The 288,358-nt window shown below is 42.2% G+C and overlaps 6 protein-coding genes and 1 long non-coding RNA gene across 10 annotated transcripts in view; 3 read left to right on the forward strand and 4 right to left on the reverse strand.

Moving 5' to 3' along the window:
* The first annotated feature begins 19,504 nt into the window (after nucleotides 1-19,504).
* ppl (periplakin) lies at nucleotides 19,505-86,571 on the forward strand. 2 transcript variants are annotated; one of them, XM_055651771.1, is made up of 23 exons: nucleotides 19,505-19,701; nucleotides 46,646-46,745; nucleotides 47,792-47,946; nucleotides 48,578-48,698; nucleotides 51,460-51,585; nucleotides 52,427-52,468; nucleotides 52,704-52,865; nucleotides 54,259-54,366; nucleotides 59,462-59,557; nucleotides 60,345-60,467; nucleotides 62,638-62,784; nucleotides 64,676-64,830; nucleotides 65,641-65,738; nucleotides 67,142-67,171; nucleotides 69,626-69,783; nucleotides 71,499-71,677; nucleotides 73,853-73,991; nucleotides 74,747-74,940; nucleotides 76,670-76,820; nucleotides 78,450-78,533; nucleotides 79,216-79,326; nucleotides 81,087-81,179; nucleotides 81,841-86,571. In XM_055651771.1, exons 1-23 carry the CDS (start codon nucleotides 19,664-19,666, stop codon nucleotides 85,177-85,179), a joined length of 5,949 nt encoding a protein of 1,982 aa, XP_055507746.1. In that variant the 5' UTR covers nucleotides 19,505-19,663; the 3' UTR covers nucleotides 85,180-86,571. The 2 variants fall into 2 exon arrangements, with proteins under 2 accessions (XP_055507746.1, XP_055507747.1); XM_055651772.1 differs by having other exon boundaries at nucleotides 67,145-67,171.
* A 12,913-nt stretch (nucleotides 86,572-99,484) lies between these two features.
* On the reverse strand, nucleotides 99,485-173,005 carry LOC129707033 (ubinuclein-1-like). The gene is given in 19 exon segments (XM_055651773.1): nucleotides 99,485-101,386; nucleotides 103,131-103,220; nucleotides 114,389-114,659; nucleotides 116,630-116,695; nucleotides 116,697-117,854; nucleotides 120,094-120,136; nucleotides 122,016-122,066; nucleotides 123,747-123,890; nucleotides 125,018-125,140; nucleotides 127,037-127,155; nucleotides 127,688-127,732; nucleotides 133,719-133,848; nucleotides 136,411-136,481; nucleotides 139,625-140,090; nucleotides 141,181-141,287; nucleotides 147,255-147,398; nucleotides 148,300-148,395; nucleotides 154,367-154,468; nucleotides 172,445-173,005. Coding segments are annotated over 19 exon segments (3,507 nt in total). The 5' UTR covers nucleotides 172,673-173,005; the 3' UTR covers nucleotides 99,485-101,333.
* A 32-nt stretch (nucleotides 173,006-173,037) lies between these two features.
* On the forward strand, nucleotides 173,038-212,319 carry glyr1 (glyoxylate reductase 1 homolog (Arabidopsis)). Of its 2 annotated transcripts, XM_055651774.1 has the most exons (16): nucleotides 173,038-173,178; nucleotides 173,292-173,328; nucleotides 177,955-178,034; nucleotides 183,559-183,682; nucleotides 189,784-189,906; nucleotides 190,209-190,277; nucleotides 195,713-195,766; nucleotides 199,074-199,124; nucleotides 201,536-201,609; nucleotides 202,664-202,763; nucleotides 203,343-203,453; nucleotides 203,987-204,088; nucleotides 206,989-207,151; nucleotides 207,708-207,887; nucleotides 208,958-209,082; nucleotides 209,859-212,319. In XM_055651774.1, the coding sequence occupies exons 1-16, from the start codon at nucleotides 173,129-173,131 to the stop codon at nucleotides 209,937-209,939; spliced, it is 1,524 nt and encodes a 507-aa protein (XP_055507749.1). In that variant the 5' UTR covers nucleotides 173,038-173,128; the 3' UTR covers nucleotides 209,940-212,319. The 2 variants fall into 2 exon arrangements, with proteins under 2 accessions (XP_055507749.1, XP_055507750.1); XM_055651775.1 differs by lacking the exon at nucleotides 195,713-195,766 and having other exon boundaries at nucleotides 173,040-173,178.
* Nucleotides 212,320-212,976: 657 nt separating this feature from the next.
* LOC129707036 (uncharacterized) lies at nucleotides 212,977-215,663 on the reverse strand. The gene is made up of 2 exons (XR_008725134.1): nucleotides 215,526-215,663; nucleotides 212,977-214,188 (listed from the first exon to the last, which is right to left on the reverse strand). It is a non-coding gene; the product is annotated as an uncharacterized LOC129707036 (long non-coding RNA).
* On the forward strand, nucleotides 215,566-240,234 carry rogdi (rogdi atypical leucine zipper). Of its 2 annotated transcripts, none has more exons than XM_055651776.1 (11): nucleotides 215,566-215,774; nucleotides 219,426-219,497; nucleotides 221,649-221,731; nucleotides 223,626-223,680; nucleotides 225,431-225,511; nucleotides 226,576-226,671; nucleotides 227,968-228,066; nucleotides 228,666-228,779; nucleotides 232,723-232,772; nucleotides 235,310-235,436; nucleotides 239,453-240,234. In XM_055651776.1, exons 1-11 carry the CDS (start codon nucleotides 215,739-215,741, stop codon nucleotides 239,510-239,512), a joined length of 873 nt encoding a protein of 290 aa, XP_055507751.1. In that variant the 5' UTR covers nucleotides 215,566-215,738; the 3' UTR covers nucleotides 239,513-240,234. The 2 variants fall into 2 exon arrangements, with proteins under 2 accessions (XP_055507751.1, XP_055507753.1); XM_055651778.1 differs by having other exon boundaries at nucleotides 215,567-215,774; nucleotides 236,332-240,234.
* A 4,818-nt stretch (nucleotides 240,235-245,052) lies between these two features.
* On the reverse strand, nucleotides 245,053-257,830 carry smim22 (small integral membrane protein 22). Its single transcript, XM_055651779.1, has 4 exons — nucleotides 257,668-257,830; nucleotides 250,420-250,607; nucleotides 247,481-247,563; nucleotides 245,053-245,742 (listed from the first exon to the last, which is right to left on the reverse strand). The coding sequence occupies exons 2-4, from the start codon at nucleotides 250,547-250,549 to the stop codon at nucleotides 245,695-245,697; spliced, it is 261 nt and encodes an 86-aa protein (XP_055507754.1). The 5' UTR covers nucleotides 250,550-250,607; nucleotides 257,668-257,830; the 3' UTR covers nucleotides 245,053-245,694.
* Nucleotides 257,831-282,838: 25,008 nt separating this feature from the next.
* LOC129707127 (uncharacterized) overlaps nucleotides 282,839-288,358 on the reverse strand; it is an 18,682-nt gene continuing 13,162 nt past the window's right edge. Inside the window, exons 4-5 of the mRNA XM_055651916.1 lie at nucleotides 283,974-284,073; nucleotides 282,839-283,039 (exon numbers count right to left, since the gene is read on the reverse strand). Coding sequence (XP_055507891.1) covers nucleotides 282,839-283,039; nucleotides 283,974-284,073 — 301 coding nt within the window. The remainder of the gene's footprint in view (nucleotides 283,040-283,973; nucleotides 284,074-288,358) is intronic.

The raw sequence follows: 288,358 nt of genomic DNA on the forward strand, positions 1-288,358 counted from the left end.
CAGATTAAAATGAAACCACACCAAAAAGCAAGGTAAGATGTTAAATAAACAATATAACTTTGTTTTGGCCTGATGTGGAAGTCCTTGATGTTGATTTTCATCCGTGATGTTGAAGGCGTGAAGTCGTGTTTAACTTCAATCCAGCGATGCAATCGTCCAGCAACTTTAAAAAAAAAAAGGAACGGAAGCGCAGATGGTCACAGTTTTCAGACTCCTATACCTTCTTCCCAATGGTAGGAGTGAAATGTGAGGCAGTACCTCCTATAGATCTCTTTGATGATGGGGGAAGTCAGTATGGGTGATGGACCAGGCAGTGTCCACCACTTTCCGTTTTCTCCTTCGTTCCTGGGCATTCGAGTTGCCAAAACAGGCCAGAACTGAGAACAAAAGTGCAGGTTAAGGGCCTGTCCCACTTGGGCTACCTAATTGGCGAGTTTAGAAGAGTTTTTTTTTTAAATGACGTGTTGAAGACCTCCTTCGACTATGTAGAAGATCTTCTTCGACATCCTTCGACGATGTGGAAGACTAGCTTCGACTAACAATGACTAACTTCGGGAAAATTGGACACCAAATAGTGGAGAGTGAAGACGACCTCCTTCGACCTCCCTTCGACTATAATGAAGACTATCTACGACAACATGCCGACCTACTATGGCCTACTATGACCTACTACGACTAAACCTACAAGTAAAAAAAGTATCGATTTTTTTCAATGGCGATCTTTTTTTACTTGCTGCCATTTTTTAACACGTTAAAAAAAAACGCCGCGTCCTAGCTGAGGCCTCGAGTACACGGAGACCACTATCGAGCATGAAGGAGAGTTACGAAGACCTCCTATGACCTTGTGTTGACCGTGCAGCGAGTACGAGTCAAGGGCAAACTCGCCAGAACTCGCAGATTGGGTCACCCAAGTGGGACAGGCCCTTTAGCTTTCAGTAGCGAGAAGGTGGGGCAGGTATGGCAAAGCACAGGGAATATCACTGATAAAGTGAGACTAAATGATAGAATCAGGTTTTGCCTCTTTGTCGTTGTTGTGTGTTGCTAAGAGCAGCGTTGAGGGGCATACGTCGCAGACTAGGTCATACTAATGGGGAAAGAAAAACGGAGTCAAAGTCACCATTGGCTGACTGGCAGAAGTGAACAGTTCTGATACAGTCAGAACAAAAGAGTGGATAACTAGTCGGTTACATTTGGTTGGGCAGCATCCCTGGAGAACATAGATAGTTGACGTTTAGGGTCGGGACCCTCTGCAGATTGAAGAAGGGTCCGGACCTGTAACATCACCTATCCATGTTCTCCAAGGATGCTGTCTGACCTGCTGAGTTATCCCAGAACCTTGTGTCTTTTTTTGTAAACCGGCATCTATAGTTTCTTGTTCCTACAGTTCAGTAGCTTGCTACAGTACCTTTCAGTTTGCTGAGGTTAGACAAATTAACGCACAAGATGAAACGTGTTATCTTTGGAGGCACTATTGAAGAATGTTTCTTGCTTCTGTAACAATTAAAGGTTAACCATTAATGGAGCTGTGGTTTTCAAACTAACAAAAGAGTTGCAACTCTTCTAGACAGCAGAACTTGATTTAAGAGCAACAAGCCCAACTTTTATTGCTGAAATCCAAACTAATACCTGTTTCCATCGACCCTGCAGATTCTTCCTGCAAACATTAGTCAGGAGTTGAAAGCTGGGTCGACTGGATTGTTGGTTCAGCTGAAAATGAGCAAAATATGTCCACATTCCCACACAAGGAAGCAGTAGTAATAATCATTGGTTCATTGTTCTGTGTAATTAACAGAGTGCATTCTTTCACAGGCTGGGAGTCTGGAATGTGTAGGAATGAACTGCAGATGCTGGTTTACACCAAAGATCCTATAACGAGCAAGATAGTCCACTCGACGAAAAACATGTAGTACGGTCATGGGCAGATTCATGGGTAATTTAAGGCCCCATTTCCGTAACCGGCTTCCGTCTCCGCACCAAAGATCCCATAGGATAATAGTGCGGAGACGGAAGCCGGTTCCTCGTAAAAATAAAAGTTATTTGGTAAAAATCTTCTCCTCATTTTCAGAATTTTAATTTATTAACACAAACTGTTCCCCCGCAACGTTGATTACACTGCGAGTCGGGTCGGGTCCGGTTACGGAAATGGATGAAAAAAAGCCTACGTTCCGTTCCGTTGCGTACTACACGTCAGCCCATTGCATTTAGCGGGAGTGGTCTATCTTGCTCCGCTATAGGATCTTTGGTTTACACTAAAGATAGACACAAATAGCTGGAGTAACTCAACGGGTAAGGCAGCATCTCTGGAGAAAAGGTTTTGGGTCGAGACCCTTTTTCAGACTGAGAGCCAGAAGGGAGGGAAACTGGTGTAATCATGGCGAGGGAGCAGCGAGAGAGGGTGTTGCAGAACTCCCGTCAGAGAGAGGAGGAGAACTTCTTCAAAGTAGGCAAACCTTGAAGAGATTTTGCAATGGAGCAGCCAAAATGGGTAGGAAGGAACTGGAATATCTGTTTCATCCTTCACCAATTTTTCCCAAGAAACTTGTGAATGAGAGATTATTTTGACCTGGATGCGTGATAATTTCTGCCACGATAATTCACAGCAATGGGAGCACTTGAGCCATTTCCCAAGATGGAAAAGAGCTGGATAAATGAAAGTCATTCTGGCAGTAAATTCAAGAATAAACTGAAATGCTGTGGATGCTGGAAATATGAAATTAAACAGGAAATTACTGGAATTGATTAACAGGCCAGGCAACATCTGGAGAGAGGGAAATACACAGCTAGTATCGGAGGTTAATGGTGTTTTAGACTGCAGAATATGTGTGATCATTTTCTAACGGCACCAAATTCTATTTGACATGTTACAAGAGGAAAAAAGAAAGTCATTGTTTTTCTCCAATGCTATAATGGTCATAGAGTCATAAAGACATAGAATTATGATTGACATCTTATGGCCTCGGCCCATATTGCTCATGCAACCCACCATTACGTTAGCCCTATTTTTCCTTTCACATTTCTATTAACCCCAATCCCACTTCCTAATTCCCCTGCCACAAAGCTACATTAGGGTCACTTACTGTAGCCAATCAGTCTACCACCTCGCTTTCCTCCTGTCCCCTTCCACCTGTATTCCTTCCTCTGGCTTCACATTTCATGGTCTTCTCTCTATCTTCTTATCTCACACTTTTTGTCTTTTTGTCTCTAGCCTTTGTCAAACCATCTGCTAATCATAAAATCCCCTCCACCTGTATCCACCTTTTACTTGCCAGGCGTTGTCCTGCCCCATCTCCCTTCCAGCTTTCTCCTTCCCACTACAATCAGTCTGAAGAAGGGTCCCGACCTAAAACAACACCTATCCATGTTCTCCAGAGATGCAGCCTGAATTACTCCAGCACCTTGTATCTATTTGCAAAACAGCATCGGCAGTTCCTTGTGCCACCAACCTACCAACCAGGAAGTCTTTGGGATGTGGAAGGAAACTGACAAACCCAGGAGAAACTACACGGTCAGAGGGAGAAGGTGCAAATTCCACATGATCGGCACCAGGAGTCAAGATCAAACCCAGGTCTGTGGAGCTGTGAGACAGCAGCACTAACTGCTGTGCCACTGTGTAAGGAAATTGTGTCTTGATTGAACCAAATGTTCAACAGTAGGGAGGTGAGTACAGTGGTAACCAGACTGTTGCATGCATGCTGAGCATCATTAAAGTGCTCAAAACTAAGAAGGTCCATTATGTCTGCCTTCTTGCGTAAACACTGGTTAGAGTTTAGAGATACTGCATGTTTAGAGATACAGCATGGAAACAAGCCCACCGAGTCAACACTGACCACTGGTCACCTGTTCACACTAGTTCTGTTATCTCACTTTTACATCCACACATTAGGGGCAATTTGCAAAGACCAATTAATCCGCTACCCTGCACGTCTTTGGGATGTGGGAGCCACCTGGAGCAGTCACAGGGAGAAAGTGCAACCTCCAAACAGATAGCACTTGAGATAGATATAAAAAGCTAGAGTAACTCAGCAGGACAGGCAGCATCTCTGGAGAGAAGATTCTCTCCAGAGATGCTGCCTGTCCAGCTGAGTTACTCCAGCTTTTTGTATCTATCTTAGGTGCTGTCTGTTTGGAGAGAAGGTTCTCTCCAGAGATGCTGCCTGTCTCGCTGAGTTAGTCCAGCTTTTTGTGTCTATCTTTGGTTTAAACCAGCATCTGCAATTCCTTCCTACACAGACAACACCTCAAGTCAAGTCAAGCTTATTCGTCACATACACATACAAGGTGTGCAGTGAAATGAAAAGTGGCAATGCTGTGAGTAGCTACCAGCTGCATTACTGTGCCGCTCTAACATAACTGTATGTTCTTTCCCTTAAAAGGTTTGACTTTTATGTCTTCTGCTGTCTTTGTGAAGTTTGCACATTGACCCTGTAACCAAATGACTTCTTCCCTGTGTTCTCTCTTTTCTTATTGCACATGTCATAGATTTGCTGGTTGGCAAATCAATTGGTTGCTGTAAACTCCCCGAGTGTATGCAGGTGCATAAATCTTTCTTCATGCTAAGGTGAACGCAATTGCTGTCAAAAGTCCTGACTTCTGTTTATATACAAATGATGCCAGACATCCACTGAGGTAACATAATGACTATCCATGGGGTAAGGTCTGATACATTCCTATGTGAACACATCTCCCAATCAATAAATGTACAGGATGCTTTGAGAACATATAACGATTCACTGAGTAGAGTTACATTTTTGGTCTCAAACTTGAATTGAATGAAATTACAACATGGCAACAGGCCCTTCAGCCCACTAAGTCCATGCTGACCATCAATCACCTATTCACTCTAGTTCTATGTTATCCCACTTTTGAATCCCATTCCCTTCAAATTAGGGTCAGTTTACAGGGGCCAAATAACCTATAAACCCACATGTCCTTCAGGTGTGGGAGGACACCAGAACAGTCGGAGGAGAACGTGCAGACTCCAAGCAGTCAGCAGCCGAGGTCAGGATTGCACCTGAGTCTCTTGCACTGTGAGGCAGCAGCTCCAACAGCGGTGGCATTGTACTGAGAGAAAATAGTTTGGCAGTACACTTGAATTAGAAGAAATTAAACTCTGCATTGAGACCCATGACGTGACCAGATAGAGATTTGAGTATCAAATAAAGCTTGTTAATTATAATACAATAAACATATCTGCGATGTTATGCATGGTACTTTTGGAATGGCTTCAATATCTCTGCAACACCCATTTAAGCAAATAGTATTCAAGGTTCTTCTGTTGCTCATCAAAAATGTAACCTGTCCAGTTTTAAGGGTATGAAACTATTAATTCCATTAACGTTCATGACTGCAGCGGTTTAATTTTGTTTAAAGATACAGCATGGAAACAGGACGTTTGGAACACCTTGATAGTGTCCTCTGTGATGTTCAAAGGAAAGACTCTGAACTCTGGGCCTCAACACCACCCTGTGTCACTGGATCTTGGACTTTCTCACAGAGAGACCGCAGTCAGTCCGTGTTGGCAAGAACACTTCAGGCTCGATCACGCTGAGCACCGGCTCCCCTCAAGGCTGTGTGCTCAGCCCGCTGTTGTTCACACTGCTCACACATGACTGTGCTGCCAGATTCAGGGACAATAAAATCATAAAGTTCGCGGACGACACTACAGTGGTGGGACTCATCAGTGGAGATGACGAAACAAGGTACAGGGAGGAAGTAGAACAACTGGTGGACTGGTGCGGCAAAAATAACCTGGAATTGAATGTCGAAAAAACTAAGGAGATGGTTGTCGACTTCAGGAGGGCGCAGCCAGAGCATACACCGCTCAACATTAGTGGCACTGCAGTGGAGAGAGTGGAGAGCATAAAGTTCCTCGGTGTGCAGATAACGGACAACCTCACCTGGTCCAGGAACACCACTGGGACCGTCAAACGGGCCCATCAGCGACTGCACTTCCTGAGGAAACTAAAACAGGCCTCACTCCCCACCAACATCCTCAGGACTTTCTACAGGGGCACGGTGGAGTCTGTACTCACGTACTGCATCAATACGTGGTACTGCACCTGCAACTGCTCGGACAGGAAGGCTCTGCAGAGGGTAGTGAGGGGAGCAGAGAGGATTATTGGCGTCTCCCTACCCTCGGTACAAGAACTGTTCCAGAGCCGCTGTCTGAAGAAAGCACAGAGAATTGCCAAGGACAAACTGCACCCCCTCCACACACACCTGGATCTCTTGCCATCAGGCAAGAGATATCGAAGCATCAAAGCCCGGACTACGAGGCTGCTAAACAGCTTCCTACCACAGGCTGTGAGGCTGCTAAACAGTCACTCTGCACTCACAGTCACTTGACTTGACTCTGCGGCTGGCACGGACACTTTAATAACTGGCACTGGCCACTAAAATCAGCGGCCCCGGACATTTTTTTATGATTGGTTTACTGTTTTTAACATTGTGTTTTTTACCTGATTTTAACTATTTATTCTGTTCCATCAGGGACTGGATTGTTTTTTTTAGTGTTATTATGTGAGAAGTGTTTTAAATTTCATGTGCGAGGCTCCGCTATTCACTGGGAAACGTCTTTTCATTTTGCACTGTACTTGTTGCTTGCAAGATGACAATAAAGGTTGATTGATTGGTTGATTGATTGATTGATTGATCATCAATCACCCATTCCCACTAATTCCATTTCCGACACTTCCCTACCATTCCTTGACCTCACTATCGCCATTGCAGGTGATAGACTTCTGACCGACATCCACTATAAACCTACTGACTCCCATGACTATCTGAACTACACTTCAAGAGTCAAGAGTCAAGAGTCAATTTAATTGTCATTTGGACCCCTGGAGGTCCAAACGAAATGCCGTTTCTGCAGCCATACATTACACACAAATAGACCCCAGACACAACATAATTACATTTAACATAAACATCCATCACATAACTGTGATGGAAGGCCAAAAAAAACTTATCTCTCCACTGCACTCTCCCCCCCCCCCCCCCCCCGATGTCAGAGTCAAAGTCAAAGCCCCCGGCTGGCGATGGCGATTGTCCCGCGGCCATTGAAGCCACGCCGGGTGGTGCGAGGTCGCACACCGGGTCTTGGTGTTGGAGCCCCCGGTGTGTGCTCGCAAAGTTCCGCGGCCGTTCCAGCCGCGCGGGGCAATGGTGTTAGGCCCCGCTCCAGGAGCTCTTCAACCCCGCAACACGGGCGGGAGAATTCGCCGTTGCAGGAGCCCCAAAAAGCAGTCTCCCTCCAGGGAGCCGCGCGGGGTCGTCCGAGCCGTCCGCAGACCCGCAGTAGCAGCCTCCGACTCAGCAGCAGCAGCGGCATCGGCAGCAGCAGCAGCAGCAGCAGCATCAGTGGCAGCGGCAGCGCTCCTCCACCGCTCCACCCGCTCCGGTCTCGGCCAGCTCCGCGACGGCAACGGTAAGTCGGCACCAGAGTCCCCGGCTTCTTCCCGTTGGAGGCCGCTCCTCGTTGCGGCCTCAACGACACCTGAGACCCGACGAGAAAAGGTCGGGTCTCCAGTGCAGGGAGAGATTCAAAGGTTTCCCCCCCCCCTCCCACCCCACCCCCATCCCCACACACACACACCCCAACATAAAATAACAAAAACTACACAGAAACACAGACAAAAAAATAACAAAAACGCGGACAGGCTGCAGAGGCCGCTGCTGGCCAGAGCCGCGCCGCCTACCGGAACTCCATTCTTCCCACCCTGCTTCCTGTAAGGACTCCATCCCCTACTCCCAATTCCTCTGTCTACGCCGCATCTGCTCCCAGGATGGAGCATTCCACACCAGGGCATCTGAAATGTCCACATTCTTCAGGGAACGGGGGTTCCCCTCCTCCACCATAGATGATGCTCGCACCAGGGTCTCTCCATACCCCGCAACACTGCTCTATCTCCCCATCCCCCCACTCGCATCAAGGGCAGAGTCCCCCTAGTCCTCACCTTTCACCCCACCAGCCGTCACATACAACAAGTAATCCTCCGTCAGTTTCGCCACCTCCAACGTGACCCCACCACTCGCCACATCTTCCCATCTCCCCCCATATCTGCCTTCCGCAATGACCGCTCCCTCCGCAACTCCCTTGTCAATTCTTCCCTTCCTTCCCATACCACCCCCTCCCCGGGCACTTTCCCTTGCAACCGCAAGAAATGCAACACTTGTCTTTTTACCTCCCCCCTCAACTCCATTCAAGGACCCAAGCAGTCGTTCCAGGTGTGACAGAGGTTTACCTGCATCTCCTCCAACCTCATCTAATGCATCCGCTGCTCTAGATGTCAGCAGATCTATATCGGTGAGACCAAGCGGAGGTTGGGCGATCGTTCCGCCGAACACCTCCGCTCGGTCCGCAATAACCAACTGACCTCCCGGTGTGGCTCAGCACTTCAACCCCCCCTCCCACTCCGTATCCGACCTCTCTGTCCTGGGTCTCCTCCATGGCCAGAGCGAGCAACACCGGAAATTGGAGGAATAGCGCCTCATATTCCGTTTGGGGAGTCTGCATCCTGGGGGCATGAACATTGAATTCTCCCAATTTTGTTAGTCCTTGCTGTCTCCTCCCCTTCCTCAGCCCTCCTGCTGTCTCCTCCCATCCTCCAACCTTCGGGCTCCTCCTCCTTTTTCCTTTCTTCTCCCCGCCCCCCCACCCCCGATCAGTCTGAAGAAGGATTTCGGCCCGAAACGTTGCCTTTTTCCTTCGCTCCATAGATGCTGCTGCACCCGCTGAGTTTCTCCAGCTTTTTTGTGTACCCACTAATTCCATGTTATCCTGCTTTCCCATCCACTCTCTACATGATAGGGGCAATTTACAGAGGCCAACTAATCTACAAACCCACATGTCTTTGGGATGTGGAAGGAAACCAGACCACCCGGAGGAAACCCACACGATCACATGGAAAACATGCAAACTGCACACAAACAGCACCCAAGGTCAGGGTCGATCCTGTGTCTCTGGCACTGTGAGGCAGGAGCTCTACCAGCTGTGCCACTGTGCCGCCCACCTGGAAGAAGACAGCAGTAGGTGGCTGCAGCTCCATCTGGTCAAAATCTCAAAATGTGGGGACAGCTATTCAGTACAAAGACGAGAAGAAATTTCTTTATCCGGAGAGTAGTGCCATTTGAGATCCTGTATCCATGAGATCTATCAAGGTTCAGTCGCAGAGTATGTTCAAGGCAGAAATGGGTAGATATTTGTGTATTAGGGAACCAAAGAATCTGGGGTCAGTGGTGGGATGTGGCACAAGGGGATATGATCAATGATGGGATGGCTTTATAGAAAGGCAGAGCAGATGCCAGGAGTGAAATAGCCAATGCCACTATCCTTTCATATATATTTAGGTACTGTGGTAATTTCATCTTTCTTTTTTCCAGAGGCTGTCATTGAAGTGGACATATTTCTCACTCTCGGTCTTGAAGATGAGAACAAAATGCTTTGTGGAAATTTAGGATGAGTAAACATGGAAAGAGATGTGATGGCCTGTGAACATAGAATATTATGTACTCACCTCTGCAAATGGATCCTCGACTTCCTGACCTACAGACCACAATCAGTGAGAATAGGTGACAAACCAACCTCTATGATAATCCTCAACATGGGTGTTCCACAAGGATGCGTTCTCAACCTCCTACTTTTCTCCTTATACACTCACGACAGTGCGGCCAAATACAATCCAACTCAATTTACAGATTTTTCAGACGACACCACCGTAGTGGGCCGACTATCAAATAATGACGAAACCGAGTATCGGAAGGGGATTGAGAACCTCCTAACCTGGTGCCAAGATAACAACCTTTCTCTCAATGCCAGCAAGACAAAAAGATTGTGATTGACTTCAGAAACAGACGCAGTTCACATACCCCAGTGTACATTGACGGTGCCGAATTAGAGATGGCTCAAAGATTCAAGTTCTTAGTAGTAAATATCAGCCGCAAATTGTCATGGACCAGCTATATCAAAGCAATGTTCAAAAAACCACCCCAACATCTCTACTTCCTTAGGAGGCTTAGGAAGTTCGGCATGTTCTCACAACTCTCACCATCGTCTAGAAATGCGGTGCGGAAAGCATTTTTTTATCAGGATGCATCACAGCATGGTTCAGAAACTGGGGGTGGTTTGGGTGGGAAGGGACGAATTTACCAGGGAGTTATGGAAAGCCGAAAGGGGAGGAGATGGGAAGATGTGGCTAGTGGTGGGATCCCTTTGGAGGTGGCGAAAATATCGGAGCATTATCTGTTGTATGTGACGGCTGATAGGGTAGAAGGTGAGTACAAGGGGGACTCTGCCCTTGTTATGAGTGGCGGGATGGGGTGTGAGCGCAGAGTTGCGGGGTATAGAAGAGACCCTGGTGAGAGCCTCATCTATAGTCGAAGAGGGGAACCCCCATTCCCTAAGGAATGAGGACATCTCCGATGCCCTGGTACAAGGAGGTGAGGTACGGTAGAATGCAAATCTTACTTACAACAGCATCACTGGGACATACACAGACACAAGCATAGATTCAGAAAACAGACAAAAAGATAAATTATATATAAATTCTTCAAGACAATGAAAAGAAGACTGCAAAAGAAAAATACATTATTGCAAAAATACACAATCAGAAAAAAATTCTATGGTGGTCAGTAGTGTATATTGCCGAAATAGGATGAGGGTTTTTGCAGGTTTTGTAAGAACCTGATAGCTGTAGGAAAGTAGCTGTTCTTGAATCTGGTGATGTGAAACTTCAAGCCTCTTTACCCGACACAGTGGGTCAGAGTTGCAGTCACAGTGGTAGAGTTGCTGCCTCACAGCACCAAAGACCTTGGTTTGATCCTAACTATGGGTGCTGTCTGTGTGGATTTTATATGTTCTCCCTGTGACCGCCTGGGTTTTCCCCGAGTGCTCCTACATTCTAAAGATGTACAGGTTTTTAAGTTAATTGGCTTCTGTAAATCGCCCCAAGGGATAACACAGAATTAGTGAACGGCTGATGGATGGTCGGTGTTGACTCGGTGGGCAGAAGGACCTGTTTCTACGCTGTATCTCTAAACTAAACCTCCTGCCCGACAGTAGCAGCAAGAAGAGGGCATGGGCCGGACGGCGGAGATCCTTGATGTTGGAAGCCACCTTCTTGGTGGGGAGGTGCTTGTGATTCTCCACTGCTCTCTGCAAGCTCTGATCGGTGAGATGAAGGCGCAAAATTCAACGATTTCTGTTAAACACGCAGTTGTGAAGCAGGAATTTCCATAAAATCCTCATAAAATGGGTGGCTGATTGGAAGTGGGAATTGCATTGCTGGCTATCCCCTGTCATTTAGTACCTCATGATGAGCTTAGCATTTGACTGGCTGCTGTGGGGAGAGGTTATCTCCCAAATACCCATTATGTTAGAATTAGAATCTGGTTTTGCATATGGCTCTGTAAAAGCAGTCAAAGATGACTTTAGATCTAGCACCATTTATCTCCAGGCAACGGCAACCATTGATATCTCCAATGATCACACCCCCAACTATTCCCTAAGCTAATTGGTGTTCTGAAGACATTGGAGACCTGTCCTTGTGTGACATTTTTAGTCATGGAATGGTGAATCTGTGGAATTAATTGCCACAGAAGGCTGTGGAAGCAAGTTAATGGATATTTTTAAAGTGATCAACAGATTCTAGACTAGTGTGTGTGTCTTGGGGGGGTGGGGGGTTATGGGGAGAAGACAAGAGAATGGGGTTGACAGAGATAGATAGATCAGCCATGATTGAATGGCGGAGTAGACTTGTTGGGCTAAATGGACTAATTCTGCTCCTATAACATTTGAACTTATGATATCACCAGCAAAGGAGATGGAGGCAACTAATCAATGAAATGAAAAACACGTGGGCCTGTAAAAGGGCCTGTGATTTGATCACGTGAGGATAAAACCCTACTGCCACATTGAAGATTGGTGTAAACTTCACCGGTTGGTTTCCCAAGGAGGAACCTTTTAATAATTTTTAACTGGCCAAACCTTTAATGATTAATAATAGGCAATTAAGCATGGCTTGTAGAATGAATGCAGCAGAACCAGTCCTATAAATGGGAACGGAAACTGCAGGAAGTTGACACCATATATCTGGATACTTATTTGTTTGATGGTAAAAAAAAGGCTTGGTTTTGCACATACTGTACTGATCTTCACTTCAGCAGTGACATCTTAGTATGGATATAACCCTGACATGAAATACAGAAGCAGATTTTACATGAAGCTAGATTAATTGATACGTATTTTGTGCTTCTTAGCAGATCTGCCATGCCCATACTCTCAACACTACCTTGCAATCATTGTTCCACAAAAATAAACAGCTTAATCTGTTGTTTATAGTTTGCAGACAGAATATGTTTTGCTATTAGAGCTGCACTTGCAGTTATAAATTAACAACACTACAATACTAATAAATTATCTTTAGTCTATAGAAATTCCCCAAAGGAGAAGGTCGAAGTTGAGGCAAATGAAAATTAGATAGTGCATTGGTAAAGTTAGTTTGGGAAGAGGTTATGAAAGAAGTAGCAATGTTACAAAATTTTGAGATTAAAAAAATCAAGTCTGTAATTTATCCCATCAGATAAAGCATAAAAAGAAGTTTAATTTGACACCTAATTCACTTTCATGTCTCAAGTATTTAAACAGTTATGGCCATTTTCATACTAGGAAATTAGCATCTTGTTCCCTATTGATTTTCTATGGACATAACAAAAAAGCTGTGATCGTGTGCAGTCAAAAGCCCATAACCTTCTTAAAAATTAAGAGAACTGAATGAAATTTTCAGTTATCGTAGATTGAACCATTCTGAAACAAATATAAAATAATCTTACTTGGATGACCTGAAATTAAAGCATATAATTAGTTACACAAAAAAGCTGGAGAAACTCAGCGGGTGCAGCAGCATCTTACCCAAGTGTAGCTAATTTTAAACTTCAATTACTAGATCTAAACATCTATCCATTTCTTAATAAATGATTAACATTTTTAAATAGCCTAAGTGTCCAAATAATATTCATAAATAATTCACAATAAAACATGATTTTTAAATCTCATTTACATTAATTTATAGGCCAAATGAAAGGAATTTAGTGTTCAATTGCTGTAAATTAAAGTCAATTTAAATCTAGTGGGTTCCTGTGAACGCGCTGGTTTAGAACGTTCACATTGCGGTAGATTTGTGCCCTCAAATGCCCAGAAAAATACTGCGGGATATAATGGACCCAAAATGAGCTACTCGCAATATTAAACTTTGTATAAAGGGATCTTAAGAAGCCCTTTTTAACGTAAAAATAAGCGGCCTACCTTCTGTTATTTGCTCTATGCGACCCTGACAGCTGCCGGTGGTCGCGTGTTTAGAGATTGATTTTTAAACTACTATAACTATTATACGAGGCCTTTAAAACTAATAATAGCTTTTGCGACGGGGTCTTCCAGCGATTTTTCGTTAACAATTAACTAGGCTAAACATCTTCGATTTGAACAGCCTAGAGAAAATCGCGTTTTAAACCCGCCCCCCTCTAAACGGCGCCAAAATCGCGCACACCCGCAGCGACAGATTTTCAGCGACGCTTCAGGTAGGCTTTGCAACATAACTAAAAGAAGGAGGAGTAGAAACCATGAGGGGCATAATCAATGAACAGACAGAAAATAAAAATGTATTAAACAGTTAACTCATTTGCTGCTTCTAGGACCTTGCAGGGAAGAAAATGGCTGCCCCATTGGCTGAAGAACAATGCATTTCAAAATGTCTACGAATTACTTTAAAGGTTGTAAGACTATGAAGGGCACTGTTAATATTGAAATATAAGCTCTTTCTTTACCAATACCTTTCATAATCTTAAATAATGCTATTTAATTGTGCTTTGGCTATTTTCATTGTATTGAATGGCAGTTATTTGTGTCACACCTATGATGCAATTCTCTGAATGTCTGTGTCCCAGCGAAGCTCATTTTCGAAGCAGAGCATTCATGACAGGATGATATTCTAAACTGCAAATAACAAAGAACATGTTGTATTTTTAAGGTGAGAAAATATCTCACGGCATTAACTGGACTAAGAAGTAAGATATTGCGAGGAGTGACGCAAAGCTAAGGCAAAGGATTTTAAGGATGTTAAAGGAATAGAGAGGTGAAGAGAAATGGATACAATTCTGGGCTTTAGGTCTAAATGGTTAAATGGTTAAAGGCCTAGCTGCATTAATGGAATTCATGGAGCAAGGAATTATGATGCAGGATATTGGGCGCAAGAATATCAAGAGAGAGGACATTGTGACACAAGGAATTGCAGTTATTGTAATCTTGCGTGGAATACAATGCAGGTCAGGCAGCAGCTCTGGAGGGCATGGATAGGTGATGTTTTGGGTCGGGAACTTTCATCAGACTGATTATAGTAGGGAGGGGAAAGATGGAAGAGAGGTGAGGTGGGGTGGGACAAAACCTGGTAAGAGATGGATGGATGTGGGTGAGGGATTTTTTTACATTGGCAGATGGGTGGGCAGAGGCTAAAGATGAAACGGTCAGAAAAGGGGGACATGCTGGGCCAAAAAGGAGACAAAAGGACGTTAAATGAGGAGAGAAAAGGAATGGGAGATCAGTGTAAAGCCAGAGGGAATGATATAGGTAGAATGGGATTGGGGGTGGGTGGGAGAAGTTGGAGAACTGGATGTGCACCAAATTGGATGGTGGGGGGGGGGGGGGGGGGGGGGGTGGAGCAGCAGCAGTGTTGCTGCCTCACAGCTACTTTCCTCCCCCGTGGCTTCACAATCTGCAACTCTTCAAATCTGTTTCTCACCTACTGTACTTATCTCTGGCCTTTGTTGCCTATCAATGTTCTCCGGAGATGTTGTCTGACCTGCTGAGTTACTCCAACACTTTGTGTCCTTATTGCAATGTGTCCGACTGGCCTATGATTCATTTTACAGAAACAAGGAATTGCAGATGCAGGTTTTCAAAAAAGCACAAAGTGCTGGAGGAACTAAGCAGGTCAGGCTGCATCTCTGGATAACATGGATAGGCAATGTTTCGGGTCAGGACCCTTCTTCAGAATGATTGTTGGGGGTTGGAGGAAAGCTGGAAGAGAGGAGGGGCAGGACAAAGCGTGGCAAATAATAGGTCAGGCGAGGGGGGGTTTGATGGGCAAATGGTTGGACAAAAGTTAGAAATAAAAAAACAAAACGTGTGATTCAAAAGGAATCTTTTTAATGGGGTACAATGGGAAGGTAAAGGACACCTTAGGAAATAAAACTTCTACTCATTAATCTCTTGACCATTGATCTCTTCTCCACATGCAGTGACCTAAGTGAAAAGGGTGAAGCCATTTCACAGTAAATTGAGTTATCAGAAAGAGAAGACTGAAATATAATAGTAAAATTAAATGAGAACTTACCAGTTTGAAGTTTGATCTTTATTATATGAGGAGTTACGTCGAGGGATTACGTGAAGATCCCACCAGCACGCATGCGCAACATTCTTCAAAGCAGCTGTGTGGAATCACAGTAATAGTAATTGAAATAAACATAGTAAGATAAGAAGAACTAGGATACCAGTTGACCTTTATAATAGAGGGTGGGCGTGGAAGACACGTAATCCCTCGACGTAACTCCTCATAAAATAAAGATCAAACTTCAAACTGTATTATTATGGCATATCTTGATGATATTTTGATTGTGGGGAAAACCCTGGAATTAGCTAAATCAGCGATTTTAGCTACTAAACATACAATAAGTATAGAAGCTGGGATGTAATGTTAAAATTGTACAAGGCATTGGTGAGACCAAATCTGGAGTATGGTGTACAATTTTGGTCGCCCAATTATAGGAAGGATGTCAACAAAATAGAGAGAGTACAGAGGAGATTTGCTAGAATGTTGCCTGGGTTTCAACAACTAAGTTACAGAGATAGGTTGAATAAGTTAGGTCTTTATTCTCTGGAGCGCAGAAGGTTAAAGGGGGACTTGATAGAGGTCTTTAAAATGATGAGAGGGATAGACAGAGTTGATGTGGCCAAGCTTTTCCCTTTGAGAATAGGGAAGATTCAAACAAGAGGACATGACTTCAGAATTAAGGGACAGAAGTTTAGGGGTAACATGAGGGGGAACTTCTTTACTCAGAGAGTGGTAGCAGTGTGGAATGAGCTTCCAGTGGAAGTGGTGGCGGCAGGTTCGTTGGTATCATTTAAAAATACATTGGATAGGCATATGGATGAGAAGGGAATGGAGGGTTATGGTATGAGTGCAGGACTAAGGGAAAAAAAGTTGTTCGGCACGGACTTGTAGGGCCGAGATGGCCTGTTTCCGTGCTGTAATAGTTATATGGTTATATGGTTATAAACATCTGTTTGAAACACTGGGGTTTATCATTCATCCAGATAACTCTAAGTTGACACCATCCACAACTATGGACTATCTGAAATTCACAATTAACTCTGTCCACATGTCTGTAACATTGCCAAAGGACAAGGCAGCAGATTTGGTGAAAGTCTGCAACAAATTGATTCTAACTAATCAACCATCTATTCGACAGGTGGCAAAAGTAATTAGGAAATTAGTAGCAGCATTTCCAGCTACTCAGCTTGGACCTTTGCATTACCAAAATTTATAAAGGGCAAAGGTGTAAGCGCTAAAACAACATACAGGTCATTTTGATCGACCTATGCAATTACCAGCCAAAGCAATTTCGGAGTTACAATGGTGGAATGAAAATATTTGGCATAGTTCCAGCCCCATCGTTATCAGTAACCCATCATTCACATTAAAAAAAGGATGCCAGTGCTCAGGGCTGGGGAGCAACTAACACTATATCTAGTACTGGTGATAGATGGAACATACAAGAATCATCACTACTACAGACACTGGGTATAAATTACTTAGAAATGTTGGGTGCGCTTTTATGGGCTAAAAGCTTACTGTTCAGTTATGCACCATTTGCATGTCCGCTTACAAATTGATAATACCACGGTGGTGGCTTATATTAATCAGTATCAGTATCAGTATATCTTTATTGTTATTTCCTGAGTGCTCACATACCCAGAGGAAACAAAAAAACGTTGCTCAACCAGTGTCCGTTCAGTGTGCAGTACAAATTGCTCCATCAACCGCTCCATGCGGGATAAACGGTCACCTTTGCTGCTCTCGGACAGCGCGTCCTCCTGGCCGGACTCGTCCGAGTCTATCGGCCGGACCGACTTCTGCTTCGCCTTGCGTCCAACCCGCTGCGTTGGTTCGAGCTGAGCAGCTTGCGGAGCTGGGCTCAGCTCAGCAGTGTTTGAGTCGGTGACTGTGGACCGCAGGGAATGCGGTCCCGGTGCCGTCGGTCGCCCCCCCCACTGCCGGAACCTTCCTGGTCCACCACAGTCGTACGGGACGTGACCTTCAATACTTTCCTTCCGTTGTCCATGTTCGCTGAAACACAGAACACAGCAAGGATTAGAAATAAAAGACCTCAGAATAAGATTAACTTACCTGCAGGTCCCGTGTTAAACTCACGTGACTCCGAAGTAAAATAGAACACAAAATGCTGGAGTAACTCAGTGGGTCAGGCAAGATCTGTGGAGGGAATGGATAGAAGATGTTTCGGGTTGGGACCTTTCTTCAGACTGATTGTAATGTAGGTATGTTGCAAAGCCTACCTGAAGCGTCGCTGAAAATCTGTCCCAGCCCGTGTGCGCGATTTTGGCGCCATTTAGAGGGGGCGGGTTTAAAACGCGATTTTCCCTAGGCTGTTCAAATCGAGGTTTTTCAGCCTAGTTAATTATTAACGAAAAATCGCTGGAAGATTCCGTAGCTGGAGCTATTTTTAGTTTTAAAGGCTTTCTTTACTTGTTATAGTAGGTTAAAAATTAACCTCTAAACCCCCGACCGCCGACAACGGATCGGATCTCATACAGGGGAAAAGGGAAGGTAGACTCTTTATTTTTACGTTAAAAAGGGCTTCTTAAAATCCCTTTATACAAAGTTTAATGTTGCGAGTAGCTAATTTGGGCCCCATTATATCCCGCAGTATTTTTCTGGGCCTTTGAGGGCACAAATCTAGCGCAATGTGAACGTTCTAAACCAGCACGTTCCACAGGATCCCACTAGAAAGCGGATTTAAATGGACTTTAATTTACAGCTATTGAACACTAAATTACTTCCATTTGGCCTATAAATTAATGTAAATGAGATTTAAAAATCATGTTTTATTGTGAATTATTTGTGAATATTATTTGGACACAGGCTATTTAAAAATGTTAATCATTTATTAAGAAATGGATAGATGTTTAAATCTAGTAATTGAAGTTTGAAATTAGCTACACTTGGGTAACTAACTAATTATATGTTTTAATTTCAGGTCATCCAAGTAAGATTATTTTATATTTGTTTCGGAATGCTTCAATCTATGATAACTGAAAATTTCATTCAGTTCTCTTAATTTTTAAGAAATGTATAGGCTTTTGACTGTCCACGATCACAGCTTTTTTGTTATGTCCATAGAAAATCAATAGGGAACAAGATGCTTATTTCCGAGTATGAAAATGGCCATAACTTTTTTAATACTTGAGAAATGAAAGTGAATTAGGTGTCAAATTAAACTTCTTTTTGTGCTTTATCTGATGGGATAAATTGCAGACTTGATTTTTAAAATCTCAACATTTTGTAACATTGCTATGTAATGGGGATGAGAAAGAAGGAAAACCATTAAATCAAGTGCATACTAGGCGGCTGTTTCACCAAACACTTGCCTTCGGTCTGCCAATGCCTGCTGTATTTCCCGGTTGCTAACCATTGAATCAACATTTCAGGCCAAACAGAAGTGTCTTCAACCTGACAATTTACTGGATAATAATTCTATCTCTATAAGCAAACTAAGTGTAAGCTTAAAACAAGTTAAAGTCATTTCTTGGAGACACAAAGAACCGCAGATGCAGGTTTACAAAAATGCTGGAGTAACTCAGTGGGTCAGGCAGCATCTCTGGAGGACATGGATGTGACTTTTGAGGACATACGCAATCTGGAGGAACAGCTTGGCAACGGGGAAGCAGGAGCGGCGGCGATGGGACGAGCGGCCGCTGTGGTGGACGGGGCCGAGTCTGTCTGTCTGTCTCCGGGGGCGGGGCGGGTTGCGGGGGGCGGGTTGCTGGGCAACAGGGGAAGCAGCGAGATGAAGTGGTCGATGAGGTGGGCGGGGCCGAGTCTGTCTGTCTCCCGGGGGCGGGGCTGGGGCGGGTTGCTGGGCAACAGTGGAAGCAGCGGGATGAAGTGGTCGACGAAGTGGGCGGGGCCGAGGGCCTCTTCGATCACAAGGGGCGGGGCCAGGGGAGGGTTGCTGGGCAACAGGGGAAGCAGCGGGGTGAAGTGGTCGATGAGGTGGGCGGGGCCGAGGGCCTCTTCGATCACAAGGGGCGGGGCTGGGAGCAGGTTGCTGGGCAACGGGAGAAGCAGGAGCGGCGGCGATGGGACGAGCGGCCGGTGAGGTGGGTGCGGCCCGGGCCTGGACCTGTCACCACCCGGGGGCGGATTTGGGGAGGAGGCGCGGTTAGGCGAGGGCGCGGATCGCTCACCTGGCGCACTGTCTGTTGTGCTCCAAACACAGCAGCACCGCTCTCCCACAGCTCTCCCAAACAACCTGCGACCTTACTGCCGAGGATCAGGATTTACCGCCGTGAAATCGGCTTCCAGGAATTGTCAAGATGTTTAAAAAGAAATCCAAACCCACAACTCCCACCAAGTAAGTGATTCACTATTTATTTGCACCAATGCATTTTTTTAATTGCTTTATACAGTACATGATCACGTCTTTGTACTATTGCGGGTTGTAAACTTTTACCAAGTTGCCAACAGAAGATGTTATTAATTCAACACCTGGACTCCTTTGAGGCCGATCATACGTGCCAGATCCTGAACTTAAAAGTATCGAGTTGCCGTAGGAAGGAACTGCAGATCCTGGTTTACACCGAAGATAGACACAAAATGCTGGAGTAACTCAGCGGAATAACCCACCGGAGTAACCCACCTATTCCTTCTCTCCAGAGATGCTGCCTGTTTCGTTGAGTTACTTCAGCATTTTGTGTCTACCAGTTGGTGGATCAAGCTTCTTTCCATATTCTACCCTTGAGTCGCTACAATGATGAACTGAGGTTATCGAACAAGCCACGGTTCGGCTGATCAGTTCCCACCTGGGGATTCAAATCGGGCTTGATTAAAACCAAAGATAGCTCCTCTAGTATCTTTGACTAAAACTCAAATAAGGTTCACCTTTATTTCAAATGTTACACATTAACTTGGTTCTGCATGCAACTTGCCTGGTCGAAATATTGTTTTCAGAACATCCTTTTAAACTCGAAAGGGTGTGGCCACGTTGATAATTTTAATGTGTAAGTAGGAACTGCAGATGCTGGTTTAAACCGAAGATAGACCCAAACAGCTGGAGTAGCTCAACGGGACAGGCAGCATCGCTGGAGAGAAGGAATGGGCGACGATTCAGGTCGCGACCCGTCTTCAGACTGCTGTTACTGACCAAAGATCTTATAGCTCTTATAGCTCCGCTATAAGATCTTTGTTACTGACTACTGACCCGAAACAGCCTGGCTACTGATCTGAAACGTCACCCATTCTTTCTCTCCAGAGATGCTGCCTGCCCCGTGCAATTACTCCAGCTTTTTGTGTCTATTTTTGATCATTTTAATAGTCCGATTGAATTAAGATTAAATAACAGACAAAGCTGTGTGCTTTAGATTACATTATACCAACTTTACTGTAATAACCCCCCCCCCCCCCCCCCCCCTATTAATGGTTATCGGGCAACCCCTGGATTTGGAAGGAGGGGACATGTCGATCCGAGGTTTTAATTGGGATATTTTAACTTCAAATCCCAGCGCACACACACAGATTGACCCAAGATTGCTGACTGACCTGTAGTCGTATTATTGCAGGTTGACTCCACCGCTAAGTTACTCTAGCATTTTGTTTCTACCTTTGCTTTAAACCAGCATCTGCAGTTCCCTCCTACACAAAATAGTATTGAGATTTGTTTCTCGAATCAATCTGCACTGACAGACCAATATCCTTGTGGGCAGATCACAGGGAATCAACTCGCATTCCACACTGCAGAAGCTGAAACTAAAGGGGCTGCTCGGTTTACAAGTAATAGATTTAATAGATAAATCCTGATCGTGGTAATTTTGACCCCACCTATTCCAGGCAAAGATACTAGAGCTCTAGTATCTTTGATTCCAGGTATGACCTGTCTTTGAGCATCCCCATCACAATTAGTGTGAGGTCATGTGGTTGGACAAAGCAATTTATATTCAGAGTAGATGACCTGAACTGGCTAACCTTAAAAAAATGTATCCCTTGGATGAACAGTTAAAGTTAAAGTGTACCTGCTGGGTGAACTAATCTTTCAGTAAACAATTAGGAAAAGGGCAAGAAATATGTACATTGATAATTAAAAAAAAAAACTAAATGCATTGCTTGTCTGTTGGTATCAGAAATGTTTGTGTACCCTGTTTTACTCGGAGTTCTTTGTTGCTTTTCCAGTTCCAATCTTTTATCTGTGTTTATCTGTGAATGCAAATGTTCAACCATTGGTGGTCGTGCCTTCAGCTACTGAAGCCTCAAGCTCTGGAATTTGCTTCCTAAATGTTTCTGCCTCCCTTCCTTTCGTCAAGCTGCTCCCAAGAGTTAACTTTTTGAGTCACCACCCCTCCCCTTTTGGTCCCTGGCCCAAACATCTTCCTCTGTGAAAACACCTGCGATGTGCCTTTGGATTTCTTGCTGCGTCAAGGCTGTTATCAGAACTATCTAAATGCCATGAACACCGATTACTGCTGTGGGGTGATTGAGCTGCTGCCTCACAGTGTCAGAGACCCAGGTTTGATTCTTATCACAATGGCTGTCTGTGCAAAGTTTGCATGTTTGCCTTGTGACCACGTGGGTTTCCTCCCATATCCCAAAGACATGCAGGTTGAAAGTTATTTGGCCTCTGCAAAATTGCTCTAATGTATAGGGATGGATGCAGAAGTGGGATAACAACGCCAGTGTGAATGGGTGATTGATGGTCGGCATGGATTCAGTGGGCCAAAGCGTGTTCCCATGCTGTATCTTTCAATCAAGTTTAATCAGACCACTTTCACAATTTTCTAATTTTATTTTCATCATTAATGAAAATGTTTTAGCTTTGAGAGGACCCATCTCTTCATTCTTGAGAGTAGAAATATTGGTTGGTCTGTGATAATAATAATAATAATAAATAATAATAATTTTATTTATAGAGCACTTTAAAAACAAACATAGCTGCAACAAAGTGCTGTACATCACTAATCATTGACAAAAAAGTTAATACACACCAAAAATAACAATCAAAAGAAATAGTAGGAAAAGACATGTAAAATAAAGAAACATCAAAAAAAACACCACAAACAGAAGTAAAGTCTCAGGCATGGTCAAAAGCCAGGGAATACAAATGCGTTTTAACACTGGATTTGAAGATGGACAGTGAGGGGGCCTGTCTGATGTGCAGCGGCAGGGTGTTCCAGAGTGCCGGAGCAGCAACAGAGAAGGCTCTATCCCCTCTGAGCCTCCGACTAGACCTCGGTACCTCCAGGAGCAGCTGACCAGCTAAAGTATATGTGAAGCACAGAAACTTGTGAAATAGTAATGGGGATATTTTACTTAACATCACAATAATTATTATAAATGTGGATAATCTTGTCTCCTGGTTTTATAAACTTGCAAAGTTAATTTCATTGGAAAATATGTAAATGCTGAGGGCTATTTGAATTAAACACCTGAGAACAGGTATATTAAGAGTGTTAAATAAATGCAAGGTGTTACTCAATGGAAGAAGATTGAAAGACAATCAACATGGGAATGTGGAAGATAACTTGTATCTTGGCATTTTACTCGATTTTCTTTTTGAGGATCTTGCACAACAAATTGAAGTATAGAATTATATCCATCTGGATTTCAGGATAAGCATGACAGTACAGTTTAGTTTTTTGTCAGGTGTACAGAGGTACAACAGTGAAACACTTTCTGTTTCGTACTATCCAGTCAGCGGAACGACAATACATGATTACAATTGAGCTGTCTACAGCGTATTGTTGAAGATTCATTGACTACCAAATAAATTACTTAATGTAATGCTGAACTGATGACTGACATACTGAAAGTGGCATTCTGGACACCTCCCAATAGCACGGTATCTGTTATCATTTTTTAAATGACTTGGGAGGCTGGAATATTGCTTGCAAGATCTAAATTTGTGGAAGGTTCTAAACTCGCCAAACATATTACCAAGTATGCTGTGATTCAAAAGGCTTTAATAGAGTGCATTCAGTACAGTTTGATACCACATTAGAATATGGTGCATATGCACAGTAACATGCTTGGACTAAAAGAGAAAGAAAAAGATCAGCTTTTGCTTGATCAATTGACAAAATCATAATTTAGTGATTGCAAGGAACTATTGTAAAATGTGGAATATTTGTTAATCTCAGTAAATTTATATGCTGATACACTTTTCCAGTATTCTAAAATGTAATTATGTAAAGGCTAATGTGAACTGAAAAATTCTATTACATTGATGTTTTGAGGGTTGCATTCTGTGGCAAAACCTGTTCCAGTCCCCAAAAATGGAAAAAAAAGGAACTGCAGGTGCTAGAATCTTACACAAAACACAAAGTGCTGGAGTAACTCAGCGGGTGTGTGGATGGAATGGGCGGATGATGTTACCCTTCTTGGTTGAGACCCTTCTACATCTGTCCATTTCTTACATAGATGTTGCCTGACCTGTTGAATTCCTCCAGCACTTTGTTTTTTCCCTGAAAATGGAAGATGTAAATGGAATACAAAGCCTGTAAACATGAAATGTATAGGAATGTTACCAGGCGTCACCATTTTTGTAAAGCTTTGCAGGTTAGACAACATTCTAGTTGCATGCCTCAGGCACTGAAACTGGTGCCAAACCTTTCCCCAAAACCAAAACCCATGCAAACTTGGTCTTTCCACTCCTATTGTGCTATGAAATGCAGCAGCAAACCACACCCTTAATTTGATAGGCAATCTGTACCTTGTGTACAAATCTTTTTCTCTAAAAATTGTGACAGTGTTAAGATTTCATATTTTAACATGAGCAAAGGGCTTCAAAAGAACCAAATTGTAAGGAAAGTCAACATTGCAGCAATTATTTAACAACATAGTAATGAGTGGTAGACTATACTCTTATTAGCATTTAAAGAATTTAGCTTTATCATTAACTGGAATCGACAATGGTCAAATTCCATTGTTCTGACTATTCTGCTTCTGACTAATAGCAAGGTAAATTGAATCTTTGGCTGCTTTGCACAGAACCTGGAGTGCCGCAAGGCTTGGTGCTGGGGCCGCAACTATTTACAATATATATTAATGATTAGATGATGTGATCAAAAGCAACACTAGCAAATTTGCAGATGACACAAAGCTGGATGGCAGTGTGAATTGGGAAGAGGATGCTAGTAGGAGGTTGCAGGGTGACTTGGGCAGGTTGAGTGAGTGGGCAGATGTATGGCAGATGCAGTATAGTGTAGATAAATGTGAGGTTATTCACTTTGGCGGCAAGAACAAGGAGGCAGGTTATTATTTCAATGGGGTCAGATTAGGAAAAAGGTAAGTGCAATAAGACCTGGATGTCCTTGTACACCAGTCACTGAAAGTAAACATGCTGGTCCAGCAGGCAGTGAAGAAAGCTGATGGCATGTTGGCCTTCATAACGAGAGGTTTTGAGTATAGGACTAAAGAGGTCCTTCTGCAGTTGTACAGGGCCATGGTGAGACCACATCTGGAGTATTGTACGCAGTTTTGGTCTCCTAATTTGAGGAAGGACATCCTTGCTATTGAGGCAGTGCAGTGTAGGTTCACAAGGTTAATCCCTGGGATGGCGGGACTGTCATATGAGGAAAGATTGGAAAGAGTGGGCTTGTATTCACTGGAATTTGGAAGGATGAGAGGGAATCTTATAGAAACGAATAAAATTTAAAAAGGTCTTTAATACTGAGATGAGAAAAAACATTTTCACCCAGACAGTTGTGAATTTGTGGAATTTCTGCCACAGGCAGTAGAGGCCAATTCACTGGATGAATTTAAAAGAGAGATAGATGGAGCTCTAGGGGCTAGCGGAATCAAGGGATATGGGGAGAAGGCAGGCATGGGTTCCCGATTGTGGATGATCAGCAAAGATCACAGTGCAGGCAAAAAGGGCTGCTGACATCTAGAGCAGCGGACGCAATAGATGAGGTTGGAAGAGATGCAGGTAAACCTCTGTCGCACCTGGAACGATTGCTTGGGTCCTTGAACGGAGTCGAGGGGGGAGGTAAAGGGACAAGTGTTGCATCTCTTGCGGTTGCAACCCTAATGTCAGCAGATCTATATAATAGACCACATTTATTTAGTGGCAAAACCAAGCTGACCTCCCAAAATATCCGTGAATCTCTGTAATGGGTCTTCCATGGCCAGATCATTAAAGGAATTGGAGGAACAGCACCTCATATTCCGTTTGGGGAGTCTGCACCCCGGGGGCAAACAAATTCTAAAATTTTTGTTACCTTCTGTCTCCTCCCCTTCCTCAGGCCCCCTTTCTCTATCCCCCAGCCTTCGGGCTAGTCCCTAAGTCCCCACCCACCCCGCCCCCCGATCAGTTAAAAGGTTTCGGCCCGAAACGTTGCCTATACTAATGCTGCTGCACCCGTAGTTTCCATTTTTTGTGTATTCATTCTCCAGCTTGCAGTTCCCTCTTAAACAACAGATACATTTAAATGTTTTGACATACCAAAGGTATCCATAAATTCATGCTTGGGTGATCTTATTATTGAATTCATGGAAAGCCAATGCAGTCACTGATGAGATTACTTTAGATGGGAATAGAATATAAGGCATTTCCTTTATCATTAAAAATGTCCCATCTTTGACAAGAGTTTCTCTCAATACAGTGCAATGTTGTTGATAGCACAACATGTTTATTGGAGGGGAACAGATTGACCCATCACAGCTTGTAACTTCATGCCCATTCTGAAGATTTGCGTGATCTAGCCTGAGAGCCCAGAGCAAGACCGGGAATGCAGCTCTTGTCAGAGATGCCTCTCCCTCACTCTCCTTTCCCCTACCCTCAGTTACTCCCTCCGTCCATAACCCCTCTCCCCTCCCTACTACCCTCCTCTCCCTCACCTCCCCTATCCCATCCCCACTCTCCCTCCCTCACCTTCCCCACTGCCCTCCTCTCCCTATATCGCCCACTCCCGAACTTCCCCCCTTCTCTCCCTCTATCCCCCCCCTCCTTGTTTGTTTGTATGCGTGCGTGCGTGGATGTGATATCCCAAAACCCCGCCGAAATGGTACATGATAGCACTACAATTTTTGGCTCGCCTTACTCACTATTGTCTTGGGATGCAAATGAAACGAGTTTTATTCACATTGTTGTTATATTTTACGTTATTGACATTTAAAACTTAATAATAACTAAAAACAGCATCCCCACTTGTCGGCATGTGTGGGGCTGAGGGGCCTCCCCCAACTGCGCAGGCACGGCTGACAAGTGGGGGCACTGTTTTAAGTTATTTTAAGTTTTAAATGTCAATAACTTGTAAAATATAACAACAATACGAACAAAACTTGTTTCATTTGCATCCCAAGACAATAGTGAGTAAGGTGAGCCAAAAATTGTAGTGCTATCACATCCTCACGCTATCACGCACTCATACAAACAAACAAGATGAGAATTTTAGTAATATAACTGACCTTAAGTTGAAAGAAGGTAGACAAAAATGCTGGAGAAATTCAGCGGGTGAGGCAGCATCTATGGAGAGAAGGAAATAGGCATTGTTTCGGGTCGAGACCCTTCTTCAGAAGCTGAAAGAAAATCTTTCAACCTGAAAAATAAAAAAATAAACTACAGATGCTAAGAATCTGACATATACAGAAAATGTTGGAAAATAAAACTTACCAGGTCAGACATCATCAATGGAGAAACTGAGTTACTGTTTCTTGTCAATGATCTTTCATTAGAACTGGAAGGTCTTCATCAGTTTTGATGAAGAGGCTTTGACCTGAAACAATATCTTTGCTTCTCTTTCAGATTATGCCTAATTGGCTGAGGGCTCTGGCATTTTTTGTTTATAGAAATTCTCAGTCTATATGATTCCTTAATCCTTTGTAATGTCAATAATGCACATTGCATGACTGAAACACTATAATACCTCTTCCAAGTCATTCCAGGTGGAGGCCGGTTCTCTGGATACTTTAAAGAGAGCGCTAGACAGGGCTCTTAAAGATAGTGGAGTCTGGGGATATGGGGAGAAGGCAGGAACGGGGTACTGATTGGGGATGATCAGCCATGATCACATTGAATGGCGGTGCTGGCTCGAAGGGCCAAATGGCCTACTCTTGCACCTATTATCTATTGTCCATGGCACTCTAGAAATTGCACTGAACTTTTCCTGGTATGAGTTCTTTTTGTGCTGATGAACATCAAATGATGTTGCTGACAGTGAATTGTTCTTTATGGTATTAGAGTCGTACAACATGAAAACCAACATTGGCCCAACTCATCCAAGCTGTCACATCTGAACTACTCCCATTTTTCTGCATCTCATATTCCTAAATCTTTCCTATCCGTGCATCTGTCCGAGTGTCTTTTAACTATTGACATTGCACCTGCCACCACTACATCCTCTGGCAGCTCATTCTATATATTCACCATCTTCGGGTTCCTATTAAATCTTTTCTCTCTCACCTTAAACCTATGGCCTCTGGTTCTTGATTCCCCTATCCTGGATAAAAGACTGTGAGTTCATGCTATCAATTCCTCTCATGATTTTATACACTATAAGATCACCCATGGCCTCCTGCGCTCCAAAGGAATCAAGTCCTAGTTTACTCTCTCTCTCACCCGGTAGCCGCTCACCCTATACTTTGACTGTCCCTTGCTCTCCAAATAATTCAGGCTCATCCCACCTCTAACCACTGGATGCTGGACACCTTCCGTTCTCTAAACCTCAAGGATCCCGAGCCTTATCACTGCCTTGCTGGATTACCATGAGCTATTCCTGCATAACATTCAATATTAACATAAATGTCCTCCTCCCTGAATACAGTTAAATAAAGACAGATTTTCTTTAACCAAAAGTGTCATCCTCTTTCATACGCTGGAGGCGGGCTGGTTCAGAAGCTGAGCAAATTTACCCTGACTAGCATAACTAGAATTTGTAGACAACTTGCTTTGTACTCTGTGGCCATCAGGACTTTACCTTCAAGCCTTTATTCAAAGAGTCGCCTCCAGAAAGAAACAGTGTGGAAAATCTAAAAAAAAAATATCTGTAATAATTAATCTTGAACCTGCATAAGCATTTCAGATGAAGGGTCCCGACTCGGAACATCTACGGTCGATTTCCCTCCACAAATGCTGCCTGGCCCATTAAGTTTCTCCAACAATTTGTTTTTGCTCCAGATTCCAGCATCTACAGTCTCTTGAGTCTCCAAGGAAACTTGCTATGCTTGAAAGTCATCTCAACCTAGTTATTGTTGACATATTTTGTTGCCCTGATCAGCCATGTAAATTAACAGTTCAAAGGAAGCCAACTTGCTGATGTTGTGTGCATAAAGAGGTAAAATTAGGCCTTTCCCATATTCCAACTCTTGATCTGCAGCTTATTAGGGCAGTCTTTCATGTTCATACAGTTACTTTTTAAATGACTTGAATATTTCTGTCTTTGCCATCCGTTCCCGCAGTGCTTGCCAGATGCCATTACCGTTTTTTTTCTCATTTCCCCTCTAATCCTTCTACCAATTACCTTAAGTCCAATACCTTTACTTTTCGATGTTTCTGCTAGGTCTTTGCAGGCCTCCTGTAATTTTACGTTCCTCGCTCAGATTCTGCCGTGGTCTTGGTTGCGTCAAAGACATCAATCCCGGCTTATTCAATTACTCACCATTAAACCTCCCCGACCTTGTGTAACATCTCTTGAAACCTAGCTTCTACTGCCATCTTCTCACAGCATTGTGACTGCACATTGGACTCTCGATGTGGTCTAGCTAGTTTATTATACTGTTTTAGCATGATGTATCCCTGACTGCTGGGTCAAAATCAATTGAGGTTGCAGCAGTGAACTTGCTTAAACATGTTCCTTACAATTGCTGGGAGCCTCTGAGCAGGAGTTACACTGGCAAAGCCTGGCAGGGCGGCTGGGTACTACTCGCAACTCCTGGTGTGATATGGTATGACATGGTATGGTACTTTACTTGTCACATGTTCTCAGGTACAGAGAAAATTATTTTATAGACAGTTTTGTACATGTATCACTATACATAAGCCCTTAGATACATATTGGATAAGCATCTCAGATACAGTACAAGCATATGTTCCTGCTCTTCGTGAGTCTGGCACAGGTTGGTCACAGTGGTTATGAGGAAGGGCAGCTCTGGAGGATCAGCTGGTGGCTGTGACAAATCTGCAGCTCAGCCAGCCCCAATTGATGCAGGGATGCCTGTGTGGGTGGTGCCCACAGTCACTGTGAAAGGCAGTAGGGTGTAGTAAAATAAATAGTGCCTAGTAATGGCCATTGTATGGTCATACATGCACAGAAACTCTGGAACTGTTGGAATTTACCAGTACAATCTAGGCGGATTCGTATTTGTAGGTTAGGCGAATATTTAGTTTAGGTGAATAATATTTGTAGGCCCCGCCCAAGACTAGCAGGTTCTGCAGAGGCTACATGACATACTTCAGTACTCATAGATTGATGATCTGTGGAGTAGCTTTATCACAGGCATATGCACACAGCTTATGCAACCCTGGAGCTAAGTCAGTTATGGCTGCTGCTTTTGCACTAGTAACCAGGAAGGTAGAGATGCAAGAGACTGCAAACGCTGGAATCTGGAGCAAAAAAACTAACTGCTGGAAGAACTCAGCAGACCAGACAGCATCCATGGTAGGCATTGGACAGACGTTTCATGCCAGGACCCTCCTTCAGACTGATCAAGAAGATGAAGCAGGAAGATAGTTACTCTGCTGCCCCTGCTCTTTAAAGCTGAGCTGACAGCACTTATTTATCGAACAGGCATTGTATCTATTGCCTTGATTCACTGGACATTTCAAGCCTAGATGTAATGATGAAATCAGTCCTAAAGGGGCTGCCCGCTGTGGCCACCTAATCTGCGAGTTTAGAAGAGTTTGCCCTCGACTCAAACTCGCAGCATGGTCGACACGTGGTCCTAGGTGGTCACTGAAACTCTCCTTCATGCTGGAGGGAAGTTCCCGAATACACGCGGCCTCAGCTAGGTTGCAGAAAATTTGGTCGGCATGGTTCTTTTTAACTCTTAGTGCAGTGGAGTGGGGTTGCTATATAGAAACAGGCAGTTGAGGACAGCTGTAGGCAATCTCCTTCACTGACCGGGCATTTTGATTGGCTCATTGGAGTTTTCAGGACCAAGGAAAACCGACCGGTATATAAAATGCCCGCTAAACTCTATTAAATGTTGTCTGACTTCTTAAAAGTGTCCTCTCCTTCTCATCCCCTATCTCCCCTTTTCTCCCCACCTCTCCACGCTCTCTAAAAGACTTACCGTGATGTACCAGCCGTCTTTTACCTTCCTCTTCATCGTGGGTGTGAATTTCAGACAGCGCTCCCCAGCTTTCCCTGGCCCCCGCCTTTGCGATGTGTTTGTGTGTGTGTGTGTGTGTGGTCGGTAAATCCAGCTCGTGGTTTCAACGCTGATGATCGATCCAGCTTGAAGTTTTCCAGGCGAGTGTCCTCGAGCTTGAAGGCCGAAGACACTCTTCTTAACTCGCAGATTAGGTTGCCGCAGTGGGACAGCCCCTTAATTCTTACTGTGCAGGTGAAAAAGAGAGTTTCAAGTCATGTCACTTGTCAGTTTGGATTTTTTCATAATAATTGTGTAATTGCCTCAAAGTACAGAATGGAGTTTACTAAAGTTTTTTTTTTAAAACTCCTTCACCTGTTGCTGGAGAATTTGACACCTTTGCTCCTCAAATAAACATGATTCCACCTACCAGTATCTGTTTTCTCTGATTAATTTTATAATTCTGGCCTTTTCGAAGGGAGGAGTTGGGTTGATAACTACGCCAGAAATTCTCTGGGTGTGCCTTGCACACCACATTAAAATTGGGTGTTGAGACCAGTCTAACTAAATTGTTTAACTCATTGAGAACTAGAATTTCAAGTATGCACTAAATTGATCCTTTAATAACAGGGATTGAAACACTGCTGGCTATTTTTTTTAATATCAAAAATAAACTTTATTCAGAATTTTTTTTATAACAAAAGCAATAACTGTAAAAATTATTCATACAGAGATAAATTCAATAGCATCATAGTCAGTAATGTTTGCCCTATCTTTGAACCAAACACCTTTGCCATTCTAAGGTAGACACAAAATGCTGGAGTAACTCTGGGACAGGCAGCATCTCTGGAGAGAAAGAATGGATGATGTTTCGGGTCAAGGCCCTTCTTCAGACCCGAAACGTCACCCATTCCTTCTCTCCAGAGATGCTGCCTGCCCTGCTGAGTTACTCCAGGATTTTGTGTCTACCTTCGATTTAAACCAGCATCTGCAGTTCTTCCCTATATTCTTGTGGCACACGTTGGCCAGTTTGACCAATAGAAGCACAGATTAGAGTGAAATGATGCCACGCAGCTAGTGAGAGCTTACTGCTAAACCTCTATTGTTCTGATAAATAGTGAAGGGCACAACAAATGGCATTAAGCAATAATAATCACCCAAACGTACCTCTGTCAGACAGCAATTTATGCAAATTGTCCATCACACGTCCGTGAACACATGAAGAAGAAAATCATTGCTTGTGATGTGCTTTGAGCTGATCTGTGAACAATGTGAAAAGTTGACTCTCAGTTATCTCGGGGTAAAAGAGGAGAATGCCTGCATGGGTCGTTCAAGGGAGCCTGGTATACCTAGCATAGCAACAGCTATTCAAGGTGACTGTGTGCACTACCCACATTGATCAGTTTGGGTGGTGCACAATCAGATGATCAATCAAAGGTAATCAATCAGATCAGTTTATAGTCTGTGCACCTGGACAAAAGAGCAGCAGGCACCAGCTTCTTCTCTAGACCTGTTCTCCCTCTGCAACCATGGTGACCACCAGTGCCAGGCCCATGTGGAGGATGTGGGCAGCACCTGGCTCCTCGCCAGGCTTTGAGGCTTTGCCTGGGGAACACCTGCTCAGAAATGCCTAAAATCCTAGGGACAGGTCCAACACTGGAGCAGCTTTGGGGGAGGTGGTCGGGCAGCTGCTGAGGACGGTGAGGCTTTCTCCTGTCCACACCGCCCCAGTGGGCTGGGTGGTTTCCTGCAGTAGCTCGTTACTGGAGTTAACGTCCCATCTGAATTAGCCACAGGCGCAGTTGGTTCATCCGGTGCGGCCCCCAACACCAACAACCACCTGAACCCCAACATTACCTGCGCACGAGGTGTTCCCATGCCCAAAATCAGCTTCTTCAACATGAAGGGATGTTCCAAACCATGACTATTGCAGGCAACCAGTGCACACACGGAGCTCAACAGATTAGGACCTGGAAACCCAGGTGTCCTCTCCCTTGAACCCTGTTATTCACAAACTGTGAATCAGCTGATAGGGGGCCGAGAGTTACTGCATATAAATGCAAAACTTTTATTAGTGATAGTGCATAAATGATTGTTGTGAGAGATGCAAACTGCTGATGTCCAGTGAGGTCCATGGTGTCGGGTGTGGTAGAACTAGCCATACGTGTTTTCAGCACTCAAAAGCCTTTCATCCAATAATGGATGAAACGTGGAGATCACAGGCAAGGATCTGGTGGTGTTGATGGAGGGTAGGTTATCTCCTCAGTTGTGCAGGGATTAGGAGCGTGAGGGTTGGATGAAGCAGTTATTGGTGCTTTGCCCGCTATTCTTCAAGTTTTCTAATATAGAATCCTGGCAAAGTCGTGCGTGAATGTCGAACCTCAAACTCTATGAACTTCCCACATTTATTACGATTACTGTTGTCACTGTCTCTACAGATTATACAGTAGGCAGCTCTCAAATATGACTGTGCTTATGGGACAGACAGGAAAACTTTGCACTATAGTCATGACTGCCAATTGCCGTGCGCCCAATTCCTACATTTGAGCTGATGTATGAATACCACCTGCCTATGTTGAAAATTCCCTTTGATTCTGGATCTCAGGAGCTAGTGAACTTTAAAGGGCAGCAACCGATGACCACGTTTAACTTCTCTTGATGGATTGCACTAGAGAAGAAAAGGATAGTTTTATTTCCATTCATATTGCACAAGATTTGGGTCTGGTTATCTCTACGAGCTCCTTCACCAGCTGATCAGACCACTCCGGAAAAGTGGGCAGGGTACTAATCATCAACTGATACCGTATCTTAGCAATAAGAGCAAGAGTGGCAGGGAAGGGGGTGCAGGACAAAGTGAGTGTGGGAGTTTATATATTGCACTAAGGTAGAATATTAACTATGTACTTAGTAACTATTGATTCAGTCTGGTGGTCTGTGGGAGGCAGATCTTATGGGGGAAGGTTTATGTTCATCAGAGAGTAGCAGGAAAGGTTCAAGAACAGTTCAAGCATGTTTGTATTCAACAGTATTTGACCTTATGTACTGGAAGAAAGACATGGCAGTTTGTTAAATAGTTTGAAGCAATGTTTGAACCTTGTTTTGGGGAAAGATTCCAAAAGTCATTTGATTTAAACAGGAATTCTTCCTTAATCTAGGTTAGTGAGGCTTGAATAAAGTTAATCCGTCAGATATACCCAATGATTTACATGGCATTTGAGGGAGTCAAGGCAACACTGGCATGACTTGATGTTAAAATACAGCTGAGGTTGGATTGATTGGACAGCTATAAATACAATTGTGTTTTCTTTAACCCAAAAGAAAACTGATAGGGCAGATATAAAACTAGTTTTCCAAGCCAATGGACCTTTCCTCTCCATTGATGTGAATGATATTTACTGGAGTGTGAGACTGGAATGACATCCATTCCCAAGGGTTTCCCTGTCAGCAAGGTGGATTTATCTTGCTCCTCTCAAGTATGTTGTGAGAGCTAACATTTTCGTCCCTTCTGTGACATCAAGCAGCTCAGGATCGTGGGCTGGCATCAGGTGAGAATTCTGAACATCCGGTGGCGCTGTTACTGGCTGCCTCCACCCACGGTCTGGTTGTCTTTTTTATTTTTTTGTTATGTTTAGAACGTGTTTTTTTGTTTTTTTCAGTATTTTATGTGGGGGGAAGCGGGTAGGGTAAGGGGGAAAGCATCCTTCAGTTGCTTCCTGGCGAGGATGCGGTTATTATCCGAGTCTTTTAAAGCTTTGTTGAGGTGGATTTGTTTTCCCTTAAACTTGAGCCAAATTTTAGATTGGTTTAGTTACTTCTTCAAAGCAGGTAGGATGAAGTACAAACTTGGCTGACGTTGCTTTTTAGCCCGGGTGAAATAACTGGAATGGCATCAGCAAAAACAAATAGAGCAACTCATCTTGGCCATAACACGGCACCACCTACTATTGGAATCCATTGGATTCACACAAAGGCAACTTGTTTGTCTAAATAACCGTAAAAAGATTGACTTGGATATTTAAAGAAAAAGACATTGCAGATCTAAGTAAGGCAGATTTGATTCAGAACAAATGTTCCCATGGGATCACAGGTCGACTAAAATCCACCATTGCTAAAACTGAAGCTATTTGATTAAAGATGGTGAAGAAACATTATGTCTTGCTCAACTCCCATATGGTAAAAGACCTGCATCTACTCAGCACCTTTCAATACCTAAGGATGAGCCAAAGCATTTTGCAGCTAATTACATACCTCTGAAGCACAGCTGCTGTTATAACATGGGAAATTCATAGCAGGCTCCAGTAAACGGCATCGTAAGGCTGTTCAGATTATCAGATAACGCAGCAGGTCAGGCATTTCTGTGGAGTGAAACAAAGTTAATATTTCATATGAGTGACCTTTCATCAAAACTGTCCAAATCTCCACACTACAGACGTTGCCTTTTGTTCTCCTCATCTCCACCCTCCCCCTGCTCCTGACCACTTTTTCAGCCTGTCTTTTGCAAACCGGTCCCTGGTCTAAGGTAAAACCTTAAATATGCTTCTGTAGCAATAGTGCATTGGGGTGTTGGCCTAGCCCTAGATCATTGTATTCAGATCTTTGAAGTAGTTTTGAACTCTCAGTCTTATTAGAGGCGTGACTACCATCAATCAAGCCATGGGTGACAGTCATTTCAAGGGCGTCAACTCTGGCTGGGCATCTGGGATGTTTAGTTTCCCATCCAAGTACCAACCAGGCCTGCACCTGCTTAGCTGCCAAGATCAGTCGCGATCAGGCATTTTCAGGCAGGTTGTGACATCGTAGTGCCATAAATCACCTTGGATGGACACAAAATGTTGGAGTAAGTCAGCGGGGCAGGCAGCATCTCTAGTTAGAGATAGGCAGACAGCATCTCTTCTATCCAGAGATGCTGCCTGTCCCACTGAGTTGCTCCAGCATTTTGTGTCTATCTTCAGTGTAAACCAACATCTGCAGTTCCTCCCTACACATAAATCACCTTATGTGGACACCTTGTTCTCCACTGAGAAAGCAACGGAGACTTTGGTACCTGAGTGGATAATTCCCACCATTTGCTTTCCCCCCCTCCCACAAAAATAAGAAAAATCATACACTCCTCATGGATGTTAGCCGTGGCAGTGTTTGGAGATTAATATTTATTTCCTGGTGACTCCAGGGTAGCACTGGAAGATTGGCAATCTCTAGAGGAAGGTAAGAAGGGTTTGTGGAGACCTCTGAGAGTGTGGAGTAGGTAAAATCAGCAATCTTGCCGTTACTGGACTTCCTTCCTACGTTCCTACACCGTACAGGACTGGTGCTGGGTTAGATGGTATGTGCCCTAAACCCCCACAAGCCTTAATTCTACACCATGACATTGTATGCCATCCAAGTTATCTGTAATATACTTGTGGAGAATTTACTTGTTGTTTATGCCAGTTCCTGTGCTCATCATGCAAGTGGAAACTTAATCCATCACTGATGGTGGAGCTCAGTCATTCTTCTTAGAATCTAAGACCTGCTGTAAAAATGTTACCAATGGTCTGTGGCTTGTGTGATAATAGCAGATGATCTTCTGATTCCTGCCATCACCGTGTGCCATGCCACAGTTTGATATAAATTCAAGAAGTGCTCATAAGCTAGTTTTCTGATTAGGGCAAATTCTATGTTAATAACCAGAGAATGTTTTAACAGATACATCTCAAAAGCAGAATAAGCAATGGACAAAATTATTGTGTAGCAAAGGTTCAACTCAAAACAAATGTCCTTTGTAAAAAATGTCACAATGCTTCTCTTGCAGTTATCCAGGAGAATGTGAATTTGATTGAACCAGCTTTATCTAAAGGTGTGTCAGTAACTCTTTGTCAGGTGCAGATATTGGAACTTCTCTACTGCTCTATGAATGAACTCTGTTGTCTTCCAGCAGTCCATAACAGCCAACCAAGGCAAGGAAGTTCAATTTGAAGGTGGGTCTCAGTCTGAAACCTTACCTATCCATGGGGTCCTGAAATGCTGCCTGACCTGTTACTTCAGCACTTTGTGTCCTTTGAAGTTCAATCAATTGTTCATTGTCTGTTTATCTTTACCTATTCATGGATGCCTAGTTAGAAGTTGTGTTACAATGCTGTGAATATATATTTTTAATTTCAAAATAGGTTTTATTCAAGTAATAAATATATACAACACAGGAACCGTGCAAAAAATTAATCCGACATTTTCGGAGGCTATACAAACATTCAAAACTGTTTACACAAATTTCACATATTTATCCCCCACACTTGCCGCTCATGTGGCCCACTGGCGTTGAATCCCTTCCCTTATTTTGAGGGGTGTCTCTACCACACCCTGCCCCCCCCCCCCCAATGTCCAGCAGCAGAAGGACCCTAGACTGTGGTCCTCCCCCACCGAGTCTTGGTTTGGCTGCACCGAGCTTCATTGCGTTCCTCAGCACGTATTGCTGCAGTCTGCAGCGGGCCAGTCAGCAACATTCCCTAACAGATATTCCGCTCCGCTGGGAGGTCAACTAAGCTCTGACAGACCAAAGAGTTGATGACCGAGTTGATGACCTTCCAGCAGCACTTGATGTCAGTCTCCCAATGCGTCCCTGGGAACAGTCCGTAAATTACAAAATCCTCTGTGACGGAGCTGTTCGGTGATAGGGACCCTTACGAACTTCTCCAGACTTTCTTTGCAAATCCATACTCTGCAAAGAGGTGGGCAACAGTCTCCTCTCCTTAGCAGCCATCCCGAAGACAGCGTGCGCTGGTAGTGAGGTTCCAACGTATATCTGACTGGGAGGGCTCCCCTCACCGCCAGCCAAGCCATTAACTGCGAGTGTTGTTTATTTAGCACCTCTGATAGGGTTGGCATCTCTTGCTTATCCCCAATGATATGGGTGCATGGGTTGGTGGTGGGGAGATCCATTGTTTGACTAGAGATTTGGTGATGCACTTTCAGGTTGGATTAGATGGGTATTGGTGTTTCCTAATAATTTCAGCACTGCGTGGAAGTTGTGGGTTTCTTGGCAATTTCTTCCATTCCTTAGTTGATTTCTGTGTGTAGACTAATCATGTGATGATTATCTGAATTGGATTTGTCCTGCCTAGCAGATTTTTCATGTTGCCAGATAGATAACAGTGCTGAAGATGCTTTAACAGCCTGGCTGGAGGTGCGTGAGTATAAGTAACCTACCAAAACTGTGCAGGTAGATAGTTACTCTTCTGCCCCTGCTCTTTAAAGCTGAGCATACAGCACTCGTTTAAAAAACAACAAGGCTTTATATCTATTGCCTTGATTCACTGGACATTTCAAGCCTAGATGTAATGATGAAATTGGTCCTAATGCTCACAGTGCAGGTGAAAACATTAAAAAGTTTAAAATTGTGTCATTTCAGTTGGATTTTGTCATAATAATTGTGCAATTGCCTCAATGTTCAGAATGCAATTTACCAAAGTCTTTTTAAAACTAACTTCTTCACCTGTTGCTGGAGAACTTGACTTCACCCTTGCTCCCCAAGTAAACATGATTCCACCTTCCTGTGTCTGTTTTCTCTGATTAATTTTATAATTCTGGCCTTTTCGAAGGGAGGAGTTGGGTTGATAACTGCGCCAGGAATTCTCTGGGTGTGCCTTGCACACCACATTAAAATTGGGTGTTGAGACCAGTCTAACTACTTAGTTGAACGCTTTGATACTAGAATTTCAAGTATGCACTAAATGCATCCTTTAATAAGAGGGAATGAAACACTGCTGGCTATTATCTTTTTAATATCAAAAATCAACTGTATTCAGAATTTAAAAAAACAAAACTGTGTAAAAACTCTTCATACATTCACTAGCATCATACTCGCAGTAGCGTTTGCCCTATCTTTGAAGCAAACACCTTTGCCTTTCTTGTGGCTCCCATTGGCCATTTTGACTAACAGTCAATACTCAATCGAAACACAGATTAGAGTGAAATGATGCCACGCAGCTAGTGAGAGTTTACTGCCAAACCTCTATTGTTCTGATAGAGTGAAGGGCACAACAAATGGCATTAAGCAATAATAAATCACCCGTACGTATCTCTGCCAGACTGCAATTTATGCAAATTGTCCATCACACTTCCAATGTTGCAGCAGTAGCAAATAGAAAAACTACGCAAACCGGAAGAGCACAAGATCAGAGTTTTAGAGATAGATGGATGGATGGATGTATGTATGTATGTCAAGGACAGCACAGCTGCTAGAGTTAGATAGATGTCAAGGGCAGCACAACTGCTAGAGTTGCCGCCTCAAAGTGTCAGAGACCCGAGTTTGATCCTGACCGAGGGTGCTGTATGAATGCAGTTTGCGCATTCTCCCTATGACCCTGACCTCCAGGTGCTCCAGTTTCCTTCCACATCCCATAGATTTACATGTCGGAGATCAATTGGCCTTTGGTAAAAATTGTCCCTCTTCTGTTGTTTAATTCCCTGCCACCATTCGTGAATGCAGGTTGTTGGATGGTTGAGGTTTGATCTGATCCATTAAGTGCAGGATCATTTTACTGGCCGATAATCCAGGTATTGTTCCAGCCATGCTCTCCTCCCTTCTTCATTGATCCGGGGTTGATCCCCAGCCTTGATGCTGATGCTGGAATGAGAGAGATGTCAAGTCATGAGGTTACAGAACGTGGTGGAACACAACTAGAACATAGAATGTGGAACAATACAATCTTCCTCGCCATCCACAACTCCATCAATCTGCCTGTCATCTGCAAACTGAGGTGGAAGTCTGTGGCTGTGCACTTCCAAGCCCCTGCCTCATCCTACTCTTTGCCACGCTGTCTTCCTGGTTGTAGAGGACTAGTGATGGAAGCATCTGGAATGTCGGCTGAAAAATAAGATTTGGGCAGGATAACCATGTCAGGATTTACCATAATTAACCAATAAATGGAAAAACGAATGTGGCAGAAATCCTTGGATATTTAAGACACTCTAACTAATAACAGCTTGAAATAATTGGTTAGACAGCAACCCTGGTAAGAGTCCTGTCTGATGAAACCCTTTGACCTGCCATGTTATCTCTTTTTCTCTTCATTGATTTTGCCTGATGCTTTGAATAGTATCAGCACTTTACTTTGAGTATCAGATTTCAAGCATCTGCAGTATTTTGTACGTTCAAAGCCAGTTTAGGGTCGGTTGCATTTTTGAGTCTGTTGACTGGACAATGGCAGCAATTTTCCTTCCCTGCAGTACATTGGTGAACCACATGGGTTTATACGACCATTACAGTAATTGTCAATGACACTAAACATTTCAAAGCTCTTGACTTAGAATTTGCTCAGGTTATCAGTTCATCTGGACAGGCCTCTGTAATATTTGTCCAGTAAGATAATCACAGCACTGCTAAAATGAACATTCTGTATGCACTGTGTAATTAAAATATTGGCTACTCAAATAATTGATGTTGACGAAGGGGAAGCCAAATAACTAATTGGTTTTAGTAGTAACTTGCAAAGAACAGTTCAACAGCAAAGAAGGGAAACTTAAAAAAAAATGTTGAAGTATAATGTTGGGGTTTAGAATTAATGGCAATACCCAACTCAATGGCATGTTGATATGGATTACCTTCTTAGATAGAAATTATACAAGGAAGTGAGTATTTCTCTTTACTCAATATTACATTTTCATCCATCAGTCAATTGTAGTATTGACTGCAGTAAAAGGATCATTGCCCTTTCCTTTAAAAAAAAAACTTTTAGTAGTTATAGTGACAGTCTCTATGATGTCTCAAAGGTTTAGCCCTCAATAGGCACATTGATGACCGTGGATCAGCATGCAATCTATACGCACCCACAAGCCCTCCAGGAGACATTCACTGCCGTTGATAGATGAATATTCCAGAAACAGTCTCTAGATTAATAGATTCTTTATTGAAGAACAAACAGTAAGATAATTCATCAAAGCTTCATCTTGTATATTTCAATCATACTCGTGGTCATGCTTGTGCATGGTCAAAACTATGTCTCTCCCACGATCTTCATCAAACTAAACTAACTACTAGGGCGTCTGCACGAGAATCCTAGCCACAAACCGCGCCCCAGTCTACGTATAAATCCCACCCACATAATTACAGGCGGATAAAATTAAAGGTAACTGGTTATAATTATAATATACTGAGTTAAGCTAAATGGCTACTACAGTAGGATTAAACTGATAGAATACTGCCACACAATGTTCAGATGGATGCAATTGTGTGAATGGAACTTTATTCTTAGTTGATATTGGTGCAGGTCTTCCCCACATTGCAAACACTCAAATAATGTACGTCCCATGCATAGACACAAGAGTTTAAGGACTGGTGGGATGGTTTGCTGACTACTACATGGCTCCAGATTTCTTCTGCCATCTGGGATCTCAGTTCACGGCAATATCATTGCATTTAGCAGAGAATCCTGAATAGTTGAGTTAAACATCCAGGTTTAACTACGTGCTGCCCATGGTTAGCGTATGTTTTATTTAATAATATTGCCAGGAGGTTGCATTTCCAACTTGCAAACTGTTTGTGTTACAAGCATTTCTCAGGACAGGAACTCTGGCGTAACCTAGGAATAACATAGACATAGAACAGTGCAACACAAGACAGGCCCACAATTAGGGTTGCCAACTATCTCAGTCACAAATAAGGGGCAAAAGGTCAAAATACGGGACAAATTCCCAACGGCAATTCGTTGACTGACTCGGCCGTGGCTGGGTGAATAATGAGTTGGCCCGGGTGCTGGACTGCACACAGAGTCTAGCTGGCGGGCCAGCTGAGGAGTTTTGGCCCTGGCCCGCACGATGTTGCGCGCATGGTCCAGCACCCCATCCAACTCATGAACCGATGATCAGCCATGAGAAGGAGGGGTGGTGGTGTCGGCAGTAAGCGAAGGTCCAAAGGTCGGACAGCTGGCCGGGCGCTGCTGCTGCACTACTTCGGCACTCCAACCCGACAGTCCCCTTGACACGAGTAGTAGCAGTCAAATACGGGACAAGGCACACACCAATTTAGCCCAAAATACGGGATGTCCCGGCTAATACGGGGCAGTTGGTAACCCTACCCACAATGTCTGTGCTGAACGTGATGCCAAGACTAACAATTATCAGCCTGAACATAATCCCTATCCCTCCATTCCCTGAATATCCATACACCTATCCAAAAGTCTCTCAAAAACCACTGTCATATCTGCCTCAATCACCACCCTGGCGGCGCATTCCAGGACCTGCATTCATTTTGGATTTGATGAAATTATGGAATTATCCGCATAAAATTATTTTAGTAGCCTTATTCAAAGTAAACAGATATCAACAAACCTAAAGAAAAATAAAATGTATGGTAGGCAAGCTCGGTCATTGTGTTTGGGCGAGGCTAAGGCAGGTTTAAATGCCTGAAGATTATGTGGCAGACAGAGGAAAATTAGGAGCTGCGCGGCTCAAAGAGAATGTAAAGACAGATTGAGGATTGCTTCCCTGATTCATTTGTCCTTCTATGCCTGGAGTGCGGTTTCCCTGGTGTACCTAGCAGCTTCAACATGACAAACCCAGACATCTTGATAATACAATAATCCCACATACAGTTTGCTTCTGTTGCTGCTCTGCAAGGGTTGGGTGAGGACAGTGATGAATGCATTATCAATGTTTGATCATTTCCAGGGAATATATAGAGGAATCCTTTATGTTAGCCATCAGCAGCTGTATATCCACTGGGATTTGATCACAGAACATGCAGCCAGTCATGTTTAGTTTACCAGCCTATTAGGAAGTCAAATAGCTGTTCTTCAATAAAGTTATCTTCTTACTATGTATATCTTTACTATTACTACTTATTACTGTTATTTATTATTATATTATTAATAATATATTATTATTATTACATTTATTATTAGTATTCTGTTATTTATAAAATGTTATTATTTTTATTATTAATTATTCCTACATATTTGGTACTAGCATCTTAAAAATGTTGTAAATCTGAACTATTAGGGATGTTTTTAACCATTTTTTTTCCAAATCCCAGTTGTCCAAAGTATAATATTGTTGTCCAATACCTCACAAATTATTCTGCTTGTTGCACAGCATTGGTGCCTTAGCTTAATGGTCCTCATGGCCCTTCTGTGAACAAAGTATCCAAAATGTTTAATTTGCTGCAGTTCGACAAAACTATGACTTGTACTCTACCGATACAGTGGCTTGCAAAAGTATTCATACCCCTTGAACTTTTCCACATTTTGTCACGTTACAACCACAAACGTAAATGTATTTTATTGGGATTTTATGTGATAAACCAACACAAAGTGGCGCATAATTGTGAAGTGGAAGGAAAATGATACATGGTTTTCAAATTTATTTTACAAATAAAAAACTGAAAAGTGTGGCGTGCAAAAGTATTCAGCCCCCTTTACTCTGATACCCCTAAATAAAATCCAGTGCAACCAATTTCCTTCAGAAGTCACCTAATTAGTAAATAGAGTCCACTTGTATGTAATCTAATCTCAGTATAAATACAGCTGTTCTGTGAAGGCCTCAGAGGTTTGTTAGAGAACATTAGTGAACAAACAGCATCATGAAGCCCAAGGAACACACCAGGCAGGTCAGGGATAAAGTTGTGGAGAAGTTTAAAGCAGGGTTAGGTTATATAAAAAATATCCCAAGCTTTGAACATCTCACGGAGCACTGTTCAATCCATCATCCCAAAATGGAAAGAGTATGGCACAACTGCAAACCTACCAAGACATGGCCGTCCACCTAAACTGACAGGCTGGGCAAGGAGAGCATTGATCAGAGAAGCAGTAACTCTGGGGGAGCTCCAGAGATCCACAGCTCAGGTTGGAGAATCTGTCCACAGGACAACTATTAGTCGTGCACTCCACAAATCGGGCCTTTATGGAAGAGTGGCAAGAAGAAAGCCATTGTTGAAAAAAGGCCATAAGAAGTCCCGTTTGCAGTTTGCCACAAGCCTTGTGGGGGACACAACAAACATGTGGAGGAAGGTGCTCTGGTCAGATGAGACCAAAATTGAAGTTTTTGGCCTAAATGCAAAACGCTATGTGTGGCGGAAAACTAACACTGCACATCACCCTGAACACACCATCCCCACTGTGAAACATGGTGGTGGCAGCATCATGCTGTGGGGATGCTTTTCTTCAGCAGGGACAGGGAAGCTGGTCAGAGTTGATGGGAAGATGGATGGAGCCAAATACAGGGCAATCTTGGAAGAAAACCTGTTAGAGTCTGCAAAAGACTTGAGACTGGGGCGGAGGTTCACCTTCCAGCAGGACAACGACCCTAAACATACAGCCAGAGCTACAATGGAATGGTTTAGATCAAAGCATATTCATGTGTTAGAATGGCCCAGTCAACGTCCAGACCTAAATCCAATTGAGAATCTCTGGCAAGACTTGAAAATTGCTGTTCACAGACTCTCTCCATCCAATCTGAGTGAGTTTAAGCTATTTTGCAAAGAAGAATGGGCAAATATTTCAGTCTCTAGATGTGCAAAGCTGGTAGAGACATACCCCAAAAGACTTGCAGCTGTAATTGCAGCGAGAGGTGGTTCTACAAAGTATTGACTCAGGGGGGCTGAATTCTTTTGCACGCCACACTTTTCGTTTTTTTATTTGTAAAAAAATTAGAAAACCATGTATCATTTTCCTTCCACTTCACAATTATGCACCACTTTGTGTTGGTCTATCACATAAAATCCCAATAAAATACATTTACGTTTGTGGTTGTAACGTGACAAAATGTGGAAAAGTTCAAGGGGCATGAAAACTTTTGCAAGCCACTGTATGACAATAAATCCCCACGCCATTTGCTTTTATTGCTGCTCTTCAAAGATCGGGTGTGGCCAGTGTTTAATCTATCTGATTCATCCCTTGAAAAACACGATCAGCAAAGTACAATGTTTAAACTGTAGAACTAAAGATTGTATGCCCTTGTAATTGCCATCCAGAAATCTCTGCGTTCTTTGCCGCTCTTTTGCTTTCCATCACCTACCATTCACCGTTTAGTACAATGGAGGAAGCCACTCCTTTTGTAGACAATTATAAACATGGAGGAATTTAGAGTGTTCTAGCTGTCGTTAGAAGACATACTGAGGCTAAGTACTCGGATAGATAGTAAAGGGTAAAGTTACAATGAGTGGCAGCTGTTGACCAGTCTACGAAAAACATGATGAAACTTTGAAGTATTGAAATATCCAAAAGCAGGTTCAAATAAAATTGGCACAAATATCCAACCGAGGAAGTCATGGATCAGTGAGGAACATTCACGCCCTATTTCTCATGCTGCTCAATAGTCCTCCAGTCTAATTCAGATTTAATCGCTCAGATTGTTGCTTCAACTTTACCAAGGATGCAGCTGTATTTTCCACCTGCACCACTTGTTTAGACTTTGCAACCTTTCCAAAACCTTTCTCTGCAGTTAAAATCCAACGACCAGCCGAGATTGAATTACTGATCAAATGTTTTAGTTGGCTGCGCTCAAATTTTACCCAGAAATTTCTGATTTCATTTAAACATTTTGGATACCTGCGATGTGGGTTCAGTACCAGCACCTTAAAAACTTTGTAAATCTGAATTGTAGAGTTGATTTTAGCCATTTATTCAAATCTCAGTTGATCAAAAGATGATATTTTTGTCCAACACAACATAAGGTTCTCTGCCTTGGTTCCAAGTGATACAGGTAATTTGTGAATTCATATTTTGAAGACTTGTTTTAACAATTTTGATTAGTTTGGCAATAAGGGCTGAATATCAATGTAATTAGTCAGGGAGCAATGGATGTGGAATCAGTCAGATTGTGTTTTCAAGACTTTGGACTATGATTCCATAGATTCAGTGCAATAAGTACACATGGTTCTGGACCAACTTAGAAGCTCTGGGGCAATACATCAAAAAAGCTATTGAGCATGTGGAGTCATTAGTATGGCACATGGAATTGGGAAAGGGCTAGAGTACAGAGTTAAGGAATTGTGCCTGCTTTTGGAAAATATGTGTATTGATCCATAGAATCGGAGAGATCAAGGCCATGGGCACAGGCTGAGAGATCCATCTGTGTAGAATTCAGATGAGGAAGCCTTCACTAACTAATTGTCAGCAGTCTTTCAGCTTGTTCTTAATACTATCCATAAAAATGGACAATAGCGGCCAAGGACGACATATTCCCCAAAGTTACTAAAAGTGAGGTGAAGGTGCATAGATTGATTATAACCTGTTTCTTCTTGGGAATAATCTTTCACTATAGGGACACGAGGAACGTAAATGCTTAGAATTCCCCGCTACAGAGGATAATGTCTGCTCAGTCATTGGTTTTTTTTCATGGCCGATTGAATGATTTTTGGCTGGTAAGGGAATAGCGACTTTAGGGCATGGGTGACAAAGCGGACTTGAGTGTAGGAGCAGATGTCATTGAATGGTGCAGGCTCAATGGGAACTATTATCCCTTGTTTCTGATCCTTAATTCCTAACTATTGTCTGATTATACAAGGGCACATAGAGTTTACCACACAATGGTTAGGAAGCCTGTTATGTTGAAGTTAAGTGCAATTATCCATATAAGACATATTATTATATTTTTTAATAACTTTCATAAAATAAAGAAAATTTGAGAATGAACTGAGTTTTTGGCTCTGAGTTCTCCAAAATGTATTATTATTAATTGTGCAATAGATTTTTCTATTTGCTTCCAAATACCTTACTCGTGAGAAGTAATGTGCCAGAATCCTCACTGCAAACTCCGTACAGATAGCACCGAAAGTCAAGATTGAACCTGGTTCATTGAATCCATGAAGCAGCAGCTCTAGCAGTTGTGTCACTGTACCACCCTATGTGTGCATCACCATGTCTTAAGGAAAGATGTAAAGATGGAGAGAGATGTCATGAGGTTAAGGGAAGGAAAGCCAAACAATGTTTTATGGTTGAGTGGTGCAAGGCGTGCTGTAAAAGAGCAAAAGGTGATCTTCTAAAACATGGCGATAATATGGAAATGCAGTGTGTGCTAAGCCTTACAATGTACCCTGAAATCTACTTTTCCCTGTTTAATGGTCTGTCTGTTCATTTTATTTATTACAGAAAGACACCTTCGTTGCTCTCACAGCTGATCGTGCGCCTACAACAAAATGCAGATGTTGTGGAGAAGAATATCTACAAAGTTGAAGAATGCTTTCTTCAAGTAAGCTTTGAATTAAGTGTTGATGATAGTTGCTTGAATAACTAATATGGTTCCTCCTAAACCATCCAATTGTGTAGGTGTGTGCATATGTTTGCAATTAATTTTGTCATCAACTGTTATCACATTGTGGACAAACCCAGGTGAAGCTCCATCCTATCTTGGGAGGTGCTCAAAAAGGCGTGGCAACATTGATAAAAATCTTTAAATACTTTACCACTGACTTACTTATTACAATCAAATCATAGCTCTGGAATGACTCACATATAAATCTGTAGTTGACAATTGGATTGGATTGATTAAAACAATATATAACTTGAATAATTCTTTCAGGAACAGCCGAGGTGCAAATTTCAACCGCTGCAAATTATCACACATGACCTCTTTGTGGCTAAAATATAGCATTTACGACCTTCACTCTTTCTTCACCATCAATTGCTGCTGTTTCCGTAATTGCGTTCTGCATTACTTCATGCACAGAACCTGAGATAAACATGTTTTCAGCAGCTCTGTCACTCACTCCCATCGATGTGATTCTCTGACATTTGCAATTGCCCTTTCTTCATCCGGATGAAGCTCTTAATATTAAAGTGCCTTTTTTTTGGACAATGCTCCATGTTTTGTGCTTCAGGCCTTTGCCCATGGTCCCCTCCCCTTCCCTCCCCCCAATTCTCCTAGATCTGCTCTATCAGTAAAATCACTTTTGAAAAAGTCATGGTTCATGACTCATAATTGCAGCACTGTGCTGGAAGAGGAGAATTGCTGTACTGGATTCTAAAGAAGACTCAGCTTTATTCAATCGCTCTTCTTTCCGTTGACCAAGAATGAAATAAAAATCCACAAGGATCTCTCAAACAGAATTTTAACATAAAGGCTGAAGTTTCAATCTTTCATTTCCTCATCGTGGGAAATTGTGACTCAAGCATCCCAGTGAAAAGATATTTGAAAACGTGATTTCCTTCCTTCGTGTTAAAAAGTTAATGAATGGGATTCTCAAAGATGTGGAAGCTCGAATACATTTTTTTTTTTTGTTTTTCTAATCTTTCTAGGATGTCAAGCGTATAGAGGAGGGGAAACATGTGCTATTCCATGACGACACTGAGAAATTGATAGATGAATCGCAAGTAATACTAGCGAACCTGCAGACGGATGCACAGGTAGCCAGCACTGAGAGGCACCCACAGTCTGATATGATTACAGAGGAGTAAGTGGAACCATTTTTTTTACTTTATATCTCAGTGAGTATAAAGGTGAGGGTTAATTGCACAATTCCAGATGTCAAGCCTTGTGCTCTGTGCTCATTTCTCATCCAACTTAAATTATACAAAATTAAATAGTACCTATGAAACACAAAATAGGCCATTTAATCCAACTCCATCAGTATATCCTGTCCCAGACTATCTTTAAAATGTCTATGCTTCTCTCTCGACCTGTGATGAAGAAGGTGTCCCTGTAGTTCCTTGCAGGGTATATTTTTTCCAGCTAGTCTATGGTTTTATAAGTGTCAGAAGCTAACTGACACCTCACCCAATCTAATTTTAATGGAAAATTAGCAAATGGTGGACTTTGTTAAATGAATGGAGATCTGTTGTGTTTCTCTACTTCCTCAGCCCAGTTACTTTAACATATCCAACAGAGATAAAATTCAGGATTATGTAATGTGATGCTACATCAGGGTATTAGGCATTTGGAGGAGTTACGATACCGAGCTGAGTAAAATAGCTCTAATCATTTGAGGAATATTGAATTCCATTTGAACATTAAGGAAAGAACAAAATATCAAAATATCAAATATTTGGTTACCAAACAAATAAACAATTGAATCTTCTTTTCAGTGTCAAACAGTTGAAAGATAGGATCAAGAAGCTCAAAATGGAACATAAGAAGGTCTACAATCTTTCTCGGGTCGATGGAATTCCTTCTTTCGACTGGTCCAAAATGATCGACGAGAAGCAGGTATTAGAAAAACTACGTTGAGAATCATGATTGGCCATGATAGCTCTAATGCTTGCTTGCTCTAGCATTCAATTGGAATGTTATTGATCCTTCATACAGTTTAGTTTAGTTTATTATTGTCATGTGTCTTGTGATACAGTGAAAAGCTTTTGTTTGCATGCTATCCAGTCAAAGAAAGACCATACGTGATTACAATCAAGCCGTCCACAGTGCATGTTTAGGGATAAAGGGTCCAACAATTAATGTCTCCAATGAAGTAGATGGAAGGTCAGCACTCTAGATGACTATCCAGTTTTAGTCAGAGTTGTAGAGAGGTACAGCATGGAAACAGGCCCTTCAGCCCTCAGAATCCTTACTGACCATCTGCATTATTATACTGACACTTCCCTAATCCATTTTCTTCTTCCCATATTCCCTTCAGCATTTAGGCAAATTCAAATTCTACCAATCTACCAATTAATTCACCGACTCACACTTCTATGGGTTGTGGGAAGAAATAGACATAGATAGGGGAGACAGTCAGAGCCTTTTTCCCAGGATACAAATGTCAAAGACTAGAGGGTATAGCTTTAAGGTGAAAGGGGCAAAGTTTAAAAGAGATGTATGGGGAAGTTTTTTACACAGAGGGTGTAGCTGGAATTCTTTGCAGGGGGTGGTGTTGCAGGTGAACTCATCCCTTATACTGAGACTTTGCCATCTAATTTTCTATACAGACTATAGTGTGTGAGCAGACAGACTCAGCATCCACCCCAACAATCTTACAGTTTTCCCAATTTCACCGAGTATACCATTTAATCTCCCCAGATAAGACAATTCTAACCACATAACCATATAACAATTACAGCACGAAAACAGGCCATCTCGGCCCTACAAGTCTGTGCCGAACAACTTTTTTTCCCTTAGTCCCACCTGCCTGCACTCATACCATAACCCTCCATTCCCTTCTCATCCATATGCCTATCCAATTTATTTTTAAATGATACCAATGAACCTGCCTCCACCACTTCCACTGGAAGCTCATTCCACACCGCTACCACTCTCTGAGTAAAGAAGTTCCCCCTCATATTACCCCTAAACTTCTGTCCCTTAATTCTGAAGTCATGTCCTCTTGTTTGAATCTTCCTTATTCTCAAAGGGAAAAGCTTGTCCACATCAACTCTGTCTATCCCTCTCATCATTTTAAAGACCTCTATCAAGTCCCCCCTTAACCTTCTGCGCTCCAGAGAATAAAGACCTAACTTATTCAATCTCTGTAACTTAGTTGTTGAAACCCAGGCAACATTGTAGTAAATCGCCTCTGTACTCTCTCTATTTTGTTGACATCCTTCCTATAATTGGGCAACCAAAATTGTACACCATACTCCAGATTTGGTCTCACCAATGCCTTGTACAATTTTAACATTACATCCCAGCTTCTATACTCAATGCTCTGATTTATAAAGGCTAGCATACCAAAAGCTTTCTTTACCACCCTATCTATACATGAGATTCCACCTTCAAGGAACTATGCACGGTTATACCCAGATCCCTCTGTTCAACTGCATTCTTCAATTCCCTACCATTTACCATGTACGTCCTATTTTGATTTGTCCTGCCAAGGTGTAGCACCTCACATTTATCAGCATTAAACTCCATCTGCCATCTTTCAGCCCATTTTTCCAAATGGCCTAAATCACTCTGTAGACTTTGGAAATCCTCTTCATTATCCACAACACCCCCTATCTTGGTATAATCTGCATACTTACTAATCCAATTTACCACACCTTCATCCAGATCATTGATGTATATGACAAACAACAAAGGACCCAACACAGATCCCTGAGGCACCCCACTAGTCACCTGCCTCCAACCCGATAAACAGCCATCCACCATTACCCTCTGGCTTCTCCCATTCAGCCACTGTTGAATCCATCTTGCTATTCCTGCATTTATACCCAACAGTTGAACCTTCTTAACCAACCTTCCATGAAGAACCTTGTCAAAGGCCTTACTAAAGTCCATATAGACAACATCCACTGCTTTACCCTCGTCAATTTCCCTAGTAACCTCTTCAAAAATTCAAGAAGATTAGTCAAACATGACCTTCCAGGCACAAATCCATGTTGACTGTTCCTAATCTATTTATTGAACATCTACTAATCTGTTTTTAAGGAATTTACATTGTGGGTAATCTTGAATGTCAGTGAATAATTTGAACCCTATCTTGAGAAAGGTTTATCAATGGGATCAGGAGCAGGGCTGGCTTTTCTCTCGCCTCTTCTTCCCACTGTCCAATAAATCACACAGTCAAGAGCTAGGCATAAAAGCAGCAGAGTGCCTGAGTACTTCAGTTTCCTGATCTCCAGTTCAATAGGTAGAATCTTTGAAGAAAATTGTTGAATCAGGAGAGATTAATGACATTAACTCACTGAGACAAAATGCTGGAGTAACGCTGAAGAGAAATAATGGGCGATGTTTCGGGTCGAGACCTTAAATGTCACCCATTCTTTCTTCTCCTGAGATGTTGCCTGTCCCGCTGAGTTACTCCACCATTATATGTCTATCTTCGGTGTAAACCAGCATTTGCAGTTCCTTCCTACACATCAACTCACTGATATTTGGAAAATGGAAATGTAAGATTCTGGTAAGGTAGTTTAACAGGGTGGATGCTAAGCGGCTATATCCTCACACTGGAGAATCAACAATTACAGGGCAGAGTCTCCTTGTTGCTTGTTGTGAAATTCTTCATGTACATTTTTCCTGTGTCTGTTTGTTCCTTCAGGCAGAGCTGAACAATGGAGGCTTTGGAAATGAATTACCTTTTGTCGATCAGCAATTGGAACACCACCAGCTCTTCAGCAAAGAGGTTGAAACAATTGGGGATCACATCAACAAGAATGAGAACACGGTAAAGCAGGTTTCTTTACAGATACAGGAGGGAATGTGCAGGCCAAGAAATGTATAACCTGAGTAATGGATCAAACAGCAGTATTTGTTTGTGGTATCCTAAATCTTTGCATCCAATTGGTAATCCTTCAAGGATGTTGAAATTTAATTTGATAAGATACTAAATAAAATAGAAAAGCAAAATAACTCATGCTGGAAAATCTTGATGTCAGGTAGCATGGGTGGAGAAGAAAACAGAATTGGTTTCAAGATGATTGTCATGGCCCTATTCAAGAAAAGTCATTGCCCCACAAAATTCAGCTGATGAATAACCTGTTGTCGTATCCCTTGCTTTTATCTCCTCTCTCTCCGTCCTTCCCCCACCCTAGTCGTCATACCTTTTTCACTGTCTTCTTTTTGTGTTTCACTGTCTGTAAAACTCATTATCACCTACCCCACACCCAACAAGGGACCATTGTGGGCTCCATCTTTTCTTAATCATCTTTGCTTTGTGCATATCTTTCATTCATTTGTTTTATGTACTTTCTATATCTCTCATTTCCCTTTCCCCTGACTCTCGGTCTGCAGAAGGGTCTCGATCCAAAACATCACATATTCCTTTTCTCCAGAGATGCTGCCTGACCCGCTGAGTCACTCCAGCTTTTTGTGTCTATCTTTGTCATATTCAACACCCAGGTAACATTTCCTGTACGTTCAGTAATCACTCACAGTAGAATGATTTTCTATTTAGGCTTGTAATGTGGGAGGTGAGGAATGGAAAAGATAGTTTCCTTAAAAGTGAAGTCCTCTTCAACATGTTACAGTTCACTATCTGTTAAAACACTCTTTTATTCTTTTAACAGGATTATATCAGTGGCATCCAGGTGAAGTACAACAAACTATCGGTGAGTATGAGACAATTTTGTTCCAAAACTGTATCAATTGTGTTCACAAACCAATGTCTTAGATTGGCTTGGCAGTATTAATTAATAATTGAGCTGCAATATTAACAATATCAGGGGGGATAGTGGCTATTATTCGAGCTTGGTGTTGTAACTTGAATCTGACAGGCTGTAAAGCCACCGTGGTGCCTAATAGTATCAGCTGTTGGTCAATGTCCATTTGCTTTCTACTGTGCAGAAAGGGACGGAGCAGCGGCAGAAAGACTTGTTAAGCCTCCGTGAATACATGCAGAACTGCACCAATGAGCTGTACTGGATGGACACCCAGGAGGAAGACCGCCTGCGTTATGACTGGAGTGACCAGAACCTGGATTACAAAAACCGCCATCGACAGTACGAGGTACCTCAGCTGTACAGATGATCTTTTGAAACCCATTCTCAGGATCAGGGAGACCGTGTCAAGCTCAGCATTTGTTACCTGTCCCTAGCTACCTTTGAGAAGGTGGCGGCAAATCTCTTTTTGATCAACTACTGCCCATCTAGTGAAAGTACTCCCACGGTGTTGTTTTCTAGGGAGTGCCAGGATTTGATCAAAGAATGACAAAGGAACAGTAACATATGTCCAGACCAAGATATCATGTGACCTGCAACACCAGTTGCACGTTGCTCTTTTGATCTCCATGCCCAAGAAAATATATATCAGCCGCAGAGGAAGTGGAACAAAGGTTCACCAGATTCCTGAGATGGTGAGACCATTGCATGAGGAGAGATTGATCAACTAGGACTGTATTCAATACATTTCTTTTATTTAAATGAGAGAGGATCTCATTGAAATATAGCAAATTCTGCCAAGGTTTAGGAGATAGATGTGGGGAGGATGTTTTCCTGACTTTGGGATCCAGAACAAGGGTCAGAGTCTGAGGAATAGGGAATGTGATGTTTATGACTAAGATAAGAAATTTCACTCAGAAGGCAGTGAATGTGTGCAATTCTCTCTCACCATGCCGATTTACAACTCACGTTTTTGCACATGCTCATGTCAATGACAGAGTTTCTCCTCCAAAATGTAGTGGTAGTGGAAGGTCTCGTTCTTGGAAGTTACTTTTTAATTTATTGATGTTTCAAAATCTAGTCATCGCAGGCCATGCCAGCATTATTGGCTGAATTGCCCCTTGATAACTAAGTGGATTGCAAGACTATTTTGAAGCATCAAGCAAAGATAGTGGGCATTTCGAAGCATCAAGCAATCATACCTATGTATATGATTGAGCAGGTAGAAATAATTGGTAAAACGGTTTCCTGAAGGAAATCAGAAAACATATCTGCAGAGAATGAATGGGTGATTGTTTGAGTTGAGATCCTTCTTCAGAGATCTGATCATAGAAACATAGAAAAATAGGTGCAGGAGTAAGCCATTCGGCCCTTCGAGCCAGCACTGCCATTCAATATATTTCTGGCTGATCATCTAAAATCACTACCCCGTTCCTGCTTTTTCCCCATATTCCATGATTCCTTTAGCCATAAGAGCTAAATCTAACTTTCTCCAGGGATGTTGCCTGTCCCGCTGAGTTTCTCCAGCATTTTGTGTCTATCTTCGGTTTAAACCAGCATCTGCAGTTTCTTCATGGACATCAGTAAACCACTTATTTAAAAACATTATGTTAAATAGTTAAACTAAAACTAAACTAAATGATAAATGTTACCTCTGCAAGTGTGGCAGAGATCCTGTGCCTGTAGTGGGAGGGTAGGGGGAGGATTGGCAGCGTCTCTGACACTTTGCTTGCATTTTGCAGAACTTTGTGAACCGACATCTGGAAGCTAAGGAAGCAGCTGTTACCAAACTTCATGATGAAGGCAACAAACTGTTACAGACGAAGCACCCAGGAAAGAATGCTGTGGAGGTAAATGGGACTTGAACCATGGCTTATAACTGCAACAGTATAATGAATAACGCTGCCTTAATATCTGGCAGAGACAGATGTAGAAATGGCATCCCCGTACTCCTAACCATCAGCTAGTTTAGTTTAGAGATACAGTGCAGAAACAAGCTCGTTGGCCCACTGAGTCTGCGCCGACCAGTGATCCCCGCACATTAACATTATCCTACACACACTAGGGACAATTTACACTTCTACCAAGCCAATTAACCTACAAACCTGTACGTCTTTGGAGTGTGGGAGGAAACCGAAGATCTCGGAGAAAACCCACGTGATCACGGGGAGAACTTACAAACTGCATACAGACAGCACCCATAGTCGGGATCGAACCGGTCTCCGGCGTGGCAAGCGCTGTAAGGCAGCCACTCTACCGCTGTGCCATCGTGCCGCGCATAATTCAGTTTGACATATTGCTTTCTAAAAGCAATTACTGCAGATGCTGAATATCTAAAATAAAACAGAATATGCTGGAACCATTCAGCAAGTCAGGCAGTCACGGTGGCGCAGCGGTAGAGTTGCTGCCTTACAGCGAATGCGGCGCCGGAGACCCGAGTTGGATCCCGATTACGGGTGCTGTCTGTACGGAATTTGTACGTTCTCCCCGTGACCTGCGTGGGTTTTCTCCGAGATCTTCGATTTCCTTCCACATTCCAAAGATTTCCAGGTTTGTAGGTTAATTGGCTTGATATAAATGCAAATCGTCCCTAGTGGGTGTAGGGTAGTGTTAATGTGCGGGGATCGCTGGTCGTCGTGGACTCGGTGGGCCGAAGGGCCTGTTTCCGTGCTGTATCTCTAAATAAACTAAACAAGGTTATTGTTTCAGAACCGTATCCGTTCATAATAATCTAAGGTTATTTTTTAAAGTGGCTGACTTGGTTTGTGACTCTTCCATCACAAATTACAAAAGTAGAATAAGAATTCTCATGAAAAAAAAAATTATATCCAACTCATCGAGTGGAAGTTGAACGTTGCACATTCCCAGGGATTTTTTTAAGTTGATGGTCCTTGTACTATGTTGTTTTGTGAAGTTCCCATCACGTACTCTGTAAAGTGCAAACCTACATCGCGAGCAAGAAGTAACTGCTACCGTATGGTCGCTATTACATTATAGGCAACTGTGCCTACTGAGGCTATCCTTTAATTAGTGTAGTGTCTTTAACAGGTATTTGCTCCCTTACTTGCACTTGAAAAAGCATGTATTAGAATGACCAAGACATGAACCTAATTAATTTGCCGGTATGAACAATGCTTGAAGACCTTTCTACTTTGCTCCGCACACGTTCTCAAACCCTTCCCAGACTAAACGCCAGGGGTGATGTGATGGCTTCCAACCAACTGGAACCACACAACGTGTACAATGTCGTGTCTGCCTTTTGAAGTCCACTATAATTAGTACCCATGAAGACTCCAAAGTAAGCATGAAGCTACAGCAGGCAGTGAAGAAACCAAATGGCATGTTGGCCTTTATAACAAGAGGAGTTGAGTACAGGAGCAAAGAGGTCCTTCTGCAGTTGTACTGGGCCCTAGTGAGACCTCACCTGGAGTAATGTGTGTATTTTCAGTCTCCAAATTTGAGGAAGGACATTCTTGCTATTGAGGGAGTTCACAAGGTTAATTCCCGGGATGGCGGGACTGCCATATGCTGAGAGAATGGAGCGGCTGGGCTTGTATACTCTGGAATTTAGAAGGATGAGAGGTTATTTTATTGAAACATATAAGATTATTAAGCGTTTGGACACGCTAGGGGCAGAAAACATGTTCCCGATGTTGGGGGAGTCCAGAACCAGGGGCCACAGTTTAAGAATAAGTGGTAAGCCATTTAGAACGGAGAGGAGGAAACACTTTTTCACACAGAGAGTTATTAGTGTGGAATTCTTTGCCTCAGAAGGTGGTGTAGGCCGGTTCTCTGGATACTTTCAAGAGAGAGCTAGATAGGGCTCTTGGGGATATGGGGAGAAGGCAGGAATGGGGTACTGATTGTGGATCATCACATTGAATGGTGGTGCTGGCTTGAAGGGCCATATGGCCTACTCCACCTATTGTCTATTGTCTATAAATGGTTTACCAAAAAGATGAGAGCAGTTGAGAGCTTCACGCTAATTAACCTTAAAAGACAGGATGTACTTGATTTGTTTACTTCGCATCTCAGAGGCACCAAAACGCTAGGGAGCAACAAAATATTTGTGGCATGAATACAGAGTGTCGGAGGTTCAGCAGCTCAATTCATGGCCATGAGATGCAGCAGCAGTGTTGTCCTAACACACAAAGGCCCATCCCATCTGAGAACTGAGAATTAACGAGAGATTGTGAAGGGCTCATTGCCTACTGGCAAGTGCACTTTGAAGAAGCCTCAGCCAGGTCGCTGCTCTTGAAGAAAATGGATAGATACAAAATGCTCGAGTAACTCCGGAATTTTGTGTCTATCTTTGGTATACATCAGCATCTGCAATTCCTTTTTAATATATAAGATAGACACAAAAAGCTGGAGTAACTGAGTGGGCCAGGCAGCATCTTTGGAGAGAAGGAATGGGTGGCGTTTCAGGCCGAGACCCTTCTTCAGATGCCTGAAAAGCCACCCATTCCTTCTCTCCAGAGATGCTGCCTGTCCCTCCAGTTACTCCAGCGTTTTGTCTCCCTCTTCGGTTTAAACCAGCATCTGCAGTTCCTTCCTACACCTTTTTATTACTTGATGTAAATGGTCTTGGCTTCATCCTGCGACACCCTGTCTGGTCTAACCTCTCTACCATCCCAACCAATGCATTGGAAAGGCCGTTTGCCAGGTGAAAAATAGCAAGGCCTGTGGAGCAAATGTTTTCCCTGTTCAAAACTTGTCGGAGATAAATTTAAATCAAATGTTTGGGAAGAGGAGGATATGGCATGGAAATGTTAGGCATGGCAGGAGACGAATCCAAAGACAGTAACGTTGTGGTTCAGATTCCCTTAAATAGACAAAAACGCAAATAAAATCAGTAATCAATTAGTAAAATCTTTATTTCGCCAGGTGGGTGTGGTAGTGACTTACAGTATGTAGATACAGACTATACAGAGCAACTCTCATCCCCACACAAAGGGGCAGTGTTTAAGTAGATATATTTACACCTCACTATTCAACGATTCAGCAATACTTTATCTACAGAGCGTAGTACAGCCTCTTGCTTCTTACGATTGACAGCTTCTTAAGATTGACAGGTTCTTCGGAGAGAGGAAGCATTGGCCCATATATGGTTATGATGGGAAGGCTATTTTTCTGCAGATCAAGCATTTTGGATTTTTTACTTTAATGATGCACATTATAATCTTATAGAGCAAGGGTAGGAGCAGAGTGTATGAACATCCTCTTAATGTTTATATTATAGAGGAAACATTCATGATGTTGTGCTTCTTATCTCGCTTGTGTTATGGGGTAAAGAGCATAAACATCTTTGTTAGCCTTAATAGTGTAATAGGATCTGGCTTTGCAATTTATAATAGGAGAAAGGAAACAGCCTGTCTTTACTTCTAGTTTCAGCTCAATCCATTTTTGTAACTTTTAAACCGTTTAAACTTCCTCAGTAATAACAGAGTAGTCATCCTTTCTGTCTGCAACAGGGAGTGTAAAGGTGAGGCTCCTCTCAACCCCGTCCCCCTACTGGCCAAAACCTTGCAGTGTGAACTCCATCCAAACTTCACAAGGGAAGTGCTTACAGCAGTATCAATCACTATATGTGGACCTTTTTGCCTTTACAAAATACTTTCATTCAATGATCAAGAATGGCGTATCCTTTTCAATTGTGGAAATCCATCTCCATCTGGCATCCAGTGCGTGATGGCATGTAGGCTGTGATTCCATCAACAAACCCAATCTGAGAATGGACTGCGCCAAGCAAGGTTGCAATAAAAGCCTGAAGGTTTTTCTCAGTCTACTCTGCCACAAAGCTGCATCTTACCTCCAACACTTTTCCTCTTGGGATGGACCTTATCTGCTGGAGAAATGGGAGACTGTTCACCCAACGATAACCCCACTCCATGGCCATTACAATTGCAATTTTGAGCTGCATCACACAGGCTGCACTTCCGGATGTGTATGTTCAGAGTCCTGAACTGCAAGCCATGGATGGCTCATTCACCAAAGCATACAAGACCATGAACCTTTCACCTAATATCCACCAAGCATAGGTACTCTACAAGTCTGTCCCTGTTATATAACACTTCCCTCCAACAATAACAATCCATGCTGAGACCATATGATGACAGCAACAATGTAATTCACTATAATGTTCGGCCACTACAAATCCCATAGAACTGAAGTGGAAAGGAATCATTTTCGATCCCAAGGGACGGCCTAATGAGAATGAGATGAAGGAGAAGGACTACCTAAAATACCAGGACGAGGCATATGAATTCCTTGTGCTTAAAAGAAGAGCCCCGACCACGTCTCTCTCTCTTATTTTTCTCACTAGTGTGCACAATTTGATATTAGTAGTGTGATAACTTCAGAATAATCATACCCATAGGATGCAATTACTGCAGAATAACTGTAATGCCGCTAAGATGTAACACCACCTCCTTTATTCAGTGAATTACTACAATTCCCCCTTCTTACTTTCCCTTATCTTCTACTTTCCTCAATTAGGCTCGGGGGAGGGGGGAGGAATTAAGTGTTGAAAGCCTTTTTTACCCGATCCATTTAGCTCGGATGACATGCGCAAAACTTTGGAAAGTTTCTCTCGGAGTCTTTCAACAAAGACTCAACGAGCTCTTGTCCTGCTTTCTTCAGTCATAGTCATCTGAGTCACAGCACCAATTCTGTTAAAGAAAACTTTAAAACGCACCACAAAGATCAGGTAAGGCAGTCAAGACTTTATTTAAAGACATCAAATTCATCGATCACTGGGAGAAATCGTGTGTGTCAGATAGTTTTTTTACATTTGCAAGACCTATGGTTATTGTTGTTGAGAAGCTTAATCTATCATAAAAACAATGCTATCTTGCTTCTGCTGTAAATGATCGCATAGATATTTCGGGAAAGTCTTTGAGATCACTTTGACCAATGCTGAACCCTTGACCGTGTGTTTGCCAGGCCCACATGGAAGCCGTACATGCTGACTGGAAGGAATATCTCAACCTGCTGATCTGTGAGGAGAATCATCTCAAAAACATGGATGACTACCACAAGGTAAGTGGGGTCTGTGGGGGAATCGGTCTGTTCATCCCAGTTGGGTTATGGCGACTCACATCTTGAGTGTTTCATTTTCTTTGATTTGATGATTTGAGGTAATTAAAATGATTCCAGTCATATAATCAACGGAGTGCTGGTCTTTCTGCACTGTATGCTCCCGCCATGTCATATGTTGACGTGCAACCACTTAGAAATTCTGAACAATCCTCAATTTCGATGCAAGATGCAGCGGAATTTGTGGCAAGTAACTTTTGTAACTTTGTTGGCTCCAGAAACGTGGAGACTCTTGTGTACTGCCTCGGTGAGGTCTGCTGTGTTAGGTCTAGGTCTAGGTGAGGTCTGCTTTAGTGGGTTGTATGCAAAACAAAGCATTTCACTGACAATAAAGTAACGTTGAATCATTGAAGTGAAACAGAACAATTAAATTGATAATTACAGCAGTAGCAGCGATTTAGTTTAGTTTAGAGATACAGCACAGAAACAGGCTTTTCGGCCCATCGAGTCTGTGCCAACCAGTGATCCTCGCACACTAACGCTACCATACTCAAAATATTTAATTATATCAAGCCAATTAACCTACATATCTGGTAAAGACAGTTGTAGGAATACCTGTAAATAACAAACTCTATGCTTTGCTTACAGTTTACAATCCTGTCCCCTCTATTTTACCTGGAATTGATTCAGAACTGAGTATAGTCTTTCTAAACAATTTAGCCAACAAAAATGACACAGTGTCTGTACAATATTACAAATAGTCACCTTTTTATTATTTTTAATCCTTTAGTATTACAAAGACTCGAAGGACATGCAGGAGCTTCTCAAAAAAATTGACAACGATTTGGATTTGAAATACAATCCAGAATTCAAAGATGAATTCCAGCTTCAAACTCTGCTCCGGGACCTGGACGTAAGTAGAAGCAGTGTTGGTAATGCAGAAGTTGACCTTGAACAAGTCATGCTTTGATACTACACACCCTGCCAAGGTCAAGGGGTAAACGTTGAACACTAATTTCACTTTGGAAATCCTTGGAACAGAACTGGGCTTCACTTGTGGTGCACTGAGTGCTGCAGGGGCAATATTTGCTTGGCCCTGTTCACTTAAAGAATGCAGGGTGACTATTCTGGTAACTTTTTTAGTTTAGTTTAAAGATACAGTCCGGAAACAGACCCTTCAACCCACTGCAAGTCTCTGCAAGTCTCGTTAGCATCTGCCAATGTTTCTGAGGGAAAATGACAGGCATTCCAATGGCAGAAAGCATCCACTTACCATGGGCACATTGTGACGTATGCAGTGATCGGGATCTTGTATGTGCTGGGATTACCTCCTGTGCTGTTGGGAGATCGCCTTTCCAATATTATGTCGCCTTTCCAATATTATGCCAACAGTCCTAAAACAAGATTCACAACCCCTTTGTGATGGAAGGAACGGCAGATGCAGGCTTAAATTGAAGGTAGTCACAAAATGCTGGAGTAGCTCAGCGGGACAGGCAGCATCTCTAGAGAGAAGGAATGGGTGACTTTTTGGTCGAGGCCCTTCAGACTAATGTTAGGGGAGTGGCTGATACAGAGATAAAATGCAGTCAGAGGCAGTAAGGCTGGTGGAAGAACTGGGAAGGGAGATGGGATGGAGAGAGAGGGAAAGCAAGGGCTACTTGAAGTTAGAGAAGTCAATGTTCATACCGCTGGGGTGTAAGCTACCCAAGCAAAATATGATGTGCTGTTCCTCCAATTTGCGCTGGGCTTCACTCTGACAATGGAGGAGACCCAGGACAGAAAGGGCAGATTGGGAATGGGAGGGGGAGTGCTGAGCAACCGGGAGATCAGGTAGGTTTAGGCGGACTAAGCGGAGGTATTCAGCGAAAATGTCGCAGAGCCTGAGCTTGGTCTCGCCGATATACAGGAGTTGATAGCTGGAACAGCAGATACTGTAGATGAGGTTGGAGGAGGTGCAAGTGAACATTGCATCACCTGAAAAGATTGTCGGGGTCCTTGGACAGAGTCGAGGAGGGAGGTAAAGGGACAGGTGTTGCATCTCCTGTGGTTGCAGGGGAAAGTACCTGGGGAGGGGGTGGTTTGGGTGGGAAGGGATGAGTTGACCAGGGAGTCGCAGAACGGGAGAAAGGGGTGGAGATGGGAAGATGTGGCCAGTAGTGGAATTCACAACCCCTTTCAATGGGGATTCCAAACTTGTGGATTAGATGGCAAAGCCTTTCAGTAGACCATGTCCACGTTGACCATTGCACCCATCCATATTAATCCCATTTACCTGCATTGGAGCCATGGTCATTAATGCCTTGTTCAATCAAGTGCAAAGTGTAACATCATTTTAATGTTTCTAAGTGGTTTAATGATTTTTGTTTTACTTTTATTTAAGTTATGCCATCCTTTGTAATAATGTACATCAATTGAAAAATATTTAAAAACTCTTAATCAATTAAGGAGTGTGATATGAGTCAAAACTCCAACCCCAACTTTACCCTCTGCTAAGATTGCTAGGGACATTCTACAATCCTTCACTTGGGGTCTACTTACCATTGAGATCCCAAAGCCCACCTTGAGGGTGTTAATAGCTGGTTGGATCAGCCTTGTGCATCTGGTCCAGGTGAGTTTGGGAGTGTGGGGCCCAGCCAAACCCAGCCTTTAATTTAAGAACCCATGACCATCAAAGTTTCAGTTATATTCTCCAGCTCAGTGGCATTGTTACTGAATAACTCACAGTGGCAGAGACCCAGGTTCATCTCCCAAATGCATCACTTCACACATGTCTGAAATTAAATTCTACCGTGCGGTTCCCGGAGGTTCCCAGAGGTTTTTGTCAGTCTCCCTACGTGCTTCCACTACCTGCAACCTCCGGCAACCTCCGGGAACCGCACGGAAACCTTGGGTGCGACGCAAAGTCTCCAGAGGTTTCCGTTCCGGTTTCCTAAGTGGGACAGGGGCATTACAGTCTGAGGAAGGGTCTCGACCCAAAACAACGCCTGTTCCTTTTTTCCAGAGATGCTGCCTGACCTGAGTTACTCCAGTATTTTGTGCCTGCCTACCTTACTTAGTGCTGGCTTCTGCTTTGTCTGCTACAGGATCAGGACCGAGCATTGGACAAGTACGATAATGCAGTGAAAACACTGAAGAAACGCAGTTGCCAGGTGATGCCTCTGAAGTATCGCCGAGCCAACCCTTCCAAGGCTGTCCCAGTTGAGGCTCTCTGTGATTTTGATGCAGAAGAGGTAGGGACATTTTGGTTTGATTTGTACCTTCTCTGACTTGCAAAATCTAGCAACGCCAATGGATTGTTAAACTTGCACCTCAGAGGGCGTCCTTATATATTCTAGTCGTTCAATCTAGCATTTCTTTCCCATTGAATACATTAGGTTTTCTGCTGCATTTGCTTCTGTTTTTGGATGAGCAATAAGTAAGTTGATTTATTTAAGATACAAATCCAAATGCAAGTAGGCTAATGCTATAATTTTAGCAGCAGGTATTGTAATATTCCTTGAACTACGTACCTACTAATTATTTATTTAAGAAGGAACTGCAAATGCTGGAAAATTGAAGGTGGACAAAAGAGCTGGAGAAACTCAGCGGGTGCAGCAGCATCTATGGAGCGAAGGAAATAGGCAACGTTTCGGGCCGAAACGTTGCCTATTTCCTTCACTCTATAGATGCTGCTGCACCCGCTGAGTTTCTCCAGCACTTTTGTCTACCTACTAATTATGATTTATACAACATCCTTTACCTGATTGGGAAGTCAATGGATTTGAATTTTTAAGCATGTTCTCCCCAATGGTGTTTTCATCCCAATATGCAGATAGCATCTGGAGACATAAAATTGCTAATAGTTAATTGTAAATAGAAACTTAGCAATGTAAGGTGTTGTTAATTTATCCCATTTTACTAACACCAGCCGAAAGAACTACCTACCCACGTTCACTCCACAGCCTAACCCCACTTTTCAGCTCTTGGTTCTCACTTGCTCATTACACCAGGTCAGGTATACAGTGGGTGCTCTTTAAATATCCAATAGGTTTCTATCTCATCCAGCCATTCGGACAATGCGTACTGGACCCCCAGCACCTTCTGAATGAATAGTCAATCCTCCAAATTTACCAAGGCACCAAAAGCAATGAACTTGAAGCAGATGGCTAGATTAGTTTAAAATGTGTTTAAAATTATGTGAATTTGAGTGGACAGGAATGATTTTCTTTTACAAGAGTTGTTAATTCGGGACATTTCGTCAAATAAATTAGAGTAATGGAGTTGCATGGCAAAGATACAGACCATTCGGCCCACCATGTCCATCCTGCCTGTTGTTCCTTTCTACACTAAACCCATTCATCCTCTTTAGGTCCATTGATTGCTATGCCTTGGGTAGTTTTGGAGGATTGCAACTTTGGTGTTGAAGGAAAGCTTCAGGAACCTGGGAATAAGTGGGTTACACAGTCCTTCCAGCTTGTTCTAGATTCGTTGAGATTTTGACGAGTCTATTAAATCTATCTGTCATGGCTCCATACCCTTTTATTTCTTGTCCATCATTATCAGCTTTTAAAGTTAGGTTTTGGTAAAAGCTTTTTCTTCAGAAACTAAATATTGTTTCATCAATATAATGAAAGGTGGAGTCCACCCAACTTAGAGGGAGAGTGATAGAAATGTTCCTATTGCTGTTTTAAACAAACAGCTGGAGGTGCTCAGCGGGTCATGGGTCAATCAGCATCTGGGGTGTCAACATTTCAAGTCGTGTCTTGCATCGGGCCAAGAAAGCTCAATCATTCACCAGTCTCCAGGCACTGCTTGAGCTGCTGAGTTCCTTGTGTAAGTTGGTAGTTTAAAAATACACCGAAGATAGACACAAAATGCCAGAGGAGGAATGGGTGACTTTTCAGGTCGAAACCCTTCTTCATTCTCAAGAAGAGTTTTGAGTCGAAACGTCACCCATTCCTTCTCTCGGAGATGCTGCCTGTCCCGCTGAGTTACTCCAGCGTTTTATGTCTATCCTCCATTTATTTGTTAGCATCAGATTCCAGCACCTGCAATTCCTTGTGTCTCCATTGTTGCTGTAAACTGATTTGAATTGGCGGTGATTATTTGTCAGCAAACCATTCTTTCACCTTCTTTTGGCAGACACACATTCAGCGTGGGGAGAGCTATACACTGCTCAAGAACATCAATGGGACCCACTGGGAGGTGGCTGATTCAGCAGGTCAGAAGCAGAAGGCCCCTGCTGTTTGCTTCATAATCCCACCAACTGACCTTGAGGCAGTAGCAATTGGAAATGAGTAAGTCTGCAAAACATGATGCTTGAGCATAGCAATTAAGCTGCCGAATCGTTGCTCCAGCGATTCAAGTTCAAACCTGACCATGGCCACTGGCCATTTAAAATTCAAGTAATTCAAGAGTATTTAATTGATCAGAGTTTAATCCAAACAAAAGTAATTTGAGAGGACAAATGTAAGGAGAGGATATATAATTAACAACAAGATCTTAACAGCATTGATATGCAGAGGGATCATAGGGTCCAAGTCCATAGCTCCTTGAAAGTTGTAACAAAGTGGATATTGTGGTAAATAAAGTATTTTGAAAACCCAGGAGAAATTAGAAGGTGAAAGAAGTAGACTTGATCATGCAGTCCCAAGGTTAATGAAATGGGAATATAGTCTCAGTATAGGTACAGGTATTGGTGAAACTACTGTAAACGCCAAACTTGTTCACTAATCTCCTGTGAGGGAGCAAACCAGTTGACTCCAAACCCAGTTTGTGGTGGACTCCTAATGAACTATTCCACAGTTCCGGAGCAATTACGGAAGGATATTACGAAACCCAAATCCTGTGATATTGGTCAAAATGTATGGATAAGCGTAGGGGATGGAAACTTATCTTTGATTGTAGGCATTGAACAGATATTCATCTCCATTGTTTGGGTTTCAAGTGTCCAAACCCCAACATTTCTCAACCACCAGTTTAGGTTTTTTGATCAGAGGACATTTTTCTCTCATGATATTTTTAATGTTTTATTGTAAACTTGAGGGTTTACGTGCTGGGTGATTTGTGGATCGTGAACTTCTCATTGCTCCCTTTGCTTCGATCAGCATCACCAATCAATACAACGCAGTTAAACTGAAGAGCAGCACTGCCAAGAACACTGTCCAGAAGAGTCTGAATGGACTGAAACATGTGAACAAACCAGGTTTGTTTTATGATATAATATATAATGAAATAAAAGTGCAGATGCTGGTTTATACCAAAGATACGCACAATAAGCTGGAGTAGCATTGGGGACGGGCAACATCTCTGGAGAAAATGGATAGTTTTAGTTTTAAAGATACAGCGCGGAAATCGGCCCACCGGGTACACTCTGACCAATGATCCCCGCACATTAACACTATCCTACACACACTAGGGACCGTTTTTACATTTACCAAGCCAATTTACCTACACACCTGTAAGTCTTTAGAGTGTGGGAGGAAACCAAAGCCCTTGGCGAAAACCCACGCAGATCACGGGGAGAACGTACAAACTCCGTACAGACAGCACCCGTAGTCGGGATTGAACCCAGGCCTCCGGCGCTGCATTCGCTGTAAGGCAGCAACTCTATCATTGCACCTCCTTGCTGCTCTAACAAGTGATCCCATTTTCTCCAGAGATGCTTCCTGACCCACTGAGTTACTCCATTTTATGAACGTTTTTGGATGAATAGAAGAGTTTGCAGAGAGATCTGGTTATTTGTTTTTCTCATTGAATCAATGTTAACATTAAAAAAATCTCTATGCATGAATTTTGAAATGAAGTCATCTCAAGTCAGTCATGTCATGATGTGCTTTCTCCTTCCTAAATGGGTGTAATTGCTTTCTAAGTTGTTCAATCTCCACCATAACTTTTTAATCATTTACATGTAAACACCAGCTTTTTTCTTTTTCTGGGAAACAGTGCTCCAGCTTAGTAAATTTAGATTTATTGAAGGTTTATTGAAGAAGAAAAACATTTAGTTTTTCAATTGAGTTTGATGGACTATGGGAATCCTAAACTGCTAGTAGTGCTGGATGCTCTTATCTTATTTAATTTCATCACTGCTGAATAAATGTAGAAACATTCCCTGGCAGTGAAGTTCCAGTACTACTTTTATAAAAATGACTGTAATTTAGTTTGAGATCCAGTGTGGAAACAGGATCGCACCCCGACCAGCGATCACCCATACACTAGTTCAATTGTACAGACTACGGGCAATTACTAAAGTCAATTAACTTACGAACCTGCACATCTTTGGAATGTGGGAGGAAACCAGAGCACCCGGAGGAAACTCACGCGGTCAAAGGGAGAATGCACAAACTCGGTACAGACAGCACCCATAGGCAGGATCGAACCCGGGTCTCTGGCGCTGTAAAGCAGCAACTCTACCGCTGTGCCACTGTGCCTGTTTACCATTTCTGTAACACGTAATAATTTAAAACTAGTTAATTACAATGGCATGCATCACCCTTTGCTTAAGGACGTTGAGAATGTTATGGGTCGGTCATGGGTCTTTACTGTAGAAACTACTGGCTTGTTTTCATCTGAATTGAAGTTGTTAATCTTTTCCTTGCTCTTTCACAGCAGCGAAGACCACCACGGTTCCTGGGTCAAGTATGTAACCTTTCTCTTAGTACACCTGCCGGTTAGATTTTTTTTTTGTTTAGCTTTATATCACCAATAAGAGTAGTCTGGAATTGCATGGAAATGCACAAAACTGCAGATGTTGGAATTGTGAGCAAAAAAACAAAGTGCTCACAACACTCAACAGGTCAGTTAGTATCAGTGAAGGGAGTGAACACATGACATTTTCCCCCTGACCCCATCAGTCTGAAGAAGGGCCCCGATCCAAAATGCCATCTGATCATTCCCTCCACTGATGCTGCCTGGCCAGATGAGTTCCTCCAGCACATTGTTTTTTTGCCAAATTACATTGCAGTATGAAAATCCATCCTGAAACACATCTGGGGAATGCGAGCCGAGATGGAGGAATATAGTGATCTGTGAGGGTTGTAGGGCAGGAAGATGTTTCAGATACAAGGCAGGTCAAATCCATGGAGGGACTTAAAAACAAGGATGACCATTTTAAAACAGAAGTTTAAATGGAATGGGAGTCGGGTGCAGATTGGGGGTGTTTATGTTTGTCTTGGTGCAGCATGGAATGCAGGCAGCAAGATTTCAGATGGAAAGTGAAGGATGTGCCGTGGTTAAAATCAACTACAAAGTGGTAACAGCAAGGTTGAGGGTCTTAGCAGCAGATGGGCTGAGGCCAGGGAAGAGATGGCCAATTTTATTCTGAAGAGGTGCAGATGAAGTCGGAGAAATATTGCTTTAAGATGGGGAAATTGCAAACAATCTGCCTCAGCCAGAGGCATTGAACAGAAAAGTGCCAGTATTTTGGGATAGTGTTTTCAGTGGGGACTGTAGATGATGGCTTTGGTCTACACAATGTTTAATTGGAGGAAATTCTAGTTGAGCCATTTTAATGCTTACCATGTTTATATGAAATCCATTTTGGGGAAGGTAGATCCTTAGTTATGTGATGGTAGCCATCTTATGTATACAGAGATTCCTGCCTCGAGTCATAAAATGTTTGACTTTGGGCGAATATGTTTGATGGATGAAAATGGAAGACATCTCAGCTAAGTTGAGATTGGCTTCCTGCCATCTTTCCAGGGGTCACTGAAACTATGACCAGGGTAGCCTGTTCACCTGCTTTACTGGTTGAAGAAGGGTTTGTGGTTGTGAATGATCCGCCAAACAAGGAAGCTCAGTCTTAAAGGCAACAAATCAATTCACTCATCAGCATGATCTTTGCTGTTACTAAAGTTCAAGCCATAGTGTTTTGTATCTTCTTAGTTAATTTGATTATTGTTAAATTCAAGTACAATTTAAGCACAGTTGACCTTTTTAGCATATTTGGAAATATACAAAAGCAGTCATATCTAATGGTCTCTATTCTAATTTATTTGAGGTATGAGGGATGAATAATATTTCAGTGATCATCATGTAATTAGGGTAAATTGAAGCAAAATCTAATGACTTGCTCTCAATGAAAAGGCATTCCATAGTCTCCAGGGTTTTCTTGCTTATGATTTTATGAGTAGAGATAGGGAAGTAATTCTTGATTCTGCTCTCTGTACTGTTACCTCCTAGCCACAGAATTCTTTAGGTACGGGATGTGTTGGCCGAACACTGTTTATTTTAACTTGCATAATCTTGCCATTTTTGCCTCTCACCCTGACCAAACATCCTAGCTCTGAACTCTTACTAACTCTCTTTTAAAATTACGCCCAGTTGTCAGCTGTCTCTGTACCCATAAACATCTGCTCCCAATCTACTTTTTGCCAGGTCCTCTATTAAAATTAACCTTCCCCCATTTCAATAATTTAACTTGAGAACCAACCTTATCCCTTTCTGTAAACATGAGCCAGAGTCAGTGTGTGATTTAAACACATCTTTAATGAGCACTTAGCAGCATTGAGGACAACAGGTTATCAATGCATCCTGGCTGCTCGAACTGAAGTGCTGGGAACGGGAGTTAGTATAAGTGTTATAGAGGGGTGGAGTTAGTGTTGCTGGCTTGTGTGTGATTGGCTCACATGCACCATCAATCTACACTTTCCATGACTACCTTGAAGATTGAAGAATTCTGGTCACTGTTCTTGTAGTATTCTCCTGTCGACACTTCCACCACTTGCTCATATTCCTTTCCTAAGATAAGGTCAAGTACTGCCCTGTCTCTAGCAATATTATATCTATATATTGTTTCACTACATTTTCTTGGACATACTTAGTAAATTTCATCCCATCTAAGCCGCTTGCACTCAGGAAATGTCAGCTAATATTAAGAAAAGATAACATGCTCCATTACTAATACCCTATTTCTCCTATACCTGTAATAACTGGACCGGCATCAACACAGTCTGGAACTGGTAAAAGGCGTTTTAGTTCTATAAGGTTTGAAGTGGGTTACAGTGTATTCAAGTAATGGGAAAGGAACTGGGAACCACCATGATGTTCTTTGTAAGTTCCCCATTTTAACCACATTTCATTCTCTGTGGACAGACACCCAGGACCAGCAGTGCTTGAAGTTACTCTCCGACTTGGATAAAATACAGAGTGATACCACCAAACAGGAGAAAGCAATCCAATCCTGTACGCGGCCACCTCTGGAACAAACAAAGCCTATCCAAGATGTCAAGGATCGAATTCAGGACCTTAAGGTACTACTTAAAGTACTACTCAGCTGCCTCTTATATAGAGGTAATGCTACCTTAAGCTCTCTCAAAAATACTTCACATGGTGAAGTATGGTGTTACAGGAAACACATCAATCATTTTATACAAAGGTTAACACCGAGAATAGACACAAAAAGCTGGAGTGTCTCAGCGGACCAGGCAGCATCTCTGGAGAAAAGGAATAGGTGACTTTTCAGGTCTGGACCCTTCTTTAGTCTGAAGAAGGGTCTCGACCCAAAATGCCACCTATTCCTTTTCTCCAGAGATGCTGACTGACCTGCCGTGTTACTCCACCATTTTGTGTCTATCTTCGGTGTAGTTCCTACCCTATACATTATACAAATGTTAATGACCATCCATCACGTTAGGAGCATAACATGATTATATGTAGGCACCTGAAAAGGCAGACATGATTCTTGTTTAACATCTTGGGCAGTGTACATCATCTTCAACAGAGTAACACTGAAAAATGTACCCAGGTACTACACTTCACTTCACTCCTGGTGTAAGATTTGCACTCATCATTTCCTGGCAAGTGAGCTGACTCTGATTTGGTAATCTGCATGATCTGAGGAGTGGTTTAAATCAAGTTCTAAATGTTGCACTTCATGAGCTGCCTGTGATGTACCTTTTAATAACATTTGTAGTAGCACTTGATGTTGATATCCAAATATAATAATAATATATATCATTTTTTGAAATGATGGAGAGGGGTGGGGTGGGGAGGTTGGTGATCTGGAGCCTGAGGTGAAGAATGTAAGAACGCAAGCAAATAAGAGCACGAGTAAGCCTCGAGTAATGGAGGGGACTCCGAGCCTGCCCCTCCATTTAATATGACAGTGGCTGCTCTATGCGCAACCCCTCAACTCTTGAATACACCCTCCTTAAGCACCATTTGAACTCAACCTATGATGACACAGTTTGTAAATATTAAATCCTGTTTCATTCCTTGCATGCCCTGCTCTCCCTCTGTCTCCATATTTAACGGGCAGTTTTACATTATAGACATCTCAGCATTAAATAAAGATGGCACAGTGGAGCAGCTGGCAGAGCTGCTGCCTCACAACCAGACCTCGGGTTCTGTCCTTGTGGAGTTTGCACGATCTCTCACTGACTGTGGGTTTCTTCCGTGTGCACAGATTTCCTCCCACATCCCAAAGGCTTGCAGGATTGTAAATTAATTGGCCTCTGTAAATTGCCCCTAGTCTGTAGGGAGTTGATTCAAAAGTGGGATAGTTACCGTGGACTTAGTAGGTTGGAAGGACCAGTTTTCATGTTGTATCTTTCAATCAATTAATGAAACAATCAAAATACTCCTCAACATCTTATCAGTGCACATTTGTAACAGTTTCTTCTTACATTCTTGCTTTCTTATTTAGGTTATCTTGCCATGGTCTTAAATCTGAAGTTTAATGGGCTATTTCCAGATTAAACGTCAGCCCGAGTCATGTGTGAAATAACTGACACATTCCTTTATAATGGACAGAAAACTCATTGCACTTTCTTCACATGCCACTGATGGCTTAAAGTGGAATATCTTTGAAATATCTTTGACCCACTTGCTTTGGCATTGCATGAAGTAGATCAAATGGGTGTTGAATATGTTGAGGTTTAATTTTCTTTTGTTGCTTTAAGTGAATGGACACTTTGGAAATATGAGTAATATTACATCTGCTCTTTTAAAATTCATTTCCCTCCAGAACATCAATGGTTCGCTAAGCCAAATTGAATTATCAAAGATGGCAAAAGAGAGAGATTGCCAAAGTTTCCTTGCGCAGAACCCACAAGTAGCTGGGGCACCTCAGCTTCGCTCCAAACTGGACGACACAAACGACAAGTTTGACCAAGCCAGCCTCCTGCTCAACAGCTCTGAAGAGAAGTAAGTGAAGTTTGCTCTTTGTTGCGGCACCATTGCTTTCACCATGCATTATGGGGAAGGTGAAGGGGGAAAGATGTTATAGGAATCGTAGTGGTAACATTTTCACACAAAGGGTGGTGGTGTATGGAACGAGCTGCCAGAGGAGGTAGTGGAGATAGGTGCTATCGTAACGTTTAAAAAACATTGCAACTTTTAAGAAGCATTTTAAGAAACAGGTTCATGGATAGAACAGGTTTAGAGGGATATGGACCAAGTACAGGCAAGTGGGACTAGTGTAGATGGGACATGTTGGTCGGTGTGGGCAAGTTGGGCCAAAGTGCCTGTTACTATGCTGTATGACTAAATGCCAAACACAGATTATAGCCCAGTTCCACCACCGTTAGTGCTGTTGCTGCAAAGCTCCAGAGTGTGAGGATCCTAGGTCTGACCCTGATGTCCAGCGCTGTCTCTGTGGAGCTTGCGGTTCACCCTGAGACCAGAAGGATTTTCTCAGGTGCCCCAGTTGCCTATTGTTGATTGGTTAATTGGCCACTGTAAATTGAACCTAGTTCCACCAAGAGGGCCTGAGAACTGGGAGGGCATGTGAGAGGGCATAATTGGGGGACTGCTGGGTGTGCTCGGAAAGCTGACATATACCCGATGGGCCAAATGGCTCCTAACGTGTCACAAGATAACACAAGTATTAGGGATGAATGGGTGCTACAGTAAGGTCTTGTGTTTGATTCTGTGTGGAGTTTGTAATTCTATCCACGACTATGTGGGCTTCCTCTGGGTCCACCGATGTCCTCCCACACCTCTATAGTATGCTGGTAGATTAGTGGGCTGCAGCAAATTATTCCTCAAGGGTAAGTATGTGGCAAAAGGATCAAAGGCTAGTTTACCGGGAAAGTAGAAATGTAGAGGTGAATAAAGAGAGGCTGAATGTGAGCAATGGGATTGCTCTCCTGGGAGCCAGCATGGAGTTGAAGGAATGACTGGCCTCTTTCTTTGTCTTTATAAGTGTAAGGTGACAAATATTGTTGAAAGTTCTCTGAACATTAGAACCCACAGATTATTCCAATATACATAACAAAGAAAGGGCTATTCAGACAGAGATCCACATTGAGCAGGATAAATCTTGTAACTAAGGTTAAGAAACAATTAGACAGATACATGGATAGGACAGGTTTAGAGGGATATGAGCCAAATGCAGGCAGGTGGGACGAGGGTAGATGGGACACATTGGTCGGTGTAGGAAAGTTAGGGCGAAGGGCCTGGTTCCATGCTATAAGACTGACTGTCTCTAAGTCTTGGGTGGTTTCACTAAATCATTTTTTTTTCTTATGAACCTATTTATATGGTAACAGACAAGGACCAGGAGTAAAATAGCCATGGTGAATTGCAAGCCCCATTGCATTCTGCCAACTGTTCTTTTGCAATAAAGTTATGAGAGAAATTACCCAAGGCCTCGTTGCCCTGTTTCATTTCCCACAAAAGATCTCACTTTCTTCTGGGCAGAGTGTCAGTAAGCTTCCATGCTTATACCATCAGATATTGAGGAATAGATCAGGTAGACACACAGTGTCTCTTGCCCAGAGTAGGGAAATCGAGAACCAGAAGACATAGGTTTAAGGTGAGGGAAAAATTTAAGGTGAGGGGGAAAATTTAATAGGAATCTGAGGGGTAACTTTTTAACACATAGGGCGTTGGGTGTATGGGACGAGCTGCCAAAGGAGGTAGTTGAGGCAGGTACTATTGCAACGTTTAAAAAACATTTCAACAGGTACATAGACAGGACAGGTTTAGAGGGATATTGGCCAAACGCAGGTAGGTGAGACTAATATACTGTCAGGTGGGACATGTTGGCCGATGTGGGCAAGTAGGGCAGAAAGGCCTGTTTCCATGCTATATGCCCATTTATTATGTACGTCCAGGTATGGGTGAGCAAACAGTGTCTTTCACATTATAAAATGCTTTGAACTTGGCAGGAAAAGATCGCTGGTTGCGGACTTGCGAGTGTAGTTCTGTTATCTTGTCACCACTATCTCTACCATCCAATACTTGGAGTACGAGTGGTGCATCAATTCAGATATATTCTGGACTCTTGTTGTTTATTAACAAATGTATTAATGCTGTTTTATATTTTACTCCGTAATCTTCAGTCTGGCAAACTCACTAAGTTATGTTTCTTCATAGGGCCCAAGCGGTATATAAGCTGGAAAACAGTTTACAGAAGGGCAGAAACACACTGTCAGAATTTGAAAATAAGCTGATAAAGGATCAAGTGATTCCAGATAGCAACTGGGGACTGGATTCCAAGAAGCAGGAACTTGAAGTGAGTGCGGTATTCTAAGATGAATACGTCCATAAAAGAGCTGAAATGCAAGGAGACATAAAAAACTGCAGTGCTGGGGTCTTGTGTAAACACACTGGTGGAGGAACTCTGTTGGTCAGACAGCATCTGTGAAGGGAATGGACTGACGATATTTTGGTTTTTTTTTACACTGAAATTTATGAATAGCTCTTCTGGTCTCTACCTCTGTAATCTTACCAGTTGCTTGCTATTCCTCTTTATAATCTAAAAATGTTCTCCTTGGAGGAAATCGCTATTTAAATCCATACGCTTTGGTGTCCCAATTTTATGGCATTGCCTTTCCATTTTTCCCCTTCCCTCCTATAACCCAGTATAATTATTAATTATCACCTTCTGGCCATTTTAATGCATTGTCACTCTTTTATTCAATGTTCCAAACTGCCCAATCCAAGCAACGTTAAGTTTGGATTCCCTTAATTTACGCATGTATCTTCTAATTGTCTCCTACCTCCTGACTTGAATTAATATCCACCTCTTTGCCCTGTATAATCTCTTTTAATTATTCCATCAGCTTGTAGTCTATGTGGTTAAGCTTTCTTCCTTCTGCATATTTAATCATATTGCTTCGTGCTAAACTTGGCTGCTTTCTGCTACCCGGGTTTTGTCATTCTCTGGCATTTTTAGATTAGCTTTGGGTGTGGACAATGAAGCCTCTTCCTGATCTTTCCCTGTTCCTCGGTTGTTTTTAATCATCCTTTATGTTACTGTTGTAAAAGGCCATGCGCATCGATCTCAAATCCAAGAAGCCCATCCTGCAGGAGGCGGAGCAGAATCTGAATTCGGTGAAGAGAGCTGGCAACGTGCTGGCAGACAACTTTCAGGAGCACTGCCTTGATGTTGAGCGGCAGGACACTGACGTGAAGAAACTCAACCAACGCTATGACAATATCGACAAGCAACTGGACAGTCGGTTGGTTTCTGCTTTCTACTCAGAACCATTCTCTGTGTTAATATTCAGCCCAGCACAGTGGCGCAGAGGTAGAGTTGCTGCTTTACAGTGCCAGAGACCCAGGTTCGATCCTGACCTTGGGTGCTGCCTGTACGGGGTTTGCACGTTCCCTCTGTGACTGTGTTGGTTTCCTCCAGTTTCCTCCCACACCCCAAAGATATGTAGGTTTATAGGTTAATTGGCTTCTGTAAATCGTCCCAAGTGTGTAGGATAAAACAAGTGCATGAGTGCGCAGAGTGCTGGTCAGTATGAACTTGGTGGGCCGAAAGGCCTGTTTCCACGCTGTATGTCTAAACTAAACATTGATTTACTATTGAAAGGTAGAACTTACATTGATATAGCATCATTAGGTTTAGGTTTATTATTGTCATGCATTGAGGAACAGTGAAAAGCTCAGGATAGCCTTCTGCAGCCAAATTACTATTCAAGTTGTAGTTTCAGGAGCCAAGTCCTGCACAACCAGATTGATGCATGACAATGAAATAACGCGTGTGGCTGTTTGTGGATGAATATCCCAGGAGAATAGAAAGAACCACTATGATAACCTTCAAGATGGAGTCATGTTTTTGAACTTGTAAAAGCAGATGAGCCTTGGTGCAATGTTTCAGCGCAAGGCAGCACGTTTGAACTTGCTGTGCTCTCTCAAAGCTGTGCAAGAGTAACAAAGGCTGGAAATCGGAAATAACACCAAAATGTTAGGAAAATTCAGTAAACAAAGCTATGATTTCAACTTGATGACCTTGGAGTAGAGGAGGCTAAAGGAAGAACTGATAGAGTTTCAGTTTAGTTTATTGTCACGTGTACCGAGGTACAGTGAAAAGCTTTTATTGCGTGCTATAGAGGTGTCCAAGATAATGAGGGGCATAGAGAGAGTACATCATAACAGAAGTGTCTAAAGCTAGAGAACAAAGATAAGATTAAGAAGTTTAGAGGAGATCAGTGGAGACTTTTTTTCACCCTGAGAGTTGCACTGCTGAGGAGGGTAATAGTGGCAGGTACTCTCACAACATTTAAAGAGTATCTAAGTGAGAATTTCCTAATGCATGGATGTTTACAGTCCAATTGTTGATAAATGACAAGAGTACATTTAGGGACTGAGCATCATGCAGCACAAAAATAAACCCTTCCGCCCACCATGCCTTTGCTGACCACTCTGATCATCATCTAAACCTTAATCCTCACACGAATTAATAAATGCAGTTGACATTCATAGCCTTGACTGGTTTGACATAACAGGGATAAAACACCCTGATAAAGACTATGTATTTTTAAAAGACAATGTTTTTTTTTAATGTTAAATCGCCTGGATATTTTAATAGTCCGGTGTAAGGAACCTTTAGATTCTATCCTACTCATTGGCTGCAATAAAGCTAAGTGAAAGAAGAGAACCATTCTTTTTTGGTGTTTTGCCCATTTTTTTTATCATTAAACCATGGGCAAGTTGCAAACTTGTCCTAATTAGGAGTCTGATATCTGCGGGCCAGCATGTGCAGGCTTGTAGTTACCAGTCTTCAAATAACATTTGAGTTGACGAATGTACTTTTGAAAAAAAAGTGGACTCATTAAGTTTTGGTTTAAGTCTTTAAAGTGCTATGTTCTCTTTACATGTTTAATGAGTTGCAAGAGAGGAAATGCAAAATGCAATCACAGGAGTGAAATACTTTACATTTCCCTGTCTCCTATTTAACAGGATTGAAAACCTGCAGAAGGCCAAGTCGTCATATTCCAGTTTCCGGAATGGTAGCGATACTTTGGATAGCTGGCTCTCCAATATACCAAACTATGAGCCCCAGGAACATGACAGCACCAGAACTATTGATAATAAGCTGAATAAACAAATGGTACAGTGTTCAATCAAAGTATAACAGTACATGCACTTGATTAGCATTTGGCTGATCCTAAGCTGTGGTTTTAACAATATTTCAAGATATTATCAAGCATTTCAGCTTCTCAACTAAAGCAGTATCTGCGCATTCATGTAGACCATTTTATCATTAGACGCGGGGGGGGGGGGGGGGGTTGGAATCTGTCAAGAAAATGGGACCTACCACAACAAAAGCTACGAGTAAAAAAAAAGTATCGATTTTTACCATGGCAGCCTTTTTTTTACTCGCAGGCATTTTTTAGCATATTGAAAAAATGCAGCGACCTAGCTGAGGCCTAGAGTACGCGGAGACCACTCTCGAGCATGAAGGAGAGTTACGAAGACCTCCTACGACCTCGTGCCGACCATGCTGCGAGTATGAGTCGAGGGCAAACTCGCCAGAACTCGTGGATTAGGTCGCCCATGTGGGACAGGCCCTTTACATAAGGCACATTTTTTTGTAGCAGTTGTCTGACCAAAATCTTCCAGTAGATGTCTGCATCAAACTGCGTGGGGGGGGGGGGGGGGGGGGGGGAGAGACTGGTGACCAGATATCCAGCTTTAGCACAGTGGAAGAACATGCAACAGGTTGCAACTAATTACTCGACTTGAAGATCTAGATGTGCACATCTGATGATCTATTAAAATCATTGACCGTCGACCGTGGTTCGACCCGTGAGGCATCACCGCCACCGCGAGGCTTCACCGCTGCCGCTGCTTTGCTGCCGATGAGAAGCATCACCACTGTTGACGCCCCACTTCACGCCTCCGTGGTGCCGACTTGGCCCCCAGCCGCAGGCTGCGCTGCCCCGGACGGGCCCAACCCAGGCTTCCATGCAGCGATCCGCGAGGCATCGAGACACCGGCACCTCGTTAAAGGCCTCCGGCCGTGCTCCTAGTCCACAGTCGTGGCCCTTCAGGAAGGATTCAGTTTCTGCAGTTGACATGCGAAACCTGTTAATCTTGTGTTGCCATTTTCAGGGAAGAAGATGAGGAATTCCTTTAGTCAGCGGGTGGTGAATCTATGGAATTCATTGCCAAAGAAGGCTGTGGAGGCCAAGTCAATGGATATTTTTAATGCATGGATAGATTCTTGAATAGTACAGGTGTTAGGGGTTATGGGGAGAAGGCAGGAGAATGGGGTTTAGAATGGAAGATAGATCAGCCATGATTGAATGGTGGAATAAACTTGATGGGCAGAATGAACTTATGAATGTTTGAAAACTACCCCAGCACCCCGTCTAGTGTTAGATACATCAAAAATGCTGCCCACACCAATCAATTTCCTGAAGAAATGATATATATTCTCAGTGAATAGTTCAGGTAGGAAGTAGTTACATGGAATTGGATTCATGATGACTTCACTACGCATCTTTTTTTTGAGAAACTTCTTTATGAAAATTAAAACCATTACAATTTTAATGAATTGTTGGGTGGAAGATTAGAGAGTTAGTTTTTGTTGGTTATCATCCCCTTTACCCAGCGTAGATGTTAAATACAAATCCTCCCTCATGGATTAGTCTGTTTGTTAACTAAGCAAACAATATCAAAAAGTTGCATCATTCACATAATATCAATATTAACTTTATTTTCCCTTTTCAAACAGAATCTTTTAACTGAAATTACCAACAAAGAGCCAGATCTGGCAAAAACAATCACCAATGCAAACCAGTATCAGCAGGTAGCCCAGGTAAGAAATTAGCTGGCCAGATACTGGTCGAGTAAGCAGAGAACTGTCAGCTAGCCTGGGATAGGCTCAAAATGCTAGAGTAACTCAAAGGGTCAGACAGCATCTCTGGAGAAATGGAAAATGTGATGTTTCGGGTCGAGATCCTTCTTCAGAGTCAGGGAAAGGTCTCCACTGTCAAGAGAGGCCAAACGCAAATTGGAACAGCACCTCATATTTTGCTTGGGCAGCTTACAACCCAGTAGTATGAATATTGATTTCTCTAATTTCAAGTAACCCCTGCATCCCCTCCCTCTCCATCCCTCCCCCACTCAAGTCATATCAGCTAATTGTCGTCTCATTGTACATGTTCTCACCCAACAAACTGCTAACAATGGCCTGTTTCCTTTATCATCGTTACTTTTTTGCACATCTTTCATTCATTTGTTCTATATCTCACTCCATCACTGTCTATATCTCTCGTTTCCGGACTGAAGAAGGATCTCATAGGGCCAGGGGGATGGGAGAACTGTTTCTGGAGAGTTTAAAGGAGCAAAGGATATGGGACCTTGGCAGAGCAAATGCTGAAGCATCAGGATTTTCAAACAATTGGATAGAATGTTATGGTTTGACTATATAAGAGAGAATATCTTCACTTTTTCCCCCCATTTTTCTACCTTTGTTTCTCTCCATGGTCTGAACACAGGATTATGAACGTGAAGCAGAGTTGTTTAAATCACTGGTAGAACCAGACAGTGTACGAGCCTCCTCCAAAAAACCAAAGATCACTTCGCCAGCTGACAAAGTTAAAGATGAGGTAATTATTTTATAACATTGCCTGTCCAATGAAAATACGGAGCAGAGGCAGACGTCATTCTAACAACTAGAAACGGAGACAGAGCAATTCAGCTTGGGCAAAGAAGTTGGGCGGCATGGTGGCCCAGCAGTAGAGTTGCTGCCTTACAGCGCCAGAGACCAGGACTCAATTCTAACTATGGGTGCTGTTTGTACGGAGTTCGCATGTTCAGGTATACTAAGGTGATGCTTTAAGCGTTGCCAGGATTTCAGGGCCTGAGCTACAGGGAAAGGTTAGGCAGGTGAGGAGTTTATTCCTTGGAGGCTGAAGAGTGATGAAAACGAGACGTATAAAAACCTTATAGAGGGGAATAGATAGGGTGAATTTACCCAGGCTAGTGGAAATCAAGATCGGAAGACATAAGTTTAAGTGAGAGAGGAAAGGTTTAATAGAAACACGAGGGGCAACTTTTTCCACATTGAAGGCTGTGGGTCTATGGAAAGAGCTGCCAGAAGAGGCAGTTGAGGCAGGTACTACAACATTTAAAAGACATTTGGACAGGTACACAAATAGGAAAGATTTAGAGGCACATGGGCCAAATGCAGCGGGTGGGACTAACGTAGATACAAATGAGCAGATCGGTATGAGCAAGTTGGGCTGAAGGGCCTGCTTCCATGCTGTATGACTCTATGTAATAATGCGAAGAGCGTGGAGTTCTGCTTATCAGCTGGAGGTGTGTTTATCTGGGCCTGTTTTGTCAGGCCACAGTTTTATGTAAATAGTACAATTGCCATTATGATCAGCAAGAGAATTTTGAAGATTGGGACAATGATGTGAATCTCTGGATCTCAAGGATCTCTGAAGTAAATTTTAAATACCTTTGATACTTTTCACTATCAAGATATATTGCCAATATTCCCATACATTTGCTTGTTCTGAATGGATTATTATAACAGGTTTGCACAGCTCCATTTAGAAATGAGTTCTGTTTACTAAAATGGAATTGGATTTTGGAAGTACAACCGGCAGTTCCTATTATGTTGTGCATTTAACCTGAATGTCTAAGAATTAATTTCTGCCCCAGTTGATAAAAATATTAAACAATAATATCTTGACAGCTAGAAATCTGACAACCCTTATTCTTGAGTGAAAATTGCATCCTTCAACATAGCTATGCAGTTCTATAAGGCTTTGGTTAGGTCACATTTGGAGTATTACATGCATTTCTGGTTGCTGCAATACCTGGAAGGATGTTAAGGCTATGGAGAGGGTGCAGAGGTGGTTTAGCAGAATACTGCCTGGATTAGTGGGTTGCAGCAACAAGGAGAAGTTGGAACATCGGGGGTTGAGGGGGGGACTTGATAGAAGTATAGAAAATGATGCGAGGCAGTCAGAACGTTTTCCCCAGGGTGGAAATAGCCAACACTAGAAGGCATAGGTGAGAGGGGAAAAGTTTGAATGGAGATGTGCAGGGCAAGTTTTGTTTTACACAGAGTATGGAATTCCCAGGGGTGATGGTGGAGGCAGATGTGGTAGTGGCACTTAAGAGGCTTTTAGATAGGCACATAGACATTAAAAGAATAAAGGGATATGGATCATGTACATTCAGAAGAGATCAGTTTTACTTGACACAATTTTCAGCACAAACATAGTGGGCCAAAGGGCCCATTCCTCTGCTGTATTGTGCCATGTTCCGTGTATTAAAGTTACTAAATACCTGGAGTGTAGACACAACTTTCTGCATCTGACTCTTTACAATTATTTTTGCTGTCTATTCTCAGGAAATTGCTCTCGCCACTAAGTTCGCAACAGTGAAAAATTCCGCGACCCAACAGATGGGCCATTTAGAGTTTGCACAAAGCTTGTTGAAGCAGGTAACCATCTGTCTTGCTTTTTTGTTTATATACAATGAAAAGAATAAGGTAAAAAGTAAGCATCAATTGTGAGCTAAACGCCACAACTTCTATCATGCATCAAATATTGAAATAGAAATAAGGCTGAAGATTTACCATACAATATTACCATAATTCATCAATCAATACAATAATATTTGCTCAAATAGATTTCTGTAAATGCTCCATGGAATAGGCGGTTCAATGGGGAGGGAAGTGGGGATAACATTTAAGTTTATCAAGTTAAGAGGTCATTAACTTGAAATGTTAACCATTTCTCTCTCCATAGTTGCTGCCTGACACGTTGGACATTTACAGCATTTTCTACTTTGATCTTACTTTTCCAGCTAAATTCCTTGGCTTTTGAGTAATAATTGACCAAATTGACCATTTGGCGATGTCATAAAATATGCCTTAAGTTTATTAGATTGAGTTTAATGAAAGATACATATCACCATCTTGTCTGGGGAATCAAGGGATATGGGGAGAAGGCAGGCACGGGGGTACTGATTGTGGATGATCAGCCATGATCACAATGAATGGCGGTGCTGGCTCGAAGGGCCAAATGGCCTCCACCTGCACCTATTTTCTGTGTTTTTATGTTTCTAAAACAAATGGGCTGATCCTCATTTTTCCAATGCAGCAACCAGAAGAGCAAATGATCCAGCAAAATGTTCAGTCTCAAAACTATGCAGCAGCACCTGGAACAAACTACCAGACAGACACAAAAGTGAACAGTGACTTGAAGCACAGGCAAGAAGTAGAGAAAAAAATCAGTAAAGTACAGGATGAAATTGCAACCCTGAGGAGTCAGCAGCTCAAAGGTTCTTTGGTCAAGAAAGAGGTTGTCAAAAAGCTCGCTGACCCCCAGCTAGATGAGGAACTGCATCGGGTCCAGACATCTTTGGCAGCCGAGCAGTTGCAGAACAAAACTCTAGACAATGAACTGGAGGTCTTGCAGCGCAAGTTGCTTTCTCTGGAGAAACTGCAGAAGGACCCTGCACAGCAATATGTGGTCAAAGAGGTCCTTCGAATTGAACATGACAAGGATCAAGACAATGAGATACTGAGACTTAAGGAGGAGCTTGAAGAGCTCAAAAGACAAAAATCAGCAAAGGAGAATGACATCATCCTGCTTCAGAAACGACTCCTCATTTTGACTGAAGAGAAGAGCAAGGAACAAGAGAAAATCACAGAACAAGTGGTATTCAAGGTAAAGAAAGATCCGGAAATGGAAGCAGAGTTTAACCGTCTGCAGGACACCAAGCAACATGAAAGTCTCTTGCGGCAGCAGAAAGAGGAGGAGCTCAAGGTCCTGCAAGTAAAGCTGAAACAGCTGGAGAGAGAAAAAGCCAAGGAGGAGGAGAAAGTGACAGTGAAGGAAGTAGTCAGGATGGAGAAAGACGCAGATCTGGAGAAGGAGGTTACGAATTTCCGCCGTCAACATGAGGAAGAGATGGCCAAAAAACGCTTGCATGATCAAGAGATTAATGACCTTGGGAAACGCATCAAAATGCTTGAAGAAGAAAAGTCCAAACCAGTTGTCCAGGAAAAGCTGCGTGAAATTGTCAGGCCTGATCCCAATGCTGAGGCCCAGGTAGTTAAACTGAGGTCTGACCTCCTTGAACAGGAGCGATTGTGCAATGATGTCAATCTGGAGCTGAGGAGCATCTCTGATGAAATCGCAATCCTAAAAGATAGGGGCCCAAAAATTGAGATAAAAGACAATATAAAAGAAGTCATAAAGTACAAACCAGATCCTGAAACAGAGCAGGTGTTGGAGAGATTAAGGGATGAGGTGCTGGATAAATCACGACACGTGGAGAGAAGCAAAGTTGAGATAAATCAGCTGGAGAAAGAGATTGAGATGCTGAGGAATAGTAAGCCCGATGTTCAAATAAAAGAAGTTATCAATGAGGTCACTCAGTACAAAGAAAACCAACAAACTAGACAGGAGTTGGTAAACCTCAAAGCCAAGCTTGCAGAAGAACAGAAGAAACAACTGGAGCAAGAGAGCGAGCGATTAAAACATGAAGCGAACATCCAACTGAAGAAGAAGGATCTAGCAAAAGTGAGAGAAAAAGTGGTGCAGCAGGAGGTTGTGAAGGTGCAACAAGATCCACTATTATTGTCAGAATGTGGTTCAATGGCAAATGAGATTGAGCAAGAGAGAAAGCAGAAGGTAAATTTGAGAGCCCAGATCCAGACACTGCAACGCCGAAAATCCGACTTGGAAGAGCAGTTGCTGGAACTTGAAGCAGAGAGAGAGGCTCGACGCAAAGCTGAGCTGGAGGTCAAGAGGTTAAAAATAGAGCTCACTAATATTGAGGAGAAAGAAAAGGAGGTAAGAGATAAAGTCACGTTGAGACAGACGGTTGTTCTGCAGAAAGATCCTATGCAAGAAACAGAAGTGTCATTGTTTAGACTGAACTTAGAGGATGTAAAGTCAAATCGAACTGATCTTGAAAATGAACTTCAGGCCCTGAAGCTGAAGCAGATAGAGCTCGAGTCAACAAAAACCAAGGTAAAAAATGTCTTTACTGAAAAAGTTCAGGTGGAACGAGACCCTGAGACAGAATTAGAAGTTCAAAATCTTCGGAAAAATTTAGAAGCTGAAGAAAAATTAAAACAAAAATTGCAGAATGAGCTTGACCACCTGAAAAATAAGCTATCAGACACCGTGTTCAATGACAAGAAGTCAACGAAAGACTTGGAACATCTGAGAGATGAGAACAGCAACTTGCACAGGGAAATCCAAAGTCTGCTGAGTGATAAACGAAGACTACATTCTGACATCGAGGTCACCGTTCAACAAACTAAAGAAGTCCAGTCAGTAAAGTCAACATCAGTTGTTGACAAAATGGATCTTATGGAAACTCGATTCAAATCTCTACAGAAGGAATTGGATGATATAAGGAAATCGACCGGATCCAAAGAAGTTGAGATTGAAAAGTTGGAAAAGGAATTAGCTGCTCTGAAAATAAAGAGAGAACAGAGGGAGAACAGTTTACGCCGTCACATTGTAGTAATTGATCCAGATAATGGCAAAGAAATGTCTCCACGGGAAGCCTATAACATTGGTCTCATCGACTACGACATGTACATCAACCTTGAAAACCAGGAATGTGACTGGGAGGAGATAACAGTAAAAGATCCTTCAGGTACTTCCACCATCCTCCATGATCGGAAATCAGGAGAGAAGTATTCTGTGAGTGATGCTCTGAAGATGGGCAAGATTACCGAGAAACAGTATAAGCAGTTCATGGACAAGGAAATTACAATCCAAGAATTTTCTGTCTTGGTAGCAGGCAAGCATAAAATGCCACACAATGACATCGCTAAGGCAAATAAACATCAACAAGTTTCCAGTGGCTTTTCTCCAACCAAAGATAAACTGCAAGCGATTGGAGGCATAATTGATGCAGACACGGAAATGAAAATCTCCATCCCCAATGCAGCTAACCGAAATTTGATCGACTCAGACACTGCTCTGAGGCTTCTGGAAGCACAAGCTGCAACTGGTGGAATCGTCTTTATAAAGGATGGCAGTCGATACAATGTAATTAAGGCTGCAGAACTTGGCTTGATTGATCGTGGACTTGAGACGAGACTCTCCAGCGCTGAGAGTGCCTACACAGGCATTGAAAATCCTCAAACCAAGGAATTGCTGCCTGCTATTAAGGCCGTTGAACATGACTGGCTTTACTCGAAGGCTGCTAACTGGTATCTTGAAGCACAGTACTTAACCGGAGGTCTAGTTGACCCTGCCACCTCTGAGAGACGTTCGCTCAGACAGGCAATATCCTCTGGCCTGATTGATGAAGCTGGGGCCAACAGACTCAAAGATGACACCACGTACCTGAAAGACCTGGTGGAACCAATTAGTAAGCATCACATTAATTATAAGGAAGCACTGGATTTATGCATCCCTGACCAAGAAACCGGGTTGCTGCTGCTTCCCGTCTCCTCCAAGTCTAACTGATGAGTGTCTTTCCATCTGAAGATCACAGCACAATTGTCTGCAGCATTCAATTTACCAACTTGCTTGAAAACAGAAGAATATTGTCAAAGAACTCTTGGAAGAAACTAGATGAATTTATTTGGGATGTGGGAGCTACCTGAATTAAAAACCAATGTTAATGTAAACTAACTGCTATTACATAATTCATTTTCCTGAATGCTTTGATCTCATTCTCTAAATTTATTCTCTTTAAATTTTCTTTCACTTCTCTGTAACAAATTTAAATGTAGAATCAACATAAATGACCACCTGCTGTAGTTCAGAATTGTGAGGAATACTCGCCAATAATTTGACCCTCATTGCCATTGGGGATGATGCTTGTCTTCTGTGGGTAAGCTTGGTTGTTTCAAAGTCTGGCTCCAAGTCACAGGCTCCATCTCAGCTGCTTCCCAATGTTTGAGAACTACTTTGCTTTGGTGGTTGGGGAGGCATCCGTCACTTGCTGGGCCCAGCTTCATCTGCAGGACAAACCTCTACAAAAATCAAGTAACAAGCAACTTGACTTTGCAGTTCCAAAAGGATCTGCTTATCTTCCAGACAATGATCGGAGATGTTCAGAAAGCCTTTTAGTCCTCACCTTCTGCTGTGGCTTCCTGAAGAACCTTTTTTGTTGGGGATGGGGCAAAAGGTCCATAATTGGCTCAACCTATCAGAATTTAAAAGCTCATGATAGGATAAAGGCATGTGTATATTCCAACTCCCCACTGGCTAAATATCAAGCCTTTCATCCTTTCCCTAGAATGATAGTTGCTTTTACAGTGTGTAAACTAAGCAAGTGAAGAAATGGAGCTTTAATGTTCAAGGGCATAGAAACTTCTAAAAAAATATGTATTGGCTGTTTTTGAGACTGGAGACGTATTAATACATTTTCAACATAGATTTGCATTTGTCACTAGTGCATTGAAGAGTTTAAATGTATTTGTCTTCCAAAATGACACAAGTCTCCATGCCAAATGAAGAAAAAAGCAAGCAAATGTATTCATTCTGTTTTAGGAATCAATGGTGGAACAAATTTATTCCAAAAACTGCAATTGACTGGAAGGTCCCAACCCCTAATTTTTCTTTCTATAGCAGGGAAAACTTTGGACTAACAATGCTTAAAAAGAAACTATTTTACAGCGAACCCGTTTCAAGCAATATTGTAATCATTTTCATAAAATTAAGTTTGGGTGATTTCTCTTTTAACAAAACGGAACTGTATTCATACAAATAATCCATAACTGCATGAATTAATTACATTTAGTATATTTCTTACCTTTGATTATTTACATTTGTTGCATCGTTTCGGGGATTAGAATAAATTTCAAGGATATGTTTATATTAGAGAAATTAAAATAAAATAAATGGTCTGTTTATAAAATGAGTCCTTCATTTTCTTTGCTAAAAATGATAATTATTAATTAACAAAGAGCCAGAAATTCCAACATTTATTGTGCTAGCTTTTTATCCCCTGTGCACACACACACACACACACAATGCGAGTGCAGGTTTGGCAGTTTACAATTCATGTTGGTGGCTGCTCATGCAACAGGCAATATCACTTGTGTTTTCACTGTAAAGTGCATGTGCTCGTAAGAATTGGTGTGTCCTTGAATGCAAGAGGCTAGCTTTGCCTGAACCTGAATGGTTGTTTCAGACTGAGTCACAGGGGCCAAAAGGTGCCTTAAGGATGTACCTGAAGTCCAGGAAAAAAGTCTATAATCATTGAATATGTTGTGCATGGTACGGGTAGGACCTATCAATTAGGAAGGGAATACCCCCCACGAGTCCTAGTTCCACATGTCCATCTTTGCAGTTACAAAGACGCGTAAGTTCTGCTTCTCATGCAGTCTGATGCAGCTGCAAATACTACCATGTTCATGCATTTGTAGGAGAAATGCAAGGCATGGTCTGGAAGAATAGATGATATGTGTGGGACATGCCATGAGAGAATGTTGTGCAGAAATTCTCCATGGCCTGGTGACATAAAATTAGGCTTCAACATTCATTTAAAACTTTTGAGACTTGCATTCCATAGCAATGTACGTGCAATGTAACATTAGGTTTGAACTTTGATCTGCACATGAAATTGGATTCCCATTTTCATTGAACATTGCAATTTCCCCGACAGTCATTTCAAGTCACTCACTTTTTAAAAAGTATGGAATTTGATGCGACAAATTTGAGAGCCCAGATCCAAACACTGCAACGCCGAAAAGCCGACTTGGAAGAGGAGTTGTTGGAACATGAAGCAGAGAGAGAGGCTCGACGCAAAGCTGAGCTGGAGGTCAAGAGGTTAAAAATAGAGCTCACTAATATTGAGGAGAAAGAAAAGGAGGTAAGAGACAAAGTCACGTTGAGACAGACGGTTGTTCTGCAGAAAGATCCTATGCAAGAAACAGACGTTTCATTGCTTAAACTGAACTTAGAGGAAGTAAAGGCTAATCAAACTAATCTTGAAAATGAACTTCAGACCATGAAGCTGAAGCAGATAGAGCTCGAGTCAACGAAAGCCAAGGTAGAAAATGTCTTTACTGAAAAAGTTCAGGTAGAACGAGACCCTGAGACAGAATTAGAAGTTCAAAATCTTAGGAAAAATTTAGAAGCTAAAGAAAAATTAAAGCAAAACTTGCAGAATGAGCTTGACCACCTGAACACTAAGCTTTCAGACTCCGTGTTCAATGACAAAAAGTCATTGAAAGACTTGGAACATCTGAGAGAAGAGAACGGCAACTTGCAGAGGGAAATCCAAAGTCTGCTGAGTGAAAGACAAAGACTACATTCTGACATCGAGGTCACGGTTCAACAAACTAAAGAAGTCCAGTCAGAAAAGTCAACATCAGTTGTTGACAACATGGATCTTATGGAAACTCGATTCACATCTCTACAGAAGGAGTTGGATGATATAAGGAAATCGACCGGATCCAAAGAAGCTGAGATTGAAAAGTTGGAAAAGGAATTAGCTGCTCTGAAAATAAAGAGAGAACAGAGGGAGAACAGTTTACGCCATCACATTGTAGTAATTGATCCAGATAATGGCAAAGAAATGTCTCCATTGGAAGCTTATAACATTGGTCTCATCGACCACGACATGTACATCAACCTTGAAAACCAGGAATGTGACTGGGAGGAGATAACAGTAAAAGATCCTTCAGGTACTTCCACCATCCTCCATGATCGGAAATCAGGCGAGAAGTATTCCGTGAGTGATGCTCTGAAGATGGGCAAGATTACCGAGAAACAGTATAAGCAGTTCATGGACAAGGAAATTACAATCCAAGAACTTGCCGTCTTGGTAGCAGGCAAGCATAAAATGCCACACAATTAGTAAGCATCACATTAATTAGAAGGAAGCACTGGATTTATGCATCCCTGACCAAGAAACCGGGGCTGCTGCTGATTCCCGTCTCCTCCAAGTCTAACTGATGTGTGTCTTTCCATTTGAAGATCACAGCACAATTGTCTGCAGCATTCAATTTACCAACTTGCTTGAAAACAGAAGAATATTATCAAAGAACTCTTGGAAGAAACTAGATGAATTTATTTGTGATGTGGGAGCTACCTGAATTAAAAACCAATGTTAATGTAAACTAACTGCTATTACATAATTCATTTTCCTGAATGCTTTGATCTCTTTCTCTAAATTTATTCTCTTTAAATTTTCTTTCACTTCTCTGTAACAAATTTAAATGTAGAATCAACATAAATGACCACCTGCTGTAGTTCAGAATTGTGAGGAATACTCGCCAATAATTTGACCCTCATTGCCATTGGGGATGTTTGTCTTCTGTGGTTAAGCTTGGTTGTTTCAAAGTCTGGCTCCAAGTCACAGGCTCCATCTCAGCTGCTTCCCAATGTTTGAGAACTGCTTTGCTTTGGTGGTTGGGGAGGCATCCGTCACTTGCTGGGCCCAGCTTCATCTGCAGGACAAACCTCTACAAAAATCAAGTAACAAGCAACTTGACTTTGCAGTTCCAAAAGGATCTGCTTATCTTCCAGACAATGATCGGAGATGTTCAGAAAGCCTTTTAGTCCTCACTTTCTGCTGTGGCTTCCTGAAGAACCTTTTTTGCTGGGGATGGGGCAAAAGGTCCATAATTGGCTCAACCTATCAGAATTTAAAAGCTCATGATAGGATAAAGGCATGTGTATATTCCAACTCCCCACTTGCTAAATATCAAGCCTTTCATCCTTTCCCTAGAATGATAGTTGCTTTTACAGTGTGTAAACTAAGCAAGTGAAGAAATAGAGCTTTAATGTTCAAGGGCATAGAAACTTCTAAAAAATATGTATTGGCTGTTTTTGAGACTGGAGACGTATTAATACATTTTCAACATAGATTTGCATTTGTCACTAGTGCATTGAAGAGTTTAAATGTATTTGTCTTCCAAAATGACACAAGTCTCCATGCCAAATGACACAAGTCTCCATGCCAAATGAAGAAAAAAGCAAGCAAATGTATTCATTCTGTTTTAGGAATCAATGGTGTACGAGGTGGAACAAATTTATTCCAAAAACTGCAATTGACTGGAAAGTCCCAACCCCTAATTTTTATTTCTATAGCAGGGAAAACTTTGGACTAACAATGCTTAAAAAGAAACTATTTTACAGCAAACCCATTTCAATCAATTTTGTAATCATTTTTATAAAATTAAGTTTGGGTGATTTCTCTTTTAACAAAACGGAACTGTATTCACACAAATAATCCATAACTGCATGAATTAATTACATTTAGTATATTTCTTACCTTTGATTATTTACATTTGTTGCATCGTTTCAGGGATTATATTAGAATAAAAATTCAAGGATATGATTTCATTGCTATATTATTAGAAATTAAAATAAAATAAGTGTAGTCTGTTCTCAAAATGAGGCAAGTAGTCCGCAGTTTGAGAAGCACTATACTTTATTTCCTCCCGGTTCAGGGGGGGAAACCAGGGAAAGACGGCAAAAAATAACAGTATGAGAATGCACTATACTTATTCCTCCCCGGAAAGATGGCACCCAAACCCTGAGTCCTTCATTTTCATTGCTAAAAATGACAATTATTAATTAACAAAGAACCAGAAATTCAGCAACATTCATTGGTGCTAGCTTTTTATCCCCTGTGCAACCACACACACAAACAATGCGAGTGCAGGTTTGGCCCAGTTCCAGCACAATTACATGTTGGTGGCTGCTCATGCAAAATGTCAGGCAATAACTCACTTGTGTTTCCTGCACTGTAAAGGGAAACGCCTGGGCCGGCTGCATGTGCTCGTAAGAATTTTCGGTGTGTCCTTGAATGCAAGAGGCTAGCTTTGCCTGAACCTGAATGGTTGTTTCAGACTGAGTCACAGGGGCCAAAAGGTGCCTTGAGGATGTACCTGAAGTCCAGGAAAAAAGTCTATAATCATTGAATATGTTGTGCATGGTACGGGTAGGACCTATCAAAAAGGTAGGAAGGGAATACTGGTTCCCATCTGTGCCGAGGGGTCCGACGTTCGGCAGGCACCACTCCTTGCCGAGGGGTTTCTGCCAGTATACATGGTCGCCCTTAGCCACACTAGCTTTTTATCACGAGTCCTAGTTCCACATGTCCACCTTTGCAGTTACAAAGACGCGCAAGTTCTGCTTCTCATGCAGTCTGATGCAGCTGCAAATACTACCATGTTCATGCATTTGTAGGAGAAATGCAAGGCATGGTCTGGAAGAATAGATGATATGTGTGGGACATGCCATGAGAGAATGTTGTGCAGAAATTCTCCATGGCCTGGTGACATAAAATTAGGCTTCAACATTCGTTTAAAACTTTTGAGACTTGCATTCCATAGCAATGTACGTGCAATGTAACATTAGGTTTGAACTTTGATCTGCACATGAAATTGGATTCCCATTTTCATTGAACATTGCAATTTCCCCGACAGTCATTTCAAGTCACTCACTTTTTAAAAAGTATGGAATTTGATGCGAAAGTATGGATTTGTCTCCTTGTAAAATATGAAGGTGATGTTTCAGGTCAGGGCTTTTCTTCAGTCTCTGGAGTCTTACCACTGTGTTATTCCAGCAGTTTGTGTCCCACATCAGATGCCACCATCTGCAGTTCCTTATGCATCAATTTACTCCTTTTCTGCTTATTCAACAAATTCGAGCAGCATTTTGGCTTAGATTCTATGTTTAGTTTAGAGATGCAGCACGGAAACAGGCCCTTCGGCCCACCGAGTCCACGCTGACCAGTGATCCCTGCATACTAACACTATTGTACACTCACTGAGAACAATTGACACTTATACCAAGCCAAATGTTCTTGTGCATGCACTCTAAATTCCTGGTGCAAATGTAGCGACACTGTTTTATGATTGTAACTTATTGAAAATTTGCTTTCCTTTTTATATACAACCTAGACCAAGTGGGACCCGTTCCCCCAACGCAATAATCCACCACTCATCCATTCCCCCAACGCAAGCTGTTTCCACCACCCACCCGTTCCCCCAACGCAATATTCCTCCACTCACCCATAACCCTCAACTGTCCCCACCCCACAAGGAATGTTCTGGAAATGAAGTCTTCCCTATTCCACCCCCTCCCACCACAATGAAACCCCCCACCCTACAAGGAAAATTCTGGAAATGAAACCTCTCCCCTATTCCACCTCCACAATGAAAAAAACACCTCCCAAGAAATCTAAATGAAATTCCATTGTGATGTACCCATTCCCCCAACACATGCCGTTGCCCCAACACAATATTCCACCACTCACCCTTAGCCCCTGCGGAAGCGCGGCTCATACACTTCTTCCCCCTCCACTTCACCTTCCCTCTTCTCTCCCCTCTCCTCCTCCCTCTCCCACCCACTCCTTTTCCCTACCCTCAGCCACTCCCTCTCCTCTCCCCTATGCACCCCCCACGAAACACAATGTTTAAATAATATTTCTTCTCCTACCATTCCCCACTCATTACCCTGGCTAGAGCTTATCCCAACACTGTTGATTGGCAGCTGAGATCCCATTGTGACATCATTGTCGGGTGGCGGAATGTTCATGGCACCGTATGATAATGAGATCCCATTGTGATTGGAGGACTGTGAGATTCCATTGTGATGTCATGGCTGCTAAATGCCAGAATCTCAGATCAACTGTCCCAGCATCTGTCAAGTTATTGTTCTCAGTGTTTTTTAAAAAGGTTTAAATGTCAATAACTTGTGAAATATAACATCAAGCTGAACAAACCTTTATAGGAACGACCAGGGGACAAAGGTAAGGTGGTGCAAAAATGTTAGCGCTACCATGTGCCGTTTTGGCGTAGGTCCCAGATCATATGCATATAGAAACAAATAAGATGAGACTTTCAGTAATATACTAGACCAAGTGCAGACCCGCTGGGCCCCGTTCCCCCAACGCAATAATCCACCACTCACCTGTTCCCCCAACGCATCCCGTTTCCACCACTCACACGTTCCACCACATGGGGATTGTGGGCGGTGTCGGCACTGACCTCCCCCCATCTCACCCCCCACAGAGAAAGTTCTGGAAATGAAACCTCTCCCCTATTCCACCCCCCACAATAGACAATAGGTGCAGAAGTAGGCCATCCAGCCCTTCGAGCCAGTGCTGCCACTCCCAATCAGTACAGTGAAATGCTGAGCATCCCCAATCAGTACAATGAAAGGAAGAATATTAGGCCCCAGTCTCACTGTTTGTCTAGAGATATGGTGCTGGGTTTATATTCTATCCACTCTACAAAGCAGTGTGTTGATGATTGCACAATGTTGAATTCACTTTGCAAGTTCTCAGTAATCAAAGCAGTCTATGCCTGCCTGCAAGAAGACCTGGAAATCATCAAGGCCTGGGCTGATATGTCGCACAAATTGCTAAATGCCAGTTAATGGCCATTTTTGAGAAGAGTCTAATCCCCTGTCATTGTCATGTGATCATATTACCATCAGAGAATCTCTCGCCATCAATATCTTGGATGATATTAATATCAACAGGTAGCAATGTTACAAAATTTTGAGATTTAAAAAATCAAGTCTGCAATTTATCCCATCAGATAAAGCATAACAATAAGTTTAATTTGACACCTAATTCACTTTCATATCTCAAGTAATAAAAAAGTTATGGCCATTTTCATACTCAGAAATTAGCATCTTGTTCCCTATTGATTTTCTATATCAAAACAACAAAAAAGCTGTGATCATGGACAGTCAAAAGCCCATAACCTTCTTAAAAATTAAGAGAACTGAATGAAATTTTCAGTTATCATAGATTGAAGCATTCTGAAACAAATATAACATAGTCTTACTTGGATGACCTGAAATTAAAGCATATAATTAGTTAGTTACCCAATTGTAGCTAATTTCAAACTTCAATTACTAGATCTAAACATCTATCCATTTCTTAATAAATGATTAACATTTTTAAATAGCCTAAGTGTCCAAATAATATTCACAAATAATTCACAATAAAACATGATTTTGAAATCTCATTTACATTAATTTATAGGCCAAATGGAAGGAATTTAGTGTTCAATTGCTGTAAATTAAAGTCTATTTTAAATCAGCTTTCTAGTGGGTTCCTGTGAACGCGCTGGTTTAGAACGTTCACATTGCGCTGGATTTGTGCCCTCAAATGCCCAGAAAAATACTGCGGGATATAAAGAGCCCAAAATGAGCTTCTCGCAATAGTAAACTTTATATACAGGGTTCTTAAGAAGCCCCTTTTAATGTAAAAATAAGGTACATACCTTTAATTGTTTGCTTTATAAAACCCTGGGGCTGCGAGAGGTCGCGGGTTTAGAGAGTGATTTTTAAACTACTATAACTATTATACAAGGCCATAAAAACTAATAATACCTTTTGCGACGGGGTCTTTCAGCGATTTTCCGTTAATGATTTACTAGGCTGAACATTTTCGATTGCAACAGCCTAGTAAAAATCGCGTTTTAAACCCGCCCCCTCTAAACAGCGCCAAAATTGCACACACGGCCTGGGGGCAGATTCTCATCGACGATTCAGGTAGGTTTTGTAACATACCTACAACAGGCCATACCACATAAATTCTAAGTCAAGAATAGGTCAGAGTCTGGGGATCTTGCAATGAATCACCTTGCTTATGACATCACAAAGATTTTCCACTGTCTACATGGTGCAAGGTTGAGATGATATACCCTCCCAATGAATGAATGATTACAGGCTCGACACTCATGCAGCTCAACAGTATCCAGCTGACTGGCATCCTAAACTTCATCCATTACACACTGAATGTCTCCAGTGAACACTATAGATAAAATGCATAAGAGACTTGCCACCACGACTCCAAAGGAAATCTGCTATTTCTATTGCCAAGAACAGTAAGCAGATGCATGTAAACACCACCACCAGATATTCCCAAAACCCATCATCACTTGGTTCGACTTTTAGATCTTTACCCATTGGCCTTTAGAAGCCTCACCTGAATATCTGCAGTTGTTCAAGAGAGCAAACCTTCTCAGGGAAAAGACAATTGCTGTAAATGAGAACAAAAAGGTACCAACCAAAAACATCAACTATCCATGTTCTTCAGAGTTGCAGCTTGACCCACTGCTGCGTCTTTTGTGTAAACCAGCACCTGCAGTTACATGTCTGTACTTAAAAATACACAAGATCATTTTCAGGTTGGCAAAGTATAGCTAGTAGGTACCATAGAGAACACTGCTAGGGGTTTCATCCATGTTCAATCTATAACTCAAAATGAGAAAATATACTCAAGTTTGCAATCAGGAAAAAAAATTGGATGGGATTGTAAGCAAGAAGTCTGCAAAGTGATATTTCACGTTCATAAGTGACAGGAGCAGAATTAGGCCATTCGGCCTATCAGGTCTACTGCCATTCAATCATGACTGATCTATCTTCCCCCTCAACCTCATTAGTAACAGAAACTAGGTGCAGGAGGAGGCCATTCGGACCTTCGAGCCAGCACCGCCATTCATTGTGATCAATGCTGATATCCGTTGACTCCACTAGACCCTAGAGCTCTATATTACTCTCTGTTAAATCCATCCAGTGACTTGGCCTCCACTGCCCTCTGTGGCAGGGAATTCCATAAATTCACAACTCTCTGGGTGAAAACTTTTTTTTTCACCTCAGTCTTAAATGACCTCCCCTTTATTCGAAGACTGTGGCCCCTGGTTCTGGACTCGCCCAACATTGGGAATATTTTTTCTTGCATCTAGCTTGTCCAGTCCTTTTATAATTTTATATGTTTCTATAAGATATCCCATCATCCTTCTAAACTCCAGTGAATACAAGCCTAGCCTTTTCAATCTTCCTCATATGCCAGTCCCGCCATCCCAGGGATCAATCTCGTGAACCTACGCTGCACTGCCTCAATCACAAGGATGTCCCTCCTCAAATTAGGAGACCAAAACTGTACACAATACTCCAGATATGGTCTCACCAGAGCACTATACAACTGCAGAAGAACCTCTTTACTCCTATACTGAAATCCTCTTGTTATGAAGGCCATCATTCCATTAGCTTTCTTCACTGCCTGCTGTACCTGCACACCAACTTTCAGTGACCGGTGTACAAGGACACCCAGGTCTCGCTGCACCTCCCCCTTACCTAACTCCATTGAGATAATAATCTGCCCCATTGTTTTTGCCACCAAAGTGGATAACCTCACATTTATCTATATTATACTGCATCTGCCACACATCTGCCCACTCACTCAACCTGTCCAGGTAACCTGCAACCTCCTAACATCCTCTTCACAACTCACACTGCCACCCTGCTTTGTGTCATCCGCAAACTTGCTAGTGTTGCTCCTAATTCCCTCTTCCAAATCATTAATATATATGGTAAACAGTTGCGGCCCCAACACAGAGTCTTGAGGCATTCCAATCGCCACTGCCTGCCATTCTGAAAAGGACCCGTTCACTCCTACTCTTTGCTTCCAGTCTGCCAACCAATTTTCTATCCATGTCAACACCCTACCATGTGCTCTAATTTTAGTCACCAGTCTCCCATGCGGGACCTTATCAAAGGCTTTCTGAAAGTCTATATACACTACATCCATTGGCACCCCTTCATCCATTTTACTTGTCACATCCTCAAAAAATTCCAGAAGATTAGTCAAGCAGGATTTCCCTTTCATAAATCCATGTTGACTTGGACTAATCCTTTTACTGCTATCCAAATGCCCCATTATTACCTCTTTAATAATTGATTCCAGCATCTTTCCCACCACCGAAGTCAGGCTAACTGGTCTGTAATTCCCCGTTTTCTCTCCCACTCCTTTCTTGATAAGTGGGATAACATTAGCTATCCTCCAATCCACAGGAACTGATCCTGAATCCATTGAACATTGGAAAATGATCACCAATGTGTCCACTATTTCTAGAGCCACCTCCCTGAGGACCCTGGGATGCAGACCATCAGGTCCAGGGGATTTATCATCCTTCAGTCCCATTAGCCTACCCAATACTATTTTTCGCCTAATAAAAATGTATTTCAATTCCTCTACCCCCTTAGATTCTCTGTCCTCCAGTACATCTGGGAGATTGTGTCTTCCTTAGTGAAGACAGATCCAAAGTACCTATTCAACTCTTCAGCCATTTCTTTGTTGCCCATAATAATTTCACCCGTGTCTGCCTTCAAGGGACCCACATTTGACTTTGCTACTCTTTCCCCCTTAACATATCTAAAGAAGCTTTTACTGTCCTTCTTTATATTCCTGGCCAGCTTCCCTTCGTACTTCATCTTTCCAGCCCGTATTGTTTCCTTGTTTTCCTATGAAAGTTTCCCAAACCTCTGGCTTCCGGCTACTCTTTGCTGTATTATACATCTTTTCTTTTAGTTTTATTCTATCCCTAACTTCTCTTGTCAGCCACGGTTGCCTCCTATTCCCCTTAGAATCTTTCTTCCTTTTTGGAATGAAATGATCCCGAATCTTCACGATTATGCCCAGAAATTCCTGCCATTACTGTTCCAGTCATTCCTGCTAGGATCCCTTTCCAGTCTACCTTGGCAGCTCCCCTTTCATGCTTTATTAATCCCCTTCGTTCTACTTTGTTCCCCTTCATTCTCCTGCCTTCTCCCCATAACCCGATACCCGTACTAATCATGAATCTATCTGTCTCTGCGTTAAACACTCACAAACTCACTTACTTTATTAGCCTAGTATGTTTTGCAACATACGAGGAATTTGATTTTCTATAGTAATACTAATAAAAAAACAACATAACACAAAATACATTTAACATAAACATCCACCACAGTGATCGTCCACATTCGTCACTGTGATAGAAGGCGTTAAAAATTTCAATCTCTTCCCTTCTTTGTCCTCCAGTGGCAGGGGGCCTCTAATCTTCCGTTGATGGGACGATCTTACTCCCATAACTGGCGGCGGGCCTCCTCGTCAGGGCGATCAGGCTCCTGCATCGGGGGGAGAATCTCAGCTCCCCCGCGCCGGGCAATCTACCTCGGGTCAGGGCTAGTTGAATGCCCTGTGGTTTTGGAGCTTCCCAACTCGGTGTCTCCCGAGACAGCGAGCTCCGATGGTAAGTCCATGCTCAAAGTCAGTCCTGAGCAAGGCCTCTAGCTCCACGATGCTAGGCTGCAGAGCGACCGGAGATACGACCTGGAAAACAATCACATCTCCGGCAAGGTGAGAGATTGGAAAAAAAATTCCCCCACATCCCCCCACCCCCGATAAAACAAACCGGAGAACATCAACACAAACTTTTTAAACACACTAAAAATAACAAAAAAAAAGGACAGACTGTAGGTGAGGCTGCCGTCGAGTGCCACCCGGTGGCATACCAAGACAATATCCATTGACTTGGCCTCCATAGCCTTCTGTGGTAATGAATTCCAGATTCTCCACCCTCTGACAAAAGAAAGTCTTCATCACCTTCCTAATGGAATGTCCTTTAATTCTGAGACTAGGACCTCTGATCCCAGACTCTCCCACTAGTGGAAACATTTCCACATCCATATTTGCAACGTTGGCAGATAAACTGAACAGGCAATCAGTTGGCAGATGGAGGAAAAATATAGTGGGCTGGATAAGGAGAAATTATTGTCAGTATTCAGAAGTATCTATGTATCCTAATGAGCTGGAGCATGTTAACCTGCTGGTACAATAAGGACAGCATTTAGCAGTTAACCTTTACAGTAAGCGTGAGGAGACGAAACAATAAGATATTGCTGCTTATTAAGGTGATATAGTGGAGTTCACCAAATATGGGAGAGTTCTCCCGTGATGAAAGATTAAATAATAATCTTTCCGCCCAGCCCATCGAACCTCTTCATCTGGGGCAAAGTGGAATCTTTGGATTGCCCGCAATGCTCAGGCAAGGGGACGTTGGAACACATCCTGAGCTGCTGCCCAAACGCTCTTGGGCAGGGCCAGTACACCTAGTATCGTGATCAGGTTCTTAAGTCCATTGCAGAAGCCATCAGCATGGGAATCAGCATCTGCAGGTGGGCACACCCCACCACCCAGATGACCACCAGATGAAGGCCAGAGTGCAGCTGCCAAGAACCATCAGGAATCCTCCTGGTCTCAGAGGCGGCCCAAAATATTGTCTTGTTGGAACTGACAGTACTGTGGGAAGACCGTCAGGAGGAGGCCCACGAGAGGAAGAAGACCAAGTACGAAGTGCTGGTCATAGGTTGCCGTATGCAGGGCTGGAAGGCAAGGTGTATGCCCATCGAGGTTGGCTGCAGAGGTTTTGCAGGGCAATCGCTCTACAAAGCCTTGAGTGCACTGGGCATCAACGGAATGGAGAGGACAAGAGTCATCAAGAACACCACAGAGGTAGTGGAGAAAGCCTCGAGATGGGCTCTGGATCAGGAGAGCCATGGGAAGGAGCGAATGCCACCAGAACACAAGTCGTGGTCTGATCAACCACAGCTGGGTCACCTGGGTAAGGGTGTCTGATGTTGAAAGACCCGAAACACCCAATGACCCCAGGTTGCATCACTGATGATGTGTTCAGGAGCATCAAGAGATGTATTTTATCAATGCTCCTAATGTGAGAGAATTCCAGAGATACACCACCCTATGCAGGAAGCTTTTGTCGCCCCCTTTAGGATTTGGGATGCAAATCATCTTCTCCTTGGGATTTATGAGGCTTTCAGGTCACAAACTTAATCTGGTGCTACTTCTCCAGGCATATATCCTGTGTGGCAGAATGAAATAATATCTCAGTGCAATAGGCAAAAGTTGGTGAGATTGGCAGAGTAGATACGAGGCGGTATCCCTCGGAGGAGAATCTATAATGTGGGCTCACAAGAAATGCTGATAGAAATGGATAGAAACAGTCTATTTTCTCCAAAATTTTCTAGTTTATTGACATATCCGTGTGCAACAGAAATAACCAACCTTTTGTCCTGCAGCAAATACACACACAACTCTCAAAAATAATATACAATGAAGCACCATCATTCAAAGTAATATCTATTTTCATTAAAACAAATTGAACTTACTAGCACAATCACAATTTACAGAGTTTGAGAATGATTATACAATTTCAAGTAGAGCTCAACTTCATTAACACAAAAATCAGATCTAGCAATTTTCAAGTCCTGAGTTTCTGTAGAACATTTATCATGCCTGCGAGTCACCCATAGCATTAAATATGACTGAAGCACTCCAGAAATAAAATGCTATTGTGTTAAAAATCTTATGAAAATGTCCCAAAAAAGTTTCAAATCATCGGCCCATGACCATGTTCCACAAGCTAACGTCATCTTTATTGAAAAAATCTTTGGCTTCTCTGCCGACATGGTTCTTTTTAAATCAACTAGATTATGCCAAATTTTGAACTGCAAGGGAATTTATTTTAAAATAAACAAATTACTTCTCAAATCCTGTACTTTACCTTAAGTTTTAAAGAAAAGTGTTGGACAAGGATTAAGAATACATGAAACCTCACTTCACACTTCCCATTTTCTGCATTAGAAGCAAAGGCACTGCAATTGTATGACCAGCATCTGCTACAATGCTGTCTATACTTGCATTACCAAACAAATATATTTGACAGGGATATAACAAGACAGACCATGAAACCGCCTTTAGTCCTAAATTCCCAATAAAATGAGAAACTCCAAGGAGTACGCGAGATTAATAGCTTATTTTTAAAAACTGTTATATACCAGACCATTGTGATCAGTCGTAGTCACTAACAAGTTTCTATTTAGGTGGCTAACACAGCTGGGTCCCTAATGCAAACTATTTCTCATCCATCTCTAAATAACTTGTTACAGTTCATAGATTCCAATTTTTCTTTTGCTAGATGCACGGCACACAAAAGAGCGGCTCAAGAGTCTTGGGCCTTGTTAGTGCATCAACAGAGCTGAGGAGTACAATGTAAATACACTCTTTGAAAACAAAGAGTACAGGCAATAAATAGTAATTTAACTTAAAAAAGATCTAATGCATCCTGCTGACAAAATCCACTCAAACTGGAACTTCAATTTCTTTAAAACAGATAACTATTAGAGTAGTGGCTGTGTCTATAAGGGCAATACCTTTTTCTATGTAGCTTATCTTGAAACTAGCGTTGGTCTGTTTACCCTACCTAAAGAGAGTAATTATCCCCAAGAAATGTCCAACCTCACACGATCATGTGCCTACGTGTCCAGGTAAACAGTGTTCTGTCAGTACAGATTCCAAGTTGCTGCCTGGGCAAATTATAAAAGCTTTAATTAAGTCTGCTGCTGAGTACAGGAATAACCTATGTAATGAATTAACAAAATATTGAAAGTAACATTTCTAGCTGCCTTATATCTCTGGAATGCACCACATACAAATTTGCTCTAATGACCTTCATTACCATGTCAGTACTACAAATGTTCTTGCATAGGCATTCAGTGGAAGATACTTTTCCATACACTTTGAATCTAAGCACATTCTAAACCCACTTGATGTCCTCCAGCTATCATTATTCTGCTGCAGTAACAAGTCCTTTCCATCTGTCAGTCTCAAAGGTATTCAATTTCAACACATTCTCCTTGCCCCAACATTAAAGGGCACAATTAATCATTTGATAAAAGAAAATGTAGAGTTGGCTATTTAGCCTTGCAGCTCCTACAGGTTGACCATTGCCTTTGATGTCTACAGCGACACCAGTGCCGATGCATCAGCTTCATTCAACTGTGCCTTGTGCCAGAGGTCATTGCATCTTACGTTGCATGCTGGAAGTCTCCCCATGGATTTTGGTGCCATCTGAATTTGAACAAAAAGATATTCAGTGAGTGGCAATATCTGATTGAAATCAGGAAAATACAAATTCTGCAACCAAATAGAGGCTGAAAACCTTTGGGGGCTAATTAAGATTAGAATGGCTTGGAAGGACAGCTTTGTCACACCTCCATTCCAATTCATTACCTGGCTTCTAAATCAGCTGTACTGTTAGATGCAATGCAAATCCACCCTCCTCCTCCACCACCCAATATTTCTCCCATTTTTCCTTTCTTCTCAGCCGATTACTTGCTCGAGGAACAATTCCACGGCCTATTTTGGCCAAATGGTCATTATTTACACTCAAGCTTGAAGACTAAATTAGGTATAGTTAGGTGGAGTAGGAAATCACAGCTGAGAAGGATAATCCATTTTCTCTTCCATGCCTCAACATTATAACTATTCCGCTTACACTCCACATGTTCCGCATGTCTATTACTTGCCATATGAAGTGAAATAAGGCTCAATCCTGAATAGAAAATGCAAGTTTTCTAATTAATCCTCTCAATTATTCAAATCAACTTCAAAATGTTGTGGATAATAAACATTTACAAATCAGTTCCTGCCAAGGTTAATTTAAAATAATTCAGTACTCTCAATAGCTCATCATACAACTGTTGAAGCGAATATTCTTACTAACAGAGGTAAGGCAGATTAAAAAAGCAACTTGAAGATGCAAAGTCCTGAGTTTCACATATGGAGGTCAAGAGGAAGAGGAACATGCAAACCAGAGATCAGTATCGAATACCGATTGCCCGAGCAGCGCTACCTGAAAAGATTTGGAAGGGAATGGGAAGAGGGCAGGTTTGTGGGACTAATTGACTGCTCTTACAGAGAGAGAGCATGGAATCATTGGGCAAAAGTCCTCCTTCTCTGCTGTAACCATTCTGTGGTTGTGTAAGTAGTGGGCGGGAGAAGATTTATCCTTCAAATTGAGCAACTCTAACTTGGACATAGGTCCAAGTTCCTCTAAAATTAACTCATCTTATATCTCTCAGAAGTTCAACCCATGAATGTCATTAAAAATTTACGTATGTGACCAGTTTTCGACTGAATAGTTGGATCACTAGAGATTTGCAGTAATCCAGTCAGTCAGACCGTTTCAGGTCACATTACTATACTCAACTTGTTGATTCACTAACAGAAGTGCAAGATGCACCATATCAAACTTCAATGCGAATTAGATCTAACCCACAAATAGTGAGCAGTGTGCGAATCCGGCACATTAATTCATAAACAAATAAAGTTTGGACCAATAAATGGCCCACACAATTGTTAATTAATTAACAGACAATTAATCAATTAAACGTTTGGACTAATAAATGGCTCAGATTGGTGCTCCATTCCTCAATCGGTTATTTATCAAATATGTTGTTTAATGTGATAGGAGCATTAGTTTAAAATATTTAGCAAAGTTTAGAATATTAAAATGAATATATTTATAATGCTGATGGCACACATTTACCATGTGTTATTGCAAGATCTTTAAAACAAAGAACTTGAAACTAGAGGTACAACTGCTTAACACCCAAATTTGCCACTTAAACATCGCTTCCAGTCTGACTCTTAAAGGATACATAGAAAACAACATGATAAAGAGATGAACTGTTTTGCATCACATCCATTGTCATTAAAATTACATTATAAATGAAACTACATCCCATATTTTGCTATCTTGTTTCTGGTGGGATTCAGTACGTAAAGAGACACAAGTCACATGTTGTATTACCTTGGAGAGACTGCTGTATGTGGGTGGGCAACACAGCATGTGGAAGCTGCACTGCATGGTGTGGGGTAGAGTGTAAGCCAGCAAAAATACCTAGAGCAAGGGCAGAGAGAAAAGCCAGTTGGTGAGAATGGAAAGCCACAGCACTGAACACTACAGCACTTATGCAGTTTACTGATCGTTTTTAGCATAGCCACCTGCCACAATAAATACAAAAATCAGCTTAAAAGATGTGAAAGCAAATAGATGCCACCCACTATGCATAGTGTATCAATGGCACAATGGAGAAGCAAATCAAAATTAGATTGTAGGCAAAGGACATTCAACCATTACATTTTAATTTTAAGCATTTTTCATAGCTCTCCAATGCAGGATTTTCAGAGAATTTATGATAATTTCATAGTGGTGTAATGTCAAACGTTTACTTCTTCTTGGATACCAGACACTTTATTGGCGAAGATATTTAATTAGCCACTTGTCAACACACTCAAAACATAGTGCAAAATCAATGTTATTTCTGTGGAACTCTGGATACATGTTTGCAGGGTTCACGGAGCCTACACCAGCAACTACACAGAGCATATGGAAGGCTACTATTTTTGCCTTTAAATATTATAATTGACAACAAAGATTCATAAGCACGCAAAACGAAATGTAACCATACTGGCAATTCCTATTTTTGACGCAGATGCAAAGTTTTAATTTCAATATATATATGTGAGTAAAGGCTCACCACAATGCTCACAATAGAGCTGACACTCGGATAGCAGCAAAAATACATTTTCTGTATAGGTCTACTCCTGAACCCCCAAAACAAACACTGTGATAACTGGAAGGTAGAGGGTGGCTGAAAGAGAAATAATACACCAAGTCTGTAGTTCCCATATTTTAGCCCTCAATCAGAACACAGCATACACCTTTCAGGAATGCCTGTTCTTCAAAGATGAGTCGAGAGAATTAAATGTTTAATTGTCATGAATACCAACAATAGAATAATTACATTTATACCTGCTGTAGCTTTAACAATAAAACACCAATATTCAGAAAACAATAAATGAATAACTGTAATATAGGTAATAATAGTGCAAGCAAAAACAACGATCCATGGAAGATGATGACTGTCGAGGTTAGCGTTGGGTAGAGTTCTAGAGCCTGAAGGTTGCTGAGAAGAAGTTGTTCTTGAATCTGGTGGTCACGGTATTTAGGATGCTACACCTTTTTCACCATTTGCTACTTCACCTCAGCAGCAAAATGAGAGAGTGGCTAGGATGATATTTGCCGATAATTTTAAAGGCAGAATTTGAGCTGCCGAACCAGACAGTGATGCAATCAAACAAGTATACTCTCTACCGTACACCTGTAGAAATTCAAGTATTCATCGACACATCAAATCTCCTCGATCTTCCAAGGTGATGAGGATGAAATTTAAGTCGAGACAATCTGCTCCTGACCAAGAAGGATCTCTCTTCCAAAGCCAGAATTCTCTGACAGACGACAGGCACTCCAGTATGGCCGCATCTCCAGTTGAACCCTACATCCCCAGCTTCTCCCAAGAACCACTTCACTAATGTCAGGTTTTTCTATCACCCCCATGTTCTTTGACATCATTGACAGTCGCACACGGTATTGGCGAGGCCATATTTGGAGTACTGGGTTCAGTTTTGATCACACTGTAATAGGAAAGATATTGTTTAGCTGGGAATGATGCAGACAAGATTTACGAGTATGTTGCCAGGACTCGAGGGCCTGGGCTATAAGGAGAGGTTGAGCAGGCCACGACTTTATTCGTTGGAATGCAGATGAGGGGAGATCTTAAAGGTGTACAAGATCATGCGAGGAATAGATGGGGCAAATGCACAGAATCTTTCACCCAGAGTAGGGGAAATCAAGAACAAGAGGTTTAAGGTGAAGGGGGATAAATTATAAAAGGATCTGACAGGCAACTTTTTTTTTTTTACACACAAAGGATGGTAGGTATATAGAACGAGCTTCCAGAGCAGGCACGAACACAATGCCTAAAAACATTTGGACAGGTACACGGAGAGGATAGGTTTCGAGGGATATGGGCCAAACACAGGCAGGCGGGGCTAGTATAGATGGGGCATGGTGTTTGACATGGGCAAGTTGACTGAAGGGCCTGTTTCCATGCTGTATGACTATGGCTCTCTTGACTAAGGAACACAATATTGTTCTCCCTTAGAGTCCATACAAATGTATTTACAGCTATAACGGACACACAGAATACTTAGTAGCAATGTAATGTGTGTAATGTAGGTAATAATCCTCAGATTACTAATGCCTGATTTACGCGCACCTGTACACAGATACACACATTTGCGAGCTTGCCGGGATGGATGGGAACGGGGTTGCTGGCTGTTGCGGGGATACAGGCATCTTTGGCCAGATAAGAATGGGGCATTATCTCCGGGCTTTCACTTCACGCCCAATTGCCACCTCCCACAACTAATTGTGCCTGTGTCAAGCAGCTTACACCCATGCACACTCACTCACTGAGTCAGCCAGTCACTCTTCCCGCATTGGCAGTCACTCTTCCTGCATCTGCTTGCTCTTCCTTCACAGCTGTTGCTGTTCATTTCCAACTTGCTAACAGTTCAGGATACCAACAATTCTCTCCGGTACAGAATCTGGCCATAATCTGGAGACTGACTGCAGTCGGTTCAGTGAAAAATGGAATATAATGGACGACCGGGAGCTCGCAGGTTGCAGGTTGGTGACCTGTTTCCGGAGCTCCCGCAACTACAGCTGCGTCCGCTGGACTGGAGGGCGGCATCTTCGGCCTGTATCGCCTCAGCGCAGAGGGAGAACAAGGAGGGAAGAGACAGAGACTAAGACTTTTGCCTCCATCACAGCGAGGAGGTGCTTGGTGAACTCACTGTGGTGGATGTTAATTTGTGTTTATTGTATTTTTTGTTATTTATTATTATTGTGTATGACTGCAGGCAACAAAATTTTGTTCAGACCGAAAGGTCTGGATGACAATAATCTAATCTAATCTGGATGACAATATAATCTAATCTAATAATACAGTAGGACATGTTAAAAAAAAAAATTGGAAGTATAAATTGGATATTAAAGACATTATTTGGATTAACAAGCAATAGGCTGGAAAATCTGTTAGTCTGGCATCAAAGTATTAATTGTCAAATTGGCCGAAGTGCCAATTATCTGTGTACAGAAAAAATACATACCTGTTCTTCTATTAAGTATAATACATTGTATTCTCCCGACCCATTGTAATCAATGGAAGAGAATAACTCCCACAAGAATCTTATTGTCAAATACAGACATGTCAGTCTACAATCAGTTAAGCTGATTCTCACTATATTCAGATATTCCGTTTAACTGATGGAATAACCAAAATAGTAGACTTCTAGAGCGAGCCTAGAATATAGGCTAAACACCACAACTGTGCTCCTGACCACAGCCAACCTCTGAACCGAATTAGAGATCTTAAGTCTATATACAAATTTGCTCTAAGGTACTTTTTGCATATCATGGATTGGACATAATGAGAGTGATAAATTAGGGAACACCGTTGCCTGGACTGAATTGATTATAACATCTCGATTTCAATTGGGAACCAGAGAACCACTTGTCACTTTGGAAATTGCCAAGCAGAAAAAAAAAAAAGCCGTCTTGCTTTAAAAAAAAGTTTAGGGAAAAGAATAGTTTCCATGCCACTTTCCAGCAGTAATTAAATACCATTATCTCTTAAAAGAGTTGATGTTTTGGCTCATCGGAACAGGAAATGGGAACAGGAAATGGGAGAAGGCAAGTGTGTTACGTTTTGGAGAGGGATAGATGGAAAGAACAAAATGGAATGTTTGTGAAATGGTATAGACCAAAGGTGTCACAGCTCCTAAGTCATAGGAGCAAAAATAGGCCCATCAAGTAGACTCCGCTGTTCAATTATAGCTGATCTATCTTTCCCTCTCAACCCCATTCTCCTGCCTTCTCCCTGTAACCTTTGACATCCTTACTAATCAAGAGCTTGTCAATCTCTAAAACACACCCAATGATTTGTCCTCCACAGCCTTCTGTGGCAATTAATTCCACAGATTCACCACCCTCTGGTTAAAAAAATTCCTCGTCTCCTTTCTAATGGTATGTCCTTTTTATTCTGATTCCGTGCCTTATGGTCCTAGATTTTCCAATTAGCACAAACATCTTATCCACATCTACTTTTTCCCAGGCCTTTTACCTTTTGGTAAGTTTCAATGAGGTCCTCACTCATCCTTCTAAACTCCAGGAAATAGTGGCCCAGAGCCACCAAACACTCATCATACATTAACCCACTCATTCCAGGGATCATTCTTGTAAACCACAGGACCACTCCAACAGCAGCACATCCCTCCTTCTATATGGGGCCCAAAACTGCTCACAATACTCCAAATGCAGTCTGACTAGTGCCTTATAAAACCTTAGTATTAGATTCCCTGTTTTTATATTCTAGTCCTCTAAGTGAATGTTTTTGCCTAGATTTAATTTGCCTTCCTTACTACCGATTCAACTTGCAAATTAATCTTTTGGGAATCCAGTCCCTTTGCGCCTGAAATTTCAGAATCTTCTCCGCATTTAGAAAATAGTCTACACCTTTATCTTACTACCAAAGTGCATGAGCACATACTTTGCTACTCTGTATTTCATCTGCCACTTGATGCCAACCTGTCCAAGTCTTCTGCAGATGGGTTACAGTTTCAGATACAGTTAGACGGTCATATCCGATTTCATCTTCTCCCTCTCTGAATTTGGTCATTACCTCCTTTACCTTAAGGAGGTTCCTTTAATTTAAGGACCCTAATCATATCCGGTTCGTCACACAACACCAAATCCAGAACAGCCTTTTCCCAATAGGCTCAATCACAAGGTGGCAAAGTACCAGAACAGAAGGGGGAAGAGTCGAGGGTTTACCAGTAGTGGTTACATTTAATATTACATTTTGAGTGATCTAGCAAGCTTAATCAGAAGATGGGGTGCTATTCCATTGGACAGAGTCAACAAATATAGGAGGTTGAACACAGGCACCAGAGAGTAAAAAAAGTGGCTTGGAAAAATGGTCAACCAATCTGCATTTGGTTGCTCAAATATAGAGACCATATATAGATTAAAGAAGAGGATGGAGACAGGCCTTTGGCTCACTGAGTCCACGCTGGCTATTGATCACCTGTTGACACTAGTCTCCGTTACCCCACTATCGCATCCACTCCCTACACATTAAGAGCAATTTGAACGGACCAGTTAACCTACAAATCTGCAAATCTTTTGCACGTGGAAGGAAACATTGGTATCCTGAAGAAACCCATGTGGTCACTTGCAATCTCTACAGGCAACACCCAAAGTCAGGATCGCACCTTTGTCTCTCAAGACAGCTGCTCTAACAGCTGCGCCACTTTGCCGAAAGTGCGAGGATGAATGAAAGCAATATGGCACGATTACCACCAAAAACTGGGCATCAAATACAAGAATGGGAAAATTATGTTGCAGCTCTACGAGACATACTGCACATCTCGTATGTGTATGTGACAAATAAACTTGACTTGACTTGACTACTGGAATATTTGTATGGTTCTGGCGGCCATACATTACATTTGTTGCGTATTTTTCATTCATCTGTTCAATATCTCTCTATATCACGTTTCCCTTTCCCTTGACACTTACTCTGGAGGGTCTCGACCTGAAATGTCACCCATTATGTTACACCAGTTTTTTGTGTGTCTATCTTCAGTTTAAACCAGCATCTGCATTTTCGTCTTACGTAGGGTCCGGTTCCACTAGAGTGCAAGGAGAGACTCGATAAGCCCTTTGGCCCAGCTTGTACAACCTGACCAATTTACCTACCAGGATCGGTCCCATTTTCTATGATGTAACGGTCATTCTCATGCTGTAATTGTTCCCACTTTGATCGCTTTCTCTGACCGTTGCACATACTCAGTGTGAGAAAAATGTGCTCATTAGGTACCTTTTAGATCTTCCCCTTTATCTCAGATCTATGCCCACTAGTTTTAGACTCTCGCACCCAGAGCCAAACACTGACCATTCAACTTTTCAATACCCTTCATGATTCTGTATATCTCTGTAAGGTCACCCAAGCCTTCTACAGTCCAAGGGGAATGTTGCAGCATACCACGTCTCTACATATAACCCCAGATCTCCAGTCATGGAAACATCCCGGTGAATCTATACTACACCTTTCCCATATATTGACATCAGTAGATTAACAAGACTTAGAAACATCAACAATCGGTGTAGGAGTAGGCCATTCGAGCCAGCACCGCCATTCAATATGATCATAATCCACAATCAGTACCCCGTTCCTGTCTTCTCCGCATATCCCTCGATTCCATGAGCCCCAACAACTCTCTTTTGAATGCACCCAGTGAATCGGCCTCCACTGCCTTCCGAGGCAGAGAATTCCACAGATTCACAACTCTCTGCGTGAAAGTTTTTCCTCATCTCAGTTCTAAATGGCCTTGTGGCCCCTGGTTCAGGACACCCCCAACATCGGGAACATGTTTCCTGCCTCTAGCGTGTCCAACCCCTTAATCATTTTATATGTTTCTATAAGATTCCCTCTCATCCTTCTAAATTCCAGTGAATACCAGCCCAGTCGTTCCAATCTTTCAACATATGACAGTCCCGACATCCCGGGAATTAACCTCCTGAACCTACATTGCACTCCTTCAATAGCAAGGATGTCCATCCTCAAATTATGAGACCAAACCTGCACACGATACTCCAGGTGTCAGCTCACTCCTGTACAACTGCAGAAGGACCTCTTGGCTCCCATACTCAAATCCACTCATTATGAAGGCAAACAAGCCATTAGCTTTCTTCACTGCCTGCTGTACCTGCATGCTTACTTTTAGTGACTGATGTACAAGGGCACACAGTTCTCATTGTACTTCCCATTTTCCTAACCTGACACCACTCAGATAATAATCTGCCTTCCTGTTCTTGCCACCAAAGTAGATAACCTCACATTTATCCACATTATACTGCATCTGCCATGCATCCGCTAACTCGCCCAACCTGTCCAAGTCACCCTGCATCCTCATAGCATCTTCTTCACAGTTCACACTGCCACCCAGCTTTGTGTTATCTGCAAATTTGCTAATGTTACTTTTAATTCCTTCATCTAAATCAATATACAGTGCATTCAGAATGTATTCAGACCCAGTCACTTTTTCCACATTTTGTTATGTTACAGCCTTATTTTAAAATTGATTAAATTCAATTTTTAAATCATCAGTCTACACACAATACCCCCAGAATGAAGAAGCAAAAACAGGTGTTTAGAAATTTTTGCAAAGTAATTAAAAATAAATAACTGAAATATCACATTTACACAAGTATTCAGACCCTTTACTCAGTACTTTGCTGAGGCACCTTTGGCAGCAATTACAGCCTCAAGTCTTCTTGGGTTATGATGATACAAGCTTGGCACACCTGTATTTGAGTAATTCCTCCCCTTCTTCTCTACAGATCCTCTCAAGCTCTGTCAGGTTGGATGGAGAGCGTCAATGCACAGCTATTTTCAGGTCCCTCCAGAGATGTTCGATCGGATTCAAGTCCGGGCTCTGGCTGGGCCACTTAAGGGCATTCACTGACTTGTCACGAAGCCACTCCTACGTTGCCTTGGCTGTGTGTTTAGGGTCGTTGTCTTGTTGGAAGGTGAACCTCCACCCCAGTCTGAGGTCCAGAACGCTCTGGAGCAGGTTTTCATCAATGGTCGCTCTGTACTTTACTCCCTTCATCTTTCCCTTGATCCTGACTAGTCTCCCAGTTCTTGCCGCTGAAAAACATCCCCACAGCATGATGCTGCCACCACCATGCTTCATCAGTATTGGCCAGGTGTGAGCGGTGCCTGGTTTCCTCCAGACATCACGCTTGGCATTCAGGCCAGAGTTCATTCGTGGTTTCATCAGACCAGAGAATCTTGTTTCTCATGGTCTGAGAGTTCTTTAGGTGCCTTTTGAAAAACTCCAAGCGGGCTGTCATGTGCCTTTTACTGAGAAGTGGTTTCCGTCTGGCCACTGTACCATAAAGGCCTGATTGGTGGAGTGCTGCAGATATAGTTGTCCTTCTGGAAGGTTCTCCCACTTCCACAGAGGAACTCTGTCAGAATGACCATCGGGTCACCTCCCTGACCATGGCCCTCTCTTCCGATTGCTCAGTTTGGCCGGGCGGCCAGCTCTATGAAGAGTCCTGGTGGTTCCAAAGTTCTTCCATTTAAGAATGACAGAGGCCACTGTGCTCTTCCGGACCTGTAATGCTGCAGAAATTGTTTTATACCCTTCCCCAGATCTGTGTCTCAACACAATCCTATCTCGGAGGTCTACAGACAATTCCTTCGTCTTCATGACTTGGTATTTGCTCTGACATGCACTGTCAACTGTGGGACCTCGTATAGACAGGTGTGTGCCTTTCCAAATCATGTTCAATCAATTTAATTTCCCACTGGTGGATTCCAAATCAAGTTGTAAGAACATCTCAAGGATAATCAATGGAAACAGGATGAACCTAAGCTCAATTTTGACTGTCATAGCAAAGGGTCTGAATATTTTCAGTTATTTATTTTTAATTACTTTGCAAAAATTTCTAAACACCTGTTTTTGCTTTTCATTCTGCAGCATTACGTGTAGATTGATGATTAAAAAAAAGACTTTAATTCATTTTAAAATAAGGCTGTAACTAACACAATGTGGAAAAAGTGAAGGGGTCTGAATACTTTCTGAATGCACTGTATATTGTAAATAGCTGCAGTCCCAGCACCGAGCCTTGCGGCACCCCACTAGTCACTGCCTGCCATTCTGATAGGGACCCTACTTTTTGTTTCCTGTTTGCCAACCAATTTTCCATAGATTAATGACTTCATCTAGATACCTTTTAAATGCGGTGTATGTTACTACCAGGCAATAGGTTGCAAATTCTTAAGGGGCTATCCCACTTGGGCAACCTAATCCTCGAGTTCTGGCGAGTTTGCCCACGACTCGTACTCGTAGCATGGTCGACACGAGGTCGTAGGAGGTCTTTGTAACTCTCCTTCATGCTCGAGAATAGTCCCCGTGTACTCGAGGCCTCAGCTAGGTCGCGGCGTATTTGCCAACATGTTGAAAAATGCCCGCGTGTAAAAAAAGGTCGATATGGGGAAAAAAAAACAACTTTTTTTATTCGTAGGTTTAGTCGTAGTAGGTCAGCATGTTAGTCGTAGGTAATCGAGGGTAGTCGAAGGTAGTCGTAGATAGTCTTCATCATAGTCAAAGGGAGGTTGACTTCACTCTCCACTATTCGGTGTCCAATTTTCCCCGAAGTTAGTTGTAGCTAGTCTTCAACATAGTCGAAGGAGGTCTTCAACAAGACATTTTTCCCCAAACTCTCCTAAACTCGCCAATTAGGTTGCCCAAGTGGGACAGCCCCTTAAGTTGTTCAGTGAAGAAATATTTCAACTTCTCTAATCTTATTAACAAATCTATGTCCTAGATATTGTCCTCTGTTGAGATATAAAGCTCTCACCCTCTTTCCTCAAACCAAAGAGAGGATAGGATTCCCCTTATCTTCACCTTCCACCCCAGCATCCTCCAGTCACCTTCTTGGTCTCCCAATTACTTTATTATACAATTAAATTGCAACTCCTTCATTCTTGTTTACATGAAAGACGAATCGAGCCAATCTATCCTCTCTAGCACTGGAGTCATTCTCACCAATCTCCACCACGGCCTCTCCAACACCATAACATTATTTCTGTTACCTGATGATTAGAGTTTTACACAATCTAGCTGAGACTTAACTGATATTTTGTGCAATTCTAGTATGGTTGTTTATTCTCAGCCCTATATGTAATAAAAGTATGTTGTCTCCACATCCACTTGTCCAGCTTACTTCAGCAACCTGCGAATATGCACTTCAAGGTCCCTTGCCTTCTCTATAGATCTCAACTACTCCAACATTTGTCAAGTAATTCTTTGCTTTACTTGGCTTCTGAAAATGCACGAACTTGCATCTCTCCAGATTGAATTTCATCAACTATTCCGGTGTCAAATTAACTGGTCCACTAATAACTTTCAACAATCTCGAACAATGACACTACTACCACAAGCAAACTTCTTAAATGTGGAGGACACAAGTCTAATAATATAAAGCATAATAAAGTAAAGCTTATGTTAACCAATGAATTTAGTGAAGTTTTGCATCCTATGCTTGTCTGACCTCAGATTCAGATTCAGATTTAACCTGATTTAAGATCAGAGTAATATTGCTTTTAAACAAAGGTACAACATTAAAAGAGTTACTGTCCTCTGGTGCAATGTCTCTAGACAAAGTGAACTGGTAAATGATAGCTGGGGCCAGTTTTATTTCTTCCTTTGCTTTTATTAAGATTGTCAACTGTCTATTGCTGCCCTGGGTGGCTGGATTTCACAAAGTTTTGTCTTGCTGCGATTCCCTGGCCGTATGCCGACAACTACAATGCAGATTCCAAGCCAGGTCAGAACAATGGAACGACATTGACTTCAATGGCAAATCTAGGCTAGCAAGTGTGGAGGCAAAAGGTACCGTTTTTAAAAACAAATATCAATTTAGTCTACTGCTGCTAATTATTGCTCAGTATTTTGTGACTTTAATTATTTTACATTAAAAAGTCATCCTTAAAATTGAGACTTGGGGGAAGTCCAGATGTGAGGAGACTGTGCACTAATATTTCAGTGGGTCAAATCATTGAGCAATACCCAGCACATTGCATTTGTAATAGTAAAGATCACATTACAGATCCCAGTATTTCAGTTTCTTCACAATAGGCAGAAGTGCTATAACATCGACAATGAAATGTCTTCAGGGGAAAATGTTCATGATAGAACAAATCTAATTAGCATAGCCATGCTTACAGGTTCAGTCATCATAATATCTTAAGGGTGGAGTTGTTAATTGTTTCAGCTGGCGGGAAATAAAAGAACAACGAACCATCCATAAAACAAACTTAATTTTAGCATTAAACTGTGGGTTGAAGAAAGCCAATTTGCTCATGTAGGTTACCAGTAAATATCTTCAATGCAATTATATTTGCCATAGAAAAAGGAGCAACACCAACATTTTATACAAAAATAATTTATACTACTTAACATGCTGATTAAATTCCAAGTTTCCACTCCCAAAAATAATTCAATAAAATAGCATTGTATGTGATTCCAAGCCACCAGATGGACGCCTGGTTCACCCTCCAAAAGACTCTACAATGTACAACTTACTATGTGCAAGGCCATGGTGGAATGTCCCCGGGGCAGGACCCGTGACAATTGCATCCGTTGATACGGCTGATTTTGGTGCAGAGTCTGAGCCTAAGGTTAAAACTGTAGGGAATGTAAAGTGCATAGGAACAATGCCTGGCATCATCCCGAGTGAGGCTTGGCTCAGAGTTGCTGACGTTATTTTCTGGTTTGTTGTATTAAAGGAAGGTGACAGAAGGCTCATAGATGGAGAACTTGCAAGCAATGCTGCTCCTGTGGTAGCCTGTAAAGACTAAGGAGAAAAAAAAAATCAAAATAAATGCCCATTTGAAATCATATTTAAAATTTTAAACATTAAAACTATACTTTAACTTGAGTTATTTATTTTCAAGTTGAAAACACAAGCAAAGCCAGTGCATTTTATTTTGCATTACAGCAACTGAAACAAAATATTGAGACACTAATATTTCTACATAAGTAAATAAAGGACACCAATTATAAAACGTTGCTTACATCTTAAAACAGCAGAGTACAAAATGTTACTCTTTTTACATCTTGTGAAAATACCATCAGAATGTGGCCTTTTTACACACAATGCCACATTGAACCGGCATTATTTCCCATTAAGCGTGTAGGGAAGGAACAGCAAATGCTGGTTCACACCGAGGATAGTTAACTCCAGAATAAATCTATTTAATATTCACACTGAGGCTTGAATACATCAGCCAAAATAATCTAGTCCATTGCACAATTACACTTGGTCCATCACACAATTAAGAATTAGATCTCTCAGCAAAAGCTTAAAGTCAAGGAATATGGGGATGAAGTGAAAGGGGCTGCGTGGGGGTGGGGGAAGAGAAAAAAAAGGGATCCAGGTCAAGGGTTAGACACAGCCCGCTAAGTAGATGTTTTGTCAACACCAGCTCCGTTTTCTTTGATTTAGGTTGAATCAGCATCCTGTTCTGAAAGCAATGTGATTAAAACAAACGCTCAGCCACAAATGGGAACCATAGATGCTGCCTCACCCGCTGAGTTTCTCCAGCATTTTTATCCACCTAGCCACAAATGGGAATGTTCTTGGTTATTCTTCACATTTGCACCACTTGTGCTACAATTTGCTGTGTTCACCCACCCAAGCACCGCAAACTTAAGTAATAAACATCTATTTTGGATCTTCCATTTTATATAATAGCAAAAATAAAGGGCAAGGAAGTACCAGGAGTGAAGATTTTAATTATGGAAAGACAGCAGAGTAGGAGAACTGAACTTGAGTAGTATGAAATGTTTTTTTCAAAAAGGGGAAACCCTGGCAGGCTTTTAATGAAAAAGACTAGTTTGTCAACGCAAACTATGAAGGACTAGCATTACTTTTATTTCTGATTCGGAACTGTTACGAAAAAAAAAAATTGCTTGAATTAATCTTGATTGCTTTTATTAAAATTAAAAATGCTCTCGCAAAATCTCTTCTGCTAACCAACATTTATTTTTACCCTTTTAGGCAAACTAGATTATTTCCTTCAGAGTAGTTTGAAAGTCCAATTCAAGCTCCCCTTGCACATGACAAAAATTCCAAAGTCACATCCCTTTCAAATAGAAGTGAATAATTACATCCAAAGTTTAATAGCACAAAGAACCACAGTTTTTCTTTCCATCAAATCAAATATAATCTTGAAAGTCAAATTCAGCAGTGCATACATATAGCGTGAACTAAAATAAAGCAATTTAATCCATACTAAATATTGGAAACATGAGTTCAACAGTATTATTGTACACAAAATATGAACTAGCATGATGACTAAACGTTCTCAGTTGCAGAGATCAGTTTGATCCATTCACCGATACAGTTCAGCACCAGAACATTTAGTGGACCCTTACAGAAAAGGTAAAAATATCAGTAAAACATGACTGAGTAAACATTAAATATTGAACAAATATTGCATTTTCTTTGATTGCTGAAAATATATACACACTTTAAACAATTATAGGTTGACTACAGCAGAATGACTTGAGCACAAAATAACCTCATTTGGGACATGCAACTTAAGTAGGCATTAACTTGTAAAACAATTATTTGCTTTGAATAATATCACCAGTGGCGTATGTACATAGAAAAGGAGCAAATAAATGAATACTCAACATTTTTAGAGATGAAGGATTCCACGGTATAAATAACAGGAAGATCAGCATGTTAAATTATAACCTTCTTTCCAAGTTATGATATTGTATATATTAAGAATAAAGTGCATTCCTATTTACACTCACCAGCATTGCTCCTGTAGCTGTAGAATTATTAACAACTGCAGGTTTAAGAGAAGTAGTAAGCAGTTTTAGCTACACCCTGTGTCCCACTAGAATCTCCATTACTACCACCTGGAGGAGCCACCAGAGTCAGTTTCTGAGAAATGGAGGACTTCTTTACATTAATAATAGGTGATTGCCGATTTAACGCCTGGCCTGGAGATTGTCTATTTAGATGACTATTACAGGATAGAGAGCTTTGAACACTGGTTGTGTTCGGAATAGGGTTACTGGAAGGGGAAGAATGTTTTGTTGCTGAGACCAAAGTCATTGGCGATTTAAAGGGTTGATTTATGGAGCTCTGTGCATTGGTCTGTTTTGATGTACAACTGACAGACGTAACTGAAGTGCCAAACGTCCGATGAGTACTGGGAGATGTCAGTATGTTACTTGCTAAAGATGAGGCAGAATGGAAATTCTGCGTCTTTGTTGACGTTTTTAGATGCTGAATTAGTGGCCGTTGTTGCAATTGGCTGGTGGTTTTAGTCTGAGAACTGTTTTGCAGTTTGCTTGTGCTGAAAGATGGTGATGACATGTAGCTTTTCTGCTGTGAAGTGGTCGGGTGATACTGCTTGGCAGCCTGCGCCGACACCTGACTTTGAACATGACGTTGCAACCCGTGATGCTTCGGTTTGCTTTGGAGCGTCTCTGAGAAAACCTTGCTGTTTGTTGAAGAATGGTTTTTAAAGGCAATGATAAGACTCGTAGCACTTTCTGAAGTCCTCTCCTGAGACAGTTGCCCCAAAGCTAATGCCTGCTCAGCTAAAAGATTGAGAGATGAACTTGACTGAGTGGCAGGTGGCGGATCAGATAGGGAAGTCGGAATCTTCTGTACATATTTCTTCTCTTCCGATGACACCACTGCGGTTAACTTATCATTTAATGGATTTGATGTTAAATGACTGAAGTTGTTGGTACTTCCTGCAGCATCATTAAGAGCAGCCAATGCTTCAGACACATCTTCCAGAGAAGGCTGATTATAGGATAGATCCTCGTCAAGCGAATCATCTAAACTGAAGGACTGAGGAGTTGTTGTGTTACTGGAACTCTGAGCAGCACTGGAACAAACTGACACATTTATTGGGGTCAAAGGGGAAGTGCATGGTCCCGGCAGATAGGAGGCAGCGTTACTACTGTGAGCTGAAGTAACCGATTGCTGCAATCTTCGCTCTGCTTTAAGAATATGGTCCTGCAAAAGGAAATCAAAAAAGTGTATTAATGTTTAAATCCTTTTAAGATGATTCATTTTGCCTTACATTCCCCATCATCAACATTGGAGATTTTACTGCATGAAGAAATGCTTGTTTTGATTAGTTTGGAGATACAGCATGGAAACAAGCCTTTCAGCCTCCTGAGTCCACACCGACCAACGATCACTGTATGTTATCCCACTTTTGCATCCTACACACCAGGGGCAATTTACAGAAGCCAATTAACCTACAAGCCTTTGGAATGTGGGAAGAACCCTGAGAAAACCCACGCGGTTACAGGGAGAACATACACACTCCGTACAGGCAGCAACCAAAATCAGGACTGAACCCGGGTCACTGGCGCAGAATGTTAGCAAATCTAACGCTATGCAATCGTCTATAAAATCGTTTGGTTTAGACCAAGTGATCTTCGTACCAACAAATTAATACTGCAAGAAAGATTACAGATTTTAATGGTTGTTTTATAAATCTCTTATCTCAGTATCTATAGTATCTGTGCCCAAGAATATCCATAGGAAAAGGAATACTTATTTCAACTAATGACTCCAATTCAACAAGTTGAATAAGCATCTGAATTTTCTGCAATTACACATTTAGTTTGGTTTAGTTTAGAGATACAGCATGGAAATTGGGCTTTCGACCATCAATCACCTGTTCGCACGAGTTCTACTTTATCCCACTTTCACATCCATACTTCCTGCACACTAGTGACGTTTTTTAGAGGCCAATTAACTTGCAAAGCCACACATCTTTGGCATACGGGAGGAAACTGGAGCACCCGGAGGAAATTCATGCGGTCACAGCGAAACGTGCAAACTCCACACAGAGAGCACCCAAGGTCAGGATCAAACCTGGTTCTCTGGCGCTGAGAGGCAACAGCTTTACCAGTTGTGTTGCATTGCCCTAGTCAACTTAGTCAATTGCAATCAGCACAATGACATGGTGAACACTACAGGGGATTATCAGGCCTTTCAAGTGGGGAGGAACAACCAACCTATTCTTTACACCTGCTTCAGTTATAAAGAAGAAGTTATCAAACTAAGACAGATGATCCGAGCGAGTGCACCTAAACGCAAAGTTCACTATTGCATGAGTTGGTGAATCTTCATAATGCCAGAATTTCAAGCATTTAACTATTCTCAAATACAGTAAATCCTCATTTTAACAGACCCCTTTATAATGGATTCCAGTTATAGCAGACGGAGCCCTGACTTGCATTGCCTCCTTGGTTGCTCAGAGTGCAAGCTTCCGAGGGCCCCCACCCGACTCGCAAGGTGCACCTTCCTTCCACTTCTTCCTTCGATTTGTCCTCCTCCTCCTTCTCCTGTCGTTATGTCCACCTGGTCTCCACACCCACACCCCTCTCCCTCACCTTCTCCTCCGGAGTTGCCAGCATCAAGTAACCTTGGAAGTGGCAGCTGGTGAGAGGAGAGGGAGCCACACGGTGACCGAGCAGGTCTTGTCAGTGGCAGACACAAAATGCTGCCGTAACTCAGCAGGACAAACAGCATCTTTGGAGAGAAGGAACGGGTGCCGTTTCGGGTCGAGACCCTTCTTCAGACTTGTTGGTGGCAGCCGTCTGAAGAAAGTGCAGTTCCAAGGGGCTGCAACGTGGATCAGACGAGGAGAATCGGCACCAAGTTTTACGGTGAAACAACATAAAGTGCTGGAGTAAATCATCTGTCCATGTTCTTCAGAGATGCTGCCTGACCCGCTGAGTAACTCCAGCACTTTGTGTCTTTTTGTGTATTAACCATCATCTTCAGTTCTTTGTTTCAACTACATACAACGATAATAATATCTTACTATCATAATCGTTATAACGGACAATTACAGACATAATTCCTCCCCCGTGGTCAATTATAACGAGGGTTTACTCTATTTCCCAAAACAGTCTTTATTCTCGTAGTGCTTCTTTTGTTTGCTAAAGTTGAAGCAAGTCAATACTGAGAAACACATCTCCACATTTGGGAGGAAAAAAAGCTCAGACAAGGCCTGGAGTGGGTCCAGAATTAACCAATTTTGTTAAAAGAATATCATTTTTTCTCACCTGCCCCATTTTTGATCTTTAACATTATAACAATTTTTGATCAAGGATTATCATTGTTACAAATCAAAATTGTGTTAGTTTGGATACAAAAAGTCAAATGTCTGAGAATCTGTATTCTAATCCTTCTCTGAAAGCCCATATTCCCATATATGATTAGTAACACGTACCTTCATTTTAGACTTTGGGGGAGCAATAGTTTTCTTCTTGGAACTGAAAAAAAATCCAATAAACGTTAGTATGCAGTTACAGTTGTTGGATCTCATTATTACACCAAGTAGTTTCAACTATAACAATACCATGTAATTAATACAAATATGAACTCATGCAAAAACATAATTTAGCTGAACGGGCTGGAGCAATGGTTGGTAGCAAGACAGTTTATTTGATACTTGTAGGGGAGGGAGGACTGCAAGAACATTTAGGACAAGGGAGTACTTCAGTAAGTAGAAAACATCCCATATGCAAGGCCAAGCAACATGTGTAAAGGGTCAAGGATTGAAGTTGATAGGAGGGGAAGAAAACGGGTGCCAAGTGTACTTTTCACAAATTACCCCAGATAACATGTTGCATTTAATGGCCAATATTGGTACGTGATTACTGATTGTTAATGGGATAAGGTTTTTAAAAAAAAACACACATTTGCAACAAATAGTAGAAATCCAAAGGTTGTCTTTCTGAATTGACAGGCAGGACTATAACTTGAATTAGACACCAATGGCCACTCAAAGGCTGGGAAGTAATTTAGCAAGACTTCTGCCCAGGCAGCAAATGTGAAAATTAGAGTAATTGAAAATAGGTGTAAAAATAGTGAAAATAGACAAAAAAAAAACCTTTATTTCCATACAAATGTACAAACTTTATTTGTTCACATTTTTAACAATAATTCCATAAAACTCGCCTCCAGACTCCTTGATATAGGAGTTGAGGTGAGCTGCTGCCACTGAAACCATGACTATCTGATCCATAGACCACAATCAATGAGGACAGGTAACAACACAACCCCCACAATAATTCTCAATGTTGATGCCCCTCTAAGATGCATTCTCAGTCCCCTACTATACTCCCTATACACTCATGATTATGCAGTCAAATTCAGCACTAACTCTATCCACATATTTGCAGATTATATCTGTTGTGGACCTATTACAAACAATGATGAGACCAAGTACAGGAAGGAGATAGCGAATTTAGTAAAATGGTGCCTGGACAACAGCCATTGCCTCAATGTCAATTACATGAAGGAGCTAGTTATCGATTTCAGGAAGCATGGTGAAGTATATGCCCCGATCGGCATTGATGGTGCGGAAGAGGAAATGGCCGAGAGCTTCAAGTTCCTTGGCGTCAATATTACCAATGGTCTGTCATGTACCAATCACATTGAAGCTACACCAAGGCGGCACACCAATGGTCTCCACTTGCTCAACAGAGTGAGGGAAAATGGCATGAGTTCAATGACTTAAACTTCCAGACGTGCACCATAGGAAGCACTTGGGCACTGTTCATTACAGCTTGGTTTGGGAACAGCTATGCCCAAGCCCGCAAGAAATTGCTGCAATTGTGGATGCAATTGACTCCATGTGTACTTCACAATGCCTCAGGGAAGCAGCCAATAAAACCAAACACTTTTCCAATCCCAGTCATTTTTCCTTCACTTTGCCATTGGACAGAAAGTACAGAAACTTGAAAGCACACACCACTAGACCAGTTATCAGGCTTCTGAACCGTCCTCCTGTAAGCTAGGCTACAGTCGATTCTCCCCCACGTCATTGCCTGCAGACATTAGACTATCTCTAAAACTGTTACATTACAGTGCAGAGAACCACATGCTGCACTTTGTATCTTTCCCTTTGGTCTACCTATCGCACTTGAGCTTGACTTGATCGTATTTATGTATAGTATTATCTGATTTGGTTCGATAACGTGCAAAAAAACAAAACAAACATGTTTTGACCGTATCGTGATACACGGAGCAATAATAAACCTAAACCTAGTTACATGAATGAATTTCACGTCGTCAGAGTAGTTGATGCAGTTGTTTTATGGAAAAAATAAACAAATACATAAGGGAACCGAATATGTATATACTTACGGTACCGAGGTGACATGTGCATGTACCATCCTGCTTTCTTTGAACAATGTTCTATTGATAAAAAAAAATGAACAAAATATAATTTTCTTGTCTTTCTTACTTCCCCAGATCAGTTTTGTTGACATTGCTTGTTCTTGTTCCAGCTACACTAACCACAATCCAAAATGAAATCTATGTTGCATCTCAATCTCCAAAGACTTTGCAGAGGGGGGCCTGCAACCCGCTGTATGCATTCCCCACCGTCCCACATTCATGGACCCCCCCCCACCCCCCAAGACTTACGCTGAGAACCAGGAGGGTCCTGGATCCAGATGCCATGGTTTCAGGATCTTGAACAACGCAACCTGGTTTACTTCAACAGGCCCAAGCAAGCTCTGCCAACAGAACTGCTGAACAGTCGAGATTACAACATCATGTTTAAATCTGTCTTATCAGCAGTTCTTGGATTCCCAAATTTTCCTTTCTGTTGTAATCACGCCATAATCAGAAGGACACAGTTAATGGAGAAAACCTACGAAAGAAACACTCTAAGAAAGCAGCAATGAAACAGTTTAAGAATTTTAAAGCAACATTCATTCCTACAATTTGTGGTCAGTGGCGAGGCAATAGCCATACTATTGACCTTAAAAAAAACTTTACAAGATTTGGTGACTCCCAAGGCAAGAATGCAGCTAAATCCAAGGACTGTCACCATCAAGGATCAGTAAAATAAGTGGTTTCAGCAACTGTGATGCCATGAGATAGGCTCAGCAATTACATAGAATTTCCACAAAGTATATAAGTAAGCAAAAACAAAATTGTTAATTAAAAATCATAATGTTATGGTGCTGCACATACAAGATAATAAGATGCGTGAAAGAACTGCAGATGCTGGTTTAAATCAAAGGTAGACACAAAATGCTAGAGTAACTCAGCGGGAGAGGCAGTATCTCTGGAGAGAAGGAATGGGTGACGTTTCGGGTCGAGGTCAAAGAAGGGTCTGAAACGTCTCCCATTCCTTCTCTCCAGAGAAGCCGCCTGTCCCACTGAGTTACTCCAGCATTCTGTGTCTACCTTCAAGATAATAAAAAGTTATAAGCAAACATTCATGTTTTTCTTTTAACATCCCTTGTTTTCTGAAGTATATATATGAGAAAAATATAGGACAGGTGGCTCACCAAGCAGGAGGTGTGCCTACCATGCCATTTAAAACTAGCTTGGACTGAAAACAGGACATGTTTGCATATAGCTTGAATTTACAACAGTTAGGTACTTGTCTTGAACAATGAAGGATGCAAATAGCTCAACTATGATGGGTGCAGAAAAAGGCCATTTGGCACATCGTCTACTCTGCCATTCAATCATGGCTGATCTATCTCTCCCTCTCAAACCCATTCACCTACCTTCTCCCCATAACCCCTGATACATGTACTAATCAAGTACCTATCGCTGCCTTTAAAATAGCCATCGATTTGTCAGCAACTTTAATATTTCTGCATAGAACCATGTGTAATGCTTTGTAAGTTGTCATCAGTTTCACAGACAAATGATGGCAAACGCTAATAATATTACCATGAATTCACTGTAGAAGCAAGGCCTTCATTAAAGTAGTGTTAACCTTAAAAAGGTGTCAATTTAGACATAAAACCATCTTCAATCAGACTTAGAATAATTGCAACTCCCCTTATCAATACTAATGGTCAGCCTGAAGAAAACCTTTGATTATTAACACACACACACACAGTAATGTACCTTGACTGCATCCATCCTTTCGGCCAGAGTGGTTTGACTTCGGATTCCAGAAATGTTTTCAAGTAGTCCTCTGCCACCGGGGACTTGTTTCTTTCCTGCTCATAGTAGGCCATCTTTGTCCTCACCACACCGCACAGTAAATCTCTGCATCATAACACAATAAATTATTAACCAATAGTGAGGTCACAGTTTAATACATTGATGTTTCAGGAAGGGCAGAGTATCACCTCAGTGTATTACATTCGATTTTCTCCCAGTGTTTAGGATTTATGATCCAAGCACAAGATAAATACAAATCCTGATCTGTATGGAGAATTGCTCATCTGCTCCAAGAGGCACACCAAGTTTATCCAGTTTATTGATAAACAATTTTAAAACGGACCATATAAAATAATTTAACATTTTTACAATTACATGAATAGAAACTAAAAAGTGAAGTGTAGAGATGATAGAATGCATCTTATTATTTTTGAGACTGTGGTCAAGTCACACTGAGACAGTACAAGTGTGCTAATCGGGCTGAGTTCAAAATAAATAAGTATACGAGATTCCTTAAACGATGCAAAATGCTCACACACATGACACAATTTACTTCTAAAATTGTAATTTCTATTACTCTCATGTTTGGAATATTTACCATGGTGCTGATGAAGCAATCTTGCTACTTTTTCTAGCAACTGTCCCATTGCCAATTATATAATCAGCATTTTCTAAAGTTACAGGACCTACAGTTAATTCCTAAATTGTCGATCACTAAAATTCTGAATTAATCCACCACCTCTAATATGGTTTTCACTTGAGCTACCCCAGATATTTTTGACGTTACATATTATTTCAAAACAACTGAATAATACCGCACTACCAAATATATTTTCAACAATGCTTATAATCTAACATTACTGAACAAAATCTAACATAGCCCACTGAAAAAAAAGTAAGTTTCCTCCCAAACTTGACCTGCAGATCTCCTCTTTTTCATCTTAATATCCATGGTATTTCACTCCATTTATACTTTCCGTGTCAACTCCAGCTAAAATTAATTGACAGCAGTGAGCCATTTTGGAATTAACCTTTCTATTCACTGCCTATGCCTTAAAAACAAATCAAATCCATCAACTGCAAATGTCCAAACTTAAAAGACATGCAGTCAATAAAGTATGACATAGTCAGTGTAAATCAGCATCTGCAGTTCCTTCCTACACACCATGACATGGCCAGCCGCTTACAAAGCCATGCTCTACCTGGTCTAACACACAATTAACATATCAAACCTTATCTCATCATTCCAATGGAATTTTTTACGAGGTCCGACAATTCTTCTTCCCATCCTATCATCATCTTCATCGTCATCTGAAAACATTTTCTCCTTCAATTCCTTATCTTCTCCCATCATCCTGTGTTTCAGAAAATGCAAATCAACTGAAAAGTCACCCGCTGATCCGTTAGCATCCATCAGAATTTCTAGAACCCATCAATTGGCTCACAAAATGGATATTTGCATTAATTGTCCTTAAACGCTTTAAACAGAAATGTTGAACAGTAACAATAATGTCTGCAAATGTCAGGAAAATAATGTTCCAGGTGGAATATCTTTCAGGTGAACTTTTCACACAGGTGTTGCCTGACCAGCTAAGCATTTCCACAAATTTGTGCTTTTATTTCAGATATCCATCGTCTGCATTAATCTGCCTTTGATACAGTGAGTTTTTGCCTTTTTAGAGATAGATTTCCAAAGTTTCTCAGCGGAAACAAATGCAAAAATCCCTGGCTGCAACTATCTTTTAAAATGGTATATCGTTGCCTAACTTTCAAAGGTAAAGACAAGAGATATTTCAAATTGATCGGGTACACTTAGTATATTGACTTTGGGTAGCACATTAAACCAGTTAGTTATACAGCCACATTTCTTGGTACACTTTTTAAAAAATAATAAATTCACGGGTGAATTACAAGGTTGGCAATTTGATTGTGGATATTGTATGGGGCAAGGGTACTCATGGAAAATAGGAGCATGAATAATATAATGTACAGAATGCTATTTGAGTTTCATAAAAGGCCACATCAAACTAGACTATACATGTTGAGATTTATCACTAATATTTAGTCATTAAAGAGGAACCAGACAAGTACAATAACTGAACAGGTTAATGAACTGTGGGCTCTTTTGTCAAGGGGACTGGATCCAAAAATGTGGAAGTAATGTTAATTGAAACTCTGATTCCATCCTATTTAGATTATCATTCATTTCTCGGCTAGGCACAATGGGAGTGGCTCTGGTGTCAACTCACGAGCATTTGTACATCGATTAAAAGAGCTTCGTTATGCAGACAGGTTGCACAGATAAAATTGGTATTTCCTCGAGTATACAAGAGGAAGGAATGCTTATGGTCATGAAAGTATATGATTAGGGTATCCAGAAACCAACAGATATTCCTCCAGAAAAGAGACAAGAACTAGAAAATTGAAGCTATGCTAGTCAGGGGTAATGAAGAGCATGAAGAATTCCGGATGTAATTTTATATTAAGTGAAGAAGGGTCTCGACCCATAACGTCACCCATTCCTTCTATCCAAAGATGCTGCCTGACCTGCTGAGTTATTCCAGCATTTTGTGTCTGCCTTTATATTTTGTTTAAATGGGCTGGAGTAACTCGCTGGGTCACGCCACACCTCTGGAAGGCATGGACAAATGACGTTACGGGTCAGCAAGTAATTTTGCAATAGAAAGTAATCTCTTGGAGAGATTGGCAAAGGAACTCCTTGATGTACTGTTGGTATTTTGGAAAATTTATTAGCACGCTTGAAACAGAATCAGTTCCTGCCAGAAGGGTCCTGAAGATCACCTCATGCACATCTTCCAGAGATTCTGCCAGACCCGCTGAGTTACCCCACCAATATGCAGAGTGGCTACAATATAATGAAACATTAGAATAAGCCTCATATTCATGGATGCCCAACAGAGTGCAGCAGTAGAGCTGCTGTCTCAACGCGCCAGTGAGCCGTGGGTCAATCCTGACCTAGGGAGCTGTCTAAAGAGTTGCACGTTCTCCTGGGTACTCCGGTTTGCTTCCCTATCCCAAAGACATGCAGGTTTGTAGGTTAATGAACTTCAATAATCAACTCAAGTGTGTAGGGAGAGGACGAGAAAGTGGGATAACATAGGACTAGTTGGCATGGTCTCAATGTGCCGAAAGGCCTGTTTCAGTGCCGAATCTTCAAACTAACTCATGTTCGTCCATTCAAAAATGGGCTCTATTACAAGTGCAGTACATCTTACTGCTGTATAACATACTTGGCAATTTTGGCTTGACTATGAGCCTGGCAGTCATCCTGGTACTTTGACATCTGGTTTGGCATTGCTCTTCCAATTGCTTCTTTCAGTCTCTGTAAAGGTTCCTTCAGCCGACCATCCTGCGAGAAAACATACACGTATACGATTTGTCTTTGTTTAATCTACTTCAGCACTTGTTGATTAGGAATGGAGATAAAATAAATTACATCTATAAACATCGCTGACCACTGCAACTCAATTCCATTAAAAAGGCACTGTTTATTCCGCACAACCCCTACAGCATTACAGACTATCTATTTGAAAATCTAGAGTTGTATAATAAATTGTACCCCTGTAATTAAATGCATGACGTAGAACTGATCTTTTGCCACTATAGGGAGCTCCAACACTTCATAACACATTTATAAAATGAAAACGTGGCAGTATATTATGGAATTTCTAATGGAATGGCAAAATAACAATGCACAATTGAGAAATGGCATTTGAGTGGTTCCAACTGGAATATTAAAATGGAAGGTTTAAGTATTATTTAAAAGACATAATATGACACCTGGATATGTTTTTGAAGAGTACAATAACATAAAATCTGTTTATGCTTAGTCTTTTCACGTGATATTTATTATAGACAGTAAAACCTACATAAATGCTCACCTGCATTAAGTATTGACCTGTCTTTAACAGCCATTTCGTCCCAGTCTGTAATTTTGTTTTAAGAGGACAGAAAATAATTAGTTGCTTCACAGAGCTCCCAAATAGAATTAGGGGAGCACAGCTATTGTTCCCCACTACACTCATCTTGTCTGGAAAATATTTTGAAGAAAACGAGTGCTAAAGCAACACAGGTGCTGTTCATGTATGCAGAACCAGACCCTGCTTCATGTACAGGCAATTACACATCTGTCTGCTATCGTTTTATACTGGTAGATTTTAATTCACAAATTCACGAGTCTGCTTCCCTCAATTTAAAATTGCTGAATCCAATTGAACAATATTTCAAATGTTTCGATATTTAAATCGCAAAAATCCCACATTCAGTTTCACAATCTAAATTGGACAACCGCAGCTTTTAAGCAAAAATAAATTACTATGAATTATAACAGAGTAACAAAAAATGCGATGAGGGAATGTTGTACAGTCAGAGACATCGCCTTGCAGAATCAAGGCTCCTTGTTCATTTGTATAATAGAAGATCTCATCCAGAGTCCGATTGAAATTTTCTCTCAGCCAGCACTACAATGAAGAAAACAGACAGTCTGATCATTTATCTCACTGCTGTTGGTGCAGCCTTCCTGCGTGCTGCAGCAATTCTCTAACTAACAGAGAAGACACTTCGAAAATAAATCATTGGGAAGGACGTACATTAGGATCTCTTCAGGATGGGACAGTGACAACGTAAATACAAATTCCTTCTTGCTAGAAGTTTCACATTTTTTAAATACGCAAGAGATAGTGATACTGTGATCAGTCATCTAATTTTTTTTTGAGTCATAGAGACAGAGTCATACAGCATGGAAACAGGCCTTGAGGCCCAACTTGCTCATGTCAACCAAGATGCCCCATCTACACTTGTCCCAGCTGTTCAAATTTGGCCAAAGAAAGAATTTCCTTCTTTCCTATCCACGTACCTACCTAAATGTCTTGTATGTTATTATAGTACCTGCCTCAATTACTTCGTCTAGCAGCTTGTACCACATACCCACCACCCATTGTCAGAAATCTATCAAGAAAGCATCCATAATTTATGTCCATTATTACATTTCTTCAAAATTTCAGCAGGAGTTAAGTATCTGCTTTGCCATTCAATAAGATTATGCTAGATCTTTTAACTCAAAGCTATTTTCTGGCAGTAATGCCATAATCAGCTACTTCAAGTGGCTAACCACCATCTTATCAATAGGTCAATAAGTGCTAGCATCATCCAAATCACCAAAAACAGACAAATAAAACACTTATCGGACAGCAAAGTGGTTGACTCTAGATGATTGTTACAATGAGCATGTGATTAATAGCAACTCATTTTATAATTCAATGACATCATAAATCTTGATGGATTAATGGGGAAATGTAAATTTTGGCAAAACCAGCACAAACAGAACATTGTGGGCACATGAAGAGGACAAAATTCTGGAGTAACTCAGCTGATCAGGCTGCATCTCCAGAGGATGCTCACATCCAAATACATCAATTCTATCTTGTCCCTGCTTGACCATTCCCTTCCGACCTACCTCACATGCTCTTCAACACTTCAATAACTTTCAATTCCTTGGCACCCTTTGCCTTATCTTTACCATGGACGTCCAGTCCATTTACATCGCCATACCTCACAAGGAAGGTCTCAGGGCCCTCTGGTTCTTCCTTGAACAGATATTAAAATCAGTTTTCATCTGCGAACACTTTCCTCTACCTGGCAGAATTTGTCCCCACTCTCAGGCACACTTCTCTTTTGACTACTCTGACTTTCTTCAAGTTAAAGGTATAACAATGGGTGCTCTTGTGGGCCCCTGCTACACCTGCCTTTTTGTTGGTTACTTGTTCAATATGGACACCGGCACAATCTTCACATCTGCAACCACCATGGGGCTGCCTTCTGCACCAGTGGAGAACTCGTTGATTTCAACTTCATCACCAACTACCTCTTTTCCTTCAAATTCACTTGGATTTTCTGACACCCCTCTTCTTTTTCTCAATTTCCGTCTCCATCACAGGAGATGGATCATTGACTGGCATCGATCATAAATCAACTGACAGCCAATTATCTGGACAGCAACTCCTCCCCCAAACAGAACAAAGATAGAGATCCCTTGATCCCCACCAGCCTCTGTATCCAACACATCATTCTCAGGAGTGACAGGCGCCTTCAACGTAATACTATTACCAGCCGCATCTTCCATCCCCATTGCTTTTTGGGGATTACACCTGTCCCCTACAGCTCCTTGCTCACATTCACTGAAGGATCCCAGTAACGCTTCCAGGTGAGATAGTGGTTTAATACACTTCCTCTAACCTCATCTACTGCATTTGGTGCTCCCGATATAGCCTCCTTTACATTGGTGAGACAGTGTAGCCTATCCACATCCTCTAGTGATGCTGCTTGATCAACTGAATTACTCCAGCACTTGTTTTTCTTTCAAACAAGCAGAAAATCTATGACTTTTGTCATGGCAGACAATTTCAAATCAACAGTTGTATGTCAAGGTCAAAGGTCAAAAACTTTATTTGCCATTTGTGCTTACACACATAGGAACTCTTGTGTGGTTGTGCGGTTATGTGGCAACAAATGCAAAATCTAATGGTCAAAATAAAGATTCTAATGACTTGGCACACTGAACCATCGCCCAGAACACCATTGTGCTGCACACTAGCCCAGACCAGGGTTGTTCCAAGGGCATCTGGTAAAGAACCACAGATAAAATGGAGAAACAATGCTGCTTTAGACCTTCCCATGGTCTCCAGCTCCCTTTCTCAAGAACTTCATAATCGTTTTTTGTAATATCTGCAAGCTTTTTCAATCTGCCTCTTATTCTTCTATGTAAAATGATCAAACACACCATACTTCTGTCATTACCATGAACCAAGAGCTGGGAAGTTTAATTAAGCTATAAACTTGTTTATTGGCAACTCATCCATTTGATTTTTACTGATAAATGTGCCCGATGAGGCTTAGTCAAAATCCTTACTAAAATCTACCTGGACTGCATTAAAGTCGCTACACTCACTGAATATCCAGATGAGGAAGCATGTTAGTCAAATATGATCTCCAACAAACTAATTCTTTCCCATGCTAATTTCCAAGCCTCTGGTGGTTTATCACACAAATGGCCAAACAATCTTTAACAATAGTTGAAATTTAAAATTAGTACTGCAATGCATTTTCAAAAAACTAATGTATAAAATTCATCCACTTACTAAATGATAACTCCCGACCATTGTTATTTTAGAAACAACCTCGAGTTTAATTTACTGCTAAAAATGATCTCATCCCTAACCTTCCATTTACGATACAATCCTACAAAATCTGCCACTGCGATTCCTGTTTGCAACTATTTTTGACCTACCAGAAAAGTAATTTAAACACACATTCTCTATCCTGACAGAAGCACATTTTCCTAACTTAACTTAAATTCCTTCAGTGCAGGTTGATAAGGAGTGAGCAAACTCCATTTGTGCCAAATGATACCTTGGAATTTAACCTCATGTGTATATTAGTGCAGTAGATTAATGGATTTCCCAATGTTTTCTATAGATTAAAGGACTGTTGCGCAAGATTATGTGAATGGATTGGGAATAATCATAGTCCAACGTGGTTAATCTGCTGCCTTGAGCTCTATCATCAATAATATCCAGAATTGCAGAATGGTATCATAGAAAAGGTGCAGGAACAGCCCATTTGGCCCTTCGAGCCTGCACCGCCACTCATTGTGATCATGGCTGATCATCCACAATCATATCTTAGCTCAGATATTCAAGTATTGAATCTCATGAGAACGGATTCAGTTTCAATCATGCAAATAAAGCTTGAATAATGGCAACAGTACATCAAGGACTTTGTCTATTGTCTAAGGACTTCTACTTCCAATCTCTCCAAGAGAACACTTTCTACTGCAAAAATAATCATTTTGATCTTAAATACAACCAAAAAGCTACAAATTTGATGTTATTTGTCATTACATTTCTAGTATCCAATATATGAAATTATATGAATGTCCATTATCTGGACCCGAGTGTCCAGGAGCAGAAAAGGTAACCACTGCCCAGTCCATCATTGGCTCTGACCTCCCTACCATTGAGGGGATATATCGCAGTCGCTGCCTCAAAAAGACTGCTAGCATCATCAAGGACCCACACCAACCTGGCCACACACTCATCTCTCTGCTACCATCAGGTAGAAGGTAGGTGAGCCTGAAATTTGCAACATCCAGGTTCAGGAACAGCTTCTTCCCCACAACCATCAGACTATTAAACTGTGCGTGTGCGTGTGCTATATATATTCTATGGTATATGGACACACTGATCTGATCTGTATTTATGACAACAATATCCTGTTGTGCTGCAGCAATGGAAGAATTTCATTGTACTATCTGGGACACAAAACAAAACACTCTCTTGATTTGACTATCATGCTTTAGTCAGTAAGTTATTCTGTGATGGAATGTATGCAAATGTACCAGCAACATCCCACCAATTAAATAAACAACTGATCGGTTTTGTTTTTTAACAATAAAGGAAATGGGTCAGAATATTGCAAGAATCTTATTTGAGAAAGACTGAATGAAGAAAGATCACTGAATGAATATTGCAAGAATCCTATTGAGAAAAACTGAATGAAGAAATAACACTGAATGAAAAATCCATGCCTCATATTTTAACAAATCAGGCAAATGTCAAAGGCAACCGCATAGCAGATATTTCAGGCTAGATTAGGAGATCGCATTCTTGGAGAAGGTGCAACTAAAAAAAGTTAATAATTTAACTAATTTTGATTGAGGTTTCCCAGAAAATGATGGGAGAACTAAATGTCAATTTGATTATTAAGGAGCCCTCATCAGATTGTAACCAATCTGGTCCAGATAATTAATTATCATTATGAACCGTGCTGGTTTTGCATACGATATCAACAGTCAAAATAACGATGATATAGAAACAAGCTTCAACAAAATGGAAATATGGGAGATCATGCAGGCTGGACACTGGGAAAAGTTGGGGCGTTATGCCAACCATAGATCTTCAGGTGATTTGGCTTAAACATCACAAAGCAATTGTTTTAATCAAAGTATAGCACAATTTTGTAAACTCGCAGATCTACTACTGAGCATATATCAAAAAGGCATTTAATTTGTAACTGGAACATTTTGGATGAAAAATTAATCTTTCTAAGTTTTAATGAACACTAAACATAGTAACATCTAATATACAACTTAGAATATTGCAAGATGGCTCATGCCATTATCAAATAAAATTTGACTATTTAAAGGGAAGAAAGGAAAATGCAAGTACAGTTACAATTAAGATTTGGAAGGAAATGTCAGAACTTAGATCCTTGTTTGCTGAAGAAACAGCTAACGGTGATGCTGTTATGTTCAAGTTCATCAAGAGGAAAATATTTGGGGGTAATGCAGAAGGAATCAGAGGCTTGCGGGATGAAAGGAGATTAGAGAGAAGGAACAGATGTGACAAAGGCAACATATGAAAACTTGCATGAGAAGTTTAAAATCAATTAGGCCACTCAGGAAATCAAGGAGGAAGGTCTCAGTACAACAGAAAAAAGATGGAAAAAATGCGTTGTGGTTGTGGGGCATGTTAGTTTATGACAGCAAAAGGCGAGTAGTCAAGCTGAGGGGTAATAAATGTCTGAGAGTTTTGCAAGCTGATGAGCAGAGGGGAGAGTTCAGTGACGTGTTGGAGATAGCAATACTTGATCTTAGTGACAAAAATACAAATTTCTGCTACCACTATAACACAACGCATGCTCAGAAACTTGGGACAGAAATGAAACGAGTGATGGAAAAGTCTTATACATGTGGTTTGGGAGAGGTAAAATTATATTGTAAGGTTGTAATTACGAGTTTTTAAAAAATAAAACAGCATGTTTAAAAATATAAATAATGTTTTCCTAACATCAAGACAAGAGTTCTAGTTGAACAAATGGATTATATAGCCAATGTTCTGGCTCTCTGTTAGTTACCTGTTCATTCATGTGCAGTTTCTTTGCCCGTTTGACAAGTGTGTCCTTACTACATGGCAAGAAGGATGCCAGGTGTGCATAAACCCCAGAACGGGCCTGACTATTCAATTCACGGGACTGTAGCTCAATACTGAAAGCACAAGAACACATTACAAAAGATTCAGAGAGTACAGCAATAGTTTAAGTAGGAATACTTCATAATCAAAACCAAAATGGACCCAAATTTTCAATGTTTGTTCCGATACTGCACTGTGGGATGATTCATTTTAAATTTGATAGCTCAAATAACTCGAAAGTGGAGACTTTCAGAACTGACCGATAACCTCTGGATTACAACCTATTTTATCCAAATGGCATGAAACAATTTTTACACCACAGCATTTGTAATATTTAAAAATTGTAAACCATAAACATGTAAAACTGGATGGTACATCAATAGGATCGGCTCCATCTATACCAAACAGAACTCCCAGAGCAGAGATCCAAATGGTGATAATCCAAGTCACAAATTCAAGCAAAGTGAGACAATCCTGCAGAATTTTTCCACAATTTAACTGACGATACACAAAAACCACATAGAGCATGTCAATGTGCAAATGTATATTCCTGACATGCACTCTTAATGCATGATGCTATTTACCAATTTACACGATTTAATCCTATTGAATGATCAAACATAAATGATCTGCAACACAGAGCCTGGAAGTGGAAGTAAGAATGTTGAGTGTTTAAGAAGGAACCGTAGATGCTGGTTTAAATCAAAGATAGACACAAAAAGCTGGAGTAACTCAGTGGGACAGGCAGCATCTCTGGAGAGAAGGAATAGGTGACGTTTTGGGTTGAGACCCTTCTTTAGACTGGAAGATTCAAATTTTGAATCGAGGAACTAATCAAATTAACAGTTTAAATGGTTGAATATTGATGCTTAGAATTATTTTGACATGCAACAAGTATGACAAATAGATCTAATAAATTTGTGCAAAATATAAATGCTTGTTGTTTCTTAAAGGTAAAGTGTTCTCTATTCATTTAGAAAATGTTAATTTAAAAATGCTCATAATGATCATCGCTAAGCTAGTAATTTTTAAACCTCACATTTTCAACCTCAGACATCTTCCAGTTGGCCTTTGTTTAAATTTGATAACTCAGTTTTTAAAATGTTGTTTTATTTTTATAAGAAACTGAATTATACAGAAATTACAGTATAAAAATAGATCACTCAACCCAAAGTCTCCTCCAATCTAAATGATTGAAAACCATTAGTATTTGCTTTCATTTGATCGCTTTCATTCCAAATGTATCTATTCAGCTTAACCTTGCAAGAAATTAGCATTATTCATATCAACTATTCCAGAAAGAATTTATCCTCCATTCTGAGCCATTGAACTGTACAGCAAGGAAACAGGCCCTTCAGCCCATCTTGTCAATGCTCATGAAGTTGGCAGACTGGGCTAATCCCATTTGACTGCATTTGGCCTAGAGCCCTATAAACCTTTCCTGTCCACATATCTGGTAAAATGTCTTTATTAATTATATCCACTTCTATTGCTTCCTCTGCAACTCATTCCAGATACAGATGACACACCGAGTGGAAAGGCTACCCCAAGATCTCTCTTAAATCCCTCCCCTCTCACGTATCACTTTATCCATGGCCCTCATGATGCTGTACACATCAACAAGGTCACCCCTCAGCCTGCTACACTCCAAAGTATAAATATCAAAATCTATCCAACCTCGCCCTAAAATTCAAGCCATCAAGACCAGGTAACAGCCTGATGAATCTCTTGCACCCTTTACAACCAAATGACACCCATCATATAGCTGAGCAACCAGAACTGCATATAGTACTCCAAATGCGGTCTCACCATCAACTTGTACAGCTACATCATAATGTCCCAACTTTTATACACAATAGCTTTCCCAATGAAGGCAAGCACATTCAAGCTCAGTCGACCATTTTAATCCCCCCACCCTCCCCTTCCCTGTGCCCCACCTGGACTCACAGCCATTTCTCCTATGTCCCTTCACCAACAGTCTTTTCTCTGGTTTCGCATTTCACAACTTCAATCCCATTGTCTCACACCTATATTTGTTTTTCTTTTTCTGGCCTTTGTCTAACCACCTGCCTTTAAAACAGCCAATACCTCCTCATTGGCTAGTCATATATGATCCAAGACATCAAAACTCCTATCCTTTAATTCCTTAGCTTCCATGATCTCTGTAAAATGAAATGAGTATTAATTTAATATCTCCCCCATCTGCTGTTCTACACAAAAACGGCCATGCTGATCTTTAAATTGACTTATTCTTCCCTGGACACTCTTAATATACCTGGAGAATTTCTTGTTATTTTCCATTACCTAGTTTGCCAGCCCCTTTTCATGTCTCTTTTTGCTCTCCTGATTGCCTTCTTAAGTGTATTCCTGCATTATTTATACTCAAGGAAGGATTGAATTTATTTAGACAACTTAAATGTTATACATACCTCCTTATTGGATTCCTTGGTGACGATCTTAAATACATTCCACAGATCTGAACAGCCCAATGTGGCAACATATTCTTTGCATTTTCTAACAAACCCATTTAAATTTTTAATTATATCAGTCCTCAATGTTTTAAATGAGAAAGATCCAGGTTTATGAAATATAGCTAGTTTCAACCATTTTATTTTAAAAGACGACATCACACTTACTTTAACAGAATATTATTGATATCCTGTGTGAAGAATTTCTGCTTCCCTTCTCCTTCAGAAGCTTTGGCAGCCTACAAGACAAGAACAGTATCAGCAATTCCCCCTTGTAACTTCCAGTCACTTCTAAAGCCCATTTCCATTGGATTAAAGAGGCGCAGTTCCTGTCAATTTAGACTGCCAGCTTGTCATATACAAACCTTAACGGTAACCAAAGAAAAAAAGGTCAAGTCAGGAGCCTTTATCTTTTATATATTTTATCTTTTGAAAAAATAATGCATCTATGACAATCAATTTTCTGGATTAATTATCTGAATTTTCAGTGTGTAATTCTGAACTGTAAATCAAATTGGTTTTGCAGTTTAAAGGATCAGATAATCAGAAAACAATGGATAGTGGGCTAAGCAAGGGTTTTCTTGATGTTGTCTGTATCATTTTTTCAGTCTCCAAAACACTCACTGTTCATGAACAAGTGACAGCTAATAATGTTGGTACTAATAAAGAGCAACTATACAACTTTACCACTTGGCTGCTCCAGTAACCAAAAAGGGTCTTCAATTGGATTGTTCCTCGATACGGAATGCATTCTACAGGTGAAAACTAACATTATGCTTATTGTTCGCACATACGTTTGGAACAGCAATGCAAGGAGAGTTCTATAATCATCCTGGATTTTGAATCAAACTTGCAACTCAGATTCTAGCTTTCATAGATACATAGACTAAAGGTGCAAGAGTAGGCCACTCGGCCCTTCGAGCCAGCACTGCCATTCAATCTGATCATCCACAATCAGCACCCCGTTCCTGCCTTCTCCCCATATCCCTTGATTCCCCTACCCTAAGAGCTATCTAACTCTTTTGAATGCATCCAGTGAATCGGCCTCCACTGCCTTCTGAGGCAGAGAATTCCACAAATTCACAACTCTCTGGGTGAAAACATTTTTCCTCATCTCAGTTCTAAATGGCCTACCCCTTATTCTTAAACTGTGGCCCCCGGTTCTGGACTCCAACATCGGGAACATCTTTCCTGCATCTAGCGTGTCCAATCCCTTAACAATTTTATATGTTTCCATAAGATCCCCTCTCATCTTTCTAAATTCCAGTGAATACAAGCTCAGTCACTCCATTCTTTCATCATATGACAGTCCCGCCATCCGGAAATTAACTTTGTGAACCTATGCTGCACTCCCTCAATAGCAAGAATGTCCTTCCTGAAATTAGGAGACATAAACTGCACACAATACTCCAGGTGTGGTCTCACCAGGGCCATGTACAACTGCAGAAGGACCTCTTTGCTACTCTACTCAACTCCTCTCGTTAAGAAGGCCAACATGCCAATAGTTTTCTTCACTGCTTACTATACCTGCATGCTTACTGTACCTGCATGCTTACCTGCATGCTTATTGTACCTGCATGCAAGGACACCCTGGTCTCGTTGTACTTCCCCTTTTCCTAACCTGACACCATTCAGATAATAATCTGCCTTCCCGTTCTTGCCACCAAAGTGGATAACCTCATATTTATTCACATTATTCTGCAACTGCCATGCATCTGCCCACTCACCCAACCTGTCCAGGTCATCCTGCATCCACGTAGCATCGGCTTCAGAGTTCACGCTGCCACTCAGCTTTGTGTTATCTGCACATTTGCTAGTGTTACTTTTAATTCCATCATCTAAATCATTAACGTCCATTGTGAATAGCTGTGGACCCTGCACCGAGCCTTGCGGCACCCCACTATTCACTGCCTGCCGTTCTGAAAGGGACCCGTTAATCCTTACTCACTTTCTTGTCTGCCAACCAATTTTCTATCCATGTCAATACCCTACCCCGAATACCATGTGCTCTAATTTTGTCCACTAATTCAACATAAGGTCATAAGGAGTAGGAGTAGAATTCACAAGTAGTAGCCACTCGACCCATCAAGTCTACTCTGCCATTCAAACATGGCTGATCTATCTCTCCCTCCTAACCCCATTCTCCTGCCTTCTCCCCATAACCTCCGACACCTGTACTAATCAAGAACCTAATCAAGAAAAATATCCACTGACTTGGCCTCCACAGCTTCCTGTTGCAAAGAATCGCATAGATTCACATCCTCTGACTAAAGAAATTTCTCATCTCCTTCCTAAAGGAACATCCTTTAATTCTGAGGCTATGAGCTCTAGTCCTAGACTCTCCCATTAGTGGAAACATCCTCTCCACATTCACTCAATCCAAGCCTTTCACTATTCTGTACGTTTCAATGAGGTCCCCCCCCTCATTCTTCTAAACTACAGCAAGTACAGGCCCAGTGCCGCCAAATGCTCATCACAGGTTAACCTACTAATTTCTGAGATCATTATTGTAAAACTCCTCTGGACCCTCTCCAGAGCCAGCACATCCTCCCTCAGATACTGGGTGCCCAAAAACATCCCGGAAAAGTATCACTTCTCCCACAAACAAAATCGTGAATGTCACTGCTCAATTGGTTTGATGCACCTGGCTAGACATGCCAACTTCAGGATTCAACATCCAATGGAGGGAAGGTCTGGGAAATAATCTTTATATGGGACGTAGCTTTTCAAAAAAAAAATTACTACCTTAATTTCTGGGAACAACACTTTATCCCTACACTCAACGAAAAGCACAGCAAAGTATCGTTACTATGATGCACAAAAACTTTCAGTCCAAATATCACATTTGATCTCAGCCTTGGTGTCCCCATGTATTGCATTTGACCCAAGTCTTGGTGATGCACCCTCAAAACTAAGCAAACAATTCTATTTCTTTACCATTGCCTATGGGACTGGAAGCATAGAAAGGATGACGTTTCGGGACGAGACACTTCTTCAAAGTCTGAAGCAGGGTCTCGACCCAAAACGTCACCCATTCCTTCTCTCCAGAGATGCTGCCTGCCCAGCCGAGTTACTCCAGCATTTTGTGTCAACCTTCGATTTAAACCAGCATCTGCAGCTCTTTCCTGCATAGCATAGATTGGATAATATTTATGCTGTAACATTGACTGTGAAAACATGGCAGTGGAATTACAAGGATCTTTTAGCATCAATAGAACGAGATATAAATCTATAAATTAATAAGAATTTGGATTTATAGGTTACATCTGCTCCCATGCATCCTCAGTGTACATCCATACAACTTGAAGATAAATGTTAAAACACATTTGCTTTGAGCATCTCGTATACACTTCAATGGGTTAATTGTTTCCTGTGATCTTACCCGTGTCAGTTCTTTTATACATTTTTCTAGCAGTGAAGGAAGTCCTTCAGGCAAGGTAGGGACTTGCTTTGGTATCTGTCCCACTGTTGAGTACTGCAGAGTAGGAAGAGGATCGCTTCCATCATCAAAATCATTGAGGGGACTACCTGGGGACGAGTCATTCAGAAGACGGTCGAGATCTATTTCTAGGTCGACAGTGCTGGCTACGTGCAGAAGATCACCGTCATTCGCAGATCCAATAAGCGAAAGCAAAGGATCTGAAACATTATTTATGGAGCTGCTATCAATTTTATGAGGAATAACAGCCAGTGTCTGTAACATTGGCAAGCCCTTGACATCATCTTGTTTCTTTGAGGCTTCTTTCTCCTTCTCAAATTTCTTCAACATTTCTCTGACACCTAATGCCCCCATGTACTTTTTCTTTTTCTTTTTGTCGTCTTTATTGACATTCAGTGGCATTATCCTGCTAATTAAAAAAACATTACACATTAGTAAGGGAAAATAGCAAAATACATGCTTCAACAAAGGCTCAACATGAATTTCTACATCAATCAAAAAGTTAAGGGATCATTAATGTGTATTCAATAAAACTTCAATTTTACCTGAAGGTTTATGCTACAAGAACACAAGGACAACATCTCAAACAGTTGAGTCCTTTGAGTAGACCAAGCTTTTATTCAAGTTGCTTGATGTTTTAAACATTCTTGTCCTAATTCTGTAAGGAATGGAGTGGGGGTGATGTAAGAGTGCACGTACGCATGTGCAGCATGTCTCAGATATCCCTTACATTATTGAAATTAAATGTTTCAATTTAATTCAATTTATTTGTCATTTGGACCCCTTGAGGTCCAAACGAAATGACGTTTCTGCAGCCATACATTACAAACAAATAGACCCAAGACACAACATAATTTACATAAACATCCATCACATCGCTGTGATGGAAGGCCAAAAAAACTTATCTCTCCACTGCACTCTCCCTAATGGATGCTTGGAACATAGATGCTACCAAAAATGTTAGGTTTTGGAGATTTAAATTATAGACAGAGGAAACTTTATTTCTTTCCTGTCATTTTTGATCATGGAATGACTTGGAATTGGCATAGTTGAGTTGCAGGGATTGTATGATTAAATCAATATGTTGAATGATGAAGGTGCAACCTTGGTAAAAATTGGATTAGAGAGTTCACATTTGCAGGAATGTGTACCACTTACATTCACCTGCTTCATTCCTAACTCTGCAGGTCACGAGTCCCTGCTTGTGACCAAGAACTAATATGCAGGTAACGTTTTATGACGAGGCATCCCAAAATGTAATGTTATGGCATGTTTACATTGCAATATACTGGGCATGCTTTTGAACAACTAGGGGTTGAACTACAACATTTGATTCCTTTTTATAAATGTTGTACTGAACTTTGAGAAGATGACAATAAAGTCCACTCAAGTTGCCAGAGAAGCATCATGCCTCTCATCTATCTTATTACCAATTGAGGACTCTTACTGCAACATTGCTTCTTGTGTATAATACATAATTAAAGTGCAACATGACTTACCCAGCCTGTTTAGAAATTTTTGATTTTTGAGATTTCTTATCTTTCTCATGCCCATCGTCTTTCTTCCTTTTCTTTATCTTTTCATTTCCTTCTTTTAACTTCCACTTCTTTTAAAGAATAAAAGGAGTAAGAACAGCAAAGGTACTGAGGTGAACGAATATGCAATAAATAAGGGAAATCCATGTGTTAATTTTTATATTGTAGGTTTATAGTCACGATTTATACATTTTAAGTGCTTCGCAAAGACAATAAGGTATTCACTTAGATTAGTGATTCCAAAAGATGTTCCTCAAACAGATATTAGGCATACTAAAAATTAAATATTATTTCTCAAGCTAATTATTTTAACCTTTTTTCTTTGACATAATACTTTAGATTTATTGTTCACTTCGCATCCAGGTTTAATTTTGGAAGTTTCATTGTGTGTTGGAATCAGCGATCATTATATTATCCAAGCAAAACTGCATACAAAGCTTAAAGTTCCTTTAAAATTACCGCGTAAAATTTCCTTCTGGAGAAAAGTAAACAGCGAGGAATTTAAAGACTTAGCAAAAAAACTGGGGAAAGATTTCAACCTGCAACCCTATAAAAGATCTGTAAAATACAACTGGGTGTGGCTGAGAGACTCTTTAAATAATATTGTTACAAATCATGTGCCTCAAAACTCGGTTTGTACTCGCTAGAATTTAGAAGATTGAGGGGGGATCTTATAGAAACTTACAAAATTCTTAATGGGTTGGACAGGCTAGATGCAGGAAGATTGTCCCGATGTTGGGGAAGTCCAGAACAAGGGGTCACAGTTTAAGGATAAGGGGGAAATCCTTTAGGACCGAGATGAGAAAAATATTTTTCAGAGAGTGGTGAATCTCTGGAATTCTCTGCCACAGAAGGTAGTTGAGGCCAGTTCATTGGCTATATTTAAGAGGGAGTTAGATGTGGCCCTTGTGGCTAAAGGGATCAGGGGGTATGGCGAGAAGGCAGGTACAGGATACCGAGTTGGATGATCAGCCATGATCATATTGAATGGCGGTGCAGGCTCGAAGGGCCGAATGGCCTACTCCTGCACCTATTTTCTATGTTTCTAAAACTCATTATGGGCTGTATGCTTCTTCCTTGGAGGAAGGAGGAAGCATACGGTAAGAAAGAGTAGTTTTATATCCGTGCCAAAAAAAGGGGTACAAAACTGGATTGGGACAATTTTACTATAGTACGAAAGCAAGTTGATCGTGCTATTAGGAATGCTCATAGACAACAGATTTCTTCTATTCTTGGGGGGAGAGCAACCCAAGGCTTTTTGGAGATATGTAAAATCCAGATGGACTTGGAAACCAATTTCAACACGTTTTCACCCGGGAAGATATGGTGTCTTATGGTGTCTTCATCATTTCCAGATCTACCGCCCAGCCTGTATGCTGATATGCCTGCTATTAAAATTGAGGTTGAAGGTGTCAAGAAGTTATTGCTCAACATCAATACAACAAAAGCTATTGGACCAGATCAGATATAGAATCAAGACCTCATGATCGCAGCCAAAGAACTGGCTCCAGTTCGCAGTTCATTTTCCAACAGTCGCTTGACTCGGGTGATGTTCTGCTAGATTGGAGGAAGGCTCACATCACTCCTCTCTTTAACAAGGGTTCAACAACCAACCCGGCGAATTATCGTCCTGTTTCATTAACAAGTACTTGCTGCAAACTGCTGGAGCTTTTAATTGATAGTAATCTGATGAGACACGTGAGCAAACCTAACATTCTTGCTGACAACCAACATGCATTTAGGAGGCATAGATCATGCGAGTCTCAGCTTATCCCGACGACAAATGACCTGGCCAAGCACCTTGATAGCAACGTCATCACGCTGGACTTTTCTAAAACATTTGATGTCATCCCACACCAGAAACTGCATCGGAAGCTTGACTTCTATGGTATTCGTTCCCACACAAAACGATGGATTTCCTGTTGCCCGACAAAATGTCCTCAGCTCGTGTGTGTGAATGGAAAGAGCTCTGATTGGCGTCCAGTGTTGAGTGGTACACCTCAGGGCACAGTACTTGGCCCACATCAGTTTTTGCTTTACATAAATGACATCCATGAAAAAGTCACGAGTACGACCAGACTATTCGCTGATTGTTTGCTGTATCGTCCAATTAAGTCAGCTGATGATGAAGATGCTCTCCAAAAGGATCTCGATACTATGGTTGAGTGGTTACAACAATGGGGCATGCAGTTCAACCCTTCCAAATGTGAAACCATGCGTGTCACCGGAAAGAGGAATCCAGGCGAAACATCTTACAATATACTTGGTGCCACCCTTGAAGAACCCAAACAAACCAAGAATCTTGGCATCAAATTGCAGAACAATCTGCTTTGGAATGGTCAGACTCATCATGCAACGGTGAAAGCAAAAGGTATCCTAAACTTTGAGACGCAACTTTCATCATTGTTCAACTTCTGTCAAGGAGAAGCTATACTTCACCCTCGTTAGACCTCATTTAGACTACACAGTTGCAGCATGGGACCCATACACAAATAAAACATTTCTTCCATCGAACGTGTCCAAAGACAGGCAGCTCGATTTGTTACTAACACCTATGAGAGAGAAGCGAGTGTTACCAAACTTCTGAATTCACTGGGGTGGAACCCTCTCCAAGACAGATGTGAAGCTCACTGTTTGACCTGTTTTTACACAATGTTAAATTGCCAGCTCGACATAGATTACAAAACCTACACCAAATCCAAACCAATTAGGAGCAGACAATGGCATTCGATCCAATTTGAGATACCAGCTACCAAGACGGATGTGTTACAGCAATTCATTCTTCCCCGGCATAATTAAAGCATGGAATAGTCTTCACTGGAATAGTCTTCATCATGGAATAGTTACCCAACCAGATGCAACTAAATTTAAGGTAGCTCTTTCTTCCCAAGAACCCTTTCTGGCTTAAGTCCTCTCTCCACCACCTCCAGTTTAAATTCCATTTGGAATATTTTGGAGGACCAGGAAACGAAGAAACCAACCAAGAATAAGCAGTCTTTAGGCAAATTGGGATCCTAAATATTTAACTGATATGCTGTCTCAAGGCCTGGATATAAAGTCAGTCTTTGATCAGACTGGTGCTCTAAAGTTAGCTAAAACGGTGCCACCTATCCTGGATATCAAGCTAGTGTCTGAAGGCATGAGACATTGCAGAAGAAAGATTCTCAGGTAATCTAAAATTTTTATATAGATAACTTGCCATGGATAAAAAAAAAAATCATGTTTCTTGTTATTGGATGTAAAATTAAAATTATTCATACTACAAGAAAAAAATAATTTGACTTGAAATTTTACACAGCAGCAAGTTAATTACAGTTCAAGACTCAATGCTAATATTGCCCCTTAAATATCAAATTTTGTTTGTTTAGGAAAATTAAAAGTTCAGAGTTTGAAAGTCCATATATACCCAGTTTTAAACTATGGCCCAAGTTATCTTTTTGCTACTCTATGCAATCTGGCTGATTATTTTAAAGACTTTTTAAAGTGCAGAAACATGAGGAAGATTCATCAACATATTATTTTTGGAAGGTTGATGAAGAATCAAAGAACTCAATCTTTTACACTGAAGCATTTTCATGAAGATTTTCTAAATACATTAGGGGGAAAAGGGTAACTAGAGAGAGTGAGACCTCTCAGGAACAAAAGCAGTCAACTCTGTGTGGAGCCATAGGAGAGGGGCAAGGTCCTCAATGTATTTACCAAGGAGAAAGGCAACAAGGCGGAGGAAATTGGAGCAGTAACTGGAAGTATCATGAGAGCAGTCAGGGTTACCGTCGAGGAAGTACTGAAGGTACTATCGCGTTTGAAGGTAGACAAATATCCGGGGCCAGATCAGATATATCCGAGGACATTGTGGGAAACTAGAGTGGAAATTGCTGGAGCCTTGGTTGAAATTGATGTCATCCTTAAATACAGGAGAGGTGCCAGAGGATTGGAGGGTGAAAAATGTTGTGCCTCTTTTCAAGAAGGGCTGCAGGGAAAATGCTGTGAACTATAGGCTGGTGAGCTTAACATCTGTAGCTGGTAAGTTACTGGAAAGTATTCGGAGGGATAGGATATACATGCATCTGAATGGGCAAGGACTGATTAGGGACAGTGGGAGGTCGTGTCTCACAAACCTGGTTTGTTTTTTTGAAGACGTAAGCAAAAAGGTTGATGAAGGCAGAGCTGTAGATGTTGTGTATATGGACTTTAGTAAGGCATTCGACATGGTGCCGCATGGTAGGCTGCTCTGGAAGGTTAGATCTCATGGGATCCAAGTAGAGATAGCTGAATGGATAGCAAATTGGCCCCATGGAAGGAAGCAGAGGGTGATGGTGGAAGGTTGCTTCTCAGAATGGAGGCCCGTAACTAGTGGTTTGCCACAGGGTTCGGTGCTGGGCCTATTACTGTTTGTCATCTACATCAATGATTTTGATGAGAACATACAGGGCAAAAGGTTTGCATGTTTACTGATGATACAAAAGTTAGTGGTTTTGCAGATAGTGAAGATGGTTGTGAACGATTGGAGCAGGATTTGGATCGATTGGCCAGTTGGGCGGAGGAATGGTTGATGGAATTTAATCTGGAGAAGTGCGAGGTGTTGTATTTTGGGATGTCAAACAAGGGCAGGACCTACACAGTCAATGGTAGGACTCCGAGTAGTGTTGTAGTGCATGGTTCCATGAAGTTCGAGTCGCGGGTCAACAAGGTGGTCAAGGAGGCTTTTGGCACTTTGGCCTTCATCAATCAGAGTATTGTGTATAGAAGTTGGGAGGTCATGTTGCAGTTGTATAAGACGTTGGTGAGACCGCATTTAGAATAGTCTGTTTAGTCTGGGCACCACGTTACAGGAAAAATATTGTCAAGCTTGAAAGGGTTCAGAAAAGATTTACAAGGATGTTGCCAGGACTAGAGGGTGTGAGCTATAGGGAGAGGTTGAGTAGGTTGTGTCTTTTATTCCTTGGAGCTCAGGGGGATGAGGGGAGATCTTATAGAGGTATATAAATTCATGAGAGGAATAGATTGGGTGGATGCAGAGTATTTTACGCAGAGTAGGGGAATCGAGGACCAGAGGACATAGGTTCAAGGTGAAGAGGAAAAGATTTAATAGGAATCTGAATGGTAACTTTTTCACACAGAGGGTGACGGGTGTATGGAACAAGCTGCCAGAGGAGGTAGTTGAGGCTGGAACTATCCCATCATTTAACAAACAGTTGGACAGGTACATGGATAGGACAGGTTTGGAGGGTTATGGACCAAGCACAGGCAAGTGGGACTATGGTAGATGGGACATTGTTGGCCTGTGTGGGCGAGTTGGGCCAAAGGGCCTGTTTCCACACTGCATTACTCTACGACTAACAGAAAAACCAAGGTGTGAAGCCAAAAACTATTTTTCAAATTATAAAAGGGGTAAATTGGATTATATATCCAATTATTGCCCAAACCAGTACATAGAGCTTTATGAGCACAATCATTTCCTTCTGTGCTTTGAATAACAGTCTATGTTTAAATAGCATATTTAGAAACAAATAATATTTATTAAAAATATGGGAAAATAGTAATGTAATTAGAGAGTTTAAGAAGGAACTGTTTTGTTCTAAAAAAAATTGTATAAAATAATAAATTAAAAAAAATATTAAAACAAAGAAGGAACTGCAGATGCTGGAAAATCGAAGGTACACAAAAATGCTGGAGAAACTCAGCGGGTATAGCAGCATCTATGGAGTTAAGGAAATAGGCAACCTTTCGGCCCGAAACGTTGCCCATTTCCTTTGCTCCATAGATGCTACTCCACCGCTGAGTTTCTCCAGCATTTTTATGTACCAATGTAATTAGAGACATTGGTTTCAGGTAAAATATAGCTTTGTTGTGAGAGAGCCAAACATTTTTGTGGGAATTCATATGGTCCGAGGATCATACATTAATAGTAATCAACCACAACTCTATTGGAAAGGCCGGCATGTTTTGTCTCCGAACTCAGAAAGATAAAATCTAAAGAGCTCAGATAATAAACCAACTGTGGAAGATAAAATATGGACTAGTTTACTTTTCCTCACCTTTGGAGATTTTGTCTTTTTCTTGTCCTTGATGAAGTCATCATCCCCATCCGATTCAGAAGCTTGACGGAACTGCAATGTTCCACTATTAATGTAAAAACCACCCAGCTTAGTGGTCAAGGATGCTGGAACAAGTTCATCGTACTAGAGCACCACAAAGAAAGATGACATTAGGTGGCCAGGCTACTCAATTCATATAGAAACTTTCCACCTGTTTTTTTTTTCTCCCTTGGATTAATTAAATTCTGTTTCAGATCACTGAACTAGTCTGAAACTGCGAGTGAGTTTGAGAAGGCAGATCACTTTTGTAATACGAGAAAGAAATGGAGGAAAATAAAAGTGATTATGGTTATTAATGATGACAGAAGCTTTAAAAGTTGCCTATATTTATTATATGCAGGCCATGGCCCTTTGACGCCAGAGGCTTATCTGTCATTTAATAAGATCAATACTGCCCTTTTTCCCAGGTCAAGCTCATCTCTCTCTATTCCCATAAAATCAAATATATTTCTTGAATATACCCAACAATACTGGCTCCTGGAGTGAAACATTCCAAGGATTCACTCCCTCTGGCTGAAAGAAATCCCCCCGGCTGAAAGAAATCCCCCCACATTCATCTGCTGAATGTGTAGTTGTTGAGCAAAGCAAGGATTGTAAGAATATCAGAGCTATTTACACAAAAAGTTATTCAACCCTTTGGGTCTTTGTTCTTATGGGCATTTAGCTTTACTTAACAACATAATGAACATAGTGAAAGGCCAAAAAGAACAGGAGAAAAAACAAAATAACTTGAAGGCATTGCTCTGGGATACTGAACAGCCATTCTAAGTTGCAGAAGAGAAGTAACATTTGCTTCAAATGTCCTTCATTAAATCCAGAGCACTTTGCTGGATGCAAATTATGAGTAGACACAAATGAAAGAAAAAAAAGTTGAATTAGTGCTGTTTACCTCCATAAACAATCTAAAATTGCTTCAACCACATTTAATGCATTTGAATTCTCATTACTTGCTTACAGTCAGTATTAATTAATTGTTTATACTCACAGCTTCAGAGTTATCTATAAATGGGTCAGTTTCATCATATCCATAACCCATGTCGATAAGATCTTGGATACGATCCTTCCTACGTTTTTTTGGGCCCTAAAATGTAAAAACTATACATGAACAGACATCATTAATTGTAATTGTGTTAATTTTTTTCAAATCAGACTTCATTCTCATTTCACATAGTTATGGGGAAACGATGTTTCACCTCCAAACTTTGAATGTTGTGATGCAGCAGCCTATCAGCTTACAGACATTTGGAATGAGATTTGAAGCAACCCTATCTGTGTCAGATGTGCATGGTTCAAATCACACTTCAAGCCTGGCAACTGGAGGCCAGAATTCCAAATTATGGCTTGACATTGAGCCAAATAACAAGCCCAACTTAAAATGCGGGTTGCAATATTTCTTATGCTTTACAAGTCAACTCATCATCAGTGGTTATTATAGATTAATGCCAGGATAGAGCAATGACCTTGTGGCGAGTTAGACACAAAATGCTGGAGTAGCTCAGCGAGACAGGCAGCATCTCTGGAGAGAAGAAATGAGTGACGTCTCGGGTCAAGACCCTTCTTCAGACTGATTAGTCTGACTAACTGATTAGTCAGGCTGTGACCAATTTCAACTAATTAATGGAAATGTGCTCAGGAGGATGTAACCATAGAATAGTAATTTAATAATAAGTCAGGAAGTTTAAAGATAACCATGCAAGTGGAAAGTCTCAATATTTAAATTAATCACAGTTAAATGATTTCTAACCTAAGTAAACATCAGCTGTTTGTTCACACTTTTGTTTAGAATCTATTTCTACCTGTCATTAATAATCGCAGCAGAGGAGTCACTGCACTTTTGGTTGGGTATATCAAGAGATTAAGGATATTTGGATATGCAGAAGAAAATAATGTATCTACAATTTGTCAATAGATTATAGACCTTTATATACATTTACATTCCAAGTTTCTGTCATTTCATTGCTTATTGGCATGAGTATGTAAACACACTCTTAACACAAAGGGTAGTCTCTGCATGCTCCTGGGAGAGAGCTGCTGTACCTGTGGAGCATTTGGACTATTTCCTGAATCAATTTTCTAATCATTTTTATATATTTTTTCTAATAACTGGAACTAGCATCTATTATCTGTCCATAAGAAGGTTTCTTAAGCCATTTATGGAGTAAGTCACCTTCATCTCAATGCAGCATGTCTGGAATAAATGCCAAATTAGATAAAGATACCATATCATTAATGGGCATGAAAATACACATGGGTTGGTTGCTGGATTCAGACCAGCAGCAGGCCAGGTGACTGCACATTTGCCTTCATCTTTTTTATATATTGAGAGTTATCAGAAGTGGTTGAGTGGCTACGTAATAGCCCTTGTGCAGAAGAGACCCCATCTTAAGGGTTGGCAGACAGTACATGTACACCTATTACATAGTCATGAAAAAGAAATGTATTATTTTCAAATATATACTGCAAATGAAACAAATATTCATTCCACACTGAAGGGCATAAAACTATTCAATGTTATCTAGGGAGGTAGAGTGGCACAGGTAGTCGTGTGGTTAGCTGGTTCTCCCTGCGACAATTCAGGTTTCCTCCAGGTGCTCCAGCTTTCACCACCATCTCAGACATGTCGGTTAGTTCCTTAATTTGCCACTGTGAATGTCCCCTTGTGTAGAACTGGGGACGAGCAATGGGAGGAGGGGGAAAGAGTCGTTTGACATGATTGTGGGGTGAATAAAATGGGAACAGTGAAGGATTAGATGGTTGCTGTGGACTCCATGGGTCAAAGGACTGAATAACTGTGACTCCATTAATGTTACATTATTAATGTCATGATTAATTAATTCATTAATGTTTAAATGCGCGAGTAGAGAACAATTCAGAAACAATTCTCTTCTTTTTTAGGAAGCAACGTGCTCTAAATTTAAAACGTTGTATCTGATAAAACAGAACATTAATTTGTTGCTATTCCGAAATACCTTGCAAAATATGCATGGGGAAAAACTACTATGTGTAGGGAAGAACTGCAGATGCTGGTTTAAATTGAAGGTAATGTAGAGGTCCACGCATTGTGTAAGCACTCCGTTTAATAATTAACCGATACAGCCCCATCGCTCATGCGTGCATCATTAATATTTAGCTACTACAGTGCCATCGTGAGTTAAACTCCAACCGCCTGATGGCGGGCCCCCCTGACCGCGTGATTGGTCGGACCAGATCACTCCCGGGTCACGTGAGAGTTTGAGCCCGACCTGCGACGGTATGATCCCAAAATGGCTCAGCATGGCTGAATGGCTCGCATGACTCTCTTTCTTCCCCCCCCCCTCCCCTCCCCCCTCCCTCCCCTTCCCTCCTCCCCAGAACCGGAGAAATGGAGGCAGTTAGGCTCACGAGTGAGGCTGCCATTGTTCACGATCGCAGCTGGTAGAGTTGAGGGCGGGTGCGGTCGTGACGACGGGGCTGTGACACCTGCACTGGTTGGTCAATGTCCAAGTGTGCCGGCTTAAGACGGTCCACGGAGACAGACTTGTGCCTGCCGTCCACGTTGATGACAAAAGACGTGGTGCCGTGTTGCGGTACCTGGAAATGTCCCTCGTAAGGCCTTTGCAGTGGCGTACGGTGGGAATCTCGGCAAGGGAAGACATACTGGCAGTCCTGGAGGGCGGGTGGGACATACGTGGTGGTGAGTCCATGGCGCGACATTGCGATTGGCAAGAGCATGCCCACCTTCTCCTGGAGGCATGTTAACATGGTCGTGAGCCGTTCCTGATGTCCACGCACCACCAGGATGAAGTCCCCAGGCACCGTAAGCAGGGCGCCGTAGACCAACTCGGTCGAGGAAATTGCCAGGTCCTCTTTCGGGACACTGCGTATGCCCAGCAGGACCCTGGCAACTTGTCCATCCATTCCGGGCCTGTGAGCCGTGCTTTGAGGGATGCCTTCAGGTGCCGGTGAAAACGCTCAACTAGTGTGGTAAGCCACAGTGATTCAGCTGAGTGCCAAGCAGCCAGGCCATTGCTGACCACAACTCGGAGGTGAACTGCACACCTGTCGGAGGCGCTGTCCACCGGCACAACAAAGCGGGCAATCAGTGGGCAGTGAGGGCACGTGCACACATCACAGTGGAGGTAGCCAAGAGCGGGAAGGCTTCCAGCCATCTCATGAATCTGTCCACGATGGTGAAAAGATGATGACAGCTCTGGATGGGGGCAGCGGTCCCATGATGTTGACATGGATGTGGTCAACACGCCGGTGTGACAGGGCAAAATTCTGCAGCAGCGCCTCTTTGCGCAACCCGTGTCACATGAACTTTGCTGCCACCAGAGCCATTGTTGCCTAGTAGACATGTCGCAAAGGAGCGTGGCGTCAGCGGGCCCCAAACCCTACATCCTCCAACAACAGGCCTGAGATGGCGGTGCGGGAGGCGAGCATCTCCTCATCCTCTCGCTTGACAGCCGCCACAGCCGTGTATTCGACAGCTGGGGCCAGAGCGTGGATGGCATTGATGGCGGTGCGGGACAACATATCTTCAACCAGACTGCTCTTGCCCGCGATGTGCTGGACGCAAGTCATGAACTTGGAGATGTAGGTCAGGTGATGCTGCTGCTGGGATGACCAGGGCTCAGACACCTTGGCAAAGGCAAACGTGAGTGGCTTGTGAAAAAAGCTGTGAAACCCTTGCCCTCGAGGAAGCAGCAGAAATGCCGGATGGCCAGATAGAGAGCGAGAAGCTCCCGGACACATGCGCTGCATTTCTGCTCAGGGGTTCTCAGGTGACAACTGAAAAAAGTGAGGGGCTGCCAGCTTCCATCGATCAACTGTTCCAGCACTCCGTTCACGGCTGTGCCAGATGCGTCAACCATGAGACCTGGTGGCCCGTGAATGTACCGGCATCGTCCCCTTTGCCAGCACCTCTTTGGCGTTGTTGAAAGCTGTCGTGGCTGCGTCGTCCCAAATGAGCTTTCTCGGCTTGTTGGCTAGGGCCTTCAACAACGGTTGCATGATCCTGGCGGCTGCTGGCACGAAACTATGATAGTAGTTTACCATGCCGACAAACTCTTAGAGTCCCTTCACCGTAGAGGGTTTGGGAAACTGGCGAATGGCCTCGACTTTGGTTGGGAGCGGGTCCGCTCCGTGCTGGTTGATGTGGTGGCCGAGGAAATTGATGGAAGGGAGGCAAAACTGACACCGGGCTAGGTTGATGGCCAGGCCATGCTCATTGAGCCGCTGGCAGAGCAGCCGGAGATGTGCGCGGTGTTCCTGGCAAGAGCAATTGGCGTCGAGGTAGATGAACACGGCCCACCGTGCCCATGAGTCTTTGGAAAGCCTGGGCGGCGTTCGTGAAGCCGAGGCATCTGTAGGAACTCAAAGAGTCTGTCTTGGGGATGTCGTCTGGTTGGACCTGAATTTGATGGTAGCCGCGTACCAGGTCGATTTTGGAAAAAACCCTGGCCATGAAGTCCTAGATGCAAGAGACAGGGTACCGGTTGGCCGTTGTGACATCATTGAGATGGCGGTAGTTCCCACAGGGTCTCCAGCCCTCAGACAGCGGAAATGCCCACAGGGTGTCTGAGCGGTGCACTATGACCATTTCCTCCAACTTGCAGAACTCTTCTTTGGCCAGTTGGAGCTTGTCGGGGGTGCAGGGCAGCCTGCGTACGCGTGCATGGAGTGGCGGTCCTGTGAATGGGATATAGTGCTTTTGACGATTGGGATATAGTGCTGTTCGACGAAGGCGATTGACTCGAACGTCTCAGAATTGATGAGACGTTGTCCCTTTACGTCGACCAGCAGGGGAGTGCGCCCGGAGGAAATTGGCACCCAGCAGCGGTTGGGAGACATCGGCAATAGTAAAGGGCCACTTGAAGTGACAGGAGTGGAAGGTGAGCGGGATCATGCGGACCCCGTCCATCTTGATGTTGCTGTCGTTGGCGGTGGCCAAAGATGGTCCCCTCTTTCTGGAACGAGTGTCGGCCTCCGATGGGGGCAAAACACTGACCTCTGCTCGCCCCCCCGAATGACGATCCCAGGTGTTGAGGAGGCGATGCGTCTGGCTTCCTGGATGCGTGCAGCATGGTCGGTATCGGCGGGCTTCAGAACCCCACCTTTGGTAGTAATAGCACCACGTACCTTTGCCGGCATTGATCCTGGCCGACCTCACTGCCGTGCCTTCGGTGGAGGCTGGGACCGGCCTCTTGACCCGCCGAGGCACCGCCGACAACCGACTGATGGTAGCACCACCCTGCTGTTTGGCCCGTCACAGCACGTCCGCACGGGCAGCCAGCCGTCGGGGGTTGGTGAAATCGTCGTCCGCGAGGAGCAGGCGAATGTCATCAGGCATCTGCTCGAGGAACACCCGTTTGAACAGGAGGCCGGTCTTGTGTCCATCAAGGTGAGCATTTAATTCATAAACATGGACGGCTTGCAGCCACTTAGGCATACCATGTGCAGGAGTTTGGCTGTCGCGGCGGATGAGACCGAACGTGCGCAAGAGGAGCGTTTTGAGGCCCTCGTACTTGCCATCAGTTGGTGGCTGGTGAAGGTGGTCGATTAGGCACCCGGCGGTGTCCTGGCCCACCATACTGACAACGTAGTAGTATTTGGTGGCATTGATCTGTGTGATCGCAGTGATCTGGCAAATGTGTAACTGGGCTTCAGCCTGTTCAAACCACAGGTGGGGCTGTGATGTCCAGAAAGTGGGCAGTTTGATCGAAACTGTATTCTGCTGGTCTGGGTTGTCGGCTGCAGACATGATAAAATCAAAAATAGGCTGTTTTGGATAGTCGGGGTCATCACTGTAGAGGTCCACGCGTGGTGTAAACACTCCATTTAATAATGAACCGATACAGCCCCGTCGCTCACGTTTGCATCAAGTTGATGCTTAACTACTACGGTGCCATCGCTCGTGGGCACACGCGACTTAAACTCCAACCACCAATCCAGGCAGCATCTCTGGAGAGAAGGAATGGGTGACGTTTCGGGTTGAGACCCTTCTTCAGAATGAAATACCCATTTTGCTTGCTTAATAAAAAACAATGGAAAAAAATGAAACTAGAACTCACATATTTTTCTTCAGATTTCTTTGCCAATGGTTCGATTTTTTCTTCTTCTTCTTCCCTTTTGTCATCATTAAAAGGGGCTCCAAAATATCTAGCGACAACTTTCTACAAATTAAAAAGAAAATCAAAATCAGCACAACAGAAATAAGATATAAGCTTCTACTTCACAGGATAAGGACTTTTCAAATTGTTCCTATGTTCTCCTGAACTTTATAACACTGTTCACAATCATACTTTTCTAGAATCCGACAGTTTTCTTGCCTGTTTACCCTTAATTTCTTGCAGGGTCTTCCCCACTCACTCACTGCTCACACTCATAGGGACCCCGCGCCCTACCTTTGCTCACACTCACAGGGACCCCCTCACTGCTCACTCTCACAGGAAACCCCTCACCTTTGCTCATACTCCCAGGGACCCCCTCACTGCTCACACTCAAAGGGACGTCCCTCGCCTATACTCACTCTGAGACTCCCCCCGCCTGCTCACCAGGGCTCACACGCACTCCTTCTACTTGCTTTAAAACGATTATCAACACCGACAAGGCCCCGGCCCTGCAGTCGCGCCCCGACCTTTCCCAGCCCAATGTCCACTGTCCTGCTGCCCTCCCCCGGGGCCGCCGCTACCTGCGCTCCTCCCGGCTCTGGTGCCTCGCTCCACCAGGCCTCGCCTTGTCCTGCTTACCCCCTGCGTAGGCGAAATTTACCCCCGGTAAATCAGGTTGGGAACTTCTGCCATTTCTCTGCCCACTCTCCCAACTTGTCCAAGTCCGTCTGCAGAGTCCTTGCTTTCTCTACACCACCTGCACCTCGACCTATTTTCGTGTCATCCGCAAACTTGGCCACAAAATCTTCAATCCCTTTGTCCAAATCATTAACATACAAAGATTTGATTTGACTGGTTAGCACAATCAAAGCTTTTCAATTTATTACTGTACACGTGACAATAATAAACCAATATATTTAAAATACTTTTGTCCAAAAGTGCTAAGACAGTATTACTACATTGCTTACTTATACTGTACCCAGCTTGCAAAATGGCAAGGTGTTAGAATACAAGAAAAACAAAAAACCACAAAGTATTGTGTTCAATCTTCTTGTGACACAGAAACAGAAGCACAGCTTTGTCACCAGGTCACTAGTTGGTATTTCAATTAGCATCTTAAGAGTTGGTTGTTCTAGGTTCGTACTTTCCATCCAGCTTTTTTTTTTTTCTTCTTTACTCAAACTCAGATTAAAATTCCGAGTGAAGGATCCAGATAAACTATGGAAGAAGCACTGTTATGCTCACCAGAGTATACAAAATGGTACACAAATCTAAAACATCGTAAACTGTGAGGTTCACAAAATTTGTACTTTTATCAATTTACCATCCAGATTATGAACATCAAAAATTAACAATCAGTCAACAAAATTAACTTCAGTCAATTTGCCAGAGTTTGAGACAATGCCAGTAATTTTAGGCAGGCTATCACAATGTGCTACTTGGTATGATTAAATATTATGAAAATTCATAACTAACTAGATGCCAAAAAGAACATGGCATTGAAGTATATACATAATTTAGCAAGCAGCTGTTTAAAAACAGGGAGTACATTCACGTAGAACGCAAATAAAAATAGTGAAGCATCTGCTATCTCATACGATGTCTTTCATCTGATTGACCTGCATTAACTTTCAGAACTAGTTTGATTTCCTTCAACTCGTGAAACTGGTTTCAGCGAGCAGCAAGAAAAATAACCAAGGCACCTGTCAGTGTAAAGTTATCTTTTAATCTACAGCAAAAATTGGCCCTTGATGAAAGAGATGTTTTTTCTCTCCTTCCATTTACTTTGCATCCGTCTTGACCTCAAAGTAAATGGCACTAGCGAATGAAATTCAGATAAATATTTGTCTTAAAAAGTTGCCAAAAAATTATGGCCTTCAGAAATTGACAATTTCCACAAAAGATAGTGAAATTTAACTACAGTAAAGATTAGTGTTTTGACATTCACCTATAAACTAGCTATTATTACAATCTCTATATAATTAAAAGTCTTCACCCTGTGCGTGTGTGCGCATCTCTGTCTCTGCGTGAGAGAGAGAATCTGGTTAATTCCCATCTTCTTCCAAACACTAGGCCACAACCTTCCCATTTTCACACATCCTACTCACATAGGCGATAAACATCTTCCCGTTGCATTCCCACCGATATTTCCGAAGTTATTAATTGTTTAAAGTTTTAAAAACAGCCCGAAAACTCACCACTTTTTGGAAAAGAGTGACGTCCCAATGCACTCGCAAGGCAGGAGGGAGGGGCCCTCCAGCGCTTGCGGTGAACGAGGAGTGGCGGTGGCTGCCGGCGCCCAGCAGGGAGGGTGGTGCTGGACCTGAAGTGAGGGCCGTGCCCGCGGCTTGGGATGGGGACATGACCGAGGTAGAGAAAGAAGCCGCTGCTGGAACTGAGGGCGAGCCTGGGAGCGGGGTCAGGGACGAGCCCAGAGATGAAGTTGGGGCCTGCACTGGAGCCCAAACGGCAGCCGAACTGATGGCTGAAGTCTAGAGCCAGGGCCGGGTCGAGTACGAGAACCAGGCCGAGTTCCAGACCCTGGCTCTGCTCTACGACCTGGGTAGGTCCTGGGACAGGGAATGGGAGGAGGATGAGGGAAATTAGGAGGGAGATGGGGTGGGGGTTGCTAGAGGGAGATTTGGGGGGGGGGGGGGGGGGGGGGGGATGCCCTCTCTCTCTCTACCTACCCCTTCCCTCCATCTACCCTCCCCCTCTCTCTCTACTCCCTTCCCTCTCCCCACCCCCTCCCCATCTGCCCCCCTCCGTCTCTACCCCTTTACTCTCTAGGGATTGAAGAGGGAGGGTGAAGAGGAGGAGTAGTTAGTGCTGGGGGATGAGGAGAAATGAGCCGCGTCTGCAGTTGGGGGCTATGCGCGAGTCGTGGAATCTTGCGTTGGGGTAGCGGCTTGTGTCGGGGGAATGGGTGAGTGGTGGAATCTTGCTTTGGGGGAGCAGACCGCGGGAGCCTGTGGACTCGACATCATGGAGCTCGTGGTCCCTGTAGTTGGAGGCCGACTTCGGGAGCTCCAAGCCGCAGGAGCTTCGACCACCCCAATGCGAGGGCTTCGATCGCCCCGACTGCTGATGGTTCGACTGCCCCGACCACGGGAGAATAAAGAGGAAGAAGATTAGACCTTATTGCCTTCCATCACTGTGAGGAATCGGCTGTGGTGGATGTTTATGTTAACTTTTATGTAGTTCAGTGTCTTGCTTTTTTTAAAAAAATGTATGGCAATTCGAGTTTCACTGTACCTTGATTGGTAGGCGTGACAATAAACAGACCTTTGAACCTATGAACCTTTGAAGACCTCCACACCATGGATCACTCTAGGTGATCTTTCTCTGAAGTAAGCAATACTTATTTTATTAAATTAAGTGACTAAATGATAACACAGTACTTTAGATACGGTTTCACTAGTGTCTTCTACCGATGTAGTACTTTCCCTCCTTATATAAACCAACCCTCTTGAACTAAACAGCAATAATGTCTAGGAATACATAGAATAAAGAACAGTACAGCATAGGAACAGGCCTTTCAGCCCACGATGTCTGTGCCGAACGGGATGCCAACATCAACTAACCTTATAAGCCTGCACATAACCCATATCCCTCCTTTCCATACATATCTTTTTGCCTAACTAAAAGCCTCTTAAAAGCCACGATTGTCTCTTCCTTTGCCATCACTTCTCGAAGTTCATGGCAGGCAAAAGATTTCCTCCGCACATCTTTAAACCTTGCCCCTCAAGTTAAAGCTATGCCCTCTAGTCTTTGACATTTCCACCCCGTGGAAAAAGGCTTTCTCTACCTCATCCATGACTTTCTTAATTGTACATACTTAAATCAGGTCTCCCCATAACATCCAACATTCCAGGGAAAAATAATCCAAGTTTCCCCTATCTCTCCTTGAGTTAATATGCTCCAAAAATAACCATATACACATAAAATATGCGTAATAAATCATACAGAAGGGAAAGCTAGTATTCATTGATATCATATTCAATTCCCCTTTTATCCAGTACTATTTACAAATCTAAGCTGCTAGATCAAAGCCTCATCATTTTACAAATTATTTTGTATTTTGATTTACCAACACAGGACAGATGAACATTCCACAAGAACTTGGCAATGGAAATGGGGTTCCTCAACTAACACACTGTGCCATTCAGGTTCTAGTTCACAAAGTACAAAACACTCTTCTATATCCAGCAGTGTTGAATTTAACGTTAAAAAATGAAATGCAAACATCCAAGTTATGTGCAGAATACGCTTGCTAATGACAAAAATCATGTGATGCAGTAATATAAATGGAAGTTTCAAATGGAAAAACCAACAGCATTTTAACATACAGCGTAGATGGCCCACTGAGTCCAAGCTGACCAGCGATCCCCGCAGACTAACACTACTACACACGAGGGACAATTTACCATCTTTACCAAAGCCATTTAATCTACAAACATGTACATCTTTGCAGTGTGGGAGGAAACAGGAGCACCCAAGGAAAACCCATGCGGTTATGGGGAAAACGTACAAACTCCATACAGACAGCACGCGTAGTCGGGATCGAACCCGGGTCTCTGGTGCTATAAGGCAGCAATTCTACTGTTGAGTTGCTGTGTCGCTTTTTGTAACCCGTGACAGTGTATGAGCTCCTTAATTGGAATATTATCTTGCACATGTAACCTTTCATCCCCATCTCACAATTATCTAACTGCACAACCATCTTAAAGCACATGTAGCTTTTCATTGTCACCTATTCATCCTAAGCACCCAATACACAAGCAAATAGTGTCAAATGTTCGGGGCACAGCAGATGCAGGAATCCTGAGCAAAAAACAGTGCTGGAGGAACACAGTTGATCAAGCAGCAACAGTAGAGGGGAATGGACAGATGATGTTTCGGGTAGGGCCCCTTCTTCAGGCTGATTGGTAAGTAATGGGCGGAAACAGGTGACATGTCCTGATGGGTGGAGAAGTGACAATGGCCAGAGGTGAAAAGGAGGATTAAAGGGAGATGGGAGATTCAGGGTAGAGGGTTGGGAGAAATGAAATATGCTTGCATCAGGATGGACCTGCATCAGAGGACCTGTTTTTTCTGAATCTTGATTTGGCTGGTGACATGACAGCAGTTGAAATCCAGAGAAAGTCTCAATAATTTCAAATAACCTCAAGATTCACGTAGCAAATTCCTTCAAAGCTGATCAAGCAGTAATATTTGCAAAGATTCTTGGTGCCAGGTGCTTGAGAGGAAAAAAAGGATGCCGAGGATTGCTTGAAAGGGAGGACAAAAAAGGAGAAATGTACATGTACAATGCAAAGGAGTTCAAAAAAAACTGCACAAGGCCTTCAAATAATTGAAGGCATTACCACCAAATATTGGGAATAGCAACGCAGATCAGTCTAAATAACAGAGTCTAAATGGAAAGCTTAACATGAAAGGATGTGGCCATGAAAGTAGATGGGAAATGTCATTGTAGGATACTCAGGATAAGGCAAAAGGGCAAAAAAACAAAACAAATTGCTATGGTGAAAACGAGTGGAAGAGATTTAGTTAAACTGAAGTTTAAGGAACAAGATCAAAAGCATTTTCAATTGAACCTAAAGCAAGAAAGATATTTTTTCTTGGCAGATGGGAGGGATTACATTTGGCAAGTTTGTGGATAATAGCCCGTTAAAACATTACGTAAAAGATTACTTCTAATTAAAAAAAATATCTTGATCTAAGGAGCAACTCAATACTGTTTCAAAGCGCATTTTTAAAATACTGTTCAGAGTCCACCTAGGATGCTTGCTATACTAAATAGCTCATTCAATTTCATTTTGAACATCAATCACTAGCCTTATAATGGATTTACAGGCCATTAAATTTAATATCACATTCTTCAGTTCTGTGAAAGGCGCTATTTATAGCTTGTATCACTTTTAGTGTCTGTTAGAGACCAAGCACTGTTAATGCTACTGATGAATGCAATTATAGCGTCATCTATTTGATTTTGTTTAACTTTGATAGGAAACAATGCTGATTCAGAATTTTTACCATGAATCATGTTCGGCTTTGAAAACTTTGCACAGATCACAACAGTTGAAATCCAGAGAAAGTCACAATAATTTCTAATAATCTCAAGATTCACTAAGAGAACCCCTTCAAAGGGACTAGCTGGTCATAACAGGCAGTTATGGGGACTAATGCAGTAAAATAAATTTTGCTGGATAATCCTAATGTTAAACATTCTTGTAGTTTGAACAGATGTTCCACTGTTAATAAGCTTTTACAATTTTGCTTTCATAAAATTAAAAAAAATTACATCACACAAAGGATATACACTGTTATTTTAGGAAAATAAAGAGTGTTGGTAAACACAAGTACAGTACACCTGGATCAAGATTACATCAAACTTTAATTCTAATTATTTTGGTTGATGCTTTTTATACTCTGTGCATTTCTTTACATATTTTATGGCATTTCAAAATAATTAATTTGATTTAAATTAATTATCTTAAAAAAGATTAGGGAGAGAGTATCATGCAATGCTGTGGGGAAGTAGTACATACAGTGAGCCAAAGGTGAAGGAAAGAGAAAATAGAATGACACCGATGTCTTGTCATTTAAAGCAGTAAACAACATTTGAAACAACTTCACTGTCATTATTCTTAGGTTACTGTATAAAGCCATAATTTAAGAAACCTAAATTTCACGACCAATAGAAATGGGCAGACCACATTTCATGTTTGGTGAACGATTTAAAAATATTTTTATTGTAAAAGGTATGGCACTCACTTAAGACTCGAGAGCAGAAAGAAACCCATTTGCGATACAGTCAATCTTGGCTAATAATGAAAAAAGTATCTAATTTGCATCATCGTGAATTTGATTACATCTGATAACAAGGTATTGAACAGAAATCCTTGAATCAATTTTGCAACATTCTCTGATGCAAACAGCATTTCAAAGTTAAGAGAAGTTGTCAAACTGTTTTGCTACAGTTTTTGATCAGTACAGACGAATTAGGGAGCTATCATTTGTAAACTAGGTAAGGTTTAGCATGAAAATAAAATACTGCTCAAGTTCATGCTGTTATGACATTACATATGTTATGAGAAATTCCAGAACTGAATTTTTATTGAAAGAAAAATTCACGAATCCCTTGGCCAACAAGGACCATGTCAGAATTAAGGCAAACAATGACCCGTCAGAAAGGTGAAATAGAGCAGGTTCTCCTTCAAATCAATTGCTTGATATTGGGAAGAGTGAGAGTTCCAGAGCCCTTCGTCAACTCTCTCTACTACATGACAATTAAGACAGCCGCTTAATGCGGAGGATTTAAAAATGTAATTACTTTCGCGGCCAATTTGCACTCTGCTCCCAGCTCCCCTATCTTTCATTTCCTTTCCGGATCCGTCTCCACTTCAGGAGATAAATCTATGATATACATTTGTTGTAAACCAACAACTGTCACAACTTTGTTTCTTCCCACTCTGTCTTCTCTAACGCGTTCATTCCATTGTTCTAGTGGCCCCATCTCTGTTATTTGTGCTTTGATGATGACTTACCACGCAAGTGCATGCTGAGCTATCCCCTCCACCAAAGTTGATAGAGCCCTTGATCTCATCTTTCTGCATCTCTGCTCTCACCCCCATTCCTGTTGGATAGCGTTCCCCGGGTCCTCACTTTGCACCTCAGCAATCCCCACATTCAACTGAGCATTCTTTGCAATGTGCCCCATCTTTACCACAGTTTCCGTTGCAGCATTTTGAAGAGGCTGTTGCCTCTGTGACATCCTGGTTCACTCTTCCACATAAACTGATCACCACCCTTTTCACAGAACTTTCCCACAGAATTGCAGCAAATCCAATACTTTTAATCTTTTACTTTTCCCTACCCACTATCGAGAGACTACAAGTTCTTCCAAATGAAGCAGCAATTCACTTGCACTTCTTCCAATGTAGAGAATGGCATCTGGTCTCTACACTGGAGAAATCGCTCCATCTGTGTTCAGGCTGCTGGGGACAAGTGGTTCATCTTGCCCACCACTAAGCGAGTTCGGTATCTCAATAAACGCAAGGAATTTGTCAAGGGTCATTCGGGATTTTAAAAAAAGCAAACGCAGCACTGTGTGTATAAATTGTTAACTATTCTACCAAGGATTTAATCTAGAGTTTTGTCAACTCAATAGCTTCCTTTCTTGTTCTACTGTTCACACACTACTTACAGTCCCAGTTCTAGTTCAGTTCATTCATCTGCAATTATGAGATATTCAAAAAGTTAAAGAATTTATTATTTTCATTTAATCCTTAATGTGTTTGTTACTGGAAGAAGAAAATATTACTTGTGTTTGAAACATTTTCTTACCTTTATTCATAATTTATATGTAAAAATATATTTAATCTGAGGCAGGCAGCGACTGTATCAGTGGGATGTGGGCTGATGCTTTACCTAGAAGCGTTGTAAATGTATCGTTAAGGCAAAGATTCATCTCCCAGGAAAACTGAGTACAGGATTAGCCCCGTGAAGGAGCTGCCAATCCAATATAAGACATTTAACTGCGAAATGCCTCCCTTTAGTATTGGATAGATTGAGTGGAGGATCTGTGCTGTTCCAAGTTTGCGGTGGTTGCGGTGCGTTTCCCCCAGCCATCTTGCCCAGTGCACCTTGACCAGCCCAGTTTGCCAGCCCTTGTTAGCAGAGGCTCTTTGTGCAGGTGTTACCTGAAGCCCAAAGGTTTTGTGGAGGCTCTGCATTAGGATCAGGCACCCAGCGAGCTAGTGAGAGGGCGTCAGATCAGCCCAGTTGCTGAGTGGCCAAAGTGCAGATTTTAATCGAATAGAATAGAATGCAATTTATTGTCATTCAAACCTAGGTTTGAACGAAATATAATTTCTACAGGTTTTTACATTACAAAACAATCCAAGACCCACACTTAACACAATTTACATAAACATCCATCACAGCGAGTCTCCAACATCTCCTCACTGTGATGGAAGACAAAGTCTTTATCTCTTCTCTTTGTTCCTTCTATCATGGTCCAGCAGTCCAACTGCAGTGTCGAGGCGAACTGGGGCTCCGATGTTAAAGCTCCCGGCGGGCGATGGTAAGTCCTGAGGCCGTTTAAGCCACGCTGGGCAATGTTAGGCCCCGGCTCCATGTCCTTAAACCCGGCGAAGTCGCCGTTGCGGAGCTCAGAAAAGCGGTCTCCCACCAGGGACTTGGAGCTCCCGATGTTCCCGTCCACCATGTATGCGGCCGGTGCCTCCAAACTCCAAAAGTCGGGTCGCAGCCACACGCCACCACAGCTCTTCCCGCTCCGAAGTTGGCCAGCTCCGCGATGTCAGTTCCGCAGGCTCTGCAACTGGAGCCCCCAGGTAAGTCCCGGCCGGAGGTCGTCGCCGGCTCCACAATGTTAGGCCCAACGACATCCGAGACCCGACAGGGAATAGTCGGGTCCCCGCACAGGGAAAGGATTTAAACGGTTTCCCCCACAGCCCCCCCCACCACCCCCCCACATTCTCACAGCTAAAAAATAATAATAAAAACTAACTCAAAACATACATTTAACAAGACAAAAATAAAAAAAGACAGACGACTGTAGTCGAGCCGCTGCCGTTAGGCGCCGCCACTAACCAAAATGGGTCGTTATTAAACTGTTCTGTCTGTGCGGCATCACCAGCTCCCTCCTAGATCTCCTACACTGTTATAAAAAGGCTCAAATTAAGCTTGATGAACACAAACTTATTCATCAGGACACATTGTAACGTTTCACTCTATAACAAATTCCATCATTTAAGATGGAACTCCCTTTCTCAGAATTTCATAATTCACTTGTGAATTCTATCTGCATTTGTGAGCATCAAATGTTAGTCAACATGCAGTCCAAACTCAAAGACATTAAGTTGTACTGTAAAAACTTCATATCTTTATTTCTTAGCGCAATCCCCAACAATCCTTTCTAGTGAGAAAGCGGTTCACTTGCACCTCCTCCAACCGCACCTATTGTATCCACTGTTACAAGTGTGGAGTGCTATACATGTTGGTGAGACCAAGTGCAAACTCGGCGATTGTTTTTCTGAACATTTTCGTTCAATCCGCCTTGGCACATGTGATCTCCCGGTTGACAAACAACCCCACCCAATTCACACACTGACCTTTTTGTCCTGGGCCTCCTCCATTGTCAGAGGCCAAAAGTAAATTGGAAGAACAGCATCTCCTATTTAGCTTGGGCAGCTTACAACCCAGTGGTACGAATATTGACTTCTCTAACATCATGAATTGCATCCTTGCATTCCTTCCCCTCTCTCTCTCCCTCTCTGTCCCACCCCACCCTAGTTGTCGTACAAGTTTTACTGTCATCCTGTTGATTTCCTTTGTCTGCATACTCATTACCTATCCCACAGCCAACAATGGCCTATTGTGTGCTCCACATTTCCTTGATTTTCATTGCTTTTTGCATTTCTTCCATTCATTTCTTCTAAATCCTGTGAAGATTATTTGTTCGCCTCTCCTGCCTCAGTCTGAAGCAAAGATCTGAAGCAAGATGGTTTACTCCATGAAAAAGCCATGGTAGGTGATGGGTAATCTTCAGTGCCATTTCCTAACCGGCTACCGTCATGGCATCAAGCTAATCCAGGGAGATTCTGCTATATCAGGTTGAGAGATTAAAGGATAGACACAAAATGCAGTGGGTCCGGCGGCATTTCTGGACAAAAGGAGCAGGTGACATTTCGGATCGAGACCAGTCTTCAGACCGAGTCAGGGGAAAGAGGCACTCAAACCATCCTCTCCCCCTCCCACCATCCAATGCGGAGCAATCGCCGACGCCCCCCCCTTTTTTTTGTTAAACATCTATTTCCTTCTGGTGTCTTTTTTTCTTAATTTCCCCCTTACAATTTCAATATTTTTTCGATAGCTGCCACGACCCGTTTGATGTCATCCTTCGCCCTGATCCTGGTCTCGGCCCACAACGATCTGCCGGAGTGTGTGTGTGCGCATGTGTGTGTGGCTGAGTCTGAGGGGATAAGTGCCGGCACCAAGAGCGAGCGAACGCGCAGACAGACGGACGAAAGCAAAGATCTTAGAGCGGCATAGGTCACATTTGGGATCGACACCCTTCTTCACACCGAGTCCAGGGAAAGAGGAACAAGAGATATAGACGGTACTAAGGACAAATGAATGGAAGATATGCCTATATTTCTTGTTCCTCTTTCCCGCCAGAGCGAAGGATGACATCAAACAGGTCATGGCAGCTATCGAAAAAGTCAACCCAAATATCACCTAGTCCTTTTCTCCAGATATGCTGCCAGATCTGCTGATTTATTCCAGCCTTTTTTGTCTGTCTTCGGTTTACACCAGCATCTGCAGTTTCCCCCTGTACAAGGTATGTGCCGTTTTTGAGTATTAGCGTGTCCAGTCAGATTAACAATCACGCAAGTTTCCACACACACACACTTACTTCAGCAAATAGCAACCAAGGCAGTGCTGACAGTGATGGGGGAAAATTGATGAGGGTTTACTGCATTTAAAAATAAGTTTTTTAAAAACATTTAAAATATTCAAAAACACACAAACTGTTCCCCCGCAACGCTCATTACACTGCGAGAGGCATAACTGAAGTCGGGTCGGGTTTACTGAAATGGCGGAAGTTATGCTCAGGTGCGTACTACACGTCAGTCCATTGGATTTCACAGGAGTGGACCATCTTGCTCTGCTCTCAGATATTTGGTCTGATGAAGGGTCTCGACCAGAAACATCACCTATTCCTTTTCTCCAGAGATGCTGCCTAACCCACTGAGTTACTCCAGCATGTCATGTCTCCCTTCAAAGGAATGAAAGCTTGTTTACGGACCCATAAGATTCTCAAACACTGACAAGAATAATACATAGAAAAATAGGTACGGTAGGCCATTCGGCCCTTCGAGCCAGCACCGCCATTCAATATGATCACGACAGCTCATCTAAAATCAGTACCCCATTCCTGCTTTTCCCCCCCATATCCCTCTATTCCTTTAGCCCCAACACCAAAACCTAACTCTCTTGAAAACATCCAGTGAATTGTCTTCCACTGCATTCCGTGGCAGAGAATTCCACAGATTCACAACTCTCTGCATCAAGACGTTTTTCCTCATCTCGGTCCTAAATGGCCTACCGCTTACTCTTAAACTGTGACCCCTGTTTCTGGACTCCCCCCACCCCCCCAACATCGGAAACATTTTTCCTGCATCCAGCCTGTCCAATCCTTCACGAATTTTAGACACAAAATGCTGAAATAACTCAACAGGACATGCAGCATCTCTGGAGAGAAGGAATGGGTGATGTTTCAGGCCGAGACCCTTCTTCAGACTGGACTAGACCCGAAACGTCACACATTCCTTCTCTCCAGAGATGCTGTCTGTCCCTCCGAGTTACTCCAGCATTTTGTGTCTACCTTTGATTTAAACCAGCACCTGTAGTTCTTTCTTACACACTTTAAGAATTTTATATGTTTCTGTAAGATCCCCTCTCATCCTAAATTCCAGTGAATACAAGCCCAGTCGACCCATACTTTCATCATGTCAGAACTGACATCCCAGGGAATTAACCTGGTGAACTTACACTGCACTCCCTAAATGGCAAGAATGTCCTTCCTCAAATTAAGAGACCAAAATTGCACACTATACTCCACATGCGGTCTCACTAGGGCCCTGTACAACTGCAGTAGGGCCTCCTTGCCCCTAAACTCCAATCCTCTTGCAATGAAGGCCAACATGCCATTAGCTTTCTTCACTGCCTGCTTCACCTGCATGCTTGCTTTCAATGATTGATGTGCAAGCACACCCAGGTCTCGTTGCACCTCCCCTTTTCCTAATCTGACACATTTCAGATAATAATCTGCCTTCCTGTTCTTGCCACCATAGTGGATAACCTCACGTGTATCCACATTATACTGCATCTGCCCACTCATCCAACTTATCTAAGTCGCCCTGCAACCTAAGAGCATCCTCATCACAGCTCACACTGCCACGCAGCTTTGTGTTATCTGGAAACTTGGTAATGTCACATTTAATTCCCTCGCCTAAATCGTTAATTAATGTTGTAAATAACTGGGGTCCCAGCACTGAGACTTGCGGCACCCCAGTAGTCATTGCCTGCCATTCTGAAAAGGACCCGTTAAATCCTACTCTTTGCTTCCTGTCTGCCAACTAGTTCTCTATCCATGTCAATACACTACCCCCAATACCATGTGCTTTAATTTTGCACACTAATCTCTTGTGTGGGACCTTGTCAAAGGCTTTTTGAAAGCCCAGATACACCACATTTACTGGCTCCCTCATCCATTCCACTTGTTACATCCTCAAAAAAATTCTAGAAAATTAGTCAAGCATAATTTCCCCTTCATAAATCCATGCTGACTTTGACCAATCCTGTCACTGCTTTCCAAATGGCATAACATATTTAATAATCGACTCAAGCAACTGGTCTATAATTCCCCGTTTTCTCTCTCCCTCCTTTTAAAAAGTGGAGTTACATTAGCTACCCTCCAGTTCACAGGAACTGAAAGAGTCGGGAGAACATTGGAAAATTATCACCAATGCATTCACAATTTCTAGGGCCACCTGCTTGAGTACTCTGGGATGCAGACCATCAGGCCCTGCGGATTTATCTGCCTTCAGTCCCAACAGTTTACCGGACACCATTTCCTGACTAATGTGGATTCCCTTCAGTTCCTCCCTCCCACTAGGTCTGCAGTCCCCTAGTATTTCTGGGAGATTGGTTCTGTCTTCCTTAGTGAAGACAGAGCCAAAGTACTTGTTTAATTGTTCTACCATTTCCTCGTTTCCCTATTAGAAATTCACCTGTCTCTGATTGTAAGGGACCTACATTTGTCTCCACCATTTTTTCCCTTTTTACATAACTAAAGCATTCAGTCAGTCTTTATATTCCCCGCAAGCTTTCGTTCATGCTCTCCCCCCCCCACCCCACTTAATTAACCCCTTGGTCCTCGGCTGCCGAGTTCTATATTTCTAACAGTCCTGGTGAGTTTGCTGCTTTCTCTGGCCAATTTATATGCCTTTTCCTTGGATTTAACACTATCCTTGATTTCCCTCGTTAGCCACGGTTGAGCCACCTTCCCCGTTTTATTTTTTCGCCAGACAGGGATGAACATTTTTTGGAGTTCATACATGCAGTCTTTAAATCTTTGCCATTGCATCTCCACCATCAACCCTTTAAGTATAATTTGCCAGTCTATCCTAGCCAATTCTGTCTCAGACCTTCAAAGTCTCCTTTCTTTAAGTTCAGGACCCTAGTCTCTGAATTACTTTCCACCTTAATGTAGAATTCCACCATATTATGGTCACAGTTGCCCAAGGGACTTTGCACAACAAGATTGTTAACGAATCCTTCCTCATAACACAATACCCAATCTAAGATGGCCTGTCCCCTAGTCGGTTCTTGTACATAATGGTTTAAAAAACCATCCCGTATACATTCCAGGAAATCATCCTCCTCAGCGCTGCTGCCAATTTGGTTGGCCCAATCTATATGTAGATTAAAGTCACCCATGTTAACTATTGGATACTGGTTTCTAAACATACATCACATGTCAATTTTTTTTTTTTACACCTAGAAAAGGAAAAAAAAAATCACTTTATGTTGACTAGCTTTTTCTTATTTTGAATTGAGATACAACCTAGAATTTCCTGGTGCACAAACTCTCTTTATATTTGTAGACATTTCAATCAACTATTATTTTTCAACATCTGTGAATTTGTGACCACAATATGAACAGCAGGAACCAAAATAATTAAACTCATTCTGAGCTTCAGTTTATAAAATTACAACTTCAACTATGTTAAACATCATTTCACAGACAAACTGCTAGATTGTTTCATATTGCAGACAATATTAGTCAAAGCATTGTTTGCACTGCTTTGCCTCTCACAGGATATTGCATGTACAATAAAATTAATTTAATTCTACTTGAGCAAAATAAGATGATTGAGCACTAAGCTCATGCGGTAGGTATATTGCAGCCAATGTGATGCATAGCAAGTCCCAGGATGACGCAATTAATGAAGTTGAGATAACGTTGTAATTTAACTCTGTTCTAATCAGATGCTGCTTAATTACAGATTTCTGCTCTTACTTCACCGTTGCTGTAAACCAAAACTGAAGCACATCCCTCACAGTTTCACCATGACAAAACCTTTAATCTTAATTCTCCTAGTATTGTGGTTTCATTAATATGCACACAGACTGAAGAAAAGCAGGGTGTTGTTGTCCGACATTACTTTTTAAAGTGCACCTTGCTCTGTTATGGGCCGGTCTGTGGCATATGAAGTGGCCTCAATATCCTGACTTCAAGTCAAGTTTATTTGTCACATACACATATGAGATGTGCTGTGAAATGAAAATTGGCAATGCTCGCAGACTTTGTGCAAAAAAACAAACAACCAAACAAACTACAAACAGAATCACATATTCTTCAGGTCTTATTTGCACGAATTTGCATGTTTTCTCTCAATTCTCCAGATTCCTCCCACATGAAAGAGCACGTAAACGAATATGCACTCATGTATATTGTTTGGCAATTTAAGAAAATAGGTAAAGATGGTTGATGTATTGCTCTAAAACCAGACTGGCTCATAGAACAATATCAAGCTTCTTCAACTTTATTTTATTACGGCTTACGACAACAAGAGAGGACTTAATTGAAATTTACAAACTATTTAAAAGGACTTGGACTGTTTCTCCTGGTCTTCTAGAATGGGGGGGGGGGGGGGGGGAGAGGGGGGATTTTCCAGGTTACAGGGCAAGAGATTGAGATGAGGAGAAATTATTTCAGTGGGTACTGGGCCTTTGGAATTCCTCAGTACAGAGGACTAATGACCAACATTGTGATTATTTTAGGTAGATGCAATAGGTATCTGTTGGATGGGAGAACAGGTGAACGGTGAAACAGGCTTGAAGAGTCAAGTGGCTATAGGGTGATTTCACGAAAGGTCACTGGAGCGTAGATCTGCACCCACATGACCGAAAATCTCAACTGGAGTACATGTTATACATCAGTACATGTTAGTGAATGGGAAAACACGCACTTTCCCACCCGTTAAAAACATGGAAAACGGCCGATATTTGAGCTGAAATTTTCTGTGCTAGTCGGGGTGACCGTGAAGCACAGCGACCTAAATTTTCAGGCAAAAAAAAAAGATAGAAAGTAAGGTAATTACAAGAGGGAACAGAAGGTGGAAAAACAGCGGAAGTGCTTAGCAGACATTTGCCGTGGAGATTTAAAGATCCAAAATACCGGGAATTATCGCGTTTGCTTGCTGAATTTCATCAAAAGTAAGGCATTATTAACTTACTTTTGATGAAATTCAGCGAGTAAACGCGATAATTCCCGATATTTTGGATACTTTCTATCTTTTTTTTGCCTGAAAGTTTAGGTCGCTGTGCTTCACGGTCACCCCGACTAGCACAGAAAATTTCAGCTCAAATATCGGCCATTTTCCATGTTTTTAACGGGTGGGAAAGTGCGTGTTTTCCCATTCACTAACATGTACTGATGTATAACATGTACTCCAGTTGAGATTTTCGGTCACGTAGGTGCGGATCTACGCTCCAGTGACCTTTCGTGAAATCACCCTATTCCTGCTTTTATTTTATGTGCTGTATTTCATGGAGTAAAAACTATGTCTTGGAAAGTATCTGTGGAAAGAGAAACAGAATTAGTGCTTCATGAAGAAGGCACTTCATCAGAATGGGGAAAGTGAGAAATCACAATAGTTTTAACTTGGAGAGATGGGTAGAAACAATAAAAGTTTACAGAGTATTCTGGTTAATAGATTATTGAGCAGTTAGATAGCAGAACCCCCCCCCCCCCCCCAAAAGAGACTGTGAAAAGCAGGGAAGAGCTGTTGTCAAGACTGAACCCAAAGGCAAACAGAACAGTGGAAAAGACGACAAAACAAGGTTTTGTTGCCTTGCTTTAGAGAGGGGAAAAACGAGTTAATGTTAAACATGATTAATCTTAGATCAGACCATTTCTCTGATACAAAATAAAGTTATATGAAATTGTTAAAATTGATAATGAGCTCCGAAGGCTGCATGCAACACGCTCAGATGGAAGAATTAGAACCAATTTCTCAAGCTTATATTCATCCTCCTTGGATCAATGCAGAAGACAAAGACATGCATGTCAGAGTGAAGATAGGATGAAGAACTAAACTAAAATGGAGTCTCAAGAAGACGTTGTTAAAATTAAAAGTTCAATTAATGAAACTCGTGGCAAGAACGTTCAAGCACTGGTGTGCAACCACCTGCCTGCTTGCACCACAACGCAAAATACCTACCATAACTCTCAAAAATTGATTACGGGTTGTCATAAAAGTTAATCAGAAGTATTCACCCGTTGTGAAAACGCTCAGAACAAATGGAAACTTTCAGAAAAATACAAATCAATGTACGTTCTGGTCTAAAAGTTCAAACATCTTTCCAGTTGTTTCCGGCTAATATGAACATGCATGCACTCAAAACAACGTCATGATGCCTTAAATCAGCATGTGACTAATATCAAGTTGTCTTGTAACAGTGAGTTGGTCGAAGAACAGAGGCCATAGCTTTTTGACTAACGTCGTGTTAATACACAATTTTAAAGTTATGAAATGACTTAGTTAAACACTACAAATCGATCGCTGAAAGTTTCCAGATCAAAACTAGATTTGGTTAGTGCCCCAAAGGATTGAAACGGGGCCACCAAAGAATTACGGTTTTCCATATGGGTCACGGCAGCCAAGCCGCTGTGTATTATCTCCACCTCTAACTGAAAGCATTAACTAGTTCAGGAGAACACATCAATGGAAACTCGTCACAAGAAAGAAAACAAAACTGGGCTAATTTCAATTTATTGACTGGAAAACGCACTAAAGGCATCACGCGATTAAGTGATTAATTTATTACATACTTGGCTTACTACCTCTATAATACGGGGCAGGGACGGGTTGCTTCATTTAACCCAGCTCCCACACTTTAAACCCCAACTCTGAGCCTTGAATGCCAATGTTTGCTTACCTTCCGTACTCTCATTAACTCGGGGTAATAAAACTCTGGGCAACTCTTCTCACTCGACTCGAAGAGAGGCAGCGTGTGGCGCGACGTGATGGCGGATATCCCACCCGTCTTCACCTTTTCCCCCTCTTCCTCCTCCTCGTCGTCGTCGTCGTCCTCTTCTTTCTTTTTCTTCAACAGAGGAGCCGAGACGGGAAGGGTAGTCAGAGAGACCCGCCGCGGTTCGGCCATGGTACAAGACCTGCCGGCTTCTTCTTCCACCTTTTATCGCCGCTTGCCGTCCGTCTTTCTTGTTCGCCTGCCGCAACAGGCGCCGGTGCCGGTGACAAACGTGTCGGGAACGACCCCCAATCCTCATCAACAGAAACAAAAACAAACCCCACAAACTTCGGCCGCCGCCATCTTTCCGATCTGCGCGCCGCCGCACGCATGCGCACCCGTCGTCACCACAGGGCACATTGGCAAAGGCTTCAGGCGGAATTATTTTTCTTCAATTGACTCGTTTTGTTCCAGCGTGGATTTGCTCGCCTTGGTTGGTATTTCGAATATCGTTTAACAATAAAGCGGGATGAGTGGAGGTTGACCTTTGACTGTGAGCCGGGGCGGGGCGGGGCTGGGCTGGGCGGCGTCTCCCTCCCTCCCTCCCGGCGGCGATGATGATGATGATGATGATGGACTGCGAGTAAGATGGCGGCGGCGACGACGACGGCGAGTTTACGGGTGGGAGACTTGGTTTGGTAAGCGACCGCTGTTTCCTCGCCGCACACCCCCGTTTTATTCGAAATCTCAATTTTCCACCAACGCCCACACCCTATTTTAACCATGTTTTTCTTCTGTTTACTCTTTCCAGGGGAAAGCTGGGTCGGTATCCGCCTTGGCCCGGAAAGGTGAGTCAGTGACATAAACGTGAGAAACACATGAATGTGTTGAAAATGTATCTGAAAATGACACTTGCCGCTCGGAATAATGAGATCCTACATTTTTGAGCGAGGGTCACCCAGATCAGTGGAAGGAAGGAAGAAAGAAAAGGCGGTGTAGTTTTGCGTTGGGGCTAATGGGTGTATATCTTATGACTGGACTCGGTAAATCCTATTCACTGAATGAGGAAATCGTATTGCAATATTTAGATATTGCAGAAATACAGAAAAATTATGGAAATAACAAGTCATGTGGCATCCATGGAGTGTCGATCTTTTTATTAAAACAAAATCATTGTAAATCAAGTGTAAAGATTAATTATAGAAAGCACACTGTCAGATTGATCTTGGTTTGGAAACAACTGCCCAAGGCCGCATGAAATAGCAGAGAGTTGTGGATGGAGAACAGTAGCCAAGTCCATTACACAGACCAGACTTACCACCATTTGTTGTATTTACACTTCATGCTGCCTCAAAAGCAGCCAACATAATCGAAGAATTTGCAGCTGGGAAAAGGTATAGAAGCTTGAAAGTGCGTACCACCAGACGCAGGAATTATGTTTATATATTGCGCTCCTGCAAGTAAGAATTTAATTGTTCTGTCGGACATATGACAATAAAACACTCTTAATACTTTCCATGTTATCAGTCTTCTGAATGGTTAGAAACATAGAAAGTTGCCGCAGGATTTGGCCTTTCCGCCCTTTGAGACAGCGCCGCCATTCAATTTGATCATGGCTGATCATCCAGAATCAATAGGAAAGAACTGCAGAAGCTGGTTTAAATCGAAGATAGACACAAAATGGTGTAGTAACTCAGCGGGTCAGGCAACATCTCTGGAGAGAAGAAATGGGTGACGTTTCGGGTCGAGACCCTTCTTCAGACTGATGTCAGGGGGATGGGAGATACAGAGATAAAATTAGTCGGAGACAGTAAGACTGGTCAGAGAACTGGGAAGGGGTTGGAGAGAGGGAAAGCATGGGCTACTTGAAGTTAGAGAAGTCCCTGTCCCTGTACCTCCCCCCCCCTTGACTGCGTCCAAGGACCCCAACAGTCTTTTCAGTTGAGGCAGAGGTTCACTTGCACCTCCTCCAACCTCATCTACTGTATCGGCTCTTCCAGGTGTGAACTCCTGTATATTGGCAAGACCAAGTGCAGGCTCGGCGATTGTTTCCACCTAAACGTACCTGATCTCCTGGTTGTTCAACACTAACTCCCCCTCCCATTCCCAAACTGACCGTTCTGTCCTGGGCTGCCTCCATTGTCAGAGTGAGGCCCAATGAAAATTGGAGGGACAGCCTCGTATTTTGCTTGGGCAGCCTGCACCTCAGCGGTATGAACATTAATAATAATAATAATAAATTTTTATTTGCGGGCGCCTTTCAAAGTCTCAAGGACACCTTACAGAAATTAACAAGAGAGAAAAAACGTATAGTCGGAGTAAAATAAAATAAATAATAAAGACATCACCAATACACAAATTAAAGACAGAATTCACTCCAAAGACAAAAAATCAGAAACACAATGTGAAGAGAGAGCAGCGGCAGCTAAAGCACACCAGCGTCCACTCTCCCTTCCGACAGCCATCTTGGACACAAACTAACATATTCACATTACACACAAAAAATCATCCCCCCACTGGATACCACTGTGGGGGAAGGCACAATGTCCAGTCCCCATCCCCAGTTCTCCCAAAGTCAGGCCTATTGAGGCCTCCGCTATTGCCTCTACGGAGGCCCGATGTTCCTGGCCGTTCTGTCCGGGTGGTGTTGCCCCGGCGTCGGGAGAGTCCTTTCAGCGGCTGGGCCACCTGGAATGGCCGCTTCCTAACTGGGGACCGCGTCTTCCGAAGCTGACAAGGCCGCGCCGGTTTGGAGCTCCCGATGTTAAAGTCAGCACCACCAGACCCGCAGCCCGGAGGTGTTGATCTCGGCGGTCACAGCTCACCGGAGCTCCAGTGCGACGACCCAGGCAAGGCATCCTTCGCTCCGGGATAGCGCTCCAGCGCTGTGCCGCCACCGAAGCGAGGTGCTGGGCGGTGCCCGCCAGGAAACGGCGCTCCACGCCCGCTGATAGGCCACGAGGACGGGTCGATGGGGCAGCCCGGAGAAAAAGCTGCCTCACCGACCAGGTAGAGACCTAGAAATATAGTTACCCCCTTCCCCCCACATTAAAAAGTCTATTTCTCCCACAAACAGGGCACAGGACTCACTAAAACTGCAAAAAAATGTTAATTAAACGGACAGCTGCTGGTTAGCAGCCGTTCCCCAAGATGGCTCCTCCCACTGTGGCTCCTCCCACATTGACTTATCTAACTTCAAGTAGCCCTTGCTTTCTCTCCATCCCCACCCCTTTCCTGTTCTCTGACCAGTCTTACTGTCTCTGACTACATTTTATCTCTGTACCACCCACTCCCCAGACATCAGTCTGATGAAGGGTCTCGACCAGAAAGTCACCTATTCCTTCTCTGCAGAGATGCTGCCTGTCCCACTGAGTTACTCCAGCATTTTGTGTCTATCCAAAATCGGTACCTGTTCCTGCTTTCTCCCTATATCCCTTGATTATGTTAGCCCTAAGAGCTATATCTAACTCTCTCTTGAATACATCCAGTGATTCTGTCTGGAGAATACCACAGATTTACAACTCTCTGGCTGAAAAAGTGTTTCCTCATGTCAGTCCAAAATGGCCTACCCCTTATTCTTAAACTGTGACCCCTGGTTCTGGACTCCTCCAACATGGGGAACATTTTTCCTGCATCTAGCCTGTCCAATCCATTAAGAATTGTACATATATCTATAAGAACCCCTCTCATCCTAAATTCCAATTAATATAAGCCCAGTCCATCCATTTGTTCATCATATATCAATCCCACCATCCCGGGAATTAACCTGGTGATCCTGCGCTGCACTCCCTCAATAGCAAGAATGTCCTTCCTCAAACTAGGAGACCAAAATTGCACACAATACTCCAACTGCGGTCTCACTAGGACCATGTACAACTGCAGTGAGACCTCCTTGCTCCTATATTAAAATCCTCTCGCTATGAAGGCCAACATGCCATTAGCTTTCTTCACTGCCTGCTGTACCTGCATGCTTACTTTCAGTGATTGATGTACAAGGACACCTTGGTCTTGTTGCATCTCCCCTTTTCATAATCTGACACCATTCAGATAATAATCGGCCTCCTTGTTCTTGCCACCAAAGTGAATAACCTCAAATTTATCCACATTATACTGCATCTGCACCCAACCTTTCCAAGTTACCCTGCAGCTTCATAGCATCCACCTTGCAGCTCACACTGCCACCTAGCTTTGTGTCATTCGCAAACTTGGAGATGTTATTCTATGTCAGGTTCTTCCATAAGTTAGAGTACTGTCTGATCCCCAATGTGGACATTGGAATTTGTCTATCAAATTGATGTGCTGCAATTGTGAGAACTAAATTTTGCATTTTGTATTGTATTTACGTATAGTATATCTTATCTGTTTGGATAGTATGCAAAACAAAGCTTTGGCCAAAACCATCCGCCCACCGAGTCCATACTGCCCATCGATCACCTTCACGCTAGTTCTCTGTTATCCCATTTTCCTATCGGCTCCCTAAAACTCAGGGCAATGTACTGAGGCCAATTAATTTACAAACCTGCACACCTTTAGGATGTGAGAGGAAACCGGAGTACTCGGAGGAAACCCACGCGGTCACAAGGAGAACTTGCAAACTCCATACAGACCGCACGGAGTAAGGATCGCACCCAGCTCTTTGGCAACAGCAGCCACTGTGCCGCACAAATGTTGTGTATGGTTATTGGGAAGAAGCTATTCTGGAAATTGGTGGACACGGTTTTCAGGCTCCTATACCACCTTCTCGATGGTCGGAGTGAAATGAGCATTTGTCTTTGACGATACTGGCTGCCTTTTAGAGGCAGTACTTTCTATCTATCCATTCGGTAGTATGGTCAGTATCCCATGATGGACTAGGTAGCATACTCGAAATGTCCCATTTCGACCCGAAACTATGATGCCCACTGGTGCATTTAAGCCACTTATCTCAACAAAAAAAAATCTCCTGCCTTGTAGTTTAAAGAAAGTAGAACATATTTGAAATACATATTCGGCTTATCAGAAAGGCAGATTAATGCATTTGTGGATATTTATTGGGAATTAGTTATTAAAGCTTTTTAGGATGGAACTGACTCCACCACCTCCAGGTTAAATCGATTTAAGGAAACCCAACGTTTCGGGTTGGGTTCAAGTCATCACCCATTCCTTCTCTCCGGAGATGCTGTTTGACCCGTTGAGTTACTCCAGTATTTTGTGTCTACCTTCAATATAAACCAGCATCCGCAGTTCTTTCCTACACATGGCTCTGAAGCTATTCTGTTACAGTGAATGTTGTACTTATGACATCTACTTGAACATAATTATGGTTATGCTGTGAATTACTTTCAAATTGTCAGAAGGTTGGTCATAAGACATTAATTCCTATGAACCGTTGTGGCGACAGCCTTAAATTGTGATTGCTTTACTTTCTCCCTTTTAGTGAACATTTTTTCTTTATTTATAACCAATTTACAATGATTGAACTTTCCTGCTTTAAGATTGTCAATCCACCGAAAGATCTAAAGAAACCACGGGGCAGAAAATGCTTCTTCATAAAATTCTTTGGAACTGAAGACCAGTAAGTAACTACTTTTAAATAAATGCTTCAATATCCATAGTTAAATTATTTAAAAGACTATCACTGGCTTTACTGTGGTCATTTTTAAGGATAAACTCATGATCACTAAGAAATTGTGTTAAAGTGAACTTTTCAGAAAAATATTTAACGATAAAATTTCAAAAAAACACCTCGAGGCAGACCGTGGCCCTATCCCCGAATTCTACCTCCGCTACATTGACGATTGCATTGGTGCTACCTCCTGCACCCATGCAGAACTCACTGACTTCATCCATTTCACCACTAACTTCCATCCGGCACTCAAATTCACCTGGACCATTTCCGACATCTCCCTACCGTTTCTAGACCTCACTATCTCCATTGCAGGTAACAGACTACTGACTGACATCCACTACAAATTCACTGTATCCCATGGCTATCTGGACTACACTTCTTCCCACCCTGTTTTCTGTAAGAACTCTATCCCCTACTCCCAATTCCTCCGTCTTCACCGCATCTGCACCCAGGGTGATGTGTTCCAAACCAGGGCATCGGAGTAGTCCTCATTCTTTAGGGAACGAGGGTTCCCCTCTTCGACTATAGCTGAGGCTCTCAACAGGGTCTCCTCTTTTTCCCTACCTCTGCTCCCACTCTTCATCCTCCCACTCGTAACAAGGTCAGAGTCCCCCTTGTCCTCACCTTCCACCCCACCAGCCGTCACATACAACAGATAATCCTCCGTCATTTTCACCACCTCCAATGGGATCCCATCACTGGCCACATCTTCCCATCTCCTCCCCTTTCGGCTTTCCGCAGAGACCACTCCCTCCGTAACCCCTTGGTCAATTCGTCCCTTCTCACCCAAACCACCTCCTACCCTGGCACTTTCCCTTGCAACTGCAGGAAATGCTACACTTGTTGCTTTACCTCCCCCCTTGACTCCATCCAAGGACCCAAGCAGTCTTTCCAGGTGAGGCAGAGGTTCACCTGCACCTCCTCGTTGAAAACATTAGCGACGCAGTGGTGCTGGTTTCCGACAGGAATGATGACGGAAGCACCACACATCTCTGTCCTCCAGTTCCCGTGGAACCTCCGCTGCTGGAAGTATTGGATTTTGTTGTGTGTGTTTTATCATCATTCCTTGCAATGCTATATACGACAGTGATCGCTACTTCTACTGAAGTGTGGGGGAGACGATTTAGTCGGCGACTATTTGACTATGGAGCAGGTAGTTAACATGGTACCTGTGGCGGGGGGGATCTCCCCCCAACCTGACCTGATCAACACCATAGAAAGCATTTTATCAAGATGCTATACAGCTTGGTTTGGGAACAGCTCCATCGAAAACCACAAGAAATTGCAGCAAATTGTGGATGCAACACAGACCAACCTCCCTTCTACAGGTGCACAACCTTTTATCCGAAATTCCAGAAACCGAAAAGCTCCGAAAATCGGACATTTTCGGTCCTGGAAAAAAGAGAGGGTATATTGCCCGGGAGAGTAGGAATCCCTAGACCTAGTACAGTGAGCGTTCACCGAGGGTCACCCGGAGAGGTTCCGCGGTCACCTGTCCGGGTGACCGTCGGTGGACGCTCACTGAACTAGGTCTAGGGATTCACAAAAATGCTGGAGAAACTCCGCGGGTGCAGCAGCATCTATGGAGCGAAGGAAATGGGTAACGCTTCGGGCCGAAACCCTTCCTCAGACTGCCGTATCAGTCCCCCCTATCAGTCTGAGGAAGGGTTTTGGCAAAGGGGGGGAGAGAAGGGAAAAGAGAGAGGAAGGATCTGCCGGGCATGCTGTGTGTGTGTGTGTTTGTTTGGCGGAGTCTGAGGGTAGAAGGAGAGAAGGGAGAGAAGAAGGGAAGGGAGGGAGAGGTCCAGCGGCGGGAACGGATGTCTGGGTCCGGGCGTGAGCTGAGTCCGAGGTTTGTAAACGTTGCTGCAACCCCCGGCCTGGCCCTCCGTGTATTGTTCACCACGTCTTCCTGGAGAGAGGGGGGAGGGCGGGAGCCGGGGCTGTATGCGTGAAGCACGGCGACTAGAGGGACGGGAGAGCTGCCCCGGGAGCGTGAGGGCACCTCCCACTTCTCCATTCCCCCTCACACCCCCCTCCCCATCTACCCCTTTCTTCCCCCTCTACCTCTCTACTCTCTCTCGGCCCGCAGCGATCTGCCGGGTGTGTGTGTGTGTGTGTGTGTGTGTGTTTGTTTGGCGGAGTCTGAGGGGAGAAACGCCAGCACTAAGAGCGAGCGAACGCCCGGACAGAACGGACAAAAGCAACGATCATAGGTCGGAATAGGTGACCAAAGATCTTTGTAGGTGACATTTCGGGTCGAGACCCCTCTTCTAACTGACTCGGGGGAAACAGGAGCAAGAGCTATGGACGGTACTAAGGACAAGTGAATGGAAGATATGCCGATATCTCCCGTTTCCCTTTCCCTTGACTATCAGTCTGAAGAAGGGTCTCGACCCGAAATGTCTGCCAACGCCGCTCTATGAACGTTGCTTTTGTCCGTCTGTCCACGCTTTCGCTCGCTCTTGGTGCCGGCGCTTCTCCCCTCATGGCAGCCATTGAAAAAGTAGACCCGAAATATCATCTATTTCCTCCTATTATCACGTATTCCCATTCTGAGATGCAGCCTGATCCGCTGATTTACTCCAGCCTTTTGTGTCTGTCTTCGGTTTAATCAGCATCTGCAGTATGTGCCGTTTAAAAAGTACAAGGCATGTGCCGTTTAAAAAGGAAGTGATAAAAAAACATTTAACAACACCTAAACTGTTCCCCCGCAACGCTGCGAGAGGCATAACTGAAGTCGGGTCGGGGTTACTGAAATGACGGAGGTTATGCTCCGGTGCGGACTACGCGTCAGTTCATTGTATTTCGCAGGAGTGGACCATCTTGCGCGCTATAAGATCTTTGCTCCAATTGATTTGATTACTCTAGCGCGGGGCCCCCTTAGGCGCGGGAGAAATGGGAGAAATAGGTCCTATCGGCTAAAGGCCGGCCCTGACCGGGTAACAGCCGGGATAGAGGCGCAAAATCGTAACCTTGCGGCCACAAGCCAAGCACTCTACCACTGAGCCACATGTTAAAATCTACGCTAAAAACCTTCCTTTCGGAAAACCGAAAAATCCCGAAATCCGAGAAGTGTCTGGTCCCATGGCTTTCGGATAAAAGGTTGTGCACCTGTATTGACTTAATTTTTACCTCACGATGCCTCTGCAAGGCCAGCAGCACTATCAAAGACATGTTGCACCACTCCCTATTCTACCCACTCCCATCAGGCAAAAGGTATTAAAGTGTGAAAAAGCACATCTCCAGATTCAGGGACAATTTTTTCCCAGCAGTTATCAGGCAACTGAATCATCCTACCGCAACTAGAGAGCAATGCTGAACTATCTACCTCATTGCTGGTCCTCAGACTATCCTTGCTCGGACATTTCTGGCTTTACCTTGCACTAAACCTTATCATGTATCTATACGCTGTAAATGGCTCCATTGTAAGCATGTATTGTCTTTCTGCTGACTGGATAGCACGCAATGAAAGATTTTCACTGTACCTCGGTACACGTGACAATAAACTAAACTGAATGTTACACAGAAAAGCTGGAGAAACTCAGCGGGTGCAGCAGCATCTATGGAGCGAAGGAAATAGGCAACGTTTCGGGCCGAAACCCTTCTTCAGACTGATCAGGGGTGGGGGTGGGTGGGGACAAGAAAGGGAAAAGGAGGAGTAGCCGGAAGGCTGGAGGGTGGGAGGAGACAGCAGGGGAGCTGAGGAAGGGGAGGAGACAGCAAGGACTAACAGAATTGGGAGAAGTCGATGTTCATGCCCCCGGGGTGCAGACTCCCCAAACGGAATATGAGGTGCTGTTCCTCCAATTTCCGGTGCTGCTCGCTGTGGCCATGGAGGAGACCCAGGACAGAGAGGTCAGAGGCGGAGTGGGAGGGGGAGTTGAAGTGCTGAGCCACCGGGAGGTCAGCTAGGTTATTGCGGACCGAGCGGAGGTGTTCGGCGAAACGATCGCCCAACCTCCGCTTGGTCTCACCGATATAGATCTGCTGACATCTAGAGCAGCGGACGCAGTAGATGAGGTTGGAAGAGATGCAGGTAAACCTCTGTCGCACCTGGAACGATTGCTTGGGTCCCTGAAAGGAGTTGAGGGGGGAGGTAAAGGGACAAGTGTTGCATCTGCTGCGGCCGCAAGGGAAAGTGCCCGGGGAGGGGGTGGACCGAGAGGGAAGGGAAGAATTGACAAGGGAGTTATGGAGGGAGCGGTCTTTGCGGAAGGCAGATATGGGGGGAGATGGGAAGATGTGGCCAGTAGTGGGGTCACGTTGGAGGTGGCGAAACTGACGGAGGATTATTTTTTGTATGTGATGGCTGGTGGGGTGAAAGGTGAGGACTAGGGGGACTCGGCCCTTGTTGCGAGTGCGGGGATGGGGAGAGAGAGCAGTGTTGCGGGGTATGGAAGAGACCCTGGTGCGAGCCTCATTTATGGTGGAGGAGGGGAACCCCCGTTCCCTGAATAAACCTAGCTGACCTCCCGGTGGCTCAGCACTTCAACTCCCCCTCCCACTCCGCCTCTGACCTCTCTGTCCTGGGTCTCCTCCATGGCCACAGCGAGCAGCACCGGAAATTGGAGGAACAGCACCTCATATTCCGTTTGGGGAGTCTGCACCCCGGGGGCATGAACATCGACTGCTCCCAATTCTGTTAGTCCTTGCTGTCTCCTCCCCTTCCTCAGCTCCCCTGCTGTCTCCTCCCACCCTCCAGCCTTCCGGCTACTCCTCCTTTTCCCTTTCTTGTCCCCACCCACCCCCACCCCTGATCAGTCTGAAGAAGGGTTTCGGCCCGAAACGTTGCCTATTTCCTTCGCTCCATAGATGCTGCTGCACCCGCTGAGTTTCTCCAGCTTTTCTGTGTAACCTTCGATTCTCCAGCATCTGCAGTTCCCTCTTTAACAACTAAACTGAATTGTTGTTTATCAACAGCAGCTCAGTGTTTAACACTATCATCCCCTCTAAACTTATAAAATTTGGGGAACTGAGTCTCCTCCGCTCATTCCAGTACAATTAAATCCTCCACTTACTCATCGGTAGACGACAATCAGTACGAATTGGCAACAACACTTCAGTCTCCATGACCATCAACATCGGAGCACCTCCAGGTTGTGTGCTCAGTCTTGTACTCTACTCTCCTTATACCCATGACACTGTAGCCAGGAAAGACTTCATTGCCATCTTTAAATTTGCAGATGATACCACTGTTGTTGGACAAATAACAGGGAACGATGAGTCAGAGTACAGAAGGGAGATGGATAATGAAAGGAGCCAGAACAGCAATCTTCAACCGATGTACAGTATAGACCATAAAACTGACCCATTACATCAAAGCCTTGTGTGATAAATTGAACTCTCAGGAAAGAATTGTGTTTTATTGTGTTATTGCATTAATGGGCCTGTAAAGATGCATCAAGTAAGAATTTTATTGTTCTATTACCAGTACATATGACAATTAAATACTCTTGACTCTCGACAGTGCATGGATCAAAGTTGACCAGCTTAAATCTTACCATCTTCACAAGGAGGAAATGATAAAATTCACCAAAGGGAAACGCTTTCAACAAGCAGTGGATGCGGTTGAGGAATTCATTAAATCCAAGGTAACATTGTGTATATGGTAGACAGAAGTGCTGGAGAAACCCAGCGGGTGCGGCAGCATCTATGGAGCGAAGGAAATAGGCAACATTTTGGGCTGAAACCCTTCAGTCTGAAGAAGGGTTTCGGCCCGAAACGTTGCCTATTTCCTTTGCTCCATAGATGCTACCGCACCCGCTGAGTTTCTCCAGCACTTTTGTCTACCTTCGATTTTCCAGCATCTGCAGTTCCTTCTTAAACATCGTATATATGGTTGAGAGGGTAGGCCAGAGAATGCCATTGAATGCAATTATATGCAACAACAACATTACCACTAACTCCTTTTGATCCATATGTGAATGCTTTTTATTGCTTAATTGGGAAATGCCACTTTTGCTGTAGTTGTGATCAAATGCAAGACCAAGCTAGCTTTAGAGCTTAGATTTTAAATTTATCTGCAGAGTACTGATCCTCTTGTTCACTCACTTCATACATATTAATACAAAAGGTAAATGGTCAATTTGCCCTGAAGTCTGCTTCACAATTCTTTAAGATTATGGCTGGACCTTGCCTCAAGTCAACTATCCTGTCTAATCTTGGTGTCCTTCAATTTCTATATCTATCTCTACTGTGCGTATACTCAATGACTGAGAACCCCAGCTTTCGAGAGTAGATTATTCGAAGGATTTTACTGCCCTGGGAATAAGGAAATAACACCATTTTAGATGATCATCTAAAATTGTCCTCTGGTTTAAGGTTCTTCAGCTGGAGGAAATTGACTGTCCTGTTAACTTTCAATTCCTTTCAAAGTCATGAATGCCTAAATAAAGCGATAACCCTTTCTTTAAAATACTAGTGAGCATGAGCATAGTATGGGCAGCACGGTGGCGTATTGGTAGAGCTACTGCCTTAGAGCGCCCAAGACCCAGCTTCAATCCTGACTACAGGTGCTTGTTGGTACGGAGTTTGTACCTTCTCCCCGTGACCTGCGTGGGTTTTCTCTGAGATCATTGGTTTCTTCCCACCATGCAAAGACGTACTGGTATGTAGGTTAATTGGCTTGGTATAAATGTAAATTGTCCATAGTGTGCGTGGGATAGTGTTAGTGTGCGGTGATCGCTGGTCGGTGCGAACTCGGTGGGCCGAAGGGCCTGTTTCCGCGCTATATCTCCAAACTAAACAGAGCAAACATACTCAACCTCTCGTCATGGGACGTTTCTCCTCATTCCAGGAAACTAAATCTTTAGTGATGATTTTCAAGACGCATGTTTTTGTACAACAGCGGGTAGAATTGCAAAGAATGGGGGATTCCAGTGGGAGGTAGACATAGCAAATTTGCCTGTGCATGTCCTGATTATGTTTATTTCAGTGCTTTCTTTCCACAAAGGTAGAGAAATTCCAAGGTACAACATCCTGCGGTTGGTGAAATTTCTTTTCATCTCTGCTCTAAATGGATGATCTGTTATTTTGTGGCTGACTCCTAGCTCTGGGCACCAAGCCATTGGAATTATCTGCCATTGGAAAATAGGAATTTTCTTTTCTTCAATGAGATCACCTTATTCCCTTTGCTCCCTATTCTGTCTCATCTATCCTCATTAGGCAAATCCTCTGTTCCAGAACTCAACGTAGTGAGCTTCACTTTGCTCCTATTGCAAGTATATCCTTCCCGAGGGAGACAAGACCCAAGGCAATATTTCAGATCAAAAAAACAAAGTACTATAGAAACTCGCCAGGAAGAATTTGTGGAGGGGAACACTTTTTCAGACTGTTGGAGTAAAGGGGAGCAAGTTGATAGGAGAGGTGTGTGGGGCTGATCGCAGATGGGTGAGGTAGTGACAAAGGTGAAATGGAAACAAACGGTTGCTGGATCAGGGAAGCGACTTTTTTGAACTATAGTAGATGGCCACTTTTTTTACATAGTTTTCCAGGAGTTGGATCCTTTTGCCCATCCGCTGAAACTATGTATATAATCCTGAATCCTCTTTGCATTCTAAAGAAGGGTCTCGACCGAAAAGTCACCCATTCCTTCTTTCCAAAGATGCTGCCTGTCCTGCTGAGTTACTCCAGCATTTTGTGTCTATCTTCGGTTTAAACCAGCATCTGCAGTTCCTTCCTACACATTGCATTCTTTTAGCCCATGCTGCCGTCCAGATTAGTATGAGAAATTACGAACATGGTACACATTCCATAATCCAAATCATTGAATAGACTGTGAGCCAATCTCTTTGCTATCCCTCTGAGCACAACCTTTTATCCCAAAAATAACCAATTTATTCATGCCGACCTTTGTCACTTTGCACAGGTTGCACACTGGGATATGTCATTTAAACAGTGTTAATTTGTACAGATGATGAAAGAGTGTCGTCAGTACAATCGTACTTTATTGTCAAATACAACCGGACTTCGAAATAATGCTTTGGTTTGCACTGTCAGAGATTAAGAAAGAGTTGACATTTTTAAAGCCATACAAATCTGTTCAATAAAGTTAATAAACTCCACGCACCGGAGTGTGGAGTGTAGATTGGCAAAAACTGAGACATGTTGGTTGGACAAAGAAGATGCAAAAGGAGAGGAGTTAATTTGCAGTTTTAAGACAGGTGAAGCTAAAGATCTGCTGACCCCAGTATTCTTACTGTCTGCTTTGGTACAGTATTGGAACAGTTTCCTTCCTGTGGGCTCCTAGATTGTCATCTTTTCCTGGGGGACTGGCACTCGCTGAATGGAGACATCCTACATACAAATTGACAAACATTTTGAAATTGTGGTCTTTTACTGCAGTGTTTGACCCGCAGAGAATTTCTATTTTCCTTAGTTTTCCCATATCGGCTTTCTTCCTCCTTGCTCCCAGTGCAAATAATGTATTTATTTTTAAATCTAATTATTTCCCATATGTTCCCATCTCTAAAGTGTGCATATTCCCTGTGCACAATATCTGATGTAATTTTGCCTAGGGATTAAATAGAATTGCATCATTGTAATTGGTTTGCTAAATTCACTTGTAACCTTTGGGTAAAAAGAAATGTTCTTTCCAAAGTACATTTTCTAATGATGTACGATTTTCTTTTTAAGTTTTGTGTAATTTAACAAACAGCTGATTTCCTTTGAGAGAATGTAATTTTCATAGGATTTGAATGTATTTTAAATTAGTTAACTCTTGCAGTACACTTTATTAAGTCCCCTTGGGAATCCTTTGGATCATCTTGGGATCATTAGGCACCCATGGGAACCTTGAAGATGACTACTTTAATCTCTGAAAGCATGAACTAGAGAGGCTCTGTTTGAAAAATATCTCTCAAGCTTTTTGAATTTCATACAGATATTGAAAGTTGGCTAAGGACACGGGTGACAGTGAGATTAGTGTGAGGAATGCGAATTTGCAAGGGCAGTTTGAAATCAAAGAGTGGGAGCACCTGAAGAGCATTCAGTTGGATACATTTCCACGGTCTGTTGGGATCGATCACTAAGGAAATTGCAGGAGCCTTGTTGATCTTTGCATCATCTCTAGCCACAGGCGAGGTTCTGGAGGACTGGAGAGTAGGCAAGGATGTTCCTTTGTTTAAGAAGGGAAGTAGAGATGCTCCAGGGAAATGAAGGCCCATGAGCCTTGTGTCAGTGGTAAGGAAGCTGTGGGAGGGGATTCTTTGAGATTGGATTTACCCGCTTTTGGAAGAGAATGTCTAGTTAGTGACAGTCAACATGGTTTGTATGCGGCAGATTTTGTCTTGCAACTTGATTATGTGTTCTTGAAAATTTTGAAGATGACCGATGAGAGTTGGGGCGTGGGTGTTGTCTACGTGGATTTTAATAAGACATTTGATAACGTGCCCCATGGTGGGCTGATCAAGAGGTTTTAGATGCATGGAATTCACAGTGACTTGGCTGCATGGATTCAGAACTGGCTTACCAACAGAAGAAAGAGGGTTGTGGAATCCAGAAATACAGGCTGGATTTCTGATTGTGACCAGCGGAGGGATCAGTGCGGGGCAATCTGTTGTTTGTGATCTATGTTAATAATGGACATGAATGTAAATGGATTGGTCAGTAGACTTGCACACAACACCAAGTCTGCAAGAGTTGTGGGCAGTGAGGAACTCTATTGTACAGCGGATCATAGATTAACTAACCAAATGGGTGGAGAATTGGCAGATGGTGTTTAATCTAAGCAAGTGTGAAGAGTTGCACTTTGGAAAGTTAAACGTAAGGAGAAAGTATACAGCTGACAGCAAGACTTCTAACAGAAATATTGTATAGAGGGATCTTGGGGTCATAGAAACATAGTAAATAGGTGCAGGAGTAGGCCATTCGGCCCTTCGAGCCTGCACTCATGGCTGATCATCCAACTCGGTATCCTTTACCTGCCTTCTTTCCATACCCCCTGATCCCTTTAGCCACAAGGGCCACATCTAACTCCCTCTTAAATATAGCTAATGAACTGGCCTCAACTACCTTCTGTGGCAGAGAATTCCACAGATTCACCACTCTCTGTGTGAAAAATGTTTTTCTCATCTCGGTCCTAAACGACTTCCCCCTTATCCTTAAACTGTGACCCCTTGTTCTGGACTTCCCCAACATCAGGAACAATCTTTCTGCATCTAGCCTGTCCAACCCCTTAAGAATTTTGTACGTTTCTATAAGATCCCCCCCTCAATCTTCTAAATTCTAGCGAGTACAAGCCAAGTCTATCCAGTCTTTATATGAAAGTCCTGCCATCCCAGGAATCAGTCTGGTGAACCTTCTCTGTACTCCCTCTATGGCAAGAATGTCTTTCCTCAGATTAGGAGACCAAAACTGTATGCAATACTCCAGGTAGAACCTCCCTGCTCCTATACTCAAATCCTTTTGCTATGAATGGTAACATACCATTCGCTTTCTTCACTGCCTGCTGCACCTGCATGCCTACTTTCAATGACTGGTGTACCATGACACCCAGGTCTCGTTGCATCTCCCCTTTTCCTAATCGGCCACCATTCAGATAATAGTCTACTTTCCTGTTCTTTCCACCAAAGTGGATAAGTATCCACATTACACTGCATCTGCCATGCATTTGCCCACTCACCCAACCTATCCAAGTCACCTTGCAGCCTCCTAGCTTCCTCACAGCTAACACTCACTGCCCCCCAGCTTTGTGATCGTCAAACTTGGAGATGTTGCATTCAATTCCCTCGTCCAAATCATTAATATATATTGTAAATAGCTGGGGTCCCAGCACTGAGCCTTGCGGTACCCCACTAGTCATTGCCTGTCCAAATCCATAGCTTCCTGAAAGTGTAAAACGCAAGTAAATAGAATGGTGAAGGAAGTGTATGGTATGCTTGCAATCATTGTTCAAGGCATTGAGTATAGGATTCAGTAGGTCATGATGCAAATTTGTATGACATTGGTTAGGCTGAATTTGGGGTATTGCGTGCAGTTCTGGTTGCCTAATTACAGAAAAGATGTGGAGGCTTTGGGCAGAGCGTGAAGAGGTTGACCAGAATGCGGCCTGGATTAGAGTATATTACCTAAAACAAGGGTTTGGGTAGATTTGGATTGATTTCTCTGCAATACCAGAGCATGAGGGACACCTGAGAAAAGTATATAAAATTAAGAGAGGCATAGACAGGATGGACAGTCAGAACCTTCTTGCCAGTGGGTGGAAATGTCAATGGCTAGAGGGCATAGCTGTAAGGTGAATGAGACAAAGTTTAATGAAGATGTGTGGGGCAATGTTTTTTTTTATAGAGAGGGTGGTGGATGCCTGGATTGTGCTGGAGACTGATATGATAGGACATTTAATAGGCTTTTAGATAGGCAAACGGATATACTGGGAATGGAGGGATTTGGATTATGTGCAGGCAGATGAAATTAATTTATTTTAGCATGATGTTTGGCACATTATGGACAGAAGGGCCTGTTCCTCTGCTCTACTTTTCTGTCCTATTTAAATGGGCCTTGGTTACTTTTTTTCTTTTTAAATTGTGCACTTTGACCAATCTTCAAAAATCCAAATGGATGAGGCAAAGTTCATCGGGAGTGGAGTGGTTGAAATAGAATTTTACAAAATCCTTGCCACTTCCCTTCAAGTAACAATGAACGGATTTCTGCGTTAGTGGTGGGTTACCTCATTTTACACTAAATATTGTTCCAGGTATCTGCACTTACCTCGTCAGAAGAGAAAAACAAACACATTTCATCTGAAGATAAAAGACACAATTCCTCCACGGACATTTCCGAGCACAATACAAGGAAAAGGGGTCGACCGCCTAAAGAGGTAAAGGTTGGTTTTGGAGAGACGAGTCTAATGAGTCAGAAAGAGTCCTTTGCTTTCGGGTGTGGTGTGTCAGTTATAATTTAGTTTCACAGAATCTGTCATACAGAATCTGTATTTGCTCTCAGATATTCCTATGAATCAGTCAGTCACGCACAACAACATCCCATGAGCGGATGTGTGGGTTTCACAAAACTTGCTCTTTATCACGTCGATTAGGTAGATGAAAAGATTAACTTCACAGAAATGCAATGCACTGGAGGTATTTATAATACAGTGTATTAATTATCTTTTTTGAAACGCAGGACTCTCTCCCTGAGCCATCCACAGTAAAGCGATGGGATGCAAATCCAATTGCAGCCTACAAATGGAAGGTGAGGTGTAAATGTTTGTTTTTTTAACTTGCTAACACCACTTTGGCTCTAAATGCTTTTATCGGTAGATTGACTATATCTTTCAGTACCTCCCCAGAAGCTGGAAACATCTGAGTTTACAGCAGTATATCTGAGAAGTGGTGGCGTCAATGTTTTTGCATCAGTTTCAGATTATAATTGTGCACTGAAGCTTAGAATGTCACTTTTATTCTCTGCTTGGTCTTAGGGAGAAAATTTACATAGTTTCCTATTTTAATGCAGTCAATATTGGCACATGTACTGTGGTATTAGAAGTAGTGAACTGCTCATATAAATGTATAGCAGAAAAAACAACTATCTGGCTATTGTGTTTGTGCCATCCAAAAAAAGAAATGTTGAGACTAATTCCAAAATGCAGCTCCGAATCCTCATTTGATTCTTAACCTTTTTTCTTAAATCTGTGCCTTCTAGTCATTGACTTCCAAAAATGAGTCCCTCCAGATCATAATATAAATCTCCTATTTGTTTCCATTATAAATAATCAATAGTCTTGATAACCCTACCGTTACTGGACTTCTCAAGTCCATTTTAATTCTTCCTTGAGCATCTTTGCGCTGCCTTGCCACAGAAATTCATGTCCATTTTATTCTTGCTCCAAGACAACATGAAAGCCATGATGTCAGAGTCAAGAGAGCTTTATTGTCATTTGTCCCAGATAGAAGAATTAAATTCTTACTTGCTGCAGCACCACAGAATATGTAAACATAGTACACTGTAAACAGTGTAAGACTTTCATTGGCACAACATTGGTCCTCATGTTGATAAACAGCAATAAAAGTTTTCAAAGATGATGGAAAGACTGGAGGAAACACTTGGTGCTGAGAGTTCTCTTATACTTGCATTAAGGAGGCAATTAAACACACCTGAGCTATTACAAACACCTGTGAAGCCATGTGTCCCAAACATTATGGTGCCCTGAAATGGGGGGCAGAGTTGTGTCAATGAAAGTCAAAGAAGCCATTATGAGACTGAGAAACAAGAATACAACTGTTAGAGACATCAGCCAAACCTTAGGCTTAGCAAAATGAACTGTTTGGAACATAATTTAGAAGAAAGAGAGCATTGGTGAGCTTACTAATCGCAGAGGGACTGGCAGGCCAAGGAAGACCTCCACAGCTAATGACAGAAGAATTTGCGCTATAATTAAGAAAAATCCCCAAGCACCTGCCTGACAGATCAGAAACAGTCTTCAGGAATCAGGTGTGGATTTGACAATGACCACTGTCCGAAGACGACTTCATGAACAGAAATACAGAGGCTACACTGCAAGATGCAAACCACGGGTTAGCCGCAAAAATAAGATGGCCGGGCTACAGTTTGCCAAGAAGTACTTAAAAGAGCAACCACGGTTCTGGAAAAAGGTTGTGTGGACAGATGAGATGAAGATGAATTTATATCAGAGTGATGGCAAGAGCAAAGTATGGAGGAGATGAGGAACTGCCCAAGATCCAAAGCATACCACCTCATCTGTGAAACACGGTGGTGGGGGTTTTATAGCCTGCTCAAATACAAACAAATGCCTCAAAAGCCAGTGGTTCATTCTACAGCAAGACAATGATCCCAAACATACTGCTAAAGCAACAAAGGAGTTTTTCAAAGCAAAAAAATGGTCAATTCTTGAGTGGCCAAGTCAATCACGCGATCTAAACCCAATTGAGTATACCTTTTATATGCTGAAGAGAAAACTGAAGGGGACTAGCACCCAAAACAAGCATCAGCTAAAGATGGCTGCAATACAGGCTGGCAGAACATCACCAGAGAAGACACCCAGCAACTGGTGATGTCCATGAATCGCAGACTTCAAGCAGTCATTGCATGCAAAGGATATCCAACAAAATACTAAACATGACTACTTTCATTTACATGACATTGCTATGTCCCAAACATTATGGTGCCCTGAAATGGGGGGGAAGAAGGACTATGTATAAACACTGCTATCATTTCTACACATTGAAACCAAAATGTATAAAAAATGGCCTTTATTATAATCTGTCAATGTGCACTTTACCCACATGTAAATTATTCTATTACAAATATCAAATTGTGAATTACAGAGGCAAATAAATAAATGATGGGTCTTTGTTTCAAATATTATAGAGGGCATTGTACACTCTCTCTCACACACTCACACACACACACACACACACACACACACTCACACACACACACACACACACACACACACACACACACACACACACACACACACAATCTCTCTCTCTAGTCTATTCTCTCTCTCTCTCTCTCTCTCTTCTCTCTCTCTCTCTCTCTCTCTCTCTCTCTCTCTCTCTCTCTCTCTCTCTCTCTCTCTCTCTCTCTCTCTTTCTCTCTTCTCTCTCTCTCTCTCTCTCTCTCTCTCCGCTCTCTCTCTCTTTCTTTCTCTCTCTCAAACAATAGTCGTGCAATAATAATAGTCTATTGTAGTTCAGAGTTTATTTGAGGTTCTGGTGACTGTAGACTGATGACTGTAGGGAGAAGCTGTTCCTGAACCTGGACGTTACAGTTTTCAGGCCCTTGTATCACCTTCCCGATTGCAGGGGTGAAATGAATGTGTGGCCAGGGTGGTGTGGGTCTCTGAGGTTGCTGGCTGCATTTATGAGGCAGCGACTACAATAAATCTCTTTGATGGTGGGAAGATCAGAGCCGGTGATGGACTGGGCAGTGTTCATAACTTTTTGCCGTCTTTTTGCTCCTGGGCGTTCAAGTTGCTTGAATGCTGCAGCACATGATGCAACCAGTCAATATATTCTCTAGTGTATACCTGTAGAAGTTCAAGAGAATCCTCTCTGACATACCGAATCTCTGTAATCTTCTCAGGAAGTAGAGGCGTTGATGTGCTTTATTTATAATTGCATCAGTGTGCTGGGTCCAGGAAAGATCTTCGGAAATATGCACGCCCAGGAATTTGGTTTTTGACTCCTCCATCGTCCCGTTATAAACAGGATTGTGGGTCCTCGTCCTTCCTCTTCCAAAGTACACAATCAGTTCATTGTTTTTACTGATATTGAGAACCAGGTTGTTGTGCTGGCACCATTTGTTCAATTGGCCGATCTCACCTCTATACTCTGACTCATCACCATCTGTAATCCGTCCAACAACGATGGTGTCATCGGCGAACTTGAAGATGGAGTTTGCACTGTGTCCGGCTACACAGTCATGAGTATAAAGCAGGGGGCCGAGCACGCAGCCTTGAGGTGCTTCTGTACTGATTATTAATGAGGAAAAAGTGTTACTGCCAATTCGATGAGGAAGTCGAGGATCCAATTGCAGAGGGATGCGAAGAGACCCAGTTCCGTGAGCTTGGTAACCAGTTTTTTTTTGGTATCAAAAATAATTTACTTAATTACGATCACAATACAAAACACAACTGTGGTAAAACACCCACCACCATAGCACAACATCACCTAATTATCTAGAAACTAAATTTTCAAACAACTATGTTACAATCCTTACAAATATACTATATAACTGATTTACAACTATGTCCCTCCCTCTCGTAACAGCACCTGGATGCGGACGTATCCCCGGTAAAGGGGCAAGCATCTGGCTCGGGCAAAGCCATCTACCGCCTGGTGCCATGACGCGCGGATGGCCAGCTTGGCCAGGCGTAGGAACAACCCAACCAGGACATTTTCGGCCCTACCCACTCACTAGATCCTGTCACCTGTCCTCCGGTCGCTGACAGCAGAGCCGCTCCTCCCCCTATGGACCCGAGGTGGAGTGGCGGTGCTCTTTGCCCTCCAGATCTTGGCTACAAGGGAAGCTCTACTGGTCCCGCTACCCTCAACAGGAACAACGCTGCTCTGAGCCTCGCCGTCCTTCTCCATGTTGTCCAAGAAGGACCTGAGCTGACGCTGGTCATTTCCCATCACTCCCTGCCCCTTCCTCCTTGACCCTCCCCCTCCATTTGAGGATGAGGTTCAGCGAGCTGGGTAGCCCGTGTAAGTTTAGCCACCGGAGGGGGGCCAGTCTGGGCCGATGTTGGGCTCCTTCGGTGGCCACAATGAACTCGCGGATTTCCTCCACTGGAATGAGTGCGGTGGCGCCGGGCGGAGCGATAACATCCATTGACTCATTGTCCGAGGAGTCTCCTTCCACCCGCTCACTGCAGTTGGAGTCACCATCCCCATCCCCGGACACACCCTTAGTGTTCGATACTCCTGCCTCACCCTGTGCAGCGGTTGCCTCTTCACAACCCGCTGGTCTCTCCTCCACCTTAGCCATAACCCTGAGGTCAATGGCAGAGGAGCCTTCCCCAGATGTACCCGGGAGGTCAAGACCATCGATAATGGGGGGCGTCTATCCCTCCACCAGTTGGGCCAGAGTGGACTCTGGTGCACCAGACTCAGGGAGTCTCTCTGGATCCAGGTCCTGATGGATAGAAGGGCTGGTTTTCCCTCCCCCCTCCCCGTCTACTGTCCCAAACTCCAGAGGCGGCTCTGCGCCTTGTCCTGTGTGGGTAGCTCCTGAGCCTCCTCGGGTGCATGATGCGGGACCCGCCCCAACAGGAATCTCTTCCTACTCCATTTCACCCGAGGGGTCCCCATCACTGCACTCCCCAGAATCCCCTCCAGGACATGGGTCCGGGGCCCGAACCAGAGGGCGGGAGTCTTCATCCACACAGAACTCCCCTTCTGCCCTGGAGGATTCCCTTTTGTCTCTCTTCCATTTCTCTCGCGAGAGATTCCTCCTTTTTTGAAGGGGAGGTGCTCACAGACACTGAGGTCACCTGAGCAACCTTCGGCTGTGGCACCCCGCCCGATCCCCCCCACCCCCGGCTGGAATATGGACCTTGCGGAACTCCCTGTCGGGAGGTGACGGGGTGGGTGGAACATTCTTGTTTCCGTGGGTTTTGTTCCACAGGTGTTTTGCCGCCTTGCCCACCTTCTTTTGACCCACCCCACCACCACCACCCGTGGTCTGCGCAACCCCAGGGTTTCCAGACTCAACCAAGTGGGAGTGGGGGGAGGGGGGTAATTATGTACTGAAGCGATACAAAGTCAAATTTCTGAAACAATAATGTTAGTAATATTTTTTAACTACTAAATATGGTTCCAGTGTTGCCTATTATAAATCAAGTCATTGATTGTGTGCAGTGACAGGTTATAAGAAATATAATGTAAAAGCCATGATTATGAAAGTGGCAACACATGATCAGGTATTTTTGTGCACAAGTTGATAGTAATGATGCAGAAGGCACTGACATTAATTTGTCTCTCCCTAGATCTCCAACTCATTACAAAGCTTCTGTTTTCTTTAGATTAGATTTCCTTTGCTAAATTTCTATGACTATGAGACTGGCAATAGCTAGTGCAATTCTGCCTCTGACTCGCAGATCTGCCGTTATAGGTACAAAGTATGATTATCGTGCTCAGATTTGGTTTTTCTAATTACAGCTAGTAAAGGACGACCCTCACTTCCATCATTTTCTGCTCAGTCAGTCTGAGAAGGTAAGAGGATGCATTTAGTAGTGTAGGTTTTTCTAGCAATAAGCTGAACTCTAGAAGGCAGAATGCTTTAGTGACCTGTGTTCTGTTTGCCTTCGATTTTCATACTTTGACATTTGTTGTTTATACTTTTCCCTGTTTTTGGAACGACCTTGTGTCTAGCTGAGATTGTAGTTGATCTAAATGGAAAACTATGAATCAGCATTCAACTGTCTTGCACTTGGGGTTCATTGTCAGGAAACAAGCACTGACTATTACTGGGCCCTATGATGTTGGGTGTACTTCATTGGTACTTATTTTTCAATTATTTTAATACTTGGAGTCATAACCACATAAACATGCAAATTGGCCCACCATGCACCCTTGAATCCAGGGCCTTTCTGGATTATCCATTATGCCAGACCAACAGAGGCCACTATCTTGGGGGGGCCGAGATAATGGCCCACAAAGTCGGCTATGGGAATGGATCTGCCAACTCTGGCTGGGTCGGAGTTCCAGTCCTGGCTGCAGGCCCACTGATCATCAGACGCGGAAGTCAGCCTTGGGAACAGATCTGCTGACTCCGACCAGGCAGTTCCAGAGCCCTGGCCGCAGTGTGCAAATTTGACCTGCCGATCAGCACGGAAGTACCAATGATGTTGAGATCGGCTACCTCACCCAACTTAGGTACCACATTTTCGGGGTGGAGGGTGTGGTCCTCACCACGAATTGCTAGAAAAATCTGTGGTAGTCCTGTGGCAATCCAGTCACCATCACTTAGTCCATAAACGTCAAAACACTTGTGATTCATAGAAACAGGAAATAGGTGCAGGAGGCCATTCGGCTCTTCGAGCCAGCACCACCATTCATTGTGATCATGGCTGATCGTCCCCAATCCATAACCCGTGCCTGCCTTTTCCCCATATCCCTTGATTCAAGTGACTGCTAGATATGTAAATGTGAGAGTACCTTTGTCCATCATCCACTCAGTTCCAGATTCCTCCCATCCACTGTACTACTGGACTCTTACACTTTTATAATTAAAACATTTAAAAGACATTTGGACACCTGCATGGATAGGGAATGATTTGTAGGAGGTGGGCTGGGCGCAGGCAAGTGAGACTAGCTCAGTTAGCCAACTTGGTTGACATGGATGAGTAGGCCGAAGAGCCCACTTCTGTGCTGTATACTTTTATGGCTGTGACCAGTAATGTTCTCTAGTTTTTGACACCTCAGTTGCAGGGAAAAGGGTTTCGTACTGTCTGCTCTACACTTTTAATAAAGGATGGTATTCTAACATTGTTTAAAGTTATTGAAAGTATACTCATGAAGACTGCTGGTGACAGCTTTAAAAAGGACTAGACTAAGAGCAGACCCGTTGGGTCTGCTCCCCCAACACACTATTCCACCAATCACCCATAGCACCCAACTGCGCGGCTCATTTCCCCATATCCCCCAGCACTCCTTCCCTCTCCTCTTCACCCTCCCTCTTCTTTCCCCTCTCCTCCTTTCCTCCCGCACCTCTCCCTCTCTCCATAACTCCTCACCTCCCAAAACCCCTCCTTGCCTCCCCCATTGCCCTCTATTCCCCACTCCATACCTCCCCCACTCCTCCCTTTCTCCCCCACTTCCCCCACTTCCCCCCCCCCCCCTCACCCTCCCTATCCCCTCCTCTCCCTCAATCCCCCTCACTCTCCCTCCCCAGGATCTAGAGGGTGCTGTTTATTTCCCTCCTTGCGTGCCCGGAGGAGCAGCAGCCGTCGGCCTCAGAGCGGCCAGAGCTGGCTGCCACTGCCAGCCTCAGCGCCCAGGCCCCGGATCATCACCGTCGCCGCCGCCTCTCGCTTGCCGCTGCTGCGACCTCAATTCTGGAAAGGCCCCACTGCGCAGGTGTGGCCGATGACCCGTCGGGTGCCCTTTGCTACGCCGGTAAAAGACGCGCACAGAAAATTGCCCCCAACTGCGCATGCGCGGGTATGGCACTGTTTTAACTGAATTTTTTTAAACCTTAATAACTTTTAAAATATACCATTGATCTGAACAAATGGTGCATTTACAGCACAGGACAATGGTGAGTAAGGTGGTCAAGAATCGTAGCGCTATCGTGTACTGTTTTTGCGTAAATAGAGGTACAACAAACAAACAAGATGAGAGTTTTAGTGACCGACAGACCTACCTACCTAGCCTAGCCTAGCCTAGAATCAATTCTCCCTGGATTTGGTGGCAAAATTCCAGCGAGTGTCAAGAACCGCTGCACATAGCTCGGAGCAGCTGGAAAATGCATTCTGCTGGTCTCCCAAATGCTTATTCGTGTGTACATTAGTCGGATGTCCATAAACTGCGGACTGCCTGTAATCTGTTCTTTGTGGGGGGGGGGGGGGGGGGGATGCATTCCTGTTCCATACTACATTATTTTTAGTATGGAGCATGCAACTTTCCAGTTCATGTTCAAAAGCAATTGGTTAACATTTGTGGTGTATTCTTCGTGGTATTTTAAAGCTAGTAATAACCCATTAAATCAAATATCTTAACCCTGGGGAATGTATTGAAATCATTTGTAGCATAATATAGTTTCAACCTAAATATTTTACTACCAGGTGTTTGAAAATTAGCAGTCATGGGAAAATTGCCTGAGAATTTTGTGTTGTTGCCTTCAAACTGGGGCTGCTCCACACCTCAATCTCAAAACCATTCTCAATATGCAATAATTAAACTTGCTAGTTTGCTTGCCTCTGTACTTGCTCAATGTTTTTCAAGAAATATTTCCCATTGGGCAAACTGATTTAAAGCTACTTCCTTAATTTGAAGTTTCCAGTTTCATGACCCGTCGTAGAAATAAACAGTAATATCATGTGATTCGCCTGTTGACCCTCAGTCCTGGGAAACACACACTTTAATTTTGTAAATCTAATCTCTGCAAAGTGGTGGTAGAAAAGGCTTATTTTGATTTCATGTGGCTGACCTCAACTGAATATTGTATAAGAAGGAACTGCAGATGCTGGTTTACACTAAAGATGGACTTTAAATGTTAGAGTAGCTCTGCGGGTCAGGCAGCATCTCTGAAGGAAAGGAATAGGTGACATTTTGGGTTGAGACGTCACCGATTTTGTGTCTATCTCAACTGTATATTGATGTTCAGATATATGTCCACAAGATAAAAGCTATTTTCTGCCAAGATGTTCACCTTGAATAATACATGTTTACTAAATAATTGGGTTATCAATTTAACATGCTGTTGGATCTGAAGTACATTACTAAATGTCAATTTTTATGCAGACTTGTTTGCCATGGTTTTTTGTAAATTAATCAGCTACATTTTATTTATTAATAGCCAGGTTCATGCTCTGCGATAATTCAAAAGCTGAAGACCACGGCTGAAGAGGTACTGCGCTGCTTATTTTTTTATTTCTGGTTAATCGATTTAAGAGATATAAGGCTAATATTAAGAATTGCTCTTACATAAAAACATAGAAAATAGGTGCAGGAGGAGCCCATTTGGTCCTTCAAGTCAGCATCACCATTCACTATGATCATGGCTGATCATCCACTATCAGTAACCCGTGCTTGCCTTCTCCCCATATCCCTTGATTCCGCTTGCCCCTTGACCTCTATCTAACTCAATTTTAAATTCGTCCAGTGAATTGGCCTCTACTGCCCTCTGTAGCAGACAATTCCACAAATTCATAACTATCTGGGTGAAAAAGTGTTTTCTCACAGTCTTAAATGGCCTCCTCTTTAATCTTAGACTGTGACCCTAGTTCTGGACTCCCCCAACATTGGGAATATTTTTCCTGCATCCCGCTTGTCCAGTCCTTTTATAATTGTATATGTTTCTATAAGATTACCCCTCATCCTTCTAAATTCCAGTGAATACAAGCCCAGTCTTTCCAATTTTTCCTCGTATGACAGTCAAGCCATTCCGGGGATTAACCACTTGAACCTAAGCTGCGGAAATTGAGTCATTGGTGTATTTTCTTGGCCTTACTTTTGGTGTGGTTGGATCAGGACAAACTGGTAATGTTTCTGCAAAGGAACTCTTCGCATTTGATCACTTCAGCACCGTTGATGTAGATTGGGGTATGTACTCCACCACTTTCTGAGGTTGACGACTAGCTTTTATTTTTTTTCTGCCATTGAAGGAGAGGTGGTTGTTTTGACACAGTTTTACTTGGTTTTCTCTCTCATTCCTGTTCTCGGTTCATTATTGTTCAACATGTGGCCTATTACAGAGAGGTTACCTCCAAACCTGTAAATGTAGCTGGAGCAGACTGGCCACACAGTCAGAGTAGGGAGCTGAGAACGCATCCCTGTGGGGTGCCAGTGTTGAAATTTATCCTAGAGAATGTTTTCCCACTAATCGCACTGATTACCGTCTATGGGTCAAGAGTGAAGTATCCAATGGCAGAGGGGCATGCTGAGTCCTAGATCCAGGAGAATGGTTGGAATAAAGATGTTAAAAGTGGAGATGTAGTCTAATGTAGGTGTTCTTACCCAGATTTCCAAGGATGGGTATAGGCCCATGGAAAATGGTGTCTGCCATGGGTGTGTTCAACAGTTAACCGATATACCGAGTTAACCATATTAACCGACAACAGAATAATGAAATTCTTACTTACAACAGCCGAACAGGCCTGTAAACACATAAATTAAACAAAAAAATGATTAGCCCCAATACTACTACAAAAAAACTTTAAGTCCTTAGCTCAACCAAGCTCATAGTTAGTGTTTTATAGTGTTAAAGATCCTAATGGTTGCTGGAAAAAGCTGTTCTTGAAGGGTGTTAAAATGCATACATGGTGTTATTTATTAGCAGAAGTGTAGAATATAAGGGCAAGGAGGTTATTCTAATGTTGTGTACAGTTCTAGTTTGGCCACAGAACAAGTACCGTCTACAGTTCAGTGATGTGACAAAAACATCTGATTCACTCCAGAGGATGTAGTGGAGAATTATGATCATGTCATGACTGGCAAATCATTGCTATGAGAAAAAAATGAATGAAGGTTATTTTTCAGAAACTGGAAGCTGAGGGGACAAATAAGGTGCGTGTTCTTTTGAGAAGCCCAGATCGGCTAAATTGGAATCCTAGAACCTTTAGTGGTGGACAAAACGGTGGTGGGGAAACTCACTAAGTGGGGGCTAGTGGGCTGAGAGGGTACTGGAAGCAGGGTTAGGGTTGAGAGGCTGAAATATTTACATTTGAATAGTCACTGATGAGCCATTACTTGGGATAGCTACACACTGTGCTAGAAAATTTAATTAGACTTAACATCTTCTTTATGACTCGCATAACTGCCTCCCTGGTTCCAAATATTCAATGGTTTGCAAACAGTTTTGGAAATATTTCATATCATATCCACTGCATGAATTTTAATCTCCTATAAGTCCTTAAATCCTTTTGCATTAGCCAAGTATGGCCTACTTCCCAGATATCTATTTTGAGTTTTCTTAATCCAATTATTTCTTAGTGATGTTTATCTTGTTTGTCGACTGGTGGTTTACCAACAACCATAGTACAAGTTTAGTAGTCTTATAATTTCCTGACAACTTCTGGTGGAATGTTACCTTTATTCTGTTATAGCCCATGTAGGCAATGTTTTATCCTCATTGCTACAAAACTTTGTAATAGAAAAAATGACAAACTTAAAATCCCACAAGTAGACCAGCAACATTGCTGGGTAATTCTTGTAACGTTCGCCAGAATGTGGAACACTTATTGGTCTAATTTTTAATTTACTACACTGCTTGTACATCCTAATTATGAAGGTTGGAGTTAACTTTGTGTAATCTCACAGGAAGCAGAGTCTACATCCATCCAGGCAGCTGACAGTACTGCAACTAATGGCAACATTATTCCCACAGATAAAAGGTAAGAACCCAAATATAAAAAATAAATTGTCGTCATCCATCAGGTAAAAAAAACAATTGGAGTTGGACATTGGAGAGTTTTACCTTTGGTTCAATGAAAAAGTGAGGTTTAGGTTTAGTTACTGAGATATAATCATTACAATAAAAGAAATCTAAAATCAAAATACTGAAAATAATTGACAAGTCAGGTAGCATCTATGGAGAAGTTAACATTCAAGATCAGGTGGAACGTCATTGACCTTAACATTAAATCACTTTCTCACTTCACAGATGCTACTTGACCAGAATATTTCTAGCAATTTTGGATTTATTGCAATTGTTTAGATCTGAAGTATTGGCTTTTGAATTGCAATCATTGAAAGTTTGTTTCGGGAAAGAAATGTGCAAATACCTGAGGTATTGATTAATGTTCCTTTTGATCAGTAATCAGTACCCAGTAATGTAACCATTTTTGTACTGAGTGAACACTAAATGGAACATTTTAATGGCTGGCTAGTGTTTGTTTAATGTCTTGGGTTTTCTGCCGTTAATCTACTCTCCCCTTTTGCAATATGAGATGCTGTTCTACCAATCTGCATGTGGCCTCTTCTACCACTGTCTGCGGAGGTACTCCCAGAATCACAGTGTGGTTCTGACTCGATAATTTCCATCCCAGAATATTTTGAAAGAAATGCGTGAGGAAATTAGGAAAGTAATAATTTAGAGACGTGCTCCAGATTCAGAAATTCCGTTTTGGATTTAGTAAGTTGTAAATACTATTCCATCGTTTGATAATGGAGAAAACCAAATAGCAACCGATCAGTTGATTTATCGGGGGTCTCTTATTTTCCACCTCTTTGTTGAAGTACTGTATTTCCAGTATCCTGAATTTATTTAAGGAAATATATTTATAGACTAAAGGGCACCAAGCAACATGGGAAGAGAGTCGAAATATAGGGGTCAGACATCGAAGGACATTTCTTTATGCATTTGCTCTGGATTTTAAGAAATATCTATATAACCGTGATGGATTTAAAATTTTGAGTAACAAGTGATTTTCTTTTTACATTTTCTAGGATAGGTTTCCTTGGTCTTGGCTTGATGGGAAGTGGAATTGTTGCAAATCTCTTGAAGATGGGGCACATTGTTACAGTGTGGAATCGCACAGGAGAGAAGGTATGGCTTTTTGAAACGTACTATCTTTTGCCATGCTTGCTTAGTTATTGCATGTTAATGAGTACCACTCCTACATTTGAATAAGAATGTCATGACTCTGATTCCAGAGACCTTAGTTTCTTAAACCAAACTCTCCAAAATGCTGAGTTTTGGGTCTCTGGTTCAAAGTTTTAGAATAAAATAACATAGAGAATCAACAGAGTAGTTCTGTATTTCAAAGCCAATTTTTTTTTTTTGAACCAATATCACGGAAAAACAATTTGTGAAAACTAGTAAATGTAAACGGGTTGTGAAAAGTAATAGAGAAATTCCATTATATTTACCCGTTTCAAGTGTCTTAATTGGTTATGAAGTATTTTTGTATTCTGCGCACATTCTTTCCTTCTCTGGTATGGTTAAAGTAAAGGGTGCAGGACCACTGTCATTGGTTTTATGTAATAAATTCACTTTTTGATGAAGCTGGAGGCATTTCATAGTAGCTGTATGGCGCTGTCATTAACGGGCTCTTTTTGAAATATGAGTGAACTATTTGCTCTATTAAGTGAAAATTTATAAAATTTGTCTTATATTTTGTGACAGTGCGACCCTTTCCTCCACGAAGGGGCTGGTTTAGGACGGACACCAGCAGAGGTTGTTTCGACTTGTGATATCACACTCTCTTGCATTTCTGACCCAAAGGCAGCTAAAGATGTAAGTACATTTAATGTTTCTTAATTGATGGACCAAGCAGCGAATATCCATTATGATATTAGCAATTGTGGAGATTATTTTTAAACACTGCATAGATTTATAGCAGGAAACAAGATTTTGTGGGGATTTCAATTGTTTCCCCCCTTTTGGAACCCAGAGTTATGAACCATTGTTTCAGAATAAGTGACCACCTATTGAAGACAGAGTTCAGGACGAATTTCCTCTCTTCAGCGTATCTTTGACATTCTCCAGCTCCAAGAGATGTACATGTCTTGTTATCAATCTTGGCTATAAATATATTCAGATTTTGTCTATGCAGAAGTCAAAGGCTGAAGGAAATGAACAGGAAAATGTACTTGAGGCCAAGTTCAGATCAGCACTGATCATCTTGAATGGTGAACCAAGCTTCACAGGCTGGATGACCTGTACCTATTTCTTGCATTTGTGCTTTTAATCTTAATACAGTGCTTTTAAATTAATCTTAATAGAAAGAAACTGATATCTGATCAGTTAAGTTTTCTTTGACCTTTCAGTTGGTTCTGGGTCCCAGTGGGGTTCTACAAGGGATTCGACCAGGCAAATGTTACGTTGACATGTCCACATTGGACCCTGAGACTTCCACAGAAATCTCGCAGGTAATGAGATAAACTTGTATTTTTGGAAATTTGGCCATTGTTTAATTCAATCAATGTGAAATGTATATAACATACTTCAGAGATTTCATGCAATTAAATTAGTTTGATTTGTTGAGTGCACTAATGTAGATACAGCCATTCTGTAACTTTGCATATTTTTTTTATTTGATATGGTTTATCATGTTCCACTTAACCACCACATACTTTTTTTGTCAAAGATGATTGGCAGGTCAGAAATTTGGATGGAAAATGATAGCCAGCATGGAACCTACTAAGCAAGGGAAATTAGAGTGAGGAAACAACTGGCTGTATGTAAATACACTGAGTTTCTAAAGATAGTTAAAATTAATGGAAAAGCTATTGGTTGTGTAGAAAATGGGTCTATGGAATTAATAATGGGGAAAAAATGGGACTAAACAGGTAATTTGGGTCAGTCTTCATTGTTGAGGAAATGAGTAACATCCCTGCTATAGCTCTAGGTTAAGTATTGTGTGATGAACTCGGGAAGGGAGGGATGATCTCAATCACCAGAGAATTCCTGAGATTTGGGGACTGTCTCTAGATGTAAAATAGAGAACATAATTCCTTTCATTCAAAAGGGGAGGGAAACAAAAAGCAAGAAATTGCAGGATAGTAGCATAACATCTGTCTTGGGTAAAATGTTATTTGTTTTTACTGTACATATTGTAATGGGGAACTAAGATAATTACAAGGTAATTGCACAAAAGTACAGTAATTAGGAAACCTAGCTGTCATTATAGTTAGACGTTATAATGGGGGATGTAGATTAGTGAATGACAGTTTTTTGTGTTGACTGGTTTAATAGGCCTGGCTTGCATCCATTAGGTGTAAGAGTTCTTCAAAACAAAAGTCCTGCAAAAATAAAAAAGGGAGAAATTGTTGGATATTCTATGAGATTTCCAGAAAACATTTGATGAGGTGAAGGATCAAGAATCACTGCAGAAAATAAAAGCTGCGAGTGCGGGATAGAAGATTCACTGGTGGACAAGACATTGAGAGAGGGCATAATTTTCTGATTGGAATGATTCAATAAGTGACTGCTTGGGCCTTGACTTTATACTGTTTTATGATAATGGATTTGGATGAAAACATCAAAGATATGATTAGTAAGTTTGGGATAATATAAAGATTTAAGTAAGAAGGTAAGCAGGTAGGTAAAGATCTGGTCTGTGGAGGAAAGAGGAAAACATGCTAAATGGCCCATTTTTTATTGGAAGCTCGTTGTTTGTGCATGAGTCACAAAGGCACAGCAACTAATGAGAAAATCTAACAATTATGCTAGCAATAAACACAAATAAGAAGCTGTGTTTGTTATCTAGGGCATGGCAAGACCACATCTGAAGTACAGAATATTACAATAGCCTCCTTATTTATGGATGAATGTAGATATGTGGAAAACAATTCGGTCTAGTAAGCTCTGGTAGTTGAGATTAATGATTTGCCTTAAGGAAAGTTTAAATAAGTATCTGTTGGAATTTAGAGCAGGGGGAGATGGCCTGATTAAAGTATAAATCATAAAGTAGTATAAATCTTTGGCAATCTCTTCCTCTAAGAGGGATGCAGTCTTTGAATATTTCTCAGGCAGGTGTAGACACATTCTTTATAAGGGGATGAAAACTCACCTGGCAATACGGGTATAATCAAATCCACCATGATCTTATTTAATAGTGGACCAAACCCGAGGGACTAAATATCCTACTTCTGTTCTGAATTTGAATGTCTGTAATTTAATGGAGCTTCTGGAATTTATTTGGCCTTCTGGTTGCACAACGGTATCTCAAGAATCAGATGCACAACGGTATCTCAAGAATCAGATGCAACATCAGCCTCAAATCTACATTGTGGGTTGTTTAAATCAAATGTCAAGCTCTGAATTCCAGTAGAAGTTAATCTCATTCAGTAAAGTAGAACACAGCAGTTTCCTTATATTAGTTTTAGTCTCTTGCCAGAATTGTACCTCCTACCGTTTAATCCATTAGTGTAATCTAACTTTTGTTCTCTGTTCTTTATTTGCTTGTGAATCTTTTCCTAGTTTTTCAGCAAAGACGTGTTCTTTTCACTCAGCTTCCAGTTTGTTTTTGTTGCTTTCTGTTAGTTTGCTCTATTTTGTTAACCCAGTACTTGACGTAAAATATTTATGTAAAAAGTAGATAAAGTGACTTTGAAAACTCATTTGCTGTGATGCTATGTGGTTTCATTTGAATATTTGAGAGTTGATCTTGGTATGTCTGAATTTGCTGAGCTAAGATTTAGAAACAAGACATGGAACAACAAGATTTATTTCTGCATGTGTGTAGAGGCAAACTCAGCTGTGATTATTCCTATTCTTAATTATTGTCTATAGCCCTTCCCAGAAAGTGGATGGGGCAATTTGACAGAATTGATGAATGCAAAGTGTTTCAGCCAGCACTTTAATTTCTCCTTGAGTATTCTTTAACTAAATAAGGAGAATGTGCATTCATATTTTATCACATTTTTTGTTGGTAAGTTGGAGGCTTTTCATACCAGGAATTAAATTACACTCTGGTTTCAAAATACTCACTGGATATAGCATTAAAGACCTCAAGTGGGTGGTTTTGGTTTGCTGGCCAAATTTTCAGAGTAGGTAACGGGCATTTAGTGCTGCAACCGCATTCTCTGATTCCAGTAGATCAGTCTGAAGAAGGGTCTCGACCCAAAATGTCACCCATTCCTCTTCTCCAGAGATGCTGCCTGTCCCGCAGAGTTACTCCAGCATTTTGTGTCTATCTCTGATTCCAGTGCTGTGTCTGGTGCTTCATTAAGATCTCAGGTTGGTGGGTCTTACCTAGGGTACTTTTCTAGGCGACAAGATGGCACAGTAGACAGGACTGATCTGTAATGATTACTCTATTGCATAGGTGATCACTTCCAGAGGGGGGCGCTATCTCGAAGCACCAGTCTCAGGGAATCGGCAGCTATCGGAAAATGGAATGCTGGTGATCCTTGCAGCTGGAGATAAGGCTTTGTTTGATGATTGTAGCAGCTGTTTTCAGGCCATGGGGAAGAAGTCTTTCTATTTGGGTAGGTCTGTGCTTATAGAATCCTCCAATATTTCTCCTTTAAAAAAATATAGTTTTGAATTGCTTATCAGAATTTTTTCATTTATTCTGGTGAAGGGGCAAGGTTACTGATAAATTAAACGATGTAGTATTTAAAATACATTTGATAGGAAGCCAAATCACATTCCATCAGATTTAATCATTTGTTTTGCAACCAAATATTAGTTGGAGTCTCAGTTACTGAATTAAAAAAATGTATTTAAAGCATTGATGAACCTGGTCTTCAGATTTGGATTTTTGTTTATCGTGTGCATGTGTTGAACCAGCCAGTACGAGTCTGGGCAGGAAACTACCCACAATATTTGCTCCAAAAGAAATGTTAATCAATAATGTTACATGTTCAATCATCATAACATGAAGGCTTTTCACCATGCACAAGATAACGATAGTTGGCATTTAAAGTAAAAATTATATATTTAACTCCATTCCGAAATTTACTTTCTTATTTTCCTTTTGTGTTATGCTGAATGTGGAATACATGGATGACTAGTCTAAATGAGTTTCTTTGTCTTTTTCAGGAGAGGTGGGCAATGCCTCGAAGATGATGCTGATTGTCAATATGATCCTGGGCAGTTTCATGGCTTCTGTCGCAGAAGGCTTTACATTGGCTAAAATAGTCAGCCAATCGCAAGATGTATTGCTTTACATCCTCAGTCAGGGACCCTTAGCGTGTGCTTTTTTGGACCAGAAGTGCCAAAGTAACTAACTTTTGAAATTTTTCAGGAATATTGGTTAAAGGGCTTTTTGTCTGAAATATCATTGACATTATGTGAACCCAGCAATTACAATTTATACAATTATGGTGCTTACAGCATTTTCTACAAATGCATCCTCTTTGTAAATTGAGCAATAGCTGTAATAAGGACAACTCATTTTTCTATGTTCAACATCTATAACCCATCCGTAGGTGACGGAGTGCTTAATCTGTGAAGCTATTGGACAGATAACCCCTTGTATAAACTTGATAACAGCTGTAAACTTTTGAAACAAAATTAACTCAAGGTTGTACGAAGCAACTCGTGTGCACGGTGGTTCTTTTGCGCTAACCTGCAAAGAATTACTTGCACTGCTTGTGAACTTGAAGATGACCTTATACTTTATTTTGGTTTGACAAAGTTACTATTCCTGGCCATGGAATGCAATTGGAATATATTATATGGTGGATGGAAATGGTTAAAGTTCATAAGATATAGGAGTAGAATTAGGCCATTCAGTTCATTGAGTCTGCTCTGCCATTCTGTCATTGCTGATCTATTTTTCCCTCTCAACCCCATTCTCCTGCCTTCTCCCAGTAACCTTTGACATCTTACTTAATCAACAACTTATCAATCTCCGCTTTAAAAATACCCTCCACTGCTCTCTGTGGCAGTGAGATCCACAGATTCACCACACCCTGACTGAAGAAATTCCTCCCCATCTCTGTTCTGAAGGTACATCCTTTTATGCGGGAGGCGGTGTCCTCTGGTCCTAGACTCTCCCATGACTGGAAACATCCATTTCACATCCATTATGTGGCTGGTCATAAGAATTCAGTAGAAGCTAAGAATTGCCCATGTGAGCTTATCCCACTGTTATTTTTTACTCTGATGTTCTGTAAATTTATATGTAAAATTATTTTATTAATTCCAAAATGTCATGTTTTTAACTTTGAATGCCATCATTGATCTTCCTACACCCATTGCAGCGGCATTCTGCCGATTATTGCAGGTAACAATGATTGACCTCCAAAATAATTAACTGTACCCACTAGTGATTCTCTCATTATCAGGTATTTTACAGGGAAGCTTCAAGCCTGACTTCTTGTTGAAACACATACAAAAGGACCTTAGGCTGGCCATCGCTATGGGTGATTCGGTCAATCATTCAACTCCTGTGGCTGCTGCGGCGAATGAAGTAAGTTCTGAACACTTTATGCCCTGAATTGAGAATTAAGGTACAAAAGTTTAGGGGTAACATGAGGGGGAACTTCTTTACTCAGAGATTGGTAGCTGTGTGGAATGAGCTTCCAGTGGAAGTGGTGGAGGCAGGTTCAATTTTATCATTTAAAAATAAATTGGATAGATATATGGACGGGAAAGGAATGGAGGGTTATGGTTGAGTTCAGGTAGATGGGACTAGGTGAGAGTAAGTGTTCGGCACATACTAGAAGGGCCGAGATGGCCTGTTTCCGTGCTGTAATTGTTATATGGTTATAATATTTTGTGATCAGTTTGGTTAATATGGATTCAATCTAGATCTTTGTACGGATTTTTATCTCTCAGACCATATGCAAACAACTGAGAATGCTGGTGTTGTGAGAATGCAACATTATTTTGTTGAACAGTGGCATAATTGTCCAAAGTGAATGCATTAATAATTAGGTTGATTTAATCAGGCCGTGTATCTCAATACTTCAACCCACAATAAACACTTGCCTCGATGGTCTTCGAAAGAGAGCTTGAATTTTATATTTTCTGCATCTCAATGGAATTAGGAATTAATTTATATTTGTGTCTAGGTGATATGTTTATTTACCTGTGTAGCTGATTAATACAACGTTTGAAAGTAGTGCAGCAGTTTTCTTTTAAATTCCTCGTGGTCTTTTAGCAATATTTCAAATGTGTTTTGGAACTACTTTTTTCAGTGTTCATTAAAATCAAACATTTAACTGTTACTTTTTACTCTTTTAGGTTTTTAAGAAAGCAAAGACCTTGGATCAGTCTGAAAATGATATGTCTGCAGTGTATCTGGCCTGCAATCAGAGACCGTGACAATCTTTTAATTGTTTCTTAAACATTTGGGGCCACTTTTTTATTTTCATATTTTCCATTATCAGTACATGGTTTACTTTTCCATACTGGCCATTGTATATATTTTCCTCTGGTGATTTGAGGATCAAATGACCTATACCTAGCCAAATCTCATAAATGCACTGACCTGGCACCTCTCGAGATTAAAGTGAATGTGTGCCAACCATCTGCTGCTTTTCTTTGTATAATTTTGTTAAGATGGTATGAAAGGTTGACTCGTAGAATAATGGGTTATCGATAAAGGTCCAAACTGATGTTAATCCTTAACAATTGTTTTTATTGGTTTGGTTAAGTGCCTCCTGATTGTAATTGGTGATACAGACTCCATTGCTGGTACTGCATGTTGCCATCAATGCTATTGTTCACAAAGTAACGAAGAGCAAATGTACAAAACTAAAGAATGAATATCAGGAGTACTGGAGAGAAGTGGAATACTTAAGCAGCTTCAGGCCTGTACTGTGGAGATACTGCCATGGATAATGATCCTGGTAATCTCAGTGATGTGTATATTTTAAAATATTTGGTACAAGATGAAACTTTTACTTGTGCCTTGCTTAAAGTTTCCCATGTGATTTGCTCAAGTAGGTAAAAAACGCAATGTAATTGGAAGAAAGATTGCACAGCTTTTGAACTAGACTGTTGGTCCAATTGTTACCAGCAGTTGTTTTGCATGCAATAATTTTGTATTTGTTGGGTGCATTTAAAAAAAACCTGATATTTTTGTGATTTGAAAAAGTTTTCCAATGGGGAAAAAAATGTTTTGCTGCCTTGCAAGTGGCTGCCCTCTGGGTAGTGATTTTTGTGATCAGGTTGACCTCGCTGTTTAGTTTCCTTGGTCTCAAATATTTAGGGACCCAGTAAGAAAGTTTAGACTACTAAAATGACCATGTATGTAGAAGAGGTTTGCGTAAACTGTTTATCATTTTTGATATCTTAACTATTTTCCATGCATGGTCCTACTCAACCTAAAGTTATAGGGGTTTTTTTTAGAATCTCATATTTATTTACCTTTCCAGGTTTGAAAGAACCTTTCTTTTGCCCAGAAACTGATTTATCAGTAAAAGGCATGCAAACAAATCAGTGTTTTTGGTTCATAACTGTGGGTCTTTGAGTTGATGTGGATGCTACTTGTGAATGCAAATTGTGTATGATACCAGCTACTTTTAATTGCTTTTATGTTGCCACAGTCTTTTGTTCCATAAAGTAGGTATGGAATGTAATATTGGTCACTTTACTGAAAGGCATGTGATCACTTTTGGCTACACCAAAGCATGATGGTCAAGTATTCAACGTGACCAGATCAATCTAATAAACCTAAGGGTAGGTCAGACTCCATTTAAGCTGCTTTTAAAATATGTATGGAAAGCAGCCAGATATGTTTGGAATTGAGCCCTATGCATCCGAGTGGATACTAATTTGGAAAAACAGTATTCTAAGTATAAAATACATCTAAATTGCATGCACATGCCTCAATGTTGGCAATTATGCTGAGTTGCAGGTGTATTACAGTGGTTTAGATTGCTGCTCATAATTCAATGTACAGAAACATCACTTACCTTCAAACAATAACTTTTGCCTAATGCAAACACCAGCTTGCATGCTCTGAAGTGAGAGTCCACTCTCTCATTTAGTGAGAAAGAAGTCTTTGTGATAACTTTATTCTTGCGAAAAGTACCACCACCATGTTTTTGGTACTAAACTGCAACCCAACGTTCAGACTTCTGTCAGTTATCAAACTTGGAAATTCTTGAGAGAAATGTACAGAAAAGCAAGCCACGTGAAAACGTATGTTTACCTCCAATGTGGTAATGCGGTTACCTCCGTTTACGTGGACGATGTTGGTCAAACCAGCCTAATAATTTAGCGGCATAAATACCGTTAATTGCTGTGGTCAATTTGGGACTTTCATTTGTATCTGAAAAGAAAGTGGCTAATGGCATAGTTTATCTTTTGAAATGCTGTACCAGATTTAGTTCAAGCTAAACATATTTTGGCAGCATGTTGGTGGTCATGAGACAACTGTACATCATGCGGGCATTAGAGTTTGTGAATAGCAACACTTTGAATTGTAATGACTCTTTGAAGTCATTCTTTTAGTTGATAATTTAGAAATATAAGAACTTGATTTCAAGTCACATTAAAATATAGGCTAACAATCATTAATAGCCTTTTGCATCATATTTCTGTTATAACAATATTTTTAGAGATAATTTATTTAAGTGTGATGTAATGATTCCTGAATAGTTTTCTTGCACGAACGATTGTGTTTCCACTTTGCATTGAAGGTTGTTTACTTATGTTATTAAACGATTGCTTTGCAATGCTGAGTGACCTGTGTCTGTGATAAAAAAACGGTGCATATCTAGTACTACGGTTTCACAAAAATAAACTTGTGCTACAGTCATCTTAAAACTACTTGGAAATGCACTCCACAGCTGAATTACATTTTAAGTCTTTTATGGTAGGATTGGCAACAAGATTATTCATACAAATCTGGAGGGTTTAAACCTTCGGAGAAACGCTAGTTAATTTGATAGTTATCACTTGCAAGCCTTCTGTCAAAATTTTGGACAAATGGCTGCAGATAAACCTGAATTCTATAATGAACATGTCTATACAAACTGTGAAATGTTTGTGAATTGATTTACCTTTTTCTTGCTTTAAAGCTTAAAGCTCATCTGCACATGATCCAGTCGTGCATTTTTTTTATACCGCTTATGGTATTTCACAATAAGATCAATATTGCAGAAATTGGCTATTTTTATGGATCCATAGCTATTTTGTTATGTACTCAATTGTATACAATTTGTCAAATGAGTGTTCGAAAGTACAGTGGATAATTATTTTAAACTAAATTTCAGTTTAGCTTGGTCAATAAAAGTGTTTTTTATTCAGGAAACTAATTTGTAATTGTCTGCATTTTATTTTGCCGTACAAACATTTACAATTATGATTTAATTTTTTTAAGCAAAAAAAACCCCTCCTAAATGAAAGTTCATCTTATATAATTTGATCTTTAATTAAAGTTTGTTCCAGCAGCTGATACCTGATTTTGTTCTCCCAGGTCATTCTGAACCTAGGATTTGTAGATACCATCTCATGCTGGATTAGCTGTGATTGCCCTGGTATGCGTAATACTGAAATTAGAAAAGTTTGTATTATTTACTACCAATTTGAATGACTTCCACTGACCAATTGGGGTATACAACTGTCTAGATCATGTCTTCAAAATTTGAGCCATACTTCGTTTTGAATATGAATACCAAAACTAAAAACACTCTAAGGTAGACACAAAATGCAGGAGTAACTCAGCGGGCGAGGCAGCATCTATGGAGAGAAGGAATGGGCGACGTTTCGGGTCGAGACCCTTCTTCAGACTGATGTCAGGGGAGGGGATGGGACAAAGACTCTAAATGGTCTAAATGCTCTAAATGACTAAAAACATGCTAAATGGTCAGAAAGTGTCCAGTGACTGTCAAGTTTATCTGAGAGGTGAAGCAACGACCAGTCTTTGGAAACAAATCTGCACCAAAGGGAGGAAAGAAAACAACTAAATGGAAATTCAATACCTAACATGGGATTGCAGTATAAAATGGTTTTCCAGTCAAGGTGCTTACTGAAACCATACAAATTATTGCAGTTCTCCATCTTTTGGAAATGGAAGAGATGAAAATGCATGAATAAGACTTTTTTGAGAGATGAAAGAACAAGAAATTAGAAAGTGGCCACTTATTTGCTGGTAGGAAAGTTTGGGGAATAATTTGAAACTGAATCCTTGTATACTTTCCAGTTATCACAAGCATATCTGGCACGGTGAGAATGTCAAAAATACTAAGTTCTGACTTAGGAAACTGGAACATGGAGAAATGCAGCAGGTGAATGATTACATTTAAGGAGCTCAAGTGAGATGAAATGTTTGGTCTTATTCCAGCTGCCACTATTTATATCTAATTGTGTTAAGCCAGATTTTTTTTTCTGCACAAGGACACTAAATCAAACATGGTATTTTACTGGCAAATGTTGTATTTTTAACAACACAAATTAAATTCAGGGAATTGGAAGTCTGCTCGTACCCATGCAACTGGATCTTGGAATTCCTCATTGGCAGAAATCAATTGGTATTCAATTCAATTCAACTTTAATGTCATCGCACAAATACAAGTATCAGTACAACGAAATGCAGTTTTGCGTCAGTCCGTAGTAGTTGTACCTAAAGAAAAACAAAAAAAATAGAAAGAGGGAAGATACAGAATAATCAGGAAATACAGAATAATTAAACAAAGGGGACGGAGGGACCAGAGAAATCTATCGTCGGGACTCCGAGTTCAGCAGTGTGATTGTGTTGTTATAGAAGCTTTTCCTCATCCTACTAGTATGTGACCTGAGGCTCCTGTACCGCCTCCCTGATGGGAGGAGGGCAAACAGTCCATGGTTGGGGTGTGAGGGGTCTTTGATGATCTTCCCAGCCCGTCTCAGACACCGTTTTCGGTGGAGGGCATCCATGGCAGGGAGCAGGGCACCGATGATGTGCTGCGCGGTTTTCACCACCCGTTGTAGTGCCTTCCTGTCCGCAGCAGTGCAGCTGCTGTACCATACCGTGAAGCAGGTGGTCAGGATACTCTCTATGGTACAGCGGTAAAAGTTGGTCAGGATCTGGGGGGACAGGTGGGCTTTCTTGAGCCTCCTAAGGAAGTAAAGGCGCTGCTGTGCCTTTTTGATCAGCTTGGAGGTGTTGAGGGACCAGGACAAGTCCTCCGAGATATGTACTCCGAGGAATTTATAGCTGGAGACGCGCTCCACCTCAGTCCCGTTTATATGGATGGGGGTATGACTGCCTCCTCTGGTCTGCCTGAAGTCAACAATAATCTCCTTCGTCTTTTTGGAGTTGAGGACGAGGTTATTGTTGGCACACCAGGTGGTCAGGTGCTGGATCTCATCCCTGTAGGCTGACTCATCGTTGTCGCTGATCTGAACTGACAACAAAATCTTGGAGGGAAGGATGCTCCTCAAACTGTGGAGCATCCCCTCCATGAGCTGGTTCCACCAAGATGCATAACAGAATGCCACATGAGATCCTTCTTCCCCGTGGCTATCAAACTTTACAACCCCTCCCCCATCTGTCGTGGGGTGGACTGAGACTGAGTCCCCACTCTCAATCTGCATATCCCCAATCCTTTCCACTCGTCACTTTAATTTCATGTATTTTGCGTTTTTATGACTGTCGGCAGATCAATTCCCCTCCTGGAATAAATACAGTTATATTGTAGATAGACACAAAAAGCTGGAGTAGTGGGACAGGCAGCATCTCTGGAGAGAAGGAATGGGCGACGTTTCGGGCCGAGACCCTTCTTCAGACTGGTTAGGGATAAGGACAACGAGAGATATAGAGGGTGATGTGGAGAGATAAAGGACAATGAATGAAAGATATGGAAAAAAGTAACTATGATAAAGGAAACATGCCATTGTTAGCTGTTTGTTGGGTGAAAAGGAGAAGCTGGTGCGACTTGGGTGGGGGAGGGAGGGATTGCAGGGTCTAGGGTATCGTACCTCACTGACCACCAACACAGGCACCTCAAGGCTACGGCTTCAGTTTTCAATTCGGGGGAAAGGAAAATGCTGCATCAAAACTTCAACGGCTTCAAACTTAGATGAGGAATTAATTCAGAAGCGCTGGGGACGTTACAGACGCGGCACAGGCGGGAGGGGAGGAACGGTTTAGCCGCGGACAACGGAAGCGGTTCTCTTGTCCTTCAGAAGAAGATGGCGGCGGCGAGTGAGGCGGAGCGGGCGGTGCTGGTGAGTCTGCACCTTCCCCGGTGACGGGCAGAGTGAGAGGGGGAAAGAAGCACCGGCAGGAGAGTGCCAAATGTGGTTTAAAAAGGATATCGGGCGAGGTGGGCCGGTCAGCGGCTGGAATTGGGTTACTGTGGTAGGGAGGGATGTAGCCCTGTACAAAGTTATGTTGCAACGGATTGTTATATTCAATATAACCTTATATTGCAATATATTCAATATAATATTGCAACAGCCAGGGTCCATGGATTCAAGATCCTGCACTGGTTGACTACACCGTCCTTCCCTTAAACAACAATGTTCAGAATCGTGATGGTTCGTTGTTGGGAATATATTCATTGAAATGCTGGAAATCTGAAATATAAATAGAAAATAGACACAAAATGCTGGAGTAATTCAGCGGGACTTGGTAGCATCTGTGGAGAGAATGAATGGGTGACGTTTCTGGTCGGGACCCTTCAGACTGAGAGTCAGGGGAGAGGGAGTGAAATGAAAGGATAAGGTGTGAGAACGACAGATCAAAAGAGAAGGTAGACAAAAGTGCTGGAGAAACTCAGCGGGTGCAGCAGCATCTATGGAGCGAAGGAAATAGACAGCGTTTCGGGCCGAAACGTTGCCTATTTCCTTCGCTCCATAGTTGCTGATGCACCCGCTGAGTTTCTCCAGCACTTTTGTCTACCTTCGATTTTCAAGCATCTGCAGTACCTTCTTAAACATAGAAACATAGAAATTAGGTGCAGGAGTAGGCCATTCGGCCCTTCGAGCCTGCACCGCCATTCAATATGATCATGGCTGATCATCCAACTCAGTATCCCGTACCTGCCTTCTCTCCATACCCCCTGATCCCCTTAGCCACAAGGGCCACATCTAACTCCCTCTTAAATATAGCCAATGAACTGGCCTCAACTACCTACCCTCTGTGGCAGAGAGTTCCAGAGATTCACCACTCTCTGTGTGAAAAAAGTTCTTCTCATCTCGGTTTTAAAGGATTTCCCCCTTATCCTTAAGCTGTGACCCCTTGTCCTGGACTTCCCCAACATCGGGAACAATCTTCCTGCATCTAGCCTGTCCAACCCATTAAGAATTTTGTAAGTTTCTATAAGATCCCCTCTCAATCTTCTAAATTCTAGAGAGTAAGCAAAGATCAAAAGAGAAGCTGGTCAAGGAAATGTAGAATGGTTCAATTTTGGCTGAAGGGAAGATGACAACGAAGGATACAAGCAGTAAAATTAATCCGAAGGACAATGCAAAGAGTCCGAGAACTAGGGTGGGGGTGAGACGAGAGATGGAAAACAATAGTTACTTGAAGTTAGAGAAATCAATTTTATACCATTGGGTTGTAAGCTTCCCAAGTGAAATATGAAATAGAAATTTCTTGGGATACTTGACAGGTCAGGCAACATTTGTGATGAGGGATACAGTTAATGTTTTGATGCCATTCATAAGTGTTAAATATATGTTTTTATCGAAACCTCTCTGCAATGCAGGAATGCAACAAAGAGCTTTTTTAATTTGACATGGATTTGATGATACTTGGCAGATGTATACTAAGCACTACTGACTAGCTTATTTTTACTGTTGAAAATATATGCTTGTTTTTATGTGTCTCAGCAATGTGAGTTGTAGCAAAGGTAATGTGAACCTACAACAAACATTCTTTTATTGTGGAATTCTTCACACTGAAGAAGAGTCCTGAGCCAAAAAATCACCTATCCATTTTTTTCAAGGGATGCTGTCTGACCTGCTGAGTTACTCCCAACATTTTGTGCCTTTCTTTTGTGTTTAATTGTCATATGTACTGACAAAGGAGCAATGAAATTCTTGCTGTAGCTGACAGGCCCGTGATTGCAATGCCACACGGACAAATATATAATAATTACAAATACCATGTTAATAACCATAATACTAGATAACTATAGTAGTGAAAAAAACAAAGACCGTGCAACCAAAGACATAGTCTGCAGAAAATCATAGTTGCTTAGGCTAGTGTTGTGTACTGTTCACGAGCCTGATAGTTGCTGGGAAGAAGCTGTTCATGAATCTGGTGGTTATGGCTTTTAGGAATGGTGTGGACCTTAGATAATATTGGCTGTCTTTTTGATGCAGCACCTCCTATAAAGCCCTTCAGAGTTAGAGAAGTCAGTACTAGTGATGGATAGGCAGTGGCAGCCACCTTCATTCCCGGGTGTTCAAATTTGGCGAACCAGGCTATAATTTAACCAGTCGCAATGCCCTCCCTCCACCATGCACCTGTAGCAATTTGATAGAGTATTTGTTGACACACTGAATCTCTTCAATTTTCTAAGAAAGCAGAGGTATTGATGTGCTTTCTTTGTGATTGCATCAATTTGGCTGGGCCCAGTACAGATTATCCAGGATATGCACTTGTAGGAGCGTGCAGCTGTTGATTGTCCACTACCTTCCCATTGATGAAGACAGGTCCATGGATCCTTTCCCCTCCTGAAATCAACAGCCATCTCCTTGGTCTTGCTAACATGTTAGTTTAGTTTATTGTCAGGTTTACTGAAAAGCTTTTGTTGTATGCTATCCAATGAGAGCAATATTGTTCTGCCATCATTCAATCACATTTTCAATCTTCCTCCAATTGACTCATCGAGAGCTGTCAACAACAGTGGTATCATCAGTAACTTTTAAAGATGGCACCGTGCTTCTGAAAGAATGATGCTGGTTGAGCATATAGGTGAAAAGAATGGTAGATGTTTTGGGCCGACACCTGCATTAGAATTGAGACTCCCCTTATCCGCTCTGTGTTGAAGTGGGATTTCAACCCAAAACGTCGATCATTCATTCCCCCCCACAGATGCTGCTCGACCCATTGAGTTCCTCCTGTAGATTATTTGCTTTTCCAGCATCTGCTGTCTTTTGTGTCATCATGATTTCAGAATATAGCATAAAATACTTAGGATATAAGATTTAAAATTTCATAAATAGAGGCATAAAGTAATGTCGCATTAATAGATTTGCACAAAAGCTCTGGAAAGCGCTGAGTGCATAGCTTTGATTAGGCAGATTAACAGTAGTGGTTTGGAAATTATTCTTCAGAGGCAAGCCAGAAGTAACTGGAATTGGGAAAGATGTAAAGCGATTTCAGTTTTTCAAAACTTTAATAGTCACATGGTTAGGAAAATTATTTACACTGAAGCTGATGTGAAAAGCACAAAATATTTGAAGGTTAGACTTGATCTGTCTAAGGGTCACAAATGAAATATTCATTCAAAGATAGACACAAAATGCTGGAGTAATTCAGTGGGTCGGGCAACATCTCTGGAGAAAAGGAATCCGTGACATTTTGGGTTAAGACCCTTCTTCAGATTCATTTTCATTCATTGTATTTGATGGAAGGCTAAATTAAAATGTATGCTTATTTTTAATAGTGGGAAATTGTTTAGAATTTTACTCTGTCCACGGATTAATGCCAAGAATAAAGTTGTGTCACGTCCCTTATTTTTGATCAACGTCTTTTAATGAAAGAGAGCAAAAGCATTGAATTACCATTAGCTTGGGTAATGTCGAGATGCTATGACTTAGTTATGCATTCTTTGTCATTGCTGCCATTATGTCTTGTAATGAAAGCACTCTTCACTCCAAATTATATTGTTGATAAGGATTGCTTGCATTTTTGGGATATTTCAGGAGGAAGAATTTAAATGGTTATTGCGCGAAGAAGTTCACGCTGTCCTGAAACAGCTAAAAGATATTCTTAAGGTAATTTACTTAGAATTTTTGCACAGGAAGTTTGGATCTCTTGTATTTATGATTCATTGTACTGTCCTTTCTTGCACGCAGAAACATTTTATCGTCATCTACTCTTTCAAACGTCTTCACAGTCTTAAAGAATTCAATAAGACCATCCTCAATTTTCTCTTTTGAGAGCAAAAAATATATAACATCGTTAATGTTGATGGGTATCTCAGCCATGATCAAATTGATTGGCAGTGCAGGCTCGATGTGCCAAATGACCTACTCCTGCACCTATTTTCTATGTTGCTATGTTTCTACCTTCACGGTTTTGTTGACATTCTCGTAAACCTGCAACATGTCTGTGCCTTTTCTGCAATATACACACAGAACTGTTTATAGTGTTCCCAAGTATCACCTAAACAAGGTACTGCAGACACTAAATTTAGCCTCTAAATTTTCAGATGTATCTTATTCAAAATTCTTTATATTAATAAGTGCTTTTATGAAATGCAATGCTGCCAAACTAACACCTAATATATCATCCATCCAGATTAACAAATGTTTCTGACTGTGTTGGAAATGGCATTTGATCTAACAAGGTAATAATTCTGCAAGCATACGCCTGGACTTCCCATTCTTGTGGTGCAACTTGGGTATCTTATTGTCATTGTTAGTTCAGTATTGTCTCCCTTGGATCTAGACTGAAATGCATTTTTGCAGCAGCGGTATGTTTCAATGGCACTAATGCTAGACTAAACTGAACTATACTTCCATTAATTTGTTATAGAAACATTCCAAGAGGACATTGGTCAATTTCAGATCTCATTTGAACTCCAACATTCTTGTGCCGAAGAAATAAAATCCAAAATTGTGTCAAATTGCCAATGTAATATACACATTGAACAATGTACTGTGCAAATCCTCCTCTTCAACATGGTTGCTGCATAAATTATGAAATAGCATTTGTGCCTTCAGCTTTGAATGCAACTTAAGAGCTGATTTTCAGTACAAAATCAGAGCTTATCAATTTAATCATCTAATTAGGATAGAATTGGTTCTAACTAATAAACCCAAACTTAAGTTTGCGAATGAGACAAAGATAGGTAGTATTGAGTATAGGCCAGGTAGTATTGAGGAAGTGGGGAGTCTGCAGAAGGACCTGGACAGGCTGGAAGATTGGGCAAGAAAGTGGAAAACAGAATACAACGTAGCAAAGTGTGCGGTCATGCACTTTGGTTGAAGGAATAAAGATGTGGACTATTTTCTAAATGGGGAGAAGATTCAGAAATCGGAGGTGCAAAGGGACTTGGGAGTGCTGGTGCAGGATTCTCCAAAGGTTAATTTGCAGCTTGAGTCAGTAGTAAGGAAGGCAAATGCATTGTTAGCATTCATTTTGAGGGTACTAGTATCTAAAAGCAAGGATGTAATGCTGAGGCTTTTTACGGTGTTGGTCAAGCCACATTTGGAATATTGTGAGCAGTTTTGGGCCCTGTAACTGAACAAGGATGTGTTGCTGTTGGAGACGGTCCAGAGGAGGCTTACAAGAATGATTCCGGGGACAATTGAATTAACATATAAAGAGTGTTTGAAGGCCTTGTCCTAAACTCACTGGAGTTTAGATGGATGAGCAATGATATCATTGCAACCTATCAGATAATGAAAAGCCTAGATAAAATGGATGTGGAAAGGATGTTTCCTGTTATGGAGGGTCTAGGACCAGAGGACACAACCTTAGAATGTAAAGACGTACCTTTAGAATAGAGATGACGGATGAATTTCTTTAACCAGATTGTGGTGAATCTAAGGCATTCATTTCCACAGACGCCAGTCATTGGAGACCACATCATTGGGGATTTTAAAAGCAGAAATTGATTGAATTTTGATTAATAACGGCATCTAAGGCTACGGGGTGATAGCAGGAGAATGGGGCTGAGAGGGAAAAATAGATCAGGTATGATCGAGTGGTGGAGCAGACTCGACAGGCTAAAAGGCCCAATTATGCCCCTATGTCTTATGGAGTCATCTAGGAATTTAGAGTGAAATTACTGAAATCTATCTATGATAATTATTAACAAAAATGCTGGCTGTTGGCAACTAATGTAAGCATAATGTTGCTGCTTTTCAAAGTACTTGGTTTGCCTTTCTCTTCACTAATGACCGGCTCCTCTTGCACAGGAGGCCTCTCGGCGCTTTACTCTCTCAGCTTCTGGATCTGAAGGTCAAACCCGACAGGAGAACTTCAAACTTGGAAGCTCATCGTAAGCAGCTATCTTCAGTTTTTGTTGTACATAATAGCAAACAATGATTTTTGGTAGCAATGTTGCACTGAATACAGCAGAGTAGGTTTATTTAATAAAACACATCCCAAAAGGGTGGGATCCCCAGGTTTGCAAAGAATAATTTTAATAGAAAATATCGTTTTTAATCACTTTACAATGAATACATCAACAAAAGGGCTACTTTGCAAAGGTTTCTCATTTGGATGGTGTAAACCTTTTACCCATCTTGGTGACCTTCTTCACTTCTGAATGCAACCAAGGTATCTGAATATCAAATGTTCTTTAATCACATATTTACAGAGCATTAAATGATGCATAATTGCTGGCTAAAGAACATCACTTACATTATTTATTTTCTTTATATCATGGCTTACTTGGAAATAATGACCGGGGCTTTAGTCTCTTGTGTGTTGTTCCATCCAGATCTTCAGTTCTCAGTTTTCACCTTTTTGAGTTCCTGTACCACACTCCTGCTCCCAACAAATCTGCAGTGGCATCTTTCCAACTACTTTGCAATGCTGGAGATTGATCCTTGCTCCCTCTAAGCTGCCTGCTTTCTATTAAAATAAATAAGTTGTCTTGTGTCCAAAACCTCCTCAGGTGATCTGTACTTGTTTTCATAACCAGTGTAAAAAAACCAGAATAGGGAGCCTGCGGACTTGATGGAGGGTCTCATCTAATTTTAAAAATTGAACTGTAAAGATGATGTTTCTGCAGCTTCCAGTGAGATGGGTGAAACCTGGAATGAGCAATTTCTCAGAGAGTGCATGAAGATTACTAGAGATTGCAAAGGCTGACTTGGAGGCTGAGGGGTGACCTAATGGAGGTTTATAAAATTAGGAATGCATTGATAGAGTGCATAGTTACAGTCTATTTTGCAGAGTTGGGGAGTCTCAAATTAGAGGATATAGGTTTGAGGTAAGAGGAGAAGGATTTGAAGGATCTGAGGGACAGCACAGGGTGTTGGTTGTTTGGAATGAACTGCCAGCGGAGGTGGTAGAGATGGGCATAACTACATTCTTAAAAAAATATTTGGACAGCTATATGGAAAAGAAAGATTTCGCATCATCTAAGCTGACAAATGTGATTGGTGTAGTTCGGCATATTGGTCAATGTGGATGAGATGGACCTAAGGGCCTGTTTCCGTGCTGTATATAACTCTAAATTTCTATGAATCCATGATATGAAATGTCCTTTGCTGCATGGTTTTGTTTCAAATAGGAATATTATTTGACAAAAATGTGGAATATTGTAACCTGCGCATTCCATGTATGATGTACGATGAACCAAAATGATGCTGTCTGATTATTTACATTCCTGGGATTATATACATATATTTGTATAACATTTTAGTACCCATTTCTTGAACATTTTGTCTTTATTTGTTACATAGTGGACATGATCTTGTGGGGACCACAAGCTATAAGGAGAAGCTAATTGACCTGGTGTCTTGGTACAAAGTCAAGTAAAATCAATCGACATTGCATGCTCTCTGGAAATGAAACAAAAAAGCTTTCAATTTTAGCTGAGCACCAGATTTAAAAAATAATGAGTCAAATTCAAGTAGGTCTGCACCAAACGTGATTCTCTGAGGCATCCATTTCAATCTTATTTTTCAATCCTTGTGTGAAAGATACTATCCAAATAGGAAAGAAGCAATGTTTTTATGTGGGAAGTTTGAGAAGAGTATGGTACATGATTAAATAATATTATCCATCACTGTATTTATTAACTTACTTAGAATCTTATTTAATTGATTTTCTTTTCCCATTCTTTATAGACAACTCAAAATGATGGATTTTTTTCATGCATCAAACAAATTGTGATATAAATTATGAAATGAATATTTTCTCAAATTGATTTTCTTATCCAGCACAGATCAGGTGAAGGGTGTCCTGACGTTACAAGGAGACGCATTGACTCAAGCAGTGAGTATAAATACAAATGCATCTCCTGTTAAAATTAACCTTATTATCTGCATGTAATCACAATGTGCAGGTATATCTAGCAATCGAATCTGAGAGTATTATAGTGCTGAGTTTTCCTGTTTGGGAAAACACACATACCATATCATTGAATTTTTTGCTTTAGCAGTGATCAGGCAAAGCTGACATTTTGTTGCACGCCTGCAGATATAATTGTGCTGTTCAGTGAATATAATGCAGATGGGACCAAACAGAAAGAACAGTTTCCCCATCTACCCTCAAACAGTACACACAGGCAGGTTCATAACTAAATTAACAATTGAATCCATACACCATTGCTAATTGATAATTTTCAACATCCAAATTTATATTTTAAAAGCTATGATTGTAAATACATTTTTTTTAAATGCAGATTACTGCTGTATTTTTAAGTATTTCAGCTCTACATTCCCTTTCAAACTATCTTTGTTTTAACCATTGTGCATATACTTGAAACTAGAGATGGAGTTCAACTCTTTTTAAAACAAATATACTTTTGTAAAAAGGGAACTGGTGCAATGATGAAATTAATCAACCTTGAAACTCCAAGGTTTGACACCTTAGATGCCAGAGTACCTAAAGAAATAGTTTCAAATGGGGAAGGATCAACAAATGAATGTTATAGTGCATTTATTAAGATTTTAACATGTCCCATAATATTTCACAAAGAACATGGTGCTTTTATGAAGTGTGGTCACTGTAGTAGTGTAGGAACGGTGATGACCATTTGGTGCACAGCTGCAAATATCCATGTGAAAATTAGTTGGTTATCCATCAAATAACATTTCAAGAAAAGATTAAAATTGGTTAAGGCAACGGAAATAAACATTTCTGCTTTGAAATCATAAGTTGGATTGTGAATCTTCCCCATAGAAAATGGGTAAGGTCTCAATTTTAGTTACATCCAAATGAACAACGCCCGAAACGTTGCCTATTTCCTTCGCCCCTTGGATGCTGCCTCACCTGCTGAGTTTCTCCAGCATTTTTGTCTTACCTTTGATTTTCCTGCATCTGCAGTTCCTTCTTAAACAGTTTGCTAGTTTAGTTTAGTTTAGTTTAGTTTAGAGATACCGAGTCTGCACCGACCAGTGATCCCCGCACACTATCCTATACACACTAGGGACAATTTTACACATACACCAATCCAATTGACGTACATACCTGTATGTCTTTGGAGTGTGGTAGAAAACTGAAGATCTCAGAGAGAACCCACGCGGTCACGGGGAGAACGTACAGGCACTGTACAGACAGCATCCGTAGTAAGGCAGCAATTCTATCGCTGAGTGTAGAGAGAATAAAGGGCTCATTCGTGATGGGGGTGGAGGAGCAAGTGGTGATTGTGTTGTCTCTGAGTATGGTGAGGGCTTGATTACTGTAGCTGCTCTGAATGGAGCTGGATGTAAGTCAAGACGAAGAATGAGCAGAGGAAAGAGAAAACACAAATGGTGGAACTCACTTACAGTACTCGGCTGTTGCTGTTAATCTAAAATAAAAAGGAATACTGGATCATTTATCATGAGAGAGAAAAACAGAGTTAACCTTGTATTAGACCTAGCCAGTTCTGATATACATATCTAAAAAATGTTAAATTCAATGTGCAATATGGTCATCTCACAAGTACTTGTGCCTATAAAGAGTTCTCACAAATCTTGGCAGCGGTTACTGTCAAGAGGCAGCATTTGAATTTTTATTGAAAAATTGTTCTTTAAAATAGGACATTAACCTGAAGCTGCCTAAACACAACCAGGTTCTGCATTGCACCTTCAGGGAGGACAAACAGTGGAAAATACAGCAGGTAAAAGCTTTTATCACCACAGTTTTCTTCTTTCTTTGGACATGGTTGCTCATTTTTTTTAATAAGACTTTGCTCATCTTGACAAAAATATTGCTATTGGTTTCTTTGCATAATGACTGTGATTGGAGGTGGTTTACTTTTGATTCCCTTCATGTTACCACTGACCTTAGAGCTCAGTGATGATTTTGTAATGATGGATTTTGATTTTATTCATTCCATTTGTTATTTGCGTTTTCGGATTACCTCATCTATTTAAATAAAAGTACATATAAGGAATTCAGACCCTGTATAATTTACTAATGGGGGATTTAAGTATCAATCCTTGTCCGTGGGGGGGTGAAGAGAGGAGGAGCCGGCGTGGGTTACTTTGTAACTTTGTCAGTGTCCTATCTGTAGCCATTGTTGGATATGCAATCAAAGAATTTCACAGTGACTTGTCACACGTGACAAAGTTTTCATTCATTCCAGCTTTCTTGAGATCGTGTTTAAGTGGTTGGACCATTTGTACTCAGCTAGAAAAAAAAACTGCAGTGCGCACTGGAGAAATGTATTATACACCAAAATGAAAACTCAGCCATTATCTGTAGACAGGGATGCTGTTAATATTTCTGATCTAGCAACCTTAGTAGGTTGTGGAGTGGTATCTGGAATGCTGTTTGGAGATTGTGGCAGATTGTGGTCCATTGTTCTAAACTTTATCAAGGTTTCCCGAGTCAAGAGTTTTATTATCATATGTCCTGAAACGGAACAATACAATTCTTCCAGCAGCACAGCAGATATGTAAACATAGTACACCTTAAACAGCATAGTAAATAACAACAAAAAGTTCAGTATATATAAACAAAACTGCATAACAGTATGAATTATTGTGAGTAAAAGGCTAAAGTCTTTTCTCATGCTATTATTGTATTCTTGACTTGTATAAGAATTCTCAATTATATGTTAATGGTCTTTCTACCTGGTATTGTCACCTCATCCTCTTCCTTAGCCCCCTGCCTCCACCCACCCACCTCGCTGTGTGACCTAGAATCCTTCCATTTTAATATTTTCTCTCCCCTTCACAGATTCAGGATGCCAGGAATCACGTTGGTCAAGCTTTGTATCTCCTAAATAGCAGAGATCAAACTTACCAGTTTAAGACTGGGGCAGAGGTCAACAAGGTTGGTCAGAGTACAACGATTCTTCAGCGTTAATCGTCCTTGGATTGGTAATGTTTCACTCAGTAGTTAAAATTAAACTCCTTTAAAAAGTTGTGAATCATTAATAGTGTTTGATTATTTTGTTAATATATGGTGCCGTCTGTCTGTAAGTAGTCCATATACAGACCCGAGTTACCTTTCAAGCAGTGTCAGGGGAGTGAGGATGGAGGAGGCCGCTTTTAAAATAAAAGCAGCAAAATACAACTAATTTCCAATACAAGGTCTCTGCTTAGGACATATTTCCTGGGCACAGGAAGACAGTAGTGTGCTGGTGTCCTCCAAATGTTCAAACTCTCCCAAACAAGGTGGTGGCCTTCAATAGGAAGCATAACCTCCTGCACGAGGGAAGTAGCTGCCTGTGATATTTGAACCTTTCCCCCAGAACACAAGTTTGTGCTTTTGGAAGAACAGATTGAAATGTTATTTCCAAAGGAAAGTCATTTTACTTTTCTATCGCCTTGACTATGACATTACTGCTTGCCTGTGTCTGAAGATCCTCTAAACTATCAAGATCAAGAGTAGTTTGTAGTGATTTATATTTGCTGATTAGTATTTGGGGGATGACTTAGAATAACAGCAGTGTATCGAGATGACAAAATAGCAACAGAATGTCTTTCGACTGCAAAATATTTCAGTTAATTATTTTTGTAAAAAATTGCATTCATATTGTATCTTGCGTATGAAAAATGACTTGACTCACTTCTGATGAGGCAATGGTGGCTTGCTTGGGAATCGCTTGGTCTGTCCCAGGACAAAGCCTCTCTTTTCATATGAACCACTCTGAAGCATCCATTCAGTCCCACGGACGGAAAGAATACAAAAAAAAGTAGGGTAGACAATAATGCTGGAGAAACTCAGCGGAAGCGGCAACATCTATGGAGCGAAGGAAATGGGCAACGTTTCGGGCCAAAACTCTTCTTCAGTTTCGGCCCGAAACGTTGCCTATTTCCTTCGCTCCATAGATGCTGCTGCACCCGCTGAGTTTCTCCAGTATTTTTGTCTACCTTCGATTTTCCAGCATCTGCAGTTCCTTCTTGAACAAAAAAAAGTAGTCTGGGACTTTGGCCCAAAAACACAAAGTCAGCTTCACAATTAAGATAAATATTTGTGTAGACAAAGGACAGTCTTTCTCCTATTCACAATTCAGTGAAGGGAGCATTATATTTCTAAAACTAATCCAAAAAGATTACGTGAATGATAATTGACCATTCTTAATTTAATCGGAGCTTGACAAAATAAAGACGTTTTCTCTTTAAGCTCATGGATGCAGTAATGTTGCAGCTAACCCGTGCTCGCAATAGACTGACCACTCCTGCAGTTATGACGCTCCCAGAAGTAGCTTCGAGCAGTTTAATGGTGAGCATATGTCCTCCTGCATGATTGATTATTGTCTTCCTGCACTCTCAAAAGCAATTCTGAGTGAGTAGATTAATGATCACTTTTAAATGCAAAGATCATGGCTTTGTCAAAGATAAATGTTGTCTGATCAATTTAATTCGCTTATTTCAAGGGGTACTAACGTGTATCGATGAGGGCAGGGCAGCAGATGTGATTTATATGAACTTTAATACTTTTACAAAGCCTCATTTTTTAACTTGTCCAAGATAAAAAATGTCTTGAGGGAAACATTGTGGGCATCAGTTTCCATTTGGAGTTAATTCTGGAGATTTTATCTTTCAATGGTCAGAGATTGTATTTGCATTGTATAATGCTCACAAATATATATACTTATCGAGAGTGTTTTATTGTCATATGTACCGAAACAGAACATTGAAATTCCTACTTGTTAGTTTGTTCCCTTGTCACTTTGATCAGCATATCTCCATATTATTACATCTTGCTACTGATAAACAAAAAAAAAGAATTAATTATTATTCTTAAAGAGTTTCAACTTTTTCTTATACATTTGGATTTATCTGTGCATAATTTGAATAACTTTCTTAATTCCCTTTTAGAAAATGTTCACGCCATCTCTTCCTGGTGACGTCTTTGCCAACTTCTACATTAATCTGAGCAAACTTTGTTTCATTGTCTACCAGCTTCATCTTCTGCAGCCCAATTTGAATAAGGTGAAATAAAGCATCGTTTTTGGTGCATTTTGTCAGTAGTAAAGTTGCTCATAGATGTTTAAGAAGGAAACTATTTTATTGTAATTGGCATAACCTGGTTAGTTTGTGCAGTTGTTCAGTGTCTGGATCTTTATGAAAATTATCTGATGCAGATATCATTTGGTTTAAACAGTCAAAGCTTTATTTTATAGATTAGACTTGGTCTATAGTTGTAACCTGGTTTGGGTGAATGAGTATACGTAATTACGTTACTCAGGAATCTGCACTGGGGTCTAATCTTTTCGGTAACAGTAGTTTAGATAAAATAATTTTCTTTTATATCAAAGACTACATAAACATTAAGTTTTAATTAACTTAATGGTTAGCACCAGGTTCTGGGAGCAGGAAATTGCAGGGGAATGCGTTCTGAGTCAACACCAAGACCGTCTCCAGTTCAGCAACATTGATACAGACTATAGCAGGTACTGCACCCTGCTGCCTGAGTCTGGCCAGACCTTTCATTTGGGCGAGGTTGTTTCTTGACACCATGCTACCAAGCTCTTTGTCTCCTTCCTGTACTTCCTGTTATCTGCAAACTTGTGAATGGGTTGAGAGCACAATTTGGCTGCACGGTTGTGACTATTTAGGGAGCAAAGGAACAGGATGAGAATGGAGCTTGGTGCCACGGGTGAATCGAGAAATAGTCAAGAGTGTTTTATTGTCATGTGTCCCAGATAGAACAATGAAATTCTTACTTGCTACAGCACAACAGAATATGTAAACATTGTACACTGTAAACAATATGATAAACGATGCACATACTCACAAGCAGACACACACACACTAGTGCAATAATAATGATAATAATAGTGTACTGTAGTTCAGAGCTTATTTGAGGTTGTAGTGTTTAATAGCATAATGGCTGTAGGGAAGAAGCTGTTCCTGAACCTGGATATTACAGTTTTCAGGCTCCTGTACCTTCTTCCCGATGACAGTGGTGAAATGAGTGTGTGGCCAGGATGGTGTGGGTCTCTGATGATTGTGGCTGCCTTTTTGATGGTGGGGAGGTCAGTGATAGACTGGTCAGTGGTCACAACTTTTTGCAGTCTTTTCCACTCCTGGACGTTCCAAGTTTCCGAACCAGGACATGATGCAACCAGTCAATATGCTCTATACTGTACACCTGGAGAAGTTTAAGAGAATCCTCTCTGACATACCGAATCTCCGTAATCTTCTCAGGAAGTAGAGGCGATGATGTGCTTTATTTATAATTGCATCAGTGTGCTGGGTCCAGGAAAGATCGTCGGAAATATGCACGCCCAGGAATAGAAGTTTTTTTACTCTCTCCACCATTGTCCCGCTGAGGATTGAGGGTCCTCATCCTTCCTCTTCCAAAGTCCACAATCAGTTCATTGTTTTTACTGATATTGAGAGTCAGGTTGTTGTGGTGGCACCATTTGGTCAATCCGTCGATCTCACTTCTATACTCTTCAACATCTGTAATTCACCAACAACGGTGGTGTCATCAGCGAACTTGGAAGATACTGTTGCACTATGTCCGGCGACACAGTTATGAGCATAGAGTGGGCGGAGCAGGGGGCTGCACGCAGCCTTGAGGTGCTCCCATACTGATTGTTAGTGAAGAAGAGGTGTTTCTGCCAATTCGAACAGACCGTGGTCTGTGGATGAGGAAGTCGAGGATCCAATTGCAGATGGATGGGCAGAGACCCAGTTCCGTGAGCTTGGTAACCAGCTTGGAGGTGATGATGGTATTGAACGGCAGTGAGATCGCATCCTCTGTTGACCTATTGTGGCAGTTGGCAAACTGTAGTGGGTCGAGGATCATGTTGAGGTAGGAGTTGATATCCACCATAACCAACCTCACTTCATCACCACGGACGTTAGTGCCACTGGTCGATAGTCATTGAGGCACGTCACCTTATTCTTCTTGGGCACCGGTATTATTAATGCCCTCTTAAAGCAGGTGGGAACCTCAGACCTCAGTTGTGAGAGGATGAAAATATCTGCAAAAACTCCAACCAGTTGGTCTGCACAGGTTTTGAGAACACGACCAGATATACCATCAGGTCCAGGCGCTTTCCGAGGGTTCACCCCCCCTGAAGGATCTTCTACGTCGACAACTCTGTGACTGTAATACCATCAGGGCGTATGGGGGCTCGGGAAGTCACATCAGTGTTCTCCCTATCAAAGCGTGCGTAGAACACATTGAGCTCATCAGGGAGTGATGATTCGCTGTCACTTGAGCTGCCTCCTGGTTTCGCCTTGTAGGAGGTGATGGCATTCAAGCCCTGTCACAGTTGCCGAACATCCGCCTCATCCTCCAGCTTTGAGCGGATGTCTCTTTTGGCTTTTTTTGATGGCCTTGTCAAGGTCATATCTGGACTTCTTATAGACGTCTGCATCACCAGACCTGAATGCCCGGGATCAAGCCCACGGAAGAAAGCGGACCTTCTGGTTCATCCAAGGTTTCTAGTTAGGAAACACTCGGAAGGTTTTTGTAGGAACGCAGTCCTCCACACATTACCGTATGAAGTCTGTAACGACTGTGGCGTATTCACTCAGGTCCGTTGCTGAGTGCTTGAACATTGCCTAGTCTACTGACTCCAAGCAGTCCTGTAGTTGTTCCTCTGCTTCCCCAGCTCTGTGCAGTCCTCACCTCTGGGGGTGCTTTCTTCAGTTGCTGCCTATATGCAGGAAGAAGCAGCACCACTGAATGGTCGGATTTCCCGAAGTGAGGGAGAGGGATAAAGCGATAGGCATCCTTGATGGTTGTTTAGCAGTGGTCAAGGGTGTTCTGGTGCTGCAGGTGACATGTTGGTATAGTTTGGGTTGGCTTTGTTGAAGTCCCTGGTTATGGTGGTAAACGCTTCAGGGTATGCTGTCTGGTGCTTGTTGACCACGGTGTGCAGCTCCTCTAATGCTAGACGGCCGTCTGCCTGGGATGGGATGTAGACCGCGGTCAGGATGATGGAGGTGAATTCCCTTGGGAGGTAGAAGGGGCGGCACTTCACCGCCAGATGTTCCAGGTGCAGAGAGCAGGAGTTAGACCGAACTGCCGCATCTGAGCAAAGAGGTGACCTTGAGGCAGACGCCTTCGCCTCTCCCTTTCCTGGATGCCTGCGTACAGTCCATACAAAAATGGATGGGGAAATCTTCAGGCTAGAAGGCTGAATCTGGGGAGCTGGGGTTGAGCCATGTCTCTGAAACAGAACACAGAGCAAACCCTCAGCTCCCTTTGGTAAAGCGGCCTTGACCATAAGATCTCCACTTTATTTTCCAGTGATTGTACATTGGTTAGTAGGATGGTAGGGAGAGGGGGTCGTAGACCCCTGCGCTTCAGTCTGACGTACTCCTGCCCGTCAGCCACGTTTCTGGACACAATGGAGACCTCCCCGGTGTTTCCAGGTACAGTACTTACTGTTCCTGCGATCCTCCACCAGGTCGGGGATTCCCCTGCGATCGGGAATTCCCTTACAGTTGGCAGCTCCATTGCTGCCTGTAGATCGCAATTGCGCTAATGCATTTAAATGCATTAGCAGCTTCATTTAATACAGTGTTTAAATTAATTAGCAGCTTGGCAGTTGCATCACTGATTTCTGTTGTTTCTTTTATACAGGTAAGCTGAGAACTACCATATTTGTTGATTTTCTGCTGTGTGGCTGGAAACATGTCACCACAGACAGGCGCCACCTTGGATTTATAGTAAATAGGAAACTGATTTTTTAATATACAAGGGTCTATCATTTAAAACAGCACTAGCTTTTACATTATTTATTATCCATGTATATTTGCATCACTTCTGTTATCTGAGCTTAAAAATATTTCTTCTTGCCAGTTTAGGTGTTCTTCAAGAGCATAAATTGGAGAAAGGATTTACGATGTATGAAATTTGTGAAGGTCTTTCTTGTGATGTCTTCTCATTAGTTTTGTTTTGACCTTTTAGAACTTCAAAGCAGCTGGGAGCTCTGTGCTGCACAACCCGGGATCCATGTTGTAAGTGCTTTTCTGAATTTGTTCACAGGTAAAATGGATGCATCATGTCTACTCTGCCTGAAGCATTAGTTTGTTTTGACAGGGAATATCTAATAACAAGCAAGATTCTTTTTCATTTTAAATTGAGATTTGGAGCAAATGACATGCAGAAAAGATGCTATGTATATTCTAAATGGAGAGTGTTTCATTGAAAGGAACAATTGGAACCAGAGCTGACTTGTGTATGCAGTTTGTATATATGGTATATTTAGCACTTGCTTTCCAAGTTTCATTAATTACATTTTGAATGATTTACATATTAATTTTAGTCTGTTTCACAGCGAATAAGGAATAGATGTTTGTCACCACTGTTTGGACATCACTAAAATGCATATTGGAAAGATTTGGGGGAAGAACGAAAATACTCTTAGAAATAGCAGCAGCTCTAAACCTACTGAACGGCAGATTATAGATGATGCATGTTTTAGAAGATGTTTGCTAAAATATTGGATGTGGTTTTACAGACTTGTATTTGAGGTGTAACAGGCCTTCACAACGATTTGATTGTCACAACAAAACCAATTTTAACTGTAAAAGTCTTAATAATGCCCAGTTAACTATAGTTCAGTTGCACAGAATGCTGGAGTAACTCAGCGGGAGTGGCAGCATCTCTGGATAGAAGAAATTTGTGACTTTTCGGGTCGAGACCCTTCTTCACTACCAGGGCTGTGGAGTCGATGCCCAAAACACCCGACTCCGACTCCTTGATTTCTAGTGCATCCGACTCCGACTCCTTGATTTCTAGTGCATCCGACTCAGACTCCTAGGTATAACAATTCTAAATCTACTATGATGACATTACACAAGATGGCATTTCATAAGAAGTATATGAATCACCAGGCTACCTTTTAAACCCATGTCCTTGAAATTTTGAGTCTAATGGTTGTAGCTACGCTATTGTGGCTTTTTTTATTGATTATTCTTGAATAAAAAACATAATTATGCTAAAAGAAAAAAAATTACATATGACAAAATTAAAATTTCATTGAATTAAATAAAAATTATAAAAGCATTACTCCAAAATTTATTATTCTAAGGCCACAGGTATGAGCTAAATGGCTAAATTATGACAAAAAAATAATAGTTCTCAAATGCAATAGAAATTAAAACTAAATGCGTAGGTAGTTAAGTTTGCTACAAAAGTACATACCTAAAATTTATTAATAACGTCCTTAGGAACAGAATTACTTCTGCCTGATCCCCTTAAATCTAATTTAATTATTTTCATTGCGGAGTCTTACGTAATCTTACGATTTATGTAGTCTCTAAAATTTATGTTGTTGGAGTCAGGACTTTTTTACCAACTCCGACTCCAGCAGCACCAAATTGCTCCGACTCCACGACTCCGACAGCCCTGATCACTACAGCCTTACTGCAACAAGAGTGCTTCTGATATTACACTTGAAACTAATTAAATCATCCAATATTAATATAGTATGTAGGAACAAGGAATTGTGGATGCTGGATTACAACAAAAGATGCTGTGTTGGAGTAATTTAACGGATCAGGCAGTATCTCTGGACAACTGTAATGTAACGGTTCTGGTTCGGGCCCTTGCTCAGACTGCCTTCCGCATCTAACACATCATTCTCCGACATTTCTGCCACCTCCAACATGGTCCCAGCACCAGTCATATCTTCCATTCCCCACCCCTTTCCATCTTCCCCAAATCTTCCCCCATGTAGGTTAATTGGCTTGGTAAATGTAAAAATTGTCCCTAGTGTGTGTAAGATAGTGTTAATGAGCAGGGGATCGCTGGTCGGCGCGGACCCGGTGGGACGAAGGGCCTGTTTCTGCGCTGTATTTCTAAACTAAACTAAACTAAACTAGACCAATCCCTCTGTTATTCTTTTCCACCCGAACCACCCCCTCCCCAGATACCTTCCCCAGCAACCGCAGGAGGCGTAACACCTGTCCCTTTATTACTTCCGTCACATCCTACCAGCGACCCCAGCAGTCTTTCCATGTGAAACAGTTGGTTCACATGCATCTCTAACTTCGTCTGCATCTGGTGTTCCTGATGTGGCCTCCTGTAGACTCGGCGACCATTTCACTGAACATTTGCGTTTGGCCTATCAAGGCCTACTGGATCTCCTGGTTGCTGAACATTTCAACTCCTAATCCAACGCTGACCTTCTTGGGGAAATTGGAGATGGGTGTTTCTCTAAAGTGGGGATATAAAGCTTCACAACTTTTAATTGTGGATATCCTGCAGATCAGTGGGATGAAAGCCATTTAGGAGAAAATTCCTTTCAAATAATTTTCTTGAATGTATAAATCTTGAATTCAACACTTCCTATTGAACTCATTTAAAATTGGCTGCCATTCCAACACTGTATACAGCAGTCAGTACATCAGGGTCAATAGAGAAGCCTTTTGGGTGTCATCTAGTTTTAGTAATCGTAGTAATAGTAATGCATGCGATTTTTATTTGCTAAAAAAAACGGCGATGAGAGCAAGCAATTAATTCAGATTTTTGTTTCACTTTTGCATTGCAGTGAGATTAATAACCAGAAGTTTGAAGTTAGCCATGTACACAAAGTGGAATGTGTGGTCCCCTGGCTAAATGATACGCTTGTTTTCTTTACCATTGCTCTACAGCTTTGTCAGCAACTGAAGGATAAGGTATCATCTATTTTCCTTCATCTGTAAATTAACCCAAAATGTTTTACTTTGTGCACTTCAGTTATCGCAGATAGAAAATCAGTGATACAACCTGCTTGTTACAGTAACAACATTGTTATTTGACTCTGATTGTAAACACTCTAACAATTGAGTAAGTTTCAACTGATTGATTCTAGGTAGATACAGATTTATGTCGTTTTTGTCTTTCTTCAACGCTACTTTTTACCTTCTACTGTCCTCTTCACCCCTCTGTCATTCACTGCCCAGCAGAGTAAACAACAGGCAAATTACTACTACAGCTAGTCCTACTCTTTGATTCACTCTCTGCAATAAATTACTGGAAGTAATCACTTTGCCGAACAAAGTGTGGAATCCATCAGGGTGGTGCAGTTGTTGACTAAAAGCGCCAGAGACCTGGGTTTGATCCTGACTACGGGTGCTGTCTGTACAAAGTTAGTATGTTCTCCCTGTGACCCGAATAGATTATCTCCGGTTTCCTCCCACAATCCAAAGACGTACAGGTTTGTCGGCTAATTGGCTTGGTATAATTGAATATTGCCCCTAGAGTGTGTAGACTAGTGTTGGTGTGCAGGGATCGCTGGGCGGTGCGGACTCGGTGGGCCGAAGGGCCTGTTCCTGCGCTGTATCTCTAAACTAAACTAAACTCAAACCTCTTTGTCATTCTGTTTGAAATTGAGTTTGATTTGAAATTAAGTCATACAATAGCCTTAAGATTCAGAGCGGAGGTTTGGACTTAGTCAGAAGTTATGATTAAATTATAAATGTTCATTAAAGGACAATCTAACATGGTTTTCCTTGACAAAACTGGCAGATTTAGGAATATGGATTTAAGATTTTACTATTGGGTGATGCAGCATTTGCATTTTTTCCATAGGTCTCCGTTTTTTCCAATTACTGGAACTTCAAGCCCTACTGATGCTGATCGACAGACTAAATGAAGATCAGTTTGCACTTTGTACTCACTTACTGCTGCAGCTCCTAGTCTGTCTACTGTAAATGCTGTGTGTGTGAATTTTTTTTATCAAATAGGTTACACTTGGTGCACTTTTCCCACCTTCCTTTGCCACGTTTTTAATGAGTTGGATCGCTTATGGAGCAAGCCTGGCCTAATGATAATTGGAAATATCCCACGATGGTGAAGTTTGAGCCACCAGCGGGCCTTATTTTTCTCAGAGCATTAGGCTTTATGGCATAGGCTGAAGTTGAACTGATGAAGGACGGTGACATGCTCATTTGTTAAATAATTGGTGTCGAATTTTACAGATTTTGACCATTTTCAAGCTCTGGGCGAAGGGGAATGAAGAAAGGAAAGTTCCCTCAAAGCTCAGTGTTCAACCACTAAAATCAATGCTTATGAGCTATTTACTAGGAAGCTATAAGAACAAAAACTATACATTATACCTCTTTTGGGTCAGTCTTATCTTTTTGAGACTTTGCTTGTGTCTTCATCAAGATAAAATGGATAGTTAATAATGTAGTTTAATTGTAAACACATCATGCTTACTCTACAATTTGTATATTACATTTCCATGATATTGTGTTAGCCTTGCGTTTGTGCTGGTCATAAATTAATCAGATCCTGAAGTTTGTGTTTACGTTAATGACAACTGTTGCACCAGAAATTAGATTATTCCTGGAATCTGGGGCGTGCACATTAAAGGTTTAGAGATGTAGATGGACCAAAAATAAGAACCATCGTTACACAGATAATAGACTTCAGGGGGTGTGGTATGCTAGGTGAAATGAGGTCGTTCATGGATTAATATGCAATGTAACAAAAAACAAATGGGAGCTTTTCATGCAGTCGAGCAGTTAATAAGAATTAAGGTCAGTTGTGTTGTGTATGTAATTTATATGGAGTCTTGCGGACATGAACATTTTAACCACTGAAATACTGGATTTTAAATAGCCGAGCTAATGTAAATGTTTCATTTTGAACACTAATTTAACAAAGAACAGTATAACTGCATTGAATATATATTCCAATAAAGAGAAATCTTTGCTGGAAGTGTAGGCTGTTCTCTGAAGTCACCAGGCATGATTCAGTAGAGTAGGCACAAGGAACAACCTGACAAAGTTCCCTAATGCTGGTCATAAATGAGATGTATTTATGTATTTCAACAGAATAATTTTCTATCGATAAATGTCTGAATTACCATTAATAAACATTCATATTTCTGTTTGCACTGGATTTAGATGTTTGTCCTTGTTATGTGAGACAATTAGATTTTTCTATTGCAAAAGCAAACTGCTGGAGCTCAGCTGGTTGAGCAGCGCTTGATGGGAGGGAAAGGAGCCGATATTCCAGGCCAAACCCCTTCATTAGGGCTAAAAATTGGGAACAATAATCTTTCCTCTCCACTCTTGGACCAGACAGTTGTTTGTGTTCCACATTGATCTTTCCTGTGACTATTGAATTTTTTCAGTGTAATAATTACAGGAAGGACACAGTTAAAAGAAATTACAAACATATTATTCAAAATGTACTGTGATCATTTGAAGTTCCAGCACTGGTTAGATTGAGCATTGTTCAAATTGTCTATGCTTTTAACCAAATAAGGTGGTACTCTTCAAACCACTTATTTTCTGTTCTCTTAATTGTTGAATGAGTTCCATGATATTCAGACTTACATTGCTTGTGTAGTTGTTACAGTGCCCGCCATAATGTTTGGGACAAAGACCCTTTGCTTATTTATTTGCCTCTGTACTGCACAATTTGACATTTGTAATAGAAAAATTCACGTGTGGTTAAAGTGCACATTGTCAGATTTTATGAAAGGCCATCTTCGTACATTTTGGTTTCACCATGTAGAAATTATGCTGTGTTTACACATAATCCCCTCATTTCTGGGCACCATAATGTTTGGCTTCAGAGTTGTTTGTAATTGCTCAGGTGTGTTTAAATGCCGCCTTAATGCAGGTATAAGAGAGCTCACAGCACCTAGCATTTCCATCACCATTGGAAAATGTTATTGCTGTTCATCAACATGAGGACCAAAGTTGTGCCAGTGAAAGTCAAATAAGCCATTATGAGACTGAAACAAGAATAAAACTGTTAGAGACATCGGCCTATTTCCTTCGCTCCATAGATGCTGCCTCACCCGCTGAGTTTCTCCAACATTTTTGTCCACCTCAAAACTCATTGGCCGGTGGTTCATGCTACTGCAAGACAATGATCCCAAACATACTTCTAAAGCAACAAAGGAGATTTTCAAAGCTAAAAATGGTAAATTCTTGAGTGGCCAAGTCAATCACCCGATCTGAACCCAATTGAGCATGCCTTTTATATACTGAAGAGAAAACTGAAGGGGACTAGCCCCCAAAACACACATAAGCTAAAGATGGCTGCAATACGGGCCTGGCAGAGCATCACCAGAGAAGACACCCAGCAACTGGTGATGTCCATGAATCGCAGACTTCAAGCAGTCATTGTATGCAAAGGATATGCAACAAAATACTAAACATGACTACTTTCATTTACATGATATTGCTGTGTCCCAAACATTTTGATGTTTTGAAATAGGAGGACTATTTATAAGCACTGCTGTAATTTCTTCATAGTGAAACCAAAATGTGTAAAAATGGCCTTTATTAAAATCTGACAATGTGCAAGTTTAATTTTTGTTTCTCAATTACAAATATCAAATTGTGGAGTACAGAGGCAAATAAATAAATGATGGGTCTTTGTCCCAAACATTATGGTGGGCACTGTATATGCCTCTTAAAGATTTGAGCATTCTTTAATGAATAGAAACAACAGTTTAGAGTCTTGAAATAAAAAAATGCTGGAAACACTCAAGATAGACACAAAATGCTGTGTAACTCAGCAGGTCAGGCAACATCTCCGGAAAAAAGGAATAGGTGACATTTCGGGTTGAGACCTTTCTTCAGACCCACTCAGCATGTCAGGCTGCATTTGTAGAAAAAACAAAACAGGGTGAACAATTCAAGAATGAGAACCTAACGAATGTTGACTCTTCTTCCTCCTTCCACAGATGGTGCCCAACCTGCTGAGTGTTTCCAGCTTTTTCTGGTTTTATTCCGATTTGCAGTAACTGCAATTCTTTTGACTTTTATAGCAGAATACTGTACTACTATCATTGCTCCTGCATTTAGCAGATGTGTGCACAGGATGGTATAAAGCATCTTCAACAGCTGATTCCTGAATTGGTCTTCAGAGTAACAGACTGATGCTTTCCCTGTTTAAATGAAACAGCTTTCAATAGATCATAGTTCATTGAATATAGCTGCCCTTTTGCTGCTTGTTGCCTTTGCCTCTGGAGGTTCAGCCTGCAGCTTGGACTTCATTTGTGGGAAGATGTTACGCTTCACTTCCTTGCCTGGTTTGCTGATGCAAAACTAGATTTCTATTCTAAAAACAATTAAACTGCAGCGTAAGTAGATCAAATACATGGATTCCTTATTTAAGGCATTCTGATATAATGTTACTTGTGAAACTGCACATTGTCAGACATTTTGAAGTTATTGGCTGAGACAATTAGATAGATCTGATTTTATTAGTGAGCAGAATGGATAAGCTTGTAAAAAAAAGTGATGTCTTCCAGTATCATGTAATATGAATGTAACTTCAATATAGTTGTTCTGTTAATGTTTGTGACCCAGCTTTAAAGAGAACATTTTGATAACTGCTACATATGTAAAAATGCAACTGGGATCAATCATACATTGCATCGATTGTTAAATTGTTCGGAATATTGTGTGGACCACGCTAAAAACATTCGTATTGTATCTGCAATAAAGTATTGAGTTCAACAAATCTGAGTTTTCTGGCTGTTTAATTTCTTTACGTATGCCAACAGATTATTGGCAGAATATAATTATCAATGGAGCAGTGCACTGATCCCTTTCAGCAGCATTCAAAGCACTTTATGTGCCGCAGAAGGAAGGAATGAATGGGAACTATACAAAATTGCTAAAGTAGCAATTGTGAAAATGGCGTATACAATTATTTTGAAGTGGGTGAGTGAGGAATGTGGAGATAGGATTACAGAATAGCATTTTTGGTGTTCAAAACTGCGCCAGTCTGCAACTGACACTTTTTTTTGCTTTGGAATAATGGCCTTTTTTGTAATATTCAAAGATGATTTAAAACATTGGCCGCACAGGGTTCTAATTGGACAGCCGCTGCACCCTTCATTACCATTCATGAAGGGCAAGTGATCAAAAACAACTCGGCAGATACTATGTTTTCCAACACAGATGTTCTTCTATGTGCACCTGTTTTCAGACAGTGAACTCGTCAGCCTGTTCTATAGAAGCAAATGACATCTGTTCTAAAATGCTCGTCTTTATGGCAGGCTACTAAATGTGTATCTTGAGTCAAAGGACTGGGTTACCTCTGCCCTAGAGTATATGAGGGGAGAAGCAGCAATATTGAATAAAATAATATGCAGCATTCTTCAACACAGAGGACAGGCAGCTAGAGCCAGATAGTTCTGCCACTGTTGATCACTGAGATGGAAAAACAAAACAGCTTTGCGTTGTCCACACTGGCATTTTGATGCATTTAGCAAAGGCATAGGTTTCCCCCAATATGTATTTAAAACCATGTGGGTAGAAGCAGGAATGTTTTTTGAATAAATCCCACCAAAAATCTAGTTTGTATCGTGCTAGATGTTTTTGTGCATGAATCACAAACTTACTTAAAGATAATTGGTACAAAGTGTTTTTGCAAGAGGATTGGAGTTTGGAAATAGTGAAGTTGTGGGGTATATTGAGGTTACACTGGGAGTACATGCAGAGTTTGGTAATGGGGAAATATTGCTACAATTGTACAGGGTGATATTGGGACTACACCCAGAGTATTGTGTACAGTATTGCTTCCTTCATCTAAGAAAGGGTATACTACTATTGTAGGTGATTCAAAAGAAATTCCTGGAATTGAGAAAAGGTTGCCCTGACATGAGCATCTAAATAAATCAATTCTAATCTTTAGAGTTTAGAAGAGGGATGGTGTTGTTGAATCATGACTTTCTCAGGCTTGACGGATGGTTCCACTGGTGGGAGAATCCCAAATTAGGGGCCATGGTTACAAATTTAACAGAGAAGGGGCCAGTCATTTAAAACAAATTATTTTCTGCATAAGGATTTGTAGGGCAAATCATTAGGGGATTTGAAAAGGAATAAGATAATTGAAGAGAAGAACTGAGAACTCAAGAGAACTGGCACAGGTGAAATGTGACCCAGGCAGACCAGTATTGTAATATTAAATGACAGGGCAGGATTGAGGGGACAGGTGGCCTACTTATATTTCCTTACATCCCCAGTGGCATACAAGACACATGTATTGTTTCATGTTTTTGTGCATTGTTCAGTACAATTCTCTACCCACCCTGAAATCAAAAACATATAAAGTTTCCAGTCCAAATTTACTAAAGTTCATGAATCTCTATTGCCATCTGGTGGCTTCAACGCACACAGCACTATCAACAAAAGTACTGGACCCAAGAGAGACACAAAATCCTGGAGTTACTCGGCAGAACTGGCAGCATCTCTGGAGAGAAGGAATGGGTGACGTTTCGGGTCGAGACCCTTCTTCAGACCGAAAACGTCACCCATTCTTTCTCTCCAGAGATGCTGCCTGTCCAGTTACTCCCATTTTTTTGTGTCTACAGCAGAAGGTACAGATGCTTGAAATCGAACACTTTGAGACAGTGTGTTCTAGACTTAGAAACAGCTTTCCCCCCCCATTATCAGGCTTCTGAACGGCCCCTCCATAAGCCAAGGGACCATTTAATTCACTTCTACATTTTTGAGGACATTGGACTTTGTCTAAGGAATTGATGTGCTACTAAGCTGAGAACTATGATCTCACTTTATCTTCCCCTTTCCTCTATCGTACTTGAGTTTGAACTGATTGTCTCTATGTACGGTATATCAATCTGTATGGATAGCATGCAAAACTATTACTGTACCTTAATACATGTGGCAATAATAAACCTGACCTATCATCTGTAAACATTCCTTTCCCTGTACCTGTCCAAGAGTCTTTTAAATGCTATTATGCTACTTTCCTCAACTCCCTCTTTTGGCAGCTCGTTCCATATACCCACCACCCTCCGTGAACAGTGAGCAAAAAAAAACACACTTGGACTTGATTGCCTGAACAGAAAGGTGGAAGCAAAAAGCATCACATTTATCCAACATCAGTTGCATATGAGGCATTTAATGGATCATCTGAATATGACGAGAAAACAGTGCTCTCCATAGTGTTTGGGACAAAGACCCAGCATTTATTTATTTGCCTCCACAATTTGAGATTTGTAATAGAAAAATATCACCTGTGGTTAAAGTGTACTCTTTCTTCTTAATGATGTACCAAACAGTTGATTTTGGTAAGCCTAAGGTTTGGCTGATGTCTCAAACAGTTCTATTCATGTTTCTCAGTCTCATAATGGCTTCTTTGACTTTCATTGGCACAACTTTGGTCCTCATGTTGATAAACAGCAATAGATGTTTCCCAATGTGATGGAAAGACTGGAGGAAAGACTAGGTGCTGAGAGTTCTCTTATACCTGCATGAAGGAGGCAATTAAACAAACCTGAGCAATTACAAACACCTGTGAAGCCATGTGTCCCATTCATTATGGTGCCCTGAAATGAGGGGAAAATGTATAAACACAGCTGTAATTTCTACATGGTGAAACCAAATTGTATAAAAATACCCTTTAATAAAATCTGACAATGTGCACTTTAACCACATGTGAATTTTTCTATTATAAATCTCAAATTTGTAAGGGCAAATAAATAAATGATGGGTCTTTGTCCCAAACATTATGGCGGGCACTGTGGAGGAGGCCATTCATTCTTGCTAGGATAATCATGAATCAATTGCGCACTTGAATTTATAAATTACAATTTTCTTCTGGCAACAAATGTTCATAAACATTTTAACAAATTGACAATAGGATAAAATGCAAATTTATTTTACTCTTGCAAAATTAAAATGACTTGTTTCTACACTTAGCCCACAGTCACAAGCGATGTCATGTTTAGAGATACAGCATGGAAACAGGCCCTTCAGTCCATGCCGACCATCGATCTCCCGTTCACACTACTTCTATGTTATCCTGCTTTTTTATCCACTCCAATTGGCCTACAAACCACTCATCTTTGAGACGTGGGTGGAAATCACCCAGAGGAAATCCAACAAGGTCACAGGGGAACACATAAAGTCCACATTGACAGCACCCGAGGTCAGGATTAAACCTGGGTCACTGGCGCTGTGAGGCAGCAGCTTTACTAGGTAGACTTATGTTGGAATGTTTCATTTATTTTGAAAGCAAATAAGAAGTAATGTAAGGTTACACAAAAAAGCTGGAGAAACTCAGCGGGTGCAGCAGCATCTATGGAGCGAAGGAAATAAGCAACGTTTCGGGACGAAATCCTTCTTCAGACTGATAGGGGGCAGGGGTGGGCGGGGACAAGAAAGGAAAAAGGAGGAGCCCGAAGGCTGGGGGATGGGAGGAGACGGCAGGGGGGCTGAGGAAGGGTAGGAGACAGCAAGGACTAACAAAATTGGGAGAATTCGATGTTCATGCCCCCAGGATGCAGACTCCCCAAACGGAATATGAGGTGCTGTTCCTCCAATTTCCGGTGCTGCTCGCTGTGGCCATGGAGGAGACCCAGGACAGAGAGGTCGGAGACGGAGTGGGAGGGGGAGTTGAAGTGCTGAGCCACCGGGAGGTCAGCTTGGTTATTGCGGACCGAGCGGAGGTGTTCGGCGAAACGATCGCCCAACCTCCGCTTGGTCTCACCGATATAGATCTGCTGACATCTAGAGCAGCGGACGCAATAGATGAGGTTGGAAGAGATGCAGATAAACCTCTGTCGCACCTGGAACGATTGCTTGGGTCCTTGAATGGAGTCGACGGGGGAGGTAAAGGGACAAGTGTTGCATCTCTTGCGGTTGCAAGGGAAAGTGCCCGGGGAGGGGGTGGTACGAGAGGGAAGGGAAGAATTGACAAGGGAGTTATGGAGGGAGTGGTCTTTGCGGAAGGCAGATATGGGGGGAGATGGGAAGATGTGGCGAGTGGTGGGGTCACGTTGGAGGTGGCGAAACTGATGGAGGATTACTTTTCGTATGTGACGGCTGGTGGGGTGAAAGGTGAGGACTAGGGGGACTCGGCCCTTGTTGCGAGTGGGGGGGTGGGGAGAGAGAGCAGTGTTGCGGGGTATGGAAGAGACCCTGGTGCGAGCCTCATTTATGGTGGAGGAGGGGAACCCCCGTTCCCTGAATAATGAGGACATTTCAGATGTCCTGGTGTGGAACGCCTCATCCGTGGAGCAGATGCGGCGTAGACGGAGTAATTGGGAGTAGGGGATGGAGTCCTTACAGGAAGCAGGGTGGGAAGAAGTGTAGTCCAGATAGCCATGGGAGTCAGTGGGTTTATAGTATATGTCGGTCAGAAGTCTATCACCTGCAATGGAGATAGTGAGGTCAAGGAATGGTAGGGAAGTGTCGGAAATGGTCCAGGTGTATTTGAGTGCCGGATGGAAGTTAGAAGTAATGTAAGTCGGCTACATATAGTGAATACACAAAATTTGCTTTTAAAAAGTAATTGTAAAGAAACCAATTCATTTTTACACCATTAAAATAATTTATTCTGGAAAAAAGCATTTGAAATAGTACATCTTTAAAATATTGTGTTGACAATAACAATTTATCCAGACAGAATTAACTGTTGATATTGAATGTTGAATGGAAGTTAACAATTAAAACAAAGTGCACAGTGATGGGACCCAATCAATAGATTTTATACAAGCAATCAATTCATTTTCAATTAGGATTTTAGCAAAATAAGAATTTGGAAGCGATTACAAATAATATTCTGAAGGAAAGCTGTGTGTTTGAATCCCAACATGCTGCACAAACCTGTATCTACCCGCTTCCAATCTAATCTCAGTTGCAGCTTAAAATGGTGGATTCCCTTCCAAAAATAAGGGGCGCATTCATTTTCAAGATCTCTTTGCTTTACCCAGAGTGGTTATTAAGGGGCTGTAGAAAACATTGCTGCTAGTCATCTGCCTAACGGTTCACAGAGTGTGGGTCCAAAGTAACGTTGGTACCAAACTGAAGCAAGATTGCTAAAAAAGGATAGATTTCTTTGCTGGATTAATTCGGAAAAGACGTCGGCCAAAAGGATTGCACTGGATTCTGTGACAGTGAAGGTGGTCGTTAAATGATCCGGTTGATGGTCAAAGATCCAATTTAAGTTCTACGGTTCTAGTGCCAGGTTGTCGACACCCACTTTACGCTTTGAAGGCTGAAAGAGAAAGAATCAGCTCAAAATATTTGAAATTCATTTGCTAGCTTATTGATCTCGATGTCTTACGAAGAATAAGCATATTTTTTGTGTGTACGTATGTGTGCGTGTATGTATATATATATATATAAAAATAATTTAATCCATTTTAGAATAAGGCTGTAATGTATTAATGTAGAAAAGGTGAAGGGATCTGAGATATAGATTTAGACACACACACACAATATAAATAAACAGTGCATTCAGAAAGTATTCAGATCCCTTCACCTTTGTAACTTTGTCAGTGCCCTATATGTGGCGACTCTTTGCATACCTAACAACAAAATCTCACCGTGACAAGTCACATGTGATAATAAAGTATCGTTCATTCATTCAAGTTACAAGATGGCGCCAGAACATGGCGACTCTACATGCTGTCCCAGAAGAGGATCTATTATACTCATGTATTGTATGGTTTGACTGAACAGCATGCAGAACAAACCTTTCACTGCAATATGTGCACATGACAATAACAAACTAAACTAGGGTAAAACTAACCTTGCTATTTAACACATTCTTCACATCTCTCATTCCGGGAGGAATTAGTTAAGTAGAGGAACACTGGCTCCGAGTATGTCAATTGTTGACTGCGTTTTCTTTGAGATTTATTAAGCAGTTGCAAAATTTGTTCACAAGTCATAGGAGTAGAATTAGGCCATTCGGCCCATTCGGCCCGTCTAATTTTGGGTTGAAACCCTGCAATAGGATCAAGAGTGCAGAGAGAAAATAGCCTATATAAAGAAGGACGGCGGTGTTGAGACAGAGGCAAGTGAGTGATTAGTGGACCGAGATGGGGTGAAGAAGCATTATGAGCAGATTGGAGAGGGAAACCAGAGATATGGAAGGGTACAAAAAGAATATAAGGTATGAAAAGAACAGATAAAAGCAGAGGATGATCAAGGAAATGTACAATGGCTCATTGATGGCTATGGGGAAGGTGACCACAGATTGAGCCAGGTGGTGGTGTGGGGAGGGAGTGGGGGTGGGAGGCAGGTGGATGACCAATGAGTGCAGACAAAGACTGCCGTGTTCCTCCAGCAGATTGCTTGCTGCAAGATTTGTTCAGTTTACGGATGTTTTCATCCAGATAATGAAGCTTCCAATGAGAGATAGTAGGCAGTGACAATAAAAGGCCTGATTCTGTACCAAACACCCTGCAGCATAACCTTGCTGATGAAGTTGACAGGTTGCTGCTAATTACTGGATAGGTGCCTGTAAAAGAGAGCCCGGATGGCTTTTCTTTAGGATTTAGCTCAGCGGCACATGGATCTTCATATAGTTTCGTTTAGATACAGCATGGAAACAGGCCCATCAGCCCACCGAGTCCACGCCGACCATCGACCACCCTGTACACTAGCAGTATCCTACAGAGTAGGGATAATTTTCAATTTTGCCAATTGACCTACAAACCTACACGTCTTTGGGACGTGGGAGAAAACCGGAACACCCGGAGAAAACGGACGTGGTCACAGGGAGAATGCACAAATTCCACACAGGCAGTGCCCCTAGCCAGGATCTAGGATCGAGATCGGGTCTGCGGTGCTGTGAGGCAGCAATTCTAGCGCTGCACCACTGTGTCCTGCTGTCACATTGTGGTTGACGGTACATTCGGAGATTATGTGGCACTGAGATGGCATTTCTCCCAGCTGCAACAGCAGGGAGTCCTGAACCAGTTCACCCCAAAAGAAAGAAGACAAACCTTTTTGGAGGTAGAGCAGCAGCAGCAGCAGCAGCCCCAGAGAAAGCGAACCACAACCAAGAGAATGAGAAACAACACAGCACCTGGAAAATTAAAAGGAAAACAAGAAGTAAAAAGAAAATTAAAGGGAAATCACGCAGAATTCACAACAGTGCAAATTATTTGTCACTGGATTTGACAGTCGGAAGGCAACTTTTCCGCCTTATACTATCTTGTTAAAACAGTTGTGCATATTTTCCCAGGCACAAAATCTTCAAGATAACAGAACTTTGCCCCTTTTAAACTGTGAGCAATGCAGTGTCACCATAAGGGGTTATTTAACACACCAAGCCTGTACAAATAAAATAATATCATTAACTTATTTTGCATGCTGGGTTTTCCAGCAAAATTCTTTTGCTAAGCAAAACTGCTGACATTAAAGGCAGGCTGCAAGGACTTTAGGTACACAGTTAACACAATCTAGCTCGGGGAAATTTGAACGCGTGAAATGTTGCAAAACAGTTTCGCCCAACAGAAATTCAACATCAGGATTCTTCAGACTGCAGAACATCGATTTTAGAATAATCCTTAGACGATTAGAATTTCCAACTGAAATAGGCAAAGTGATAAACTATTTATGAAGCAGTGAATGCCTGATCCACAAGTTGTACAAGAACTTCAATATTTCTATATACCAAATATAGAGTTTTGATATTTTGGACTAAGTAACAATGTGGGCAGCACAGTGGTGTAGCAGTCGAGTTGCTGCCTTACAGCGCCAGAGGACCCGTGCTCGATCCTGACTACGGGTGCTGTCTGTACGGAGTTTATCATTTCTCTCTGTGACCACGGGGGTTTTCTCTGGGTGCTTCGGTTTCCTCCCACACTCTAAAGACGTTCAGGTTTGTAGCTTGATTGACTTTGGTAAAATTGTAAATTGTCCTTAGTGTGTAGGATAGTGTCATTCCTTGGGCCACAATTGGACTTTTCAGAGACTTGGAGACAGAGAACAAAGAGGGACCCAACGTGGGGGGGGGGGGGGGGGGGGGGGGTGGGTCGAGAGAAAAAAGGAATAAATGGAATATGTTCTTGATGTTGGGAGAGTCCAGAACTTGGGGCCACAGTTTAAGAATAAGGGGTAAGCCATTTAGAACTGAGACGAGGAAACACTTTTTCTCACAGAGAGTTGTGAGTCTGTGGAAATCTCTGCCTCAGAAGGTGGTGGAGGCTGGTTCTCTGGATACTTTCAAGAGAGAGCTAGATAGGGCTCTTAAAGATAGCGGAGTCAGGGGATATGGGGAGAAGGCAGGAACGGGTACTGATTGGGGATGATCAGCCATGATCACATTGAATGGCGGTGCTGACTCGAAGGGCCAAATGGTCTACTCCTGCACCTATTGTCTATTGTTTATTGTCTATTGAATACTTTGTAACTTAGTTGGTGCCCTATATGTGGTGACTCTTTGCATACCATGTGTACGCAAAAACAAAGAATCTCACTGTGACAAGTCACGTGTGATAATAAAGTATCATTCATTCATTCAAGTTACAAGATGGCGCCAGAACATGGCGACTCTCTACATGCTGTCCCAGAAGAGGATCTATGATACTCATGTGAATCATAGTATAGTTTGACTGAACAGCATGCAGAACAAACTTTTCACTGCAATATGTGCACATGATAATCACAAACTGAACTAGGGTAAAACTAACCTTGCTATTTAACACATTCTTCACATCTCTCATTCCGGGAGGAATGAGTTAAGTAGAGGAACACTGGCTCCGAGCATGTTAATTGTTGACTGCGTTTTCTTTTAGACTAATGATGCAGATGCAAAATTTGTTCCGCGCTGTTTCTAAAGTAAAGTCTAAAAGACTAAATATCTGAATTTTGTTTTCACAGATGTAGAAATACCTTTCACAATAACTCCTTAATCCTGTACAGGGTCTTTCATTCATAATATTAATGTGATTACTGATTCAATGGCATCTAGGAATGGGCATTCCAATGGACAAACATGGTCAGATGATGGTCGAACAAGGTGGATGATTAGAGTATTCCTGTACAACTTGTGAATTATGCATCAAACTCATCCTTATTAACATACATGCAACCTTGGCCTCAACTTCATGCCTGACAAGGTTACCAAAGGATCTCAGAATTAAACTGTGCACAGCTACAAAACTCAACATGATAAACTAAACCGTGGGCTTCAGAGGTGACAGTGGGTTTATAGACTTTGGCTACGTGTCTACAGGTGCTTAATTATATGGAGTTTCTCCCCGTGACCTGCGTGGGGTTTCTCCGGGTTCTGCCCACACTCCCAAGACGTACAGGTTTGTAGGTTAATTATCTTGGTATCATTGTAAATTGTTTTTAGTGTATGTGGGATAGTGTTAGTGTGTGGGGATTGCTGGTCGGCGCGGACTCGGTGGGCTGAAGGGTCTGTTTCCGTGCTGCATCTCAAAACTAAACTTTTGTGCATCAGGTTCCTGTCAGGTGGTTAACGTTCAGCTCTCTGTGTGCAGGGAATTTGACATGTCTCTGGAAAGCAGTCAGCAACATGTCTTCTGGCAGGGTAGCCATGAGCACAGAACTTCACCACACAAACAGAAAAGGGACAGGCCTGTTCAAATTTAAATTGGCACCGTTTGAAAACACAACCATCTGGCAGGTTTTTCTTGATGTTGAGACAACAGCAGACGCTAATACAACGTACAAGACTGCCAATGTTTGTCTCCCTTAACTGATTAGATATTTAGCAGAAAAAGCAACATATTTAACCACAACTTTTTAAGAGTGATTTGCAACATCTCAGGATCCGATGAAAGAGTTAGGGCAAGGATTTGCTACATACTGAAGGACAAAGATATTTAAAAAAAATTATATTCCTAAATATGAGCAATTGTTCTATATGTAGATTACAATTATTAATCTTTGGTAGCCTTTGGCAACTTACCAATAAAAATGAAGAAAATGGCAAAAGTGGCAATATCCCAGTCAGACTGAAAAAGTTGCTTGCTTTGTAGTCTCCTCACAACATCATTAAACTGTGCTTCAATCTGTGCTCCCACATCTTGGTCAGCCATCTTTGATAATGGCTGTTCTGAGATGGTTCAAGCGTGGAGGTTTGGTAAACAACAGTAACTGCACAACATAAAACAGGAGTTGTTATGCACCCTGCACAAAATATACTTACAAACCCTTCACAATATAACACACAACACAATTTCTTAACCACGTGCTTATAAATGGATTGTATTTAAAAAAGGTTTCACAAGAATGATTTCCAGGTCATTACACGGTGGTGCAGCGGTATTGTTGCCTAACAGCGAATGTAGTGGCGGAGACCCGGGTTCAATCCCGATTACGGGTGCTGTCTGTACGGAGTTCGGACGGCGACAGAGTCCACACACAGCCTCTGGTGCTGTGAGGTGGCAGCTCTACCAGCAGCGACACTTAATTTCCTTTCCTTTTCCTGATCTGTGGCTTCATCTCAAATCCTCTTGCAATGAAGGTCAACATGCCATTAGCTTTCTTCACTACTTGCTGTAGCTGCATGCTTACTTTCAGTGCCTGATGTACAAGCACACCCAGGTCTCGTTGCACCTCCCCTTCTAATCTGACACCATTCACATAATAATCTGCCTTCCTGTTATTGCCACCGAAGTGAATAACCTCACATTTATCCACATTATACTGCATCTGCCATGGTTCTGCCCACTCACCCAACCTGTCCAAGTCACCCTGCATTCTCATAGCATCCTCCTTGCTGCTCACACTGCCACCCAACTTTATGTCATCTGCAAATTTAAGAGATGTTACATTTAATTCCCTTGTGCTAAATCGTTAATATATATTGTAAACAACTGGGGTCCCTGCACCGAGCCTTGCGGCACCCCACTATTCACTGTCTGCAATTCTGAATAGGACCCATTAATTCCTACCCTTTGCTTTCTGTCTGCCATCCAGTTCTCTATCCATGTCAATACCCTACCCCCAATACCGTGTGCTCTCATTTTGCACACTAATCTCTTGTGTGGGAACTTGTCAAAGGCTTTTTGAAAGTCCAGATACACCACATCCTCTGGCTCTCCCTTACCCATTCTACTTGTTACATCCTCAAAAAATTCCAGTGATTAGTCAAGCATGATTTTCCCTTCATGCTGACTTTGACCGATCACGCCACTGCTTTCCAAATGCGTTAATATCACATCTTTAATAATCAACTCAAGCATCTTCCCCACAAGGCTAACTGGTCTATAATTCCCCATTTTCTCTCTCCCCTCCTTTCCTAAAAAGTGGAGTTACATTGGCTATCCTCCAATCTACAGGAACTGATCCAGAGTCGAGAGAACATTGGAAAAAGTCCGATCAAGGATAGTCCGAATGTCATCAAAGAGGTAGACAGTCATTCAGCGCTGCTCTCCAGTTGTGGTAGGATGATTCAGCTGGGAAGAAACTGTCCCTGAATCTGGAGGTGTGCGTTTTCACACTTTTTAACCTTTTGCCTGATGCGAGATGGGAGTGGCCAGGGTGCGACTCGTCCTTGATTATGTTGCTGGCCTTGTTGAGGCAGCGTGAGGTATAAATAGAGTCAATAGAAGGGAGATTGCTTTTAGTGATGGTCTGGGCTGTGTCCACAATTTGCTGCAATTTCTTGTGGTCTTGGATGGAGCTCTCACAGTCTCTCCCCTAGGACAGAACAAAGACAGAGACCTCCAGGTTTTCATCTTCTGCCCCACCTGCCTTGATCAATAGATCATTTGTCACATTTTAGTTTAGTTTAGAGATATAGCATGAGAGGTCTCCTATGGTCGTAAGAGGTCTCCAAAGAGTCGTAGCGTCTTCCTGGTTGCCGCTGAATTTTCAACATGTTGAAAATTTTGGCGACCTATTACAGGTGCTGGAGGTCACCTATAAAGGTCGCATAAGTGGGACAGACCCTTTACTCCAGCATTTTGTGTCTATCTTCGGTGTAAACTAGCATCTGCAGTTCCTTCCTACACACTCCTACATCAATCGATTGAATGTTGAAGTGTGGGAGAAAGCTGCTTGGCCTGCAGTGGTACATTGCTTATTTTGGCCAGTTCCTCTATGCAATGGAAATATTTTAGTGATTTTCTCTCAGCAGGTACCTGTCTTGATGTATATAGTTTCAGCACTTTTTGCTGCTAATGTAGAACGAGGCAAGATCAAGTGAACATTAAAACTGAGAATAAGGAAACTCTGGAAACGGGTAACAATTTAAAGTATAGGGGAAAATAATGGAGAAATTACAATATAAGTAGGTAACTAGTTGGTTAGGTGGGGGTGTAAAACACAAGTGTGGTTGCAAAGCAGAGAAACCTCAACATACTTGTTCATATCAAACACAAAAAGACATAAGTTGTTTTTGTTTCATTTTATTTATATATTTGTAATTTGTTTGTTTTAATCTGTAAGGTGTCCTTGAGTGTTCTGAAAGGCGCCCCTAAATAAAATGCATTATTATTATTAAAAGAAGTAATTAGGTTCACACAGCGCAATCCCTCGATCCACACTGGTGCGGATGCAGCAGGGAGTCCTACTGGCTTTCTGATTAAAAAATGTCTACCTCGGCATGGGAATAGATATCTGCTGACAGATCATAGGTTCTGCCACTTCGCTGCACAAAGATCAAGGCTTACAAACTGAAATTCACAACCTTCCATTGGCGTGTAAAATCTTAACACCGAGGTGGGGTGGGATTCACCCTGTGCCCAGTAATCCTTCACTACCTGAAGCGATTTGATGTTATCCCGTTTACACTGATGGGATCTGACACTTTCCAATACATGAGCAGCAATTGTCAAAGTATTCCTATTATGCCAGGCCACCTTAGAAAATAAACCTCAATATCCTCATGCAGTTGGTTTCCAAAACTGGCGCTTTCTGTATGATTGTTTCCTTCCCTGCAGTACATTTACAACCCAAGTTACCGCAAACCATCACACTTTCAATATAATATGCAGAGGGTGATGGGTACATGGACTTAGCTGCCAGAGGAGGTAGTTGGGGGCAGGAACTAATAACAACATTTAAAATACATTTGGACAAGCACATGAATAGGAACGATTGAGGGATACGAGGCAACCATGGGCAGGTGGAGCTAGTGTAGATGGGACATCTTGGTCAGCATGGTTAAGTTGGGCCGAAGGGCCTGTTGCGTATCACAAGGCCTTTGTTGTGCAGGCCAAGAAGTACGTTTTGAGGGGAAGGTTGATGGTGTGTGGGTTGGATTGGGCAAATACTTGATTTACTTGTAGCAGTCGGTTAGATTAACAGGCTCTCCACACAGTATGGTTATTGGATTGGAGAAGCAGTAAGGTTGATGTTGGTCTTTGCTGTGTACATGGCCACGGCTCATACACATGTCAGACGCAGCAGCTGTTTTCCTGTTTGTGCTACGGACACGCAGTCACTTCCCCAGAGAAATCACCCGAGATGAGCAGGTGTTTGATCCCAGCTTTGTGTGCTGGTGGATGTACATGCGCGCCTCTCCCCTGCTCTCACCACTGAGTTGCTGGACATAAAGATCAATGCTCAAGATTCATGCACATTCACCATCCTGACAAATATGATTTGGTAGCACTTTGAGAAAAAGTGCAGAGAGAAAAATAAATATGTTTACACTTTGGGTTGTATAATATCAGTGTCAGTATTCAACATGAGGAAATAAAACACATCTCCGGGTTTGCATCCTTTATTTAAATGGACCTCTCCCATATGTCCACACATTTGTACAGACATTCAGAGCCGGGTTGCCTGTTGGGCTTGGATTGGGGGCTAAGAAAGTTCTTACTTGGGGCCCAACTATAAAATAAATGCAGCAAGGCTCAATATTATTACACAAAGCCGAGATACTCAACCCAAATCCAATGGAGCCCAATGATGACCTTTGGGTGAAGGTCAAATTAAGTCCTTGGGCTTGTGTCAAATTTTAATTTGATCCCCGAGCAAATTCTCCACTCCCATTACGCCTGTTGTGACCTTCACCAAGAACGTTTGCAGATCATTAAATCCTCATGGTGTTGATTAATTGGAAGAGCCAGCATGGAAACAGGCCTTTCGGCCCACCAAGCCCACACCAAACATCGATCACCCGTTCACACGAGTTCGATGTTATCTCACTTTCTTATCCACTCCCTACACACAAGGGACAACTTACAGAGGTCAATTAACCTACAAACCTGCTCGACTTGGGGATGTGGGCACCAGGAGAAAACCCACACAGTCCCAGGGAGAATGCGCAAACTCCACACAGACAGCAGCCAAGGTCAGGATTGAACCTGGCGCTGTAAAGCAGCAGCTCTACCCGCTGCGCCACTGTGTCCCGCTCCTTTTTGTTAGTTTTGCCAAAGTATTTGTTTTAACTTTTAGCCCTACAAGCCCAGCTCCCTCATTTTAGATCAGCTTCCAGAGGAGCTTTTACATTAAAATCTTGGGATAGGAGTGATGAGTCAGGCCACATTTATCACCATCACTCATAGTGATAGTGTGGAAACAGGCCCTTCAGCCCAATTTGCCCACACCGGCCAACATGTCCCAGCTACACTAGTCCCGCCTGCCTGCGCTTGGTCGATATCCCCCCCCAAACCAGTCCTATCCATGTACCTGTCTAACTGTTTCTTAAACGTTGGGTAGTCCCTGCCTCAACTATCTCCTCTGGCAGCTCGTTCCATACACCCACCACCCATGGTGTGAAAAATGAGTCGTGCGAAAGTGGTGGTGAACTGCTGTACTCCTTCAAATGGTGGCACAGTTGCAGTGTTGTTGTTGTGTGTCCATCGTCCATTCCCCATTGCTACAGCCACAAATTAGAGGTTCCTTTAACTTTCATCAATTTTACATCAATTGATACATCCGGACACCATCTCGAGACGCTCACAACCCACAAAAGAAAGGTCAAAGCCAGAGACCCTCCGAGGCACAAGGAACTGCAGATGCTGGGAATCTTGAGTAAAGCACAAAGTGCTGACCTCAGCGAGTCAGACAGCATCTCGTGAGAACACGGATAGGCGACGTTTTGCTCAGGGCACATCTACAGAAGGACTCCCTGACACCAGGGTCATTCATAAGAGTCTTATATTCCAAACGCCAACTCAAAAGAGGGAATTCTAGCACTTAGACCGAGCAACAATGAAGAAATGTTGTATTTCTAAGTCAGGGATGCAATATTGGGGAGGATGAGGGGTGGGGGTAGACCCACAGGTGATGGTGTGCCCATGTGCCTGCTGCCTTTAACCTTCTCGGTGTCCGAGTAAACAGATGTGAGAGGTACTGTCAGAGTAACCCAAGTAACTAACTACAGTCATTTTCAGTTTTCAATCCAAAACTACTGTCTATCGCACAGGATCTCTGTGGTACCACGTTATGGGGAACATACACATTGACCCTGGCTAAGGGTCCAGGCTTTGCACAACACCAAAACAATTTACTTTACCCCATTTATTGATAGACAGTAAATACTTCTGCACTGCTACTCCGTGAAAAAAAAGACCAGATTTCTAAGATTGCTGTGAATTATGTTGTAAGGTTGAAACTGCTTACAGGAAATTTATTGGCAATTAAATTACGCAGGTTAATGCGAAGATTGTCTCTCTTTTTCATTGCTATTCTGGAATCTTCACGTTGCTAACAACAGTTGCGGAAATTTAATGTAATTATCAAAGGACATCAGACACTGCAATCATGGCCCATCACGCCACTCTGCTGCCTACTAAACTGCTTTCTTTTTCCTCTCCCTAATATTATTTTTTAAGAACTAGTAGGAATTGTTCAAAGCAAACAAAGAATAAGCTCGCAGCAGAATAAAGTGAAATTAGTTGCAGGGACAGGAATAGAGGATTAATCCTCCCCGTTGGAGCCGTGTGCAGCTAGGATTATTCAGATATATGTGGACTCTGATATCCATATAACCATATAACAATGACAGCACGGAAACAGGCCATCTCGGCCCTACAAGTCCGTGCCGAACAACTTTTTTCCCTTAGTCCCACCTGCCTACACTCATACCATAACCCCCTATTCCCTTCTCATCCAATTGTCCCGCGGCCATTAAAGCCATTTCAATTAATTCAGCATGTAGCTAATACACTAGCTGCCAACTAACACAAACTTAAACAGAAGATACACACGAAAAGATCAAAGGAATACACCTAGAAGGGTCTCGACCCAAAGCGACCCATTAAAAGGCATTTGGACAGGTGCGTGGATAGGAAAGATTTTGAGAGATATGGACAAAACGCAGGCAGATGGGACTAGTACAGATGGGCCATTTTGTTCGACATGGGCAAACTCGGCCAAAGGGCCTATTTCTATGCTGTATGACTATGAGATGCTGCCTGAGCCACTAAATTACTCCAGCACTTTGTGTTTTACACAGACATCATGGTTGTTTTGGCAAGACAGGCCTATTTCTGCACTGTATCATTCTATGATTTAGTTGAGGTTCACCCCACATGTTGCATCATTCACCTGTTAACTTTTGTTGTTAACAGAAACATAGATCATTGAACTGTGCAAAATAACACCTGCAGTCTCGTGTGTTTCTGATCATTGTGTCGCCAGGTTAAACAAAGGAAACCCAACAACTGCCAGGTTTGTGAAAAGACCAGGAAGTAATTTCCCTAAAAAAAAACTGGCCTCACTCATATAAGACCTTTGTTCAGCCTGCACCCACACTCCAATACATATCTCAACACTGATTTACAAAAACCTCAAAAAATATTTTAAAAGTAACATAACATTAGTTTATCAGGTATTTATGTCAGTTTAATTTATTGGAGTACAAGAGTGTTCCTTACTCGGGGGAAATGGACTTTGAGACATAGTTCCAGAATGGATTTTTTGATTTGTTTCCTGATCTATTTTGTTAAAAATAGATGAACCATGGAAACAGGCCCTTCGGCCCATCGAGTCCACTCCATTCACACGTATAGTTCTACGCTCTCCCTACACATTAGGGGCAATTTTACAACTAATCTACAACCCGGCGCCTGTGGGAGAGAACCAGAGAGGGGAGAACATGCAAACTCTACACAGGCAGCAGCCGAGGTCAGGATCGAACCCAGGTCTGTGGTCTGTAGCAGCTTTACCAGCTGCGCCACTGTGCCGCCCATACACCTGCTGCAAGTTATGTTGAAACACAAACGCAATGAAGAAGCGTTAAGCATGGACCGCTTACCTTCTGTAGCCTTCACTGTTGTGTGTTTTTTTAAATTGGGGGTAATTCTTCCCCGACTGTTCCCCTTCACTTGTCTTTCGTTTAGTCGGGGAGAGAGACGAGCAACAGCTCAGACTCGATGCCTCGCCTTAACCCTGCCCCGGGCGCTCCCTGATTAGCCAACGAACGAAAGGTAGGAGGAGCACGTTAGTGGCAAGGTGGAAGAGGGGAAGGTAAGTTCATTTGTTGTTAAAACATTATTAATATATATATATATATATTTATCAATTTTAAATGCTTTACGTTAACTTTTTGTATGTTTAATTTTTCTTTATAGTTTTTCATTTCATTCCTTGCTTTTAAGTGTCTCGGATTGTCAGGAACTTATTTTGTTTTAATTATTGCAAAGCGCGAAGTGCAGGAGGAACTCAGCAGTCATGGAATATGTGTGGTGGTAAACCGACAACATTTCGGGTCAGGACCCTTCTTCAGATTGGTTGTTGCAGAGGGGAGAAAATTGGGAAAGGTGAGTGGTGGAGGCGGGCCAAAGTCTGGCAAATGGCAGCTGGATACAGTGCAGAGCAAAGATCTTATAGCAGAGCTTTGCTATAAGATCTTTGGTGCAGAGGAGGGTTGATTAGTAGAAGGGTGGAGTTAGTGAAAAAGGGTAGAGGCGAAAAGGAGACAGGTGTTCAGGTAATGAACGGGGAGGAGCAAAACCAAGGGGAATGGAGATGGTGGGAGAACTCTATTATTAAGTTGGACACAAAAAGCTGGAGTAACTCAGTGGGACAGGCAGCATCTCTGGAGAGAAGGATTGGGTGACGTTTTGGGTTGAGACCCTTCTTCATTGAGAGTCAGGGGAAAGGGAGACTAGATATATGGAAGGGTATGGTGTGAAAATGACAGGTCAAAGCAGGTGATCAAGGAAATGACAGGTCAAACCAGATGACCAAGGAAATGTAGAATGGTTCATTGTTGGCTGAGGGGAAGGTGACAAGGAGGTATACAAACATTAGCATTAATCAGGAGGACGGTGAAACTAGTCGGAGAACTAGGGTTGGGAGATAGAGGGACAGCAAGGGAACTCTATCCTTGTGCAGGAATGAACTGCAGATGCTGATTTAAATCAAAGATAGACACAAAATGCTGGAGTAACTCAATGGGACAGGCAGCATCTCTGGAGAGAAGTGTTAAGGTTCATTTCTTATAGACAGACAACTCACAATGGGTTAGGTAAATCAACACAAGCTTTACTGATCAGCAGCCAGGGATACAGAGTCAAATGGGTGATTCTACAGTAAGTGTCTACTTTGGTGTCCCGCTACTTTCATGCTGTATATAAGGAAAATCTGTAATTCTATCCCATTTCAATTTTTTCTATATTGTTAATAAACATAATCCTCATAAATAAAGATGAAACCCTAAATTAATAAAGTTTTCATTTAAGTTTTCATTTCATTCAAGAGGGGGGGGGGGGGGGAAGGGTGGAGGAGAGGAGGGGGGGGGGAGAGAGGGAGGAGGGGTGGGGGAGGAGGGGGGGGGGGGGGGGGAGGAGGGGTGGGAGAGATGAGGGGGGGAGAGGAGAAGGAGTGGAGACAACTTTTAAGAAGCCAGCCAACTTTTAATAAGCCAGAGATACACAGCTGTGAAGTTTGGCAGACATTTAACATTACCGGTCGGTTCTCCTTGGTTCTGAAAACTCGTGCTTACGTTTTTTTCCCCCAATGAGCCAATGAAAATTACCAGTCAGCAAAGGCGATGAACTAAAACTCCCTCGACTATCTACAACTGCATGGCGACCCCACTACAACTGCACCTTCGAGTACAGGATTATCAATTATCTCCATGGCGACCAATTTTTGATCGCAGAAAACGTTTCAACATGTTGAAAAATTTGAGCCGACCTTACTGAGGCGGCGACTAGTTCCCAGAATGTGGGAACTCCTTGCGACCATGAAGGAGACTCACCAGAGACCAACAGCGAACATGTGACGAGCGCAGAGTCTTCTGCACTTGCCTAAAAAGTCGCCTAAGTAAGACAGGCCCAAAAAGATAGTTTGAGTCATCCCCGTCACGAGACAATTCCGAGCCTGATTATCGCCATCACGCCGAGTCATATCCGTCACGTGCATATTTTATGCTCATAATGTGTGAAATAATACAACAATTACCATAATTATGAATTGTAATTGATAAATGAACAGTATGTTTCTGCCGTTACACAAAAAAGCTGGAGAAACTCAGCGGGTGCAGCAGCATCTATGGAGCGAAGGAAATAGGCAACGTTTCGGGCCGAAACCCTTCTTCAGACTGATCGGGGGCAGGGGTGGGCGGGGACAAGAAAGGAAAAAGGAGGAGGAGCCCGAAGGCTGGGGGATGGGAGGAGACAGCAGGGGGACTGAGGAAAGGGAGGAGACAGCAAGGACTAACAAAATTGGGAGAATTCGATGTTCATGCCCCCAGGATGCAGACTACCCAAACGGAATATGAGGTGCTGTTCCTCCAACATATTTTTCCCATAGTAGAGATGTTCATCTATGTGAAACAACATTCAAAGTTGCAAAATTTAAGTTTTATAATCAGGTTTCCAGAAACTTAAAAGTAGACACTTACTGAAGAATCACCCAAGTACACTTAAGTCTCCCTGAGCCACCACTCTAATGAACAAAGACATACAGCATCTTTTATAGTATCTTGGAAATATAGTCACATGTTTATACAGAGTTGCAGCAATGACGTTTAACACAAATGAATGAATAAGTTTATTGGCCAAGTATTCACATACAAGGAATTTGCTTTGGTGCTCCGCCTGCAAGTGACAACAACATACGGTGACAGTTAGCAATGACGCGTAAAACATTAATCATTAATAATAAAACATTATTGATTAAACATGTGAATTAAATAAAATACCAGACCAAAAGGAGGCAACAGATTTTTGGTTATTGAGTAGAGCTACTACTCGTGGGGGGAAAAACTGTTTCTATGTCTGGTTGTGGCAGCTTTGAAAGTCCGGAGTCGCCTTCCAGAGGGAAGTGATTCAAAGAGTCTGTGGCCAGGGTGAGAGGGGTCAGAGATGATCTTACCCGCTCGCTTCCTGGCCCTTGCAGTGCACAGTTCGTCAATGGAGGGAAGGTTGCAGCCAATACCTTCTCAGCTGATCGGACGATATACTGCAGCCTCTGGATGTCATGTGTGGAGGCTGAGCCAAACCAGACCATGATGGTGAAGGTGAGGACAGACTCTACGATGGCCATATAGAATGGTACCATCATTGCCTGTGGCAGATTGTGCTTCCTCAGCTGCCGCAGGAAGTACATCCTCTGTTGTGCCTTTTTGACAGTGGAGTCGATGGTGGCCCCCACTTAAGGTCCTTGGAGATGATGGTTCCCAGGAACTTAAAAGATTCCACAGATATGACTGTATATGTGGTGTTGTTGATGGGGAGTGGGGGGAGGGGATGGGGGGGGGGGGGGGGCTCTCCTAAAATCTACTATCATTTCCACTGTCTTAAGAGCATTGAGCTCCAGGTTGTTGTGATAGCACCAGGCCACCAGCTGTGTCACTTCCTGTCTGTAGGCAGATTCCTCCCCATCCTGAATCAGTCGAATCAGGGTTGTGTCGTCCGCAAACCTGACAAGCTTGACAGAGGAGTCTGTGGAGGTTCACCCATTCAAAATATACTTGTCACTAATACAAGACTTGCCATTCTGTGGTTATATCGATCGCAACCTTTAGTTACAAAACCCCTAAACAACAGGAACTTAGTCAAAGGTCCATCATCTGCAGTACCTTCTTAAAAATGTAAGGATATTTATCAATTACTCACAGAAGATTTCTGTTTACAGAAATTTCCAAGTCCCCAGGAAACACATCCTCTCCCACTATTGGCCTTTTGCTTGGGCATAACAGGAAGCACTATCAAAAGAGCTTGGTATGCAGGCAGTGGTCAGTGCCGGATTTAGATGAAGAGAGGCCCTAAGCTATTCCACTTGTGAGGCCCCCAACGACCGGACAGCCATGGCGGCCAAATCTCCCACAATTCAAAGCGAGAGAGAAAGTGCCCAGCGCCGACCAGTTGCCGTTGCAGTGCGCATGCGCAGGGCGGCCGATGATGTGCTGGCCGTGGTTGTGCGCATGTGCAAGGCGCCTGCCGTGCCGGCGGATGAGGAGCAAGTGGAGCCCGGCGGCCCGGACACGGATAGCGGGGGGAGATGGAGAGAGAGAGAGATAGAGAGGGGGCCGCTCAGAGTTGAACGGTAGGTGTTCTGCCTTGGCCGGAGGCAGGGGCGGATTAAGGCTCACTGGTGCCCTAAGCACTGACCAATCTTGGTGCCCCCCTCCTTTCCACACTGACACAGTCCATTTTAGTTGTTGACCTGTCCGACCAGATATACAATGCAGGTTGCAGCGGTACAAAAATGTATTCATATGATAACACAATATACTGTACAAACTAAGCCAAGCTTGGGCTACATAAAGTTCTACAAAAATGCAATACAACATCTATTTTAATAATTCACAAGTTAAATGTATCAAAGTTCCAATATTCATGACCTGAAAGGCATTTTTCTACATTTCATTTTCGCAAAATGACTGATAACATCCTCGAAATTAATACATCTCAGAATGTCTGCTTGAATTGTTAATATACACAGTGAAATTAGTCTTTCTTGAAGCATAACTGATCTATTTGGGTTTTTTACACGTTTCAGTTGTGAGAAAGACCTCTCTGTTGTGCAGTTGGTGACCATTAATGTTAAACATATTCTTAAGGCAATTTCAACATTTGGAAAGGCACTCTCTAGTTTGTCTTCTGTAATTGTGTTGTAAAGTTCCATGTGAGTGAAAGATGTTTTCTTGGTTGTTTTAAACTTATGAAGAACATATGAATGGAACTGCTGAAGCTCTGTAGACAAAGTGTTGTTCATGTCATCTGGATAAGCATCAATGAGTGTCTGACAAGTCTTTGAGTACCTTTCACTTTCTGGCAATTGGGAATTAGCACCTTGTTGGGTGGCATTAGGAACATCTGTCAGACAAGAGAATCTGTCTGCTATTTCAGTGTCCACCTTTCGTCTCCTCCTCGTTTCCGTTTGTAACTTTTCAACAATTACATAAAAAGTGGAGATACGAAATTTTGTCTCTGGCACCGAGAATGACCTCTGGTGCATTTCCATCGTTGGGCATTCTCTTTCTTATACGCTTACGCGGTTGAGTTGCTTTGTATTCTACATCAGGGAGCATGTCCTTTGCAAGTGATTCAAATCTCTCAAACTCATCTCTTGATGTGTGCAACTGGCCTGCCAATGATGAATTCAAATCTGCACATGTTTGCAAGATCACATTTTCACTTTGAAGAAGTTGACTTGTTCTATGAAACTTTTCTAAAGTTTCATTCCAAAAATTCAGCATGAACACAAATTCCAGTTCTTGTATCTTGTTTGCAATATTCTTTGCCTCCCTTCTAGTGTCACCTTTTTGCAACTGGTCATCTGATAAAGCTTCCAAAGCTTCCAGAATCTTGAAGAAAGAGTTGATAATTGCTGCAGTTGCCACAGCATGTGCTTCCCATCTGGTGTCTGAAAGTGATTTCAACACTTTTTCATTTCCAATGCAATCTTTGAGAATTCTCCACCGAGCAGTTGAGGCTGAAAAGAATGTGTAGAGCAGTTGTACAGTGGAAAAGAAATCTACTGCAACTTGACAGCAATCCACAGCACTTCATCCAACTAAATTTAGTGAATGAGCTGCACAGGGTACATAAATCGCAAACTGATTTGCATCCAAAATGTTTTGCTGCATGCCATTGTAACGTCCAGACATGTTGGCAGCATTGTTGTATGACTGCCCTCTGCATTTAGCAAAATCCAATTTACAATCATCACATAACACTTGGGTCTCTCAATAAGTATTTCAACACCTGCGGTGCCATAGCTTCACCAGTGTGGTTTTGTAATTCCAAAAATGTGATAAATCGTTCAACTGGCTGTCCATCTTGCAAGTATCTGAGCACTATGCTCAGTTGGTCAACATGCGAAAGATCAGGCGTTGAGTCCACAGACAGACTGAAGTACCCAGAAACATTAATTTCGTCAATGATGACGGAGTGCACTTTCTTTGCCATTAACTCAATAAGTTCCTCACATATCGTTTTGGACAGGTACGAAGGGTTGCCTTTTCCAGCATTGCCATACCGTGATATGTGAGCAGCCAAGAATGGGTCAAACTGACATCAATTCGAGTAGCCCCAAATAATTCCCATTATTGAGAGACCCAAATTTTCCACTTTTCCTCGGAATGCCAATCCTCGTTCAGCCAGTGTGCAAATGACTTCTACAACACGCCGAAGCACATTCTCCCAGTAATTGTACTCCTCTTCAATTTGTTTTTCCACTGGCTGTGTCAAGCCTAAGCCTTGTTTCCGAGTTAAATATGTCAACATGGCATCACGGTCAGTTGTACGTTTTTCATGGTTGTCAATTACAGCAGTGTTTCGCCGGTCACTGAATCCTTAATTTCTAGCAAAATGCGTTGACCCTTTGGGCGCAAATAGTTTACAAACAATACAGTAAACTGATCCTTTTGAAGGAGAGTACAACAGCCATTCTCTCTTGTAGTGTTCACCATTGGTTTTTATTCCAAAAAAGATTTTCTGTGAACAGTATCTCTTTGGCTTCCCACTGATGAAATTGCGACACGATTTGTCAAATGGCCCATTGTGGTGCTGACATTCACTGGGTCCACAAGCAACCCAATATGTCACATCATCACCATAAAATTCATCCCACAACCCTGGGTCCTTAGCTTTGTTAATTTCATCCTTGGTCAGTTCTCTAAACTCCTTGGACAGTTCAAAAGCATTTACACATCTTGTCGTAGAACTAGGTCCACATTGTGGCACTTCATCATGTGCAACGTCATCATGAAAATCTGGCCTTGCACCAACACTGCCTGTTTCTGATGAAGGAGATAGATTTGATTCACTTGCTGTCTCTGAAGACTGACACTGGTTTTGATCTGGATCATCTTTCTCTGCAGTTTGTAACTGTCTTGGCTACAACGGACAGATTATTTTGCTCATTCTCTTTTGCACATTTTCTCTTTTGTGCACCACTCAACTGAACACGCTTCATTTTTGACGTTTACATGGGGCTGAAATTAAAATGGGGCAGAGAGGGTCATTGAAATGACTGTCATGACGACTGAATTTGGCTCCATCATTTTACTTTTAAACACATGCTATGACACTGCACCTCGCCAACAAAAAATAGCTTAAATCAGCAAAAGTAGACACAAAAAGTCTCAAAAAAGATCGACAGATAAGAGACGACTATGTATACTAATTAAATAAAGGATCATTGAAGCTGTATGACATCTTACCAGTGCAGTGGTCTTAGATTTCCAAGGATATCGCACACAGCATGTCTGAGGCACAGAGGTCAGTTGAGAATATTCCACAACAGGAAACATGTGACAGTGTTAATGATCTTACTGACCGACAGAGGTCAGAGTGCACTGTGCCAGCCATGCCCCTTGTGGAAGATAACCTTAGGGAAGATAACCCTAGGGTGCACCATGATCAAGAAACAAAACATTATGATCAATTTGCACTAGTTTTATCAATTTTTTTTTTTTTACAAATCTTCATTCGTTTTTTTTTCTTTTCACCCTTTTCCCAACTTTGTGGTGCCCCCTTTGGCCCTGGTGCCCGAAGCACGTGCTTAGTCTGCTTAATGGTTAATGCGCCCCTGGCCAGAGGCCCCCCCTAGACCTCGAGGCCCATCAATTTTTTCGGGGGGCCCCCTAGAAAGTGGGGGCCCTAAGCTATAGCTTGTTTAGCTTATACGTAAATCCGGCACTGGCAGTGGCGGACTGGCCAGGGTGTCAGCTTGCCCGACGGCAAGTGGGCCCCTGATGAAGTGGGCCCCTTTGTCTCCTGGCAACCAATATTTTTAGACCCAGTCCGCCACTATATGCAGGCCTCTAACTTCCTGATTCCCACAGATTATCAGCGTGACCAAGCAGAAGATAGGTTCTGGTGATAAGGTCGTATGTGACAGGAGCAAAATTTGGTCAAAGGCCCATCAACTCTACTCCGCCATTCAATCATGCTTGATCTATATCTCCCTCCTATCTCCAATGTCCTGCCTTCTCTCCATAACCCCTGACACCTGTACTAATCAAGAATCAATCTATCTCTGCCTTAAAAATATCCATTGAAGGACTCCACAGCCTTCTGTGGCAAAGAATTCCACGGATTCACCACCCTCTGACTAAAGAAATTCCTCCTAATTTCCTTCCTAAAGGAACACCCTTTAATTCTGAGGCTATGACCTCCAGTCCCAGACTCTTCCACTAGTGGAGACATCCTCTCTATCCAGGCCTTTCACTATTCGGTAAGTTTCAATGAGGTTCCCCCCTCATCGTTCTAAACTCCAGCGAGTACCGGCCCAGTGCCGTCAAACACTCATCATATGTGAACCATATACCATTTTGTTGCAATGAACACAAATAAAGTGAAACAAAAACAGGACAAAATATTTAATCTCCTGAAGAATGTGAAACCACTGATAGGCGCTTTATTAATTATTGTTCAGTGCTGGCTCGATTATGGTTATGTAAGATGCAACTCCTGAACAACAGGTTTAGAGGGTTGATTTTTATTTTCAACAAATATAACGTGGTCATTTTATTTCCCCGTGTCTGCTGCTTTTTCTGCCTCTTCCTTTCCATGCACTAATTCATGGCCCTACTATGACTAGGTTGGGCCTTGTCTTGTTTCTCATTCCACCACTGAAGGGCCTGTCCCACTGTACGAGCTAATTCAAGAGTTCTCCCGAGTTTCCCCGATTCGAACTCGGAGAATTACGTTAATAGCCGATCGTAGGTACTCGGGGCTCTCGTTGACATTTTTCAACATGTTGAAAAATCTTCACGAGCTTACCGCGTTTCCCGAGTACTTGCCGTTAGCGTTACGAGCTGCTAAGAGACATCCCGAGCTCCGACGTACCCGCTAGGTACATTCTACGTGCTTACCACGAGTTTGATTTTTTTTTAAACTCGGGAGAGCTCTTGAATTACCTCGTACAGTGGGACAGGCCCTTGAGAGTGAACTCCGTAACCAAGGAACCACGGAAGGTTGTCAAAGTGATTGTTGTAATTTATTTGGGCACGACCTTTAGAAGTAGATTGATTTATTACCCATTTACACCTTCATTTGCAGCTTTTTGGCAGATACCTAGAGGTGTATTTCTGGTATTTATCACAGTTTAAACACATTTGGCATGATAAAGAAGCTGAAATGATTGCTGGTTAATGCATATAACATGCTGAAGTATGTAAACCTGTGTGGAGACACTGGATTGTCCCAGCATCAATGAAAAATCAAGACAGCTAACAAAATTGCTGCTATTCTTGTACCCTCATCAGTTATTAGAGAATTAGGCCATTCGGCCCATCAAGTCTACTCCACCGTTCAAACATGGTTGATCTAGAAACAGTAAAAAGGTGCAGGAGGAGGCCATTCCGTATTTCGAGCCAGCACCGCCACTCAATATGCTCATGGCTGTTCATCCAAAATCAGTACCCCATTCCTGCTTTCTCCGCAAAACTATTCTCCTGCCTCTTTCCCCTCCCCCCCCCCCCCCCCCCCCCCCCCCCCCCCCCCCCCCCCCCCCTGACACCTATACCAATCAAGAATCTGCCAATCTCCGCCCTTAAAATATCCGTTGATGAATCCATGTGGGAAAAATCAAATAAAACAGATTGTGAGATAAGGCATTGTAGCGATGTTACTCTTGGAGTCCACGACACACTGCAGTGCCAACACTTCACACTCCCTGCAGACGTAGACTCATCCCAGCCATTAATGTTACAGGCAGCCCAGGAGATCATGGAGGCACCCGACCACTCTGTGCAACGTTTTAACGTTTGATCCCCTCTGCTGGGAGTCACTGAAAAAAAAGCAGATGGTATAAATACGATGTACAAGCAGAAACTGCTGGATAAACTCAGCAGTTCAGCCAGTGTCTATGGGAAGAAAACATCTCAGATCAGAGACCCTTCATCAAAACAGGAAGTGACTGAGTACATTTGATGGTGAATCACAGTTACTTCTCACCTATGTCTAGAATAGACATTCTTACCTCTCATTGTAAGTCGCTGTTTGTGTTCACTCAATCAGTGGGATTCTTGCACAATACTATGGCTTATAGAAACTTACAAAATTCTTAAGGGGTTGGACAGGCTAGATGCAGGAAGATTGTTTCCGATGTTAGGGAAGTCCAGGACAAGGGGTCACAGCTTAAGGATAAAGGGGAAATCCTTTAAAACCGAGATGAGAAGAACTTTTTTCACGCAGAGAGTGGTGAATCTCTGGAACTCTCTGCCACAGAGGGTAGTTGAGGCCAGTTCATTGGCTATATTTAAGAGGGAGTTAGATGTGGCCCTTGTGGCTAGGGGGATCAGGGGGTATGGAGAGAAGGCAGGTACGGGATACTGAGTTGGATGATCAGCCATGATCATATTGAATGGCGGTGCAGGCTCGAAGGGCCGAATGGCCTACTCCTGCACCTAATTTCTATGTTTCTATGTTTCTATGTATGGTATGGCACTTTATTTGTCACATGAGGTACAGTGAAATTCATTTTTGTAGCGAGTGGGTAAGATCATCTGACCCCTCTCACCCTGGCCACAGACTCTTTGAATCACTTCCCTCTAGAAGGCGACTCCGGACTGTCAAAGCAGCCACAGCCATACATGAAAACAACTTTTTTCCATGAGTAGTATCTCTATATAACCAAATGTCTGCAGCCTCCTTTTGCTCTGGTATTTCATTTCATTCACATGTTTAAACTATAATGTTATTATTGTTTAATGTTTTATGTGTCATTCTTAATTGTTACTGTATGTTGTGTTGTTACTTGCGAGCAGAGCACCAAGGCAAATTCCTTGTATGAGTAGATTCTTGGCCAATAAACTTAAACTTATTATACAGTTCAATACAAGTATCACTATACATAAGCACTCAGATACTTCTTGGATAAGCATCTCAGATACAGCACCAGTGTATAGCAGTAGTACATTGAGACAGCATCCAGAGTCACCAGTTTGGCGCTATTTTCAAGTCCCAGTTGTTGTAAGTGCAGGGTTCTTGACCTGACCATAAAGGCCTGTTGTCCTGGCAATGCTGCAGGGTCGACCTGGCCAAGCAAGCATAGCTGTTGGTGTCCACTGCTGTAGACGGCATCTGGTCCGCTCGGCTAACTTTCCAGTGCTATACTGAAGGAGAGCTGCATGATGGGGTGGCGATGGAGGCATGCACGATAGTGGCATTTAATCCCCGACTCTCAATTCTTCTGTCTACGTCGTATCTGCGCCCAAGATGAGGTGTTCCATACTAAGACATCGGCGATGTCCTCATTCTTTAGGGAAAGAGGGTTCCTCTCTTCCATCATACGTGAGGCCCTCACTAGGGTCTCCTCGCTATCCCGCAGCTCCGTTCTTGCTCCCTCCCCCCAGTTGTAGCAGAGACAGAGTCCCCTTAATTCTCACCTTCCACCCCATCACCCGTCGCATACAACATTTTTGCCACCTCCAACGGGATCCCACCACTAGCCACATCTTCCCATCTCCATTCCTTTCCGCTTTGCTCAGATGTTTCGGGTCGAAGAAGGGTCTTGACCAGAAACATCACCCATTCCTTCCCTGCTCAGCCTGTCCCGCTGAGTTACTCCAGCATCTTGTGTCTATCTTCCATGCTGGTTAAGAGACTTTCAGATAGCTAAATGGATATTCAGGGGATGGGGGGATATCGATTATGTGCAAGCAGATGAGAGGTACTGTCTTTGGCTGAAACATTAGATTGAAACCACCTCTCCTCTCAGTGGGGTGTAAAAGATATCATGGCACTATTTTGCTGGGATGTTTTTACCTGGCCAATATTTTACTTCAATCAACATCGATTAAAATAAACTTAAGCGGCATTATCATTGTCTGGCACATTTCCTACTTCACAAACATCACCCATTCCTCCTCTCCAGAGATGCTGTCCCTGCTCAGCCAGTCCCGCTCAGTTATTCCAGCATTTTGTGTCTATCTTCAGCAAAATCGATACATTGCCATGGACGGTGCTACAGAAATGCACGTCATTGCGGTTCCTCCTGGTTTTGGCATCTTGCTGATTGCTTGACCACTAAACAACCTGTTACCTCGAGCAGGTTCCTGGGCTTGTACCTCTCTACAGGTAAGCCAGCACCCAGTACAGTGGTGAGACCCTGGGTCAATACTGACGTATAGTGACAAATAAACTTGACTTGACTTGAATTCTCAGACGTGTCTGGACTGCTGGGGTTCAACCACGCCAACAGTCACTGATTGGATGTTCAGGACTTTTGGTTAGGCCACAAACATGTACAGACTTGGATTGTTTTCTCTGGATCGCTGGCAGTCTCCTCTCGACATGATACCTGTACATAAAATGATGATATGGTATTAGATAGGGTAGGCAATCAACACCTTTTCCCCCAGGATGGAAACCACAAATACTAGACAACATTGCTTTAAGGTGAGAGGAGTAAAGTGTGGGGTAAGGTTGTTACAGAGAGGGTGGGGAGTGCCTGGGATGTGCTGCTGGTGTGGTGGTGTAGGCAGACACGCTTGCCCACCGCTTTGCAGAGTGTGGATTCGCAAAGACAGTCTGGAGAGGTCGGCGAGGGTCCCTGTCACAATTTATTCCTTGCAGCTCTGTCACAGAGGACTCTGTGATTTAGGGACTGTTCCAAAGGGCACATTCAGAGACTGACATTGAGTGCTACTGGAAGGTCATCAACTCGGTGAAAGATACTCTTTGGTCTGCCAGAGCTTAGTTGACCTCCCAGCGGAGTGAGATGTCCGTCGGGGAATGTTGCCGACTAGCCCGCTGCAGACGGCAGGAGTACGTGCTGAGGGACGCACTGAAGTTCGGTGGAGGAGGACCACAGTCTTGGGTCCTTCCGCTGCTGGACATGGGGGGCAGGGTGTGGTGGAGATGCCCCTCAAAATACGAGAAGGGATTCCATGCCAGTGGGCCACATGAGTGGCAAGGGTGGAGGACACATTTATGTAATTTGTGTGAACAATATTGAATGTCTGTATTGCCTCCGAGAATGTTGGATGGAGTCTTGTAAGGATCATGTTTTAGATATATTTATTTCACGAATAAAATGTATTTTAAAACCAAAGAGGGAGACACCATAGTGGATTCGAGGCTTTTGGATTGACACATAGATATGCAGCGAATGGAGAGATATGGATTGTGTACAAGCAGATGGGAGTTGGTTTCGGCATCATGTTTGGCACAGACATTGTGTGCTGAAGAGCCTGTTCCTATGCTGCACGGCTCTGTGTTCCATGAACACAATGTACACAAACACTCGGGTTCAAAAGCTAATAAACATGCTACTAATTTATTTTTAGATTAGATCAATTAAAAAGGTATTTGTGCAAAGCAAAGAAGAAACTGCTGGAGGAACTCCAGCAGGTTCGAATTTTGCTCCAGATTCTGGCATCTGCAGTTTCTTGTGTCTCCAAGCAGGCAGGGAAATCGCTATCAAAACATGGGGGGGAGGGGGGACACAATGTCTTGGCGGATGCGCGCACACATGTGCACACACGAGAGGCTTTGGCCGTGGGCCCTGTGGACGGTAACATCAGGAGATGACCTGGTTGGTGACCGACTGTGAATTCCAGCAACAGCAGCTTTATCCGCCCCGAATGGTGGGGCTTGAATTGGCCTGTTCACGGGGTCTTTCATTGGGCGGAAAGGGCTTCAACATCGGGAGCCTCGATGCAGCAGTTTGATTTTAAGGCCCCGTGAACAGGCCGATTCAGCCCTTAGGAAGCGTCTGATACAGTCCAGATTACAAAACATGGGGGGGGGGGGGGAATTATCCCCCTCCCCCATCCCCCCAGGACTCCAAGTATAATTGTAAATCACACTCACCCTCCTCACTTATGGCCATTTTACCATTCAGATGAATCAGTTCATTGGATATACGGCAGGTGTAACCACAATGATGAAGATAAAACAGACAGCTTTTTAGTCGCAGATTAGGTTGTGATTGTTCTGAATTTTGATCTGTCTGAAGAAGGATCTCGGCCTGAAACATCACCCATTCCTTCTCTCCAGAGATGCTGCCTGTCCCGCTGCATTACTCCAGCATTTTGTGTCTATCTTCGGTGTAAACCAGCACCTGCAGTTCCTTCCTACATAGGATGTGATTATTCTCCTCTATTAGGCTGTGGGCTGAGCATCAAAAATGTGTCTAGAAATAGGATTTTGTGACCCAAGTCACCAAACAACATGAAATTTTCACATATTGTGTAAAAATATTTATATAACTCACCCCTGAAACTCGATATGAAGAAGACTTGAACATTTTTATTAAATTAGAGAAAAACCGGAAAAATGTCAGGTATTTTTTAGTCCAATCAAAGCGCATTTAACATTAAGTTGTCTGCCAGTTGGCCAATCACGCGCTTTGTTTCAGGCTAGCACACAAAAGCCAATGGTAAGCCAAAAGCCAGACTTCTTAGAAGTTAAGTACAGACTATGAAGTCTTGAAATTATGCATATAATATAGCCTGTGAATAAATGCATTAATTCATTCATTCAATCCTTATTAATTCACTCACTCCACTTCTTACTCAGGCCTAACATTCTATGAATTGAGGCCTAAACTATAACGGCTCAGGGGGCTTCACAGATGCCTGTTTTACTGGAGATTCCGATTTGCTGTTCTGTGGAATAAATGCCGTGGAAACTTGCAGCAGGTAATTGTATTTAGTAGGAAAAGCATTAAAAAGGCTGAAGAAAGTGCTGCGAAGTGGATTAAAGTGCAAGAAAGCCTTCAAAGTCCCTGCTGATGTGCTGGAACACAAAGAAGGCCCCCATGAATCAACTAACTGAAAGGTAAGACTAAAGTCTGAATTTATGAAAATCTATCTGTATGGACTTTAATTAATTTAATATAATGTGAATAAATTCATTCATTCATTCATCCCTTATTAATTCATTCACTCACTCACTCATTCATTCAATCATGAAATTGAGGGCCTAAACTATAACACAAATAATCTCGGAGCTGCCTGCGAAAATTTACCGGGAAAAAGTGCTCCGACCGTGGGGCCTAGGTACTCGCGATAAAGTGAAGCCGCGGTCTCAATTATAATAAGCGCCGATTAAACCCGCCCGCATAAATTCAGACCACGCGCTTTTGGAAGGATCTGCTTTACCTGCTAGGACAAAGATCACCATGAATAAGCATTTTACTCTACAACAGGCTCATATAGCGAGCTTTTTTCCGATTTAATAATGAATGTGAAGTGAGTGAGTAAATGAATGAATAAGCATGAATTATGATTTTATTCACATTAAAAGGTGCAACGCGGAGCCACGGATCATCTCCGTGGGCGGGGGGGGGGGTGGGGGGGTGAGGCTGTACATGGTGCCGTCTGTAGCAGTCGTTATCAGATCCCGATAACGGGAGAAAAACGGAGGGATATCGATCGCTATTTACCGCGAGTACCTAGGCCCCGCGATCGGAGCACTTTTTCCCGGTAAGTTTTCGCAGGCAGCTCCGAGATTAGCTGTTAAAGACTTATTACTCTACAACAAGCTGGCATTAGTGACAATGTTTAATTGACTGTTTTATAGTTTAGGCCCTCAATTTCATGAATGAATGAATGAGTGAATGGATGAATGAATGAATGAGTGAGTGAATGAGTGAGTGAGTAAGTGAGTGAGTGAATGAGTGAGTGAATGAATAAGGAATGAATGAATGAATTTATTCACATTATAAAATGGTGCAATTAAATTAATTAAAGTCCATATAGATAGATTTTCATAAATTCAGACTTTAGTCTTACATTTCAGTTAGTTGATTCATGGGGGCCTCCTATGTGTTCCAGCACATCAGCAGGGACTTTGAAGGCTTTCTTCCACTTCCATCCAGTTAGCAGCACTTTCTTCAGCCTTTTTAATGCTTTTCCCACTAAATACAATTAACCTGCTGCAAATTTCCACTACATTTATTCCACAGAACAACAAATCGGAATCTCCAGTAAAACAGGCATCTATGAAGCCCCCTCAGCCATTTTGTGTGCTAGCCTGAAACAAAGCGCGTGATTGGCCAACTGGCAGACAACTCAATGTTAAACGTGCTTTCATTGGACTAAAAAATACCTGACATTTTTCCGTTTTTTCTCTAATTTAATAAAAATCTGCAATTCTTCTTCATATCGAATTTCAGGGGTGATTTATATAAATATTTTTACACAATATGTGAAAATTTCATGTAGTTTGGTGACTTGGGTCACAAAACTGCAGAATAAAGCTCCTCGGCCCACAGCCTAAATTGACTGGATAATAATCCAATTGAGAAGCGTCACAGCTTGGTTTGGGAACTGCTCTGTCAAAGACCACAAGAAATTGCAGGGAGGTGTGGATGTAGCCCAGTCCATCACACAGAGCAGCCTCACCACCAGGCAACCAACATATTCCGGCACGGTGGCGCAGCGAGAGAGTTGCTGCCTCACAGCGCCAGAGACCCGGGCTCAATCCTGACTATGAGTGCTGTCTGTACGGAGTTTGTACATCCTCCCCGTGAACACGTGGGTTTTCTCCGAGTGTTCTGGTTTCCTCCCTCATTCCAAAGACATGCAGGTTCAAGATTCAAGAGAGTTTATTGTCATGTGTCCCAGATAGGACAATGAAATTCTTGCTTTGCTTCAGCTATACAGATCATAGTAGGCATAAATAAATACAGAACAGATCAGTGTGACCATATACCATTGAATATATATATATATATATATATATATATACATACACATGAATGAGCAGAAAAAGTGCGTTGGGCTATTAATATTCAGCGTTTTGTTTGAGTTGAGTTTAATATCCTGATGGCTGTGGGGAAGGAGCTATTCCTGAACCTGGATGTTGCAGATTTCAGGCTCCTGTATTTCTACCTGAAGGCAGCGGGAAGACGAGTGAGTGGCCAGGATGGTGTGGATCCTTGATGATGCTAGCAGCCTTTTTGAGGCAGCGTTTGCAGGTTACTTGGCTTCTGTAACTTGTCCCTAGTGTGTAGGGTAGAACTACTCTATAGGTGATTGCTGGTCGGAATGGACTCGGTGGGCCGAAATGGCCTGTTTCCATGCTGGCTCTCAAGATTTTCATCCCAGTTATTCTGTCTTCTCCCCTCTTGAGTCAAGCAAAAGATACAAACGATTGAAAGCACAGACCACCAGACCCAGGAAATGATTCTTCCCCATTGTTTTCTGACGACTGAGCGGGCCGGTACTCCCATAAGTTAGAGTGTCCCGATCTTCCAACCTACCTCATTGTGGACTTAGACTTTATCTCTGCAACTATAATGAGCAAAACTGTAAAACTATATTCTGCACTCTGGTTTTTATCTCTTTACATTGCCTGTTGGACCTCTATATAAAGATAGACACAAAGTGCTGGAGCAACTCAGCGTTCCAGGCTGCATCTCTGGAGAAAAAGGATGGGTCGGATTGTACTCGGGTATAGTATGATTTGGTCAGATACAGTGAAAAAAGATTTTACATGTTAACTCAGTGTAATGACAATAATGAACCAAACCAACACCTAACCCACCGTGATATTACAAGTTGAGTGGTAACTGAATGCATCAACTTCTGGCTCTATGGTGCTATCAATGAGCTGTAACTAAATGCCATATTGAGGAGGGAGGGGAAACCACCCGGCAGTGAATTGGTCCTGTACTCAGCCTCTGGAGAAAAGAAAAGCAGGTATGTTGTGAAAGAACTTTATAGCGATAGAGCACCTGACCCTTGACTTTCAGCCTTGCTGTTGGCCACATAGTGACCCTTGACCTCTTGGACCTGGCGTTGTCCACACAGTGACCCCTGACCTTCACCCCTGCTATTGGCCACACAGTGACCCCTGACCTTCAGCAGTGCTGTTGTCCACACGGTGACCTATGACTTTCAGATCTGATCTTGTCCACACAATCATGGCACTGACCTGACACATCAACTGTCCAGATCTGTAGTTGAAGTGACCCATGGCCTACAAATCTGTTGTTGCCACACAGTGACCCTTGACCTCCAGGCCTGATGCTGTCCACTGAGTGGCCACTGGATGGCCTTGCCCGTTAGGCCTGATGTCAGGCTGACCTCTACAGTGAGCAGCCTCCCCCAACTCTCCACCCTCATGGAGACTGCATCAGAGAGGTAAGGGCAGGTTCAGCCATGAAAATGGGGTGGGGCAGATGTCCCACCGCGCCCGACATGTCCCTCCCACACATGTCCCATGAGTCACCCTGTCTACCTCACAGGCCTCAGCTGAGTCACAAGGTCCACCTCCACAGGCCAAGCCGTTCCTGAGCTGCTCTGTAGGAAGGAACTGCAGATGCTGGTTTACATCAAAGGTAGACACAAGATGGGGGAGTAACTCAGCGGGTCATGCAGCATCTCTGGAGGGACTGAGGGACGGATGGAGGGTCTGAAGAAGGGTCTCGACCCGAGACGTTCGTTCTCTCTAGAAAAGCTGCCTGCCCTGCTGAGTGACTCCAGCATGTCTATCTCCAGAGCTGCTGTGTTGGAGATATGCAGGGGGATGTCACCAATGGCGTGGAACTGAGATGAAGAGGCAAAGATTTCCCTGTTCAACCTTCAGCCATTTCCCAATCACATCACCACAGTGTCTTCCGTTCCGTGGGAGCTTACTGTGTGTTCGATCGGCTCCTGCTCTGCACCAGTGCAAGAGTACGTCATTGATTGTGAAATGTTTGGGGACAACGATCAGCCATGACCACATTGAATGGCGGTGCAGGCTCGAAGGGCCGAATGGCCTACTCCTGCATCTATTGTCTATTGTCTATTGGGAGGTTTGATTAATTGAACAATACAGCATGGAGAGAGACCCTTCATCCCACCGAGTCACGCCAACCATCGATCACCCGTTCACATTAGTTCCATGTTATCCCACCCAAGTTCCCATCCACTCCCCACACATTAGGAGCAATTTTACAGACCCAATTAACCTACAAACTTGCACGTCTTTGGGACGTGGGAGGAAACGTGGAGTAAACCTGCAAACTCCACACTGACGGCACCCGAGGACAGGATCGAACCTGGGTCTCCGGTGCTTCGAGGCAGCAGCTCTACCAGCTGCGGCACTGTGCAAAGTATGATTGGCATTCAAGTCTCTCTTTCCCTTTAGCCTGTTGCTGTCACAGAAACCAGATCTCGATCGCAGAGGAAGGAACCAAAGAAAGGAATAAATCATGGGGAAACAGATAGTAAATGTAAAAAAGAGCTGAGAGCATCGTTAGAGGGAAGTGGAAGAAAGAAAGGATATATAAGGATCAGGAGCAAGCAGAGAATACTAGCATAGTGGAGACACAAGGAACTGCAGATGCTGGAATCTTGAACACAACACAAAGTGCTGGTGTAACTGAATGCGGCAGGCAGCATCTGTGGAGGATGATTCTGGTCAGGACCCTCCTTCAGACTAGAGATAAGCTTAACCTGGCATCATATTCATCATGGACATTGTGGGCCAAAGGGCCTGTTTCTGTGCTGTACTGTTCTCGAGCAGATGAGGAGCACTGACCAGTCCATTTCCCCCATAGATATGTAGAAAAAAAGAGGGGACTGTCGGGTCGGAGCGCCGCATCCCGCCCCACCTCACCCATCCCGACGTAGTGCAGCCCATGGAGTGCAGCAGCAGTGCCTCGCCTGTGGCCCCGTCGGTCGGCAGCCTGGCCAGCTGTCCGACCTTCGGACCTTCGCTTACCGCCGACACCACCACCCCTCCTACTCATATGAGGCTGATCATCAGTTCAACTCAGTGGGTCAGGCAGCAGCATACCTGGCGAACATGCATAGGGGACGTTTCAGGTCAGGAACCTTCTTCATGTTCTCCAGGGTTGCTGCCTGACCAACGGAGTCCCTCCAGCAGATTGATCGCTGCTCCTGACTGTTGCATGGATAGGACAGGTTTAAAGGGCTATGGGCCAAACGCAGGCAGGTGGGACTATTGTAGATGGGACATGTTGGTCGGTATGGGCAAGTTGGGCCGAAGGGCCTGTTTCCACACTGCATGACTCTGTGACTCCACGATTGCAGTATCTGCAGCCTCATGTGTCTCCATCAAACTCAGGGAAATGGATTAGAGACCAAGCATCAGCTTGCCGAAGGACCAAACAGGTTTGAGGTGCTCGGTACCTTTCTCTTGTTCACATGATGCAAAAGCTTGCAAAAAGATGTCTTTCATCAGCAGTACATTGAGTAAAGTGAAGGAAACCTCAATCAAACTACAGATCCCGAAACGTCGCCTATTTCCTTCGCTCCATAGATGCTGCTGCACCCGCTGAGTTTCTCCAGCATTTTGTGTACTACAGATATTTAATTGTTCAACCCTCTCTCTGTACAATCAGGACCGAACTCAAGCAAGAGAGAAAAGAGAGAGTCCAACAGTTGTGGATGTCTGCAGGAACTGACTGTGAACATCCACAGCCTTTACAAAACCATGGGATGAAATAGTTGGTGGCATCTGTCTGAAGTGTTGTGAACTTAAAACACAAGTGATCATAAACAGATGCTATTATTCGTAATGTGTAGAAACCTTATCCATCAGACAGCCATGTCCAGATATTGCTTTGGAGCGCACAACTGCCCTTATCTCAGCTGAAACAGCGTCTGGGTTTTGATTAATCCAAGGGTTTATTTCTGTAGCTCTCTACCTGCTGCACTACAGTGCTGTTCATGATTTTACAATATTATAATGTTCAAGTTTCTAAAATAATTTTTTTTTAAATTGTTTGTAGTGTAACCTTTTCACACCAAGGGAGGTGGGTGTATAGAACTAGTTGCCGGAAGAGGTAGTTGTCACTGCTATCACAACATTGAAGAAACATTTAGACAGGTTCATGGATAGGACAAATTTAGAGGGATATGGGCAAAATGCAGGCAGGTGGGACCAGTGCAGATGCGGCATGTTGGCCGGTGTGAGCAGGTTGGACCGAAGAGGCCGTTTCTCCGCTAGAAGACTCGATGACTCTAGTTATAAAGCATTTCCCTTTCACAGAAATAGTTACAGCTAATGAAATACTTCTGAAATATTAACTTTTTGTGTAGGAATGTTCAAAAATGGCAATGAGAGAAAAAACAGGTAATGTCTCCCAGAATTAGGCAGGACATCAGGGAGAATGTCCCCAATCATACTCGTTTTTAAATTCCTACAAAAAGTAGACCTCATTAGCTATTGAAAGCTGAACCTTCTCACAAAATGTAACGGGTTTACAGCCCGCATCTCTGCTGATAGCTGCAAATGAAACTAATTAACCATTGATTAAACCCTTGAAACCTGATTCCAATTAAACAATTATTCTAAATTTCCAATAAAAGTTAAAATGGCCACACCCATCAGATGATGCAACATTTTTCTTTAATCGTGAAGCTTTTATTTCGTAATCCAAAAAATCTTGCCATGTTTAAGTATTACCTCGTTCTTTGAATGGTCCAGGCGAACCTTTCTGTGTTTTCAGTACAAACATACTGAAAGACAAGTGACCTTTATTAAGTGTCCACTCGATTCAGTTGCAGTATTCTTGCCTTTGATTAGGAAGGGTTGGTTGATGCTCCCAGTATTGTCATGCAGTACTGAGAGTGCTGCATTATGGTGATCAGAATGATATCCCGATTGCCTGTTCCGGGAGATGTGAAAGATTTTGTTTTGCCCCCTTATCAAACAAAGCAGTAATTCTACTCAGTAATTAGGGTAATATTCACTGAATCAATCACTGAAGCAGTTTAGCTGCCCAATAGTCTTCTATGTTCAGAGGGTGATGGGTTCATGGAACGAGCTGTCAGAGGAGGTATTTGAGACAGGTACAATAACAACATTTAAAAGGCACTTGGACAGGTACATGGATATGAAAGGTTTGGAGGGCTATGGACTAAATAGGACAAGTTTAGATGGGAATCTTGGTCAGAGTTGGGCCAAGGAGCATGTTCATTGATAACTAATCTTCACAGTTAGACCTTGGAAAATGTTGATCACTTCTTGTAACTCAGGAGCGATCTCGCAGAAAATCAGACATCTCTGATGAAATTTACCATCGTGTTCAATGTACTAGCACAGCCTTTGGTCAATTGTGAAGGTTCTTTGTGAACTTAGACCTGGAAAAAGCTACCACACTGCAGTGATCCCTTGCATATTTTTCAAACTGGGATATAGATCATCAGATGTTTAAGATGTATCAGGTTTCAGACTCATTAACCAATACAATACCTTTTATTATTATCCTCATATACCTTTTATACTTCCTCATTTTCACTGGCCTCTTGGTTCTTCAGCATGCCAAATATTTTGGAGCCTTCTGTGACTATAGCTTGCTACACAAGCAGGATACATTCACTAGGATTGGTACACCAATAATGGGATTTCAAACTGAAACCTCACCTGTGCATGTTCTACGATGATGCTGCCTGACCTGCTGAGTTACTCCAGCACTTTGTCCTTTTGTGTATTAACCAGCAGCTGCAGTTCTTTGTTTCTACAATCAATGGCATGACTGCCTTAACAGCATTGATGTACAGAGGGATTTTGTGGTCCAAGTCTATAACTTGCAAGTGGCATTACAATGGGTCAGTGTAGTAAATGAAGGCATATGGTATGCTTGTTTTCATAGGTCAGGGCATTGAGTATCTTCTTCATTCGTATGGTGTGCACAGCCCAAAGTTGTTATGTTTGATCTTATGTTTGTGCACGCCAGGTGCATTGCATTCGTCGAAACAGGGTGGACCTCATGAAGTTTGCAATCTCCTACCCCAGGCAGTGGGAATATGAATCCGGAAGTCATGATGCAGCTTTATAGGACTTTGGTTTTGCTGCATTTGGAGTCAAACTCAAAAAGCTGGAGTAACTCAGCAGGTTAGGCAGCATCTCTGGGGAAAAGCAATACACAACATTTTGGATCGAGACCATTCTTCAGACTCATTTCCCATTTACAGTGTTGCCTGCAGTTCTGGTTGTCCCAATATAAGAAGGATTTGGAGGCTTTGGGAAGGGTGCAGAGGCGGTTTACCAGAATAATGCCTGGATTAGAGTGTATCAGGTACAGGGAATGGTTGGACAGACTTAGATTGTTTTCCCTGGAAAGTCAGAGGATGCGGAGTGACTGGTTAGAAGTAAATAAAATTATGTGAGGTACATAGATGAGGTAGACAGTCCGAACCTACTTCCCAGGGTGAAAATATTAAATGAGAATTATTAACTTTAAGGTCATAAGTGATAGGAGTAGAATTAGGCCATTCAGCCCATCAAGTCTACTCTGCCATTCAATCATGGCTGATCTATCTCTCCCATCTTTAAGATGATAGGGATAAAGTTTAAAGGGGATTTGTGGAAGCACCTGGAGCTTGCTGGGGGTGCAGGCCTGTACAATTGTGCAAGTAAGAGACTTGTAGATGAGCATTTGGTTATACAGTGATTGGAGGGATATGAATTATGTGCAGGTAGATAAGGATATGTCTTGGCATCATGTTCGGCACAGACGGTGGGCTGAAGAGCCAGGTCCTGTGCTGTAGTGTTCTTTGTTCTATGTAATCAATGCCTTGCCAGCAAAACCATATATTTAATAACTCAGCGGGACAATAATTAAAAGACTGAAATAAAGTGCAACGCCCACAACTTGCTTGAAACTTATCTGTACCAAGATTACATTCATTGTGGAGAGTCAAGTTCCAACTGAATACCAGTTAGTTAGTTAGTTAGTTAGTTAGTTTAATAAAAACTTTGTCAAACAAAATAATTAACAAAAGTGCATTTCTAAATTGTACCCTAATGGCAACATAACGAACATGAGAGTAATAGATTATATTCTAATGTACTCAGTGCTTTCCTCAAACCTGCAGCACCACTTTAAATGTACAGACGCATTTTCAAGTAGAAATATAATCTCACAATATAATCTCTCTCTGATATCCTAACTCCCCAGGAACAGTTAAATAACCTTCCTTAACACTTCAAAAATATACATAATTTTGCATTTGGAGCTTTTATATAACTGTTTTATATAACACATAGGAATCATGTTGTCGACCTCCCTATGGTGAACACTGTCAACTGAGTTCAGTCACCGCAGCTTAGCGCCAACCAGGAGCGTGCGCCCTTTTTAGGGCGAGCATCTACAGATGTCGACATGGAATGGGCAACAACGCAAGTCGAAGGTGTCACGGTCATCAATGTATACAAGCCACCTTCTACCAAGCTCCACAAAGACTCCATCCCCACCTTTGGTTCGCCCTGCATCTGTGCCGAAGACTTTAACTGCCACAGCACCACCTGGGGCTACCGTTCAACTAACTCAGATGCCGCTGCACTAGCAGACTGGGCCTCAGCTATTGCCGTTCAACTCCTGTACGACCCAAAACAACCGGACAGCTTCCACTCTGGCAGGTGGAACACCACTACCAACATTGACTTGGCTTTTGCAAACCTGAATGGACCATCCTCACACCGTATCATCCTGGATCACTTCCCGAAATCACAACATCGCCCATCTCTGATTATCCCAGACAACCCCATCGAGCTTCGGCCAACCAACCCTGCGAAGAGGTGGAATTTCCGTAAGGCCAGGTGAGACCAGTTCACAAGTCTGGTGGACTTCTGGATCGACAGCCTTCCCACCCCCACCTCCACCAATCTGGACAAAGCCTACACAGCCTTCTGTAAACTCATCAGGGCTGCGAAGAGTTCCATTCCTCGCTGCTATCATTGCCAGTACATCGCACATGGGACGAAGAGTGTGACACTTGCCACGACGCATTCCTGGACGCTGAACCTGACGAAGAGGCTGCCTCTAAGGCTACGGAACTGGCAATCCCCCTTGACAAAAAGCGCAGAGAATGGTGGGAAGAGACAGTCCAAGGAATCGACTTCACACACTCCAGTAGGGTGGCATGGAAGACCTTCAATCGCCTCACCAGTCGAAGTACCCGCCCAAAGAATTGCCCTGTCACGGCCAACTCCATCGCCCACCAGCTCCTGGCCAACGGCCACTTCAAAGACACGGACAAGAATCATACTCGTTCTGTCAAACAGGAAACCACTAATCTTTAGAAAGCTCCAGGCACTGATGGGCTCCGGTCAGCAGCCTTTTCCTCTGCAGAATTCTCTCCTGTCATCACTCAATTGAAATGCGGAAAAGCCCAGGGTCCTGATAACATTCCCCCAGAATTCCTGAAACACTGCGGTCCTAAATGCCAGGTCTGGCTCCGTGAGTTCTACTCCTCTTGCCTCATTGGTCAGTCCATTCCGAAGATCTGGCAGAAAGCCACCGTCATTACACTACCAAAACCAAACAAGTGTGTGTACGACCCAAGGAACCATCGGTCCATCTCACTCCTCTGAGCCCTGTACAAGCTTTTGTACTGGACGCTGCACTACCCACCAAATAGTCAAGCTGACCAAGGACATCGAAGACAGTTTGGAAAAGGTTTGCAAGGCGAGCGTCACACCGGTGGACCTCACTGCCGCCTACGATACAATGTAGCACCAGGGCCTGATCTTGAAGCTCCTCCACACCATTCCTGACCGCCATTTAGTGCGGTTCCTTGCTAACATCCTGGCCAACTGCAGTTTTGTACTCAAGACCAGCGACGGACAATCTAGCCGACTGCAACGGCTAAGAAACGGAGTCCCCCAAGGCTCGGTACTGGCTCCCATGCTCTTTAATCTCTTTATCAGCGATATGCCACGCACGAACTAGCGCCAGTATGTATACAGAGATTCCTAGAAAGGTGTCTCTACATTTAAGAATTTCTTTTGGTTAAGATGAGATAACCAAATTTATTGCATTCATTTCGAGATTTGGCTTACACCTTGGCTTGTATTCAATGCGCTCTTTCATACTGAAACAGAGAGATTGGAGATATGCATTTGAAAACCGATTCGCGTGAGTACGACATGAGAGTAACTCAAACACCTCATGTCTCGCAGGAGAGGACGAGTTGCTGGGTGACGGGAGGGGCATCACGTGCAGACATCGAGGCTGGACAAAGAAACCAGGCCAGGTTTTCTGTGTTGATGCCTGAATCACCCACTCCAAACCGATGTACTATGTATCCTATTTATTAGTTAGTAAGTACATAGAAGCAGGTTTTCCAGAGTTGCCCAGTTCACTGGGGTGGGGGTGGGGTTGGGGGTGGGTGCAAGATAGAGTGTAAAATGTCAGGAAATTAGATTACAACTAGGAAACGAAGAATTGATGGGCAATACACACCTTCCGTGTCACCACCACCTCTTCACTGGGGTCTATCTCCAAATCCTCCTCACGTTCCTCGATCGATTCCAAACTAATGGTGTACTTCCTTTGCGCTGGTCTGACAGGAAGAGGTCGATGTTTGGAAAGAAAACAGCAGTATAAATGGTAACACAGTAACCCCACCTTCTCAATGAAATGTTATAGATACCGAGGGCTGATAACACACGGCTTTCAAGGAATTTTCTCCAAGGACTTTGAAGCAGCTGCTTTCTGCAGTCAGTGGATTCCTCTACAAGTGGTTTAATGGAGCAGAACAGGAAAGACCATTTCTTGAATCGGAGGAGCAAGGGTATAGAAACTAACAAAAATGCCAGGGGAAGAGGAGGAGAAAATATTTTTCACTCTGCAAATTATGACCTAGGTTATATTCCCTGAAAAAGGTGGTAAAAATGACTCAATGATAATATATATTTTTTAAAACAATTCAAAGGCGCATGTCAGGAAAGGGGGGAGCATTAAGTGGATAAATCGTTCAGTGCTAGTACAAGCAGAATTCTGTAATTCCATATGGTTCGTCAGACTCTATCAAGTAGCAGTGGGGGCAGAATTGCTGCCTTACAGCGCCAGAGACCCAGGTTCAATCCTGACTGTAGGTGCTGTTTGTGTGGAGTTTGCAACTTCTCTCTGTTACTGCGTAGGTTTCCTCCGGGTATTCTGGTTTCCTCCCACATCCCAAAGACGTAAAGGTTTGTAGGCTATTTGGATTGGTTAAAATTGTAATTTGTCCCTCGTGTGTAGGATTGCACTAGTGTACGGGATGATTGCTGGTCGGCGCAGACTCAGTAGGATGAAGGGCCTGTTTCCACGCTGTATCTCTAAAGTCTAAAGTAACTAACGTGTTTCTTTTAACAACCTTGGAAGAATAAGATGTCATTAGTGCGGCCAAAGTCTAATGACATCTTATTTTTCCAAGGTTGCTAAAAGTGATGGGCAAAATGGATGTGCCATTTTATTACCATGTTAGCAAACAAGCACCTACATTCAACTCGGTGACTGAATTCAACTACAAGCAATGCTTCCTCTGCAGAACCTCTCCTTAGTTCATCATCTCAAGTTAGCCAGTCTGTGAAACAGAGACAAATGTATTTTCTTTGGACTTGGATCCAGCAGTTGTTTGACTAATGTACACTTCAAAATTTGCACTGTGCATTCTGCTGCTCCATTTGAAGCGGAATGGTATGGAGTGACTCTAGTGTGTTTTACACCATTCCCTTTCATGAATTGTGCAAACTCTTGTGAACAGAATTGAGGTCCGTTATCAGACACAATTTCCTCTGGAAATCCATCGGACGCAAACAGTCCTCGCAAAATGTCTATTGTTTTGCTGGATGTCGTTTTGTTCATTGGAAACATCTCAACCCACTTGGAGTGACTATCAATCACAATGAACAATTGTTGTCCATCTAACTCTGCACCAGGCCGCCATAGATAGCTTCTAGCTAGACTCTTTGTTAGACACATTCCCAAATGCTGATCAGGAGGATCTCCGAGCAATTTCACTCCGTATCTTTCAGGGATTACAACTCTCGCTCCCCACATGACACACCCTTTGTCTACTGAGAGTTCATTCCTACGTACAAAAAAATGGTTTCAGTTCTGCCTCTGAATCCGGCAATTTGTTTGGCCATCCATTTGTAACATACTCCTGCACTCTTGACAAAAGTCTGTCAGTGCGAGTAGCCTTCCGCATGTCCCCTGAAGTGATAGGTAACTCATCTACATGAGAGAAATAAAACACGTTCTCTCTGTTTGGGGTAACCTCCGATTCCAAAGATATGGCGTCAGCATTGCTGATACTGGTGTGCAGTCAATATCAATGCCCATCTTTGCATTCTGTCTGCTGCCAGAGTTGGTATGTGTGCTTTTGGATTTAGGATCACTGTCAACGGCTGGTGATCTGTCTCGATTACAAACCTTCTACCATACAAGTATTTGTGAAACATTCCTAACGGCAAAAATTAATGCAAGATCCTCTCGTTCTATTTGTAACTGAGTGTACTAGACGCAAAGGCTATAGGCCTCTCCTCTCCATTTACTAGCAGATGAGAGAGACAGCACCAACACCGTATGGTGAAGCATCACATGCTAACTTCATTGGATTATTGACATCGTAATGAACAAGTATTGTACTCTCTACCAACTGAGCTTTACATGATTTGAAAGCTAGGTCACATTCACGTGTCCACTTCCATGGTACATCTTTTCTCAAGAGCTCGTTCAAGGGATGTAAACAGGTGGACAGACATGGCACAAGCTTCCCACAATAATGTGTGTCTCAAGGCATGTGAGTACCACTTCCAACCTTTCATCATGTGCCTGCCTGCCAGGGGCTGAGATGAGGATGTCATCTAAGTAACACACCACACCTTCAATTCCGTCTAGAATTTGTGTCATAAACCCTTGAAAAATCCCAGGGGCTGATGATATGCCAAATGGGAGCCTATTGAACTGAAACAATCCCAAATGCGTGTTGATAGTCAGCTTGGATTTAGATTCTCTCTAAACTAAACTAATCTAAAACAAAGCAAATGAAAGCCGTTCAGCCATTCGCAACAGAATGTCCTCCTTTAACCAAACGGATTCTCCTTCGTCAAGGAGTTGAATAATTTGTGGCTCTACGACACCACCCTATGAAAATTGACTGCCGTGTTTGCTACCATCATCGACACTTCAAACGTTGTTTGCTGGCCAAAGCATCAAAGGATAATCCCATTTGATCGTATGGCACAATAGAAATGCAACTGATATCCCAGTCCAAGTAGAACCAAACCTTAGCTCAGCCAATTCATTCTTGCAGGATGGATCTTGCTCTCTGCGCTCCTGCTGTGTTGCTTGTTGAAGGGTTTCCAATTCTTCCTTTTCCTGCAAAATGTAAATAGTGCTCAATCTTTATACACACATGAATGCAAAACAAGATTACAACATATCTTTGCTGTGTCCAACTTGGAATCTTTTAAATTAAAAAATAAATAAATACACAAATATTTAGTCATCATATGCATCCTGAGGAACAAGTCTCACCAATGAGCAATGTCATGGCTTCATCTTTAGTACCTTGAGATTTAGTATCCTGCTCAATTTATTAATTGATGCAAGGGCTTGTTTCCGTGCATGTCATTAGTAAATGAAAGTGCTCTTTTAAAAAGTTCCTTCTAAGATTTGTGCTTAAAAAACTTTAATTTCTACCTTGAGATCATGTTTCCCTTACTTGAAGTTTCCCAATACCTCCAGACATCTGTCTCTGTCCGTCTGTACTGCCAGCAACGTTTTCTCAAAAGATTCTGCCCGAGAAGCAACTTCCTTGTTCTCGTTTATAACATCCAAAAGTCTTTGCTTCATCACTGACAATCCCACCAACTATTCTTCAGGTTTCTCCTGCACTATTCCATCAGCACTTTCAGACATTTTCAAATTCAGTTTCTTCAAGGGCTTTCGGCCTTCATTACTTTGTTTTAGATTAGTTTGTTTAAGGGATCTTTAAGGGACTTTGTTTAAGCGGTCCTTGTGCAACTATCCATTGCTCTTTGAAGATGGATTTCTCGTTCTCAAGATGCTTAATTTGCTGTTGTTGCTTTTGCAACAACTCCTTCAACTGATTATCCTTCAAAGGCAGGATGTGGTTTAGCTCCTCCCTGTACTGAACCAATTGTGCTTTTAGCAACGCGTTGTCAGAATTAAGGTCATCCATCTGAAGCTGTTGGGAGATATGTTGCCAATGTGATCATCGGTGCACTGGCGGCAGGTCAACCATCAACAGAGTAGTTGTTGACATCGGAAGCATTGGAGAAGTCAAACAGCTCAACTATTGCTCAGTTTACATCTTCACTTACGATACTTTGGCCAGAAGGTATAAAACACGAGAATGTTCTTCTGTTTGTGACTTAAAAGTTTTATTCCCTCATAATAGTATCCTAAATATTAATAGAAACGTTTACTTCCTTGCACATGAATTCACAATACATTTGTACCACGGAACAACAGTTGCTGTATTAACAACCCTTTAAATTTCCCAAATGTAGTTACTTGGTATCAAGCTAAAATGAATTCACCAACGCTCTACTCATTTGCTTTGATGTATTTTAAATACTTCCCTTGAAAAATACAGATCCGTAAATGATCGGTAGTAACAGAGACGGAGATACTGTGCACACTGGATGGAACCCAATGACTATTAACACCAAACATAAAAATTGGGAGTTAAAATTGATCAGGTTGTCACAACCCCAGAAGCCGTCCTTTTGCCCATTATGTCCAAAACTGATATTTATGTTGAACTATTCCAAATGTTTATATATAAAGGGGTAAATTCGGTAAAATGACAAATATTGTTGTACTTTCCAGAT

The sequence above is a fragment of the Leucoraja erinacea genome, chromosome 20 (genome assembly GCF_028641065.1).
Source record: "Leucoraja erinacea ecotype New England chromosome 20, Leri_hhj_1, whole genome shotgun sequence".
Taxonomy (NCBI): domain Eukaryota; kingdom Metazoa; phylum Chordata; class Chondrichthyes; order Rajiformes; family Rajidae; genus Leucoraja; species Leucoraja erinaceus.

Coding starts and splice junctions, on each gene's coding strand:
- glyr1 (XM_055651774.1), top strand. CDS start 173,129: ATGGCGGCGGCGACGACGACGGCGAGTTTACGGGTGGGAGACTTGGTT. Junction 173,179..173,291: donor CGGGTGGGAGACTTGGTTTG/GTAAGCGACCGC, acceptor TACTCTTTCCAG/GGGAAAGCTGGGTCGGTATC. Junction 202,764..203,342: donor GGAATCGCACAGGAGAGAAG/GTATGGCTTTTT, acceptor ATTTTGTGACAG/TGCGACCCTTTCCTCCACGA.
- rogdi (XM_055651776.1), top strand. CDS start 215,739: ATGGCGGCGGCGAGTGAGGCGGAGCGGGCGGTGCTG. Junction 228,067..228,665: donor TAGCTTCGAGCAGTTTAATG/GTGAGCATATGT, acceptor ATTCCCTTTTAG/AAAATGTTCACGCCATCTCT. Junction 228,780..232,722: donor TGCAGCCCAATTTGAATAAG/GTGAAATAAAGC, acceptor TTGACCTTTTAG/AACTTCAAAGCAGCTGGGAG.
- smim22 (XM_055651779.1), bottom strand. CDS start 250,549: ATGGCTGACCAAGATGTGGGAGCACAGATTGAAGCACAGTTTAATGAT. Junction 247,564..250,419: donor CATTTTCTTCATTTTTATTG/GTAAGTTGCCAA, acceptor TTAATTTTCCAG/GTGCTGTGTTGTTTCTCATT. Junction 245,743..247,480: donor GCTGCTCTACCTCCAAAAAG/GTTTGTCTTCTT, acceptor TTTCTCTTTCAG/CCTTCAAAGCGTAAAGTGGG.
- ppl (XM_055651771.1), top strand. CDS start 19,664: ATGTTTAAAAAGAAATCCAAACCCACAACTCCCACCAA. Junction 54,367..59,461: donor CAGGAAAGAATGCTGTGGAG/GTAAATGGGACT, acceptor TGTGTTTGCCAG/GCCCACATGGAAGCCGTACA. Junction 81,180..81,840: donor CACAAAGCTTGTTGAAGCAG/GTAACCATCTGT, acceptor TTTCCAATGCAG/CAACCAGAAGAGCAAATGAT.